General features: G+C 42.2%; 6 protein-coding genes across 19 annotated transcripts; 2 read left to right on the top strand and 4 right to left on the bottom strand.

Annotated features, from left to right (window-relative positions):
• Window positions 1-1,592: 1,592 nt before the first annotated feature.
• On the bottom strand, window positions 1,593-11,177 carry LOC118387665 (transmembrane protein 120B). Of its 2 annotated transcripts, none has more exons than XM_035776260.2 (12): window positions 11,011-11,177; window positions 10,018-10,136; window positions 9,799-9,915; window positions 9,645-9,704; window positions 9,451-9,546; window positions 9,266-9,355; window positions 9,077-9,142; window positions 8,855-8,916; window positions 8,615-8,707; window positions 5,115-5,179; window positions 4,729-4,797; window positions 1,593-4,338 (listed from the first exon to the last, which is right to left on the bottom strand). In XM_035776260.2, the coding sequence occupies exons 1-12, from the start codon at window positions 11,071-11,073 to the stop codon at window positions 4,222-4,224; spliced, it is 1,017 nt and encodes a 338-aa protein (XP_035632153.1). In that variant the 5' UTR covers window positions 11,074-11,177; the 3' UTR covers window positions 1,593-4,221. The 2 variants fall into 2 exon arrangements, with proteins under 2 accessions (XP_035632153.1, XP_035632154.1); XM_035776261.2 differs by having other exon boundaries at window positions 1,593-4,021.
• Window positions 11,178-11,401: 224 nt separating this feature from the next.
• morn3 (MORN repeat containing 3) lies at window positions 11,402-17,672 on the top strand. The gene is made up of 6 exons (XM_035776257.2): window positions 11,402-11,569; window positions 11,962-12,108; window positions 16,106-16,263; window positions 16,408-16,567; window positions 17,159-17,343; window positions 17,483-17,672. The coding sequence occupies exons 2-6, from the start codon at window positions 11,964-11,966 to the stop codon at window positions 17,543-17,545; spliced, it is 711 nt and encodes a 236-aa protein (XP_035632150.1). The 5' UTR covers window positions 11,402-11,569; window positions 11,962-11,963; the 3' UTR covers window positions 17,546-17,672.
• Window position 17,673: 1 nt separating this feature from the next.
• Window positions 17,674-22,074, bottom strand: orai1b (ORAI calcium release-activated calcium modulator 1b). The gene is made up of 2 exons (XM_035776259.2): window positions 20,897-22,074; window positions 17,674-20,669 (listed from the first exon to the last, which is right to left on the bottom strand). Exons 1-2 carry the CDS (start codon window positions 21,008-21,010, stop codon window positions 20,109-20,111), a joined length of 675 nt encoding a protein of 224 aa, XP_035632152.1. The 5' UTR covers window positions 21,011-22,074; the 3' UTR covers window positions 17,674-20,108.
• Window positions 22,075-32,961: 10,887 nt separating this feature from the next.
• LOC118387661 (lysine-specific demethylase 2B-like) lies at window positions 32,962-86,340 on the top strand. Of its 9 annotated transcripts, XM_052525766.1 has the most exons (22): window positions 32,962-33,447; window positions 34,036-34,102; window positions 34,745-34,889; window positions 35,143-35,221; window positions 35,638-35,684; window positions 36,595-36,773; window positions 36,868-36,974; window positions 43,585-43,678; window positions 44,095-44,248; window positions 44,433-44,548; window positions 55,006-55,132; window positions 55,437-55,858; window positions 55,974-56,072; window positions 77,167-77,403; window positions 77,555-77,698; window positions 77,936-78,034; window positions 78,179-78,517; window positions 78,795-79,867; window positions 80,102-80,265; window positions 81,015-81,176; window positions 81,449-81,667; window positions 83,973-86,340. In XM_052525766.1, the coding sequence occupies exons 2-22, from the start codon at window positions 34,070-34,072 to the stop codon at window positions 84,152-84,154; spliced, it is 4,221 nt and encodes a 1,406-aa protein (XP_052381726.1). In that variant the 5' UTR covers window positions 32,962-33,447; window positions 34,036-34,069; the 3' UTR covers window positions 84,155-86,340. The 9 variants fall into 9 exon arrangements, with proteins under 9 accessions (XP_052381726.1, XP_052381730.1, XP_052381731.1 ...); XM_052525770.1 differs by lacking the exon at window positions 34,036-34,102; XM_052525771.1 differs by lacking the exon at window positions 34,036-34,102 and having other exon boundaries at window positions 32,977-33,039.
• A 358-nt stretch (window positions 86,341-86,698) lies between these two features.
• LOC118388109 (E3 ubiquitin-protein ligase RNF34-like) lies at window positions 86,699-117,109 on the bottom strand. 5 transcript variants are annotated; one of them, XM_035776958.2, is made up of 9 exons: window positions 117,002-117,109; window positions 116,761-116,796; window positions 98,111-98,329; window positions 93,587-94,021; window positions 91,692-91,757; window positions 91,295-91,496; window positions 91,046-91,081; window positions 90,803-90,844; window positions 86,699-88,547 (listed from the first exon to the last, which is right to left on the bottom strand). In XM_035776958.2, the coding sequence occupies exons 2-9, from the start codon at window positions 116,767-116,769 to the stop codon at window positions 88,363-88,365; spliced, it is 1,194 nt and encodes a 397-aa protein (XP_035632851.2). In that variant the 5' UTR covers window positions 116,770-116,796; window positions 117,002-117,109; the 3' UTR covers window positions 86,699-88,362. The 5 variants fall into 5 exon arrangements, with proteins under 5 accessions (XP_035632851.2, XP_052381735.1, XP_052381737.1 ...); XM_052525775.1 differs by having other exon boundaries at window positions 116,997-117,101; XM_052525777.1 differs by having other exon boundaries at window positions 93,587-93,967; window positions 116,997-117,101.
• Window positions 117,110-149,912: 32,803 nt separating this feature from the next.
• On the bottom strand, window positions 149,913-212,181 carry lrrc75bb (leucine rich repeat containing 75Bb). The gene is made up of 4 exons (XM_035776247.2): window positions 211,386-212,181; window positions 187,052-187,180; window positions 177,091-177,203; window positions 149,913-151,687 (listed from the first exon to the last, which is right to left on the bottom strand). The coding sequence occupies exons 1-4, from the start codon at window positions 211,677-211,679 to the stop codon at window positions 151,069-151,071; spliced, it is 1,155 nt and encodes a 384-aa protein (XP_035632140.1). The 5' UTR covers window positions 211,680-212,181; the 3' UTR covers window positions 149,913-151,068.
• Between the last annotated feature and the right edge of the window lie 983 nt (window positions 212,182-213,164).

Genomic DNA, 213,164 nt, shown 5'->3' with positions numbered 1-213,164 from the left:
GATGCCATCTATTTTGTGAAGTGCACCAGTCCCTCCTGCAGCAAAGCACCCCCACAACATGATGCTGCCACCCCCGTGCTTCACGGTTGGGATAGTGTTCTTCGGCTTGCAAGCCTCCCCCTTTTTCCTCCAAACATAACGATGGTCATTATGGCCAAACAGTTTTATTTTGTTTCATCAGACCAGAGGATATTTCTGAAAAAAGTACGATCTTTGTCCCCATGTGCAGTTACAAACTGTAGTCTGGCTTTTTTTTATGGCGGTTTAGGAACAATTCGACTTCTACCTTGCTGAGCGGCCTTTCAGGTTATGTCGATATAGGACTCGTTTTACTGTGGATATAGATACTTTTGTACCTGTTTCCTCCAGCATCTTCACAAGGTCCTTGGCTGTTGTTCTGGGATTGATTTGCTCTTTTTGCACCAAAGGATCTCTATGATCTCATCATTGGCTTACATGAACAAGTCAATTCTGCCTGTACATGTTGCGCAGTTCACAGAGCGCCCGTACACACAAATGTCAGTCGGAACCGGTCCAAGAACTGCTCATAGTCCCCTAAATAAGGGACTTAACATTTAAACTTGTCTCACCATCCGTCATTGAGAGGTTGAATGTCATTTTCTTTAGCAATTCAATTTCTAGGAAGAACTTGGATCTACTGATCACTTTATCACCTGGCAAGATTTGTTTCACGAAGTCCTCTATAAATAAATACCAACTCAAGGAATAGTTTGGCCATTACACAGTGGTGGAAGAAGTACCCAGTTGGCACACTTGAGTAAAAGTAAAAAATACCCGAACAGAAAATGACTCAAGTAAAAATGGAAGTCACCCAGTAAAATACTACTTCAGTTAGTCTAAAAGCATTTGTTTTTAAATATATTTACAGTACCAGTCAAAAATGTTTTTTTTTCTATATTTGTACTATTTCAACATTGTAGAACAATAGTGAAGACATCAAAATTATGAAGTAACACATGGAATTATGTAGTAACCAAAAAAAGTGTTAAACAAAATCAAAATACATTTTTGAATCTTCAAAGGTGGCATTCTTGGCATTCTCTCAAGCTTTACCTGGAATGCTTTTCCAACAGTAATGATGGACGATCGTTTCTCATTGCTTATTTGAGCTGTTCTTGCCATAATATGGACTTGGTCTTTTACCAAATAGGGCTATCTTCTGTATACCTCCCCCTACCTTGTCACAACACAAATGATTGGCTCAAACACATTAAGAAGGAAAGAAATTCCAAAAATGTCACACCTGTTAATTGAAATGCATTCCAGGTAACTACCTCAAAGTTGGTTGAGAGAATGCCAAGAGTGTGCAAAGCTGTCAAGGCAAAGGGTGACTAATTTGAAGAATCTCAAATATAAAATATATTTAGATTAATTTTTTTTTTTTTTAATTGGTTACTAAATGATTCCATCTGTTATTTCATAGTTTGTCTTCACTATTATTCTACAATGTAGAAAAGTGTAAAAAGAAAAACCTTAATGAGTAGATGTCCAAACTTTTGACTGGTACTGTAAGTATCAAAAATAAAAGTATTAATCACTTCACATTCCTTGTAATAAATAAGCAAACCAGATAGCATGGTTCTCTTTTTTTATTTAAAAGATAGTGTTGGAGTGTGCCCCTGGCTAAGACAATTTACAAACAAAACATGTGTTCAGTGAGCCCACCAGATCAGAGGCAGTGGGGATGACCAGGGGTATTTTTAAAGAAAAACAAACATTTAACTAGGCAAGTCGGTTAAGAACAAATTCTTATTTACAATGACGGCCTACACTTGATAAGTGTGAATTTGAACATTTCTGTCCTGCTAAGCATTTGAAATGTAACAAGTACTTTGGATGTCTGAGAAAAAGTATGGCGTAACAATTAAATTATTTTCTTTCGGAATGTAGTGGAGTAGAAGTAGTCAAACATAAATGGTAAAGTAGAGATACTCCAAAAAAAAAAAAACTACTTAAGTAGTACTCTAAAGTACTTTACACCACTGCCATTACACATGTTCATGTAAGCGACTTACCCTTTCTGCAGAGGATGATAAGTAGACTGCACCTTTTACATTGCCAGGACAATTTACAACTATTTACTATTGTGGTTGAAAGCTGATAGACATCAGTTCCTTTCAGAGCTGGAGTCTGGACAAATATCTATTGCAGTTTTCTAAAGTTTAATGACAGTGCCCACTAGTGGTGGTTGCTATGAAAAAACACTGACATAGGCAACTGAAAACAATTGTGAAAGCTGATGTATATATATTTCTTTGCTAAGCAAATACATTTGTTACATGACTTATCAATTAATATTTGATAGTTCCAAAACACAGGGCCTTATATCAATGTAAATAAATGCCTCTCCGATAACATCCTGTAATCAGAAACAGAATCAATGAAATCACTCTCTTGTTACAGTGATACGTTTAGGCACAAGGTAGTCTTATGATGGGACAATCCATGACATGAAACCAATACCACAACATATGAGGAAATAGGTGCTGTTGTGTAGTGCATTGCGGCAGTTTTGATGTTACAAACAGAATGTAACATTTTGGACTAATGGTCAGTAACAGGCTTTTGCCGACAAGTATAACAAAAAGAGTGGCTCCCTTCAAGCGTAGAATGGATTTTTCTTCTTTACGGAATCAAGACTAATATCCAAGACCTTAGACTTTCTCAATAACAAAACAATCGATTCCAAATGGAACAAAAATCAAGTAATTGTGACAGGCTACAGGGAGAGAAGGCATTAGAGAGCGCTGTCACTAAGTACCAAGTTGTTCAGATCTAATACTACAGTTCAAAATTAAAGGACACTGAAAAGGGGTACACAAGCTCATGAGATTTTGCCTTAGTTCAGAGTCGATGCGTTACAATACATACGGTATGTCAGCAGAGTTATAGAACTTGATCACGCCAGCACATTTGTACTGAAGACATTATTCCCAATCATTTGCTCAAAAGTACCAGTGCTCATAGCAGCAATTGTTTAAAACAACCAGCACAGCCTGAATTGGACAGGACTCAAATAATCATTCATTGAAAGGGTTATCATTTTGAACTAGATTACAGGAATTATTTCAAAATGGATTTGTCTTAATTCTGAACCCACTGAAGTTAATAATATATGCCATTTAGCAGACGCTTTTATCCAAAGCGACTTACAGTCATGTGTGCATACATTCTACGTATGGGTGGTCCCGGGAATCGAACCCACTACCCTGGCGTTACAAGCGCCATGCTCTACCAACTGAGCTACAGAAGGACCAAGTTAAGACATCAGGAACTCAGTTTAACAAGGTGCATTACAGAAGGGAAAGAAAATCCTTGTATTCTAAAACCTTGACATGTATTAGTATATTAATTATTTAAAATGGTATTATTTAAAAAATAGAACAGCTGTAATTTATAGTTGCCAAATCAACCCAAACAATGGTAGTAAATGGCTGCTGTTAAAGATTGTAAATGTCTATGATCAGTTAACAAGTCCTGGCTGGTACATTGCTAAAATAAAAAGCAGGCTTTAGTTCTTTATATAAGATGTACCCGCAGCAACATGTCAATATCCAGAGAAAAGAAACATGTTTACTTTCAAACAGCACACCGGGAGAATTGTATAGTTCAATGCATCTTTACTGAAGAATATATCAAAATGAGACACTTGTAGTTGCGAACAGTGAAAATTGCTGTGCCATGGATGTATTCAAATATTCCATACCGAAAACAGCTGTGTGAAGTATTGACAGTACATATACTTTGTAGGTAAATCTAACCTCTTCTCATGACCTAATGCTACCCGTCTTTCTTTAGTTGCATATAGTTCAAAGAGTGGATCTCTGTACATGTAGTCCATGCTCTGTCCTAAATACATCCACACCATAATGATTAAGTCTGTCCAATTACTCTAAATCTACAGGATCAAGCCTCAAATGGTCCAGGATCGCAGTGGTTCATCTGCCAGAAGAAGGCCGCTCTGTGTTGTGATTGCATGTGTAGCAAAGACAACGACAAACTATTGGAAACAAAAGCACATTCAGCCAAGGTTATTGGTTAATGTTGCAGCTGTCATCAAGGCTGAGACACATCGTTCTCTTCACTCAGTCTTTTCCTGGCAAAAAAACCCTGCAGTCCATATTCCCATCGATTGTGCGTTTCAAAGTGCCATTTTGTTTCATGGTCACTTGGGAGTCTGAGCTGTAGTCAGACTTGTATTCACTCTTGCTTTTGCACTTTCTCTGGGTTTTCCTGGACTTTATGGCGAACAACTTTCAATGTGGTAAGAAAATTCCCCAGGAATAGGACAAGAAATGTCAGTGCCAACATAAATACCTGAAATACACAAAAAGGCATTAAAGAAATCACATTTATGCTGAAAATCTTTACAAGACTACTGACACTGGAAGTTAAACCTTCCATTGAGGACATCTAGTACAATGACATCACAGGTGTCATTCTTTAAATTATTTTAATTGTAATACACAGTTCCAAAAATGTGGCATGTCAGTAGTGAAGTTACGATATTGGGCTTTTAAAAAGCAAAGTGTCACCTGCTACTTCATGATGACACAAAATGGATGCATTTTGCATCATCATGATGATGTGGCCAGTGACTGAGTAGAGAGTAGTCTTGTAACGAGACAGGGGTGGATGTAGAGGCATGTATTCTATATGAAAACAATGGATTCTACAGAGATTGGATGGTAGTATTTATGTCCTTACCTGCCACTCTTTACAGTCTTTATGTCCTGCCAACCGAAACAGGGTCAAAGCATTGTACAGCTGCCAGAACTGTGAATGGGATTGGAGAGAGAAAAGTTCAGTCTAAGACCTAAAACCTTATTCAAGAACACAGGCAGCTGGCGTGTGTACATGTAAAAGTATAAACAGCTGAAATAAGGAACAAAATGTAAGCTTCGCAATCATGTTGAGCAACACTTATTTTACAAGTGTGACAGATTTTGCAATACCATCTTTTAACTTCTTCAAGTCTCCCCACTCCACTCTCTTCCCCAATAACGCCTCATCCTAGTCTGTGTGAAACAAGCTGGCACACACTCAGACCTCATCCCTGGATAACCATTTTAGTACAGTTGTGTTAGACTTACATGTCCGAAGAAGAGGAATGGCAAGAGGAAGGTGAGCCCTCTCCACATCCATGACTGGAACCCCTCTGCAAAACAGAAACAATTAATAAAATGGTGGAAGATCCAGAACATTGAATAATGCATAACCTTCCCGAAAGACAGTATGTTTACATCCAGTTCAACTGGCTTTGTCAGAAGTACAGGTTAATCATTAGACTAAAACACATGGTAGAGTAAAGTAAGCTATATCAAATACAGCTAAACAAGAGGGACAAAACCTTTATCCTCTTGACCAATACTATGTTCAAAGGGCAGCTGCAAACTGATTGCAAAAATGTTGTCCATTAGCTCCCTCTAGTCAGCAAGATTTCACTAAATATATTTTGCTAGTCTATCATAATTGGAATTTTGGGCAGTAGAAATGTAAACTTTGATTAAAAGAGGATGTGTGTGAACTCATGCAGGGCATTCCGACAACTGGGACATCACTCAAAATGGAAGAGTAGAGACTTGCTCAAGGTTAAAACATCACCTTTGTCCCATTTTTCCAGTCATGGGGTTGCTTGTGGCCCACTTCATTGTAAGAACTATTAAAAAACATGCAAATGCCTTGTACAGGGAATATAGCGGAATACAAACAGTAGTTATTCCCACCGCAAGGCAATCAAACAAGAGAAATGTCGGTATAGGGACAAAGTGGAGTCGCAATTCAACGGCTCAGACACGAGACTTATGTGGCAGGGTCTACAGGCAATCACAGACTACAAAAAGAAAACCAGCCACGTCTTGCTTCCAGACAAACTAAACACCTTCTTTGCCTGCTTTGAGGATAATACTGCGCCACCGATGCAGCCCACTACCAAGGACTACAGGCTCTCCCTCTCCATGGCCGACTGGTAACACTCAATAGGCTGCCGGCCAAGATGGCATCCCTAGCCGCGTCCTCAGAGCACGTGCAGACCAGCTGACTGGTGTGTTTACAAACATATTCAATCTCCCCATCCCAGTCTGCTGTCCACACATGCTTCAAGATGGCCACCATTGTTCCTGTACCAAAGAACACAAAGGAAACAGAACTAAATGACTATCGCCCAGTAGCACTCACATCTGTCATCATGAAGTGCTTTGGGAGACTCACCTCCACCTTAGCTGCCACCCTAGACACACTTCAATTTGCTTACCACCCCCAATAGGCCCACAGATGACGCAATCACCATCACACTGCCCTATCCCATCTGGACAAGAGGAATACCTATGTAAGAATGCTGTTCATTGACTACAGCTCAGCATTCAACACCATAGTACACTCCAAGCTCATCATTAAGCTTGAGGGCCTGGGTCTCAACCCCACCCTGTGCAATTGGGTCCTGGACTTCCTGACGGGCCGCCCCCAGGTGGTGAAGGTAGGAAACACCTCTTCGCTGATCCTCAACACTGGGGCCCCACAAGGGTGCGTGCTCAGCCTCCTCCTGTACTCCCTGTTCACCCATGACTGCGTGGACATGCACGCCTCCAACTCAATCATCAAGTTTGCAGACGACACTACAGTAGTGGGCTTGATTACCAACAATGACGAGACAGGCTAAAGGAAGGAGGTGAGGGCACTGAGTGTGGTATCAGGAAAATAACCTTGCACTCAACGTCAACAAAACAAAGGAGATGATCGTGGACTTCAGGAAACAGCAGAGGTTGCACCCCCCTTTCCACATCGACAGGACAGCAGTGGAGAAGGTGGAAATCTTCAAGTTCCTCGGCGTACACATCAGACAAACAGAAATGATCCGCTCACACAGAGAGTGTGGTGAAAGCGCAACAGCGCCTCTTCAACCTTAGGAGGCTAAAGAAATTTGGCTTAACACCTAAAACTTCGACAGATGCACAATTAAGAGCATCCTGTCGGGCTGTATCACCGCCTGGTACGGCAACTGCACCGCGCACAAACGCAAGGCTCTCCAGAGGGTGGTGCGGTCTGCATAATGCATCACACGGGGGCAAACTACCTGCCCTCCATGCCACCTACAGCACCCGGTGTCATAGGAAGGCCAAAAAGATCAAGGACAACAACCACCCAACCCACTGCATGTTCACCCCGCTACCATCCAGAAGGCGAGGTGCATCAAAGCTGGGACCGAGAGACAGCTTCTTTCAAGGCCATCATACTGTTAAACAACCATCACTAACACAGAGAGGCTGCTACCAACATACAGACATGAAATCATTGGCCACTTCAATAAATGGATCACTAGTCACTTTAATAATGTCTTGCATTACTCTTCTCGTATGTATATGTATTCTATAACATCTTGCCTATGCCCGCTCGGTCATCGCTCATCCATATATTCTTATTACATCCCTTTACTTCTATTTGTGTGTATTAGGTAGTTGTTGTGGAATTGTAAGAGTACTGTTAGATATTACTGCAGTCAGAACTAGAAGCACAAGCATTTCGCTACACTCGCAATAACATCTGCTAACCATGTGTTGGTGACCAATAAAATGTTATTTGATTTACAAGCATGACTGAAATTACTGGCACCCTTGATCAAGATGAGAGAGGAAAAAAAGACTAAAGTAATGATATTGTATGCAAAAATTATATCATTTTATACAACTCAGAGAGAAATATTTTATTTAATAAGTAATAAAAAAACTTCTCAAAAAGATAGGGGTCAGAATAATTGGCACCCGTGTTTTTAATACTCCTGCACCCTCCCTTTGCGAGGATAACGGCACAGAGCCTTTTTCTAAAATGTTTTATGAGATTGGAGACCACATTGGAAGGGATCTTAAGAGACCATTCCTCCATAGAGAATATTTCCAGATTATTGTGATGCATTCGTAAATTCAGGCTGGAGTGCTCTGGGCGTTCGTAAATTCACGCTGGAGTGCTCTGGGCGTTCGTAAATTCACGCTGGAGTGCTCTGGGCGTTCGTAAATTCAGGCTGGAGTGCTCTGGGCGTTCGTAAATTCAGGCTGGAGTGCTCTGGGCGTTCGTAAATTCACGCTGGAGTGCTCCGGGCGTTCGTAAATTCACGCTGGAGTGCTCTGGGCGTTCGTAAATTCACGCTGGAGTGCTCTGGGCGTTCATAAATTCACGCTGGAGTGCTCTGGGCGTTCGTAAATTCACACTGGAGTGCTCTGGGCATTCGTAAATTCAGAGCGTTGTCAGATTGTCCGTTCATAAATCCATAGCGTTTTGCTCTTGAAGCGTTTGAGCGCACACTGGACACTCTGGCCAAGGAATAGGGTTTATTTGAACTGGCGACAGTTTAATGAAGCAACCCCCCACTATATTTTACAGTAGGTATGGATTTTTTTTCTGTATATGCACATGGTGTGCGTGGCCAAAGAGCTTTATTTTCATGTCATCCAACAAATGCAAACACACAATGTTCTATTTTTTTTAGCATACAAGGGTGCCAATAATTTTGGTTGTGACTTAATGGTTCAAAAGCTTTCCCAAGTCATAACCAATAAGCAAGCCTTAGAAACTGTCTTAACTGAAAAGGAACTCCTCTTACCCACTGTGAGGTCCAACTGATTTCTTTCCCCCAAAGCTCGTAACCTGTATAAGCAGCCACTTTGATAGTAATATTGAAGAAACTGCACAAAGCCTAAAAAACACAGGGATGAATTTCAACAAATCAATCAAATACTTTTACAATCAATCATATATGAGTAATGACATGGACTTATATTGTGCGACTTGTTTTCAAAAAACTCAACACATGTGAAGATAAAATGAGAAAGTAGATGCTTACTCTGATAAATGGAGAAGGCAAGGAATTGACTTCTGAACATCTGATACATGGATCCCTCTGGCCTTTGAGAAGAAACAGAGGAACCAATCAAATCAGGCAATCAAGTAACATTTGTCAATCAAACTGCTCGTCAAGCAACCTTTGAGGATAACTGCCAATCGATTTTGACCGACAGCAATTAATGAAAGTGTTCAAAGTTGAAAATAAATAAAAAGGACTTACCAGGTAAGCATTACACCTGATAGGAAGGTAGAGACGTAATGATGGGAGACCCACCACCCTTTTATCCTGAAAGGACACATTGAGTGGAATTAGAATAAAGAAGCAGAACTAGGTCGACATGCTAGTCTATTATTTGAATCTCACGGAGTAAATAAATAATTTGTTCACATAAAAAGTTTAGTAGCTCACCGGGACCCATTGCTCATGAGGATGCTTTCCCTTATGGTCAAAGTGCAATAGTACCAAACCAGCAAGAAGTTGAAGATTTCATCTGTGACACTGAAACAAAACAGACATTTACAACTACCTTGCTTTAACGAAACATTAAAAGATGCTACGAGGAAACATCAAAATGTATAATATAACCAACTCACCGGTAATTGAACAAGAAGAGACAGGTTATGGCAGCAAACATCAAGATTATTGTCATGCAAAGCTTGAACTTCTCATATTCATCTTTGTAGGCAAATCTGCTCGTGCGAAAAGATGCAACAAGGAATCAGATGCAGCAACCAAACAGATGTGACTCAATACAGATATTTTGTTAAAGCTGAAGCAACACACTTACTTAGCCTGGTTGCTGAGGAGTGTGACATTCACATTGCCAAGGACCAAATTTAAGTACAATCTGAAAAGAGACACATACTTTTACACCCTCTAATAACAAAGTGCATCAAATCTGTAACCAACCAAAAAATAATCATGTCCTCAAATACACTGACCCATTCTTCTTTGGCAAATAGGCTTCCATATCAAAGAAGAAATGTTCTTTGTCTTTAATTTGCATTTGGATGTCTTTGATCAGTTCTGTTTCTTTCTCATTGCTTGTTTTTGTACATCTGTAGGAGAACAACACACTAAATGCTCAGGTCCTAATTATGAGGACCTTTGGTACAGGAAAACAAGACTGTAACTGCAAGCACTAATAATAGGCTACTTACTTGCGCAGACTGTGCCGGAGGTCTTTTAGACCCTTCCTCTGTTTACTAATGGCACTGCTGCATGTTGCCTGGAGGTTGGTGAGCTCATCGAGCTTCTGTCTGTACACTTTGTGAGTTTCCTAGAAATAAGAATGGAAAGCAAATGACTGCACATTGCTCACCAGTACTCAAATATGTTGATAACTGTCAGGCAATTATTTTAAACAAGCTGTGATGGATAAGGTCTAGGACAGATCCCCTCTTTTATTCTTGCAGTTTGAGGCTCTCAGTGGCTTACTTTCTTTCTTTCCTCTCTCTATGGTCCCTGATCTAGCAGTATATGACAGGAAGGCAATATTACAATATCATTGAAACCTATCCAGTCGTTTCAAATGGTAGCAATTAAGAAGGAAATAACGTTAAGAGGGGAGGAAGACACGACTACACCCGGAGTTAACTGACATTTTTTTTTTTGCTACTTATCCGCATTGGTTGACTGATTTAACTGCGCCGAAGTGAAAACTTGGTGGATTTCACTTAAACACAACTAACGTTACCTAATGATTGTTATTAATCGGAGTTGGCTAGCTAGCTTGCTTGTTATAAGGACTTTAACAAGCGAACGTTATTATTGCTAGATAATTAACGTTAGCTAACATTCGCCAGTCATTGTTCAAATGTGCGGATATTAAAAACTAGCTGTACCACTTTAAGTAAATCTGACTTGCAGATACCACAGTATACGAAATAGTTATATTGGAAAGTTCCTAAATACAACATATTGTGTACAAAAATACCTGATGTTGTGTACAAAAACACCCTTTATCAAGTTAGTATGCTAGCTAGCTTCTAGCCATGTTGGCTGGGTTAGCTAAACTAGCTAGAAAGCTAGCTGAGCTGACAAAAGTAACGTTAAATCAGTTATCATCCTCCAACATCTCTTTCTGAACTGGCGATAGTCCACGTCATGCCACGCACCTAGCTAGTTATCAAACTGGCTTCACATAGGCCTACCTGTAACTGTTGATATTCTTGGTCAATTTCTCCCCATTCAGTTTGACAGCTTTGCAGTGACATTGTGTCAGTAAGCGGCACTCGCCGACTCCCACTGTACAGAACCTCCAACGGCCAGTACACGATTATTTTCTTATTTCATTTAGAGCGCATGCGTCCGACCGCCTACTACTGAAAAATGTACATTTGTGTCGTCACTTGTTCTAAAGTGCAGAAACAAACTTACTAGATAGGAACCCCTACTACAGTAACATTTTCATAAACAGAACTGTATTTGTATGAATGTTTTTGAATAATGATTTTTGAGGGCAATATAATGAATGACACATTTACAAAAACTGAGAAAGTTTCTCAGCCCGAACGAAATCTAGTATTTGTACATCTATGCAAGTTGGTTGCTATGGGGATAAGACGCTTGGTCATTGTTGCCTCGCTTGTCTTTTACCACCTAGCTAGCTAACCAGCTATGTTGACCTAATGTTAAATTTGACTTCAATTTGAAAATTGAAAAGACAAGTGGATTGAGCTAATAGGAGTCGTTCGCTTGGACACATACGAGGTACAATTTGAGTTAATAAATTATTTTTAGCTGTAAAAGTAATGTATACAAATGTCACATTTGCTAGCTAGCTAGCTAACTTTGTTGGCATAATCTGCGAAATGTTCTTATTTTGTTTAAGTTTTGGTTGTCATTTGATCAGTCATTATAAACAAACAATGTAGCTATAACTAGCTTCAAATGATGAAACTATTTTCAACTACATGTTCCATGAATGGACTGTCAAGTCTTTGCATCCATAGCTGTAGTCTAGTGGTTACCAGATACATTTATTTCTACAGCATCCTCCAAACCAGTTGGTGGTGGGGCTGCAGTTATGCTGTAAATTTATTAAGGATTGTGCCTTTAAGTTAATAAACAATGTTTGAAAATCATGTATGTTCTGCTTACAGCCATGCCTCATCTGAAGAAACCTCGAAAAGTGGAGCCCCTGTCAAAATTATGGGACAGAAAGGCACAAAAGTGTGGACTGCGACACACTGTTTATTCAGTCAATGGAGATGAATACACCGGGGATTGGCTGGACAGCAAGAAGCATGGTACTACTGTAGCATGACATAGATTTTCCACACACCAAGTATTAGGCCTAGGCTTACTGTGTCACCGTTCAGACACATGGGCTGTGATTGGTTCTCTCCAATTTAAAAATAATAATCTTTCAACAGATTCTAAGAACATACAGTACCAGTCAAAGGTTTGGACACATCTACACATTCAAGTGTTTGTCTTAATTTTTTTCTATATTGTAGAATAATAAACTCTTGGCATTTTCTCAACCAGCTTCACCTGAATGCTTTTCCAACAGTCTTGAAGGAGTTCCCACATATGCTGATCACTTGTTGGCTGCTTTTCCTTCACTCTGCGGTCCAACTCATCCCAAACCATCTCAATTTGGTTGTGGTCAGGTGATTGTGGAGGCCAGGTCATCTGATGCAGCACTCCATCACTCTCCTTCTTGGTCAAATAGCCCTAATACAGCTTGGAGGTGTGTTAGGTCATTGTCATGTTGAAAAACAAATGATAGTCCCACTAAGCGCAAACCAGATGGGATGGCATATTGCTGCAGAATTCTGTGGTAGCCATGCTGGTTAAGTGCCATGAATTCTAAATAAATCACAGACAGTGTCACCAGCAAAGCACCCCCCCCCCCACACACCATCTCACCTCCTCCTCCATGCTTCAGGGTGGGAACCACAAGTGGAGATCATCTGTTCACCTACTCTGCGTCTCACAAAGACACAGCGGTTGGAACCAAGAATCTCAAATTTAGACTCCTCAGACCAAAGGACAGATTTCCACTAGTCTAATGTCCATTGCTCGTGTTTCTTGGCCCAAGCAAGTCTCTTCTTATTGGTGTCCTTGGTAGTGGTTTCATTGCAGAAATTCGACCATGAAGGCACGATTCACGCAGTCTCCTCTGAACAGTTGATGTTGTGATGTGTCTGTTACTTGAACTCTGTGAAGCATTTATTCTGGCTGCAATTTCTGAGGCTGGTAACTCCAATGAACTTATCCTCTGCAGCAGAGGTAATTCTGGGTCTTCCTTTCCTGATCTGTAAATGATGGGCAAATGTTTTACTTAGAAGGGACAGAAATAGGAATGGTGGGGGTGTAGCACTGTACATTCAGAATCATATACCTTTTGAGAGAAGCGATGACCTTAATGTATGTCAAATAGAGGCACTATGGGCTCAAGTACATCTGCTTCACCAGGCACCCATATTGGTAGGTTGTGTGTGTATGGGCCTAGCTCTAAGGTGTCCTATCTGGATGACTTATGCACTGGGTTTGACCAGGCCACAGATAGTAACAGATGTATTTATCTTGCGTGATTTTAATATAAATTGGAAGGATCATAATAAGTAAAATATAACTAAATTGATGATATATGCCGAGAACTGTGGTTTGAAACAAATGGTTAATGGATCATCAACTAAGTTGGGTCATCGTTCAGATACATGCATTGATCTGATCTTCTGTAATATACCATTGCAATGCTTAAAAGCCAGATCAATGCTAGTGGGCTGGACAGACCATAATATTGTGGCCATTACCATGAACACCAATGTTCCAAAGAAACCCCAAAGGATTGTGGTCAAGAGACATTTTTTTTTATGTAATCATGAGCTATTTCAAAATGATTTGGCTGCTTTACCCTGGGCGCTGATTTATCTTGAGGATGATTTAAATCACACTACTGAATGCTTTATTGATTTGCTCACTGAGGTAATGGACCATCATGCACCAGTAAGAAAGAGTACAGTTGAGGTTTGTCAATCTGCATGGATTGATGAGGAACTGGGTGCAGCTTTTTCTCAAAGAAATATGGCAAAAGTCTTAGCAGCCAAATCTGAACTAGAAATTGATGAACAGAACATTATAGATGAAAGAACATTATAGAACATTACGTAATTATGCAGTTAAATTAAATCGTAAGAAAAAAACGTTATTTTACAAAAATGCTTTTAGTGGTTGTAAAAAGGTATGGAATACAGTGAAGGGCTTACTTGATACATCTATTTCATCACACCCATCTAGTGTAGAGATTGACGGGAGAACAATAACAAAACCAGCTGATATTGCCAATAATTTAGCAGGTTTTTTTTTTTACAAAGAAAATGTATTTACTGAGCGATAATGTAAACACCCATTCTTCCAAACAAGCTATTGTCCAATGGATTGATGATCATATTATGAGCAAAACAACATGCTCTTTTAGTCTACAAATGGTGTCAGTAGAGGTGTTAAACCTATTGAAGTCATCACCCAATGGTAAATCTACAGGTTATGATCTCATGGACAATTTTTTACTTCGCTATGCTGCTCCCCAGGTAGCAGCTCCACGGAAATACATATTTAATTGGTAACTGGAAAAGGGGACATTTGCAAATGTATGGAAGCATGTTAAACTGTGTTATATCCTGAAAGACAGCAAAAAAAAACAATTACTCCTCCCACTAGTCGACCAATTAGTCTACTCCCTTCACTCAGTAAGATATTGGAGGGTATTGTGAGTCAACAAATATGGGAGTACATGGAAAAGAATGATCTGATTACAGCCAATCAACATGCTTATCGCAAAAACCATTCTACTACCACTGCATTGGTTGACATGACTGACCATTGGCTCAATGCTATGGATAATGGCAGCTTTGTGGAGTACTATTTTTAGATTTTAGTGAAGCATTTGATTTAGTGGATCATTAAATCATTTGGACAAAAGAGAATGTTGGTAAGAGACAGACATTCAGTAAATAATAGGAATAGATTATCCACCATCTATGTGTTATCCAGACAGAAGAGAGAAATAGTCAAAATAACATTTAGATTTAGACCAATAAAGAAATTGAATAATTTAGCTGAGCAAACCAGAAACCTTTCAATATATAAATTCAAACAATACTTTAAAACCATTTAAATATAATACATAGGAAAGTTGTGCTGGACTATGGTGGTTAGAGCGTAGCCTAGTGGTTAGAGCGTTGGACTAGTAACCCGAAGGTTGCGAGTTCAAACCCCTGAGCTGACAAGTTACAAATCTGTCGTTCTGCCCCTGAACAGGCAGTTAACCCACTGTTCCCAGGCCATCATTGAAAATAAGAATATGTTCTTAACTGACTTGCCTGGTTAAATAAATGTAAAAAAATTAAATCTATCTTGTTAGACTGTTAGGGTCTTAATCGGGTCAATATGTTAGTGTATTATGTCTGTTTGTGTGTTATATGTGAAAATGTGATCGTATTATAAATTGTATTTTAATGTTTAAGGACTCTTGGAAGATTAGTCCAAATGAGGACTAAAAGAGATCCTAATCAAATCAAATCAATCATGTGGCAGTCCTCATGAGAGCCAATTTCATCATAGCGCTTGATGGTTTTGGAACTTGAAGAAACTTTCAAAGTTGTTGAAATGTTCCATATTGACTGACCTTTATATTTTAAATGAATGATGGCCTGTCATTTCTCTTTTCTTATTTGAGCTGTTCATGCCATAATATGGACTTGGTATTTTACCAAATAGGGCTATCTTCTAACACCCTACCTTGTCACAACACAACTGATTGGCTCAAACACATTAAGAAGGAAAGAAATTCCAGAAATGAACTTTTAACAAGGCACACCTGTTAATTGAAATGCATTCCAGGTGACTACCTCATGAAGCTGGTTGAGAGAATACCTAGAGTGTGCAAAGCTGTCATCAAGGTAAAGGGTGGCTACTTTGAAGAATCTCAAATATAAAATATTTTGTTTAACGCTTTTTTGCTTACTACATGATTCCATATCTGTTATTTCATAGTTTTGATGTCATCACTATTATTCTATAATGTAGAAAAGAGTAAAAAAATAAAGAAAAACCTTGGATTGAGTAGGTGTGTCCAAAGTTGTCAGGTACTGTAGATAACTTTTTTTTCTTTCCCACTATAACTTAGTATTGGTTATCACTTAATTTTTTATCAACTAGACCTATTTTTCATTTATTTTTAATCTGCAATGAATATGTGGGTGGCTTTTCTCACTGTTCCTTTCATTTTTCTAGGCAAAGGAACTCAAATTTGGAAGAAGGCCGGGGCCATTTATGATGGAGACTGGAAATATGGCAAACGTGATGGATACGGGACCTACAGCAAACTCCTGTCTGTAACCAATGAGTATTCAAGGGAATACTCAGGTGGATGGGAAAATGACAAAAAGCATGTATGTACACAGGACAATGTTTGTTTTGTTAGGCTAAGAATGTAAATAATGTTAACCTAGGCCTATTCTATTTCTTCATTTATTATAAGACACCTGGCCTCAGTGAAACAAGGGCAGGTTTCTATGTCTTCTCATCTACCTTAGGGGTTTGGGACCTACTTCTACAGTGACACTGCCTGCTATGAGGGAGAATGGAGTGAGGATCAGAGGAGTGGCTGGGGCAGGATGTATTATGACAATGGGGACATATATGAGGGAGAATGGCTGAAAAACAAACATCACGGACAGGGCATGCTTCGTCTCGGTAAGGGCACATTATTGTACATTTAAGACTCATGACTGGGGCGGCAGGTAGTCTAGTTGTTAAGAGCGTTGGGCCAGTAACCGAAAGGTTGCCGGATTGAATCTTCGAGCTGACAAGAAATCTGTCGTTCTGCCCCTGAACAAGGCAGTTAAACCACTGTTCCCCGGTAGGCCGTCATTGTAAATAAGAATATGTTCTTACTTGCCTAGTTAAAAAGGTTACATTTGAAAAAAAAAAAACATTTAAAAAAAAGTAATGACTGTTGTCAGGGGTGTGTGGAAGACCAAAAAAAGTTGATTTCCAGAGTGTGCAGTGGATGGGTGAGAAAGATGAAGTAACTGTAGACTGCATTTTATTGCATCTTCATTAGTATACTTTGACAATATGGATGTAATTCAATTAAACACTAAGACATCAATATTGCACACAAGTCTTACTACTGTGCCAACAGTGATTCGGTAATACAATGTTTTTTTTTGTGAAAAAAAGTTGTCATTTGGTTTTAATTAATTCTGTGTGGGTTTGAATGGATTTAGCCGTAGACTATATACACAGTATGTCAGGTTGCGACTTCTCTCATTTGTTTTGAAGCCAATGAAAACAGGTATGAAGGCAACTGGAAGTATGGGAAGAAGAATGGGCATGGAAAGTTCTTTTACCTGGACAAAGGTCAGCTTTATGAGGGCTTCTGGGTGGACGGAGTGGCCAAATGTGGAACAGTCTCTGACTTTGGAAGAGCTGAGGCACCAACACCAACAATATACCCAATTCCTAAGGTACATACGTTGTCTTTTGAAGTGTTTTAAGAGGTTTGTCTTTACCGGGTGTTGCAAGTGTTGAGCCAAGCCACTTTACCTGCTTATGTGAATATCAATTCACTGTATGGTGAGGTCTCCCCCTTTTCTCTATTTTAAGGTACATCTGTTGGATGTGAGATCAGTTTTAATGGAAACACAATCAACATACCACAGTGAATAGGACAAGCCAAAGAAGAACATCAGAACACCCTAAAGTGCTCCATCTCTGCTGATCTCTGGACACCATGCTCACTTACCATGCTGTTAAATGCCATCATGTAACGAATAAAGAGAGCACATCATCATGAGTAAGATTTGAGTAATTTTACTTCTATGAAACGGGACCACTGAACATGATTTGACTTGTAATGAGATCATGGTGCCATCTGGATATCATTCCCCAGTGGCAACTCGAGGTATTACAAACACATTCCTAGAAGCAAAACAAAAAGTAAACAGTTACATTTGCCAAGACCAACCCACTCAGTGTACAAACAAACAAGTCACAAAGGGTGCACTTTGAACAGAAAATGAAAGCAACAGATAACACTTTTACAAAGCCAATTGTGTTTAGAAAGAATATGTGCAGTTAATCTCTGTATTCACTGTTTAAGCAACAGTGAAAATAACTTGACGCTTTTCTAGTCACAAATTCATATTTTTCGACCAAATAATCATGGTGCAAAATGCTATTTCAATACCACAGGTTACAACTATGAACACTTTTTGTAAAGTTTATGCAGCAACATTTGGCCAACCGATTAGACTACAAATAACTTAAGCAGGCTGATTACATTTAATCTCTCAAACATGAATTGAAACCTGAACCTTAGGTTGAATACAAAACTGACAGAAGTAAGACAATGGTCGCGTTTCGCTGGTCAGACGTTGCATGCGTCAACCAATGGTTGCGTGCCACATCATCGACTGCGCCTTCGGACACCAGATTGTTATAACATATGTGGTTAGCTGGTAGTTAAAATACCTATCCAGGCATTGTAAGATCTGGCATGCATCAGCAATGCCTGGGCAGAGGTACGTGCCCGTTCATTGGTGCTCATAGAATACAATGAGGCAAGCCACCGTGTCACAATATCGTAGTTAAAGGGATAGTTTACCCAAATTACAGAATGACATATTGGTTTCCTTACCCTTTAAGCAGTCTATGGACAAGGTATGACAGCAATCCAGTCTTTGGTTTAATTTCCACAAGCTAACGTTTTAGCATTTGAGGCACAAATCCCATTCAAGTCATCTTTTGCACATCATGTTCAAAACTTCTAAGTGACTTTAGAGCTTTACTACCAATTTGAGATACTTTCTTATGATTTGGACACGATGCGTGAAAATTGCTAATATCGCCCCATCAATGTGATTTGTGCCACAAATGCTAAAACGTTAACATGTGGAAACAGTGCCAGGGACACCAAAGCATAGATTGCTTTCATACCTTGTCCTTGGGCTGCTTAGAGGGTAAGGAAAACAGCGTCATTTTGTAATTTGGGTGAACGATCCTTTTAATGAGAAGCCTCTTTAGCCCCCTCCTACCATTACCTGTAAGGTAAAAAAAAAAAAAACTGGCCTAAATGCTCCAAGTGCCAGTGAAAGATGCATTCTCAAACATTTGTATAACTTCAGCCAGTAATTTTGAAAGTGCTGGTCACGAGACAAAAGTGCTACCCGTTTTTTGTGTACGACTTCATCCAATTGTGTGCTATGTCATCCATTTTGTGTAATATGTTACAAATATAGCAATTTGTATGATTTCATAAGATTTAGCAATTTGTGTGGTATGTTACGAATCCAAATGACCCTTTGCTTAGCCCCCGGCCCCCTTGGTTACTGTTGCAACCTTGGACCACGTTTTCCCAGGAAGCCTAATTCCCCCTTCGAACCACTGGCGTAATCCCCTCACAATGACAAACTGTGTTTTTAATACACAATGAAATTAAACACAGACTACCCCGTGCAAGTCAGGGGACTCTTGGGTATGTTGTGGTTGACTGTCATTGCAATTGCTTCATGGGAACCTGGTAAAATGAAGGTTGTAGTGTGGCTAGCCACTGGACGGCTCTGAATGCACTGTCAGCATGCAGCCAAAGTTACTAACCACTTTTGGAGCTAACTAGTGCTCTTAAATCATATCCTGATGTCGACAGCAGATGAGAGTTGTATTCTAGCATGGCTAATTTAGCTTCTTTTTTATATTAAAAAAAAGTTATTAACTGCAATATTGGGTGGTCAATAAGACAGAGCAGCTGAGTTAGCAAACAATGTAACTAAAGTATAATTTTGAATTAGAAAAATAATTTAACAGGCTCTGCATTTCAAGAATCACAGTAGCAAGTACCTGCGCACTTTTCAATTGTAAAGCCATTTAAAACTATTTGTTTTTGGATAGAAATTCTGTTTTTGTAATGGCTTTCATGTGTTTCAAATATGAGCTTATCCGTGGTGTTGGAATTGCTGGCAGGTGCTATCCATTGGAGCGCTGCGATTGGTTAGAGTGCATCTTTAAGACTGTTAACTGGTATAGTTTCACAGTTAAAAGTAACACTGTCTGGAATCATTCTTTTAAAAATCATTTTTAAAAATCTCTAGAAATGTTAACATTTGGAAACGGTGAGTAACATCTCAAATGTTTTGAAATTATGAGCAGATTATGTAGCGTTTTTATAGAAATGTATAACTATTGGCAACAAAGGATTGGCTTGAAATAGACATTATCAACGAGAGGTCAGTCTTTATGGGAAATGGGAGCTGGGGGATTGCAAGTTGGACTCCCCTCTACCGTCCAGCTCATTCTGCAGCCTGGTCAGGTTGGATAACTCCTCCAGCTCCTGGAACTGCCTGTCTGTCTTGTGGCTGACAAGGGAACGGTAGAAATGTACAGCGAAGACTATAAATATCAGGCCAAAAGGCACCATGATGGAGGTGGAGGTGATGGCGGCAGCCACACCTGCAGATATGGTCCCATTGTTGGGGTTGTGGTTCTTAGGCCTAATGGGTAAAAATTTGACCCAGCAGAGGAGCACCACCTCAGCCAGGAAGAGCAGGGTGCCAATGACTGTTGAGAAGGCCCAGGCCAGCTCTATGTGGTGGTGCATTCTCTCATGTGGCGACTCCTTCACCGAGTTGAGGTTGTGAACATTACTGACTGCCTCGATGTTAGGCAGGATGCAGGTACTAACCATCAGGGCAAAGAGGTGAACAGCCACCAACACTGTTGTGCAGGCACTGAAGGCAATGAGGAGACCAGGTGGGTATGGATAGCTTGTGTCCAACTGAACCTCCACCATTGCTACCTGAGGGGGGAAGAACATTGTGGCATAAGCATACAAGACAGGCTGCCTGGAACATGACCTTCCAAAATGAAGCAGAACTCGTTTTTTTTAACTAGGGAGTGCAAGAAATCCATACATGATTAATACATAACGTTTCTGGTATTGAATGATGATGGTCCTCATGCTATGCACATCAAATAATTGCCTCTGCTGCTATGCATCTGACTTTGGGCCAGTTTATTCCTTACCATAGCGAACCCAGACAGTAGAGCAGACGTTCGACTGGAAGCCTTCAGTTTTGCTCGACTCAAGTAAAGCTTCCTCCACGACAGTGCTTGTAATGAATGTTCGTTCAGACTCATTGCACTGCTGAAATTTAATAGACTGAACGGGCTGATTGTTGTTGACTCGTAGCCTATGTGGCTGTTCAACAATTGGCATTAGCTAGCCTAGATAGTAACATCCTCGGTGTCCACGGACATCGATGTAGAAAAATTATCGTTTGAGGTCCATTCTATCGATTCTCGCTAGTATTCCTGTTTACCTTTGTAACGTCCAACTCTTCCGCACCGCCGTTTCGATCGAGCTGGATGGCTGGCTGCACCCCCGGATTACCCACAAACCATTGCGGTAAAGATAAATAAACTTGGAACAAGTCTGCCTATGTAAAATAAGTGAGTTATTGCTATAGTTGATCATACAAACAAGGTAGTTACCGAATTCACCACAAAACTATTTCTAGTTCGTACAATGGTTAGATTACGGTCATTGTTTTTCATGTAGGGTCACTTGTGCAAAATGTCACCAAGCTTACTCTTGACCCCATGATGAATGAAGATTTTGAAGATGATCACCCAGGAGGTGTTTTCTCTGGCGTCTCGAAGGAGTCTTCGTGGTTTAGAGAGAACATGTCAGAACTGGTAGACGCACGTCGACTGACCCGAATGATAAATCGAAAGAAAAGAGTGAAGTCTATCGGTTTTATTGTAATTTGATCAAGACAAACGTTTTTCCCGACTCATGCAACACTTGGGTATATGAGCTATGCACTGAGACAATGGGGCCAAGTGAGCCGACACTTGCAAAACACAGTCAATCCATCAATCTGTGTCCTCCTGAATTTGAGTGCGCAAACACTTTACGGTATCGCATGTTTTCGGATGCGCTCTCATGCATAGATTGAGACGATAGCTACAAATCATTCAAAGCAAACAGTCTGACACGCTTACTCAATCTTCCCCAATAAAAATGATACCAACTCGTATTTGTTTTAAATAGCACGCTTTTTTTCACGTTATTACTTTAACGTCACGGGTAGAGTGAGATTGCAGTAGCCTCCCTGGGGTGCTGTTCCGCCAATGTTACATTGTGAAAGCAACATGTGTTTAGTTATAGGGTGCGTTCGTAAATTCGCTCTGGCTATCTATTCCGATTTTAGAGCACTCGCGACTGGAGTGTGCCAGAGCACAGAATACTGATGAATTTAAGAACGGTCAACACCGGTTTTAGCACAGTTACCAATACTCTAGGAAACATGAAAACAGTCTAACCAGTTCTGCTAGGGGGAGTAAATGGTCAAAGTGAGGTGTTCAATTCAAGGGGCTTTATTGACATGGGAAACATGTTTACATTGCCAAAGCAAGTGAAATTGGTAAACAAAAGAGAAATAAACAATAAAAAGTGAACAGTAAATATTACACTCACACAAGTACCAAAATAATATGTCTATATACAGTGTTGTAATGATTGTGCAAATAGTTAAAGTAAAAATGGAAAATAAATCAACATAAATATGGGTTGTATTTACAATGGTGTTTGTTATTCACTGGTTTCCGTTTAATTGTGGCAACAGGTCACAAATCGTGCTGCTGTGATGGCACACTGTGGTATTTCACCCAATAGCTATGGTAGATAATCAAAATTATATATTTTTTTCTCGAATTCTTTGTGGGTCTGTGTAATCTGAAGGAAATGTGTGTCTCTAATATGGTCATACATTTGGTAGGAGGTTAGGAAGTGCAGCTCAGTTTCAACCTCGTTTTGTTTGCAGTGTGCACATAGCCTGTCTTCTGTTGAGAGCCACGTCTGCCTACGGCAACCTTTCTCAATAGCAAGGCTATGCTCACTGAGTCTGTACATAGCCAAAGCTTTCCTTGATTTTGGGTCAGTCACAGTGGTCATGTATTCTGCCACTGTGTACTCTCTGTTTAGGGCCAAATAGCATTCTAGTTTGCTCTGTTTCTTTGTTAATTCTTTCCAATGTGTCAAGTAATTATCTTTTTGTTTCTGATGATTTGGTTGGGTCTAACTGTGTTTCTGTCCTGGGGCCCTGTGAGGTCTGTTTATGTTTGTGAACAGAGCCCCAGGACCAGCTTGTTTAGGGGACTCTTCTCCAGGTTAATCTCTCTGTAGGGGATGGCTTATTATGGAAGGTTTGGGAATCACTTCCTTTTAGGTGGTTGTAGAATTTAACAGCTATTTTCAGGATTTTGATCATTAGTGGGTATCGGCCTAATTCTTCTCTGCCTGCATTATCTGGTGTTTTACGTTGTACACGGGGAGGATATTTTTGCAGAATTCTGCATGCAGTGTCTGAATTTGGTGTTTGTCCCATTTGGTTGATTTTTGGTTGATGAGTGGACCCAAGACAATGAATGGCAATGGGTTCTATAACTGATTCAAGTATTTTTAGCCAGATGCTAATTGGTATGTCAAATTTTATGTTCCTTTTGATGGCATAGAAGGCCCTTCTCGCCTTGTCTCTAAGATCTTTCACAGCTTTGTGGAAGTTACTTGTGGGGTTGATTGTTTAGGCCGAGGTTGGTATAGTTTTTGGTGTGCTCCTGGGGCAATGGTGTCTAGATTGAATTTCTATTTGTGGTCCTGGCAACTGGATCTTGGAAAACCATTATTTTTGTCTTACTGAGATTTACTGTCAGGGACCAGGTCTGACAGAATCTGTACAGAAGATCTAGGTGCTGCTGTAAGCCCTATTTGGTTGGGGACAGAAGCACCAGATCATCAGCAAACAGCAGACATTTGACTTCAGATTCTTGTAGGGTGAGGCCGGGTGCTGCAGACTGTTCTAGTTATACACTACCGGTCAAAAAAAATTGAACACCTACTCATTCAAGGGTTTTTCTTTATTTTTACTGTTTTCTACATTGTAGAATAATAGTGAAGACATCAAAACTATGAAATAAGTAGTAACCAAAACAGTGTAAAACAAATCTAAATATATTTTAGATTCTTCAAAAAGCCACCCCTTGCCTTGATGAAAGCTTTGCACACTCTTAGCATTATCTCAATCAGCTTCACATGGAATGCTTTTCCAACAGAAATACTTCCCACATATGCAGAGCACTTGTTGGCTGTTTTTCCTTCACTGTGCGGTCCGACTCATACAAACCATCTCAATTTGGTTGAGGTCGGGGGATTGTTGAGGCCAGGTCATCTGATGCAGCACTCTATCACTCTCCTTCTTGGTAAAATAGCCCTTACACAGTCTGGAGGTGTGTTGGGTTATTGGCCTGTTGAAAAACAAATGATAGTCCCACTAAGCCCAAACCAGATGGGATGTTGTATTGCTACAGAATGCTGTGGTAGCCATGCTGGTTAAGGGTGCCTTGAATTCTAAATAAATCACAGACAGTGTCACCAGCAACGCACCCCCACACCATAACACCTCCTACTCCATGCTTTATGGTGGGAAATACACATGCAGATATATCCATTCACCCACACTGCATCTCACAAAGACACGCTATCTTCTGTATATCCCTCTACCTTGTCACAACACAACTGATTGGCTCAAACACATTAAGGAGGAAATAAATTCCACAAGTTAACTTTTAAGAAGGTACACCCGTTAATTGAAATGCATTCCAGGTGACAACATCATGAAGCTGGTTGAGAGAATGCCACGAGTGTACAAAGCTGTCATCAAGGCAAAGGATGGCTATTTGTAGAATCTCAAATATAAAATATATTTTGATTTGCTTAACACTTTTTTTGGTTACTACATGATGCCATATTTGTTATTTCATAGTTTTGATGTCTTCACTATTATTCTACAATCTATAATGTTTTAAAAATAAAGAAAAACGTTGAATGAGTAGGTGTTCTAAACCTTTTGAATGTATATGTTGAAGAGAGTGGTGCTTAAGCTGCAGCCCTGTCTCACCCCACGGCCCTGTGAAAGATATCTGTGTGTTTTTTTTGCCAATTTTAACCTCACACTTGTTGTTTGTGTACATGGATTTCATAATGTCATATGTTTTTCCCCAACACCACTTTCCCCCCATTTGAATAGCAGACCCTCATGCCAAATTGAGTCAAAAGCTTTTTTGAACTCAACAAAGCATGAGAAGAGTTTGCCTTTGTTTTGTTTGTTTGTCAATTAGGGTGTGCAGTGCGAATATGTAGTCTGTTGTACGGTAATTTGGTAAAAATCCAATTTGACATTTGCTCAGTACAGCACTGAGGAAATGTACACGTCTGCTGTTAATGATAATGAAGAAGATTTTCCCAAGGTTGCTGTTGACGCATATCCTACAGAAGTTATTGGTGTCAAATTTGCCTCAACCCCAATACACAAAAGTGATCAGTCCTTGGTTCCAAATATTAGGGAAGATGCCAGAGTTGAGGATGATGTTAAAGAGTTTAAGTATCCAATTGGAATTTGTGGTCTGTATATTTTGTCATTTTATGTAGGACACCATCAACACCACAGGCCTTTTTGGATTGGAAGGTTTGTAATTTGTCCTGTAGTTCATTCAATGTAATTGGAGAATCCAGTGGGTTCTGGTAGTCTTTAATAGCTGATTCTAAGATTTGTAAAGTTTGTATTTTGTTAAAGAACCAAAAAGATTGGAGAAGGGGTTTAGATAACTCTTCGTGTTGTTGTTTGTTTAGTGTGTTCCAATTTTCCCAAAGTAGTTAGAGTCTTCTGCTTTTAAATGCTAGTAAAATTAAATGCTGCCCGCACACACCCGCCCGACTAGCATCACTACTCTGGACGGTTCTGACTTAGAATATGTGGACAACTACAAATACCTAGGTACCTAGGTGTCTGGTTAGACTGTAAACTCTCCTTCCAGACTCACATTAAGCATCTCCAATCCAAAATTAAATATAGAATTGACTTCCTATTTTGCAACAAAGCCTCCTTCACTCATGCTGCCAAACATACCGTCATAAAACTAACTATCCTACTGATCCTTGACTGTGGCGATGTCATTTACAAAATAGCCTCCAACACTCTACTCAGCAAACTGGATGTAGTCTATCACAGTGCCATCCATTTAGTCACCAAAGCCCCATATACTACCCACCACTGCGACCTGTATGCTCTCGTTGGCTGGCCCTCACTACATAGTCGTCGCCAAACCCACTGGCTCCAGGTCATCTATAAGTCTTTGCTAGGTAAAGCCCCGCCTTATCTCAGTTCACTGGTCACCATAGCAACACCCACCCATAGCACGCGCTCCAGCAGGTATATTTCACTGGTCATCCCCAAAGCCAACAGCCCCTTTGGCCGCCTCTCTTTCCAGTTCTCTGCTGCCAATGGTTGGAATGAACTGCAAAAATCACTGAAGCTGGAGACATATCTCCCTCTCTAATTTTAAGCATCAGCTGTCAGAGCAGCTTACCGATCACTGTACCTGTACACAGCCAATCTGTAAATAGCACATCCAACTACCTCATCCCCATATGTTATTTATCTTTTTGCTCTTTTGCACCACAGTATCTCTACGTGCACATCATCATCTGCACATCTATCATTCCAGTGTTAATGCTAAATTGTAATTATTTCACCTCTAGGGCCTATTTATTGCCTTACCTCCCTAATCTTCTACATTTGCACACACTGTACATAGATTATTCTATTGTGTTATTGACTGTACGTTTGTTTGTGTAACTCTGTGTTGTTGTTTTTGTCGCACTGCTTTGCTTTATCTTCGCCAGGTAGCAGTTGTAAATGAGAACTTGTTCTCAACTGGCCTATCTGGTTAAAAAAGGTAAAATAATAATCATTTTTTTAAAGTCTATCGATTCTTCAATTACATTAAGCTAATTTCTTCTTTTTCCGTAGTGTATTTATGTATTGTTTTAGTGATTCACCATAGTGAAGGCGTAGACTCAGGTTTCCTGGGTCTTTATGTTTTTGGCTGGATAGGCTTCTCAATTTCTTTCTTCGGTTTTGGCTTCCTTCATCAAACCATTTGTCATTGTTGTTATTTTTTTAGGTTCTCTGATTGAATATTTTTTGATTTGATAGGGAAGCTCAGAGGTCAAATATACTGTTTAGACTTTCTACTGTTCTCTCATTTGCGTCTGGAAGTAGCTACCAAGCTAGCCAACATTAGCCTGTTAGCTTGGTTGCTTGACTGCCATTGTGAGGTTAGAACGCTCGGATCAACCCTACTCCTCATCTAGAGTGTCCAGTATGCGCTCTGAATGCTCCAAGTGCGAAACACTCTGAATTTACCAAAGGACAATCCGACAATGTTCTGAATTTACGAACACCCTGAGCACACTCTGAGCGTTCTCTGGCACTCCAGATAGAATTTAAGAACACACCCATAGTCATAAGTCATGATAAACACTATACACACACACACACACACACACACACACACACACACACACACACACACACACACACACACACACACACACACACACACACACACACAGCAATTTCTAAGTGTGCTTGATATTTTTCTCTTTGTATGTCATTAAAAAAGTGTAAAATAAATAAATAAAAATGAATAAATAAATAACAACATTTACTTGGTCCCCCACATTCTTCATCATTTGTTTAAGTTGTTATATTACAGTGAACTTTGATGATCCCAATGTAATAAAAAAAACACTTTCAAAATGGCTGGTATAATTTTTTTAAACGTGTGCCACAAGTAGATCATTAATCCAGTGTGATGACCATTGCATACCATACGATGGCCATATTATGCCAGCTTAAAACACGAGGTAAAATAATTGGTTATTCTATATTACAGTGAACTTTGAGGTGTTGACTAGTAGATCATAAGATGTCTATTTTATGCCAGTTTAAATATGTTTTGTGGTGTGTGCTACTAGTAGATAAATAGTCCATTGTCATCAACACTGCAAAGCATAACATGCCCATATTATGCCAGCTCTAAAATGGGGGAAATACTTGTTTTATCCTATTATTGTGACGCCCTGACCTTAGAGAGCCTTTTTATTCTCTATTTGACTTGGGTCAGGGTGTGACTAGGGTGGGCAATCTGTTGTATTTTCTATGATGCCCTGGTATGGTTCCCAATCAGAGGCAGCTGTCTATCATTGTCTCTGATTGGGGATCATACTCAGGCAGCCTTTTTCCCACCTTAGTTTGTGGGATCTTGTTTGTGTGTAGTTGCTTTCTGCACTGCATATAGCTTTACGGTTGTTTTTTTTGGTGTCATTTAATAAAAGTAAGATGTTCGCCTACCACGCTGCACCTTGGTCTCCTCATTCAAACGACAGACGTGACAATTATAGCGTACTTTGAGGTGTTCTAATTAAATGTGTCCACTGTTGCAATTGAACTGGATGATTAAAGATGTTGATTAAACTTAAAACTACTGTCACCGTCTCAGCTCACACTTCCCTTCACCGAATGAAACCAGTTTGATGTTCATGCTTTTATTCAAGATAACGTAAGAGCTTTGTGTGTGCAATAGTTTGAAGTGAAATCTTGATTACATCAAGACCAATTCCAAAATTAAACTTGAATTATAATGTCAAATTATTTAATTATATGTTTCATATTGATGTACACACCACATATCAGTCATGCAACTACATAAAGTGTATATAGTGCATAACACATCCCCAAAGTGCAGTGAGAGTATACGTGCCCGTCCCAAAATAATGTTAACATCAATATAATATATCCCCTATTACAAAGTCACACACCCAGTGCACTTGACTTGGGTAATATAAGATATGCCCAGTTCCAAACCAAACCCTTCTGTTGATAGTCACCTACTCCAGTACCCTCCACTTTCAAGGATAACAGCACAGCCTTTTTATAAAGTGTTTTAGGACATTGGAGAACACATTAAGAGCGATCTTAGACTATTCCTCCATACAGGATCTTTCCAGATTTTTGATATCCATTGTCTGCACTTATGGAATACCCTCTTCAATTCATATCAAATGTTATTGGTCACTTACACACATTTATCAGATGTTACTGCAGGTGTAGCGAAATGCTTGTGTTTCTAGCTGCAACAGTGCAGTAATATCTAATAATTCACATCAATACACAGAAATCTAAAAGTAAAATAATGGAATTAAGAATTATATAAATATTAAGAGGAGCAATGTCGGAGTGGCATTAACTAAAATACAGTGGAATAGAATACAGTATATACATATGAGATGAGTAAAGCAGTATGTAAACATTATTAAAGTGACTAGTGTTCCATTATTTAAGTAACCAGTGATTCCATGTCTATGTATATAGGGCAGCAGCCTCTAAGGTGCAGGGTTGAGTAACCGGGTGGTAGCCGGCTAGTGATGACTATTTAACAGTCTGATGGCCTTGAGATTGCTGTTTCAGTCTCTCTGTCTCAGCTTTGATACACCTGTACTGACCTCGCCTTCACAGCAAATTTGAAAGTGTTTATTTAACACCATGCGTGTTCATTTTAACATTCGTTCAGTGTTTATATAGGTCCACTCAGTGTTAGTATTGAAACACCCTCGAGTGTTAAGATACAACACTTCAGGTGTTGTTCAAATGACCCATCGGTGTGACCCACCCTCAGTATTAAGCAGCACCACCTTTCAGTGTTGAGGATCAACTGGAGAGAATGCATCCGGTAGCTGAATTATCACCAGGAAGTGCTAAATATTAACACTAGGAAATAACAATTTTTTTGTCTGGTTCTCACCCACTCATAACTCAAGCCTGCAAGTTGTAGGTGAGTTAAACAGGAGCAATAAAGGATTTGTTACAAGAGTAGTGACTCTGCTTTGTATCATTTATTTAGGCCACAAAGAGAGGGTGGATCAGAATATAATCAGTGCATCACAGGCACATAAAAAAGAAATCGGTGCATCACAGGCGCATCACAGTGAAGACAATGCAACACAGTGAAAACAGTGCATCACAGGCGCATCACAGTGAAAACAATGCAACACAGTGAAAACAGTGCATCACATGCGCATCACAGTGAAAACAATGCAACACAGTGAAAACAGTACATCACAGGCGCATCACAGTGAAAACAATGCATCACAGTGAAAACAATGCAACACAGTGAAAACAGTGCATCACAGGCGCATCACAGTGAAATCAGTGCATCACAGGCACATCAGAATGAAATCAGTGCATCACAAGCGCATCAGTACATGTACTATATGAGAGTAAGAGTATTTGCAGAGTTGCTATTTAACACAAGGAAGTTCTCCTAAGACTAGGTATGCAATTTTCTTGACAAATTTGCCAATAATCTGACTATTACTCAATCATGTCAAACAAAGGAACATAAATATGCTCATCAGCACTTTGAAGACGAAAGGCTTATACATCAACTTTGACCATTTTGTCATCAACACCATCAAACACAGTGAATGTATGGTAATGTTCACTGAAATTATCAGAATGGAACTTGTCCAGCAATAAGTATACAATATTGTCAACAACAATGATCTTAGTTATTTTTACACAAGACTGGCATTTCATGCTCCATCTTAATGCAAACTAACAGTTCCTCTCTGTACTCCATGCCATCCATCTTAACCCAGCTGGTAAAGTAAATGGCTTTCTGCATAGTGACCTGAACTGACGCTGCAAACTCCTCACCAGCAGTAAAATCACTCAGGGAAAATGCTTTCATCGGTCCATACTCCGTATGTCGCAATGGTGATGTCTCCCAGTGATGACCTATAGGAAATTGGTGTTTTTTGGTAAGGGACTTAGTAATGTTCTTGAAGTTTTTGAGGGTGTTCTAAAGAGTTTGTGCTTTGCCGCAAACCTCATATGTAATAAAGGACTGATTTGTCTTATGCATGCTGGGTGTTTTCATAAAGTGATGTGTGGGTATTAAGTTATGTAGGAACAACTGTTTGAAAAGTGTGTGATGTTCAGTTATCAAATGCTTCAGATACAGTCATGCCCTGGCTATGAAAAAAAATTGATTATTGCAGTAAGATGAGCAGCAAATTCCAGTTCTCATTTTCTGGTGGAAAAACATCCCCCAAAATCAAGGGAACGTTTCTCACAAGACAGTTTGAAAATAATTAAGTGCTATGACTGTTCTCTAGGTTGACTTTAGTTGGATGGTTTTTGCGTTCCAAGTACCCATAGTCAAATGAGTACATTCTAGAGAGAAGTGCACGTTTCTAAAGAAAATTTTCAGAGACGTATTCAAACAACAATTGTAACTCAAACTGAGCCACCCTTACAAGAATGTCATGCATTATGTCCACAGAACAATGACTACAAACATGTAAGTGCTGCAAACGGTTCAGTTTAGAATTTCTTTACACCATTCACAGACGGGAGCTGTGGGTCTGATTGCAACGGATTCAAATGCATTTCAAATTGATATTTACCACACAAAGGTCATCCTCACTGTAAACCGTCTGAGCATTCGACTTTTCTATCAAACAGAACCGGCAAAAGTAATGACCACTGAAGGACTCTGAAACCAAGGACTGCATGCACCCCCAAATTGTCTCCAGTTATTTGGCAGATAGTGCCACAAACTCTATCAGTTGAAAGTAATTTACTTAATTCTCAAATGAGATATCAATGACTGGCTGTTTCTGTGCAACACTTGACAGCAAAGGCACCGTAACCTACATTTATCTAGTTAAGAAGTTTTTTTCCTCAACTCTATCATGCTAGGGGCCTCTCTTGTTTTGTCTATATCAATGTTGTCGATGGTTGTCTGCACAAATGTGTAGAAGTTGACAAGAGCATCGTCATACGTCAGGTTAAAGACAAAGTGGTCTTTCATCAAACGCACACAGACCATTAGTTGCCTGGCAGGGAACAAGCCTCTTGTCCACCATGATGTAGTAGTTGTCAATCTTGCTCTGTCTTCTTCCGACGGCAAGGAGGTATGTCTGTCGACCATGGCTCCCATCAAGATGGTCTACAATGCTGCAACACACAAAGGGTCTTTCTAAGTCACTCTCCACATGTTAAGACAATGAAGAGACAACCCCCAAAAAGAAGCCTACCTGGTTAAATAAAGGTGAAATATATATATATATATATATATATAACCCAGTCTTCCTCCTATGGGTTGTGCCTCCCGACTGGGGTGAAATACTCTTCTTGATGGGTCGAAGTGAGGTCTTCCTTGACACCGTCTTCAATAATATAAATAATATATGCCATTTAGCTGACGCTTTTATCCAAAGCGACTTACAGTCCATGTGTGCATACATTCTACGTATGGGTGGTCCCGGGAATCGAACCCACTACCCCTGGCGTTACAAGCGCCATGCTCTACCAACTGAGCCACAGAAGGACCACCGTCTTCAGCTGATAGGCAAAGGATATCTGAATTGTGTCAGGAACATAGAAGTGTTCCTTAGATGTGGGAAAAGGTGACCAACATGGTCGTCAAATTGTTATTTTTAGACTTGATTCTATGACTGTTTGATGCCCCTTTCATCAGTCCACAGAACATGTGTCAACATATTAAAGCATACACATGCCAAATATGTTTTGTTGATGAAGGTACTGTATCTTTCTAGTTTCATAATGAGGCCAAAAAGCATCAATGTATAGTTTGATTGTTTTGATCCAGTGTTTGTGTCCAGATTGGCTAATGAGAAGCTTACCAACGCATCTCTTTCATTAAATGTTTTAGATTTTTTATTGGACCTTTATTTAACTCGGCAAGTCAGTTAAGAACAAATTCTTATTTACAATGATGGCCTACTCCGGTCAAACCCGGACACTGGGCCAATTGTGCGCCACCCTATGGGACTCCCAATAACGGCCGGATGTGATAAAGCCTGGATGTGGCTGACTAAGATGGCAATCATCTCTCCTGGTTCTGTGGTTTAATGTTTTGGTTGTCTGGTACTCTTCTAATACGTCTTGCCCACCAGGTCTACTAGTCAGGGCATCTCGGACCATCTATTAAGACGAGATAAAAGTGAAACAATTTAGGGTTGTAGGCAGCTGCAGCGGCTGCTGGGGGGTACTTTTGAATATAAGAAATATTGTTTCACCCTTCCCTTCTCCCTACTACTTTGCGTTAAAGTGATACATTTTCACCCCATCCAGTAGGTGGCGGCACACACCACAAACGTCGTTTACGGACCGCCATAATACCATAGAAGATGATTTCTTGTGAAATTTAGCCCCGACTACATCGATTCGTCCAAGGTCAATACTTCTAAACATGTAAATTGTTGAAATCTTACCCTGTACCAATGTTTAACCTCTGTAGTTATGTCCCTTTATTTGTTTGCTCAAATCCATACTTTTTAACAGAATGTTCGTCAAATACAACCTCGGTTTCCTCGTTTCTGTCTCCAAAATGGCATATCAGGAAGAATACGCTAATTCAATCGCAGATTACGTTAAGTAATGTGCATTAAGTCATTTTAGAGCAACAGAAAATTAGTCAACGGTGGGTGGTTATATTTGAATGTTTTGTTAAAAAGTTTGGATTTCAGTAAACAAATAAAGGCAATACAGAGGTCAAACAGGTACAACGATTTTTGAACGAAAATCGTTTACCACTTTAAGAAGAAAATGGAAGAAAAATGAGTTTATATTAGACAAATTAAGGTAGGTTCCTCCCGGTTTCGTTCTGTTTAATTAAGAAACGTTTTGTAGCCGGATCGTTCTAGTGAATATGTCCCTGCTCAGCTCTGTTGCAGTTCATCAGAAACTTCCTTCACCATGTGGGGTTGAGTTTAGTTTGCTAATCTGAAACATATACTGGAGAATGCGCACCAAGCCAATTGCAAATGATTTGAATGGTAGCGGGTGATTATAACGAAGCCATACGTGTCACACGTTGTAGTTACACACTAACAAATTGTTATAATAGATTGTCTAAATAATTCAATGTCTCCGCTGCGGATATCGCGCATGAATGCCATGCCGTTCATGAAATTGCAGATCTGTGACGGACAGTGTGGAATGGTCGCAGAAAGAAATTGTAGTGTTTTTTATAAACGTTCACAACTATTTGGGTTGACATGAATAAGTAGTGTTGGAAATCAGCCACTACGGATGACGTTATCCAACAATGTTTTGATTCAATCGGTGACGTAATCCAGAACACAACAAATATGGTTCCCACTTAGTTTTGTGTCGAAACGTAAAGTGATAATTACTTTCAATGTGATTATTTGTTTTTTTTAAATTAAGGTTTAAACGGATATACTAGGCAAGGGCTCAGATCATGGAAGCGAGTGCAGAATCTGGACGCAAACTGGTGTGTAGCATTACCCTATTATAGCTAGCCATGTTTGACTACTGTGTACGCGTTAGCTGAGCTATCATCAATAGCTAGCTAGCGTTACAGTGATCCTCATTAGTCAGAAGAAGTGCCAAGTTAAAATGTTGACAAAGTTCAACTTTATGTAGTTGCTTACATTTGACTTGTTTGGTAAATTATATAGCTAGGTAGTTGGCTACATTACATTATTCACAAGCCCACTCAGCGCAACGTTGTGGCAAGTGCAGCAGTTCCAACGTTGTTATTGTTTTGCATCTATCTTAGCACGTTATGTCAATGTTGATCCGGGACATGATATCAGCGATTGCTGTTATTAACGAACATTGTCTAATCATCTGTAAAGGTGTTTGCAGCAGAAGGCCCATCTACAACCACACATTCAGAGGTTTAGCCTAGCCATGTGCACGTGCACCACTGTTTTATTGTGAATTATTTCGAGCCTACACAACAATGCACTGACTGGCCTACTCTTTTCTAATTTGAAACGACAGCTCTTATTCCAAGTCATGCATACATGTTCATTATATGCAATTTTTAAAAACACGTTTAGTGAGATGTGATAAATTAATATATTGATATTGATATATACTTTTATAACAGTTATTTTCATTCCTCTAGCGCTCCATCTGCCGGACAATGTATGACGAAAACGAGGACTTCTCTGACGTTGAAGAAATTGCAAATGTCAGGGGTTTCAATTTGGAGGAGAAACTTGTTAGTGACTCATACAACACACATTTCGTTCAGTTGATGGATGGCAAAGGTACACATCTGTTTCATTCATAAAATATTACCACACATTCACAGTCCCCCAAGCAGACTCATAACTGACTGGACATGCACAATTTCTACCCTTTTATGGATTCACACATGATAAGGGAAAAGTTCCTGTCGGTTAATTCATTTTTGTGCAGGATGTCCTCACAAATCCATGACATACACATCACACATTGCTCTACCTGAATATATATGCACAAGTTATGGCCCACTGACTACTTACACTTTCTTCTTCTCAGATTTCACTTATGAGTATGTTCAGAGAGAGGCACTTCAGACCCCTCTTATTTTCAAAGCCAAAGATGGACTGGGAATCAGGTGAGACATGAGTCAAATATGATGACCTGTGACCAATACAATCAATTTGTTTTTACACTACTGCTACTCACTGTTTATTATCTATGCATAGTCACTTTACCCCTATCTACATGTACAAAATAACTTGACTAACCTGGACCTCCGCACATTGACTCTTGCAGTTACTTTTTACTTTAGTTTATTTAGTAAATATTTTCTTAACTCTTTCTTGAACTGCGTTGTTGGTTAAGGGCTTGTCAGTAAGCATTTCACAGTAAGGTCTACACCCGTTGTATTGGTGACAAATACAATTTGATTTGATCATGTTTATCCTATTACATGCTCTTTTTTCTGCCTTGGTTAAATATTGGGCTTTATGGAATGGTTTGACGTTAATATGCTTATCTTGACTATATTCTTTAAAAAAACAAAAACAGAATGCCAGACCCGGAGTTCACCGTCAGTCAGATTAAAGGTTTGGTTGGTAAGTCTATCTGTTTTTTAAATAGCAGGCAAAAAAAGTTGCTAAATGCTTCCTTTCCCTCCATCAATTCTTATCTTAGTCAGCAGTGCTGATGTACTCCACAATACCCTGCATTTCTTGATGAATGAAAAGCATGCTACTGGAAAAGGTGTTATGTCAAAAAAGTATGTGGGTGTTGATATAAACTTCTATAAGCCTGTAATGCAAAAATGAGATGACTCACTGTACCAAGACAATTTCTATACATTTGCATTACAGACAAAATAGATATAGGCCTAGTCATATAGATTCTATATTTTAATCAGACTGACATCAGTTAAATGGCACTTTTTACTTAGGCTAAATTACCACTTATTAGATCTCGGCAGGGTTCTTCAGTGCGACGATTTTACTCGCATAAGTGCTTAAATATTTTTCTGTGCGACCGAGAATTTTAATTAAGGACCACCAGTGCCCAGACAACTGTAGCATTCTAGCTTTACTACCTCAAAGATTTTTAATTGTGCCCCTACATTTCTTTGTAAGCGCCTACATTTTCAACTTAGTGCACACATATTTGGTATTTTATTAGGATCCCCATTAGCTGTTGCAAAAGCAGGAGCTATTCCTCCTGGGGTTCACACAAAACATGAAACATAAATACAGAATGACATAATACAGAACATCATTAGACAAGAACAGCTCAAGGACAGCTACATACATTTGTTTATTTGCCCGGCGTAGGCTAGCCCTGCTCATGTCAGATGATGAAAGTGTTCAGGACAGGGTGTACTTTTTTTATTATGGTACAAAATGTATGTGTGCTGTGGTTCAGCAACTCCACCTGTTGGTAAAGGTTATGAACAAAGCGCATACAAATTGTACAGTTGTACCGAGGTTTACCGTAAGACTGCTGTGTTGGTGTTTGCAGGTAGCCGTCGTGCTGTTGATGTGATGGATGTGAGCACTCAGAAAGGCTCTGAGATGAGCATGGCCCAGTTTGTCCGCTACTATGAGACGCCTGAGGAAGAGAGGGACAAACTCTTCAATGTTATCAGCCTAGAGTTCAGCCACACCAAACTGGAGAACCTCATCAAGAGGCCCACTGTGGTGAGATGACGCTGGCAGTTTTTATTTCATCTGTTCATTATGAACGAGAGCAAATTTGATAGTGAATGCCAGTCAACTGTCAACTCTCTTATAGGTGGATTTAGTGGACTGGGTGGACAACATGTGGCCCCTAAAACTGAAACGAAGACAAACCGAAGCCACTAATGTCATCTCAGAGATGAAGTACCCCAAAGTACAGAAGTAAGTATTTTAGAAATGTCCTTAGTTATTGCATAGTATTTGCCATGCAATGTCAGAAAGTTTCTTTGGATGTTTTAACCTGTTTGCAAAATGTAGTGGATTGTACCTAACAGGAAAATGCTCAAGCACAGGGCAAATTTTATTTTTAAAAGCTGCTTTGCTCGGAGGAAATATTAGCCTACTCCTCCTCCCTTTTCCAAAGTCCCTCTGCCCGCTGCGCACTGCTGTTGTTCACTTCCTCTTATGGCTCTAGATGGTTGCTAGGCAGCGGGGCTCTTTCATGGTGGAGGGCGGTTCTTCACAGGGTGCAGAAGTGACTGGATCCTCCTCAGCCAATCAGTTGCCAGCATTAGGGCATGACCCGCACTCCAGAGCCAATTGTGCCCTCCCTTTCATCCTCATTCTTCCCCTCTCTCACACACTCTATCTTGCTCTCTCTCTTTCACTATAATATTCTCTCTCCTCCCAGTTTCTCACTCTCTCTCTTTACTAAATGGAGCCCTCCGCAGATGGAGAGGCAGGGAAATAAAAGCCAGAAATAAAAGCTATAGCAGTTCTTTCCTGTCCGGTCGGTGAAAAGCGCGCAGGGGGGGGGGGCTGGTCCTGAGCGAACCGGCTCAGAGAGAGAGGAATAGCTATCGGGTACGTCTCTGTCTTTCATTGGGAAAAGCTGCTGGGGTTTAGAGATGTCGGGAGTACTCTACCATGTCATTTGACTTCGATTTATTTACCCCCCTCTTTAATGGAGACGCTTATGGGGTGCTGAGATTGATTGTGAGTGGTGTTTGTAGTGGGATGTTGGGCTCTTAGCCCAGGGTCTGGTCACTCTCTGTCCATAGGGGAAACTGCTGTGCAGCCAATAGGATGGGGATCAATGTGTGTGATTATGTTGTGTCTCACAGGTTCAGCAGATGGGCCCTCAGTTTATGATAATTGCAACAGTCGTGGGTGAAGATAGTTCTATTATAAACATCTGTGAATGTGTAGGAGGTCTATATGTGCTTCTTTGAAAATGATTTGTCTTTGTTTGCAAGTAAGGTATTCATAATATAAAGAGAGTGAATGTGAAGTATGTAAGCCATTCAGTATTATGCGTCTCTACATGTTCTGTTGAGTGTAGGTGATATTTGTGTCTAGTTATACAAAAGGTGGTCTAATCCTGGACACTGATTGTTTAAAACCGCATTCCAACTGGTGTCTATTCAACAAGTTACCACCGGCTAAAGCTATGACGTTGAAATGCATATTTACTCTGATCCATCTCACTGCGCAATTCACTGTCATCAACCCAGCCAGGCAATTTATAAACTTGATCTCCACTATAAAAAGCATCTAGACATTATATCCCATTTTTTTTAGACAAGCAGTTGGTTTTCCACAGCTGAGATTTGTATAAACCTCTGACATTTGCAACATTATTTCAATATTGAAATTCTTTCTCCACCTGTCCCATAGTAATGAATGTGTCGGGACGAGACAGACCACTTTTCTCAGCCAGTTAAATTCATGAATCAGCTGGCATAATTTTTATGGATATATACAAAGAAATGTCAAGAAAACAGGTAATGTCAGAACAGGTAAAACAAAACGAAATGCAGCTTGTTTGAAGTCTTTCCAGCTTCAGTTTGTTGTGATTGTGTTAGCTGTGTTGTTGACTAGCTCCGCTGAACAACAGTGTCCTGACGAGAGAACACATTCTCTATGGCAGGCGAAATCGCGCCCCATTAGCTCATTGTTATGGATGATTCCAAATAAATGTCACTAGAAAACAGCTTAAACAAACGCAAATGCAGCCACTTTGCTGTTATTCTGGCTGCACTGTTTGACGTGACTATAATTTAGCCATAACTGGCTAGCAAGCAAGCAAGGAATAAGAACGTTGCCAGCCAGTATGGTATTGGAACATTTAGAATGAGTGACTGGGTCGCGTCCATAGATAGAGAACAGAAATGACGGATGGGTGACATCTCTTGCAACCGAACCGATAGAATGAATGACCAGTCGGCTTGGCTGGCAACCATAGATTTGTGTCGGGACTATATCTTGTGGAAGGATGAAATAGTATGAATAAATTCATAAAAAATGTTTTTTTTTTATGAAAATATGTCAATCATTATTTGAATATGTTGGTAACCCGTTGTATAAAAATGATAATGCCCACGATGCCAGTGTTTGGAGGATATATTGGCACGGTTTGCCGGCCCTCTACGACACTCGTGGCAATATCTCCTCCAAACACCGGCTTCTTGGGCATTATCACTTAAATGGATGAGGTGTCCTTCTCCCTGAGTATTTATGTGCTTAAACTGGCAGTTTAACCCATCACCTCAGTCAAGGTCATACTCCTGTAAACCATTTCCTCAGGTCTCTCTGTGGGAGGGAGCAGATACACTGCTGTAGGGTGGATGACATGCCTGTATCTTTCTGACTAGCGTCATACAGTAGGAGCCAGCGGAGGCTGGAGAACTATATCTTAGCCCCCGACTTATGTAATAGACCAAATTAAATATGTATGGTTGAAATTAGCCGCGTTGACAGGATGGGAAGTGGTCTGTATTTTATGAGCTCTTGCAACTGACTGGATCAGAGGAGGCAAACAAGCTTGTATTGATCAACTGGTGTTATGGAGGCTCCCTGGTGGACTCGTGCTGCCAAGAGAGGTCATTTGTCCTACAACAGGAACAGGGGTTGTGTCGATCAGTGTTTGGTATAGATTTGGTGTATTGTTTGTTCATCATTCATGATGGATGTCCCATGGCTTGAATAGTGGAACCCTGTGAAAGGCTTTGAATTAGAAATGTCATAACCTTTTTATCAAACACTCAGTGTATGTATGGACCTGTAGCTAGAATTTTTGTTGTTGCCTGATTTACTGTAGGGTATAGATCTGAGAAGCCTGGCGAGTAGAATACCTATGCTGACTTTAAAATGATACCAGGAGAATGGATGCACCATTTTGCAGTAGCCTACATACAAATCAAACCATCTTACAACAATCATGACTGTGGCTTTAACCATAATTTGCATTGTTTTCCCTATATTAATTTAGCAGCTGCGGCCTGCTGCTAGAACGTTTGATTCACTCCGCTGCATAAGAACACTACATACGCCTCTGCAAAATGTGTAGAATTGCAGGAAATGAGCTTAAAACGTTAACATTTTCTCCCCTCCGAAGGCAAAATTTGCAGGAAGTCTCTGCGGCCAAGAGAACAGCATTTAAAAATGTTCCTTCAGAGACTGCGCCATTGGCCACGGCCACAGATTTATAAGTAGATTTCAGTCAAAACTGTAACTCGGCCACTAAGGAACATTGACTGTCTTGGTAAGCAATTCCAGTAGATTTGGCCTTGTGTTTTAGGTTATTGTCTTGCTGGAAGGTGAATTAATCTCCCAGTGTTTGGTGGAATGCAGACTGAACCAGGTCTTCCTTTTGCCTGCATTTAGCTCCATTTCTTTTTTTATCCTGAAAAACTCCCCAGTCCTTAATGATTACAAGCATTACCCATAACATGATGCAGCCACTACTGTGCTTGAAAATATGGAGAGTAGTACTCCATAATGTGTTGTATTGGATCTGTCCCAAACATAAGACTTCATATTCAGGACAAAGCTTTTGCAGTTGTACTTTAGTGCCTTCTTGCAAACAGGATGGATGCTTTGTAATATTTTCATTCTGTACAGGCTTCCTTTTCACTCTGTCAATTAGTTTAGTATTGTGGAGTAACTACAATGTTGATCCATCCTCAGTTTTCTCCTTTCACAGCCATTAAACTCTGTAACTGTTTTAAAGTCACCATTGTCGTCATGGTGAAACCCCTGAGCGGTTTCTTTCCTCTCCGGCAACTGAGTTAGGAAGGACGCTCGTATCTTTGTAGTGACTGGGTGTATTGAGTAGAGGTCGACCGATTATGATTTTTCAAAGCCGATACCGATTATTGGAGGACCCAAAAAAGCCGATACCGATTAATCGTCCGATCAAATTATTATTATTTTTAAACCGTTTTTTAAACATTTATTAATTTGTAATAATGACAATTACAACAATACTGAATGACCACTTTTATTTTAACTTAATATAATACATCAATAAAATGAATTTAGCCTCAAATAAATAATGAAACATGTTCAATTTGGTTTAAATAATGCAAAAACAAAGTGTTGGAGAAGAAAATAAAAGTGCAATATGTGCCATGTAAAAAAGCTAACGTTTAAGTTCCTTGCTCAGAACATGAGAACATATGAAAGCTGGTGGTTTCTTTTAAAATGAGTCTTCAATATTCCCAGGTAAGAGGTTTTATGTTGTAGTTATTATAGGACTATTTCTCTCTATACCATTTATATTTCATATACCTTTGACTATTGGATGTTCTTATAGGCAGTTTAGTATTGCCAGTGTAACAGTATAGCTTCTGTCCCTTTCCTCGCCCCTACCTGGGCTCGAACCAGGAACACATCGACAACAGCCTTGCAGAGCAAGGTGAACAACTACTTCAAGGTCTCAGAGCGAGTTACGTCACTGATTGAAACGCTATTAGCACGCACCCCGCTAACTAGCTAGCCATTTCACATCGGTTACACCAGCTTAATCTCGGGAGTTGATAGGCTTGAAGTCATAAACAGCTCAATGCTTGAAGCACAGGGAAGAGCTGCTGGCAAATGCACAAATGTGCTGTTTGAATGAATGCTTACGAGCCTGCTGCTGCCTACCACTGCTCAGTCAGACTGCTCTATCAAATATCAAATCATAGACTTAATTATAATATAATAACACACAGAAATACAAGCCGTATGTCATTAATATGGTAAAATCTGGAAACTATCATTTTGAAAACAAAACGTTTATTCTTTCAGTGAAATACGGAACCGTTCCGTATTTTATCTAACGGGTGGCATCCATAAGTCTAAATATTCCTGTTACATTGCACAACCTACAATGTTATGTCATAATTCCGTAAAATTCTGGCAAATTAGTTCTCAACGAGCCAGGCGGCCCAAACTGTTGCATATTCCCTGACTCTGCGTGCAATAAACGCAAGAGAAGTGATACAATTTCCCTCGTTTAATATTGGCTGCTAACCTGGATTTCTTTTAACTAAATATGCAGGTTTAAAAAAATATACGTCGTGTGTATTGATTTTAAGAAAGGCGTTGATGTATATGGTTAGGTACATTCGTGCAACGATTGTGCTTTTTTTGCAAATGCGCTGTTATTAAGTCATCCCCCGCTTGGCTAAGTTGATCTTCACACAGTTCGCAACGAGCCAGGCGGCCCAAACTGCTGCATATAGCTTGACTCTGTTGCACGGAACGCAAGAGAAGTGACACAATTTCCCTAGTTAAAATAAATGTATGTTAGCAGGTAATATTAACTAAATAGGCAGGTAAAGGCGTTGATGTTTATGGTAGGTACACATTGGTGCAACGACAGTGTTTCTTTTCACGAATGCACTTGTTAAATAACCATTTGGTGAAGTAGGCTATGATTCAATGATAAATTAACAGGCACCGCATCGATTATATGCAACCCACGACAAGCTAGATAAACTAGTAATATCATCAACCATGTGTAGTTAACTAGTAATTATGTGAAGATTGATTGTTTTTATAAGGTATGTTTAATGCTAGCTAGCACCTTACCTTGGCTCCTTGCGGCACTCGAATAACAGGTAGTCAGCCTGCCACGCAGTCTCCTCGTGGAGTGCAATGTAATCGGTCGTGATCGGTGTCCAAAAATGGCGATTACCGATTGTTATGAAAACTTGTAATCGGACCTAATTAATCGGTCGACCTCTAGTATTGATACACCATCCAAAGTATAATTAATAACTTCATCAGACTCAAAGGGATATTCAACATCTGCTTAAAAAAAAAAAAAAAAAAAAAAACATCTACCAATAGGTGCCCTTCTTTGCGAGGGCCCTTCTCTGGTCTTTGTGGTTGAATCTGTGTTAGAAATGTACTGCTCGACTGAGGGACCTTACAGATAATTGTCCATGCAATTACTTGCTTGCTAAGCAACATATTTACTCTTGAACTTTAGGCTTACCATAACAAAGGAGTTGAATACTTATGGACTCAAGACATTTCATCTTTCTTAATTAATTAGTAAAAACTGCAAATAATATTCCACTTTGACATTATGGGGTATTGTGTGTGTGTGTGTGTGTGTGTGTGTGTGTGTGTGTGTGTGTGTCCACACATTTGTGGTTATTGATTTTTTTGATGCTGGTCGGAATAGAGTATTGGTAGATGTAGAAGATTTCAACCAGGTATTGGGGCTGTTCCAAATTGGTTGAACTGCTTGTTTTGAAGGAATAAATATACATTTTCGGCCAAATAGCTTCCATACTCAAGCTCCATTCCATGTACTGGAATGTTGCAATGCTACACTTTCTGGATAGTTTCTGGGGTAAGAACAGTGAACAAAAGTTTGCTCACTGAGTGCTTCTTTGACAAAGTTGGTGACCATACTACACATGTTTTATTTACCCATTTCTGTTAATGATGTTCATTCAGCTCAGTATCTAACCCACGGTCTGATCCCTCAGGTTCATCATAACTATGCAGATGCAGGGTCTCATCATCCATCCCTTTCATCCCTCCTCTGTAGGTACTGTTTGATGAGCGTGAAGGGCTGCTATACTGACTTCCACATTGATTTCGGGGGCACGTCTGTGTGGTATCACGTTTTCAAGGGAGGGAAGGTAAGTTAATTTATTTGTATTATTATTTGTATTCATTTTTCTTTAACAGTATGTGGATAACAGCAGTGCATCCACCTGAGACTCTGATGTACCCTCCCCCAATGCCGGTACTGTAAATGTATCAGATTTCTGCAGAGGCGCTACAAACGAACCTGCCCCCTGTTTTTCTCAGCGACGGCTGCAGAAATCACAGGACTGTTGCTAGGTAGTCCGTTGAGGGATCTCATTATATAAACGTGCACATTTCAAGCTAGAGGAAGAGAAATGTTGCGGTAGGATAGTCAAATCTAAGAAATGTCCTGGCTTCTCTAGTATAAGATGTAACATTGAGTGCTGTTAACATAGAAATATCACCCTTGTTTTAGATGACTACCAAAGCTACATTCACAACTTTTCATACCCTGTCCTGTCCCCAGGTGTTCTGGCTGGTGCCTCCGACGCCTCATAACCTTGCCCTGTATGAGGACTGGGTTCTGTCAGGCAAGCAGAGTGACATCTTCCTGGGAGACCGTGCAGATGGCTGCCAGAGGGTGGAGCTGAAACAGGGCTACACCTTCTTCATCCCCTCTGGTGAACTGCCTAGCATTTAATTTTGATGTATTCCTATCATATTGACATTAATATTATTGTAGCAAACCATACATTACATGCTCTGCTTTATTCAAGCATGTGTTTGAGGACATGTTTGGGCATGCTATCTGTTTTGAGTGGGTCAGCCGGTTCTCATGATGTTTGGCTGGCTGTCCTGTTTCAGGCTGGATTCATGCAGTCTACACCCCTGAGGACACGCTGGTGTTTGGAGGCAACATTCTGCACAGCTTTAACATTCCCATGCAACTCTCCATCTATGAGATAGAGAATAGGACTAAGGTAGGCTGTCATACAGGTGCCCCACTACTGACGCTTTACTCCACCTATGACCATTAGTTAAACTAAACTGTGTCTCTACAATGAAGATGGATGAGGAAACAGCCTAACCTCATACAAACAAGTCAAGGTCACTTAGTTTGCTGCGTCAATGAGTGTGAGAATGTCAAACCAACCTTGTGATGTCATCAGAGTGCGCAGGTGAACACTGTATGCTGGAAACACTCGGTTTGTTATTTTTGATTCAAACATAACTAATATTCGTTAAATATAAATACCAAACTTGTTTTTGCGTGGATTCCGTGACGTGATTAGCTTTTAACAGCTAGGACCGCTATTTCTTGTCCCAGAATTCTGCTTAGCAGACAGGTTGAAGCCTGCTTGACAGAGCCACTAAGCTGCTTGCCACCAAGCTAACGGATTTAGTCCCAGATGAGTTTTGCAATGGAGCCCTCTTTGTCTGGAGAAATAATTGTAGTGTTCCGGGGCTGTAGGAGCTGTGTCTACTACGCTTTGCTTCAGGACAAACCGGATCACTCAGAGTTCCAATGCGGCGATTGTTTGCTTGCCGGGGATTATAGGCTTGAGGTGGCTTCCTTGATCACGCAGGTTGCCAGCCTACCTAAGAAACTGGTTAAAACACAGAGTGGAATGTTTACCTTTTCTACGCCAGTGGCTGGACGGTGTACGCGCTTGTTGGCTGCATCTCCGCCTTGTCTTTTGTCATTATCCGACTGGCCTGTGTTGCCTGGAGCTCCCCCATCTAATAGCAGAGTCGAAGGGGCACAGCAAGAGGAGCAAGGGAATCATAGATGGTCGCATGTCATGAGCCGTGGAAGGCAAAGACAGCGGCCTCCCGCAAAGCAGTCTACACTCCCAACGATAGGCCCGGAGCAGATACAAACAACGAATAGTTTTGGCGTCCTGGAGCCTGATTTTCCTGCACCTTCGTCACAGGGGGTACCTATGTCTGCGGCCGCAGTGCCTACTCCTACGATTTCGATGTTGACATCGGCAACCTTCCGTCCCTGCTCTGGATCGAACGGGAATTCTCCATATGTCGGAGGCCTGTGCCGGGAGCTTGAGTAAATGACAATACTTAACTGCTACCGAATGTACTACTTCAGGACATGGAAATCGATTCTATCGTAGTTCATGTGGGTTTTAATAACATTATGAAGGGAAACTCTGAACTGTTGAAACTGTATTTTAAAGAGGTCATTGACTCTCTGCTAGACGCTAATTAAATACCCATCATATTTGGCTCTGTGCCCTCTGAATAGTGGCATTGAATGCTTTTGCAGGATTCTTTCTCTTCACAACTGGCTATGTGATTATTGCAGCTCAATTGGTGTAACTTTTTGTTGACAATTTCATAACTTTTTGGAAACAAAACACATTTTATAAGGAGGATGTGATCCACCCAAATAATTTGGGTTCCTGGATCCTTTTACAACATTAAGGCTGCATTGAGACAATGACTTATCAATGACTCAAGCACCACTCAGCTAATCCCTGCCATTGTGATGCTGAGTTGTCATAATTCTTCAGCAAATGTACATTATACCAGGGGAGTTGGTAGACACAATGTAAGTAACCTGATGTTCTGAAAGAACTGCAAAATCTGTATCCCTACAAATAAGCTGGGCTAGACAATCTGGACCATCTCTTTCTAAAATTATCCTCCAAAATTGTTGCAACCCCTACTACTAGCCTATTCAACCTCTCTTTCGTATTGTCTGAGATTCCCAAAGATTGAAAGCTGCCGTGGTCATCCCCCTCTTCAAAGGGGGAGACTCTAGACCCAAACCTATATCCATCCTGCCCTGCCTTTCTAAAATCTTCAAAAGCCAAGTTAATAAACAGATCACCAACCATTTTGAATCCCACCGTACTTTCTCCACTATGCAATCTGGTTTCCGAGCTGGTCATGGGTGCACCTCAGCCACGCTCAAGGTACTAAACGATATCATAACCGCCATCGATAAAAGACAGTACTGTGCAGCTGTCTTCATCGACCTGGCCGAGGCTTTAGACTCTGTCAATCACCGCATTCTTATCGGCAGACTCAACAGCATTGGCTTCTCAAATGACTGCCTCGCCTGGTTCACCAACTACTTCTCAGATAGAGTTCAGTGTGTCAAATCAGAGAGTCTGTTGTCCGAACCTCTGGCAGTCTCTCTATGGGGGTGCCACAGGGTTCAATTCTTGGGACGACTCTTTTCTCTTTATATATCAATGATGTCGCTCTTACTGCTGGTGATTCTCTGACCCACCTCTACGCAGACGACACCATTCTGTATACATCTGGCCCTTCTTTGAACACTGTGCTAACAAACCTCCAAACGAGCTTCAACGCCATACAACACTCCTTCCGTGGCCTCCAACTGCTTTTAAATGCGAGTAAAACTAAGTGCATGCTCTTCAACCGATTGCTGCCTCCGCCCGACTAGCATCACTACTCTGGACGGTTCTGACCCAGAATATGTGGACAACACCTAGGTGTCTGGTTAGACTGTAAACTCTCCTTCCAGACCCACATTAAGCATCTCCAATACAAAATTAAATCTAGTATCAGCATCCTATTTCGCAACAAAGCCTCTTTCACTCATGCTGCCAAACTTGCCCTCAAAAAACGGATCCTACCTTTCCTTGACTTTGGCGATGTCATTTACAAAATAGCCTCCAACACTTTACTAAGCAAACTGGAGCCCCATATACCACCCACCATTGTGACCTGTATGCTCTCGTTGGCTGGCCTTCGCTACATATCCGTCGGCAAACCCACTGGCTCCAGGTGATGTATAAGTCTTAGCTAGGTAAAGCCCCGCCTCAGCTCACTGGTCACCATAGCTACATCCACCCGTAGCACGCGCTCAAGCAAGTATATTTCACTGGTCATCCCCAAAGCCAACACTTACTTTGGCCGCCTTTCCTTCCAGTTTTCTGCTGCCAATGACATGAACAAATTGCAAAAATCTGCAAGAAGCTGGAGACTTCACTAACTTTAAGCGTCAGCTGTCTGAGCAGCTTACCCATCACTGTACCTGTACACAGCCAATCTGTAAATAGCACATTCGACTAACTCATCCCCATATTGTTAATTCCCCTCTTGTTCTTTTGCACCCCAGTATCTTTACTTGCACATCATCATCCGCACATCTATCATTCCCGTATTAATGCTAAATTGTATTTTTTTCCTTCTCGCTTCTAGGGCCTATTTATGGCCTACCTCCTTACTCTTCTACATTTGCACACACTGTACATAGATTTTACTATTTGTCTTTTCTTTTGTGTTATTGTTTATTGTTTGTGTTATTGTTATCCATTGTTTATGTGTAACTCTGTGTTGTTGATTTTGTCGCTTTGCTTTATCTTGGCCAGGTCGCAGTTGTAAATGAGAACTTGTTCTCAACTGGCCTACCTGGTTAAATAAAGGTGAAATAATTCATTCAAAAACAGCGTAATTTTGTCCCTCTAGCTGTCCTGAATGCCTCTGCTGATCCTTCAGCTATTATGTGCAGTAATCATGTGCAGATGTATACTGTTTGCACCGAGGCGGTGTTCCCTAGTAGGAAGTTCACTGTGTGCAGCTCACCCTGCACAAACATAAATAACATGAGCATATCTATTTCTGCTAAGCTTCACCGTAAAGCAATGAAAACAAGTAAGCATCCCAAAAGAAAAGTGCTCAAAATAGCCAACGTTAACATATTTTTCAACCTCTCCCTGTCCGAGTCTGTAATACCAACATGTTTTAAGCAGACCACCATAGTGCCTGTGCCCAAGAACACTAAGGTAACCTACCTAAATGACTACCTGTAGCACTCACGTCTGAAGCCATGAAGGGCTTTGAAAGGCTGGTTATGGCTCACATCAACACCATTATCCCAGAAACCCTAGACCCACTCCAATTTGCATACTGTCTCAACAGATCCACAAATGTTGCAATCTCTTTTGCACTCCACACTGCCCTTTCCCACCTGGACAAAAATAACACCTATGTGAGAATGTTATTCATTGACTACAGCTTAGTGCCCTCAAAGCTCATCAATAAGCTAAGGAACCTGGGAATAAACAGGTCACTCTGCAACTGAATTGTGGACTTCCTGATGGGCTGTTCCCAGGTGGTAAGGGTAGGTAACAACACATTCGCCATGCTGATCCTCAACACGGGCCTGTCGGGTGCGTGCTCAGTCCCCTTATGTACTCCCTGTTCACTCATGACTCCATGGCCAGGCACGACTCCAACACCATCATTAAGTTTGCCAATGACACAGTGGTATGATCAACAACGAGACAGCCTATAGGGAGGAGGTCAGAGACCTGGCCGTGTGGTGCCAGGACAACAACCTCTCCCTCAACGTGATCAAGACAAAGGAGATGATTGTGGACTACAGGAAAAAGAGGACCGAGCACACCCCCATTCTCATCGACAGGGCTGCAGTGAAACAGGTTGAGAGCTTCAAATTCCTTGGTGTCCACATCATTAACCTGTTGCGTGTAGGGGGCAGTATTTTGATGTTTGGATGAAAAACATACCCAAATGAAACTGCCTATTTCTCAGGCCCAGACTCTAGAATATAAATGTCAGATTAGAAAACACTCTAAATTTTCCAAAACTGTCAAAATATTTTCTGTGAGTATAACAGAACATATATTGCAGGCGAAAACCTGAGGAAAACCCAACCCGGAAGTGCTGTTTTTCCTGAAAGCTCTCTGTTCCATTGCCTGCCTTCAATCCATTTAAAGGGATATCAACCAGATTCCTTTTCCTATGGCTTCCACATGTTGCGAACAGTCTTTAGACGACATAGCTTCAGGCTTTTATTTTGAAAAATTAGCGAGAAAGATCACATTGCGTCATTGGATGGCTGGGTGCCAGCAGCGTTTTTTTATGTGCTGCTGGCACAGCTTGGAGCAGACATTTTCTCTCTCCTATTGAAGAAGCTATCGTCCGGTTTAAATATTATCGATTAGGATTGATTATAAAACAACGTTTGACATGTTTCTACAAACTTTACAGATACTATTTGGAATTTTCGTCTGCCCGATCGTGACTGCTCGAGCCTGTGTATTTCTGAACATAACGCGCCAACCAAATGGAGGTATTTTGGATATAAAAATAATCTTTATGGAACAAAAGGAACATTTATTGTTTAACTGGTAGTCTCGTGAGTGCAAACATCCGAAGATCATCAAAGGTAAGCGGTTCATTTTATTGCTTTTCTGACTTTCGTGACCAATCTACTTGGCTGCTAGCTGTTTGTAATGTTTTGTCTGCTGAGAGAGATGTCCTTACATAAACGCTTAGTATGCTTTCGCCAAAAAGCTTTTTTGAAATCTGACATGTATTAACAACAAGCTAAGCTGTGTTTTGCTATATTGCACTTGTGATTTCATGAAAATTAAATATTTTTTGTAATTTAAGTTGAATTTGGCGCTCTGCAATTCAGCGAATGTTGACTAAAATGATCCCGCCAACGGGATGGGTGCATCAAGAAGTTAACTAACTAACATGGTCCAAGCACACCAACACAGTCTTAAAGAGGGCACGACAAAACCTATTCTCCATCGGGAGACTGAAAAGATTTGGCAAAGGTCCTCAGATCCTCAAAAGGTTCTTCAGCTGCACCATCGAGAGCATCCTGGCTGGTTGCATCACTCCTTGGTACGGAGTGATGCAACTGCTCGGCCTCCGACCGCAAGGAACTACAAACGGCCCAGTACATCACTGGGGCTAAGCTTCCTGCAATCCAGGACCTCTATACCAGGTGGTGTCAGAGGAAGGCCCTAAAGATTGTCAGACTCCAGCCACCCAAGTCATAGACTGTTCTCTTTGGTACCGCACAACAAGCTGTACCGGAGCGCCAAGTCTAGGTCCAAAAGGCTTCTTAACAGAAATAATCAACATGTATTGATCACAGCTTAACTAACGCTGCAGAAATGAGCTTGAAAGCAGTATCCAGATCCATCGGATGTAGTGATCACAATATAGTAGCTATATCTAGGAAAATGAAAGTTTCAAAGGCTGGGCCTAATATAGTGTATAAGAGGTCATACAATAAGTTTTTTAGTGATTCATATGTTGTTGATGTGAAGAATATTTGTTGGTCCGTGGTGTTTAATGAGGAGCAAACAAATGCTGCACTTGACACATTTATGAAATGACCTTTTCCACTTACTAATAAGCCTGCACCCATTTAAGAAAATTACTGTTAAATCCCTGTGGAATGATGAGGAATTGAAAAAATGTATGGCTGAGGGATGAGGCAAAAGGAATGGCAAATAAGTCTGGCTGCACAACTGATTGGCAAACGTATTGAAAATTGAGGAATCATGTGACTAACTGAATAATAAAGAAGAAGAAACTACACTATGAAACAAAGATAAATGACAAAGAATGATAGTAAAAGGTCTTGGAGCACCTTAAATTACATTTTGGGAAAAAAGGCAAACTCGGCTCCATCTTTCATTGAATCTGATTGGTCATTAATCACAAAACCGACTGATATTGCCAACTACTTTTAATGATTTTTTTCATTGGCAAGATTAGCAAACATAGGCATGACATGCCAGCAACAAAAGCTGACACTACACATCCAAGTATATCTGACCAAATTATGAAAGGTGAGAATTGTAATTTTGAATTCTGTAAAGTATGTGTGTGGAAGAGGTTAAAAAATGATTGTTGTATATCAACAATGACAAGCCACTGGGTCTGACAATTGGATGGAATATTACTGAGGATAATAGCGGACAATATTGCCACTCCTATTTGCTATATCTTCAATTTAAGCCTACTAGAAAGTGTGTGCCCCCAGGCCTGGAGGTAAGTAAAAGTCATTCCTCTACCTAATAATAGTAAAGCACTCTTTACTGGCTCAAATAGCCAACCAATCAGCCTGTTGCCAACCCGTAGTAAACGTGTGGGAAAAAATTGTGTTCGACCAGATACAATGCTATTTTACAGTAAACAAATTGACAACAGACTTGAAGCACTCTTATAGGGAAGGACGTTCAACAAGCACAGCACTTACACAGCCAGAAGAGGACTGGCCACCCCTCGTAGCCTGGTTCCTTTCTACGTTTCTTTCTAGGTTCTGGCCTTTCTAGGTAGTTTTTCCTAGGGGTTTTAGGCTGGGTTTCTGTACAGCACTTTGTGACATCAGCTGATGTAAGACAGGGCTTTATAAATACATTTGATTGATTGATTACACAAATGACTTATGATTGGCTGACAGTCATTGAGGATAAAAAAGATTGGGGGGGCTGTTTTGTTGAGACTTCAGTGCGGCTTGACATTATCGATCATATTCTTCTGCTGTAAAAACTTATGTGTTATGGCTTGTGTTACACCCACTGCTATATTGTGGATAGAGTTACTTGTCTAACAGAACTCAGAGGGTGTCCTAAATATTTCTAAAACTGAAAGCATTGTATTTGGGACAAATCATTCACTAAACCATTAAATAATTTAGTAAATAATGTGGAAATTGAGCAAGTTGACTAAACTGCTTGGAGTAACTCTGGATGTTAATTGTCATGGTCCAAACATATTGATACGACAGTAGCTAAGATGGGGAGAAGTCTGTCCACAATTAAGCACTGCTCTACCTTCTTAACAGCACTATCAACAAGGCAGTTCCTACAGGCCCTAGTTGTTGCAACTGGGCTGCTGTTCAGTTGTGTGGTCAGGTGCCACAAAAATGAAAATTGCAATTGGTTCTGAATAGGGTAGCACAGTTGGCCCTTGGATGTACACAAGAGAGCTAACATTAATAATATGCAAGTCAATCTTTCCTGGCTCAAAGTGGAGGAGAGATTGACTTCATCACTACATGTATTTATGAGAGGTATTGACATGTTGAATGCACCGAGTTGTCTGTCTGAACTACTGGCACACAACTCGGACACCAATGCCTACCCCACAAGATATGCCACGAGGTCTCTTCACAGTCCCCAAGTCCAGAACAGACTATGGAAGACCCACAGTACTACATAGAGCCATGATGACATGGAACTCTATTCCACATCAAGTAACTCATGCAAGCAGTAAAATTAGATTTAAAAACATAACAATACACCTTATGGAACAGCGGGCACTGTGAAGAGACACAAACACATGCACACACACGATAACATACTCACTATACAAACGTACACATGGATTTTGTATTGTAGATATGTGGTAGCGATGGAGTAGGTGCCTGAGTGCACACAGTGTGTTTGTGAAATCTGTCAATGTATTGTAATGTTTTAAAAATTGTATAACTGCGTAGCTGCTGCCTTGTCAGCAGATAATGGGGATCCATAATTAATAGAAATACAATTAGGCCTTTCCTCAGCCAGACCTCCTTGGTTTTCACAGATCTGATCAGGATAGGTTTAAGTAATATGAAATAAACTGTTGGGAAGCTAGGGATTTGAATGGAACTGTGCAGGAATGTGACACCGTAAGGCACACAAGTGCTGAAAGTGCAGTAATTTCCATTACCGTCCAATTGAGAAGCAGACTGATGCTAATGGTGGTGCCGATGAGGATGAGGGCTTTGCCCCCCTGCTTTTATTTTAAAAAATGCCATCTATATTCATGTGGAAATGGAGTCAGTGACAGGAGTGCATGTTGAATCAGAATACAGCTTTACAAAGGCTGAAAATAATCATGGCGCTTCTTTCATATTATCAGCCAGAGACGGACTTCAAGGAAAGAGGGTCAAGCCTGTAGGCCTATTTGTTTATCTCTTCTTTTCACACAAACTCCCTAGGGCTTCTTATGGTGATCAGATATTGTGTAAGATTGGTTTTGTGTGTATGCGTTTATTTGTACTGTATGACCTACATAGAGGAATTCCTAGACAGATTTCACTCTTCTTTTTCGGATATTCTTTACAATAATATGATCAGAGTAGTTATTGTAATAATATGGATGCTAGTCCTGCAGGCTTTGCGATTTATGTGGATACTTGGCTAAATGTGGCTTTCTTGGAAATGATGGATAGATTGTAGGAAGAGTCAGCTTTGCAGGAAGTACCGTACTATTTTTGTTTCTGCTGGAAAAGAGGCATGAGAGTAACAACGGCGACAGTTTCATATGCTCCCCAGGGCTCGGCACGTTGTGCTCGCTCTATTTTTACACCTCGAGATAGAAATGTAGCTAAAGAAAGGAAAGGATCATCACTTTGACAAGTGTTGATCTGTGTGAAATTGTCTTTGGGAGATAAATATAGCTGTGTTTCTAAGAGGAGAGTGGGAATCAGATCATGCTGCTGTGTCTGAGAGGGCAAGCTCTGCCTGGAGAAGTGAATGAATGGAAGAGCTTGGCCTTCAGAAGAGCCTCTGGTTTGCCAGTGTGTCTTACATTTGTGTCACTTAACTTTAAGGTCCTGAACAGTCATTTTGATAGTACTTTTGTACTTTTTCTCAAATGGCTAACTACTGGGAAGTTTGAAAATACTGGCTGAGTGGGCGGTGAGCTTATATTCAGGAGCGCACCTTGACTGACCCAGTCATTGAAACGCTTATGTCAAAAGCAACTTGGATGCAGTGTCGCAGTAAAATCATCTCAAGCAAATTTGGTAATACACAAAGCAACTCAAACAACGTTGAAATTGCATCAGTTATATCACATTTTTCATACATCTCTAGGTTTGTATGTATCTTGTGATGCGGTTCACAGCAGCACTGACGGATGTGTTGACTTGACAGCTGTGTCTGAGTTTTGGAACCCCCACCCCAATTTGTTCCATGCTGGCTGAAGACTTAATACCAGACACAGATGTAAGGGCAAACATATAAGTATCTTTGCCATAGATGAATAGTACACCTTTTAAAATGACATTTGCTGACACCCTACAGTCATATTTTTGGCACCAGAAGAGTAGCTATATAAACTACGCTCCTCTGCCAACACTCTGATGTTTGTTACAAGACAGTACTTATTTATATTAGGTAAGAGAATATCATGCTGTATTAAAATGAGAGTTAAGGTGATGTCACCTTGTCCCCTTTATAGTGAATCCAAGTGGTTGACATGGGGGAGGGGACCAGTCACTTTATGATCAAACTTTCAATCAATGTACAAGCAAGTCAGTTTTCATACTTGGGTCATCATACTTTGATCTGATTCCTTAAAATATCATCCAATTTCTTGAAAAACATGATTTTTACTGTTCATAACCTTTTAACGTTTGTCTTTTATCCATGTTGTTTTTAAGTTGGATTTATTTTCCTTTTTTTCTTCTTTTTTTTTTTTACAATACTTGACAGTCACAGATCTACTGTCTGGGTATTAACACAGTGAATGCATCACTAGACTCACAGTAAAGATAAGGTATCAACTCTTGTTAATCATAAAAAAAGGGTAGTAGATTAAACATGGTAATGAAACCCCCATTGTCTTTTTTTTTTAAAGCTTTTTGTCCTCTCAGACTGTGAAAGTTTCTCCAAACTCGTTTCAGGTTCATTCCAAGTTCCGCTACCCATTCTACCATGAGATGTGCTGGTATGTCCTGGAGAGGTACGTGCACTGCCTGACCAAGCGCTCCCATCTCACTCCAGAGTTCCGCAGAGAGCCTCTGCTAATCGGTGAGTGAGCCCAGCTAATGCCGCTATTTAACCAATACCCAGAGTGTGTCTATGAATACCGGTTCTATCCTGAGAATTCTTACGGGGAGCCTTGCCTTGCACTCTTGTTGTAATTACCACTCACAAGTGGGTAATGCTTTGGAAAGAGCCAATGATATAACTCGTCTGTTTAATCAGTTAGTTTGCCATCTCACATAAATGATAGCATGATGAAAGTGACTGAAATTATAATCTGACCGGAATGGTTACACATGGAGCACAGCAGATTGGTCCCCTCGTCTTCTCTCATCCATGTCTTCCTCAGACTTGGAAACTAAGCTGAGCACAGAGAGCCCCTCCTCTGACTCCCGGAGTCAGGACATGGACGAGGAGGACTCCTGCGAGACGCAGCAGGGACGGGATGAACAGGGTGACAGGTCAGCATTTGATGATCCCTGCTCTCCTGATAACAGGAAGGGTAAATCCAGCGGCCTTCGACACCTCAAAGCTGCCTTGTCCAATGATTCTGAGGACAGCTGCATCCCCACCTCCACCCAGCCTCCAGAGTTCCCCAAAACCCCCTTTGGCTCGCCAGTCTCAGAGTCTCCGAGTAAATGGACTCATCTGACTGAGTTTGAACTGAAGGGCCTCAAGGCCCTTGTGGAGAAACTGGAAGCCCTCCCTGAAAATAAGAAGGGTGTTCCAGATGGCATCAAGGACCCCCAGGCCCTGCTGGAGGACATGAAGGTATGTGCCTCATCCAGCTTAGTCCTCGTGTATTTTTTTGTCTTGTGTATGTATATATGTGGATGAACCATTACAAAACACAGGAACATACTTTACTCTTCTACCCGTTCCCCAGGTTGTCTTGAAGGAACATGAAGATGATGACCCCAAAATGGCTGCCACTGGAGTACCTGTGGTGTTCTGGCCCAAGAAGTCTGCCAAGGTGAGAATGCATGTATGTTTCCTTAGAATTGTTATTCATTTTTCATCTGATATCCTGCCCATCCTCATTCTCTCTGTCTTGGACCAGTGAAGTAGTGAGCATGTCCTAGGGGAGAGTGGGGTAAGTTGAGCCACCATTGTTTATTGGAAACTATACAGAAAATTAACCATTTGACTAAATATTTAGGAAGAGGTCATCATTTCATGGAGTCTGTGAAGGAAGACATTTCCTGGGGAAAAGTAGTAACAAGTTAGATCCAAAAAAATGATTTTCACCAAGTCAAATTAATTTGTTAGAGGTTTCATGATGCTTCTATCTAAACCAAGGTAGATCATGTTTAATATTGTTCTATACATCAGTTGGGGTCTCTATAAGCGTCAACATGAGGTCCTAAACCTAGCATGAAAGTGCATCCTTTTTTTTGCCTCGGGTGTCGTTGAGCCAATGACAAGTTCTCAGGTGTAATGCAAGACATTATCGCTGGGATATGAGGTAACAGCAAGACCTTGCCTATGTTAAAGTACAAAGTGTTTGTTAGGTGTTAAGTGCTGTTAAAATATACTTACAATTATTAAAAGACAAGAAAGTGATTGTGATTGTATGGAATTGTGTTTGGGAAATAAAGATGGTTTTGAAAAGGTAGTGTCCGATACCGATATCCGATATTTTCCTTGCCTTCAAAAAAACGAAACCGATATTTAACATTTTAGTGGCCTTTTAAGCATTCTAGTAGAGTTAGAGTTAACACACACATTGACCGAGCGGTCTAAGGCACGGCATCTCAGTGCAAGAGGCTTCACTACAGACCCTGGTTCGAATCCAGGATGTATCACATCCGGCCCGTGATTGGTAGTCCCATAGGGTGGCTCACAATTAGCCAAGAGTCGCCCGAGTTTGGCCGGGTTAGGCCGTCATTGTAAATAAGAATTTGTTCTTAACCGACTTACCTAGTTAAATATAGGTTACACATACACTAACTATATATAGCTAGGTGTCATCATCTAAAAGAACCCTAATTTCTAAGACAGTTCTTATTTGATTAATAGTGGTCGGACCCATCTATGTGAAGGTAACCAGAATAAGGATTTGCCACAATAGTGGTCTTTGCAGTTAGCCTTCAAAATGAAAGTATGTCATTAACAGTGATGTAAATGATTACAAATAGTACAGTGCCATACAATAAGGATTTGCCACAATAGTGGACTTTGCGGTTAGCCTTCAAAATAAAAGTCAGGTCGAGCCGCTCTAGCCAGATGACGCTATCTGGCTGCTTATAACGTTAGCTTTGGGCAACAGGGTTAAGTAGCTGGCTAGCTATTTATTTTCATGAACTGAAGTTCAATTTCAATAGGCAAACAAGTGGCAAGGATTCCTAAATCATTGCTAAGAATAATGACAATTACTGCAGTTTCTACTGGTCATTGTTTTCAGGCTGGTTGTATTGGTGCTAGCTAGGTACAAAGCTAAAGCTAGCTACCCCAGAAGTTGCGGTTAAAAAATTATGCTTTATTACCAACGCGGTATTGTAAACACATCATTCGTGGCCGGTGTTTGCTTGTTTGCAGACTTTTTTGTACTGCTTTGACAGTGCTACTGTATCTATTTTGACACACATAGACCCAAATGGCATTCTATAGTATGTATGTATGTATGTATGTGTGTGTGTGTGTGTGCGTGCGTGCGTGCGTGTGTGTGTGTGTGCGTGCGTGCGTGCGGCGTGCGTGCGTGCGTATGTATGTATGTATGTATGTAGTCAAGCTAATAGCAGTGTAGCTATCACTGTGCAACTCCAGTAGGGCAACATCTGAAAGATAGCACACTTTGTAGTGTGTACCGGTGCTCGACCAGTCGCCGAAAGCCAACATCACCCACGACAGAGAACGGTTGATTGTCAAGGGCAATGAATTCCATTATCTTGGCTTTAATTTCGCCTTTGAGTTGTCACGCGGAAATTTTCTTAGTCTTTCAAAAGACTGCTCGACTTGACTGCTAGGTTAGGAATGCTGTGTTGCACGTGTAGCTCAACATTTTACGTGGCGTCATTATGTCATGTACTTGCATAATATAGGTATGCAAGTCAGCTTTGACATCGGGACCGATTATGGCATTTTTATCTAATATCGTTCGATTCCGATATGTTCACCGATATATCGTGCATCCCTAGTAATATTTAATTCAGTACAGACATTTTAAAGTGGCAAATTACCCAGGGTAATTTGTGCCAAGAGACCATTTTTTAGGACAAGCTATGTTTTCAAAACTAATGGTGACATGAATTCTGATTATTTCCAGGGATACACAACATCTGGAAACATATGCAGATATCTTTGTTAGAAAGAATTTTTTCTATATTTAAACTATATTTATTTGACGGAGTGATGCTGAATGTAAAAAATGGCTCAACTTACCCCTCTCCCCTTTTTCTGGTGCTTGTGTGTCACTCTCTCACTTCATTGTCTCCTTCCCTAGAACAGAGGCTTTACTTATTTCCATAATTTTGACTTAGCGGGCTGCAGGGTTGCCTAACGAGGAACACAATGAGATTCTCTATTTGTTGCTCTTTATCTTCATGTCACAGCTGGGTCTCCTCATCAGTGTTTGTTGGATAATTAACACTGTTTTGAAGTGTTCTTGTTTACCAAGCAAGAGCTTTGCGCTAAATGATAAATGGTTCCCTTTCAGCCAGTCACTCGGTATAACATACTATGGGGAGTCAACTATTTTGTATTTTTTAAATTTTAAATTTCACCTTTATTTAACTAGGCTAGTCAGTTAAGAACCAATTCTTATGTACAAACCCGGACGACGCTGGGCCAATTGTGCGCCGCCATATGGGACAATCACGGCCGAATGTGATACAGCATGGATTCGAACCAGGGACTGTAGTGACACCTTTTGCACTGAGATGCAGTGCCTTCGATGTGGCGAAGCGGTCTATCAATCTTGCTCACCTGAAGCAAACTGAAATCACGCCCAACGGGCAAATAGATGGCGCAACCATTTCCATAATTCTTCGCTCTTCAGGTCGCCTGAAGGAAGAACATGTCACACAATTTGAAAACTTTCCAAGCACACGAAGGCTACGAGATTCGCTTCCGAATTAGGTGTCTGTTAGTGGGGAGAGAGTACTCGTCCCCCTAGATGTTGCAAGTTTTGGGCCTGAGGCCTTGGTATGGCTTTTGTGTTTGCTAAAAGCTAACTACTTTCTGCTCTGCTTGTGTAGCCAGTGCTTCCTTGAGTAAGATGGCCAGTGGTGAGAGGAAGTTCAGAAAGGCTGACTAGTTGGGTTTGAACCTCCAACCGTACTGTAGGGCATGTGGTTTCACAATGAAGATGAAAGATGCTCATCCCTGAACAATGATGTGACATCATTTACCTGAACTTTTCTGACTTGCTTTTTTGCTTGTGTGCCATTATTGCTGGCTAGACTACCCTAGACTTTACTTAGATGGCAGACGTGTTCTGATTAGTCTGTCAGTATTTGTTCAGGCTTGTGATTGCATTGCAGATGGAAACTTATAGCGCCCAGTTCAGATGGGTTTATGCAGATAGATCTTCACAGATATACTGTATCAGGAACCATCTGAAGCTCTGTTATATGTAACTAACTCATTTGACAAGGTCAACCTTGTAGTCAGTCCCAAGGTCACGATTTGTAGTTGAACAAGTCATTGCATGTGTAGATTTAATTATTATTTTATTTTTTACTTGAATTGAAAAAAAACGTTACATGCTCTTAGGATGCATGACTTGGACTGTGTGTCTCATAGTATGACGTGATTGCGTGTCCCATAGTATGTTATACAGAGTCACCGACTGAAAGGTAACGTACAGTTCTGATTATAATTACTGTTCCCTGAAAGAGGGAACAAGGTATATAACATGTTTGGCCTCACGCCGTCAGGGGTTTTGGGCTCGCTGAAGAGCGGCACTGAATTGAGAAAATGGATGCAAGCCCCGGTATTATAGCCAGGAAGGCTGTGTGTGATTTCAGCTTGATTCAGGTGAATAGGATCGGTCGTTGACTCTTCATGGTATGTTCCCTCCTTCAGGGAACATTAGTTATATTCATAACTGTACATTATGGATGACCTAGGCATACTGACCAGCTTGACAAAAAGTCTGATGTATCCTTTTGTAGCAGGTCCAAAAATGCGAAATTGTGTCACAGCATCTGTGCCTTTTTGTAAAAATAAATATATTCATGTAGTTCTGTCCTTGAGCTGTTCTGTATTATGTCATGTTTTATGTGAACCCCAGGAAGAGTAGCTGCTGTGTTTGCCACAGCTAATGGGGATCCTAATAAAATACCAAATAACACATTTCCACTGCTGTGTTAAGACAGATTGGGGAAGGAATGCAGCAGAATAGAACATGGTCTGTGTGGAGCTCTTTGATCTTCTCTAACTTCCTGTGTTGCATGTTAAATTCCAAGCTACTGGAAATATAGTAGATGCCATAGCAGAGCCATCAAATCCAGATCCACTGATACAGCGGCAGGGAGGAAAGCAACAGACTAGATGAATCACTCACAGAGCAGTGTGATTGAGACACAATAGCAGAGCTCTGCATTGTGCTAGAATTTTGAGAATAGAAATGTGGTCTACTGGTGCTCCTCACCGTCGGTCCCTTTAAATGCCAGCCGGTGATTCTGTGTGCACCTTTGGTGATTAAACCCCATCTGTCTCTCTATTGGCTGGACTGGTCTGGTCTGGTTTTCCTTTCCAGTGATCCTGCTCATGAATATCCCCCAATTGGTTTTGCGTTCTCTCTCCTGACTGGAAGAAGTGGGGCTCCCTTGCACATATTCAAATACATTATCTGCATATGGTCTTCCAATTGGCTGCACTGTCTTCCTGTACTCCCTCCCAGATCTAGCTTTTCTCTACTCATGAGCTAGCCTGATCTGTGGTGCGGTGCTGTGTGCCTTGCCTTTGCTGGTGATTGTGGAGCAGGAGGGAGGGCCGTGGGGTAGACAGCAGTAGGAGGAGGAGGCTTTAGGCTGGGGCTGCCTTCAGCCATGTCAGTTTGCTGTGAGCTGGTCGGGGTATGAAAACCGGCCATGGCCATGTCGCTGAGCGCTGACGATGAGGATTACGACTCAGAGGCTGAGCAGGTTGGTTAGCGCACTGAACCCAAACCCTCGGGACAAAGAAAAGGAGAGGAATGTGTATGTGTGTGAGGCACGGTGAATTGAGCTGATCATTGGTAGATGTTGTGTGGAACTGGAGCCACCTAAAGAGATGCCGTTTCTCCTTTCTCTTGTTTCTTTTCTCCCCTGTACTTTTCATTGACAGGTTGTGTGCGTGTGTGTACCTGGTAAGTGCAGGAAGAAGGCACTGAGTGTTCAGACAGCAGTGTTAGTCCCCAGGGCAGCTACTGGTTGTTCCAGAACAGGGAAGAAAAATGAGATAAACAACAAGAATGTTGTGTGTGATCAGACAGAAAGATGCAGATTAGAGATGAATATTTAAATGGTTCGTATGGGCTTGTGTAAGCATGTATGAACAGGGAAGAATAAATCAGATGCATTTTAATAGATTTACTGTGCCTGCGATTGTGTATGGTAATGAGAGAAAATGAAGTTCATGTGTATCGTATGAATTGGGATTGGCACAGCCTGCAAATTGTGCATGTAAACAGTGAGGGAGATATTGTGTTTGTGTATAGGCTCTTCAGCCACACAGTCATATCCCTGACTGCATTCCACACCCCCTTCCAATTATACACAGGCTGGGTTGTGATATCATTGGATACAGTTGAATTCTTTTCCATCCTTCCACAGATGAGATGGCGGAAGATCCCCCCCGTTATTGCTGTAGATATTTACACAACCAGTTTGTATGTGGTGTTCCTGTGCAAGTTTGCAGATGTTCAATGTCAGATGAAAACATATCACCATTTCAAGGGTCTGGTTGCAGATGTTTTTACAGTGCTATGAGATATGGATAGATTGATCTGAGATAAATGACAAGAAGTTGTTCAGTCAGTCACTTGTGAATTCCTTGTCCTTTTTGAGTTTTTGTTGTATCAAGAGCAAGTTTCATAAGCTTGTAAATCCAGAAGATTACAATAGAAAGTGTCAGTGCAGTCAATGTTTGGACAGCAGTTGGCAACAAGCCTTTTTTGATCCCCGTTAACATGAATATTCATGAAGTAGCTTAAAATAAATATGGTGACGTGATAACGATTCATCTTTTTCTGACCGTACCCCTGGGCGATGACAGTGCCTCAGGTTCTGAGAGCTCTGCATCTATTATTCCTCGCTCGCTTTTTCCTCTTGAGGTTTTCCAGCAGTATTTGATCTAAGATCCAGACGTCTGTTTGTACTGTACGACTGGGAGTGCGTGGGTATGGCCAATGCACATTGAGTAGGTCCTCCTGTGCTTAGCTGTAGTGCAGTAGATTATTATGCTGTGGCATCTGCTTCTACTCCTCTGCTGAACCTCAGCTTTGCTGAGCTAAGGAATAAGCCTGCTTAGTAACGCTCATCTTCATACCTTACATAATATGCGTCTGTGGTCTGGGAATGCATTACATAGTTTACAGATAACAAACCTGTTGTCAAACTACTAGGCATTAAAGGCTTTGTTGCTGATGAGATGGAGAGGCTACACTTCTGATGTCATTGCATGTCCTTGCAAGGAGATGGCATGCATCCCTATACAATGTCCATTGGAATATGATGAGGAACATCTGTCACTGAAAGCGATCCCAGCTTCCTGTGACCGTGATTATGGTAACTGAGACTCTCTTTCTCTATGTCGAGGGAGATTTAACCCCTTCTGTCACTGCTCTACAGGAATCTCATTGTGCGTTTATCCCTTCAAGGGGTGTTGCATCCAGACATGGTGGGAGACCAAGGTGATTATGGAGACAATGTGGAGGGCTGTCTGGAAAATCTTTTCTCATGAGAGGTCTGTGGTCCTTTGGCCTCCTGGCCCCGAGGTATGATCTGACAGCGATAGAGCTACTCTTTTAAGGCAGGTTAACTTCAAGATCACTAAATGATGTCAGGTAATCGGTTACGTAAGGGAATCTGATGGATGATACATCAGTGTCTTGTTGCTTGTGATGTACACTACATGACCAAAAGTATGTGGACACCTGCTCGTCGAACATCTCATTCCAAAATCTTGAGCATTAATAGGGAGTTGGTCCCACCTATTGCTGCTATAGCAGACTCCACTCTTTTGAGCTCTATACTAGATGTTTGAACATTTATGCAGGGACTTGCTTCCATTCAGCCACAAGCGTTAGTGAGGTCGGGCACTGATGTTGGGCGATTAAACCTGGCTTGCAGTCTGCGTTCTAATTCATCCCAAAGGTGTTCGATGGGGTTGAGTTCAGGGCTCTGTGCAGGCCAGTCAAGTTCTTCCACACCGATCTCAACCTCGCTTTGTGGCCACAAAGTTGGAAGCACGGAATCATCTAAAATGTCATTGTATGTTGTAGAGTTAAGATTTCCCTTCTCTGAAACTAAGGGGTCTAGCCCGAACCGTGAAAAACAGCCCCAGACTATTATTGCTCCTCCACCAAACTTTACAGTTGGAACTGTACATTGGGGCAGGTAGTGTTCTCCTGGCATCGGCCAAACCCAGATGGTGAATCGTGATTCATCACTGCAGAGAAAGTGTTTTTCCACTGCTCCAGACTCCAATGGCGGCGAGCTTTACACCACTCCAGCCAACGCTTGGCATAGCACCTTGTGATCTTAGGCTTGTATGCGACTGCTGGGCCATGGAAACGCATTTCATGAAGCTCCCCTACGAACAGTTCTTGTGCTGATGTTTCTTCCAGAGGCAAGTTTTGCAACCGAGGACAGACCATGTATACGTGCTTCAGCACTCAACAGTCCTGTTCTTTGAGCTTGTGTGACCTACCACTTCGCGGCTGAGATGTTGTTTATCTTAAACATTTCCACCTCACAATAACAGTACTTACAGTTGACCGGGACAGCTATAGCAGGGCTGACAAACTGACTTGTTGGAAAGCTGGGATCGTATGACGGTGCCATGTTGAAAGTCACTGAGCTCTTTAGTCCAATTCTATTGCCAATGTTTGTCTATGGAGATTGCATGTCAGCGTGCTTGATTTTTATACATCTGTCAGCAACGGGTGTGGCTGAAATAGGGGTGTCCACATACTTTTGTGTATATATGGTGTTTGCCAAGGAGGTGACCGGTGACACAGGACAGGTCATGGAGCACTGTACAGTTTTAGCAGTTCCTTGGATCAGTCAGACCCCCAGTCTATAATACTAACAGAGTCCCTCGGATTCCACCACTGATTTAGATTTCCCCCAATATCCAAAATAATCCTCTCTGGCTGTTTCCTGGATCTCTGATCACCCCAGCCTGGACACTCTGCTTAGTGTCCACTTGTTTGAGGATAAGTCTAGAACAAGGCAAGGATCTATCCTCGGACCCTGCTGTTCATTTGTGTTTTCTCTGTGGTAGCTGGGTTTGTTACTGAACCTGATTTCTTTGTGTATGACAGTAAAACATTCTTCTGATGACTATAACATTTGTTGGCACCTTCAATTCTTGCACATTTTCTCGTAAAAAGTATATTTCAACACTGTTTGCTCAGGTAAATTTGCTGAACTGCTAAAGTTGGACCCAATCAGAAGTCCTGTACACACCCCTTGTGATGAAGGCAGCCAATGGCCTGCTTCTATGTAGGATGTAAACACATGCTCAGTGAAAACTGTGATAAAGAGGATCATCTAGCCAACCCCCAAAGACTGAAATAAGATGCATATCTGTTTTTGATTTTTGACCTGAATTCATGTTTCACTTTTTCAGCATCTCCTTTCAGGAAAGCAAACTTCCTTTCATTGAGGCACATGTCCAAGTCATTAGACATCCAGGACTTGTAGTTGGGAAATACTCTTAACAGTTTTTGTGTTTAATGACGGTATACTCACAGAACTGGATGTATGATGTGATGCTGTCTGTCGACTCATGGGGATCCCTGCGCGAATCAAAGAACACCTCCCAGTCTGTGACATCAAAGCTCCTCCCTGCCCCCTTCTGTCTATACCTGAATGGATTTCTCCACAGGTTTTTCGTGTTTCACCTACTGCCTTTATGTCGGATGCGCTGCACACTGCCTTCTATGTGTCATCTCCATTGCCATAACAATGTAGTTGAGCGATGAAACCGGGGACGCACTGTTGCAGACTGGGGAGGTGTGCGGAGAGGGAGAGCGAATTTAAAATCCTCAAGCACAGCCAGGTCAGCCGATGGTGAAAGAGCTGCATTGAAGCATTGAAACAGTCCTGGCAACAGCTTATTGTTAAGTCCAGGCACATAGACCAGAGTAATGGTAACCTGTTCAAAGTCGCGGGGTAGTTAGAATGGCCTGAATGATACAACGAGAATCTCAGTCTCTGATGAACAATTGTTCAATGACATTACACTGCCTGGACAAGCATTTCGCTACACTTGCATTAACATCTGCTAACCATGTGTATGTGCCCAATAAAATGTGGTTTGTATTATCTACAAAGATGCATAGCCCCCCCCGGGCTATTGATTTATGTGTTGTTTTGTCTCAATCTGTTCTAATAACATTGTATCCCATCTATGTTCACATCAATATTGTCCTACGTGAGCCACGTTTCTATAAAGCAGATTTTTAGATATCTTCTCCTCAAGGATTTAACCGCTAACTCATCCAGGTTATGATGTAGTGACTGCACGTTTGACAGGATGATCACCGGGGAGCGGGTGATGGCTTCCCTACCTCCGTAGTCTGTTGCTAATACCACCTCTTGAGCCTCGCTGCTGCTGCTTCTTCTTCTTTACGTTTTGACAAGGCCAGGCTGCTTTTGAGCTTTATCTCGGAAAGGGAGCAGGAACTCACAGGAATAGATGATGATGGTTGATTTATTGATTTACTCACTGACTATAGTGGTTGCTCCACTAAATATTTAGCAATTATGCTGCGGGACTTAGAGGTAATTTGTGGTTTTGTACGGTACGCTGCGTCACCAATTCATTGCTCCAGACCAGCGCAAGGGGGAGTTAGAGCACTGATTATGCTTTTGGGTACTACTGTGTCTCTAACTGATAATGAATGGGCGACCATAAACCTACATAGAAACTGCTAATTGTGCACGACTTCAGTATTACTTACTGAAACTGTTGTTAGTTACACTGAGGTTTTTATTATTTTATTTTGTTAGGATTATTTAGCTCTTACTGTAGTACTGTAGCCCACTCCCGACCGGTCACATTGTACAGTGCCTGAGTGGCGCAATTGTTACCAATGCTGGTTCAATACCCGTGCCGGCCCTGACTGGGAGACCCATGAGATGACTGTAGGTTTTTAGTTTTCTCTCCCTCTAAAAACAGAAATAAATAATTCTGAATAACAAACTGGCTTTATTTACAAATTAGTAACAATGTCTCACCCCATGGCCTTTTTCTCACTCATTTTACATTATTTGAAAACAAAATCATCTCCAAAATATATATTTTTTTAAACAAAGCGATTTATTATTAATTTAGAATTATATAAAAGCCCCATGGATATTCTCAGAGGTACATTATTAACCCTGTTATTAGCAGGACAATATATCATGGCTCCCGAGTGGCACACAATGGTTTTTCCCTTGCAGTTCTCCAGCTTTATCCACTGAAAGCACGCAAGGTTCAAGGCACAAGGGCAGGGGGCATAGGATGGGCCACAGAGTCGCGAACAGAAGACAGACCTAGCCCATGGGGAATGGAGGGGGAGGGAGGGTGGACCGCCACACTGGTAGCACAGAGCAACACTTTAAGGGGCATTGCACTAATAACGGCACTGACTATGGAAACATTTCCGCTGTGCTTAGTGCCAGTCTGCATATTCAAACTAAAACAATGTAACTAATAATGGCATCTTTATGCTTTTGCGAATCAAATTTATGATAAAAAAATACTCTTTCAAAATGCCGATGTTTATTTGGTTATGGATCCATAACGAATTACTATGGGAATAAAGATCACTGAAATATCCTCCAATCCTCTATATGTAATTATTGGCGGAGAGTCTTTCATATTTTTCGATACACTGTAGCCCTACTGTAGTTGTAGCTCTTATTTAAAGAGCATAAAGTTCGAAGCAATAGGATTTGAAACAATAGCCTACAACTATTTTAGCACCATTTAGCGCTGCTCTGAGACAAGCATGGGGACGGAACTGGTCTTGATAAATCAAAGAGATTTTTATTTTCACTGAATCTCCTTTTGAGTATTGGTTAGATTACAATTAGGGTGTATAAATGTTATGCTCTTTAGAATAATCTTTATTTAACTAGGCAAGTCAGTTAAGAACAAATTCTTATTTACAAGGACAGCCTACTCCTTCCTCCCGGTCGGGGAATTGAACCACGGTCTCCTGCGTGCCTGCATGACACTGGGATTCTTTAGCTAAATAGCCCAGTACTGTAGCCTACTCCCGACCGTCATGTTGTACAGCGCCATATTTTCCGTTCCATATTTTCCTTACCATTTCTTTTGGGGGACACACCATAATATTAATCTAATTAATTAAGCAACATTTCTTAACTTCTTGCGACTCCAAATCCGTATCCGGGAGCGTAATCATAGCCTCAAGCTCATTACCATAACGCAACGTTTCCTATTCATGAAAATCTCAAATGAAATGAAATAAATATATTGAAACACAAGCTTAGCCTTTTGTTAACAACACTGTCATCTCAGATTTTCAAAATATGCTTTAACCAAAGCTACACAAGCATTTGTGTAAGAGTATTGATAGCCTAGCATAGCATTAAGCCGAGCATTCAGCAGGCAACATTTTCACAAAAACAAGAAAAGCATTCAAATAAAATCATTTACCTTTGAAGAACTTCGGATGTTTTCAATGACGAGACTCTCAGTTAGATAGCAAATGTTCATTTTTTCCAAAAATATTATTTGTGTAAGAGAAATACAGTGCCTTGCGAAAGTATTCGGCCCCCTTGAACTTTGCGACCTTTTGCCACATTCCAGGCTTCAAACATAAAGATATAAAACTGTATTTCTTTGTGAAGAAATAAAAAACAAAAAGGGGGACACAATCATGAAGTGGAACGACATTTATTGGATATTTCAAACTTTTTTAACAAATCAAAAACGGAAAAATTGGGCGTGCAAAATTATTCAGCCCCCTTAAATTAATACTTTGTAGCGCCACCTTTTGCTGCGATTACAGCTGTCAGTCGCTTGGGGTATGTCTCTATCAGTTTTGCACAATGAGAGACTGAATTTTTTTCCCATTCCTCCTTGCAAAACAGCTCGAGCTCAGTGAGGTTGGATGGAGAGCATTTGTGAACAGCAGTTTTCAGTTCTTTCCACAGATTCTCGATTGGATTCAGGTCTGGACTTTGACTTGGCCATTCTAACACCTGGATATGTTTATTTTTGAACCATTACATTGTAGATTTTGCTTTATGTTTTGGATCATTGTCTTGTTGGAAGACAAATCTCCGTCCCAGTCTCAGGTCTTTGCAGACTCCATCCGGTTTTCTTCCAGAATGGTCCTGTATTTGGCTCCATCCATCTTCCCATCAATTTTAACCATCTTCCCTGTCCCTGCTGAAGAAAAGCAGGCCCAAACCATGATGCTGCCACCACCACAGTGGGGATGGTGTGTTCATGTTTGACAAAAAGTGGGGGCACCTTCTTCCACATGTTTGGTGTGTTCCCAGGTGGCTTGTGGCAAACTTTAAACAACACTTTTTATGGTGAAATGAGCTGTGTTGACTGATTGTTGTTATGGCCAGAGCCAAACATAACATTTTGCATTGTTCAGCTTGTATGAGCTGAAAAAAGTTGGTAGATTTTGGATACTCCTTCCATTTTCATCAGTGCTCCAGCTTGGGAAAGCACTTTAAACTTCTTCCACATGTTTGATGCTCTCTGCGCTTTTAACGGACCTCTCTCCCAGGTGGCTTGTGGATTGTATTTATCAAACATTTTAAACAACACTTTATATGGATAAAAAAGTTTGAAATATCCAATAAATGTCGTTCCACTTAATGATTGTGTCCCACTTGTTGTTGATTCTTCACAAACAAATACAGTTATATATCTTTATGTTTGAAGCCTAAGATGTGGTAAAAGGTCGCAAAGTTCAAGGGGGCCGAATACTTTCGCAAGGCACTGTAGCTCCGTTTTGTTCATCACGTTTGGCTAAGAAAAAAAAACTAAATGCAGTCAACACAACGGCAAACTCTTTTCCAAATTAGCTCCATAATATCGACAGAAACATGAAAACGTTGTTTAGAATCAATCCTCAAGGTGTTTTTCACAATTCTATTCGATGAAAAATCATTCCTGGCAGTCGGTTTCTCATCAAAGGCAAACGGAAAAATACTGTAGCTGGAGGACACCAAATGACCATTAGATGTAGTCTCTTATGGTCAATCTTCCAATGATATATAATAATAATAATAATAATAATAAGGAGTATATATTATTATTATTATTTTTATTGGGTTTTTTCTGTAACATCAGTTCTGTGGCACTCACAGACAATATCTTTGCAGGCCATCAAGTGTTTTCTTTGCTTCTCAAAGATGCCCTTAAATGTAAATGTAGTGAAACTAGTTTTTCATCCAAAAATTAAACGTTTTTCATCCAAAAATTAAAATAGCACCCCCTAGTTATAAAAGGTTCAAATCAGTCCCATATACTATATTGTTAAATAAAAAAAATGTTTTATATTCTCTAGTACAGCCACTATTGAAGGCCATCAAATGCTTCTCAAAGATGCCCTCTGGTGGTGAAACTAGCATTAATGGTACCAGTGGTTGGCACTTAAATAATGTGCCATAGAATTCTGCGGCACCATGCAAGCTGTGCCGCATTACGCTGCAACTTTTAAAGGACGAACCACTGTACATACAACCTCCGGTAGTGATTGTAAAGTTTTTTGCATATCACAGCAATTGAGATTAAGAGGGTCACACATGCCACGTACAATCCACTTTCAAACTTGCGATGCACTTGGACTTAGACAAAACAAAATTCAGCGATATCACTATGAACAAACCAACAATTGATGCAGGTGAGCTCAGGGTCTGGCAGCAGTGCATATGCTACACGTATAGCGTACCTTGCCATACAATCTTCTCTAAAAAACAGCAGGGAGAAATGTTTACACTGTGCTCTGCAATAAGATGATCAGTGTTTGATTTCTAATCCAGTTGAGTTATCAAATGTCAGCAGCTGCCTAATTCCGTTGTGGGCATGCAGCATGTTTGATGCATTGGAATATAGACTATGCTATGGGGAATGATAGTCTCCAGGATTATAGAAAAGGCAATTGTGAAATTGAGTTTCAAATACTTAAATGTTGACAGTGCCAAATTCTTGCCACTTATTATTTTACCAACTATTACTGAGTATGAGTCATGTTTTCCATAATGTACGTTTCATGCGTATACATTTGTCACTATATATCGTGTATATCGTGCCCCTCCCTTCTCACAAATCAGGTTTTTACAACGGTCGTAAATACCTGGTAGAAACTGCCATGTAGTATTGAGGGAGAGAGTCTATGGAGAACAAAGAGCTTCTCTTTAGAAAATCCTAATCCCCAAAATGGGAGAATTAAACGGTATTTATATTTTTGAGAATGTGGGAATGGTCCGTAGACAGTTAAGGGACAGTCATGTCGAGTGTGTTTCATTTGGTGATCTCATGAAGGACACTAAACACACTACAAACTATTTCTCTTAATAATGTGTACATATTCCAGCTGTTAGGTTTACATCTGAAGGTTGTATAAGATGAATAAGTATAAGAATACTTTTGGAAAGATAACAATGTGATTTATTCTTCTAAATAAGAATGAGTTGTTTTATGGTAACTTATGCACAGTCAGTAGCCACGCCCAGGTGGGCACAAATATGACAAGATGGCCCTTTTCTACCCAAGTGTAAAAGCCCCCGTGACGCAATTCACACCAGACCACCAAACCACAGTGTAAGCTAAGGTTGCAAATGGTTGAATTTCCAAGACTAGAAAACATGCAGCTGACGCAACATGTGAAATGGTTAAGAACTACAACTCTATAGGCCCTGGAGGCCATACCGCGTGTAGCGTTGGCTACACGGCTGGAAATGGTTCAACTCTGAGACTATCGATCACTACAGAATAAGAGCAAATCCTAGGTGTAGAATTACTAGTCTGCAGCTGGAAATGAAGTCTAGTACAAGAATACTGACAACCGCCGAAGCATCTATTCTATGCAACGACCATCTGTACGCCTGACGTATCCATTACAACAGACACTATCCAGAGCCGCTGCGAAAGCGACAACTACGAAAGACATTGTGACTTCTAGGGATGTTAATCAGAGACTCTCTGATGAACTGACTCTCCAGCAGTCAGACCGGCGATTCCAACAGAGAAGACAACAACGACATATGAACGTAAATATATACATACAACTTTTCTCGAATGAGCTGCCGTTCATGTGCAAAGGATTAGCATTTCAATTAATATAATTATCAGCTGTATGTAGTGAATCCATTTTGTCTTTCCCGCTCTTTTATCTGTCCCTACCCCTTTCCATCGTCTACCAAGCCATCATGCCTGTTTAGCCCACTTGAGACTTATCAATGCATTGTGTTAGTAAACAATATCAACTGTTTATGTATTTCTGTGATTATTTAGTTAGTAGATAAATAATTAAGCCATTTGTATATTGCTGATTCATCATTTAGGCTAAGGTTCGAGAAGGTAATGAGAACTCAGGTAATAATGCTACATTAATAGAAGACTAATCGATAAGATATGATAATATCTGAATAGTTGATTCGGGAAAGAGAGACTCTATAAAAAACATCCTGTGGTGCCTCAACTTCCTAGTTAATTAAAGTTTACATGATTAGTTTAATCACATAATAATAATTACACAGAAAAATTTGATAATACAACAATCTTCACATTAATGAATAGTCAGACACAACACATTTGAACAAGGAACACAATCAATTTGAGTGTTTCACCATGTATTTCGTATGGACAGAAATTGCAAAGGTGTCTCGGGTAGGCCTGTTACATTGACCGTATTACCGCCACATCAGCATTCACGAGTCATGACCGCAGTCAAATTCCACGTGACCACTTAGTCAAGGTAACTAGGCTTCGCTAAAACTGCTCTCTGATGCCGCTGTTCTTATAAGCCTAGTCGTTGCGCAATCGCATGTGAAAACAGATTTTTGACTGGCCACCATTCAAAAGATAATCCCAGCTTTCTTGTGCTGCTAAATTCTTAAAATTTAGGCTAATAATGTATCTCAATCACTGTTTGCAAAAAAGACCATTCAATGCATGGCTAAGTGTTCAATACATGGCTAAGTGTTCAATACATGGCTAAGTGTTCAATACATGGCTAAGTGTTCAATACATGGCTAAGTGTTCAATACATGGCTAAGTGTTCAATACATGGCTAAGTGTTCAATACATGGCTGAGCGTTCAATGCATGGCTGAGCGTGTAGAGTAGGCCTGGGCTATATCAGATATGTTTCTTCTCTTCCTGCTGGAGGAATAAATGATTTTCCAAAAACAAACTTTTAAGTAGCACTGACCCAACATTGATAAATAGTGAATATGTGCAGTGATATTGCCTATGCTCTCCACTATTCGCTCAATTAAGTTGATCATTTTAATAACTAAAACACCTATTAGTCTTCTTTCTTCCCTGCAATAACCATTTGCTTTCCAAACTGTTTTCCCGCGATTTGTATTTTACATTTTTGAAATATGCCTGGCTTGGCCTCTAGCCTACTTTTTAGACAGTCGCAACACAACAATAATCCTTTCCTTACGACTGTATTATTGACTTATTTATGGACAGGAGTAGGCTAATTCGGCTATTTAATTTTGGCATTTTAATTGTATTTACTTTAGAGAAATCTTAGTTTCCCCTCGCCTTATGAACTTGCCGCCTATGCTTGCATATTAAAAATGGAACCGCGCGGAACCTACATTCGCTATTCGAGTGCAGGCTACAGATTTTTATAATTTTCTGTGGGCCAATATCAATCAAAACATTATTCCACACCTACAGTACCAGTCAAAAGTTGACACAGCTATTCATTCAAGGGTTTTTCTTTATTTTTACTATTTGCTACATTGTAGAATAATAGTGAAGACATCAAAACTATAGCAACCAATTTTTTTTAACAAATCAAAATATATTTTATATTTGAGATTCTTCAAAGTTGCCACAGCTTTGCATGCTCTTGGCATTCCCTCAACCAGCTTCATGAGGTAGTCACCTGGAATGCATTTCAATTAACAGGTGTGCCTGGTTAAAAGTTAATCTGTGGAATTCCTTTCCTCCTTAATGCATTTGAGCCCATCAGTTGTGTTGTTACAAGGTAGAGGTGGTATATACAGAAGATAGCCCTATTTAGTAATGATCAAGTCCATATTATGGCAAAAGCAGCTCAAATAAGCATAGAGAAAACGACAGTCCATCATTACTTTAAGGCATGAAGATCAGTCAATCCGGGAACATTTCAAGAACATTGAAAGTATCTTCAAGTGCAGTCGCAAAAACCATCAAGCACTATGATGAAACTGGTTCTCATGTTGACCGAAACAGGAAAGGAAGAACCAGAGTTAACTCTGATGCAGAGCATAAGTTCATTATAGTTACCAGCCTCAGAAATGGCAGCCCATATGAATGCATTCCAGAGTTAAAGTAACAGAAACATCTCAACATCAACTGTTTAGAGGACACTGCGTGAATCAGGCCTTCATGGTCAAATTTCTGCAAAGAAACCAGTACTACAGGACACCAATAATAAGAAGAGACTTGCCTGGGCCAAGAAACACGAGCAATGAACATTAGACCAATGGAAATCTGTCCTTTGTTCTGACAAGTCCACATTTGTTTTTCAAAATTCCAACCACTGTCTTTGTGAGACGCAGGGTAGGTGAACAGACGATCTCCGCATGTGAGGTTCCCACCGTGAAGCATGGAGGAGTAGGTGTAATGGTGTGGGCATGCTTTTTCTGGTGACGCTGTCAGTGATTTAATTTAGAATTCAAGGCACACTTAACCAGCATGGCTACCACCACATTCTGCAGCCATCCCATCTGGTTTGCTCTTAGTGGGACAATCATTTGTTTTTCAACTTGACAATGACCGCAAACACACCTCCAAACTGTTAAGACTATTTAACCAAGAAGGAGTGTGATGGAGTGCTGCATCAGATGACCTGGCATCCACAATCACCCGACCTCAACCCAATTGAGATAGTTTGGGATGAGTTGGACCGCAGAGTGAAGGAAAAGCAGCCAACAAGTGCTCAGCATATATGGGAACTCCTTCAAGACTGTTGGAAAAGCATTCTAAGTAAATTTGGTTGAGAGAATGCCAAGAGTGTACAAAGCTGTCAAGGCAAAGGGTGGCTACTTTGAAGAATCTCAAATATATAACATCTATTTTGATTTGTTCAACACTTTGGTTACTACATGATTCCATATGTATTTCAAATTTTTATTGTCTTCACTATTCACTATCTTCACTATTATGGGGTGGCAGGGTAGCCTAGTGGTTAGAGCGTTGGACTAGTAACCGAAAGGTTGCAAGTTCAAATCCCCGAGCTGACAAGGTACAAATCTGTCGTTCTGCCCCTGAACAGGCAGTTAACCCACTATTCCTAGGCCGTCATTGAAATTAAGAATTTGTTCTTAACTGACTTGCCTAGTTAAATAAAGGTACAATAAAAATAAAATAAATTCTACAATTTCAAAAAAATAAAAAATAAAGAAAAACCCTTGAATGAAACCCTTGAATGAGTAGGTGTCCAAACTTTTGACTGATACTGTATATTAGTAGGCTATACAGTGCATTCGGAAAGTATTCAGACCCCTTAGGCTATACAGTGCATTCGGAAAGTATTCAGACCCCTTGACTTAAAAAAAAAAAAAAAAATGTGTTACAGCCTTACTCTAAAATGGATTTTAAAAATTTAAAATCCTCATCAATCTACACACAATACCCGATAATGACAAAGGGAATACAGGTTTTTAGAAATGTTTGCACATGATAAATAAACAGAAATACCTATTTAAATAAGTATTCAGACCCTTTGCTATGAAAGTTGAAATTGAGCTCTGGTGCATCCTGTTTCCAATGATTGTCCTTGAGATGTTTCTACAACTTGATTGGAGTTCACCTGTGGTAAATTCAATTGATTTAACATGATTTGGAAAGGGAAACACATGTCTATTCAGGTCCCACAGCTGACAGTGCATGTCAGAGCAAAAACCAAGCCATGAGGTCGAAGGAATTGTCCGTAGAGCTCCGCGACAGGATTGTGCACAGGTCTGAGGAAGGGCACCAAAAACATTCTGCAGCATTGAAGGTCACCAAGAACGTAGTGGCCTCCATCATTTCAAAATGGAGGCGTTTGGAATAACTAAGACTCTTCCTAGAACACTTCCAAGTGTCACGTTTGGAGGAAACCTGGCACCTTCCCTACAGTGAAGCATGGTATTGGCAGCATCATGCTGTGGGGATGTTTTCAGTGGCAGAGACTGGGAGACTAGTCAGGATTGAGGGAAAGATTAATGGAGCAAAGTACAGCGAGATCCTTGATGTAAAGCTGCTCCAGAGCACTCAGGACCTCAGACTGCGTCGAAGGTTCATCATCCAACAGGACAACGACCCTAAGCACACAGCCAAGACAACGCAGGAGTGACTTCTGGACAAGTCTCTGAATTTCCTTGAGTGGCCCAGCCAGAACCCGATCGAACATCTCTGGAGAGACCTGAAAATAGCTGTGCAGTGATGCTACCCATCCAACCTGACAGAGCTTGAGAGGATCTGCAGAGAAGATTGGGAGAAAGTCTGCAAATTCAGGTGTGCCAAGCTTGTACTGTAGCGGCATACCCAAGACGACTTGAGGCGGTAATTGCCGCCAAAGGTGCTTCCATAAGGTACTGAGTAAAGGGTCTGAATACTTGCGTAAATGTGATATTTCATTTTTTTTTAATGTTGAATACATTAGCAAAAAAATGTAAACTATTTTTTGCTTTGGCATTATGGGGTATTGTATGTAACTTGATGAGAAGGAAAAAAACAATTTAATCAATTTTAGAATAAGGCTGTAATGTAACACAATGTGGAAGGAGTCTAATGGTCTATATACTTTCAGAATGCACTGTATATAAAGACCAGATTCAATTTGACAATAGTCTGATGGGTGAAACACATGTATTCTTCTGTGGGTTGCTGTGGAAACAAGTGCCTGTTGGATACTTGCCATTTGAATTCACATTAACATAATTTCCTCTTGTGTACAGCCCTCTTAAAGTGGGTATTGGTCATGCCATAACCATACATCAGTATGTGCCTTTGGTACAGTACAAGTACAGTATGTCCCTGTGATCTATACTATGAGTAAAGGGTGGTTATGATTGCAGCATATTTTTTATGTAGGAACAACCTCCAGTAGTCTGCCTATATAGATGAGATCACAAGTACCCTCAGTAGCTAATATCTCCTGGCCAGGCATAGCCTGTGTGTTCTTGTTTGCGTACAGTACATCTATATAACGTGTGTGTGTGTGTTTATGAGCAGCATGTACAGTATTGTCTCAGTGTTGGCTCAGCCAGTAATAACAGGAGAACATAAACTCAATAATGGAAAGTGCTTCACATCAAAGCAGTCCCCCTCCTCATCTCTCACTGCCTTCAATTGAATTTAAACTTATGCCCTCTCCCTGTTTTATTTAACACTTTGTTAAAAAAATAACAAAATGTCATGTTCTCACTTGAGTGCGGTCGGATGATGGCTTCTTCCCTGGTCCTGTGTTTTCCATAGAAAGTGGAAGTACCTAGTTAGGCCAGACAGCTGTACAACCGGTCATAATAAAGGCTCTGCTGCTTATGACTCGGCACTTAATTGGTCAACCGCTAGCATTGATTAGATGAGTCAATTCACCTGGTTTCCCTAATCAGCTGCTTATTCAGGGGTCAATACTGCAGACACTACAGCCCACCGTAGACCTGATCCATCTGTCTCTGTACCTTTTTAGTGTTGGGCTATAAAGACACCTCTCCCCTCCACTTCTACTTTCAGCAGCAGCGGCCTCCCAACAGACCCAAACCCAAAATGGCGGCCTCGTCTCCTGCGGCGGCGGTCAAGCTGTCGGCCAGCCGGAGCACGTCTGGCGCCAGGAGGAGAAGGACGCGTTGTCGGAAGTGCGAGGCGTGCCTGAGGACAGAGTGTGGAGAATGCCACTTCTGTAAAGACATGAAGAAGTTCGGAGGGCCGGGTCGCATGAAACAGTCCTGCATCATGAGGCAGTGTATAGCGGTAGGTCTCCGACTAATCTTAACTACAGTAAGTCTGTTTGGCTTTTTATTGTGGTATGTTTTAAATGGTCAAACTAAAACTATCCTGCAAGGGACATTATGTGTGTGGACGTTTTAGAGTGAGTTCCTAATATGATGTTTGTGGTCTCCAGCCTGTACTGCCCCACACAGCGGTGTGTCTGGTGTGTGGAGAGGCAGGGAAGGAGGACACAGTGGAGGAAGAGGAGGACAAGTTTAACCGCATGCTCATGGAGTGCTCCATCTGCAATGAGATAGTCCACCCTCTCTGCCTCAAGGTAAACGGCTCAATGCAGTGTGTGGATGCTGTCACTGAGCCTCTCATATCTCTCTGTACGTGATCGATCGACTCAGTGTGAGCACTTACGTTACTGCAGTGTATTTGTTTATGGTTGCCCTTCCTCCTATAGAGGACTCCTATGCTGCAAATGATAAATGATAGCTTTGCTTCTCACTGTCTCACTTTTACTTGTGCTTCCTATCACCCACTCAGTACTTTGTGTTCTTTTGTTCAGGTGAAAGATTCTGGTGGAGTTGTAAATGACGAGTTGCCAAACTGCTGGGAGTGTCCAAAATGCAACCATTCAGGGAAGACAGGGAAAGTAAGCATCTATGTGGGTGTGGAACCGGAATATCTAGCCTCTGTTCAAGACATCAAATGTATCGTAAAAAATACTTTAGAATTAAAAGTGTCCGGAAACAAATAGGCAAAAGATATAAAGTAGTCTTCTCTTGTTTCTCACCTTTTGGCCGTCAAGCAAAAAAGAGGACCAGGGTTCAAGTACGCGTCCAACCTTCCCGGGTCGCTGCTGAAAGACTCGCGATTGAACCGTGACATCAAGGAAGAGCCCGACCCGCCCAGTCTGCCAACATCACCCACTGGGACCACGGCAACCGTGGCCACAGTGAAGAGGAAGGCGGAGCGTGATGACACCCCAAAAACGAAAGCAGAGGAATCTCCTCCTCTGAAGAAACGTTCTCCCATGCTGTCTCTGGGCGGGCTGCCCCGACCCAGGCCTGAGGACAACCCTCTGAGGAAGAAGAGGATGCTGTTCGACATCAAAGATGAGGACGAGCCTCCTGTTGTCAAGAAAAAGGTGATTTATCCAACAGACTGATCAGCCTGATCATGGATAATTACGTTTATAATGAAGTATCTGTACTGAGCATTCCTCTTGATTTGAGTTTATTTAGTCAAGATTCAATTACCAAACCGTAACCCTTGCCATTTGAGAATGGTAAACCCCTTACTTGTGAAACACTACTTGGAGAAAAATGTAGAAGATTATATGTATAAGGCCACTTCAAAGTGTAAAGTGTATTGTAAGAAATGAATGTTAGAGTAACTGATCTGCTGCCTATGTTCCTTTACAGAAGAAGCCCCCAAAACCTGATGACCTTTTGATCCCCAAGCTGTTAAAGACCATCAAGCAAGAGCAAGTAGATGAGGACGACGAACACAAAGACCATGAAGATGAAGAGGAGGACAGATGCCAAGGGGACAGGGTTGTAACTAAAGGGAAAAGAGAAGAGGAGGAAGAGGATGGAGATGAGGAGGAGGAGAAAGATGGTGGTGTAGAGGACAGTAAAGACAGTACAGTAAAGACTATGCTGAGTCCACTGCTACGGACGTCTAGAGCCAGAGACAGTGACCAGTCCTGCTCCAGCTCTCCCCGGGCAGGGCCCAGCAGTGTAGGGTGCGATGCCCCAGAGAAGACACCTGGCCAGCTGAAGGCACGCAAGCGCCGCCGCCTCCCCAACAAAGAGCTGAGCAAGGAGCTGAGCAAAGAGCTCAATCTGGAGATTCAGAAGACCGAGGACTGCCTAGCCAATCAGAATCGCAGACCACTGAAGAGGGAGGACAGCCCAGCCAATAACAGCCGTCGACCCTTGAAAACTGAGGACACCTCGACCAATCCGAACCGCAGACCACCAAAAACAGAGGACTCTCCTGCCAATCATAACCGCAGGCCAATTAAGACTGAGGATGGTCTATCCAATCACAACCGCCGGCCATTGAGGACCGAGGACTGCTTAGTCAATCAGAACCACAGGCCAATGAAGACAGAGCCTGAGAGCGACGGGGAGGAGCCTAAGCCCAAGCGGCCACTCAACAACTGCACCAGTGACCTCGGAGACTGGCTCCACCCCAGAGGGCGGGAATTAAACGGGACGCCCCGCCAGCTCTCGCCTCTGGGGTGGAATCGCAGCCCTCCGATCACACCTATTTTCCCACGCCCTCCTCCCTGCCGCTCACCACCCAAGTGTGTCCAGATGGAGCGTCACGTGATCCGGCCGCCTCCCATCAGCCCTCCGCCAGACAGACTGCCCCTGGAAGACGGACAGACCCACATGATGCACAGGGAGGTGTGGATGGCCGTGTTCGGGCACCTCGCACACAGAGACCTTTGTGTCTGCATGCGCGTCTGCAAAACCTGGAACAGATGGTGAGTTTTCAGATGTGCTGTGGCTATCAGATAGAGCAAGGGGTCTGATGCCAAGTTAAACCAGTCAGTCTTGTGAAATAGTGGGTTGTGCTTCTCATAATGGACCTTGTTCATTGGAACTACAGTACGAACACTAAGCTCTAGCCTAGAGCTCTCACCTCAGTGTAGTCCTTCCACAGCTGTAGCTATGGCGGCTGTGTGATCGTGTGCTGACCTTCGCCCCTGCCTTCCCAGGTGCTGTGATAAGAGGCTGTGGACGCGGATCGATCTGAACCGCTGTAAGTCCATCACTCCCCTCATGCTGAGTGGCATCATCCGCAGACAGCCTGTGGCTCTGGACCTCAGCTGGACCAACATCTCCAAGAAGCAGCTCAGCTGGCTCATCAACAGGCTGCCAGGTAAACACCAGCCAGCAGTGTTGTAACTGAGGCAATGTGCAAATCCCTCTGTGCCTTTATAACAGAATGGTCTGAACTGTAGTGTGTGTGTGTGTGTGTGTGTGTGTGTGTGTGTGTGTGTGTGTGTGTGTGTGTGTGTGTGTGTGTGTGTGTGTGTGTGTGTGTGTGTGTGTGTGTGTGTGTGTGTGTGTGTGTGTGTGTGTGTGTGTGTGTCTCTGTATCTCTGTCCATGGTTCTGGGTACACACTGGAAACCTGCTGTCACCACTACTGTCTATTACAGTGCTTCTCTGTACTGAGGGCATTGACAGGAACATATTTAATGTGACTAGTTGTGATGGGTTTATGTTTGGCAATACTGTGATGCCGTCTTTGTTTCCATGGCTGGGCGAGCTGCTCCGGCATGTCTGACGCTTGTATCCCCAGGGTTTCCTTAAGTGTTTCAGCCCATTTGCTTTGTTTCTTATTAATTTATGCGGCGACTATAATTACATTTGCATAGTGATTTGTTTTTGTTTCCTTGTTTTTGAAGCCTCAGGTTAACGAGCTGTTGGAGACTAATATGATTCCTTAATGGAAAATCACAATTAGTCCCCCCCAACGATTGAAAATAGCAGCAGAGAATGTTACACTAGTTGGAGGGCTTCTTTTTGGGGGGAGGGGGGCATTGTGACAGTGCTAGGGTGTTAGCAAGAGAGAGAGTGATGTCGAGTTTCGACCCCTGTTAACCCCTGACTGTTGTCCCTCCAGGTCTGCGGATGCTGCTGCTCTCAGGCTGCTCCTGGGTGGCTGTGTCTGCCCTCTGCACCGCCAGCTGCCCGCTGCTGAGGACCCTAGATGTCCAGTGGGTAGAGGGGCTCAAAGACGCCCAGATGAGGGACCTACTCTCACCCCCCACAGACAACAGACCAGGTATATTCCCACCATCCTCCAGTGAGTTAGAATGACCGTCTGGTCACGTGGCGGGGAGTTTTGAACAGCATGTCCATGTGTTTTGCGATACAGTCAGGCTGCTGCAGCCCATCCATGTCAGGTCTTGCTGTGCTCTCTGGTGCCCCCATGTGGCTGTCTTTACAGGCCACACAGCTGGAAACACTTGGACCTGATTGTGCTCCGAGTAAGGAAGCTTAAATACAACTTGACACATTCAATCTCTCCGTCTCTTTCTGTCTCTCCTTCTCTAGGTCAGCTGGACAACAGGAGTAAGCTGCGGAATGTGGTGGACCTGCGTCTGGCCGGGCTGGACATCACAGACACCTCCCTGCGCCTCCTCATCCGCTACACGCCCCAACTGACCAGGCTGGACTTGAGCTACTGCAACCACGTCACTGACCAGTCGGTCAACATCCTGACCGCGGCTGGGACCACCACCAGAGACTCGCTCACTGACATCAACCTCTCTGGTAGGAGGATACAAGGCCGTGTTACAATTCCTACTATCACTACGGACAATGACTATGTCCGAATGTCCCTACAGCCTACTGTTTACTGAGAGTATTTACGACTAACAGTAACAGTACTAGTCACTAGTTAGAACATATTGGTTAGAATCCAGACACAGCCATTGACTGTCCGTTGCAACGTTCATTCGTTGCTTCATGGCATAGGTCTTGGCATGTTTCCTATTCATTGGTTCATTGCATAGGTCATGGCATGTTCCCTACTGAGAGGAATGCACCCGAGCCCATGGATGCCAATATGAATATAGGGCTTGGCGATATGGTCTAAAAATCATGTCTTGATTTTTTTTCTAACTTATGGGGCGGGGCGGTTCACGATATATCTTTCTAGAACATTTTCTCACAATAAGACACAGCCATTAACAGACAATACACCTAATTTCAAACAGTCAGGAATGATCTAATGAATTCAGGGCTTGTGAAGTTAAACCTAGGCTAAATAGAAGCCTTCCACAACCGTAAGACCCACTAATAATGTAATTATTTTATTAAAATAGTTGAACCTACTTTTGTGGTGTTGCAGTGTGTTAATGACAAAGCCCTTTTTGTTATTAAATTACCCAGAACCATGTGTAATGCAAATCCACTAATGATGACGAACTTCTTCAGGCGGACATTATAGAAAACGAACACAGGTCTCATAAACAATATCTCAAACACAAGCCCACATGCCAGCGAGGAGCCAGCTAATATTCATATTTCAAGTCTAACCAACTTGGATCTATTTTCTTGCTAAAAAGGCAGAACAGTTGAACTGTTATGAACACACCCTCCTGTCCGTCTCCAGCTGTGTGAACAACATAGCGATTCTGTTGGACCAAACCTCAAATTCAAACCGATTGTTGTCAGAGAGGAAGAAGCTATTTTGTCATGAGTGGCAAGGGGAGGGACTTGGGGTCTGTGCGCGACTAGAAATGTGCACGCAGCACAGAAGGTGCGAAGGACACGAGACCAAAAAAGACAGAACGCTCAAAAACATAGACATTTGGAACACCGCGCTAAAACATACATTCAAATAAATGTTATAGATTGTGCAGCCCTATATAAATAGCTTTAATTGTGCCTATTTGTGATGCTCTATTGGAGCCAATGGGGAGGAGTAAAACTAGGGCTCAGCCCCCCGGAGTAAAGCTCCACTACAAACCATAACTGAACCCCCCCATGTTTCTCCACTCTGAGTAGTGCCCTTAAAGGTTGGATCAATGAGAGATAGACATTCCCATTATGAGACAGTCAGGGGGAACCGTGTGGCAGTCAGACTAATGAGGTCTCTGGCACCACTGATGTCTTATCCACCGTCAGTCACTCACTGACGGAACTGCTTGAAAGCTTGTTAATGGAGCATTTGAAAGCTTGTTTAATGGATCACTTGAAAGCTTGTTTAATGGAGCACTTGAAAGCTTGTTTAATGGAGCACTTGAAAGCTTGTTTAATGGAGCACTTGAAAGCTTGTTTAATGGAGCACTTGAAAGCTTGTTTAATGGAGCACTTGAAAGCTTGTTTAATGGAGCACTTGAAAGCTTGTTTAATGGAGCACTTGAAAGCTTGTTAATGGAGCACTTCAAAGCTTGTTTAATGGAGCGCTTGAAAGCTTGTTAATGGAGCACTTGAAAGCTTGTTAATGGAGCACTTGAAAGCTTGTTAATGGAGCACTTGAAAGCTTGTTAATGGAGCACTTGAAAGCTTGTTAATGGAACACTTGAAAGCTTGTTAATGGAACACTTGAAAGCTTGTTTAATGGAGCGCTTGAAAGCTTGTTAATGGAGCATTTGAAAGCTTGTTTAATGGAGCACTTGAAAGCTTGTTAATGGAGCCGTTGAAAGCTTGTTTAATGGAGCACTTGAAAGCTTGTTTAATGGAGCACTTGAAAGCTTGTTTAATGGAGCACTTGAAAGCTTGTTTAATGGAGCACTTGAAAGCTTGTTAATGGAGCACTTGAAAGCTTGTTAATGGAGCACTTGAAAGCTTGTTAATGGAGCACTTGAAAGCTTGTTTAATGGAGCACTTGAAAGCTTGTTTAATGGAGCGCTTGAAAGCTTGTTTAATGGAGCACTTGAAAGCTTGTTTAATGGAGCGCTTGAAATCCCCATGCACATGACTACGGTGAGATTTTGGTTTGAATCTTATATCCTAGAAAACAAACAAGCGGTAGGTGTATAGGAGGAGCCTATCTGTCTGTATACGCACTGAAGATACTGAATGGTCTCCTATTACATCAACCTATCTTCCTCCTCCCTCCCCTCTGCAGTGTGCAACAGAGTCACGGACCAGTCGCTGGCCTACTTCAAGCGCTGTGGAAGCATCTGTCACATTGACTTGCGCTACTGCAAGCAGGTGACCAAGGAGGGCTGTGAGCGGTTCGTTGCTGAGATGTCAGTGAGTGTACAGTTTGGACTTGTAGAGGAGAAACTACTGCAGAAACTCTGCTAGCGGTTGAGAGAGAGACTGCGCTGTATGCACTCGCTAGTTAGGACACTCTTCAGAATAAGGAACCGTCAAGGGGGGGCGTCATCGCCATGGAGAAAGTGTTGCATTTGACAGAGGACATTTTTACAAGTGACTGTGGCTCTGATACTCATTGAATGCCTCTTGTGCTGCTGAAACAATCATGTTTTCCAAAACAGGATTTTCAACATGTAAAAGACCACCTGGCATTACTGGACATTTGACAAAGCATGTTTTTCCCCCCACCCCCGTTTTGTCTATGCCAAGATATTTAAGTTATTTTTTTATTTCTTGCAAATGAACAGGCAGTGTATGTTCACAATGGTGAAGTTTGACTTCTTTTGTTTAGTATGTGCTGTTGTTGCAGTGCACAGTTTATACATTTACACATCAATATTTTTGTATCAGAAAGTGTTTCATACTTTTATGTGCCGGTTGAATGCACTGATTTACAGTACCATTTTTGATGGACAGTATTCAATCTGTCTCTTGTTTTCTATCCTTTAGACTGTAGATTTATGCCAAGAGCAGTAGCTTGTTTTCTGTACGGCTGTTTTATATGTCATTTATTTAAGTGCTGAGGTTCATTTTTATGCGTGTAATTGTCTGTACAGTACACAGATACGTTCTCCTTTTCATGTTTTACTCAACTTAAATTTTGAAATATCTAGAAAAAAAATCTATTTGTACTGTTTGACAAATAAATATTACTGTCCATTCCAAGGTTTATCAAGTCTGTATGAGTAGGCACCAGTGACTGTTTGCAAGAGGAAGCAACATAAGGCTGATTTAAAGTCTACTACTGCATACCAAGAATCTGTCCGTTTTCATATACCAGGCCGGTGTGACATTATCATGGTCTTGTGTTGTTTTTTCACAAGGGATTCCCACACCTATGGATGCAAGTTTTAAGTAGACACTTGCTTTTGAATAAAACCAATACAGTATATACACTGAGTGTACAAAACATTAGGAACACCCTCAGTTTCAGGCCATTGACTACAAGCTGTCGAAAGCGTTTCACAGGGGTGCTGGCCTATGTTTTCTCTCCAATGCTCCCCACAGTTGTGTGAAGTTGGCTGGATGTTCTTTGGCTGTTGGACCATTCTTGATACACACTGGAAACTGTCGTGTGAAAAACCCAGCGCCGTTGCAGTTCTTGACACTCGAACCGGTGCGCCTGGCACCGACTACCATACCCCAAAGTATAGGTGGCTGGCGGCACTTTAATTGGAGAGGACGGGAATCATAGTAATGGCTGGAACGGAATAAATGGAATGGTATCAAACATGATTCCCATGTGTTTGATACCCATTATATTGACTCCTTTCCAGCCATTATTATGAGCCGTCCTCCCTACCCAAGCCTCCTGTGGTTCAAAGGCACTAAATCTTTTATCTTGCCCATTCACCCTCTGAATGGCACACACACACGTGTCGATTGTTTCAAGGCTTAAAAATCCTTCTTTAACCCGTCTCCTCCCCTTCATCTACACTAATTGAAGTGGATTTAATAAGTGACATCAATAAGGGATCATAGCTTTCACCTGTATTCACCTGGTCAGTCTGTTTTGGAGAAGAGCCAGGAGTTACTAATGTTTTGTACATTCAGTGTATATGATCTACTGGGGTACTGTACGGTCAGTGTCTGACAGGTAACTAACTACTTTATATTATACCTTAATTACACTGGTTGTAAGTAGTGGCTTTTTTGTGTATGCAGGCTATTATTAGACTATATACACTGAGTGTATAAAAAAAGGGTATGTACAGGAAATGACAAAAGTATGACTACTAGGGGCTCCTAATCGATGTTTTGATAAATCTCCTTTTTGTATGTGGACAGGACAGGTCTAACTACCAATCACCGTGTGTTCCCTGTGTGGTTGGGAAATGTATTAGTATATAATTGGTTCAACTGTATATACTGTAAATCTTCCGCTTAGAGAAACTAGTTTGTGACTTTTGAGTTATTAAAAACTCATCCTAAATACCGAGCTCTCTATTTTTGGTCACTTTTTTCCCCCCAGAATCGTCTTAATTTATCGTTTTGTTCATAACCAGTCTGTGCAATATGTAAACAAAACATGTGTGAAATATGTTTAAAATGTCATACATTGGAGTATCTATGAATGTTTTTTAGGTTCTGAAATAAATACCTTAAACATCAAATCTAGAGTAGTATGCCATTCTGTCAACATTGCATTCATTAAACCGGGAATAAACAATTCATTGATGGTAGCCAGTCGGATACAGCAAGAAGTGTGTTAAAAACATTACAGGATCTTTGCTTATTATTTTATGGCATAATCTTGTAATGACCAAAATAAGAAGTTCAAAGATCCAGGATTCCATTGAATGCCCATATAACTCATTATACTTTAATATCATATAGCTGCCTACAAGTGGCATCTTTTTTGAGCAGTAGCAGGATTATAATGAACAAACATGTAAATACAGTGACAGAGTTCGCTACCGTGTGTGATGTATAAATGGATCCCAGCAGGTAAGAACAAGACATTCTCCAAAGGAAAAGGAGAGAACTTTAATTGTGAGCTGTCACATGATCAGTAAGTGCTCTGTTTTTGATTGGCAGAACATCATATTCATCTGATCAAATTAAGTGCATTTACATTCTGAAAAAAATTGCAATTCAACCTCTCAAAAAATATCAATTAATGCTAATAAATTATATAAGACTTCCAAAGCAAATGGAAAAATATATTTATCTATAGATTACATATCAGTAAACAACAATATTAGATATCATATGCAATACATTTTTACAGCAATAAGCTTTTCTGCTATAACGTACCACAGGCATCAGTAGTAGTCATTCAAAAAATCTGAAAGAACAGAAGCTGTATTTTATTAACTGATTCATGTAGAATAGACTTAGGTTATGCTTCCTTTTTATTCTCTTAAAAAAATATGAGAGATATCACAAGACACACCCACAACATGATAAAAGATATGTTTAAGTATAGGCACCGATTACCTACTTCTCGAGTTGAACACGGCCGATGGACAACACAAGTGGACAAAACACCTATGGAAAAATAAATGGCATGATATTGCTTAATTAAATGGCAGAGACACATTGCCAGTCATGCCTGACTTGAATAAAAGCGACACGGAGCACAGGAATATAAAGCACGGGATGATCCAGCCACAGTGGATGGCATGTTACCACAGTAGACAGCGTGCAGTAGACGGGAGCCGTATCCAAGCCAAACAAGATCATCAACATATGGATCATAATGTGATATCACTTGTGACTGACTAAACACATGCAAGAAGAGATGGGTGGAGCAACACTGAACCGAAGCCCCTTACTAACCCACAGCATGTGGCTCAAGTGTTTCCCTACAATCTAACCAAATCACGGAACACATTTGATTCATTTGAGTTTGGGTTGGATGCTGCTCCAATCTACAATGCATGGCCTGAAGTGAGGAGTGGCACTTGGCATAGAAACCGCAATCAGACATCAGTAATGTACTGTAGTTGTGGTGTGAAGTTTGGCACCTAAAACACCCTACGATGTGTGTGTAGAACGAAACAGCACAGAAACATACAGACTGGTTTATAGACAGACAGTCCCTCACTCACACATGGAAGTCTCTTTTTTTTTTTATATTGCACATACTAAAGAACAGTGAAGGAGATACGTACAGTATAGCCTGGTGTGACAGGAGTGTGTAAACCATATCGACTCTAACCCTGGGATATCGTCATCATTTCCACCTTGATCACCTCAGCCACTCACCATAAACGATCACATCCAATTCAAGCATCCATGGGACCAACTCCGCTCCATGGTTATTTATACGTTTTTTTTTTTAAATGCTACAAACTGAAATGAAGCACTGTAAAATAAGATATTGTAGTTATTTTTGGAACGGTTCAGTGTGTGTTACACTAAAGACCTGTAGAAGGTCATTCAGTGCAGCCAGTGGGGTCCAGACCATCACTGGGGGGGAGCGGGACTTGTAGTTCTAGTAATAGAAGTTAGGCTGTGTGAAGCTGTCTGCTCTGCATGTCATTTCAACTGGAGGATGTGCACGTCTGTTGCATCCTTGGAAACGTGCACAGCCCATTCACACTCCCTCACTACAGATTCAGGTTTTCGAGCATGTGCACACTCTGCCGCAGGTTCAATGTCCTCGGCTGAAATGCTCGCCCACGGCAGAGTTAAGACTTGAAGACGTGCACGGCCCGCACCACGTACTGCCTGCAGATGGGGCACTCGCTCATCCTCATCCCACATTTGGTACAGGTGACCATGTGGCCGCACTCTAGCAGCACACAGTCGATCACAGCGTCCATGCAGATGCGACACAGGTGATCATCAGAGGCCAGCTGAGCCTTCATACTATCTGTGGAGAGAAACAAGGTATGAGGAAACAGCATTACCTTACGCAGTACGCAGCCTGAGGATGGCCGTCTTCTCTGGTTCATTCACATACCCTACATCAGTAGCAGTGGAGCCCTCAGAAAACGGGCTCATTGTAATGGCTGGAATGGAATAATTGCAACAGAGTCACGTGGTTTCCATATATTTGATCTGTTTGATACCTGTTCCATTCATTCCATTCCAGCCATTACAATGAGCCCATCCTCCTATAGCTCCTCCCACCAGCCTCCTCTAATCAGTAACTACATGATGTATGTAGTGTGTCAGTTTAAACAGCAGGATTAACTGGTCTCTCTCCAGAACAACACTTAGTGTGTTAAACAGCAGGGTTAACTGGTCTCTCTCTAGAACAACACTTAGTGTGTTAAACAGCAGGGTTAATGGGTCTCTCTCCAGAACAACACTTAGTGTGTTAAACAGCAGGGTTAACTGGTCTCTCTCCAGAACAACACTTAGTGTGTTAAACAGCAGGGTTAACTGGTCTCTCTCCAGAACAACACTTAGTGTGTTAAACAGCAGGGTTAACTGGTCTCTCTCCAGAACAACACTTAGTGTGTTAAACAGCAGGGTTAACTGGTCTCTCTCCAGAACAACACTTAGTGTGTTAAACAGCAGGGTTAACTGGTCTCTCTCCAGAACAACACTTAGTGTGTTAAACAGCAGGGTTAACTGGTCTCTCTCCAGAACAACACTTAGTGTGTTAAACAGCAGGGTTAACTGGTCTCTCTCCAGAACAACACTTAGTGTGTTAAACAGCAGGGTTAACTGGTCTCTCTCCAGAACAACACTTAGTGTGTTAAACAGCAGGGTTAACTGGTCTCTCTCCAGAACAACACTTAGTGTGTTAAACAGCAGGGTTAACTGGTCTCTCTCCAGAACAACACTTAGTGTGTTAAACAGCAGGGTTAACTGGTCTCTCTCCAGAACAACACTTAGTGTGTTAAACAGCAGGGTTAACTGGTCTCTCTCCAGAACAACACTTAGTGTGTTAAACAGCAGGGTTAACTGGTCTCTCTCCAGAACAACACTTAGTGTGTTAAACAGCAGGGTTAACTGGTCTCTCTCCAGAACAACACTTAGTGTGTTAAACAGCAGGGTTAACTGGTCTCTCTCCAGAACAACACTTAGTGTGTTAAACAGCAGGGTTAACTGGTCTCTCTCCAGAACAACACTTAGTGTGTTAAACAGCAGGGTTAACTGGTCTCTCTCCAGAACAACACTTAGTGTGTTAAACAGCAGGGTTAACTGGTCTCTCTCCAGAACAACACTTAGTGTGTTAAACAGCAGGGTTAACTGGTCTCTCTCCAGAACAACACTTAGTGTGTTAAACAGCAGGGTTAACTGGTCTCTCTCCAGAACAACACTTAGTGTGTTAAACAGCAGGGTTAACTGGTCTCTCTCCAGAACAACACTTAGTGTGTTAAACAGCAGGGTTAACTGGTCTCTCTCCAGAACAACACTTAGTGTGTTAAACAGCAGGGTTAACTGGTCTCTCTCCAGAACAACACTTAGTGTGTTAAACAGCAGGGTTAACTGGTCTCTCTCCAGAACAACACTTAGTGTGTTAAACAGCAGGGTTAACTGGTCTCTCTCCAGAACAACACTTAGTGTGTTAAACAGCAGGGTTAACTGGTCTCTCTCCAGAACAACACTTAGTGTGTTAAACAGCAGGGTTAACTGGTCTCTCTCCAGAACAACACTTAGTGTGTTAAACAGCAGGGTTAACTGGTCTCTCTCCAGAACAACACTTAGTGTGTTAAACAGCAGGGTTAACTGGTCTCTCTCCAGAACAACACTTAGTGTGTTAAACAGCAGGGTTAACTGGTCTCTCTCCAGAACAACACTTAGTGTGTTAAACAGCAGGGTATAATGCAACCCTCAAGCCCTTTATATTATTAGGAAGGGTGTCTCAAAGACCTGCACTACAATGAAACCTGATGAAGATGGTGGGATTCAATATGACGGGTCGTAACGAGGTAAGAGTTGTTAGGGACAGCGTTAATGACAGGATGAACGACAGGCCTTCAGTACTAATGAGATGATGGAAATGAGAACAACATGGAACCATGCCGGGAAATATGATCAGGATCCGACGGAAATTAGACTTCAGCATGCAACAATATGGAGAGTTGTATTTTAAGACAGTGCTGAGCACTCTGTGGTTTTGCAGGTGGGATGATGGTGGAGTTAGACATGCTTTACACAATAATGCCTTACCTCCCACTGCACCATTGCATATAGGTGGAGGATACGCCACCACTTAGAATGAAAGCACATACCAAAAGAGCCATTAGTGATTCTAACAGGATACAAGCTCTTACTCCAATTCTTCCACCTCACGTAGTACTGAGAACAACTCCTGCACACAGTCATCTGATCCAGCAGTGAATGAGAAGTCACACTTCCACACAAATATGTGCATGTTATATACAACCCAACGATAGAGTGTTGAATGCTCACCTGCGGTCATGCTGTTGATGTTACTGACATTTTCCACTAAAATAAAATCAAGAAATGCATTTTTAATACTGTGCTGTATCTGGAACTGTAAATAACACCAATAAAAAAACATGTTTTAACTTGGACAGTTTCTATGTGGTTGAAAATAGGGTTTAACTGGAGATGGTCATTATTAACAGGATCACTATGGGTTCTAGCTGAGGTTAAGGTTGGTTGGTAAAGGAGGAAATGATTCAACGTGGTGCTTACTGGACTTCCTGTTCTGCTCGTTCTCCCTGTAGAGCCGATGTACCCGCTCGATCAGCTCCCACTTCTCACAGCAGCCAGAGTAGTTGACAAAGTTACGGGCCAGAATCTCTTTGAGGTGCCGAACAGACAGGCTCTCAATGTCCCCCTCATTATCCAGGTCAGACAAAGAGGCCCGCATCCTCCTCTGCGTCACCGGACTGATCTACCAGAGAGAGAAGAGGAGGCCCTTCAGAAAACATGTGCAAGCCAACAAGTTCAACTACGACTAGGTTTTTGTAGTGAACGCCATGGTCATTGAAGCAATAGCACAGAGTGAATCCTCTCACAAGAGTGGGTCAGTGAGTTCTCTTCAGTTAAACACATGCGGTGGAGACAGAGGCAGAGCTGGCTGTCTCACCTCTATGATAGGTTCCCTGGCAGGTTCCAGGTGCAGGAGGGGGATGGTTGGAGCTTCCCCATGCGGCTGGGGTTTCCACAGAAAACAAAACATAGATCAAAAAGACGGTCAGATTCAGTTTTTGAAATGGTATGAAAGCAGATAAGCAGCTTTGAAATACTTGTTTTTTTTCCCCGACAGGATGCTCCTCACTCTTTCGCCCACAAATCAGAATGTCTATAAAACACCACAGGGTGGGCTCTAATCACGAGACTTCCACTTGCAGTTAATCACATTGATATTTGATGGCTCTCTTAAAATGTCTGATAAGGAAATTCGGTATGGAGGCGTGTCCTCTAAAAGGTTGCCCGTGTTACACTTAATATTCAGCATCATTTGCTTCTTCTAATCTTCAAATCAGTGGTTAACTTTTCCCTTTCTTGAAGGCGATGGCTTTATTAGGAGTTTGCCTGCGACCAGAATCCAATGGTCTTGGCAGGGATGCAGCAAAAACGCAGAGTGAGTCTGGTGAGAATGCGTTTGGCTTGTGGCATATTGCCCTGCATTAACTCAGCCCTTTATGTGCAATGAAGAGAGTAGCCTAGACTCCCCTTGTCTCTGTCTCCACTGGACCATAGCACGTAAAGCAGTTAGCTAATGGTGCAGGCGCCGGGCATTCTGGTGTGACATCACAATGAGGGATGGGTGTGTAGGGGTCGGGGGACGCTGACGTCCCTGGTCGTACATGCACACACACGCGCTCCCTCCGTCACATTCCGCTGGACCAATAAGCCAGCAGGCTCCCAGCATGCACCTGCGTTAATAATGCATCAGCAGTCCTGTTGGTGGCGTGCAAGCCTCCCCAGCCCAGATGTCACGCTCGAACGATCGAACCGCTGTGCAAGCACCGGGCACCAGCGATGCCCATAACCAGCCGAGGGTGTTGCAGTTGGTGCATTCATCTTAAGATAGTTGGTGAGACAACCACACATCACTGTCAGAGTACATCTCTCCTCGATAGCAGCAAAGACAGTGCTAGCGGTATCACGATAGGAGGATGTTGATGTTTGGGATGCCGAAGATGACCACAGGGACAGAGATGTGAGAAGTACTGTTGTCTTTCTCTTTCTCTCTGTCTTCTCAGTTACAGCTGTGCGGTTGAGAGGAATCAGAAGCCAGCCTGTGTGCGACTGAGCGTGACATAACCGACTCAGCTTAACAGGCTGAGGGTTTAAGCCTTGACTGTTGCTGACTGGCTCCAGCTCCCAGGGTGACACTGTAAACGCAGCTGTTTCCAGCAGTCAGTCAAGTGGTCGTCAGCTCACTGCAGTGGCGCTGGGCTTTTCCCTGTGTGAGTGAGGCACCTCATTCATGTCAAACACACACAGCACCAGACTGTATCAAACTGGGTTTTTTTTCTGGCTGCAAAGAACAGGGCCTGACTGCAATACTACACTGCAATTACTAGACTGCTTGGGAGCTTTTTATGCTCCTATATTTAGCCTATATGGTTTTCCCAGGGGGTTACTTTCAGTAGGACTGGGGACAATCATAGCCCTACAAACCAGCACTAGAGATCTAGAACAGATTGCACGTTGCTGATTGTTATGCTTAGCTGTGACTTCACACTGACAAATATGCTTCCCACATCCGTGCCATGTGCTCTTCAAGCTTCACATTAATTAGCTTTGAAACAAGTAGGACAGATGTCAAAAGAGCAGGGAAGGCAGTAACGGAGGGGGGCAGACGTGAGGGAATGGGACCAAGTTTTGTGTGTGTGTGTGTGTGTGTGTATTGGCGTGCGTGTGTGAGTGTGTTGTGTGTGTGGATGTGTTGTGTGTGTGTGTGTGTGCGTCCGCGTGCGTGTGCGACTGTGCATGCGTGTGTGAGTGTGTGTGTGTTGTGTGTCGTCACACCTGGCTCTGAGCGGTCCCTGAGCTGTCACTCCGGCTGAGAGGAGCGTCTCCCTGGGAGGCAGAGAGCACCGACTGCTCCGAGGCGGAGCGTCGTGTGGCTGAGGGGGGCGAGGCGTGGAGGGAGTGGGGGAGGGAGTGCAGGCTGTCTGTGTCCTCCTCCTCCTCCTCCTCTACAGCTCCTTGTGTGGAGGTGTTTTCCCCTGCTTCCAGGTGGCAGAGCACCAGGTCCACCAGGTCCTCCTTCTCCCTGCAGGTGTCTGTGGGGATGTTGCGCAGCAGCAGGTACTGGCGCAGGTCTTTAACGCGCAGCGCCATGAGCTGTGGTCTCTGGAAGGCCGTGCCGCGCAGGAGGTGACAGGTGGTGCAGCAGCGGAGGTTCTCCTGCAGCACCGAGCACAGGGCACAGAAACTCTTCTTACAGTCCGAGCAAATGTGCTGAGAAAGAGAGGGAGAGAGAGAGGGAGTAGAGAGAGGGAGTAGAGAGAGGGAATAGAGAGAGAGGGAGAGAGGGAGTAGAGAGAGGGAGAGAGAGTAGAGAGGGAGAGAGGGAATAGAGAGAGAGAGAGAGAGAGAGAGAGGGAGTAGAGAGAGGGAGAGAGTGAGGGAATAGAGAGGGAGAGAGGGAATAGAGAGAGGGAGAGAGGGAGGGAATAGAGAGAGAGGGAGTGAGGGAATAGAGAGAGAGGGAGTAGAGAGAGGAAGAGTAGGTAGAGAGGGAGTAGAGAGAGGGAGAGAGTGAGTAGAGAGAGGGAGAGAGGGAGTAGAGAGAGAGTGAGTAGAGAGAGGGAGTAGAGTGAGAGGGAGGGAGTAGAGAGAGGGAGTAGATAGAGGGAGAGGGAGTAGAGAGAGGGAGTAGAGAAAGGGAGAGGGAGTAGAGAGAGAGAGGGAGTAGAGCGAGGGAGGGAGTAGGGAGAGGGAGGGGGAGTAGAGAGAGGGAGAGGGAGTAGAGAGAGGGAGTAGAGAGAGAGAGGGAGTAGAGAGAGGGAGGGAGTAGGGAGAGGGAGGGAGTAGGGAGAGGGAGGGAGTAGAGAGAGAGGGAGTAGAGAGAGAGAGGGAGTAGAGAGAGAGAGAGTAGGGAGAGGGAGTAGGGAGAGAGAGGGAGTAGGGAGTAGGGAGAGAGAGGGAGTAGAGAGAGGGAGAGGGAGTAGAGAGAGGGAGTAGAGAGAGGGAGGGTGTAGGGAGAGGGAGGGAGTAGGGAGAGGGAGTAGAGAGAGGGAGTAGAGAGAGGGAGAGGGAGTAGAGAGAGGGAGGGTGTAGGGAGAGGGAGGGAGTAGGGAGAGGGAGGGAGTAGAGAGAGAGGGAGTAGAGAGAGAGAGGGAGTAGGGAGAGGGAGGGAGTAGGGAGAGAGAGAGGGAGTAGGGAGAGAGAGTAGAGAGAGAGATGGAGTAGAGAGGGAGAGGGAGTAGGGAGAGAGATGGAGTAGAGAGAGAGAGGGAGTAGGGAGAGGGAGGGAGTAGGGAGAGAGAGAGGGAGTAGGGAGAGAGAGGGAGGGAGTAGGGAGAGAGAGAGGGAGTAGAGAGAGAGAGGGAGTAGGGAGAGGGAGTAGAGAGAGGGAGTAGAGAGAGAGAGGGAGTAGGGAGAGGGAGAGAGAGAGAGAGGGAGTAGGGAGAGGGAGTAGAGAGAGGGAGTAGAGAGAGGAAGAGTCACCACACACATTTAGAAGACAGGCGATCCCATCAGCCAGTCATGTCCATTCCTCCTGATCAATTAATTACTAGATTTAATTAATTATTTGGCCTCATGGAGTCATTTAGCTTTCCTGTTTTTGGAAATATATTAATTACAGCTAATGAAAGGGATTTGCCAAATTTGCTAAACAACAGCTTTCCTAAACAAGGACTCATTTGTGAAGGTAGTAAATGACCTTTTAATGGTGTCAGACCGAGGCTCTCTATCTTTCCTGCGCCGAGATCTTAGTGCTGCTTTGATACCATCGATCACCACATTCTTTTGGAGATATTGGAAACCCAAATTGGTCTACACAGACAAGTTCTGTCTTATCTGTTTGAAAGATATCTGTTTGTCTCTGTGGATGGTTTGTCCTCTGACAAATCAACTGTAAATGTCGGTGTTCCTCAAGGTTCCGTTTTGGGCCACTATTGTTTTCACTATATATTTTACCTCTTGGTGATGTCATTCGGAAACATAATGTTAACTTTCACTGCTATGCGGATGACACACAGCTGTACATTTCGATGAAACATGGTGAAGCCCCAAAACTGCCCTCGCTGGAAGCCTGTGTTTCAGACATAAGGAAGTGGATGGCTGCTTGTTCTAGGTCCCAAGAAACAAAGAGATCTTCTGTTGAATCTGACAATTAATCTTGATGGTTGTACAGTCGTCTCAAATAAAACTGTGAAGGACCTCGGCATTACTCTGGACCCTGACCTCTCTTTGAACGAACATATCAAGACTGTGTCAAGGACAGCTTTTTTCCATCTACATAACATTGCAAAAATCTGAAACATTCTGTCCAAAAATGGTGCAGAAAAATTCATCCATGCTTCTAGGTTAGACTACTGCAATGCTCTACTTTCCGTCTACCCGGATAAAGCAATAAATAAACTTCAGTTAGTGCTAAACACAGCTACTAGAATCTTGACTAGATCCAAAACATTTGATCATATTACTCCAGTGCTAGCCTCCCTACACTGGCTTCCTGTTAAAGGCAAGGGCTGATTTCAAGGTTTTACTGCTAACCTACAAAGCATTACATGGGCTTGCTCCTACCTATCTTTCCAATTTAGTCCTGCCGCACATACCGACATGTTGGCTACGTTCACAAGACGCAGGCCTCCTAACTGTCCCTAAAATGTCTAAGCAAACAGCTGGAGGCAGGGCTTTCTCCTATAGAGCTCCATTTTTATGGAATGGTCTGCCTACGCATGTGAGAGACGCAGAATCGGTCTCAACCTTTAAATTTTTATTGAAGACTCATCTCTTCAGTAGGTCCTATGATTGAGTGTAGTCTGGCTCAGAAGTGTGAAGGTGAACAGAAAGGCTCTGGAGCAACGAACCGCCCTTGCTGTCTCTGCCTGGCAGGTTCCCCTCTTTCCACTGGGATTCTCTGCCTCTAACCCTGTTACAGTGGCCGAGTAACTGGCCTACTGGTGCTCTTCCATTCTGTCCCTAGGAGGGGTTGCCCCCCTCCGCCACGTCACAACTCGTGCCGTGTGGGCTATACTCAGCTTTGTCTCAGGATGGTAAGTTGGCGGTTGAGATATCCCTCTAGTGGTGTGGGGGCTTTGGCAAAGTGGGTGGGGTTATATCCTGCTTGCTTGGCCCTGTCCGGGGGTATCGTCGGGTGTATTCGGAGGACCTGAGCCCTAGGACCATGCCTCAGGACTTTTTTTTAAACCTTTATTTAACCAGGCAAGTCAGTTAAGAACAAATTCTTATTTTCAATGACGGCCTGGGAACAGTGGGTTAACTGCCTGTTAAGTAAGGACTCCTTGGTGTCCCCAGTACACCTGGCCGTGCTGCTGTTCCAGTTTCAACTGTTCTGCCTGCGGCTATGGAATCCTGACCTGTTCACCGGACATGCTACCTGTCCCAGACCTGCTGTTTTCAACTCTCTAGAGACAGCAGAAGGGGTAGAGATACTCTGAATGATCGGCACAGCCAGAAGAGGACTGGCCACCCCTCATAGCCTGGTTACTCTCTAGGTTTCTTCCTAGGTTCTGGCCGTTGTAGGGAGTTTTTCCTAGCCACCGTGCTTCTACACCTGCATTGCTTGCTGTTTGGGGTTTTAGGCTGGGTTTCAGTACAGCACTTTGAGATATCAGCTGATGTAAGAAGGGCTTTATAAATACATTTGATTTGATTCCCTATGACATCACCACGTTCTAGGACAGAGAAGGACTTTATCTCATTTCTTGGCACATAAAATCTAAATAATACTATATGGCAAATTGCCCAGATATTCCTGACATTCACAAGCTTATCTCGGTTTACTGAGGCAATTCAGATGAATCGACTGACAGACAGCCAGTTTGAATGGAGATTTTTCCATGTCATTGGTGTGTAAATGAGATGCGGACCACTCTGACAGATCTATTCTTCAATCATCAGTGTTAATCCCCCTGAACCTCTGCTTTCATGACACAAATATCAAGCTGAGCCACACACACACACACACACACGTGTGGTTATAATATAACCCGGGACTGAATCTGCCATTGGCATAGCAACAGGTGTGAGCGGGCTGATAGAGCAGTCTGAGCCTGGAAGCTCAGAGAACGCTCCAGGGGCTTCCATCGCTGTCCCAGCATGCCACACTGTCAGACAACGCCTAGAGACACTCTGCCATTTACCTGTCTGCAGTCTAAGCTGGTGCCCTGGTGTGGCCATTATGATTGAGTACTTCATATGGAAGTTAGTTTTATTTGTTTATTTTTAAGGGGCGCATTCTTCCTCCTCCTCCTCCTCTTCTTACACACTGTCCTCATCAGTGTTCTCATCATAAACAACATCATCATCGTCATTGTTTTACACACTAAAAACATCATCCCCCTCACCACTTACCTTGCGCCTGAAGACAGAGAAGGCCAGCCCACAGGCCTTGCAGAGCTGACCTACACTCCCTGCGCTGGTGGGGGGGTAGGTGGAGTACCCGGCGCTGGGGGCAAAGCGGAAGGGCCCCGCCCCGGCCCCGAACCCTGGCTGCTGCCCGCGCACCGTCCCTGTGCCCATCACCTCGTTCAGCAGCCCGCAGCATGATGCCCACATGGACGATGCCCCTGCCTACGACACAAACATTCACAGCATGCACGTCTGTTCTCCAAGTTTGAATGCCTAGTTTAGAGTCCTATTATCCATCCCAGTAGGTTCATAAACAATATGCCTTTGGCAGTACTGAAATCATAGTAGCCTGCAATGCAATCAATACAGTGCCCCAATTTCATTCCTTTTTTACAACTTTTGTTGCAGGTCGCATCACTAAGGGAAAGGATCGCAGACTTCACACTTTATTTGTCATTTGTCCCTGAATCCCACAATGCCTCAGTGTGATCTTCCGCTGCTCAACAACCTTTCTCCTCAATGAACTACATGCCTTTGTGGCTCCTGAGTTCCTCTACAAAAGGCATTGAAATATTGTAATACAGTCTCCGGGATCCTAGTGCATTGAAAATTGTGTAGCAGTGCATGGCGGCAGCCGGCGTATTCAGAACAGAACGTATTCAGAACAGAACGTATTCAGAACAGAACGTATTCAGAACAGAACGTATTCAGAGGCCTGTGAACAGTGGTGCAGCAGAGGCAGATGTTACGGTTTATAGAGCTTCAGAAGAAAGACTTAATAGTCTCTCAGACTGGAACGAACAGGGTGAGACACAAAAAAAGACAGGACGCTGGCTGCAAATACATTATTATGAGAACTCTTTGGGTCTGTTTGAGGTTGAAAATGACTGAGTCAAGCACCAGAGTAGAGGTTGACCGTTTAATCGGAATGGCCGATTTCAAGTTTTCATAACAATCGGAAATCGGTAATTCTGGACTCCGATTTTGCCGATTTCTTTTTTTTTACACCTTTATATAATCTTTGTTTAACAAGGCAAGTCGGTTAAGAACACATTCTTATTTTCAATGACGGCCTAGGAAATGTGGGTTAACTGCCTTGTTCAGGGGCAGAACGACAGATTTTTACCTTGTCAGCTCAGGGATTCAATCTTGCAACTTTACAGTTAACTAGTCCAACGCTCTAACCACCTGCCTCACGAGGACCCCGCCTGTTACGTAAATGCAGTCAGAAGCCAAGGTAAGTTGCTAACTAGCATTTAACATAAACAATCATAATCACTGGTTATAACTACACGTGGTTGATGATATTACAAGTTTATCTAGAGTGTCCTGTGTTGCATATAATCGATGCGGTAATGCATTTGCGAAAAAGGACTGTCGTTGCTCCAACGTGTACCTAACCATAAAAATCAATGCCTTTCTTAAAATCAACACACAGAAGTATATATTTGTAAACCTGCATATTTAGCTAAAAGAAATTCAGGATAGCAGGCAATATTAACCAGGTGAAATTGTGTCACTTCTCTTGCGTTCATTGCACACAGGGTATATGCAACAGTTTGTGCCGCCTGGCTCATTGCGAACTAATTTGACAGAATTTTACGTAACATAACATTGAAGGTTGTGCAATGTAACAGGAATATTTAGACTGATGGATGCCACCCGTTAGATAAAATACAGAACGGTTCTGTATTTCACTGAAAGAATAAATGTCTTGTTTTTGAGATGATAGTTTCCGGATTCGACTATATTAATGACCAAAGGCTCTTATTTAATAATAATATAATATATGCCATTTAGCTGACACTTTTATCCAAAGCGACTTACAGTCATGTGTGCATACATTCTACGTATGGGTGGTCCCGGGAATCGAACCCACTACCCTGGCGTTACAAGCGCCATGCTCTACCAACTGAGCCACAGAAGGACCTCTATTTCTGTGTGTTATGTTATAATTAAGTCTATGATTTGATAGAGCAGTCTGACTGAGTGATGGTAGGCACCAGCAGGCTCATAAGCATTCATTCAAACAGCACTTTCGTGCGTTTTGCCAGCAGCTCTGCTGTTTATGACTTCAAGCCTATCAACTCCCGAGATAAGGCTGGTGTAACGATGTGATGTGAAATGGCTAGCTAGTTAGCAGGTTGTGCACTAATAGCGTTTCAAAAGTCACTAGCTCTGAGACTTGGAGTAGTTGTTCCCCTTGCTCTGCTTGGGTAACGCTGCTTCGATGGTGGCTGTTGTCGTTGTGTTGCTGGTTCGAGCCCAGGTAGGAGCAAGGAGAGGGACGGAAGCTATACTGTTACACTGGCAATACTAAAGTGCCTATAAGATATTCCAATAGTCAAAGGTATATGAAATACAAATGGTATAGAGAGAAATAGTCCTATAATTCCTATAATAACTACAACCTAAAACTTCTTATCTGGGAATATTGAAGACTCATGTTAAAAGGAACCACCAGCTTTCATATGTTCTCATGTTCTGAGCAAGGAACTTAAACGTTAGCTTTCTTACCTGGCACATATTTACTTTCTTCTCCAACACTTTGTTTTTGCATTATTTAAACCAAATTGAACATGTTTCATTATTTATTTGAGGCTAAATTGATTTTATTGATGTATTATATTAAGTTAAAATAAGTGTTCATTCAGTATTGTTGTAATTGTCATCATTACAAACAAAAGAAAAAAAATGCAATCGGCCGATTAATCGGCACCCGTTTTTTTTTGTCCTCCAATAATCGGTATCGGTGTTGAAAAATCATAATCGGTCGACCTCTACACCAGAGCCCAAACAGCCTGTCCTAATGAGCTAGTCCGAAGGGGATTAATCAATACATTTCTGTCCATTATCTAATGAATAACAACATTGCAGCAGGAAGGTGACCACAGCTCTTATAAACAAAAAACACCTGATGAGAGGAAGGTGACCACAGCTCTTATAGACAAAAACACCTGATGAGAGGAAGGTGACCACAGCTCTTATAGACAAAAAACACCTGATGAGAGGAAGGTGACCACAGCTCTTATAGACAAAAAACACCTGATGAGAGGAAGGTGACCACAGCTCTTATAGACAAAAAACACCTGATGAGAGGAAGGTGACCACAGCTCTTATAGACAAAAAACACCTGATGAGAGGAAGGTGACCACAGCTCTTATAGACAAAAAACACCAGATGAGAGGAAGGTGACCACAGCTCTTATAGACAAAAAACACCTGATGAGAGGAAGGTGACCACAGCTCTTATAGACAAAAACACCAGATGAGAGGAAGGTGACCACAGCTCTTATAGACAAAAAACACCAGATGAGAGGAAGGTGACCACAGCTCATAGACAAAAAACACCTGATGAGAGGAAGGTGACCACAGCTCATAGACAAAAACACCTGATGAGAGGAAGGTGACCACAGCTCTTATAGACAAAAAACACCTGATGAGAGGAAGGTGACCACAGCTCTTATAGACAAAAAACACCTGATGAGAGGAAGGTGACCACAGCTCTTATAGACAAAAAACACCTGATGAGAGGAAGGTGACCACAGCTCTTATAGACAAAAACACCTGATGAGAGGAAGGTGACCACAGCTCTTATAGACAAAAACACCTGATGAGAGGAAGGTGACCACAGCTCTTATAGACAAAAAACACCTGATGAGAGGAAGGTGACCACAGCTCTTATAGACAAAAAACACCTGATGAGAGGAAGGTGACCACAGCTCTTATAGACAAAAACACCTGATGAGAGGAAGGTGACCACAGCTCTTATAGACAAAAACACCTGATGAGAGGAAGGTGAAAACATCTTATAGACAAAAAACACCTGATGAGAGGAAGGTGACCACAGCTCTTATAGACAAAAACACCTGATGAGAGGAAGGTGACCACAGCTCATAGACAAAAACACCTGATGAGAGGAATGTGACCACAGCTTATAGACAAAAACACCTGATGAGAGGAAGGTGACCACAGCTCTTATAGACAAAAACACCTGATGAGAGGAAGGTGAGAATAGCTCTTATAGACAAAAAACACCTGATGAGAGGAAGGTGACCACGGAGTTCTTATAGAAGAAAACACCTGATGAGAGGAAGGTGACCACAGCTGTCTTATAGACAAAAAACACCTGATGAGAGGAAGGTGACCTGTGCTCATAGATCTCACCTGATGAGAGGAAGTGCACCACAGCTCTTATAGACAAAAAACTGACCTGATGAGAAAGAGAAGGTGACCACAGCTCTTATAGACAAAAACACCTGATGAGAGGAAGGTGACCACAGCTCTTATAGACAAAAAACACCTGATGAGAGGAAGGTGAACAGCTCTTATAGACAAAAACACCTGATGAGAGGAAGGTGACCACAGTTCATAAAAAAACACCTGATGAGAGGAAGGTGACCACAGCTCTTATTGACAAAAAACACCTGATGAGAGGAAGGTGACCACAGCTCTTATAAACAAAAAACACCTGATGAGAGGAAGGTGACCACAGCTCTTATAGACAAAAAACACCTGATGAGAGGAAGGTGAGTCTCTTATAGTGTAAAAAAACACCTGATGAGAGGAAGGTGACCAAAGAAAAATAGAAAAAACACCTGATGATAGGAATTTGACCACATTCTTATAGTGAAAAAACACCTGATGAGAGGAAGGTGACCACAGCTCTTATAGACAAAAAACACCTGATGAAAGGTGAAGGTGACCCAGCTCTTATAGACAAAAAACACCTGATGAGAGGAAGGTGACTATTCAGCTCTTATAGACAAAAAACACCTGATGACATGAGATTGACCACATGCTCTTATAGACAAAAACACCTGATGAGAGGAAGGTGACCACAGCTCATAGACAAAAAACACCTGATGAGAGGAAGGTGACCACAGCTTATAGACAAAAACACCTGATGAGAGGAAGGTGACCACAGCTCTTATAGACAAAAAACAGTTGATGAGAGGAAGGTGATCCTATACAGCTCTTATAGACAAAAAACACCTGATGAGAGGAAGGTGACCATCAGCTCTTATAGACAAAAAACACCTGATGAGGGAAGGTGACCACAGCTCTCCAAACAAAAAACACCTGATGAGAGGAAGGTGACCACAGCTCTTATAGACAAAAAACACCAGATGAGAGGAAGGTGACCACAGCTCTTATAGACAAAAAACACCTGATGAGAGGAAGGTGAAAACATCTTCTCTACATAAAGACTTCTATGGTTGCTGTGGGAGCAGTGGGGTAATTTCTCAGTTATGACAGCCTTATGACCTGGTAGAGTAGGTGCACTTAGGGATATTAGTGTGGTCAAGGACCATAAGAGGACCATACAGTGCATGTGACATGTTTTCCTGATCAATGTTTTACTGACAGCAAGACTGTCCACTCCAGAGCCTGAGACCCAAGATGGTGTGATCTCAGACGTAGCTCCTTGGAGCATACTGATGAGAGGATGAGGGAGGGGCAGGGAGAGAGAGAGAATATGTCTTCTGTTCCACGGTCTGGGGAATCAAGAGCTGACATGAGCATACAGTATGTGGCTCTGTCGGAGTTCAGAAGAGAAGCCAGTGTATATTTTACGAGCAGGGGTCGCCGCTGTCCACAAATAAAGCTCTGCTCAGCCATGACCTGCCACAATACTCAGGCCTGCCCTGTGCTCTGTGATCTCACCTCAGTTACATAAGTGCATGTCAGATGGCTAGATGGAATATGTGGAACTGACTGCACTGAGAAAGAGAAGGTCTTCTCGGAAATACATTACAGCAATAAGCTTGTTGTGAAACTGAACAGAAAGGACCCCAGCAGCTCACTTTCTAGTTCCAGTTTTCCTGATAACATTTTGCTTTGTTGCCTTCAGAAACTATTCATACACCTTGACTTATTGCAGAATGTGTTGTGTTACAGGCAGAATTCACAATGGGTTCAATAAAACTAAACTTCTCACCCATCTACGCACAATACCCCATATTGACAAAGTGAAAACATGTTTTTAGAAATGTTAGCAAATTTCTTGAAAACGAAATACAGAAATATCTCATTAACATAAGTATTCACACCCCTGAGTGTGTTAGGATCACCTATGACAGCGATTACAGCTGTGAGTCTTTCTGGGTAAGTCCCTAAGTGTAAATAAGAATGTCTTAACTGACTTGCCTAGTTAAATAAAGGTAAATAAAGAAAAAAAGAAAATGCTTTTACACACCTGGATTATACAATATTTGCACATTACTTAAGTGAAAACTTTAACTAGGCCACTCAACATTAAAATGTTGTCTTAGTAAGCAACTCCATTGTATATTTGGCCTTGTGTTTTACGTTATTGTCCTGCTGAAAGGTGAATTAGTCTCCCAGTGTCTGTTGGAAAGAAGACTGAACCAGGTTTTCCTCTAGGATTTTGCCTGTGCTTGTTCTATTCAGTTTCTTTTTATCCCAAAAAAACTCTAGTCCTTGCCAATGACATGATGCAGCCACCACCATGCTTGAAAATATGAAAAGTGGTACTTAGTGTTGTGTTTGATTTGCCCCAAACATAACACTTTTTATTCAGGACATAAAGTTAATTTCTTTGCCACATTATTTGCAGTTGTACTTTAGGGCCTTATTACAAACAGGATGCAGGTTTTGGAATATTTGTATTCTGTACAGGCTTCCTTCTTTTCGCTCTGTCAATTCAGTTAGTATTGTGGAGTAACTACAATGTAGATCCTATACCAGTCATTAAACTCTGTAACAATTTTTTATTATATTTTTTTATTTATTTACTTTTACCCAATTGGTAGTCTTGGCCCATCACTGCCACTCCCGTACAGACTCGGGAGAGGCGAAGGTCGAGAGCCACGAGTCCTCCAAAATACAACCCTGCCAAGCCGCACTGCTTGCTTAACCCAGAATCCAGCCGTACCAATGTGTCAGAGGAAACACCATACAACTGGCCACTAGTGTCAGCTTGCAGGTGCCCAGCCCGCCACAAGGAGTTGCTAGAGCGCGATGGGCCAAACCCTCCCCTAACCCAGATGACGCTGGGCAATTGTGTGCCGCCTCATGGGTCTCCTGGTCACGGCCGGCCTGGGATCAAACCCGGGGCTGTAGTGACGCCTCAAGCACTGTGATGCAGTGCTTGAGACCACTGCGCCACGCTGGAGGCATTACTCTGTAACTGTTTCCTTCCTCTCCGGCAACTAAGTTAGGAAGGACGCCTGTATCTTTGTAGTGACTGGGTGTATTGATACACCATCCAAAGTATAATTAATAACTTCACCATGCTCAAAAAATATTCAATGTCTGTTTTTTTTAGTTTAACAAAAAAATTCCATCTACCAATAGGTGCCCTTCTTTGCGAAGGAGTTAAAAAACATCTCCCTTGTCTTTGTGGTAAAATTTGTGCTTGAAATTCACTGCTGGACTGATATTCACTTTGATAATTTTATGTGTGGGATACAGAAATGAGGTAGTAATAAAAAATCATTCCAAAGACTATTGTGCTCACAGAGTGAGTCCATGCCACTTATGTGATTTGTTAAGCACATTTGTATTGCCATAACAAAGGGGTTGAATACTTAATCACTCAAGACATTTCAGCTTTTAATTTTTAATTCATTTGTTACATAAAAAAAAAACATCGGACAATTCCTTTTATTGTGTGTAGGGGGTATTGTACGAAGGCCAGTAACAAAAACATCATTCCACTTTGACATTGTGTGTAGGGGGTATTGTACGAAGGCCAGTAACAAAAACATCATTCCACTTTGACATTGTGTGTAGGAGGTATTGTACGAAGGTCAGTAACAAAAACATCATTCCACTTTGACATTGTGTGTAGGAGGTATTGTACGAAGGCCAGTAACAAAAACATCACAATTGAATCCATTTTAAATTCAGGCCCCTTGACTTTTTCCACATTTTGTTACGTTACAGCCTTATTTTAAAATGGATATACACACAATACCCCATAATGACAAAGCAAAAACAGGTTTATACATTGTATAAAAAATAAAAACTGAAACATCACATTTACATAAGTATTCGGACCCTTTACTCTGTACTTTGTTGAAGTACCTTTGGCAGCGATTACAACCTCAAGTCTTCTGGAGTATGACACTACAAGCTTGGCACACCTGTATTTGGTGGGTTTCTCCCATTATTCTCTGCAGATCCTCTCAAGCTCTGTGAGGTTGAATGGGGAGTGTCGCTGCACAGCTATTTTCAGATCTCTCCAGAGATGTTTGATTGGGTTCAAGTCCGGGCTCTGGCTGGGCCACTCATGGACATTCAGAGACTTGTCCCGAAGCCACTCCTGGGTTGTCTTGGCTGTGTGCTTAGGGTCGTTGTCCCGTTGCCCCAGTTTGACGTCCTGAGCGCTCTGGAGCAGGTTTTTATCAAGGATCTCTCTGTAAGTTGCTCCGTTCATCTTTCTCTCGATCTTGACTAGTCTCCCAGTCCCTGCCATTGAAAAACACCCCACAGCATGATGCTGTCCCCACCATTCTTCACCGTAGGAATGTGCCAGGTGTCCTCCAGACGTGACGCTTGGCCTTTAGGCCAAAGAGTTCAATCTTGGTTTCATCAGACCAGATAATCTTGTTTCTCATGGTCTGAAAGTCTTTAGATGCCTTTTGGCAAATTCCAAGCAGGCTGTCATGTGCCTTTCACTGATGAATGACTTCCGTCTGGCCAATCTACCATAAAGGCCTGATTGGATTGATGCAGAGATGGTTGTCCTTCTGGAAGGTCCTCCCATCTCCACAAAGGAACTCTGGAGCTTTGTCAGAGTGACCACGGCCCTTCTCCTCCCCGATTAATCAGTTTGGCCGGGTGGCCAGCTCTAGGAAGAGTCTTGGTGGTTCCAAACTTCTTCCATTTATGAATGATGGAGGCCACTGTGTTCTTGGGACCTTCAATAATGCAGAAATCTTTTGGTACCCTTTCCCAGATCTGTGCCTCGACACAATCCTCTCAGAGCTCTACGGACAATTCCTTCACCCACATGGCTTGGTTTTTGCTCTGACATGCACTGTCAACTCTGGGACCTTATATAGACAAGTGGTTGCCTTTCCAAATCATGTCCAATCAATTGAATTTACCACAGGTGGACTCCAATCAAGGCGTAGAAACATCTCAGGGATGATAAATAGAAACAAGATGCACCTGAGCTCAATTTCAACTCATAGCAAAGGGTCTGAATACTTGTGTAAATGAGGTGTTTCTGTTTTTTATTTGTAATACATTTCCCAAAATTTAAAAAAAAACTGTTTTAATCAATTTTAAAATAAGGCTGTAATGTAACAAAATGTGGAAAAAGTCAAGCGGTCCGATTACTTTCCGAATGCCCTGCATGTCAATGCTACAGTATTCACACCCCTCGACTTTAAAATGTAAATGAGCCACCATGACTCAGATGTGCCCCTTCCCTTTGGACAGTCACTCAGTGGGCCATTACTACACCCTTCCTCCTCTTTTCTGCTAGATTTACCAGGATGAGGCACAGCAGTCTGGCCATAAAATAACTCATATCTGGCACAGTGCCAGAGGCAGAGCTTTCCCCTGTCACCTCAATTAGCACCCAGTAAGCTCTGCAGGGAGGGACTGCCAAAGCATACAAGAGATACCTGCAAACAAGAGTTATTTAGGCATTTAGGGCCCTTAACCCCACCTGTCATGTTGACTGTTTTCTACACTGTTAAAATGTCTATCTCATGATGTGCTGAACCTGCTGATGAGCATTGGGATATTAAATGCTTCTGACCTTTGACTTCTGTCACGTTCTGACCTTTATTTCTTTTGTTTTGTATTTATTTAGTATGGTCAGGGCGTGAGTTGGGGTGGGCAGTCTATGTTTGTTTTTCTATGATTTGGGGATTTGTATGTTTCGGCCTAGTATGGTTCTCAATCAGAGGCAGGTGTCATTAGTTGTCTCTGATTGAGAATAATACTTAGGTAGCCTGGGTTGCACTGTTTGTTTGTGGGTGATTGTCTATTTTGATTGCTTGTGTCATCACAGCTCTCATTTAGCTTCACGGTCGTTATTTGTTTAATGTTTTGTATAGTGTGTTTCAGTGTTCAGTGTTTTCTTTAAATTTCATCATGAACACATACCACCCCGCATTTTGGTCCTCCGATCCTTCTCGGCTCTCCTCTTCAGATGAAGAGGAGGACGACCTTGACACTATCATCCTTTTTTGCAGACTATATGACAGTGTAAGACATTCCCTAAAGAACAAAGACCAGACAAGGTTGACAAACTGTGCAAATAATTTACGTTTTCTTCCGAAATGCAAAATCCACCAATTCTTCACATTTATGTTTTTTCACTAGAAATGATTGCTTATGGGTACCTTAATGTGTGTCTAAAATATTACTGTTCTCCTGTTTTTTTATTCATAGATTTTTAGATGCGTATTAAAAAATAACGCTATATATCCATTCTTTCGATGGAATGGAATGTTCGTATCCTATATATTTGACCGTGACATGCCGTTGTCTCACCAAGCTATCTTAAGCCCAACGGACTAACTGTAAGTCAATATGGACAAGCTATCTTAAGCCCAACGGACTAACTGTAAGTCAATATGGACAAGCTATCTTAAGCCCAACGGACTAACTGTAAGTCAATATGGACAAGCTATCTTAAGCCCAACGGACTAACTAAGTCAATATGGATAAGAGCATCTACTAAATTACAAAAATGTCTAATGGAAATGTTTTACCTACAGAACTCATTTTACTGTACTGTTTATACTGCTGTCACAAATGTACAGTTCTTTATTCAAAATGTTTTTGTTTTTACATTTGACTGTGTATAACCTATCAGTACTACTCATTTCTCTGAGAGTGAGGCGGATATTGTTCAGCAAAATAAAATGATTATTTATCTCTGAAATGAAACCATCAAGTGATAGATTTCAAACAAATGCATGTCTGTCATTGAACAACCCCATACCATGAGTAGATAGTGAAAAAACACACCAATCTCTTTCATAAGTTCTTCATACAATAAAAGTGAATATATCAACATTTAATTTTTATTATTATATAGCGTTTTGTAGTGGTGGAAAAAGTACCCAATTTTCATACTTGAGTAAAAGTAAAGAAAATGAGTCAAGTAAAAGTGAAAGTCCACCAGTAAAATATTACTTGAGTTAAGTCTAAAAGTATTTGGTTTTAAATATGCAGTGCCTTGCGAAATTATTCGGCCCCCTTGAACTTTGCGACCTTTTGCCACATTTCAGGCTTCAAACATAAAGATATAAAACTTTATTTTTTTGTGAAGAATCAACAACAAGTGGGACACAATCATGAAGTGGAGCGACATTTATGTTATATTGCAAACTTTTTTAACAAATCAAAAACTGAAAAATTGGGCATGCAAAATTATTCAGCCCCCTTAAATGAATACTTTGTAGCGCCACCTTTTGCTGCGATTACAGCTGTAAGTCGCTTGGGGTATGTCTCTATCAGTTTTGCACATCGAGAGACTGACATTTTTTCCCATTCCTCCTTGGAAAACAGCTCGAGCTCAGTGAGGTTGGATGGAGAGCATTTGTGAACAGCAGTTTTCAGTTCTTTCCACAGATTCTCGATTGGATTCAGGTCTGGACTTTGACTTGGCCATTCTAACACCTGGATATGTTTATTTTTGAACCATTACATTGTAGATTTTGCTTTATGTTTTGGATCATTGTCTTGTTGGAAGACAAATCTCCGTCCCAGTCTCAGGTCTTTTGCAGACTCCATCCGGTTTTCTTCCAGAATGGTCCTGTATTTGGCTCCATCCATCTTCCCATCAATTTTAACCATCTTCCCTGTCCCTGCTGAAGAAAAGCAGGCCCAAACCATGATGCTGCCACCACCATGTTTGACAGTGGGGATGGTGTGTTCAGGGTGTTGCTTTTACGCCAAACATAACGTTTTGCATTGTTGCCAAAAAGTTCAATTTTGGTTTCATCTGACCAGAGCACCTTCTTCCACATGTTTGGTGTGTCTCCCAGGTGGCTTGTGGCAAACTTTAAACGACACTTTTTATGGATATCTTTAAGAAATGGCTTTCTTCTTGCCACTCTTCCATAAAGGCCAGATTTGTGCAATATACGACTGATTGTTGTCCTATGGACAGAGTCTCCCACCTCAGCTGTAGATCTCTGCAGTTCATCCAGAGTGATCATGGGCCTCTTGGCTGCATCTCTGATCAGTCTTCTCCTTGTATGAGCTGAAAGTTTAGAGGGACGGCCAGGTCTTGGTAGATTTGCAGTGGTCTGATACTCCTTCCATTTCAATATTATCGCTTGCACAGTGCTCCTTGGGATGTTTAAAGCTTGGGAAATCTTTTTGTATCCAAACCGGCTTTAAACTTCTTCACAACAGTATCTCGGATCTGCCTGGTGTGTTCCTTGTTCTTCATGATGCTCTCTGCGCTTTTAACGGACCTCTGAGACTATCACAGTGCAGGTGCATTTATACGGAGACTTGATTACACACAGGTGGATTGTATTTATCATCATTAGTCATTTAGGTCAACATTGGATCATTCAGAGATCCTCATTGAACTTCTGGAGAGAGTTTGCTGCACTGAAAGTAAAGGGGCTGAATAATTTTGCACGCCCAATTTTTCAGTTTTTGATTTGTTAAAAAAGTTTGAAATATCCAATAAATGTCGTTCCACTTCATGATTGTGTCCCACTTGTTGTTGATTCTTCACCAAAAAATACAGCTTTATATCTTTATGTTTGAAGCCTGAAATGTGGCAAAAGGTCGCAAAGTTCAATGGGGCCGAACACTTTCGCAAGGCACTGTACGTAAGTATCAAAATTAAATATAATTGCTGAAATATACTTATGTAAATGTAACAGCTTTCTTTAGGTGAAGTAGAGGTGGACCAAAATGCAGCGTGGTGGTTATTCATGTTCTTTCATTTATAAAGAAACTACACATGAGATAACTAACAAAAACAACAAATGTGAGAATACCTAAAACAGTCCCATCTGGTGCAAACACAAAGACAGGAACAATCACCCACAAAACCCAACACAAAACAGGCTACCTAAATATGGTTCCCAATCAGAGACAATGACTAACACCTGCCTCTGATTGAGAACCATATCAGGCCAAACATAGAAATAGACAAACCAGACACACAACATAGAATGCCCACCCAGCTCACATCCTGACCAACACTAAAACAAGGAAAACACATACGAACGATGGTCAGAACGTGACAGTAAAAGTATAAATCATTTTCAAATTCCTTATACATATACAGTACCAGTCAACAGTTTGGACACACCTACTCATTCAATGGGTGTTCTTTATTTTGACTATTTTCTACATTATAGAACAATAATGAAGACAACAAAACTATGAAGTAGCACATATGAAATCATGTAGAAACCAAAAAAGTGTTGAACAAATCAAATATATTTGAGATTCTTCAAAGGTGCCACCCTTTGCCTTGATGACAGCTTTGCACACTCTTGGCATTCTCTCAACCAGCTTCACCTGGAATGCTTTTCCAACAGTCTTGAAGGAGTTCCCACATATGCTGGGCACTTGTTGGCTGCTTTTCCTTCATACTGTGGCCCAACTCATCCCAAACCATCTCAATTGGGTTGAGGTCGGATGATTGTGGAGGCCAGGTAACCCCCATACTCTAATTAAATTCCCACTCTCCCCACTACATATGGCAGAAAGGTAGGCCTCACTTGAAGCCTGATCAGGAGTTAATGTCCTTTTGAGTGACATCGGCAGAAGCGTTGAGCCAGAATGTGGAGACGAAGTGTGGGTTAAGGTTAGAGTTAGGAACAGGGTTACAGATAAGGTTGAGCTGGGAGTTTATATGAAGTTAGGGTTGAGGCTAGGTTTAAGGTTGAGCCGGGAGTTGATATGAAGTTAAGGTTAGGATTGAGGCTAGGCTGAGGGTTGAGCTGCAATGTGGACCTGAAGCTAGGGTTAATGCCTCAACCCTAGACACACTGGCCACCCCTCAGAGTCTGGTTCCTCTCTAGGTTTCTTCCTAGGTTCCTGCCTTTCTATGGAGCTTTTCCTAGCCACCGTGCTTCTACATCTGCATTGCATGCTCTTCGGGGTTTTAGGCTAGGTTTCTGTACAAACATCTGTTGATGTAAAAATGGCTTTATAAATAAATGTGATAGATTGCCATAACTCTAACCTTAATCCAATTAACAATTCATTCATTTGCCCCTCTCCCCACTACATGGCAGAAAGTTAGGCCTCGCTTGAAGCCTGAACTAGAGTTAATGTGCTTTTGCGCGACATTGGCAGAATGGTTGAGGCTAGAAACAAAATTCACGCATGGGATCGTTCAACAGACACTACCGATGAACCCAAGCCTATATCTGACCATGTGAAATTAACTCTTCACATTGAATACTTGGTCCTACAGAGAACAAGGCATTTCTCTCCATAGAAATTACCTACACCCCTCACATAATCATAAAGCTCCGTTAACTGCGATTGAGATCGCCTTATAGGGATGCCCTGTGTTGTGGTTCAGCTTCCTGTGGCAAAAGGAAGTGTCTTAATTAATCCTCAACATGGTCCTTCATTCTCTCCCTGCAGTTACACAAAAACACTGTCTTCCATCCTCTGTAGAACGGTCAATTCTTAACGTAAAGACTTGAAACTCAGGGCATCATTAAAGAGTGTCCCCAGGAGGCTGTACATTTAATCCCATGATTACAGAAAGTGACTTAATAGGGGGTCATATGGGCAGTTTCAAAGGGTTAAAAAGGTTGCATCTTCCCAAATTGTACATATTTGTAACTGGGGGACCTGGCATATGAAAGTCAATCGACCCAAAATAATGTTTCACCACCATTGGACACAATGGTCTTGCAAGTCAGAAACTAAGAGCATTGTTATGAATTCCTGAATGAATTCAGAGGAGGATATTGGTATTTTTTCTTTATTTTTTAAACTTGAAACTGTCTGTCTGTCTGTCTGTCTGTCTGTCTGTCTGTCTGTCTGTCTGTCTGTCTGTCTATTGGCCTGTCTGTGGGAGAGTGGAGGGAGAGATAAGAGGAGGGAGAGGCAGGAAAAGAAGGAGGGAGAGAGAATGAAGGGGGAGGAGAGAGAGAAAAAGTGAGGGAAGGGGAGAGAGAGGGTGAAGGAGGGATGGGGATAGAGAGGAGGGGGATGGAGGGAGGGAAAGGAGGGAGATCAAATGGAGGGGTAAGAGGGAGGGAGAGAGAGAGAAAGAGAATGGGGGAGAGGGTGAAGGAGGGAGAGGAGAGAGAGAGAGGAGGGGGGGAAGAGAGAGTCAACAGAGACAGAGGTTGGAGAGAGGAGGGAGCAAGAGAAGGGGGAGGCAGGGAAAGAAGGAGGGAGAGATAATGAAAGGTGGCAGAGGGAAAGGGAGAAAAAATGGGAGAAGGTGAATGAGGAACGGGAAGAGAGATGGATAGAGAGATGAGAGGAGGTGGACAGAGGGAAAGGAGGGAAAGAGAATGGGGGGAGCGGAGGGAGAGAAGGGAGAGAGAGAGGGAGGGGGAGAGAAAGACAGAGAGGGTGAGAGTGGGAGGAGTTTTAAAGAAGGGGGAGGGAGTGAAAAGAGATTGAGGGGGTGATAAAGAGGAAGTAAATAGTGATAGGCAGACATTAAATAAACGAGAAAAACATTAACCTTGTTACATTCATCTTTTCCCAATGACTACAATGTATTGAGAAAAATATCAACCCTGTGACGCTCATCTTTTCCCATTGACTGCAATGTATTAAGAAAAACATTAGCTAATTTGACATTTTACCTTTTTGCAAAAATGTGCCAGGATAACGTTTTACCTGTATATCTCAGCCCAAATACCCATACGAACCAAGATAATTGGCTATGTCCCAGTAATCTGATAAACCAGGTCAACCCTTGTGACTATTCAGCAAAACTCACATAAACCAGATCTACCATTGTGTAAGAGACACTAAAGACACCTTTTGACATTAAATATTTGTTACGTTATTACACTAATTCAGTTTATGGGTCCATACATGGCCAATTCCCCGATTTAAACATATGTTGACGCTAATGGAAAACCATCTGTAAAATAATCTTGATCAAGTATATCCTTTACCCAACTCAACTTCAATCTACTGAAAAAAGCAATAATATGCTATGATAAAATATATATATTAAATTAGATCACAAATGTGACCACTACGATATGTATATGCCACAAGCATCATGGTTTCAATGTATTGAAAATGAAGGCACATATGTAAACTAGACCCTTTAAACATTAGATACAACAAAAGACAATATTTTAAAAATATTTTAAAAATTAATTAATGTATTTGAAGAGTTTATACAATTTTTCACATGTGTGTTTTTACATCAGCAATTATTGCTTATGGGTCCCTTCATGTGTGTTTAAAATATTACTGTTCTCAGATGTTTTTATTTGTGGTGTGCAAAATGCTATGTATCCTTTGTTTAGCTGGAATGCAATGTTGGTATCCTGTATATTTGACTGTGACAGGTGGTTGTCTCACCTAGCTCTATCTACTATCTACTACTATCTACTACTACTATCTATCTACTATTTATCTACTGTAAATCCCTCTGAATAAGAGCATCTGCTAAATGACTCAAATGTCCAATGTATAGACCTCATACTACTGTATTGAATTATAATTTTCTTTTTAGAAATGTAGTTATTTGTTACATTTGACTGTGTAAAACCTAGTAGTACTACTTCTTCCTCTCAGAGTGAGGCGGATATTTAAAACAAAAACATGATTATTTGTCTCTCTGAAATGAAACCGTCAAGTGATAGATTTTAAGCATACTGATTAGATTGTGAGAAAAAAAACACACCAATGTATTTCAGAATTTCTTTAAAAAATAAAAGCAAATTTTACAGACAAATTTGGAATGAAACTCTCTTAGTTTTTAAGCTGTTGAATACAGACTTCTGGTGCCAAATTCGTCAGGCAAAGGACGGACACCTAGGAGATTTCTGCTTGTGGTCTTGTGACCATTTTGAGAAATCATATGAAACTTCTCTGAATCATACTAGACACCCTAATATATTGCTTATTTGTCGATAAGTACAACTTTAACTTCTCTAAAATCTTTAAAATATTTTTCTCACTATTGTGACTGATGAGATTAAATGGGTTAAAGGCTGTTGGTACATCTAGAAATAAGACCTCATTCTTACGCAGTCAAAAAAAAAAGAAGTGAAGAACAACTGCTTTAAACACTTACTCTTTGGGTGGAAAAGGACAGCTCCTACTAATAAAAAATAGTGATTTGGATCAGGGAATATTTTGTTTGCAGGAAATAAGAACGAAGTGGTGTGTCTGCTCCTGTGATATTAAATACAGTATGACTGCTGTATTTAATAAACGGATACCTTTCTGAGTATGCATCACATTTCATTCCAACAGACCAACGCTCATCCCACAGTTCCAAATCCATGTTGGACTTCAGAACTGTGTCATGGCAGTCAACCTATCCTGAGTGAATTCTCTTGCACACTAAAACAATATGCCCCAATGAGCAACAGACCTGTCTCCAACAAGTCCCCATGACAATTCAATGGAACTCAAGAGAAGTCATGTTGAATAACAGAATGCAGTATCAATTCATGAGTTGTACTGTGTTTCAGCTATCATACTCCATGAAATGAAAAACTCATTTTCAATATAAACCAGATTAGTCAACAAAACATCACAGCGTTCTCTCTGGGACAGATTATGGTTTGTCATGATCAGAAAGAAGACCAGATGACCTTTCGCCTGCACTGATACAACAAGGACAATATGGAATACCTGAAGATATAGATGTTGCACAAACATGCAATAATACACGTGTTTATGATAGGCCTTTGAACAATCATAGCCAGCATTTGTATCGACACTTGTCTAACATCAATGTGTTCCTTCATTGCACATACAAGGAAGATACAGTACGTCTTCACAGCAAAGTATTCACCTCCCTACAACGGGTGGGGATAAACTCCTTATGTTTACTTTGCAAAGCGCCTTGTGATACTATTGCAATTTCAAAGACAACTGCCTGCTGCATAACATAACACTGATATGCTGGATCGGAGCAAAACATTACCATTGGAAATAATTGCTCAATTTAGAACATCTTTACTCCAAATTCTATACTCTGATACTCATTAGTGTTGCAAGAAGCAGGACTTTTAAAAAGGGGGTAGAGGTGGTTAATTAAAACGAGGCAAATAACTTTCCCGCAAGTTGGATACACTCACTGACAAAGTGCAAGGGGGATATTTTTCATAATCATCCATCCTCCACCTCACCATCACCATTGCTATTGTTCTCGCCTGTTGTAGCACTACCGGTCAGTGAGTTGTAGAGATTACTGAGTCCAAAGGCTAACTAAGTACGGGTATTTATCAACAGACCAGAAATCTCACAAATATTTCCTCACTCATTGACTGCAGTATACTGATCTCATTATAGCAGATTAACGCTGGGAAATGGAATAGACATCGCACTGTGGTCCCAGTCTGACACTGGTGCACAGTGGTACAGTCCACTAGTGTCAGACTGAGGGTCAGAAAGCGCTCATGACCATCAACATATAATATCATATATGGATGCCATTATAAATAGAACGCAACATAAATATTTCAAACCTGAGAAAATATTCCAACCGGTAAAAATATGAATGTTACTCACCTTATACATGCATCCGTATAATCAGAGTTTGCAACCCTTTAAAGCAAACGACAAAAACAACACAATTCATGTATTGTCATTTTATAACATTGCATGGGTTTGACTGCATATGAAATTGACATTTTGTTTAAATATTTTGTCGACAACCGTAATTGAAAGTTGTAAAATAGATAGAATGCAAGCCGGTTGTGCAAAAATGTAATAACACAGACACTTTGACATTGCAATAGGCTTACCATACCTTCATTCCAACTCCCGGTTCTGGAATTTGTCGAGTAATATTAGAATGATGACCATTGCAAGGGCACACGGAATCACACCATTACGTCTTCCCTCTCAGAAGCTCTCTGTGTATTTGCAGAATGAGCATAACGCAACGTACAAGTCACCCTGGACCAATCAGCAAATAACCTGAGGTACGGTTATCTTTACCAGCCAATCGCCTTTTCAATTGCCGCATAGTAGGCGTTTTAAACTATCCTTAGACACGCGCACGTCTTGATACGGGCAACCCGCCGTGCACTATCGATATTTAATTTAGATATTGGGAATTTATGAAACGCTGTTTCAGCATTTTTTAAATTAAGATGTTAACTTGATTATGTTGCAACATGTTTAGGGGTGAACATGAAACTAGTGCACAGTGCACAGGTGAGTTATATCCCAGTAGGTTATGATTTAATTTTAGCCGAACACAGAGCCATCGAACACACCTGCGGCTTCATATCTGCGGATCACTTCACTGCACTAGAAGTCTATAACAAATTATAGAGCCTAGTGAATCTCTGAATGGTCATTTGATTCGCCTATGATTATCAGTAATGCATACACAAAACATACTTCTTTGGGAAACAAATACAGTATCTACTATATTTTGCATGATTTTCATCTGATGTCTTGAATAAGTATTATTTCACAAAACACTTAATCAGATCACTTAATCTCTAAAACCAATGTCAAATAAATGTGAGGCTATGCATCTGGCTCTACAAACTTCAAAGTAGGAGGGGAAACAAGCAAGTGTGTGTTTGTGTGTGTGTCAGGGTGATCAGAAATGCAAATGGTCCCTAGGCTTGCAGACGCTGAGAGAGAGAGAGAGAGAGAGAGAGAGAGAGAGAGAGAGAGAGAGAGAGAGAGAGAGAGAGAGAGAGAGAGAGAGAGAGATGCTGCAATGTAGAGATTACAGCACAACAAAACATTAGGCCTACACAAAAGAGAACAAGTAAATAAACAAACCTATGCAGACAGCATTAGCCATACAAAAAATAATCCATGCACAGAAAGGTGCATATGTACACTATAACCCACAACCTGCAAAAATAACATACTTCAGAAGTTGCTTCTTTTAAAAAAAAACTTCTTATGGGTAAACAGTAAGCCTGTCCAAAATAAATTTAGCCTGTTCCAAATATTAGGGACATTTGTACCATAAATTGTCCCTACAACAAAAAGCTATTTATACAGTGCCTTCAGAAAGTATTCATACACTATCTCTTCACGTATTCCACATTTTGTTGTGTTACAGCCTGATTTCAAAATAGATTAAATAGATTTTTTTCCTCTCTCATCCATCTAAACACAATATCCCATGACAAAGTGAAAAGATGTTTTGAGAAATCTTAGCAAATGTATTGAAATGAAATAGATAAATATCTAATTTACAAACACATTCACAGCCCTGAGTCAATACTTTGTAGACACACCTTTGGCAGCGATTACAGCTGTGAATATCTCTGGGTAAGTCTCTAAGAGCTTTCCACACCTGCATGGTGCAACATTTGCCCATTATTCTTTAAAAAAAAAAATATTCAAGCTCTGTCAAATCGGTTGTTGATCATCACTAGACAACCATTTTGAGTCCTTGCCATGGAATTTCAAGTAGATTTAAGTCAAAACTCTAACTAGGCCACTCAGGAACATTCAATGTGGTCTTGGTAAGCAACTCCACTGTATACTTGGCCTTGTGTTAATTTCTTTGCCACATTTTTTGCAGTTTTACATTAGTGCCTTGTTGCAAACAGGATGCATGTCTTGGAATATTTGTATTCTGTACAGGCTTCCTTCTTTTCACTCTGTCAATTACATTAGTATTGTGGAGTAACTACACTGTTGTGAAACTATCCTCAGTGTCTTTAGATATTTACTATGGAATACTGAAGTATAATTACAAGCATTTCATAAGTGTCAAAGGCTTCTATTGACAATAACATGAAGTTGATGCAAAGAGTCAGTATTTGCAGTGTTGACCCTTCTTTTTCAAGACCTCTGCAATCTGCCCTGGCATGCTGTCAATTAACTTCTGGGCCACATCCTGACTGATGGCAGCCCATTCTTGCATAACCAATGCTTGGAGATTGTCAGAATTTGTGGGTTTTTGTTTGTCCACCCGCCTCTTGAGGATTGACCACAAGTTCTCAATGGGATTAAGGTCTGGGGAGTTTCCTGGCGATGGACCCAAAATATCAATGTTTTGTTCCCCAAGCCACGTAGTTATCATTTTTGTCTTATGTTCCTGGATGGTTGGGAGAAGTTGCTCTCAGGGGATGTATTGGTACCATTCTTTATTCATGGCTGTGTTCTTGGGCAAAATTGTGAGCGAGCCCACTCCCTTGGCTGAGAAGCAACCCCACACATGAATGGTCTCAGGATGCTTTACTGTTGGAATGACACAGGACTGATGGTAGTGCTCACCCTGTCTTCTCTGGACAAGCTTTTTTCCAGATGCCCCAAACAATCAGAAAGGGGATTCATCAGAGAAAAGGACTTTACCCCAGTCCTCAGCATTCCTATGGACAGAGTCTCCCACCTCAGCTGTAGATCTCTGCAGTTCATCCAGAGTGATCATGGGCCTCTTGGCTGCATCTCTGATCAGTCTTCTACTTGTATGAGCTGAAAGTTTAGAGGGACGGCCAGGTCTTGGTAGATTTGCAGTGGTCTGATACTCCTTCCATTTCAATATTATCGCTTGCACAGTGCTCCTTGGGATGTTTAAAGCTTGGGAAATCTTTTTGTATCCAAATCCGGCTTTAAACTTCTTCACAACAGTATCTCGGACCTGCCTGGTGTGTTCCTTGTTCTTCATGATGCTCTCTGCGCTTTTAACGGACCTCTGAGACTATCACAATGCAGGTGCATTTATACGGAGACTTGATTACACACAGGTGAATTGTATTTATCATCATTAGTCATTTAGGTCAACATTGGATCATTCAGAGATCCTCACTGAACTTCTGGAGAGAGTTTGCTGCACTGAAAGTAAAGGGGCTGAATAATTTTGCACTCCCAATTTTTCAGTTTTTGATTTGTTAAAAAGGTTTGAAATATTCAATAAATGTCGTTCCACTTCATGATTGTGTCCCACTTGTTGTTGATTATTCACAAAACAATACAGTTTTATATCTTTGTGTTTGAAGCCTGAAATGTGGCAAAAGGTCGCAAAGTTCAAGGGGGCCGAATACTTTCGCAAGGAACTGTATATATACAATATATATATATATATATATATATATATATATATATATATATATATATACAATTACTAGATCTTTAATGTCAGTCGAGCAGTGAATTTCAAAAACAGATTCAACCATAGATATATTATATATATATATATATATATATGTATATATACATATACATATACATATATATCTTCGTCCCCCATGTCCCATTGCTGCAACTCCCATACGGACTCGGGAGAGGCGAAGGTCGAGAGCCATGCGTCCTCTGAAACACGACCCTTCTTGACACACTGCTCGCTTAACCTGGAAGCAAGCCGCACCAATGTGTCGGTGGAAACATCGTACAACTGGCGACTGAAGTCAGCGTGCCTATGCCCGGACCTCCACAAGGAGTTGCTAGAGCGCAATGGAACAAGGACATCTTGGCCGGCAAACCCTCTCCTAACCCAGACAATGCTGGGCCTTGTGCATTAGCTCATTGTGGCCAGAGACCACTGCGCCACTCGGTAGGCCATATATATTTTATTTTCATCCAGTCGGATAAACACTGCAAACAGCCTACCTGACCGCTCAGAGGCGTCCACATGGTCCTAAAGCACACCGTTACTTGGTTTTGAATCACATTCCAATGATAAAACTGGGGGGCACAAAAATGCTATTTCAGAATGTGTGTATGGTATGAGGTGAAGAATAGTATGAGGTGAGCTATAAAACAGTACATTTTTCTCACTGTCCCAGGGCAAAATGTGTCAAATTGCAGGAAATTTACATTAGAAAATCAAAAATTATCCCCAGCATCATGACAAAATGTAATGTAATTAGAAAACTACACATTGTCTCTCGGCCCCGTGGCAAAATGTGTTGAAATGCAGGAAGTTAGCTGTTTTCCTTTAAAAAAAATCTGTTTTCCTAAAAGGGTGTTATCCCTGGATACAACTGAAGAAACAGAGTGATTGGTACATGCCAACTGACCCATATAGGTCAACTGTCCCTATTGTTCTTTGAAGAAAACTCTTTCCCTCCTCACTTAGCCTATTTTGGGGTAATGCAAGATACCCTGTAAGAGCCTTCGTTCCCAAAGTCATGCAGTGTGATAAATGCTAAAATATTTGGACGTGTCAAGTGTATGTAGAGTGAAGACTTCTGTACCAGTTGAGGTTCAAATAGGATCTATCAAATTACATGGCAACAGAAGTACTGAAAAAGACAGAATTGGAAAAAGAAAGTCTTACCCTAACATCATGTCCACATTTTTTATTATTATTATTATTTTTTTAACCTTTATTTAACCAGGCAAGTCAGTTAAGAACAAATTCTTATTTTCAATGACGGCCTAGGAACAGTGGGTTAACTGCCTGCTCAGGGGGCAGAACGACAGATTTGTACCATGTCAGCTCAGGGGTTTGAACTTGCAACCTTCCAGTTACAAGTCCAACCACTAGGCTACCCTGCCGCCCAACCCCAACTCCAACCTTAACGCCTAGCCCTAGCCCTATCCCTAACCCTAACCCTACACAGTGAACGTGAATGCTGGGGAAAGGACCCATGTAAGATATGGCTCACATTACAGTACACTCTAACGACCATACGGTGGCACTGTATGCATGGTAAATGCTGTGAGAATTCCTTTGGTGCTGATAAAGTATACTGAAAACATAGCAGTTTGTTGAGTGTTTGTTGAGTGTAGGTCTCCATGGGGCTGTTTTGGACCAAGACTTTCAAATCTCAGCCAAAGAGCTGACCCGTGGCTATTGTGGCAAATAAATACTCAACTACTCCCCCTCACTGCCTCCCAAGTGGATCACTCTGACCTCCTGAGGGGTCTGTAAAGAGTACAGCAACGCTGTAGTAGGCCAAAACATCGGCTAACAAACACAAATCAAAAGTGAGAGTGGAATTTCTTTGTTCCTGGCCCTCATATATGCCATTTAGCAGACGCTTTTATCCAATGGGTGTGTGCATCCATTCTACGTATGGGTGGTCCCGGGAATCGAACCCACTACCCTGGCGTTACAAGCGCCATGCTCTACCAACTGTGCTACAGAAGGACCACATAAGACCTCATAGAGGTTTACTGTGAGGTGAGAAACAACTCCAACTAGATATAGCTTACCTTAAAGGTGATCTTGTTATTCTGCTGAAGTCTGCACAATGCATCACCGGGGGCAAACTACCTGCCCTCCAGGACACCTACACCACCCTATGTCACAGGAAGGCCATAAAGATCATCAAGGACAACAACCACCCGAGCCACTGCCTGTTCACCCCGTTATCATCCAGAAGGCGAGGTCAGTACAGGTGCATCAAAGCTGGGACCGAGAGACTGAAAAACAGCTTCTATCTCAAGGCCATCAGACTGTTAAACAGCCACCACTAACATTGAGTGGCTGCTGCCAACACACTGACTCAACTCCAGCCACTTTAATAATGGGAATTGATGGGAAATGATGTAAAATATATCACTAGCCACTTTAAACAATGCTACCTAATATAATGTTTACATACCCTACATTATTCATCTCATATGTATATGTATATACTGTACTCTATATCATCTACTGCATCTTTATGTAATACATGTATCACTAGCCACTTTAACTATGCCACTTTATTTACATACTCATCTCATATGTATATACTGCACTCAATACCATCTACTGTATCTTGCCTATGCTGCTCTGTACCATCACTCACTCATATATCTTTATGTACATATTCTTTATCCCCTTACACTTGTGTCTATAAGGTAGTAGTTTTGGAATTGTTAGCTAGATTACTTGTTGGTTATTACTGCATTGTCGGAACTAGAAGCACAAGCATTTCGCTACACTCGCATTAACATCTGCTAACCATGTGTATGTGACAAATCGCATTTGATTTGATTTGATTCGTTTATTATAGTTTTGTGTTTTTACATTTGTTTTCATTTCTATCAGTTTAAAGATTTTTATTTTGATATTCATTTTAGTTTCAGTTTACTACAATAACCTTGCGTGACGCCACTATCTCGCAGAGTTTACTGGAAGCAGAGCACTCTGTTAACAGCAAAGGACACATGGGTTATCGTAAAACAAACTCCAAAGTGTTGACATCCTTTTATTTTTTTCCATTTTTTTTAGGGGGTTGGATCAGCTTTAATATTACAGATAGAGTGCCACTTCCATCAATGTAATTGTCTGCATAATTTACAATTAATATATGTTTGTGAACTTACCATTAAAAAGTACCATAATGATTGACTGTCCATATAGTTATACCATGGTATTTGCACTGCTACTGAGTAAACCTTCAATTGTTCTTCACCATTCCATCCTCTAAAACCTTCATCCCAAATTGAATTGTCGTCCAAGAGACTGGCAGACCACCCCTGTTCACCTGTATTCTAGAGCCTTTGAGACCCATAATTTAAAAAGAGCACACAGTGCCACCCACAGAACAGAAGCGGATTAACTGCCAAAATAATTTCCCACACACTCACCTCCATTGTACTGTATACAGCTAATAAAAAATATACACGCTGTATATAAAAAATATTGCATATTCTAATTTATTTCCACAATTAACTAATAATATGCGTCATAATGTTGGCTGTTTTATTTTATTTTATTTCACCTTTATTTAACCAGGTAGGCTAGTTGAGAACAAGTTCTCATTTACAACTGGCCAAGATAAAGCATAGCAGTGTGAACAGACAACACAGAGTTACACATGGAGTAAACAATAAACAAGTCAATAACACAGTGGGAAAAAAAGAAAGACTCTATATACATTGTGTGCAAAAGGCATGAGGAGGTAGGCGAATAATTACAATTTAGCAGATTAACACTGGAGTGATAAATGATCAGATGGTCATGTGCAGGTAGAGATACTGGCGTGCAAAAGAGCAGAAAAGTAAATAAATAAAAACAGTATGGGGATGAGGTAGGTGAATTGGGTGGGCTATTTACTGATGGACTATGTACAGCTGCAGGTTAGTCTCTCAGATAGCAGATGTTTAAAGTTGGTGAGGGAGATATGAAGGATTGTTACTTTTAACCAGGATTGGCATTACAAAAATTACATTTTTGGCAAACAATTACTGTGGTTCATCATGTATTATCCCTAATATCACTACCCCATTAGAAGAGTTGTGGGATACACACACACACACACACACACGCACGCACGCACGCACGCACGCACGCACGCACACACACACACACACACACACACACACACACACACACACACACACACACTGATGACACACACACACACACACACGTTGTGACCATTTTCCCACACTTTGTGCCACAAGTGCTGCAATAATTTGCCCCCTCTCTGATTGTCCAAGTGTGACCCCCTCCCCATGGCTTACTGCAGCTAGTGTTGCCTGAACTGCCCCTACCAGGGTGGGGCTCACTGGAATCTCCAACAGTTAGGTACAAGGTCGTCACGGTTCTCATTAGCAGCTTTGAAAAATTCAATGTATATTATGCTCACCCGTCCGGGTGCTTTAGCTTTGTTGGACCAAGCCTGCCAGGCAGGCTCAGACTCTTAAAGGTGGCAGTGCTGCTTTATTGGGTCTCTGACCGCATTTATCTTTCTGTCTTGGCTGTGTATAGGCTACTTTCAGTAGGACTATAAAACAGATAAGGATTTCTCCTTAGTGTGTGGGTCGCTCAAGTGGGTGTCTAGGGTACAGGGTTGGGGACTGCTCCATCATGATAAGACAATAAATAAATAAACTATATTTATAATCTATTTTAAAATGTATATCCCATATCAAATCAAATCAAAGTTAATTTGTCACGTGCGCTGAATAGAACATTTTCCGTTTTGACCTTACAGTGAACTGCTTACTTACAGGCTCTAACCAATAGGTGACCTTACAGTGAACTGCTTACTTACAGGCTCTAACCAATAGGTGACCTTACAGTGAACTGCTTACTTACAGGCTCTGAACAATAGGTGACCTTACAGTGAACTGCTTACTTACAGGCTCTGACCAATAGGTGACCTTACAGTGAACTGCTTACTTACAGGCTCTAAACAATAGGTGACCTTACAGTGAACTGCTTACTTACAGGCTCTGACCAATAGGTGACCTTACAGTGAACTGCTTACTTACAGGCTCTGACCAATAGTGCAAAAAAGTTATTAGGTGAACAATAGGTATGTAAAGAAATAAAACAACAGTAAAAAGACAGGCTATATACAGTAGCGAGGCTATAAAAGTAGCGAGGCTTCATACAGATACCGGTTAGTCAGGCTGATTGAGGTCGTATGTACATGTAGATACGGTTAAAGTGACTATGCATATATGATGAACAGAGAGTAGCTGTAGTGTAAAAGAGGGGGGGGGGGGGCAATGCAAATAGTCAGGGTAGCCATTTGATTACCTGTTCAGGAGTCTTATGGCTTGGGGGTAAAAACTGTTGAAAAGCCTTTTTGTCCTAGACTTGGCACTCCGGTACCACTTGCCCTGCGGTAGTAGAGAGAACAGTCTATGACTGGGTAGGCTGGGGTCTTTGACAATTTTTAGGGCCTTCCTCTGACACCGCCTGGTGTAGAGGTCCTGGATGGCAGGCAGTTTAGCCCCAGTGATGTACTGGGCCGTACACACTACCCTCTGTAGTGCCTTGCGGTCAGAGGCCGAGCAATTGCCATATCAGGCAGTGAAATTGAAAGCTCTCTCTCTCTCACAACTCCTAGTTGCAGACAAACATAGGCTCTGGCATTTGCAACCCTTTTTGACTCACTTAACTCCAGACTTTTCCAAACACAAAAACACACACCGCACCTTCCATCACAATACACCCACCCATACCCACATACTGTGCCTTCTATATCCTCTGTTCCCTGTTTTATCCTACATAAATTCGGGCCCCTAAGTATTTTCGTGTTCCAGATGTATTATTTCAATAATTATCCTTTCTTCTGAGGCTGTCTTTTATCTATTTCTAAATATTATGAATAGAAAGTTTAATACTAATTATTTTACAACATTCCCTATCTTGAATGGTGTAGTGTATTATTTGTTTATTTGTTTATCAATTGTTGTATTTGATTGTTTTTATATAAATTATTACAATCCCTACCATGGATAGTATTGGGTGTTCCATTATTCGACTCCTCTATGGGAACTTGTATTTTTTAGAATAGCCATAGAGTATTCTTGGAGTCTCGGAACAGTTGGTTCCCAGCTAGCACAGTGGATCTGGGCCAATTCCGGCTGAGAGTCAGACTCGGCTGATGTTATGTGGCCCTAGTCTGGGCCGCCTTAGGCAGTATTACTTATGGCTACGATGCGGGGATTGAGCTCAGGACGATTTTCTCATTGTTTCTGTGATTTAAAAATACAATTAACATTTAAATAGAATTCTTTAAAAGTCCTGTTTAAGTAGTATTTTAGTATTTTGATACTTTGTGCAAGGCAATTGATAAGCTTTAGAAACATTGTGGCTGGAGCCCCGGTCTAAGACCCTGCACCGCAGTACAAACTGCGTTGCTACAGATGCTAGTTCGATACCCATGCCGGCCGCGACCGGGAGACCCATGAGGTGGTGCACAATTGGAGTTAGGGGAGGGTTTGGCAGGTCGGGATGTCCTTGTCCCATCGTGCTGTAACGACTCCTGTGGTGGGCCAGGCGCATGCATGCTGACATGGTCACCAGGTGTTTCCTCCGACATCATTTTTTGGGGGGTGGATGGGAATCATTTGTGTGCATGAAATGTATAATAGTAATAGTTAAAATGACTAAATTGAGCAATTTTGCATACATTTATTTAAATTTGCATATGGACGCTTCTGGGGGAATTCTGGTAAGATGCTGGCAAAGTTTGGCTGAATTCCGGTAGACGGAAACGGCCAGATGTACTTGGGCCAATTCTGGGCAGTGATTCATTTTGATTCTGGGCCGAGTCCGACACCCGATTCCTGGCCGATTCAATCAGTTCCTGCCCCCGGAAGATGGCCGCTTCAGGGACGATTCCTCATTGCTAGCTGGGTTATCAAGAAAAAGTTTATTGACTACAAGAGCTACACGTTTTCCTTTAATTCTATTCACCTTGAAGAGTGGTTACAGAAATTTGCGCCGTTCTGCAATTTACTTGGGGAACTGATCATTCATTCCTATTTTCATGCAAGAATAGAATAGGATTTTTATCAGGTCTTGGAATTTCAGTCTTTTTCTGGCTTTTGTTTCATGCCCTGTTGGTTTAACATGCTGCTAAACCCCTCGATAAGAGGCTTTCTTCTCCCCCAAAGTAAGTCTGATTGGTTTGAATCAAAAAACACTGGAGCTGTGCAGAGAAACCCTGGTGAACAACCCCATCATCCATCTCTCTTGTTCCTGTCAGAAATGTGAAACTGGGGCCATGGGAAACTGAGATTGAGTAATTAGGTGCAACTAACAAAACACTCTCACATACACAGACATAAACACACATAACTACATACACATGCAGGGACTCACAAGCTGTGTTATTAGGAATACGTTTTTTTTGGAACGGTTTGTCTCTTAGTTTTACTGGTGATGTTTATCTTGTCACAGTGTCATGTGTTTATGAGACTGAATAAACAGCTTGCGTTGCACCAGGGTAAATCAACAGACTTTTCCTGTCTCGTTAATAGTGAACCAGTCCTGCCTCTCTGGATTTCAGGTCAGCGAGGGGTTGCATTGTAGCGATGGTTTCTGACCATCCATATTTTTTTTGTATTTATTTTACTAGGCAAGTCAGTTAAGAACTAATTCTTGTTTACAATGACAGCCTAGGAACGGTGGGTTAACTGCCTTGTTCAGGGGCAAAATGACAAAATGACACCATTACATTGCAACATTAGAGCAAAGATATCACATAAACATAAAAGAGTAATGTGAAACAACACAATGTTTTATTTATACCATCAGACATTAATACATGTGAATACATGTGAATATGTTCATATACCCAAAGACAGTGTGAGGTAAAACAAATAAAAAAATATATATTTTTTTTAAGTATGAAGTGCTTTTCACATTGCGATTACTCCTTGACATGACAAGTTATTTCCCTTTGCTTATCCACAGTCAAAGATGAGTGCAATTGCATTGCATTAAACATATTTTTAGACTGCAGGGCTAGAATACCATGAACTGCTTCCTCCAGTAACTCTTCCTTGACAGGGAGAGTACCCCCGCATTACTATGTTCACTGGTAAATGAGGAAGTATGGGTACAATTAGTGTGAGGTTGACCTGTTAAACCCCGGTGCAAAGCCCTTTCTGTTCACTGACCTCTGGCCCCTAACTGTACACATCCAAGGGATGGAGAATAATACGTCTGTGGGGGCTTGACTGACCATAAACAACAAGTGGTGTGTTGTGTCCTCTCAGAATAATTAGAAAGGACACTTTAAAACGGTCATTGTGCTGAATTATGTGACAAATGAAAACATCTTACGACTGGGCAGAGGTGACCTAAAATAACATTAATGTCATATTGTGTGTTATTTTGTGACGTCATTAAAAAATGTATAAAGGAAATACTGTAACTTGAAAAGTATACACACTATATGTGTGAAGTGTTCATCCGATGCGTTGTGCATGAAATATGAAAAATTATGAAAGTGTTTTTTTTTAAGAGAGGGACATAATTTGAGGAGCCATAAGAGATAATATATAATAGATAAAAGCCTAGCCCCTGAGTGATGTCAGAGAGCATGTCAGCCTGATGGATCCTCCCTTTTTTAATGAACTGTATAAAATGATGGGTTAAGAATTAACATATCAGACCACGTTTAACCTCTCTTGGGCAGGGGGCAGTATTTTGACGTCTGGAAGAAAAGCGTGCCCAAAGTACTCAGCCTGTTACTCAGGCCCAGAAGCTAGGATATGCATATAATATATTTGGATAGAAAACATTCAACAGTTTCTAAAACTGTTAAAATTATGTCTGTGAATATAACAGAACTGATATGGCAGGCGAAACGCCGAGGACAAACCATCCCCCAAAAAGCTAAATTCAGCCTACCTCTATTTTTAATGGCTATCACTTTAATTATAAGGCCAAGTCCTCCCAGATTGCAGTTCATAGGGCTTCCACTAGATGCCAACAGTCTTTAGAGAAAGAGTCTCAGGCTGGTTTTTGGAAAAATGAGCCAGAAATTGTAGTTTTTCTAGGTGGCTCCCTTTTTGACTGTAGTGCTTCCAAGCGCGTGGAAGAGAGTGCATTCTTTGGTATTTTTCTCCGGGAAAGACAATAACGATTCTCCGTCTTAAATTGTATAGTTTATTTGCGTATTAGGGTACCGAAGGTTTGATTATAAACGTAGTTTGACTTGTTTTGTTAGTAACGTTTGGGATTCATTTTGTATGCATTTTGATGGAGGGAAACTGTGTGGATTATTGACTGAAGCGCGCCAGCTAAACTGAGTTTTTATGGATATAACGAAGGACATTATCGAAAAAAAGGACCAATTGTGATGTAGCTGGGACCGTTTGGAGTGCCAACAGAAGAAGATCATAACAGGAAAGGCATTTTTTATGTCGGTATTTCTGACTTTCGTGTCTCACCTGCCTGGTTGAAATATGTTTTCCATGTGTTTGTATGCAGGGCGCTGTCCTCAGATAATCGCATGGTTTGCTTTCCCTGTGAAGCATTTTTGAAATCTGACACAGCGGCTGGACTGAGAAGAAGTTAAGCTTTATTTTGATGTATTACACTTGTGATTTTATGAAAGTTAAATATTTATAATACTGTAGTTTGAATTTCGCGCTCTGCAATTTCACCGGATATTGGCCAGGTGGGAAGCTACCATCCCACCTGACCATAAGGCTACAAATGAAATCAGTTTCATTTATTAATACTCTCCCCAAATGTTCTCAAGGTAGGTTGAATTATGATGATGCAAAGACATTCTTCAAATTATACTGAATGTACAGTACATACCATAGAACCCTGCCTCCTGCCACAATAAGCCCGGAACCCTGCCTCCTGCCACACTATTAGAAGAGAGAAGCAACTAAAGGCAGTTACAAAGAACCTGCAGAACAAGAACAGCCAAGTAGAGGAATTTAGAGTTCTATTGCAGGAAAAAGACCTACACCGAGAGGGCAGGAACCACAGATTGGGAGAGAAGGACAAACTACTACAGGAGAGACAAACTACTACAGGAGAGACAAACTACTATAGGAGAGACAAACTACTACAGGAGAGACAAAAGCAGTTAAAAGAAAGAGACAAACAGGTGGAGGATGTCAACAATGAAAATATTGAACTGGGTTATTCCAAACATTAATACATTCAGCCGACTGTAATTTCCTAAATTCTCAGGTTATTGTAGACACTCCGCAGTCTAAAGTCTTTAACATAGAATTCAGATCTTAGTCCTCCTTTGTTATTTCAGCTCAACAGATATGTGATGTGAAGACTGAGGAAGAGAGACTGAGAAGACAGACCTCGGCCCAGATGACTGGTGAGTGAGATACACAATATTTGATACTTAGCATTAACATTTCACAAGAAACCCAGAATTACCCTTAAGTAGGTCTATGTGCCTTCATGTGTCACTGAGGTAAATTTCCCATTATAAATGGTTGTTATTATATTTTTTTGAACATGGGGAGACACCTCAGATACAGGTTCCATACTCCCAATCAGGAAGAGACAGAGCATGGATTGTCCTCCACTCAGAGAGTTATCAATATTGTCCTGCTTTCTCCTACTGTTTCCAGTCTATAGTGGACTATCCTTCACTTAGTGAGTTATCAATGTTGTCTCAAATTAACATCAATCTTGATTTTCACGATATTCTCCAATAATTGATATTTTACTATGATTGGTAATGTATTTGTAGCTGTTCTGTCCTATGTTTTTTTAATGTGTCTTTGATGTGAGTGTCATGGTGACCATGGGGGAAGGCAGGTCAAAATAATGCCTGGTCCTGTCTACTGTGTCAAGAGAAGGAGGGGAGCGAGGTCTGTAAAGATCTTGATGAGAATCCATAACCAGTGTGTCACGCCTTGGTCATAGTATTTTGTGTTTTCGTTATATATTTGGTCAGGCCAGGGTGTGACATGGGTTTATTTTGTTGTATTTCGTATTGGGGTTTTTGTAGGCATTGGGATTGCGGCTGAGTAGGGGTGTAGCATAGGTTTGGCTGCCTGAGGCGGTTCTCAATCAGAGTCAGGTGATTCTCGTTGTCTCTGATTGGGAATCATATTTAGGTAGCCGGGGTTTCAGTGTGTATTTCGTGGGTGATTGTTCCTGTCTCTGTGTTAGTGTTCACCAGACAGGCTGTATAGGTTTTCACGTTCCGTTTTTGTTGTTTTTGTTTATATACAGTTATTTAATGTATCGTTGTTTTTTCATTAAAGAACATGAGTAACCACCACGCCGCATTTTGGTCCGACTCTCTTTCGACAGAAGAACGCCGTTACACAGTGTAGATTATTGAATGTGTGTTATGATTTGTATGAATAATGACTAGATGATCTATACATTTAATGTAGAACTATAACTAACAGAATTCTACCGTGTCTTTCTATAATGATAAATAATGTTTGTTCATAAGAAAGGAATGTGTGTGTGTGTGTCGAAAGAGAACGAGGAGGAACGTTAACCCATGTTTGAACCGACCCAGCTATAACTCTGGGAGATAGGACAGGGAGAGCCCCTCCAGGGGGGGGATTGAAACTGTCAGCTGAGTGGTAATAAACTGTGGTCGGACTTCGGGAGAAAAAGAGAGAATCCAAAAGTTACTGTGTATGTACAGTATATCACAAAGGTGAGTACACCCCTCACATTTTTGTCAATGTTTGAGTATATCTTTACATGTGACAACACTGAAGAAATTACACTTTGCTACAATGTAAAGTAGTGAGTGTACAGCTTGTATAACAGTGTAAATTTGCTGTCCCCTCAAAATAACTCAACACACAGCCATTAACCTCTTACAGCCATTAACCCCCCTACTTTTTTCAATTTCCACCTACCCAAATCTAATTGCCTGTAGCTTAGGCCCAGAACCAAGGATATGCATATTCTTGGTTTAATTTCAATGTGAATTGAATGTAGGAGAATATAACACAATAGATCTGGTTTAGATAATACAATGAAAAAAACATACATTTCTTCATTTTTATTGTTGTATCATCCTCTTTAAAATGAACAAGACAAAACAAACATTCAGATAGGATGATGGGGACAATTTCAGTGAAAACCATAAGAGGGCAACAGTACTTGTACAAAGTTTCAGAATGATAACTTCCAAAATGAGTGTGCTACATGACATTTATCATGAAGTCACCCAGGTGTCCCACACAAGTAGCCCAAATGTACCCAAGTGGCCAAATTGGTGAAGTTATACATTTTGAATGGAATAACTATATACAAAATACCAAAATGGTTTTCTAACACCCCCCTCTATATACATTTACAAAATAACACTTTCAATATTTGGAAGACCCTCAGTCCTCTACACACTATTGTGCTGCTGATGCGAGGTGCCATAGCAGTCTCTTTCTGCTGTAAAGCAGAGGGTCACCAAGCATGTGGTGCAGGTGATGGGGGACTTCATTTTGCAAAGAACACAGCCACGCCTCCATGCTGTGCCCTTTTGGCCGCGAGGCACATCCATGCTTGCAGAAATAAATTTGGGCAGATGAACACCACTTGTGGCAGGAGCTGGATGAACCAGCTTCAGTGGGGGATGGACACCTTGGCACTGGGGGCTCCCATTCGGAGTCAGTGTCACTGTGAAAGAAAATGTTCAGTTAGAATAGTTTCACATATGAGCCCTGTATCAACAGGTATAATAAACAGATATACAGTAGGGCAAAAAATATTTAGTCAGCCACCAATTGTGCAAGTTCTCCCACTTAAAAAGATGAGAGAGGCCTGTAATTTTCATCATAGGTACTCTTCAACTATGACAGACAAAATGAGAAAAGAAAATCCAGAAAATCACATTGTAGGATGTTTAATGAATTTATTTGCAAATTATGGTGGAAAATAAGTATTTGGTCACCTACAAACAAGCAAGATTTCTGGCTCTCACAGACCTGTAACTTCTTCTTTAAGAAGCTCCTCTGTCCTCCACTCGTTACATGTATTAATGGCACCTGTTTGAACTTGTTATCAGTCTAAAAGACACCTGTCCACAACCTCAAACAGTCACACTCCAAACTCCACTATGGCCAAGAACAAAGAGCTGTCAAAGGACGCCAGAAACAAAATAGTAGACCTGCACCAGGCTGGGAAGACTGAATCTGCAATAGGTAAGCAGCTTGGTTTGAAGAAATCAACTGTGGGAGCAATTATTAGGAAATGGAAGACATACAAGACCACTGATAATCTCCCTCGATCTGGGGCTCCACGCAAGATCTCACCCCGTGGGGTCAAAATGATCACAAGAACGGTGAGCAAAAATCCCAGAACCACACGGGGGGACCTAGTGAATGACCTGCAGAGAGCTGGGACCAAAGTAACAAAGCCTACCATCAGTAACACACTACGCCGCCCTGGGACTCAAATCCTGCAGTGCCAGACGTGTCCCCCAGCTTAAGCCAGTACATATCCAGGCCCGTCTGAAGTTTGCTAGAGAGCATTTGGATGATCCAGAAGAAGATTGGGAGAATGTCATATGGTCAGATGAAACCAAAATATAACTTTTTGGTAAAAACTCAACTCGTCGTGTTTGGAGGACAAAGAATGCTGAGTTGCATCCAAAGAACACCATACCTACTGTGAAGCATGGGGGTGGAAACATCATGCTTTGGGGTTGTTTTTCTGCAAAGGGACCAGGACGACTGATCCGTGTAAAGGAAAGAATGAATGGGGCCATGTATCGTGAGATTTTGAGTTAAAACCTCCTTCCATCAGCAAGGGCATTGAAGATGAAACGTGGCTGGGTCTTTCAGCATGACAATGATCCCAAACACATCGCCCAGGCAACGAAGGAGTGGCTTCGTAAGAAGCATTTCAAGGTCCTGGAGTGGCCTAGCCAGTCTCCAGATCTCGACCCCATAGAAAATCTTTGGAGGGAGTTGGAAGTCCGTGTTGCCCAGCAACAGCCCCAAAACATCACTGCTCTAGAGGAGATCTGCATGGAGGAATGGGTCAAAATACCAGCAACAGTGTGTGAAAACCTTGTGAAGACTTACAGAAAACGTTTGACCTCTGTCATTGTCAACAAAGGGTATATAACAAAGTATTGAGATAAGCTTTTGTTATTGACCAAATACTTATCTTCCACCATAATTTGCAAATAAATTCATAAAAAATCCTACAATGTGATTTTCTGGATTTCTCTTCTTCTCATTTTGTCCGTCATAGTTGAAGTGTACCTATGATGAAAATTACAGGCCCCTCTCATCTTTTTAAGTGGGAGAACTTGCACAATTGGTGGCTGACTAAATACTTTTTTTGCCCCACTGTATATACTGTTTTCTATACTATTCTACTGTATCTTAGTCTATGCCGCTCTGACATTGCTCATCCATATATTTATATATTCTTAATTCCATTCCTTTACTTAGATTTATGTGTATTGTGAATATGTTGCTAAATTGTTAGATGTTACCTGCTAGATATTACTGCACTGTCTGAGCTATAAACGCAATCATTTCGCTAAACCCGCAATAACATCTGCTAAACACGTGTATGTGACCAATAAAATTTGATTAGATTTGAAGAGTGAGGCGGTCTCTCTCTTTACCTGACACGCAAGCACGCACACCTACTAATACTCTAGGACAGCAGTTTGAGTTGACCAGAGGGAGTGATGGAGCCTCAATCTGAACGGAGATGTCCAAATGACTGACAGGTGAGGATGAAAAGAGACATGCAGTAACCTTCTCTGACCAGAAGATGTCTCTGTTACAACACCAGAGGGGCAGAAGGAACCATGAGGCGCATAAGAGTAGCAGTAGTCCATTCAACACCTGATTCCAACACCTGAATCCAACCCCTTTTGATTTGGTAACCAAACAGACAGAGAGAAATACAAGTATTTTGTTGCTTGTTTTACTATATAGAAAGTATATATGTTACTTCAGTCAATATTTTATTAAATCAGTATCAATAAATTCCATGTCACTGGTTATGTTGTACAGTAAGCACACTGTGGATGACTTTTTCTGTCTGAAAAAAATACCTTGATTCTCCCAATAATGCATGAATAATGTTGTAATTTTTCTTTTACAATGTATGGAGGATGTCCCCTTTCAAATGTTATGGTTATTTAGTGGAGCTTTGTGCTTTGAGAGGGCTGTTTTTCCATCAGGAACTGTGGCCCTTAGCAGTCAGGGAGGGAACAGTCAAAGGTTGGCTATGGAAAAGTTAACCCTGTATTGTTTGGCACTACACTACTTTACAACAGTTGGAAATGATATCACACAGGAGGATGATATAGTTAAACACATTTAAGAGCAGAAGTAGGGAACTTTTACAATCCAATAAATCAATAACACACTGTAAACCAATCAAATCAAAGTCACTTATTGTGATCTTTACATCCTTTACATCTCAGCCTCAGAGAGAGACATGGGGGAAGAACAGTCCTAAGAACAGTTCCTCTCAGCCTCAGAGAGAGACATGGGGAAAGAAGAGTCCTATTCCTCTCTGCCTCAGAGAGAGACATGGGGAAAGAACAGTCCTATTCCTCTCAGAGAGAGACATGGGGGAAGAACAGTCCTAAGAACAGTTCCTCTCAGCCTCAGAGAGAGACATGGTGGAAGAACAGTCCTAAGAACAATTCCTCTCAGCCTCAGAGAGAGACATGGGGGAAGAACAGCACTAAGAACAGTTCCTCTCTGCCTCAGAGAGAGACATGGGGAAAGAACAGTCCTATTCCTCTCTGCCTCAGAGAGAGACATGGGGAAAGAACAGTCCTATTCCTCTCAGAGAGGGACATGGGGAAAGAACAGTCCTATTCCTCTCAGCCTCAGAGAGAGACATGGGGAAAGAACAGAACTATCCCTCTCAGCCTCAGAGAGAGACATGGGGACATGGGGAAAGAACAGTCCTATTCCTCTCAGCCTCAGCCTCCTAAGAACAGTTCCTCTCAGCCTCAGAGAGAGACATGGGGAAGAACAGTCCGAAGAACATTTCCTCTCAGCCTCAGAGAGAGACATGGGGAAGAACAGTCCTAAGAACAGTTCCTCTCAGCCTCAGAAAGAGACATGGGGAAGAACAGTCCTAAGAACATTTCCTCTCAGCCTCAGAGAGAGACATGGGGAAGAACAGTCCTAAGAACAGTTCCTCTCAGCCTCAGAGAGAGACATGGGGAAGAACAGTCCTGAGAACAGTTCCTCTCAGCCTCAGAGAGAAACATGGGGAAAGAACAGTCCTATTCCTCTCAGAGAGAGACATGGGGAAGAACTCAGAACAGTTCATCTCAGCCTCAGAGAGAGACATGGGGAAGAACAGAAGAACAGTTCCTCTCAGCCTCAGAGAGAGACAGTCCTATTTCTCTGCCTCAGAGAGAGACATGGGGAAAGTCCTATTCCTCTCAGAGAGAGACATGGGGGAAGAACAGTCCTAAGAACAGTTCCTCTCAGCCTCAGAGAGAGACATGGTGGAAGAACAGTCCTAAGAACAATTCCTCTCAGCCTCAGAGAGAGACATGGGGGAAGAACAGCACTAAGAACAGTTCCTCTCTGCCTCAGAGAGAGACATGGGGAAAGAACAGTCCTATTCCTCTCTGCCTCAGAGAGAGACATGGGGAAAGAACAGTCCTATTCCTCTCAGAGAGGGACATGGGGAAAGAACAGTCCTATTCCTCTCAGCCTCAGAGAGAGACATGGGGAAAGAACAGTCCTATCCCTCTCAGCCTCAGAGAGAGAGACATGGGGAAAGAACAGTCCCATTCCTCTCAGAGAGAGACATGGGGAAAGAACAGTCCTATTCCTCTCAGCCTCAGAGAGAGACATGGGGGAAGAACAGTCCTAAGAACAGTTCCTCTCAGCCTCAGAGAGAGACATGGGGGAAGAACAGTCCTAAGAACATTTCCTCTCAGCCTCAGAGAGAGACATGGGGGAAGAACAGTTCCTCTCAGCCTCAGAGAGAGACATGGGGGAAGAACAGTCCTAAGAACATTTCCTCTCAGCCTCAGAGAGAGACATGGGGGAAGAACAGTCCTAAGAACAGTTCCTCTCAGCCTCAGAGAGAGACATGGGGGAAGAACAGTCCTGAGAACAGTTCCTCTCAGCCTCAGAGAGAGACATGGGGAAAGAACAGTCCTATTCCTCTCAGCCTCAGAGAGAGACATGGGGAAAGAACAGTCCTATTCCTCTCAGCCTCAGAGAGAGACATGGGGAAAGAACAGTCCTATTCCTCTCAGCCTCAGAGAGAGACATGGTGGAAGAACAGTCCTAAGAACAGTTCCTCTCAGCCTCAGAGAGAGACATGGTGGAAGAACAGTCCTAAGAACAGTTCCTCTCAGCCTCAGAGAGAGACATGGGGAAGAACAGCACTAAGAACATCAGCCTCAGGAGACATGGGGGAAGAACAGTCCTAAGAACATTTCCTCTCAGCCTCAGAGAGAGACATGGGGGAAGAACAGTCCTAAGAACAGTTCCTCTCAGCCTCAGAGAGAGACATGGGGGAAGAACAGTCCTGAGAACAGTTCCTCTCAGCCTCAGAGAGAGACATGGGGAAAGAACAGTCCTATTCCTCTCAGCCTCAGAGAGAGACATGGGGAAAGAACAGTCCTATTCCTCTCAGCCTCAGAGAGAGACATGGGGAAGAACAGTCCTAAGAACAGTTCCTCTCAGCCTCAGAGAGAGACATGGGGAAAGAAGAGTCCTATTCCTCTCAGCCTCAGACATGGGGAAAGAGTCCTATTCCTCTCAGAGAGAGACATGGGGGAAGAACAGTCCTAAGAACAGTTCCTCTCAGCCTCAGAGAGAGACATGGTGGAAGAACAGTCCTAAGAACAATTCCTCTCAGCCTCAGAGAGAGACATGGGGAAGAACAGCACTAAGAACAGTTCCTCTCTGCCTCAGAGAGAGACATGGGGAAAGAACAGTCCTATTCCTCTCTTCAGAGAGAGACATAGGGAAAGAACAGTCCAGCCTCTCAGAGAGGGACATGGGGAAAGAACAGTCCTATTCCTCTCAGCCTCAGAGAGAGACATGGGGAAAGAACAGTCCTATCCTCTCAGCCTCAGAGAGAGAGACATGGGGAAAGAACAGTCCCATTCCTCTCAGAGAGAGACATGGGGAAAGAACAGTCCTATTCCCTCAGCCTCAGAGAGAGACATGGGGAAGAACAGTCCTAAGAACAGTTCCTCTCAGCCTCAGAGAGAGACATGGGGAAGAACAGTCCTAAGAACATTTCCTTTCAGCCTCAGAGAGAGACATGGGGAAGAACAGTCCTAAGAACAGTTCCTCAGCCTCAGAAAGAGACATGGGGAAGAACAGCTCTCAGCCTCAGAGAGAGACATGGGGGAAGAACAGTCCTAAGAACATTTCCTCTCAGCCTCAGAGAGAGACATGGGGGAAGAACAGTCCTAAGAACAGTTCCTCTCAGCCTCAGAGAGAAACATGGGGAAAGAACAGTCCTATTCCTCTCAGAGCGAGACATGGGGGAAGAACAGTCCTAAGAACAGTTCCTCTCAGCCTCAGAGAGAGACATGGGGGAAGAACAGTCCTAAGAACATTTCCTCTCAGCCTCAGAGAGAGACATGGGGAAAGAACAGTCCTAAGAACAGTTCCTCTCAGCCTCAGAGAGAGACATGGGGGAAGAACAGTCCTAAGAACATTTCCTCTCAGCCTCAGAGAGAGACATGGGGAAAGAACAGTCATAAGAACAGTTCCTTTCAGCCTCAGAGAGAGACATGGGGGAAGAACAGTCCTAAGAACATTTCCTCTCAGCCTCAGAGAGAGACATGGGGGAAGAACAGTCCTAAGAACAGTTCCTCTCAGCCTCAGAAAGAGACATGGGGAAAGAACAGTCCTATCCCTCTCAGCCTCAGAGAGAGACATGGGGAAAGAACAGTCCCATTCCTCTCAGAGAGAGACATGGGGAAAGAACAGTCCTATTCCTCTCAGCCTCAGAGAGAGACATGGGGAAAGAACAGTCATAAGAACAGTTCCTCTCAGCCTCAGAGAGAGACATGGGGGAAGAACAGTCCTAAGAACATTTCCTTTCAGCCTCAGAGAGAGACATGGGGAAGAACAGTCCTAAGAACAGTTCCTCTCAGCCTCAGAGAGAGACATGGGGGAAGAACAGTCCTAAGAACATTTCCTCTCAGCCTCAGAGAGAGACATGGGGGAAGAACAGTCCTAAGAACAGTTCCTCTCAGCCTCAGAGAGAGACATGGGGGAAGAACAGTCCTGAGAACAGTTCCTCTCAGCCTCAGAGAGAGACATGGGGAAAGAACAGATTCCTCTCAGAGGACATGGGGAAGAACAGTCCTAAGAACAGTTCCTCTCAGCCTCAGAGAGAGACATGGTGGAAGAACAGTCCTAAGAACAGTTCCTCTCAGCCTCAGAGAGAGACATGGTGGAAGAACAGTCCTAAGAACAGTTCCTCTCAGCCCCAGAGAGAGACATGGTGGAAGAACAGTCCTAAGAACAGTTCCTCTCAGCCCCAGAGAGAGAAATGGGGAAAGAACAGTCCTAAGAACAGTTCCTCTCAGCCTCAGAGAGAGACATGGTGGAAGAACAGTCCTATTCCTCTCAGACTCAGAGAGAGACATGGTGGAAGAACAGTCCTAAGAACAGTTCCTCTCAGCCCCAGAGAGAGAAATGGGGAAAGAACAGTCCTAAGAACAGTTCCTCTCAGCCTCAGAGAGAGACATGGGGGAAGAACAGTCCTAAGAACAGTTCCTCTCAGCCCCAGAGAGAGACATGGGGGAAGAACAGTCCTAAGAACAGTTCCTCTCAGCCTCAGAGAGAGACATGGGGGAAGAACAGTCCTAAGAACAGTTCCTCTCAGCCTCAGAGAGAGACATGGGGAAAGAACAGTCCTAAGAACAGTTCTTCTCAGCCTCAGAGAGAGAGACAACAAAGTCAGAGACAGATGTAATTTCCAACGAACTCAAATTGTTTGAAAGTTTTCTAATCAAGGTGGATAGAAATGTTCTTCTTTTCTTAGTGGTCTGTATGGCTCCAAGGAGGTACAAGTGTCAAAGGCACATAAGCAACGATACAGTTGACAGGAGCCTAGTATTTTGTATTGACGCATATATGTTACGCGTAAAGAAATGTAGGCCTATGTGTGCACAGAGTGTCATGGATCGAGAAATGCAATTTATGATATCAAGCTTCTGACCCCATCCTAATTAGAAATATTGTTGTTTAAAATAAACACCAAGCATAGCCTCCCATCCCCTCCCCTCCCCTTAATAAAGGCAGTTTATTTTTGTCCTTCCCAATGTAATTGCGAAATAGCAGTCTCTCAATAAAGGGGTTTGCTCGTGAGACTGCTTTGAAATGAATATGAATGACCATAGCTTATTAAAAGATCAAGTTTGGGAGCAGCAACACAGTGAGCTGACTTCCTCTTTTCATCAGTATTCTAGCCAGCTCCCCTTATTATTTTGGATGTTCGTAAACGCCTCCATAGTCTACCTTAATATTATATGCCCACAGGGAGCAATTATGGTGTTTGACCAGGGGCGCAACTTTCAATGACTGTTTGGAGTGTCTATCTGATGGGATAAAATAAATAATAAAAATAAATAAAATAAATAAATAATAATAATTATGCCCCCCCCCCCACTTCTAAAACCAAACTTGTGCCCCTGTGATTATTCACTCTCCCCATTGGGCACAGACATCAATTCAATTCAACTTCGGCTCAACGTAATTTGATTGAAATTATGTGGAAATAATGTTGACTCAACCAGTGGGTCTTTTTAAGCCTTATCAATAGTACATTTCATCCTGCTTATTGACAACCTTAGGCATGTCCATTGCTTAGACATGGCAGACATAATGCAATTTAAAGTAGGCCTAGCCCTCATAACAGTTGGAATGCTATGTTTAACAAAGAAAATCCATATTGAAGTCATGCAATTAGGTTTCTTATCATTTTGACTGCAGACATGTTCAACATATTTAGCAAAGATGGGATGTGCCTACATACAGTTTGTTATTTTCTTTCTGTAGGTTATTTAACAAACTAGGCTGTAACCGACTAACATTCAAATTGGAGTTGATGACAATGCAATATAAAAGACTGTAAATACACATTTACATTTACATTTAAGTCATTTAGCAGACGCTCTTATCCAGAGCGACTTACAAATTGGTGCATACACCTTATGACAACCAGTGGAACAGCCACTTGCATCTAAATCAAGGGGGGGGTGAGAAGGCACTTACCCTATCCTAGGTATTCCTTGAAGAGGTGGGGTTTCAGGTGTCTCCGGAAGGTGGTGATTGACTCCGCTGTCCTGGCGTCGTGAGGGAGTTTGTTCCACCATTGGGGGGCCAGGGCAGCGAACAGTTTTGACTGGGCTGAGCGGGAACTGTACTTCCTCAGTGGTAGGGAGGCGAGCAGGCCAGAGGTGGATGAACGCAGTGCCCTTGTTTGGGTGTAGGGCCTGATCAGAGCCTGGAGGTACTGAGGTACACAACGTCAAGCAACTACATATTTCGCTTTGAACCCCGTTCTGATTGGCCAGTGAGAGGTCAAGTCTCGCCACAACTACAACTTGTTTATTAATCAGCTAATGTGCCCATAATTCTGGTTGTGAAAATATTTGTAAAAATTCCGACACACACTCACAGTGCTAAGATTTACCGTTGTGTTCAGTTTGTTAAAATAGAGCCCTTAATAAGGGCCTCCCGGGTGGCGCAGTGGTTAAGGGCGCTGTACTGCAGCGCCAGCTGTGCCACCAGAGACTCTGGGTTTGCGCCCAGGCTCTGTCGTAACAGGCCGTGACCGGGAGGTCCGTGAGGCGACGAACAATTGGCATAGTGTCGTCCGGTTTAGGGAGGGCATGGCCGGTACGGATATCCTTGTCTCATCGTGCACCAGCAACTCCTGTGGCGGCCCGGGCGCAGTGCGCTAACCAAGGTTGCCAGGTACACAGTGTTTCCTCCGACATATTGGTGCGGCTGGCTTCCGAGTTGGATGCGCGCTGTGTTAAGAAGCAGTGCGGCTTGGTTGGGTTGTGTATCGGAGGACGCATGACTTTTGACCTTCGTCTCTCCCGAGTCCGTACGGGAGTTGTAGAGATGAGACAAGATAGTAAATGGAGCCCTTAGTGTGTTGTGTCAGTACACCAATGTGGATATGTGTTAAGCTACTGTACTTGCAGCAGAGCTTTTGTCAAAATACCTTGTTGGAATGAGCTCTTTGCCTTGGAGATGCTATTAGAAGGAATGTGGTTTTCTTTACACTAGTCTGCCTGGGTCAATAGTAAGTATTTATGCTGCAATAGTTTATGTGTCCGGGGGCTAGGGTCAGTCTGTTATATCTGGAGTATTTATCCTGTCTTATCCGGTGTCCTGTGTGAATTTAAGTATGCTCTCTCTAATTCTCTCTCTCCTTTTCTTTCTTTCTTTCTTTCTTTCTTTCTTTCTTTCTTTCTTTCTTTCTTTCTTTCTTTCTTTCTTTCTTTCTCTCTCTCGGAGGACCTGAGCCCTAGGACAATGCCTCAGGACTGGCCTGATGACTTCTTGCTGTCCCCAGTCCACCTGGTCGTGCTGCTGCTCCAATTTCAACTGTTCTGCCTGTGGCTATGGAAACCTGACCTGTTCACCGGATGTGCTACCTGTCCCAGACCTGCTGTTTTCAACTCTCTAGAGACAGCAGGAGCGGTAGAGATACTCTGAATGATCGGCTATGGAAAGCCAACTGACATTTTCTCCTGAGGTACTGTGTCACGAATCCCGTTTCCTGAGTCTGTTTTTTGCCTGTGTTCTGTCCTGGAGTGTTTTTTCCGGCGTCCTGGAACGCACCCTGTCTGGTTGCCGGGCAATGTAGCCAGTTGGGAGTTCTGATTACCCGCACCTGTATCCCATCAGCTATCTGCACACCTGGTCCTGATCATCATCTCTCCTCTTCATAAGCCCGGACCTGACATCCACTCCCTGCCGGATCGTTAGCCATGAACAATATGTTGTGCCATAGTATCAGCCTCAAGTTGGATAGAATTTGTTTTTTTTTTTTTTTTTTTAACGTATTGCTTGCCTTAAACTTACCTCCGTTTGTTCTGTCTTCAGTTACTCACCCGGATCATTTACCCCATTCCCACCTGGTCGTCGGAGGATTCCGCTACCCCATTGGATCCACCTATTTACTCCCATCAACTCACCACCGCTGCCCGCTACGCCACCTGGATATATCTACCCATTCACATTCACTTGTAAATAAATACTCACCTTCTTCCTACTCTCCTTGTCCTGGTCTGCTTCTGGGTTCGATTTTGAAAGAACGTGACATACTGACCTGTTGCACCCTCTGTCACACCCTCTACAACCACTGTGATTATTGTTATTTGACCCTGCTGGTCATCTATGAACATTTGAACATCTTGGCCATGTTCTGTTATAATCTCCACCCGGCACAGCCAGAAGAGGACTGGCCACCCCCTCAGAGCCTGCTTCCTCTCTTTCTTCCTAGGTTCTGGCCTTTCTAGGAAGTTTTTCCTAGCCACCATGCTTCTACAGCTGCGTTGCTTGCTGATTGGGGTTTTAGGCTATGGTTTCTGTACAGCACTTTGTGACATCAGTTGATGTAAGAAGGGCTTTATAAATACATTTGACTGATAATGCCTGCGCTCCCGAGTGGCGCAGCAGTCTAAGGCACTGTGTCTCAGTGCAAGAGGTGTCACTACAGTCCCTGGTTTGACTCCAGGCTGAATCACATTAGGCCGTGATTAGGAATTCCGTAGAGCGACGCCCAGTGTCATCTGGGGTAGGCTGTAATTGTAAATAAGAATTTGTTCTTAACTGACTTGCAAATAAGGGTTACATTTTTAAAAATGACATTTTTGTGGGCACTAACTCCGCCATGGTTCATTGGTTAAAGTCTATGGGGAAATGGAGTTGTTGTAGGGTTTTTGCATAAACTCAAAAAATATGGTCTGTGGTTAACACAGGTTTAGGAGATCCTATATGTTTTGTACTATGAGATAATCATCAGCTAAAGTCACTTTTTTGTGAATTTTTTAAAGAATATATGTAATTTAAAAAAGCACAAACCACATAAAGACTTCATAATTCATAAAGGTTATGTTAACTGACTTATATCTCACAGAACAAAACGTATAAGATCTCCTAAACCTGTGTTAACCTCAACTTATTTTCATCGTTTATCCCAAAACCCAGAACCAGGTTTTAGGACAAGCTGGCGAGCTTTGTCAGCTGCAAATTGGCCCAGAGTCTCCTGTTATTTGACACTGAGCTCCGTGAATTTCTACAGGCCAAATAAGAGCAGAAGATGGATGGCCCTGCATACCGGTACTATCCCTATGAAGCGGGAAAGCTGCATACCCAGCAGAGCAGTGAGTCACAGTCAGCACTATAGTGATATTACTCTACCACTGGCAGGTCCATATAGGACTGGGCCTCGCCTCCATCTCGTTGCAATCTGCTCATTCACACAGAACACAAACCGTGGCTGAGAATCCAGCTGATGTATTGGAAAGCCATAGAACTATACAGAGGGATATCCTCTCTCGATGGACAGATAGGGTGACAACATTGTGAGGGAAAGTCCTGCATTTTGGCCTTTTGTCCCACGACCAAACAATTATGTCCCAACATCCCCACATAATCCCCACATTCAAACACCATTAATTTACGAAAAAGGTTGATTAGTCCTGTATTTCAGTCAGACATTCCAACCTGTCTCTTTTGCAGCAGAGAGGAAGAGGTGAAGCGAGAGGTTTCACTCGCCAAAATCTGTCCAAAATAAGCCCAATGCGTTCCCGTGGGCTTATTTTGGAACTAAACTTGTCGCCTGCCTTCCCGCAGGTGACATCCGTGAGCTTCTCGTCATTATATACATATCTCTATTTGCCTTCCCGCAGGTGACATCCGTGAGCTTCTCGTCATTATATAAATATCTCTATTTGCCTTCCCGCAGGTGACATCCGTGAGCTTCTCGTCATTATATACATATCTCTATTTGCCTTCCCGCAGGTGACATCCGTGAGCTTCTCGTCATTATATACATATCTCTATTTGCCTTCCCGCAGGTGACATCCGTGAGCTTCTCGTCATTATATAAATATCTCTATTTGCCTTCCCGCAGGTGACATCCGTGAGCTTCTCGTCATTATATAAATATCTCTATTTGCCTTCCCGCAGGTGACATCCGTGAGCTTCTCGTCATTATATACATATCTCAGGTGACATTTGCCTTGCCTTCCCGCAGGTGACATCCGTGAGCTTCTCGTCATTATATACATATCTCTATTTGCCTTCCCGCAGGTGACATCCGTGAGCTTCTCGTCATTATATACATATCTCTATTTGCCTTCCCGCAGGTGACATCCGTGAGCTTCTCGTCATTATATACATATCTCTATTTGCCTTCCCGCAGGTGACATCCGTGAGCTTCTCGTCATTATATACATATCTCTATTTGCCTTCACGCTCCGCTTTTGACAAGATATACAGTACCAGTCAATAGTTTGGACACACCTACTCATTCAAGTGTTTTTCTTTATTTTGACTATTTTCTACATTGTAGAATAATAGTGAAGACATCACAACTATGAAATAACACATATGAAATCATGTAGTAACCAAAAAAGTGTTAAACAAATCAAAATATATTTTATATTTCAGATTCTTCAAAGTAGCCACCCATTGCCTTGATGACAGCTTTGCACACTCTTGGCATTCTCTCAACTATCTTCATGTGGAATGCTTTTCCAACATTCTTGAAGGAGTTCCCACATTTGCTGAGCACTTGTTGGCTGCTTTTCTTTCACTCTGCAGTCCAACTCATCCCAAACCATCTCAATTGGGTTGTGGTCGAGTGATTGTGGAGACCTGGTCATCTGACGCAGCACTTCCTCACTTTCCTTCTTGGTCAAATAGCCCTTACACAGCCTGGAGGTGTGTTTTGGGTCATTGTCCTGTCGAAAAACAAATGATAGCCCTACTAAGCACAAACCAGAAGGGATGGCATGTTGCTGCAGAATGCTGTGGTAGCCATGCTGGTTAAGTGTGCCTTGAATTTAAAATAAATCACAGACAGTGTCACCAGCAAAACACCCCCACACCATCACACCTCCTCCATGCTTCACGGTGGGAACCACAAAGGCGGAGATCATCTGTTCACCTACTCTGCGTCTCACAAAGACATGGCGTTGGAACCAAAAATCTCTAATTTGGACTCATCAGACCAAAGGACAGATTTCCACTGGTCTAATGTCCATTGCTATTGGTCCAAGCAAGTCCTTTAGTAGTGGTTTCTTTGCACAATGGGACAACTATGCATTGCCTCATGGGTCTCCCGGTCAGCTGTGACACAGCCTGGGATTGAACCCAGGTCTGTAATGACATTTACATTTTAGTCATTTAGCATACACTCTTATCAAGTGCAACTTAAAGTAGCGAGTGTAGTCATTTTATCTCTGGTCCCCCATGGGAATCAAACCCACAACCCTGGCAATGCAGCACCATGTTCTAACAAATGAGCTACACAGGACATCTTGTGATTGTGGTGCCTAAGACTGCTGAAGTCTTAAGGGTCTCTCTTCCAAGCTTAAAAGGATAAACATTTACATGCAACACCATGGGCCAGAAAAGGTTGAATAGTGAATGAGTGAATGAGTTCTTTACATCTTTGTTAATTTACAATAAAACAGTTTTTTATCCGTGAGTGCCGCTGTCAGCTAGAGTACAGGGAATAATCTACACCGGGTAAAACGCAGGACAGAGGAGGTCAGCACTGCGGTGGGGATGATTTGGATCAAATTAATTTGGTAAAAGAGGTGAGTTTGGATTTGACATTGTAGCGAGTTTTCTATAGTGTCAAATTCTCAATAATATAAGCTAAGCTAATGTTGGCGCAAGCGTTTAACGACAATAACAGAGTTATAATGGTTTGTTAGGCTAATATTATTGAATATTGTAAGAGCATTTATCATCTGCTTATATGCCCCCTTTATTTATCCTACAGTTCTGACTTGGTGTACAGGAAAAATACTGTAAGAACGGCCCATGTTCTGAATTCTGCCGCTCGTCATCCCCTTATGCCATAATTTGTACATCTCAATTGTCAGTAGAAACCACATTTGTTTAAGAAAGTCAGCCATATCAGCTATGTTTTTTTAAAAGGCAGTAAATAAGGCTGAATGAACTGTTTCGCTGCCAGACAAGGCTCCGCTGATAGCCAGGTATAGCAGCGGTAAGGATTCAGTCCATGGTACTGAAAAGAAAGCTCTGCTGTTGGGACAGCTTTATATAGGCCCTAACAGTGTGGTACACGTTTTGTGATTGTTACAGTGCAATTAATGTATTGTTTAGCGTTGTGTTGTATAGTGGCTTTGCTGGCATGCATTTAAAAAAAAATGTATGTTGAGTTTGCCACACCAATATTTACATTCTAAAATCGCCACTGCTTGTGAGGCTCTCCATGCTCATTAGTTGCGTCAATATATTTTCTGCTCACTCAATCTGGTTTTCAAAGTCTCCCTTCCTAACTGTTTTGCACTTGCTGAAACCAAACAAAAATGGTACCATGGCCAAGTATTCCCAGATGTTCATATAACAGCCAACATTTGGTCTCTTCTTTCTGTACGACCAAATTTTGCACGAGGCAAAGGATTAGCCTATAGGCCCCTGTCAATTATTTTCAGTGCAGCGGAAAGGGGATTTTTTGCTGCCCCCAAAAATGATGAATGAAAGGTGACACTGTCCCGCAAAATCATCCCTTTGTCCCACATTTGAATATTTTAAATGTGGTCACTCAATACCAGTAACAATTTTAGTATGTAAATCTTGGTGGAGCAAACTCAAGAAGATGCATGCCAGCAAAGCCACTACACAACACAACATTAAACAATACATGAATTGCACTTTAAAGGCCACAAATGGTGCCCACAAACGGTTAGGGCCTAAATAAAGCTGTCCCAACAGCAGAGCTTTCTCTCCAGCACAATACAGTGAATCTTTACCACTGCTACACCTGGCTATCAGTGGAGCCTTGTCTGGCAGCGAAACAATTCATTCAGCCTCGTTTACTGCCTTTAAAAAAAAAACATAGCTGATCTGGCCGACCATATCTCCCTGGCATATAACATCATTTATGCAGCAACATATAAGACATTTTTGGACTCACCTTGTGTGCGGCGGTACTTTGTCAGCAAGTTTAGTCATCAAAAAATGTTTTACAATTGCGAGTTGGATGACCGTTCAAAATGGATTTTTCCAGTCTGGCCTCCCAGTTGCAATGCTTGCGGTGAGCCACTATCACCGATTCCTTCCAAACAACAGTCTGGCCTCCCAGTTGCAATGCTTGCGGTGAGCCACTATCACCGATTCCTTCCAAACAACAGTCTGGCCTCCCAGTTGCAATGCTTGCGGTGAGCCACTATCACCGATTCCTTCCAAACAACAGTCTGGCCTCCCAGTTGCAATGCTTGCGGTGAGCCACTATCACCGATTCCTTCCAAACAACTCATTGTTGAATTTGCGATATCCAACTTGTTGTTGATATGTTTTATCTATAATTTATCTTCATTATTTATCTTCACATGACAAGGATTAAAAAGGATTTGCCAGGAGATTGTCTACTTGGTTTATGATGATGACGGCTTGCTAAGATTTTAAAAGTATAATGTTCAGCCCAATCAAAGCTACTGTCGATGATTTGGAAGTGCCCTTCCAAGAAGGCTCAAAGTCATTGGCCACAAATAAAACGTGATTTTATTTGTGGCCCATGACCTTGAGCCTTCTCGGAAGGGCACTTCTAATGTAACTCTATGGCAGCACCCAAAGGGCTCACATTCTTTATGTCTACTCTTACTAAAGGGGAGGGGGTAATGTAGTGTCCCCATGAGTGACAGAACACTGAGCTAATCACGGTGCAATGCTGAGCCAATCATAGTGCAATGCTCCTATTTTCTGCTGGCCAGCCCCACCACAACAGAAAGCACTGAGCAAGGCTGAAACACCTGCATTTGGAGCTGCCTGTTTGCATGTGGCTTTATTAACTCAATGATCCCCCCAAAAAATGCATTTTTTTGCAAACTGATATGTGACACGTATTAATGCCAAAATAACATGCAAAACAGGCAAGCCCCCCCGATTTAAAAAAAGATGAGGTCGCCACTGCCATATGCACAGAATATGAGTGTTCAACTTCTTGGTCTATGTTCTTGCCTGGTGGGAGATGACCTCAGTTTATACAGTTCAACAACAAACAACAACAATGACCACATGCATGGAACTGTGACATGTATTTATTTTGTTACAGTAAGCAAGGACAGTCATAACATGTATTCTATAATATGTTACTGTAGAGTAGACTGAGGTGGGAAGCAGAGACAAATGCAGTATGTTGGAAGCCATAGTGACTCTAGCGGTTTGGATGAAGATCAATCCATTCTAGTGGACATTCATTTAGAGAGTTGTGACTGGATAGAGCCAGTCTAAACAGGCATTGACTTGTACATGTATTTAAAGTGCGAACGAGTAAACAACCGTTTCTAGAGGACACCAGGTATGTCCAGAGCACTCACAAACACATACATCCACACCCACACAACTGTGCACACAGACAGACATAGACAACCACATGAGTGCACAAACACACTATAAATAATTTATTTAAAACTTTATCTCTGCAGACTATTGTTGAGCTGCAGTAAACAGTCATGTCAGTTAAAAAAAAAAGATAGAAAATAATGCTCAAAATAAACACTGAACAGAACATCTAAAGAGAACAGGTGATGGACACCTGTAACATGCTTCTTCTGATCCTCATATTCACAATTCTGTCCATGTATGTGTACAAACAGCAGTACAGAGGAAAGAAAAAACGAATTCATTCATCATCTCAAAATTTTTGCCTTTCATTTGAACAAGTAGGGCACATCTTATTTATTTATGGTACGATTCATAAATATAATCTTCCATATAACCAACGGTGGACGATGCACTCGAGAGATCATTCCGTTTTGCTTTGAGAAAAATGGTTCATCTCCTCAGCATCTGTCTCTGGTCACCACTAACATGACCTGACAGAGGAGGCAATCAGTTCATCAGCTGCCCAAACCCTCCCAGACAGACAGACTGTGTGTCCTCTCCCCAGCTCCCAGCCCAGGGCAACCCGACCCAGAACTCGCCGGCTGAGGCTCACTCAGAGGTTCACAGCCTCATCGGGGCTGCTCTACTTGGAAAATAAAAACTCTTCTTTAATGAATGGGATTCTGGTGAATTAAAACCATCTGTTCTGAAATCAGCGTTTAGTCAATGTTGTGTGTTGTGCAATAAAACACAGCAGCATATTTATGCAAACAAACCCTCCCACTGTGTGATCCAGTCTGCATGTGCTACATGAAAGTACCTCAAATACATAAGATAAGCCAGAACATTAGAAAGCCAAAACAGTCAGGTGAAATCTAATCTGTCTTGTTCCTGTTGTTTAAGATTCCTTTGCTCATAAATAATGACATTCGGAGGACGACACAGTAACAACGTCACTGCAGTTCCTAGGATAACAATGTCTGTACCAACAAAAGAACTGTACATTTTCCTGAAACTGTCTTTAGCTCTCTGCAATTGGAACATACAAAGAGACAACACAACACAGTGTTTTCTCCTAGTGGGTGTTTTATGAAATTGGTGACCCCAAGCTTCTCCTGTCATGATGACGCATGCTGACACAGGAGGCAGCACTCAGGGCAAGGTGAGGGTACAGTAGGGTACAAAGATTTGTCAATACACAATGCTGGCTCTGACCATTCACCTCTCACAGTAGTGCAGAGCCACATTCGTGGATACAACCTTCCCCCCAAGCGTCTCCCCAACAGCCCACGCCTCCAGCTCCAGCTTATCCTCATCCTCTTCTCCTTCCTCCTCCTCCCTCTTTCCCCCCTCCTCCTCTTCATACAGGCTGTGTTCTTCAATAGAGGTCTCCAGGGTATAACTACTATAGGCCTGCACCTCACTGTACTCATAGATTGTGGGCAGGCTACTCCGGAGGCCGAAGCGTCTGCGCAGGGCCACTAGGAGAGGCTGTGGCACGGTGAAGATGTCCACGTTGTTGCCCAGGTCCACCCAGGCCAGGCTGGGGAACTGCAGGGGGTTCTTCACCATCTCCGTCAGGTCCTTCAGCACGCCCACCGTCAGACGGTTGCCGTTGATGGCCAGGGTGGTGAGTTTGGGCATGGAGCCCAGGTGGGGTAGCAGCAGGCGCAGGCTCTCATCCTGCAGCTCGGTGAAGCTGAGGTCCACGGCCGACACAGAGTCGCAGTTACTTCGGAGGTAGAAGGCCACCCGGTGGATGTCTCGGCCAGACAGAGGGATGCCAGACAGGTTGACCACATCGTTGGTCAGTTTCTTCTTCAGTGTGGTTTTAAGACTGTGAAAGGAAAGACCAGAGACTGTTAGAAACTACACAGAGAATAGAATTGAAAAGCCAATATTTTTTGCAAGTTGTTTTGGTTCTCAGACTCTAGAGCACAGAATAGCCATTTAGTATACATGATAACAAAGCTGAGACCAAGCATCCTATATTGGCCATTAGGTATCCTCTAGCGTGCAAAAACAAATTATCTTAACTTAATGATCCTGTCTTTATCGATGTACAGAGAGCCCTGTTATGGGGGACTATGGATGTTGTTTAACTTGACATGGGATCAGAGGTCCCACTGCTACCAGGCAGTAAAAACAGATTATAAGGGAACTGGGAGAATTGTTTTGAGAAGTGTTTTTGGTGAATGTCATATATTCGTGTGTGTTTCTCTCTCTCTCCCTCCCTTCTTCCTTCAGAACAGCCCAAAAAATGACAAAAATGTCACTTTCCACAGGGCACGGCTGACATTGGCTATACTGTCCCTTTTCAACAGAGCTGTCAGAGGGCAAAGAGGCATCAAACTGGCACTACCGAGAACATGATTTACTCAACTCTATCTCTGCATATAGTAGAAGAGCAATCTGTTTTAAAAGAGGATGGGATCTGTGGTGATGGCAAATTAAGAATATGGCATTTAATGATCATACCAATCTTCAAATGACTGGACTAGTGAAATAAAAAATAAAAGTGTATGGAGAGTTCCAAGTGTATGGAGAGTTCCAAGTGTATGGAGAGTTCCAAGTGTATGGAGAGTTCCAAGTGTATGGAGAGTTACACGTATATGGAGAGTTCCAAGTGTATGGAGAGTTCCAAGTATATGGAGAGTTCCAAGTGTGGTGCTACTGGACCTTTGACACTGTCATGGTGAATAATCACATCCCTCACTAGCTCTGAGACTAGGCAGAATAGAAGCACTAAACAAAAACCTGCTCCCTGCCATAGTCTGATTAAAAATTCATTTGAAAGCTCCGAGGCAGCTGTACCGTGCGGAGGTGGCACTGGAGTGCAGGACTCTAGATGTGCCATGGAAGAATATGTTATGGATTTGGGGAGAGGGTTGAGGTCCTTTCTCTAGCCTCCAGTAGGACATTACAGTAGGAGGAAGTCAGGGGGAGGAAGTCTTTAAAACAATTGACAATGACAATGTGGGAATGGAGAGAGATTTACATACACACACAGCATTTCTGTAGTTCGCTGGGAGGATGTACTAGGTTACACTCCAGACGTGTATACATTAGCCCTTCTCTCTTTTTAGCCAGTCCTGTTTGCCTGGGGGTTTGAACCCCCTCTCCTCTTAGTCACAGTCCTGTTTGCCTGGGGGTTTGAAGCCCCTCTCCTCTTAGTCAGTCCTGTTTGCCTGGGGTTTGAACCCCCTCTCCTCTTAGTCAGTCCTGTTTGCCTGGGGTTTGAACCCCCTCTCCTCTTAGTCAGTCCTGTTTGCCTGGGGTTTGAACCCCATCTCCTCTTAGTCAGTCCTGTTTGCATGGAGTTTGAACCCCCTCTCCTCTTAGTCAGTCCTGCTTGCCTCGGGTTTGAACCCACTCTCCTCTTAGTCAGTCCTGTTTGCCTGGGGTTCTGAACCCCATCTCCTCTTAGTCAGTCCTGTTTGCCTAGGGTTTGAACCCCTCTCCTCTTAGTCAGTCCTGTTTGTCTGGGGTTTGAACCCCATCTCCTCTTAGTCAGTCCTGTTTGCCTGGGGTTTGAACCCCCTCTCCTCTTAGTCACAGTCCTGTTTGCCTGGGGTTTGAACCCCATCTCCTCTTAGTCAGTCCTGTTTGCATGGGGTTTGAACCCCCTCTCCTCTTAGTCAGTCCTGTTTGCCTGGGGTTTGAACCCACTCTCCTCTTAGTCAGTCCTGTTTGCCTGGGGTCTGAACCCCATCTCCTCTTAGTCAGTCCTGTTTGCCTGGGGTTTGAACCCCCTCTCCTCTTAGTCAGTCCTGTTTGCCTGGGGTTTGAACCCCCGCTCCTCTTAGTCAGTCCTGCTTGCCTGGGATTTGAACCTCCTCTCCTCTCCCCTCCTGCTCCTAGGTTGTGTGGGAGCAGGAGCTTCATAAATGGGCTGCCTGTGGTCCTCACATCTTTCAGCCTCTCAGCTCTGGAGCAGCCAGGGAAAGGCCTGCAGCAGCTAACTGGAGCTCAGATTTGTGAAGTTATTGATTCCTCGAGTGGGCTATAATTCAACTCCCTCTCTCTACTTCCTACTCTCGCTTTCCCTCCTTCCCTCGATCACCATCCATCCCGCTCTCCCTTCCTCTGCAATCCCAGTCTGGGCTGTGTCAGGTCTTTTGCTCTGTATGTTGTAAGATCTATTTTTATCTTGCTACCCTTTTCTCTCTAACAACCCCTAAGGATTAGAATGGCAAGCTGATTTCCCCACAGAAATATAAGGTGTACTCTGCACCACCTCTATATGGTAATTAACGTCATTGGCATTGACTGGTTGCTCCTTCACTCTCCCCTCTAAATGCCAGGGAGCCCCATCTGTCTCTCCCTAGCTCTCCTCAGCAGAGTGGCTCTGGGGCTTTTGCTTTGTGCAAGATCTGCAAGATGTAGGCTACACTTTCTGAGCCAACAGAGCCATGCATCAACTTTCGTTTTGTGATGTTCTGTATTTTGGCAGCTTGAGGGCTCAGAGGATGTGGGTATTTCCCAGTTCCTGCTGGAGCAGCCTGCTTTCTCTCATTGTGTGGGCGGAAAGAGATAGGAAAGAGAGAAGGGGGAGTAGAGCGAAGGGGGGATAGGAAGAGAGAAATAGAGAGTACAGAGAAAGAGCGAGAGAGGGAAAGAGTGAGAGAGAGAGATAAATAAAGAAGGAAAGAAAGAGCCTGTTCCAGTTCGACTGCGACGGGGCGTGTGGGTGTTAGGGCAATATTCTCTGTACTATTGTTTTAATGAGGCTGAGAAGCAGAGACGGTCTCAGACCGCCATCCAAATCCACTGCCTCCTAGCAAGGTGGGCAGAATGCCACCCACAGGCCTAGGGCTCCGCTTGGTTCAGACTTATGGGCACAACCAACCTTTCTCACTGCCCGTTACCATGAAAAGATCAAATAACTACAAATGTCTTCAAATGAGCGAGGGATATCCATCTAACCACTCCAGCAAGAGGGATTTGATTATGCAGCACAGGAACCTAAATGAGAATGGAGTCCCCTTCGTAAAGATATTAGCTGGTTAAGTCCCTTATTTAGGGGACTTTGAGCAGTTCTGAACCGGTTCCGGACAACATTTTTGTGTACAGAGCTCTCTGTGAACGGCGCAACATCAATTGCTGTGAACAACGTGAAAGCTCTGGTTGCCCCTCATCTCATGCCGCTCTCCGCTTTCAGCTGAGATGCAGTATGTGAAATCTGACACCTCATTTACATAGGGAGCGACATGTCACATTTTCTAGCATAGCCAGACAAATGATCGATTTCCTCTGGCTGTGAACCTTGCAGTTTCGCTTGCAATACTGCATATGAAAAGGAGCCTAGCGATTACAGATAAAGTGGTCTCATCTCGCTGTAATGTTCTCAGATGGATTTAGAGCTCACAACATTAAGAACTACCAAATAATTTCGTCAAATTGAAACAAGACCACTTTCTCTTGGTCACAGAGGGATGAAATCCCTTTGTGCATAAAGCTAAAATTATATCGAATCATCAACCATTTGAATGGCGAGAGATGGTGAGATGTTAGCATGTCTTGGGGGTATGATCTTTGACCCTCTTCTCACTCATCCTTATTCACGATTCATTGAGGATTATCCATAATCATGGTAGCATTCACATTAATGTAGCAGCGTTTAGAAACATATTATATTCTTATTTACAATAAAAGTGACTACAAAATTACACAATACATTATTTACGATTAATTTCTATTGGGCACAACATAATCTGAAACACAACCAACATTTCTGCAGTTCGCTGGGAGGATGTACTACAGTGGTTTGTCCTTTAAAAGTTGCATCGTACTGCAGCGCAGCTTGCATGGTGCCGCAGAATTCTATGGAACATTATTTAAGTGCCAACTACTGGTAACATTAATGCTAGTTAGTGCTAGTTTCACCACCAGAGGGCATCTTTGAGAAACATTTGATAGCCTTCAAATCAAATCAAATCCAATTTATTTGTCACATACACATGGTTAGCAGATGCTAATGCGAGTGTAGCGATATCAGAGGAATGATGTAGGGTATGCAAACATTATATTATATTATATTAAAGTGGCTAGTGATATATTTTACATCAATTTCCATCAATTCCCATTATTAAAGTGGCTGGAGTTGAGTCAGTGTGCTGGCAGCAGCCACTTCAATAGTGGCTGTACTAGAGAATTTAAAACCTTTTTTGTAAGAACATAGTATATGGGACTGATTTAAAGAAGTTTTGCTTCATTAATTTGCTTCAAATTATGGTGTTTCTAACCCTCTGGGTTTCCATTAGGATAGATCAGAAAATATGGCGCTGTATAACATGACAGTCGGGAGTAGGCTACAGTACTTGGCTATTTAGCTAAAGAGTCTCCGTGTTGTGCGGGCATGTGGGAGGCCGGGGTTCAATTCCGTGACGCGGAGGAAGGACTAGGCTGTCCTTGTAAATAAGAATTTGTTCTTAACTGACGTGCCTAGTTAAGTAAAGGTTGCACTAAGAGCATAACATTTATACACCCTAATTTTATAATTGTAGTATAACCAATATTCAAACAGAGATTCAGTGAAAATAAAAATCTCATTGATTTATCAAGACCAGCAGCGCAAAACAGTGCTAAAATAGTTGAAGGCACGGTTATCTGTAGCAACACATTTTGCATTGCGATGTGGTGACAGGGGCTCCACTCCGGAGCATAAAAGTATCAAAATACAGAGAGGTGCTGGTAAAGGTATATTGTCCTGCTAATAGCCCATAATATTTTGAAAGAGTATTTTTATCATTATTTCATTAACAAAAGCATAAAGATGCCATTATTAGTTACATTGTTTTAGTTTGAATGTGCAGACTGGGACTAAGCACAGCCGGAATGTTTCCCTAGTCAGTGCCATTATTAGTGCAATGCCCCATAAAGTGCTGCTCTGTACTACCAGTGTGGCGGGGTGGGGGTCCACCCTCCCTCCCCCTCCATTCCCCATGGGCTAGGTCTGTCTTCTGTGTGCAGCTCTGTGGCCCATCCTGTGCCCCCTGCCCTTGTGCCTTGAACCTCGCGTGCTTTCAGTGGATACAGCTGGAGAACTGCAAGGCAAAACCATTGTGCGCCACTCGGGAGCCATGATATATTGTCCTGCTAATAACAGGTGTCACGTTCTGACCTTTTCCTTTGTTTTGTCTTAATTTAGCATGGTCAGGGCGTGTGCTGGGGTGGGCAGTCTATGTTAGTTTTTCTATATTTCTATTTCTGTGTTTTGCCTGATATGGTTCTCAATCAGAGGCAGCTGTCTATCGTTGTCCCTGATTGAGAACCATATTTAGGTAGCCTGTTTTCCTTTGTGGTTTGTGGGTGGTTATTTTCAGTCTTTGTGTGTCTGCACCAGATAGAACTGTTTCGGTTGTCACTTTGTTGTTTTGTTTTTGAAGTGTTCAGTTTCATTAAAAGAAAGATGAACACTTACCACGCTGCGCTTTGGTCCAATCCTTCTTTCACCTCTGAATGCAGTTACAACAGGGTTAATCATAAATCTGTGAAAATATCCAATGGGCTTTTATATAATTCTAAATGAATAATAATAATAATCGCTTTGTTTAAAAAATAACATTATTTCGGAGATGATTTTGTTTTCAAATCATGGAAAATGAGTGAGAAAAAGGCCATGCGGTGAGACATTGTTACTAGTTTGTAAATAAAGCCAGTTTGTTATCTAGAAGTATTTATGCTAACATCTCACCATTACCAATAACAGAGACGACATTCATGTAATCATTGCGTGCTAGGAATATGGGACCAAATACTAACATTTTGTTTCAATAATTTGAAACCCCACCTTGTTTTTATTACTTCTGAAACAAATGTCTTTCTCTGAGCAATTAGTATAAACAAATATAACTAGAAAGCACTTCAATAATTTCAAGCCCTATTCCCCCGCTTTTGCTGAATAGGAAAAGAAAAAATCATACGATTTTGACATTTTCATATTTGTACTGTGTTCTTGAGCTTCTGTCCTCAAAAGTGACTACACCTCAGCAATTCAATCTTTCTGGCAGTATAAGCATTACTTGGTATTGTTTACGGCCCTCTCATGATAAAACAAATGATTGGTTATGTCTATTTATGTGGAAATCTACATTTTGATATTACATTTAACAGGTTAACATTTAACAGCTGCTCTGGCTGATTGCCTTTCATAGCTGTTCTTTCCTATAGGAAATAATCCTCTTTTTAATATGGATGTCTATGGGCACTCATTCTCATTATATGACAATCTATGTTATCTATTGAGGAATAGGGCTGTAGAGTCTACGGTAAAATATCCTCAAACACTGGTGTATAAAGCTGAGACGGTAGGCCAGAACTAAAGACAGATCTTTATCAGCTTCAAAAGCTCTGAACAAACAATCCATTCAGTGAAATAGGGCGAGGCCATCACCTGTGATTTAGTGTCAGTTTAAACAGCTCTGGGTTGAGATTATACAGGCTAAGTTATGGCAACATCCATTTCAAGACCTGCCGCCACAAATCCAGAGATTTACAGAGCGGGCCGCGACAGCACAGATAGCATGACGTCAACTCATGTCTCAGCCAGAGGAGCTCTCTTCATGCAACCCCTATTCCCTATTTCAGCGCACATCAGCATTCCTGTAAATTTGTATTCAGGATGTTGGTTAGCATGTGTATTTGTGTACTGTGTAAGTGTTGCTTTTACACTCTGGTAGTTGAGTTCATTCTGGTCACTTAAAACTCTTCCTGGCTGTGGTGATAGCAACTCCAGTAAAGACCTTAGCGGACTCATTGATTTATTTCTTTACCTTCACCCTTTCTCATCCTCTCCTTTAATCTCTACCACACTACTACTGTCTGTCAGGGTCATTTTAGACCCATTGAGGCTAACGGCTATGTTCAGTGTAGCTGCTCTCCTGGTGGACAGAAGGTAAGTAGTCATAAGCGTTGGCCTTCTTTGTCCCTCCCAATTATTTCTCCCTGGGAAAACCCTGGCACGACTTAACTCTCTCAAGGTACTATCTTGAAATGGGAAAGTGGGGGATGAACATTTCTGTCACTACTAAAAACTTGATTTGGAATGAAATGTGGTGAACTTTTACCAGACACTTTTCGCACAACACCTAAAGCGTCTGGGGGTGGGTGGTGAGTGATACATGCAAATGTCGAGGGAATCTTGAAATCTGTCCAACCACATAGAATACACATTTGTACGAAATTACATGTTCAAAACTTAATCTAACCCCATAAATCAGCATAGAGAGCCTTGGAGTAAAGTTATAGTGTTTCAGTGGATATAGACTAATTCCTACTGACCAGTTTTTGTGCACTTCAATATCTACTCTAAATGGTGGGATGACTCAGTCTCATATGGTAAATGTACGGAGTTGCTGTGATGGATGTTGACCTACAGAAACTCACACTTAGTCATTTACCAGACACTCTTATCCAGAGCGACTTACAGGAAAAATGTGGGTTAAGTGCCTTGCTCAAGGGCACAGACAGATTTCTCACCTAGTCGGCTCAGGGATTCAAACCTGTGACCTTTTGGTTACTGGCCCAACACTCTTAACTGTTAGGCTACCTGCCAGCGTAGCAGGTCACTCCAGCAATATGCTCGAAAAGGTGCTCAGGCATAAATAATATGCACTATGTGAGTCTCTCAGGGAACTGCGTCTAACTAGGTAATACTAATTAGAATCCTCCAGGCGGTTACACTTCAGCTGAGCAATGCAAAGACACACGTGACTCATGTCAGCCGAATTAAATAAAGGCACTTGAGAAATATCGGATGTGGATGCTATCCCAGAGGCCCGGTGGATCCAGCTGGATCAATGTCTGCTTCATCAACACTTTGGTCCTAAGTTGTTTATTCAGGATATGGGTATCTGTATTATACATGGGTATTATTTATTTAACTAGGTAAGTCAGTTAAGAACAAATTCTTATTTTCAATGATGGCCTTGGAACAGTGGGTTAACTGCCCATTCAGGGGCAGAACGACAGATTTGTACCTTGTCAGCTTTGAACTTGCAACCTTCCAGTTACTAGTCTAACGCTCTAACCACTAGGCTACCCTGCCGCCCCATTATACATGATGGATGGTCTGGGTATCTGTATTATACATGGTGGATGGTCTGGGTATCTGTATTAAACATGATGGATGGTCTGGGTATCTGTATTATACATGATGGATGGTCTGGGTATCTGTATTAAACATGATGGATGGTCTGGGTATCTGTATTAAACATGATGGATGGTCTGGGTATCTGTATTAAACATGATGGATGGTCTGGGTATCTGTATTAAACATGATGAATGGTCTGGGTATCTGTATTATACATGATGGATTGTCTGGGTATCTGTATTATACATGATGGATGGTCTGGGTATCTGTATTATACATGATGGATGGTCTGGGTATCTGTATTAAACATGATGAATGGTCTGGGTATCTGTATTAAACATGATGAATGGTATCTGTATTAAACATGATGGATTGTCTGGGTATCTGTATTAAACATGATGGATGGTCTGGGTATCTGTATTAAACATGATGAATGGTCTGGGTATCTGTATTATACATGATGGATTGTCTGGGTATCTGTATTAAACATGATGGATGGTCTGGGTATCTGTATTAAACATGATGAATGGTCTGGGTATCTGTATTATACATGATGGATGGTCTGGGTATCTGTATTAAACATGATGAATGGTCTGGGTATCTGTATTATACATGATGGATTGTCTGGGTATCTGTATTAAACATGATGGATGGTCTGGGTATCTGTATTAAACATGATGAATGGTCTGGGTATCTGTATTATACATGATGGATTGTCTGGGTATCTGTATTAAACATGATGGATGGTCTGGGTATCTGTATTAAACATGATGAATGGTCTGGGTATCTGTATTAAACATGATGGATGGTCTGGGTATCTGTATTAAACATGATGAATGGTCTGGGTATCTGTATTATACATGATGGATTGTCTGGGTATCTGTATTAAACATGATGGATGGTCTGGGTATCTGTATTATACATGATGGATGGTCTGGGTATCTGTATTAAACATGATGGATGGTCTGGGTATCTGTATTAAACATGATGGATGGTCTGGGTATCTGTATTATACATGATGGATTGTCTGGGTATCTGTATTATACATGATGGATGGTCTGGGTATCTGTATTATACATGATGGATGGTCTGGGTATCTGTATTATACATGATGGATTGTCTGGGTATCTGTATTATACATGATGGATTGTCTGGGTATCTGTATTATACATGATGGATGGTCTGGGTATCTGTATTAAACATGATGGATTGTCTGGGTATCTGTATTAAACATGATGGATGGTCTAGGTTGGCTGAGCCTTGTGAGAACCAGGGCTTTCTGCTAACTAATCTATTCTTTCAACACCAAACCAGGTATGAAATTCTCTCGTTGTTCTGTATGTTGTTCTTTCTTTCAGTCTGTGTCATGTCTATTGGCGAGATAGGGCACAGATTCCCAGTCCTGGGTGGTTTTAAAAGGAGACACCACAGAGAAGCTTTTCAGAGTGAAAATATTTGACAACATTTTAGTACTGCAGCTGTGCCCGTTGCACAAATGGATGTGCATGCAGTGATTTAGAACTTCGCCACAGGGCCTTGGAAGCTAACATTCAGCAACGTGTTTGGTTTGAGCCAAGCTATCATTCCGATTGGGCACGCATATGAACATACACACACAGGCTTTCACCCCTAAACCCACCGCTAAGTAAGTCTCTTCCAACAGCCTCTGAAGGAGTCCTATCCTCCCACCAACCCTTCATGATCCAGCTCTATGAGACCCCCCAGGCTTCTCCACAGGTGTATGCCAGGGTGCTTTAATTAGCCCAGAGAAGGGCACTGAGGTTTCAGAGGGAGGGGAGGAGCAGACTGTATCAGTGCCAACCAACGCCTCCTTCCCTCCACTAATACGCCAATCAGCCACTTCTCATGGGCCCTCCTGACACCAGCACGCCACCGGGTTCCCCTAACACAGGCTGGAGTGGCAGCTCAGCTCAGTGTGCAACGACACGCATCACAATACAACAACGTGAGGGATCAGAACACAACATGAAGGAACACACGTACAATAACACAATTCAAGGTAAAGCAAAGTCATGAACTATAAACCGTAATAACCTTTCTCCCACACTCACTGTTTCCCTTGCTCTCCTGCCTAATAGGATCTACTGTATCTGTACTAAGTTCACAAAGGTTGTTTTTTTCATTGAATGTATAAAGTGAATCATTAATAAAGTGAATAATTGACAGTTGCTTACTCAGTATCTGGAGCTACAAAACCCTGGATCATTGTTATTCTAACTTCCGCGACACATATAAGGCCCTCCCCCGCCCTCCTTTCGGAAAAGCTGACCACGACTCCATTTTGTTGCTTCCAGCTTACAGACAGAAACTAAAACAAGAAGCTCCCACGCTCAGGTCTGTTCAACGCTGGTCCGACCAATCTGATTCCACGCTTCAAGACTGCTTCGATCACGTGGATTGGGATATGTTCCGCATTGCGTCCAACAACAACATTGACGAATACGCTGATTCGGTGAGCGAGTTCATTAGAAAGTGCATCGGCGATGCTACACCCACAGCAACGTTTAAAACATTCCCAAACCAGAAACTGTGGATTGATGGCAGCATTCGCGTGAAACTGAAAGCGCAAACCACTGCTTTTAACCAGGGCAAGGTGACCGGAAACATGACCGAATACAAACAGTGTAGCTATTCCCTCCGCAATGCAATCAAACAAGCTAAGTGTCAGTATAGAGACAAAGTAGAGTCACAATTCAATGGCTCAGACACAAGAGGTATGTGGCAGCGTCTACAGTCAATCACGGATTACAAAAAGAAAACCAGCCCCGTCTCGGATCAGGATGTCTCGCTCCCAGACAGACTAAATAACTTTTTTGCTCGCTTTGAGGACAATACAGTGCCACTGACACGGTCCGCTACCAAAACCTGCGGGCTCTCCTTCACTGCAGCCGACGTGAGTAAAACATTTAAACGTGTTAACCCTCGCAAGGCTGCAGGCCCAGACGCCAAACCCAGCCGTGTCCTCAGAGCATGTGCAGACCAGCTTGCTGGTGTGTTTACGGACATATTCAATCAATCCTTATCCCAGTCTGCTGTTCCTACATGCTTCAAGAGGGCCACCATTGTTCCTGTTCCCAAGAAAGCTAAGGTAACTGAGCTCAGCATTTAATACCATAGTACCCTCCAACTCAATCATCAAGTTTGCGTACGACACTACAGTGGTAGGCTTGACTACCAACAACGACGAGACGGCCTACATGGAGGAGGTGAGGGCCCTCGAAGTGTGGTGTCAGGAAAATAACCTCACACTCAACGTCAACAAAACAAAGGAGATGATTGTGGACTTCAGGAAACAGCAGAGGGAGCACCCCCCTATCCACATCAACGGGACAGTAGTGGAGAGGGTAGTAAGTGAAGTTCCTCGGCATACACGGACAAACTGAATTGGTCCACCCACACAGACAGCGTTGTGAAGAACGGCGCAGCAGCACCTCAAGAAATTCGGCTTGTCACCAAAAGCACTCACAAACTTCTACAGATGCACAATCGAGAGCATCCTGCCGGGCTGTATCACTGCCTGGTACGGCAACAACCACAACCGTAAGGCTTTCCAGAGGGTAGTGAGATCTGCACAACGCATCACCGGGGGCAAACTACCTGCCCTCCAGGACACCTACACCAACCGATGTCACAGGAAGGCCATAAAGATCATCAAGGACAACAACCACCCAAGCCACTGCCCCGCTATCATCCAGAAGGTGAGGTCAGTACAGGTGCATCAAAGCAGGGACCGAGAGACTGAAAAACACATCAGACTGTTAAACAGCCACCACTAACATTGAGTGGATGCTGCCAACATACTCACTCAACTCCAGCCACTTTAATAATAGAAATTGATGGAAATTGATGTAAAAATGTATCACTAGCCACTTTAAACAATGCCACTTAATATAATGTTTACATACCCTACATTACTCATCTCATATGTATATACTGTACTCTATATCATCTACTGCATCTTGCCATATTTATGTAATACATGTATCACTAGCCACTTTAAACTATGCCACTTTATGTTTATATACCCTACATTACTCATCTCATATGTATATACTGTACTCTATACCATCTACTGCATCTTGCCTATGCCGTTCTGTACCATCACTCATTCATATATCTTTATGTACATATTCTTTATCCCTTTACACTTGTGTGTATAAGGTAGTAGTTGTGGAATTGTTAGGTGAGATTACTCGTTGGTTATTACTGCATTGTCAGAACTAGAAGCAAAAGCATTTCGCTACACTCACATTAACATCTGCTAACCATGTGTATGTGACAAATAACATTTGATTTGATTTGATTTACAGGTGTTAAGACATATTTCTGTGCGCATGTATTCTACACTCTTAGAAAAATATTGTGCTATCTATACAAGTTAAAAGGGTTGTTTGGCTGTCCTCATCGGAGAACCCTTTGAAGAACCATTTTCTGGTTCCAGGTAGAACCCATTTGGGTTCCATGTAGAACCCTTTCCACAGAGTGTTCTACATGGAACCCAAGAGTTCAACCTGGAACCAAAAAGAGTTATCCTATGGGGACAGCCAAAGAGCCCCTTTGGAACCCTTTTTTTCTAAAACAAAAACTATTCCAGAAGTGTATTATTTGCCATGTTTTCAGTTTCCATGGAAAAGAGTTTGCGTTACATAACTGTAACTGGACACCAGGAAAAGTAGCTGCTGCTTTATCCTGATAAAATACTGAATACTAAATCATGGAAGACTGCGCCCCTGTCTGCAATGTCAAGGCCCGGTTATGAAACCAACATTAAAGTGCAGTGTTGCAAAGGGACACGGTGGTGCTTGATGGCAGTTGGGAGGCAATGGGGATTTGCTCTGTGTAAACGTCAGACCAGGCAGCAACAAAAACACTCTTTGATTCATTCTTCAGGTTTTCTCTCCCTCCATATTTTCCTGTAATCCCCAATGTTTTTTTCTATGCAAGGCCCAAATCAAAAGCTCTAATATCAGATCAATATGTTTTCACAGATATAATCAATGGATCACAACCACAGAGAATGTGGATATCCTCATTTAGAATTTGGCTAACAGAGAAGAAATGCTGTAGGTAATCAAGGTCATTCTTGCAGGTACATGTGGTGTGGGAGAGCCCTACCACTCAGAGGGGAGTATGTGGTGTAGATGACTCCCACACTATCTCCAGAGGTAGTGTGGGCGACATCTCTTCAAGAGCAATTTTGAATCTAGATCCGTCTCTTTAGACTACACAAGTATCTCTCCTGGACTTAGTTTGTGTCGTCAAAGAAGTGTAGTGTAAAGAGGCCCTACGATGCTGGGCTCATTGGGAAATGTGCCATTCATTATGGATAAGGACCATGGATGACTCCTTAAGTTTCTCTACAAGGTGGAGGCTAGACATTTTTTTAACTATTATTTTACCAGGTAAGTTGACCGAGAAAACATTCTCATTTACAGTAATCACCTGGGGAATAGTTACAGGGGAAACTACAAACTGGGGATGATTAGGTGACCATGATGGTATGAAGGCCAGATTGGGAATTCAGCCAGGACACCAGGGTTAACACCCCTACTCTTACGACAAGTGCCATGGGCTTTTTAGTGACCATAGAGAGTCAGAACACCTGTTTAACGTCCCATCCAAAAGACAGCAACCTACACAGGGCAATGGGATATTTTTTTTAGACCAGAGGAAAGAGTGCTTCCTACTGGCCCTCCAACACCACATCAGAAGCAAGCCAGCAGTGGGATGCAGGGCGGTATGTTGCTGGCAAAGAACAATGAGAGATTGATTGGATTACTTAGTGTATACAAGAAACTAGACCGACTACTTAATCTATGAGAGGAGGAGACTTTTATACCCAATCAAATGGGTAGGGGAGGGACAACATGAGGCAATGTTCACAGATAAGGTACTTACAATGACATACCACTCTGTTACCTGCTACGACATTTCCCTTTTTCATCCTCTATTTCATTCTAAGTAAGCATTTCACTCGACTCTAAAAGGAAGTCTATATTTAGATGTATATTTTCCTCCCACATGTTGTTTACTCATTTCACCTCCTTTTCTCACCTTGAGCATGTCTCTCAGGTTATTAACGGGTCAGGAGGGATGAGTCAGAGTTGTTATGACCTTTTTGTAGAGAGACCTCAGGGGATGCCTGCCGAGACTCCCTGGAAATAGGTTAAATACATTGAAACAGCCGACACTGGGGAAACAGGCAGATGAGTGATGTAAATAAATAAATGAAGTAGAAGTGCTTCAGGATCATGAACAACTTTGTCCTAGACTCACAAGTCTACTGGAGTCACTGAACAATGGTAGCGACACAACAGGTAGTGGTAGCAATAGAATGACAGAACGCTGTTGTGCTCCTGAGCAGGGTAGCTAATTAACCTGAACTGCAACTTGCAACGTCAACTTGTATACAGCTGAACAAGCAAGCCAATGAAAAGCATACTACAATGTCCTTGTGAGTGTATGAGTGAATTCAAGGGACAAAAATAGGCAAGAAAGACCGATGAAGTTACATTGCATGGGATGTGCAAAAGTAACCTTGGCAGTATCTTTTTCTTCGTACTGTATCAAGTCGTTTCACACCTTTGGATCAGTGTGAAATTGACAGTCAATCAAACGGGGCTTGACACGTGCTGAGTTGACTGAAATCCTACCTACTCCACCTGCCTTGGATAAACCTGTTACCTCATGTCACAGCCAGAGTGTATGTGGAAGTGTCTAGATGTGTGGGTGTGTGGGTGCAAAGGTTTGTGTGTGCAAAGGTAAGAGTGCCAGCAGTGTGCTAGGGATAGCAGTGAGGAACAGGCTGTCAAATGGTTGGTACTATATGTAGCCGTGTCGTCTGATTCTGTAGCCTGTGTCTGGGTCAGATATCAGAGCCCCTGGTGGACAGCCTCACGTGTAGCAGACAGATGGAGTCAGAGTGGATATATTCACCCACATGCACAGCTGATAAGACCTGTGCGAGGTCAGTACAGGTGCATTCAAGCTGGGACCGAGAGACTGAAAAACAGTTTCTCAAGGCCATCAGACTGCTAAACAGCAATCACTAACTCAGAGAGGCTGCTGCCTAGATAGAGACTCAAATCACTGGCCACTTTAATAAATATATCACTAGTCACTTTAAACAGTGCCACTTTAATAATGTTAACATATCTAACATTACTCATCGCATATGTATATATTGTACCTTATACCATCTATTGCACTTACTCTATGCCGCTAGGCCATCGGTCATCCATATATTTATACAGTTGAAGTCGGGAGTTTACATAACCCTTAGCCAAATACATTTAAAGTTTTCAGTTTTTCACAAATCCTGACATTTAATCCTAGTACAAATTCCCTGTTTTAGGATCACCACTTTATTTTAAATGTCAAAATAATAGTAGAGAGAATTATGTATTTTAGCTTTTATTTCTTTCATCACATTCCCAGTGGGTCAGAAGTTTACATACACTCAATTAGTATTTGGTAGCATTGCCTTTAAATTGTTTAACTTCTTTGGGGTACCCCCCCTTCTTCTCAATTTCCGCCTAAAGACTTTCCCTAATCTAACTGCCTGTATGTAGCTCAGGCCCAGAAGCAAGGATATGCATATTCTTGGTATCATTTGAAAGGAAACACTCTGAATTTTGTAGAAATGTGAATTGAATGTAGGAGAATATAACACAATAGATCTTGTTGAAGAAAATACAAGGAAATAAACATACATTTTCTGTTTTTTATTGTTGCTGCATCCTCTTTCAAAGGAACAAGAACATCCAAACATACAGATAGGATGCTGGGGATGATTTGAATGAAGAACATAAGATGGCAACATTAGTTGAGCAAAACTTTAGACAGGTAACTTCAAAAATGAGCGAGCTACATGACATTGAGCATGAAGTCACCCAAGTGGCCAAATTGGTACAGTGATACATTTGGAAGGAAAGAACTATATAAAAATACATAAATGCTATTCTAACACACCCCCCCAAAATATATATTAAAAATATTAAAAATAAATAAATAAAAATAATAATAATTAAACATAAACAAATATCAAGGGTAACTATTTACACATTTTCTATTTACAATATTGTCAAGACTCTCAGTCCTCAACACAATATTGTGCTGCTGGTGCCATGGCCCATAGCAGTCTCTTTCTGCTGTAAAGCAGAGGCTTACTGAACATGTGGTGCAGGTGATGGGACATTTCCTGTGACAAAGGGCACAACAACGTCTCCCTACAGTGCCCTTTTTGCCCTGAGGCACATTCATGCCTGCAGAGATGAATCTGGACAGGTGAACTCCACTGGTTGGAGCAGAAGGGACAGAGGTAGAGGGGACAGAAGGTGCTACAGTGGACTTGCTGTAGCTAGCAAGCTCCTGGATGAGCAGCTCCCTGAAGGCTAGCTGTGAGATGGGGGGCTGTCCACAGCTCTTGGCCATTTCCTTCTGGAGGATGAAGGCATTCACCACAGCAATGTCAATGAAATTATAGAAAAATGTCTTGTACCATTTCATGGTCTTGTGGACTTCAGTGCATCTGACAGGTCCACACCTCCCATGCCCTTGTTGTAGTCCTTCACAGCAGCTGGAATGGCGGAATTTTTTGTGGTCCATGCCCCGCTACCGTCCTTCACACGCCTGACGACGTGATCGCCACTGAAGGACTTGTGGATAGTTGTGTACATGACCACCTCTCTGGTATCCATCCACTTCACAAAGAGCAGGCCATTTTCACGTATCCATCGCATGGTACCCCGCTCAGCCCGCTTAGGCACGTCGTTCACCTTTGTTTTTGGAAAGCCTGTTGGTCCGAATGGTGCCACAAGCCCACACATCGCGCTTCCTCTGCTCTGTAAACAGGGTAGGGCTTATGTAGAAGTTGTCCACAAACAGTTTGTAGCCTTTCCCCAGCAGTTGAAAATCCAATAACTCCATAATGGAATCAGAACTCAGTTCATTACCGGTAGCAAAACTGAAAGATTAATCTTCCTGAAGCAACTCGGTCTCGCTTTCTCTATAAATGTACTCTATAATTTGGGTTAAATCTGTATACCTAGACTTTGTTTTAGCTTTTCCTGATTTATTCGCCATAATTTAAACTTGCTGAAAATGCTATTGACTATGTACTGCTATGCGTAACACTCGTGGCTCCGTCAAGTAGGATTTGCAATGGCGAATGAACTTATTTTACGCCAGAGTTTACAACAAAGGCTGGTCTTCGAACGTATAACCATTACATATTGCCGTTTACCCCAGCTCATTGGCTATCTTCCAAGCTAGATTTCAAGATGATCAGTGGTCATTGGGCCAAAATACAGTCAATCAACGATAGACCGGTCCTACCATTGGTGCGCAATGAGGTCATTGATTGGTGTCTTCAAATCGGTTTGTTTTGGTCAATACATCCCGGTGAAAGAACCATCAAGTGTGGATGTGTTAATAACAACCAAAGGATTGCAATGAAACCAACCATGACGGGATAAACGTTTGTTTAGTGTGTGTAATTACCACGAACGCTTCGTCCAAAGTTGAATGAGACTGAAATCACGACGCAAGCGGTTTACAAATGTTTCGTGTTAGGCTATAAAAATGGATGTTATCAAACAAAATGAACATTCACTGTGTAGTTAGGACACTTGGCATTGCCACCAGAGGAAGATCTTCAAAGGTAAGCGATTAATTTTATTGTTATTTCTGACGCTATTGACGCTAATGCTTGGACAAGCATTTCGCTACACTCGCATTAACATCTGCTAACCATGTGTATGTGACAAATACAAATTTGATTTGATTTGCTTGGTTGGAAAATGCTAGTAATACTTGTGTGCGCGGGCGCTGTCCTTAGAAAATCGCATGGTTTGCTTTCGCAGTAAAGCCTTTTTGAAATCTGACACAGCGGCTGGAATAATAAGACGTGCATCTTTTAAATGATGTAAGATACATGTATTTACAAGAATGTTTAATATAACGAATGGTGTATTTAGAATGTTAGCGCTCTGCAGTTTAACCGGATGTTGGCCTGGTGGGACGTTAGCGTCTCACCTACCCTAGAGAGGTTAACTTCGGTCAAACGTTTCAAGTAGCCTTCCACAAGCTTCCCACAATAAGTTGGGTGAATTGTGGCCCATTCCTCCTGACAGAGCTGGTGTAACTGAGTCAGGTTGGTTGACATCCTTGCTCGCACACGCCTTTTCAGTTGTGCCCACAAATTTTCTATGGGATTGAGGTCAGGGTTTTGTGATGACCACTCCAATACCTTGACTTTGTTGTCCTTAAGTCATCTTTGGAGGTACATCCACAGGTACACCTCCAATTGACTCAAATTATGTCAATTAGCCTATCAGAAGCTTCTAAAGCTATGACATAATTTTCTGGAATTTTCCATGCTGTTTAAAGGCACAGTCAACTTAGTGTATGTAAACTTCTGACCCACTGGAATTGTGACACAGTGAATTATAAGCGAAATGATCTGTCCGTAAACAATTGTTGGAAAAATTACTTGTGTCATGCACACAGTAGAAGTCCTAACCGACTTGCCAAAAATATAGTTTGTTAACAAGAAATTTGTGGAGTGGGTCAAAAACGAGTTGTAATGACTCCAACCGAAGTGTATGTAAACTTCCGACTTTAACTGTATGTACATATTCTTATTCCATCCCTTTAGATTTGTGTGTATTAGGTAGTTGTTGGGGAACTGTTTGATTACTTGTTAGACCTTACTGCACTGTCAGAACGAGAAGCACGAGCATTTCGCTACACTCACATTAACATTTGCTAACCATCTGTATGTGACCAATACAATTTGATTTGATTTGCTAACAGCACGACAGCCATAAAAGCACTCAACGTCAGTATCTTACTCTTTTAACCATTCACCTAAAGCTAATACTGCTTTCTATTGATCTGCTTGGATAACCATTGGCCCATGCAGCTGATAATGCTTCTGAATGATGAGTTTCGTACGAGTGTAGTACCATATAAAGTGATACAAAAGAAGTATCAATTGGGTTAGAAGTAGAAGTAGTATTTATTTACTGAGCATGCACACACAGCATAGAGCATTTAACTCATATCCACTGACTTCCTTTGTAACTCCAAACCCTCATCAGCTAGTACTGAGCAATGCATTTATTACTACAATTTAGTATCTACTAAATTGGCTGCAGGCAGGGCTTCTTCCTATTTTCACTGAGCTAGATTCATCATTGGATGCTGTTATTAAGACCTCAGATGACGGCGTCAGTGATTGCCTGGAAGTAAAGATAAGTAATGAAATAACATCTGCTATATGAGCGAATTCTCCTCCGATTGTGCTGGAAGAGCAATTTCAGGGTATTAAAGAATATGGAGTTGATTAATTTGAAATCCAATGCAGATGTAGAAAAGATTATAAACATGTTCAGGGGGACTCAGTCATTTATTATAAGGAGGACACTATAACATGCTATTGCGGACACTAATCAAATAGACGTTCAACTCTCCTGGGACATGATTCCAAACATTAAAGGACAAAACATCTCTGCACCTTACACAGTGTTCTAGGACTGAGCTGACTGAAGTAATACATTTTATGCATGAGCTCTGAAACGAATACAATGGATTCTATTCCTTCTCTTCTGTGAAAATAATGACATTGTCTGTGGCTGGAAAGCATGCTCCTGCACATGTAATAAGTATTTTCTTTCCTATACATGAGAGAACAGATCTATAGCTGTAACCTATTTACTGTAAGACGAGGTGGGAGGAATGAAAGAAACACAGGGGTTCTAATGGGTAACCTTGTAGTGCCACCCCTTTCCCACCCACCCACCCTCTCTCTTTCTTTCTCTTCCTCTCTCTTCGCTCTCTCCCTCCCTCATCTCTCTTCTCCTCTCTCTATGACAGAAGGTTTTCCCTAGAGCCCCAGCTCAGACCGCATACTTGCTCTGTTCTCTCTGTGAGGCAACTGTTGAACAAAATGGACTCTTAAAAGAAAGAAAAAATAGAACAAAATCGATGTGAGAAAAAGGATTTTAAAATAGGACCAACCTGAGAGGGAGCGAGAGAGAGGGAGCGTGAGAGAAACAGAGAGAGAGAGAGAGAGCGTGAGAGAGAGAGAGTGAGCAAGAGAGAGTGAGAGATAAAGAGGATAACAGAGGAAGGATTACTCAAAATCATAAAGACATCAATTGAGGAAAAGCATCACTTTAAGTAAAGTATACCCATTATCAAACATCGTTAAATACCAATTATCATTGAAACAGTGAAACCATTATGAATTCTAAATGCTACTAGTATATTCACAGCACAAACTCTTTCAAAGTCTTCTGAGATGTTTCATTAAGCCTGGAAATGTACTTGAATAGAAATGGGTTGACGGCAGGGTTTCCGTTAGAAAAATGTGGCGCCGGATATTTGCCCAGCAGCATTTTCATTTACCGCAAACTTGAAAAATCTACCAGACCCATATGCATTTGGTGCGTAACCTGATTAGGGCGTTCATCCAGGGTGCTCAGAATAACAAAAATCACATTTTGATTATGGTAATTCATATGAACAGGACATACAAGTCGAGGATGCAACGATGTGCGATACTTCTAACTGAATTCTGATGTACACTTTGAAGATGTTAGAATTCCTTTCCACAATTCCTTTTCCCCAGCCAAGAAGATGAGTAATGAACAGCAAAATCACTAGCCTATGTCAATCTACTATCCCCCATAGAACAAAATCGACCTATTCTATTGGTCAGTTTGTCGAGAAAGAAATAGCCTATTCCAAACAGACTCAGTTGTGGGACGATAGTGCCCAAATTCATACAACCAGTAGTCAGTCCTAGGTTAAATATCAAATATTAAAAAGCAACAAATCTGATGCAACAGATCAGAACGTTTAGCTTAAAATGTTGCTAAACTATACTTTCTTCACATTATAGCTAAGCACAGCGATGTTTGTTCCATAATGCAATTAGCGGGAAAACACAGTGCATGTGAGTGGTTTCATGTGACAGAGATATCATTTAGAAAGAGGGGAGATCTAATATGCAACAACTAGCATCTTGTTGCTAATAGTATTCTGCCTTTGGCTACAAGACAATGAAAGAAAAGTTGATATTAAATCATTGTCCACGGATATGGTATGACTTTGGCTAGGTTACTTGAAAGCAAGGTAAGACATGCCTCATAATAAACTCAGCAAAAAAAGAAATGTCCTCTCACTGTCAACTGCATTTATTTTCAGGAAACTTCACGTGTAAATATTTGTATGAACATAACAAGATTCAACAACTGAGGCATAAACTGAACAAGTTCCACAGACATGTGACTAACAGAAATTCAATAATGTGTCACTGAACAAAGGGGGGGGGTCAAAATCAAAAGTAACAGTCAGAATCTGGTGTGGCCACCAGCTGCATTAAGTACTCCTCCTCATGGACTGCACCAGATTTGCCAGTTCTTGCTGTGAGATGTTACCCCACTCTTCCACCAAGGCACCTGCAAGTTCCCGTACATTTCTGGAGGGAATGGCCCTAGCCCTCACCCTCCGATCCAACAGGTCCCAGACGTACTTAATGGGATTGAGATCCGTCGCCCATAGGCGACGTTGTTGCCGGTGATGTCTGAGGACCTTCCTTACAACAGGCCTACAAGCCCTCAGTCCAGCCTCTCTCAGCCTATTGCGGACAGTCTGGGCACTGATGGAGGGATTGTGCGTTCCTGGTGTAACTCGGGCAGTTGTTGTTGCCATCCTGTACCTGTCCTGCAGGTGTTGTTACACGTGGTCTTCCACTGCGAGGACGATCGGCTGTCTGTCCTGTCTCCCTGTAGTGCTGTCTTATGTGTCTCACAGTACAGACATTGCAATTTATTGCCCTGGCCACATCTGCAGTCCTTATGCCTCCTTGCAGCATGCCTAAGGCACGTTCACACAGATGAGCAGGGACCCTGTGCATCTTTCTTTTGGTGTTTTTCAGAGTCAGTAGAAATGCCTCTTTTAGTGTCCTAAGTTTTCATAACTGTGACCTTAATTGCCTACCGTCTGTAAGCTCTTAGTGTCTAACGACTGTTCCACAGGTGCATGTTCATTAATTGTTTATGGTTCATTGAACAAGCATGGGAAAAAGTGTTCAAACCCTTTACAATGAAGATCTGTGAAGTTATTTGTATTTTCAAAGAATTGTCTTTGAAAGACAGGGTCCTGACAATGGGACATTTCTTTTTTTGCTGAGATTATGTATGTACGATAAGGTTTCAAACGATTCAGTATATTCAGTATATGTTTTCAAAATGCATACTGCCTCCAGTTCATTGCAAAGTGGTGTGTGAAGCGCTGATGAAGCATGCCTTCTGTTGCCATTTCTGATTTTCCATTGCCTATGCATATGATAAATAAGATTAGATACTTTTTCTTCTTCTCCCAGACAATAAGCATGACCAGTCAAATGTATTTAAAGCACAATTTTATTTATGAATGCTAAAAAGCTTTTCTATTTTTTTTTTTTATCGGTCAAAATTGGCTTTTCTATTTTTTTATCGGTCAAAATGCGGCTACTACCAGCTAACGGAACCCTGGTTGACGGGTTCCATCGCAGTATGGCTGAGGCTGCCTGGCTGGGTAGTTAGTTAGGGTTGAAGAAGTGAGGAGAGAGGCTGTCTGGCTGGGTAGTTAGTTAGGGTTGAAGAAGTGAGGAGAGAGGCTGTCTGGCTGGGTAGTTAGTTAGGGTTGAAGAAGTGAGGAGAGAGGCTGTCTGGCTGGGTAGTTAGTTAGGGTTGAAGAAGTGAGGAGAGAGGCTGTCTGGCTGGGTAGTTAGTTAGGGTTGAAGAAGTGAGGAGAGAGGCTGTCTGGCTGGGTAGTTAGTTAGGGTTGAAGAAGTGAGGAGAGAGGCTGTCTGGCTGGGTAGTTAGTTAGGGTTGAGGCAGTGAGGAGAGAGGCTGTCTGGCTGGGTAGTTAGTAAGGGTTGAGGCAGTGAGGAGAGAGGCTGTCTGGCTGGGTAGTTAGTTAGGGTTGAAGAAGTGAGGAGAGAGGCTGTCTGGCTGGGTAGTTAGTTAGGGTTGAAGAAGTGAGGAGAGAGGCTGTCTGGCTGGGTAGTTAGTTAGGGTTGAGGCAGTAGGGAGAGAAGCTGCCTGGCTGGGGAGTTAGTTAGGGTTGAGGCAGTGAGGAGAGAGGCTGCCTGGCTGGATAGTTAGTTAGGGTTGAGGCAGTGAGGAGAGAGGCTGCCTGGCTGGATAGTTAGTTAGGGTTGACGCAGTACGGAGAGAGGCTGCCTGGCTGGATAGTTAGTTAGGGTTGAGGCAGTACGGAGAGAGGCTGCCTGGCTGGATAGTTAGTTAGGGTTGAGGCAGTACGGAGAGAGGCTGCCTGGCTGGATAGTTAGTTAGTTAGGGTTGAGGCAGTGAGGAGAGAGGCTGCCTGGCTGGATAGTTAGTTAGGGTTGAGGTAGTGAGGAGAGAGGCTGCCTGGCAGGATAGTTAGTTAGGGTTGAGGCAGTACGGAGGGAGGCTGCCTGGCTGAATAGTTAGTTAGGGTTGAGGCAGTGAGGAGAGAGGCTGCCTGGCTGAATAGTTAGTTAGGGTTGAGTCAGTGAGGAGAGAGGCTGCCTGGCTGGATAGTTAGTTAGGGTTGAGGCAGTGAGGAGAGAGGCTGCCTGGCTGGGTAGTTAGTTAGGGTTGAGGCAGTGAGGAGAGAGGCTGCCTGGCTGGATAGTTAGTTAGGGTTGAGGCAGTGAGGAGAGAGGCTGCCTGGCTGGATAGTTAGTTAGGGTTGAGGCAGTAGGAGAGAGGCTGCCTGGCTGGATAGTTAGCTAGGGTTGAGGCAGTGAGGAGAGAGGCTGCCTGGCTGGATAGTTAGTTAGGGTTGAGGCAGTGAGGAGAGAGGCTGCCTGGCTGGATAGTTAGTTAGGGTTGAGGCAGTGAGAAGAGAGGCTGTCTGGTAAGAGGGTTGAGGCAATGAGGAGAGAGGCTGCCTGGCTGGATAGTTAGTTAGGGTTGAGGCAATGAGGAGAGAGGCTGCCTGGCTGGATAGTTAGTTAGGGTTGAGGCAGTGAGGAGAGAGGCTGCCTGGCTGGATAGTTAGTTAGGGTTGAGGCAGTGAGAAGAGAGGCTGTCTTGTCTGGTAAGAGGGTTGAAGCAATGAGAAGAAGAACGGTTTACAGCAAGGAGCCTGCTGCCAGAGCAGAGTCTGCTAATGAACACAGTGGGAGAGCCAGCCTCGTTATTGTTGACACATCTTTTGAAACGTTGCAACAAGGAGACGGGCTAGGAGGTTCGACTGGGGCTGTCAAACATCTCACAAACTAGTTTAATTGCTCAGGGAGATAGAAACACATGAAGATCATTAGATTGTTTCCTTCCTTCTTCCCCTCAAATGCACCTGCTTGGCAATTAGAGCTGGAGAGCATTTGCAGTTCTGTCTATTCTTTACACAGCGTTTCTCGAGCTGAATCTGTCTGATGTTTTATTTCATTAAAACCTTTCTGTTATTCATTATGAGTGATTTGTTCATTTATTTCTGGGTGAGATAAGTCTACAGCACCATGGCAGTTGTCAAGCTGTGCAGTGAGGCGACAGTACACTCCCCAAGAAACTGAAACTGACCAAGTGAACATGATATCCTGCCCCCCAAAATAGGCTACTACACAGGTCTATATTACAGGACCCCAATACAATAACTTATTAGACTTTGTGGCAGCTAGTGCTGCTGTATAATTATCTAACACGAGGCTCTCCAAACGTGTTCCTGGAGAGCAACCATCCTCCAGGTTTTCACTCCCAACCCTAGGGCACTTGCTTCTACAAATTAGCTGGTTGATAAGCTGAGTCAGGTTCATTACAAGTGGGGTTGGAATGAAAACGTACAGAAGGGTAGCTCTCCAGGGACAGGGTTGGAGAGCCCTGATCTAGCACATTAAATCCTAGCAGGTATTGTACAGTAAAGCGCCTTAGCCCAATGTCAGGAGTGACTTATCTCTGACACACACTGAACACGAAACTGTCTTGTTTTAGAGATGCTAGTGAGTTTTGAAGGTTCTAGGGCATACGCACCGTATCACTGCTCTGATGTCAGTTTGCTGTTAGCTGTTTATTTGTTTGTGTTGGTGTTATGGCAGTAGCTGTCCCGGTGTGATGATGTGCAAGCGGGCAGACGGACGGACTCACCAGGCCTGCGACTTCCTCCTGGGCACGCTCTGTCTCATCCACTTGGAGTGAGGGGTCAGGTGGAATATCAGCTGTCTGCAGATCTTGTCGGACGACTTCAGGGTGTCCTTCTCCTGTAATACACACATATACAAAAACCCACAAACCCACACACTTTAATCTCTTCTGCTGGCGGCTACAGCTGAAAAAAGGCCTCAAATGGTTTCAAAGGGCTTAAAAAGTGTCTGGCATTCAAATAGAGGAATAATCAAATGATTGCTCTATTTGACTTTCTGAAGTGAATTAATGTAACGAAAACATGCTTATATTCCTTTCCGACATCATGAACAATTGAATTTGACCCCTTTGTTGAGAATTGGTTGAATATCCCAGGTGATGTACATTGTATAGGTAAAAGTACATAACTTTACTAAATCATATCCAATCGAATGACCATATTATACAACATATTATACAGTGCTGAATATCTTGCAAGAGATTGAAAACTCTTAGGAATGTGTTTACAACAAATGCACCTGTTGTTCTGATTTCAAGGTAGTCTTAACCACATTTAGCACAACAGGTAAACTTGTGACTCCATATAATTAATTTATACATTTAGAAGCCAAAGGCAGAACACCTTGGATACACATATTTCAATGGACCATTGTATCACTTACGGCCTTGTAACCCCTATTATGACACATTGAGCTGTGGAGAGGAGGCTGTTTACTTTGTTCCTAGAATGTTGGTTTAAAAGGTAGTTATTTATAATTGTCTGATCCCCTTCACTTATCACTCTACAAACAATCCAACCTTTTGACTGCTTTCACCAAATGATCTCAAGGCTCTTCTCATTTGTCCATCCAACATGGTTGCCTCGAGCATTTTATACATAAAAATATGCTTTAGCATCTCTGTCAGTCTCCCTCTCTTCTCCTCCTTGGTCTCGCTCCAGCTCTTTTTCCCTTGCTTTTTCTCCCTCTCCCCCCCCCTCTCTCTCTCTCTCTCTCTCTCTCTCTCTCTCCCTTCCTCTGTCAAAGACTTTAAACGGATTGGGCTGAGCAGAGCAGGGTAAATCTAATTAATGGTACAACACAACAACAAGAAAGAGGCAATGCAGCAAAAGAGAAAAAAGACAGGGGCAATTTACTTCAGGCGATTAACCATTCCCACTCCTCCCACTCTGTGTGGCACAAAACATGCCTCATACACTTCAAACCTTCCAGCGTTTCGTTTCAGGCAATGAAACGACAGTGAGGACACCATTACAGTATTTGTTATGTTAAATCTTGGTGGGAAAGGGGTTAACTGAATGGAAGTAGTCGTAGACAAGCTATTGACTCTAATCTGGACATAACATGTTCTTCTCTTTGATGTGAATTCGGGCATTGTCAACATGGCATCTGTTTAACATTGTTCAAAACATGTTTTTCACTCAAATTTAAACACGATACTGAATATTCATAGACTTAGACGACAACAAGGCTCTTGAGTTAGATATAGAGTTCTATATACAGTTCTATATACAGTTCTATAGCTGAATGCACAATAATAGTAATGAAGCAGTCAAAGGTGTTGATGAGTTGTTGTTTGCATTTGATTGTCAATCCCTTGAAGCATAGAGGTGAAGGAGGAAGAACCGTGACTGGACCTGCAGCTGAGGCCCTGAGGCACAGCAGACCAACTCACTAAATCCCTGTCACATTTCACCACCCCCTAGGCATACCACGTCATTTCAAGATTATGTCATTTTTTTGGTTGAGACGTTCATCAATGAGACTACAACATATATACTCCCACTCAAAAAGACAGCCAAAAGTTTGTTGAATTTCCAGTGTGTTGTCACTATGCAGTCAACCATCTAAAAGCACAACAAAATTCCAATGGATAAACAATGTCAGATTTCTGGTTTAGTGGTCACCCACATATCTATCACTGCACTTTCAACCATTTAAAAGCACAGAAAAGTTCAAATCAGATATTTGTTTATTTATACAACAGCTTAATGTGTTATCACTGTGCTTCTAATAGCAGAACCAAATTACCTGGATTGCAGTTGAGATTACATGTGATCAATGCCGTTCAAAATTCTGTGCAGATTATTACAGCAATTGTGAAGATCTCCACTGACCTACGATGACCTATGCATGCTGTCCTGAACATGCACGCCTTAGATGATTACATAAGAAGAAATGTATAGTAATCTCAAAATGTGACCATGGATGTGTTACTTATTTTAAGGTTGAATGTTACATTAGTTTGTAGTTTGTCTTAACTTTAGGCCATTTACTGTATTTGCAAAAGTAATATTGAATTGTGTTTGGTTGACAACGCAACATTTCAACATCATGTCTCCATCTCAACCAAAAATACAAGTTAAAGAATTGGAATAAATCTAACGAAATCAAACTTTAAATGCACTTTAAATCAAGTTGGATTTGAATTACTCCTATTATTTAACTTAGATATTTGGTTGAGATGGAGACATGAATCCAACGTATCAATTATTAATTTGTAGACAAACTGGAATTAAAGCTATACTTAAGTCAGTGGAACAGATGGAACAATCCAAGCAGAAGATACATCTCCTTCAAATGTTGATATTTGGTTGCGTTGACAACCAAACACAATTCAATATCACTGAAAATCATAACATTTGAAATCAGGGGTTTAAACCCTAGGTTTATTGTATTGTTTTTTTGTTGTTGAATTCTGGGTTGAATTGAAACAATAGCTGTTGATGACTTTGCAAATGCTATATAGGCCTAAATTGTCAGGGTTTACCAGAATTGGACCCAGAAGCAGACCAGGACAGGGTGAGTATAAAGATGGTGAGTATTTATTAATCAATGAGAACATGGAGGTAGATAGTTCCGGGTGGAGGAGCGGGCAGCGGAGGTGGGTTGATGGGAGTGGATAGGCAGGGATGGGGTATGGGTTCCGGGTGAATGGCTGTAGACAAAACAAACGGCGGTAAGTTAAAGGCAAGCAAGACGTACAAAACAATAAAACAAAACAAACTCTATAAACTGGAGGCTGGTTCGTGGGCACAACATACTGTTCATGGCTAACGATCTGGCAGGGAATGGATGTCAAGTCAGAGCTTTTGAAGGGGAGAGGTGATGATCAGGACAGGTGTGCAGATTACTGATGGGATACAGGTGCGGGTGAACATCGATCTCCCAACAAGCTAATTAGCCCGGCAACCAGACAGGGTGCGTTCCAGGACACCGGAAACACACTCCAGGACAGAAACACAGGCAAACACAGACTCAGGAAGCGGGATTCGTGACAGTATCCCCCCTCTGACGAACGCCACCGGGCGGACTACCTGGAGCGCCAGGGTGAAGGCGGTAGAAGTCACGAAGCAGGTCGTCATCAAGGATCTGACGCCGAGGAATTCAACTCCTCTCCTCTGGACCATATCCTTCCCAATCCACGAGATATTGGAAACCTCGACCCCGCCGTCTGGAATCCATTATGCGGCGCACCGTGTAGGCAGGACCATCTCCGATCATCCGAGGAGGAGGGGGCAACAGAGGACTGAGGAGAACCGGCTTGAGGCAGGAGACATGAAAGGTGGGGTGTACTCGAAGCGTTGCCGGCAATTTGAGTCGGACCACAACAGGGTTAATGATTCTCTCCACCACAAACGGACCAATGAACTTTGGTGACAGTTTCCTCGACTCAGTCCGTAGAGGAAGATCCCGTGTAGCCAACCAAACTTTATCTCCGATGGTATAAGCGGGAGCAGGAATACGGCGACGATTCGCCTGGATCTGATACCGGTCAGAAACTCTAAGGAGGACCTTCCTGGCCCGATGCCAGGTCCGGTGGCAACGACGAATGTGGGCCTGGACAGAAGGAACCGAAAGATCCCTCTCCTGAGAAGGAAACAAGGGAGGTTGGTATCCGTACAGGCATTGGAAGGGGGACATCCCAGTGGCAGATGAAGGAAGGGTATTATGGGCATACTCGACCCAGGGTAATTGAGATGACCAAGAGGTGGGATCAGAGGAGACAAGACAACGCAGCGTGGACTCCATCTTCTGGTTGGCTCTCTCCGCCTGACCATTAGATTGTGGGTGAAATTCAGAAGTGAGACTGACTGTAGCTCCAATTGCTTAACAGAATGATCTCCAGACAGCAGAGGTAAACTGAGGACCACGGTCAGAAACAATGTCACTGGGCAATCCGTGGACCCTGAAAACCTCCCTAACCAGGATCTCGGACGTCTCCGTGGCAGATGGAAGCTTGGAGAGAGGGACAAAATGAGCAAACTTACTGAATCTGTCCAAAATGGTCAGAATGACCGTGTTCCCAACAGAAGGGGGCAATCCTGTGACAAAATCCAGGGCCAGATGCGACCAAGGTCGCCGAGGAATAGGTAGGGGGTGAAGAAGCCCAGAACTGGGCCGATTGGTACTTTTGTTCTGAGCACAAACAGGACATGCGGCAACAAACCTCCGGTATCTTCTCCCATGGCAGGCCACCAAAATCGTCTGCGCAGTAGCGCCATAGTCCGAGCTACGCCAGGGTGACAAGCTATCTTGCTGGCGTGGGACCACTGAAGAACAGCAGAACGGACCGACTCAGGCACGAACAACCGACCGGGTGGACCGTTACCGGGGCCGGGCTGCGTCCGAAGGGCCGCCATCACATCCTCCTTAATCCTCCATGTAACGGCTCCCACGACATGGTTCTGGGGAAGAATCGTCTCAGTCTCGGCCCCACTCTCATCCGTCTTGGAGAACATCCGGTATAAGGCATCCGCTTTGCCGTTCTTCGACTCAGGTCGGAACGTCAGGGAAAAATTGAAGCGTCCAAAAAACAAAGCCCACCTGGCCTGACGGGAGTTGAGACGTTTAGCCGATTGCACGTAAGCCAGATTCTTGTGGTCAGTCCAGACCACAAACGGTTGCTCCGCTCCCTCCAACCAGTGACGCCACTCCTCCAAGGCAAGCTTCACAGCGAGAAGCTCCCGGTTACCCACATCGTAGTTTCTCTCAGGTGGTGAAAGACGACAAGAGTAGAAGGCGCAGGGATGGAGTTTACCGTCAGTGGAGCTACGCTGGGACAGGATGGCGCCCACCCCCACATCAGACGCGTCCACCTCAACAACAAACTGACGGGAAGTGTCAGGTTGAGAGAGAATCGGCGCGTTGGTGAATCGGCTCTTCAAGTTCAGAAATGCTCGGTCTGCCTCAGGAGTCCAACAGAAAATTCTGGTGCAAGACGTCAGAGCAGTTAAAGGGGCGGCCACCCGGCTGTAATCACGGATAAACCTCCGATAGAAGTTCGCAAATCCCAGGAATCTCTGGAGCTGCAATCTCGTACCGGGCCGGGCCCAATCCCGAACCGCCCGAACCTTCTCTTGGTCCATCTTGATCTCACCCCTGGAGATGATGTACCCGAGGAAGGATTTAGTGTGGGCGTGAAAATCACACTTCTCTGCCTTCACAAACAGACGGTTCTCCAATAACCGCTGCAGGACCTGCTTAACATGCTGGATGTGGCTGGAAAGCTCCTTGAAGAAAATCAGGATGTCATCCAGGTAAACGAACACAAACAGACCGATCATATCCCTCAGCACGTCATTCACCAAACTTTGGAACACTGCTGGAGCGTTGGAAAGTCCAAACGGCATCACCTGGTACTCGAAATGTCCCATACGTGTATTGAATCCAGTCAGCCACTCGTCCCCCTCTTTGATCCGAACCAGATGATACGCATTGCCTAGATCAAGCTTCGTAAACACAGTAGAACCCTGTAAAGAATCGAAAGCGGAGCTCATCAAGGGCAAGGGGTACTTGTTCTTGACCGTAATATCATTCAACCCCCGATAATCAATACACGGTCGAAGAGAGCCATCCTTCTTACTCACAAAAAAAATCCAGCTCCCAGGGGTGATGACGAGGGACGAATGAGACCTGCAGCAAGAGACTCCTTTATGTAGGTCTCCAGGGCTTCCCGCTCAGGTCGAGAAATACTGTATAACCGTCCCTTGGGAAAGGCAGCTCCAGGGAACAGCTTAATTGTACAATCATAAGGTCGGTGGGGAGGAAGTGACTGAGCTTTCTGCTTACTGAACACCTCACCCAACTCGTGATATGTTTCAGGAACCAGGGACAAATCAGGAGGAGCAGACTCACTGACCCGACTGGGGACAGCATGAGAACAGGCAGTTAGGCAGTTAGCATGGCACTCAATGCTCCAACTAGTTACCTTTTAAAAAAAACATATTTACCTTTATTTAACCAGGCAAGTCAGTTAAGAACACATTCTTATTTTCAATGACGGCCTGGGAACAGTGGGTTAACTGCCTGTTCAGGGGCAGAACGACAGATTTGTACCTTGTCAGCTCGGGGGTTTGAACTCGCAACCTTCCGGTTACTAGTCCAACGCTCTAGCCACTAGGCTACGCTGCCGCACCTTACCAGTCACCCAATCGAATGAAGGATTATGTTCTCTTAGCCAGGGGTATCCAAGAACCAGAGGAACATGGGGGGAAGGCAAAATGAAAAAAGAAATAACCTCTGAATGATTCCCCGACAACAACATCTTAACCGGTTCAGTCCTCATAGTGATCCGTGCCAGACTACTGTCGTTCAGAGTGGTTGCTTCAATGGCTTCCGGTAATTGCTCCTTGGAAAGCCCCAGCTGTTCCACTAAGTCGGCATCAATGAAGCTGTCATCGGCACCTGAATCAATGAAAGCGTTAATCTCTAAACTCTGATTCTTATTTATGAGGGTAGCAGGAAAACGAGGTCTGACAGGGCTCTTGAGAGGTTGAAACTGGCTCGCTAACAAACCTCCCAAACTTAACGAGCCGAGCAGTTTAACGGGCGCTGAGGACAAACGGAGATGTAATGTCCCGAGCTACCACAGTAGAGGCAGCTGTTGGTCTCACGTCTACGTTGGCGCTCGTCCTTAGTTAACCCGTGCCGCCCCACTTGCATAGGTTCAGGATCTGGCGCCAGGACTCCTCCACTAATCCCGTGTGAGGGAAAATGATCAACCCGTTCTGGTCCACTTCCTGACCCGAATGGTAACTGAGTCTCAGATTGATAAGATGGACCCCACTGCTTCTCCCTCCTTCTCTCTCGGACTCTATTATCTACCCGAATAGCTAAGGTGACCAAACTATCTAGGTCACTAGGCTCTGGATAGGAGATCAGCTCGTCCTTGAGTTGCTCCGACAACCCCTGGTAAAAAAACGCTTGTCGTGATTCCTTATTCCAACCACTCTCCACAGCCAATGTCCTGAATTCTATCACAAAGTCTGACACACTGCGAGCTCCTTGGCGAAGAGAGAACAAACGTTTAGCTGCGTCCTTACCTCGGACTGGATGGTCAAAAAGCTTTCTCATCTCTGCCGTGAAACCATGGTATGACGTCATGCATGTGTCCCGTCGTTCCCAAACAGCTGAAGCCCATTCCAGAGCTCTACCACGCAGCAGCTCAATAACAAAAGCTATCCTAGCCTTATCTGTGGCGTAAGAGTAGGGCTGCAGATCAAAAACTAACCCACACTGTAAAAGAAATGAACGGCATCCTCCCAGATCTCCCTCGTACTTCTCCGGTGTCGGAACCTTGGGCTCACGGAAGGAACCCGCTCCCGAATCGGCAGGTGATATGGGTGAAACAGGTGGTGGATGATCCGCCGGCAACCTGAGCTGATCCTGGATACTCGTTAATCTATTCGATAAGTTCCGGATTGAACCCGCTATCTCGTGTAGCGCCGTGTTGTGTTGTCCCAACATCTTCTCCTGCCGGGTAATTGTATGGCAAACGGAGTCCAGGTCCGCTGGGTTCATCACTGGCCGGATCGTTCTGTCTGGGTTTACCAGAATTGGACCCAGAAGCAGACCAGGACAAGGTGAGTATAAAGATGGTGAGTATTTATTAATCAATGAGAGCGTGGAGGTAGATAGTTCCGGGTGGAGGAGCGGGCAGCGGAGGTGGGTTGATGGGAGTGGATAGGCTGATCCAATGGATAACAACACACTGGCGACGAGCAGACAGGGATGGGATATGGGTGCGGGTGATCGGGACAGGTGTGTAGATTACTGATGGGATACGGGTGCGGGTGAACATCGATCTCCCAACAAGCTAATTCGCCCGGCAACCAGACAGGGTGCGTTCCAGGACACCGGAAACACACTCCAGGACAGAAACACAGGCAAACACAGACTCAGGAAGCGGGATTCGTGACATAAATAGCATCATTGATGTTATATGAGTGATAAAGGGCGCTTTCACACATCCCCTTATGATCCGTTTCCTGGACCGTTTGGTACCCTGATCCACGCTATAGAGCATGTGTGAAACGCAAATGAATCCTGGACCTGCGTGAGCAGTAGGTCCAAGATCAAGGACAAAAGTACCAGGTATTGTGACATTCCCACTCCTCCCACTCTGTGTGGCACAAAACATGCCTCATACACTTCAAACCTTCCAGCGTTTCGCTTCAGGCAATGAAACGACAGTGAGGACACCATTACAGTATTTGTTATTATGTTAAATCTTGGTGGGAAAGGGGTTAACTGAATGGAAGTAGTCGTAGACAAGCTATTGACTCTAATCTGGACATAACATGTTCTTCTCTTTGATGTGAAAAGTATACTGTAGAATTCTCACAAACCAAACCAAACCAGGGTATCAAATGTCATATGTGAAAACGCAGTATGATCACATTTCATTTGACCTGGGTAAAACCCTGGATGGGAGGCCAAAGGGTAGCTGTAGATAGATCAATTCTCCAGCACGAGGTGCTGCTGAGCTTATTCTTTTTTCCTTCTGATTGTGGATTTAATGTTGAACATCTCACGTTGTTTTAAAGGTACAAATGTAACATATTTTATTTGTCTATGTTAAAATTTGGTTACCCCGATGACACATAGATTCCATGTCATTATACGTTGACAAATTACGTTGCATCAACGTTGATTCAACCAATTTGTTCCCAGTAGGAAGCCAGGCGGTCACAGCGGATAACACCCCTGCCAACCCCTCATGACCCACTCACCCCTCCCCAAAAAACTAAAATCCAATACACACCACCCTAGGTATGCTGCGCTTATTGAAAGATCTGATTTCAAAGTAGCCTTTTTTCAAAAGTATTTTTCATAAACTGTTTAAAGAGAAGAAGTGCTTAAAAGTTCAACTTTTCTATCTACTGTATTTCACAATGTGTTGCTAGATCTCTCTGGGCACCAGTTTAAACAAGATGAGCCTGTTAGCTGGGCACAGCTGTCTGTCTTTGTTATTATTGGAAAGTGTGCCCCTTCCCTGCATATTCCCATAGGAAGCCATTTATTGGGAAAAGAGCTTATCAAAAGATGCCTGGTACATCTTTAAAGCAAGGGAAAGGTCAACCACATCAATCTGTGAGATTCAAGCTCCCAGTAAATTCATTTAGTCTAGAAGATGATGAAAACAAAGTCTTTTAGGAAGGAGCAAACACTTTTGGCCGAAAACTCTATATGAGCTACTGTCTGCTTAATTTTTTCTTGGCAGTAAATTCATTATTTTAGATCAATTGTACACTATTACCTATTGTCATGCAAGTGAATACTGAAGAAAAAGTAAGCAACAGAAGATACTGTGTTGTAAGTTGTGTACGTTGTTGAAATGACACCACACTGTGACTGACCTACTTCTGGCCATTAGTTATAAATAGGTGCCGATGTCTCGGGCACCCCAAGAGTGAACACGTGCACACACACAGGCATCGTTTAGAGACTAATCATAACGACTGTATGGATACTGGCATCAGTTGGAAGGCTAGAACCAAACCAAGTAGCCTAGCAGTCACATTTAAAAAAGACTGACCGTCATGTACATGCTCTTGAATTGACCCTTGCAGCTGTGGATTCCTAAACGTTCTATTGTCTGTGCCTGATCTCATTTGATGTTCCCTGACAACAGCACGGCTGAGGAGGTCGAGATCAACAGCCAGACGGTACGATGGGCTTACCCTCTTTGGGCACTGCATGTCTTTGGCCAGGCTGAGCAGGAGCTCATGGGAGATTGGATCCACCAGGTTGAGAAAGGCTGCATTCTTATAGAGGATATCATTAAGGGATGTTCCCTGGAGTCCCAAGTCCTGTGGGAACACAGAGAAGGAGAGAAGAATCAATCATCTGTGTTTTCTTTCAATCATTCCAAAGTCCAACAGAGCGTGAATTTCAATATTTTTTAAAGTGAAAGTCATGAATCGTTAGGCATTAAACTGACATGACGTGGACTGCTTAATGGTAACAGAATGTATTTACATAATAATTTCATCATCCACTTGCCTCATGATGTTCACTTTTCAAGCTGAGAGGATTTTACAGTAAGAGTGTCACATGGGACAAGGCACAGGGAGGGCTGGGATGTGGCATGAGGGGTATGTGGGGTTAAAGCAGGACAATTTCTCCCAAAATAACATTCCAACAGATACATAACAACTAAAGTGATGTGCTGTACCGTCATTCACCCCTAAAGCCCTGGGTCTTTACACATACAACACTGAACACACTCCAGTTATCTAAGAACAACCTCTAAAAAACCTCTAAAAACACCATGCAGGCACTTAGAGAGAAATTGTTCAAGTCTACAGACCTCCAGTTCGTCACCGTCTTCTCTGGAATTCAAATGGCAGGCGGGTGTGATGTGCAGGCTGGTTTAATAAAAATTAGGAATGAGAAAACATCCCCAGAGGTTGTTCTTACTAGTATAATCTGCAGGGTGGCTGCTATTTGCAGTGACAGTGTAAATATATTGAGGCAAAGGAATCTGCAACTTCCGGTAATGCTCTGAGGGCTGCTGCTGGTGAGGGATGTCATCTCGGAGCCCGAGTTTGAGATGTAACGCTTTGAGACACATCAAAGGGTCTTCGACGTAGCCCTCACCCACCTGCCTTACCCGAGGAGGATGACATCAACCAAACAGACACAGCAAGTCCTGAAACAAATGAGCTGAAACCGCAGGCAATATGTGAAGGAGAGGCTCAAAAACAAAACCCCACCACAATGAAAGGTTAAGGACTGCAATAGCATCGAATAGCCCCCGTGATATGCAACTGTTCAGGGAAGTCAGGAACCAATACACGCAGTCAGTCAGGAAAGCTAAGGCCAGCTTCTTCAGGCAGAAGTTTGCATCCTGTAGCTCCAACTCCAAAAAGTTCTGGGACACTGTGAAGTCCATGGAGAACAAGAGCACCTCCTCCCAGCTGCCCACTGCACTGAGGCTAGGAAACACGGTCTCCACCGATAAATCCATGATTATCGAAAACTTCAATAAGCACTTCTCAACGGCTGGCCATGCCTTCCGCCTGGCTACTCCAACCTCGGCCAACAGCTCCGCCCCGTAGTTCCTCACCCAAGCCTCTCCAGGTTCTCCTTTACCCAAATCCAGATAGCAGATGTTCTGAAAGAGCTGCAAAACCTTGACCCGTACAAATCAGCTGGGCTTGACAATCTGGACCCGCTATTTCTGAAACTATCTGCCGCCATTGTCGCAACCCCTATTACCAGCCTGTTCAACCTCTCTTTCATATCGTCTGAGATCCCCAAGGATTGAAAGCTGCCGCAGTCATCCCCCTCTTCAAAGGGGGAGACACCCTGGACCCAAACTGCTATAGACCTATATCCATCCTGCCCTGCCTATCTAAGGTCTTCGAAAGCCAAGTCAACAAACAGGTCACTGACCATCTCGAATCCCACCGTACCTTCTCCGCTGTGCAATCTGGTTTCCGAGCCGGTCACGGGTGCACCTCAGCCACACTCAAGGTACTAAATGATATCATAACCGCCATCGATAAAAGACAGTACTGTGCAGCCGTCTTCATCGACCTCGCCAAGGCTTTCGACTCTGTCAATCACCAAATTCTTATCGGCAGACTCAACAGCCTCGGTTTTCGGATGACTGCCTTGCCTGGTTCACCAATTACTTTGCAGACAGAGTTCAGTGTGTCAAATCGGAGGGCATGCTGTCCGGTCCTCTGGCAGTCTCTATGGGGGTGCCACAGGGTTCAATTCTCGGGCCGACTCTTTTCTCTGTATATATCAATGATGTTGCTCTTGCTGCGGGCGATTCCCTGATCCACCTCTACGCAGACGACACCATTCTATATACTTTCGGCCCGTCATTGGACACTGTGCTATCCAACCTCCAAACGAGCTTCAATGCCATACAGCACTCCTTCCGTGGCCTCCAACTGCTCTTAAACGCGAGTAAAACCAAATGCATGCTTTTCAACCGATCGCTGCCTGCACCCGCATGCCCGACTAGCATCACCACCCTGGATGGTTCCAACCTTGAATATGTGGACATCTATAAGTACCTAGGTGTCTGGCTAGACTGCAAACTCTCCTTCCAGACTCACATCAAACATCTCCAATCAAAAATCAAATCCAGAGTCGGCTTTCTATTCCGCAACAAAGCCTCCTTCACCCACGCTGCCAAGCTTACCCTAGTAAAACTGACTATCCTACCGATCCTCGACTTCGGCGATGTCATCTACAAAATGGCTTCCAACACTCTACTCAGCAAACTGGATGCAGTCTATCACAGTGCCATCCGTTTTGTCACTAAAGCACCTTATACCACCCACCACTGCGACTTGTATGCTCTAGTCGGCTGGCCCTCACTACATATTCGTCGCCAGACCCACTGGCTCCAGGTCATCTACAAGTCCATGCTAGGTAAAGCTCCGCCTTATCTCAGTTCACTGGTCACGATGGCAACACCCATCCGTAGCACGCGCTCCAGCAGGTGTATCTCACTGATCATCCCTAAAGCCAACACCTCATTTGGCCGCCTTTCGTTCCAGTACTCTGCTGCCTGTGACTGGAACGAATTGTAAAAATCGCTGAAGTTGGAGACTTTTATCTCCCTCACCAACTTCAAACATCAGCTATCCGAGCAGCTAACCGATCGCTGCAGCTGTACATAGTCTATTGGTAAATAGCTCACCCTTTTTCACCTACCTCATTCCCATACTGTTTTTATACTGTTTTTATTTATTTACTTTTCTGCTCTTTTGCACACCAATATCTCTACCTGTACATGCCCATCTGATCATTTATCACTCCAGTGTTAATCTGCAAAATTGTATTATTCGCCTACCTCCTCATGCCTTTTGCACACATTGTATATAGACTGCCCATTTTTTTTTTCTACTGTGTTATTGACTTGCTAATTGTTTACTCCATGTGTAACTCTGTGTTGTCTGTTCACACTGCTATGCTTTATCTTGGCCAGGTCGCAGTTGCAAATGAGAACTTGTTCTCAACTAGCCTACCTGGTTAAATAAAGGTGAAATAAAAAAAAAATAAATAAATAAGGCGGAGTAGAGCAGAGGACAAAAATGAAATTTGGAAAATATTTCTCCTCCTCTTGCTTATAACTTGGTTTGCTAATGTGTTCAGCGTCAAATATGGGGGCTATATAATATCAAGAAAAAGTATACTAAATATTATTTTCTCCTCTTCTGTTCTACAGTACGTGCAAAGCTGCTGTAAATCTGTTTACTTGCTGGACATGCAACGTGAAGATAGTATCAGGCGAGGGCTTAGTGCTATACATGTAAGCTGCTGTAAAGAGGCTGTATAGGAGGAGGCTGGGGACTCTATGCTATGTTAAGCAGAACCTACAGTCTGACAGGCCAAACACTGAAGGCTACAGTGAAAGCTCTGAGGCAAATTCCCACCAGCACTTTCTCCTCCTCCTCCAGCTTTCTGGCTGATTTATTACACTTGAGCTCTGGGATTCCCTGACTCCGGGCCATTCTCCAGTGCTCCCTTTATGACAGGGAAACATACCCCAAGAAAATACAGTAAACAAGTCCCAAACAACAACAGCATAGAGATAGGCCTATATAGTAGATCATTTTCAAATTAGTATGTTGAAAATGTGTTCAATCATCAAGTAGGTCAACTATGACCAATTTTGTGTAATATTGGAAGAAACCCAGCAGTCATCAGCCTTGAAGAAAATGCTATGGTTCTAAATCTATTATGGTAGGTATGTTTTTTTCTCTGGGTGCACAGTAAACAACATTGTGTGATGTCTGCATGGGTTAATCTGACAGAATAACTGACATGCCACTGCGTCTCTCATGTTCCACCATCTCTGTGTGAAGGGTGTTTCATTTTGTCACTGACAGTGTGTCTGCGTCGCCGTCTCTGCATGAAAGTTGTCTTCAGATCACTCCACAAAGCCTGTTCCGTAGGCTGCCTGCATATCTAATATGATTGCTGTCTTTTCAACCAAGAATTGAGTGCTGAGAGTTTGGAATTTGAGAACACCCATCCCACATTCACAGCTCATTAGGAACCTATTAAAACGTATTGCATAGAGCCCCACAACCAGTCCCGGAGTCTGTTGCCTGCTTTGAGTTTTCTTTGACAATTTGACAAGTGGGATTATTAGACATAATAATCCTCTAAAATTGCTCACATCTAACACTTGCCTTTCAAAAACTATGAATAAAAGGGAATAAAAACATAAAACACTGTGACACTTTCTGTGTTCTGAAAGAGTACATTTTCATACACCCAAGTCTTTAATTGTGGATGAATGGCAGAAGGCTACCAAATCATTAGAGCAAGGAATTTAATGTAACTGATTGTGGTGCAACATAGAAGAGGGCAAGAGGCGTAATCTCCACACCAGTCCAATTTGGCCTCTATATGAGAGATGTATAATATAGACGTTTAATATCCAGTGCATTCGGAAAGAAGTCAGAAGCCTTGACTTTTTCCACATTTTGTTACTTACAGCCTTATTTTTAAATGTTTTCAATTATATTTTCTACCTTATCAATCTACACACAATACCCCATAATGACAAAGCTAAAACAGGTTTTTAGAAATGTTATCAAAATAATAATAAAAACAACAACTGAAATATCTCATTTGTGACTCATTTCAGGAAACTAGGCACGTCACGACTTGTCACGCCCTGACCTTAGTTATCTTTGTTTTCTTTATTATTTTGGTTAGGTCAGGGTGTGACGAGGGTGGTATGCGTGTTTTTCCTTGTCTAGGGTTTTTGTAATTCTATTGGGTTTTGGTATGTCTAGGTATTTGTAGGTCTATGGTGGCCTGAATTTGTTCCCAATCAGAGACAGCTGTTTATCGTTGTCTCTTATTGGGGATCCTATTTAGGTTGCCATATGCCATTTTGGTTTTGTGGGTTATTGTCTATGTGTAGTTATTGCCTATGTGTAGCATGTCAGCACTTGGTTTATCATAGAGTTTTGTTGTTGTTTTGTTAGTTTGTTTAAGTGTTCTTTGTTAATTAAAGAAGAATGTATTCTTATCACACTGTGCCTTGGTCTCATCGTTACGACGAACGTGACATGACTTCACAGAAGCACCATTTCAACGTAAACTTTTTTTAAAAATGTAAAATTAGTTTTTTGGCAGAAATGCCTTCTGGAACATATGAACTATCATGTTCCTTAATAACAAACTTGTATGCCATCTGTAAATACGAAAAAAAAAGGTTAAATGAAGAACCTAGATGGGTTAGCCACAGAAAAACGAGCCTAGATGGATTAGCTACAGAAAAAGACAGCAGCCTTCCCGTTAGCCATGATTGGCTGAGATAATGAGTGGGCTGGACATGCGAGAGATGAGTTTGGATTGGTCTGCCATGTAGCACGCTCCTCTCTACAACACAGCTGGCCAGTATGTGTAAGTGATCCTTTTTAACGCTGCTTTTTTGAACAATTTCACGTAGTACAACTGCATAAGTGTTGCTCTTCACTTTCTGGAGGACTGAGTTTTGAAAGAGTATGATAGCTATGAAAATGATGGCGTTGTCTGCATATTTGCAATCAAGAGTCGAAAAGAGAACACACCGAAGGCTGTTGTATAAAACACCTGTCTCCAGATTACATCTTCAAACTAAGGGCTACCATGACATCCGTGACAGAGTGAGAAGTGTCCATTCATGCATACGGGTAAGATAGTGTAGCTAGCTACATTTTCAGATATTACACATTTCTAATTTCGTCAGAAAGTTGTTTTAATTTCAAGTTAAAGTGTACTGTTAGCTACCTAGCTAATGTTAGCTGGCTGGCTAGCTATCTAATGTTACGTGTAAGATCTGTGTAGTAATAGTAGTTGTATCTCAGAGCCACTTGCATTGTTAGTTATAGCCTAATGTTAGCTAGCTAACATTGAACCCGGTTGGTTAGCTACCTGCAGATTCATGCAGGGTAGTAACATTATGAGTTGGGATTATGGTTCACTGTTTAGCTAGCTAGCTACATGTCTAAACAAAAGACTCCGCTATGCTAGTAACTATTTCAATAGAATGTTTATGATGTCACTGCGACAACTGTCGATTGCTGTAGCTGGTCAATTCTTGCTATCTACTCCGATTTCAGAGCACTCTCATCTGATTGTGCCAGAGCACAGAATAACTGACACATTTACGAACGCTCAACACCCGTTGAATATGGCCGGTGTCAGTAAACGTTGGAAAAAAGCGTAATGAAATTGTTGCCAGCAGCACAGTTGCAATCACCAACACTCTGAATAACATAAAAATAGCCAAAGCAGCTCTGCTAGTGCGAGTAAAATGGTGAGCTGTTTTCTCATTTGTGTCTGGAAATAGGTAGCAAACTAGCCAACGTTAGCTTGACTGCTGTTAGATCAGAATGCTCGGATCAACCTTACTCCTAGGCCAGAGTGTCCAGTGTGCGCTCTGAACGCTCTGAGAGAAAAACACACTGAATTTAGGAACAGACAATCTGACATCGCTCTGAGTTTACGAATGGCCAGAGCACACTCTGGCACTCCAGGTCAAATTTACAAACGGTGTGTATATACGTGGCATAAACCAGCCTTTAGTCTTGAAATCTTTGGTTGTTTAGTACATAGCCTCACATGTGAATCCTTAAAGAGATGGGTGGGGCTAAAGCTTAAGAGGGTGTGTACAATGCTGAATGGGTGTAGACAAAGAAGAGCTCTCCAGTAGGTACCAAAAGACCCATGTTCTTAAAAGAGAGGTTACAAATGTGTCAACTTTCAAAGCAGAATTACTTTCCCATTGTTCCTCAACTGTAGTGTATGATATACAGTATGTAAATAAGCTATTTCTGTATTTTTATTTGTAATAAATGTGCAAACTTAAAAAAAAATAAAAAAAATGTTTCACTTTGTCACTATGGGGTATTGTGTGTAGATTGATGATGAGAAAACGTAATTCATAAAATGTTAGAATACGGCTGTAAGATAACAAAATGTGGAAAAAGTCAAGGCGTCTGAATAATTTCCGAATGAACTGTACATATGTATAATACATTATTGGTAGGTAGCCTATTCCTTAACATCGAACTATCAGAAGTGGCACCTCACATTACGTTTCAAACAATGGTGACTCACTAATCCTCTCAAACACAACTGAGGTAGTAAATTGACTATTAAGTCTCATTCCAATGGTCATTTTACCTGGCCTTTTATAACCTCAGGGGCACTTTAGTATTTGCTTCGTGCATCACTAAACATGTTCTGTGTTAATGCTTTTAATCTTAATGCCTGCTTGCTGATTCCTTGTTTACTGATGAACATAGAGAAAAGTCCAAAGTAATTAACAATAATAGCCCAGAAGAAAGATTGGAGATGGAGATAAGAGTCCGGTCTCATTGAGTCCTCTGTGCATCTCCTCTGTGTAATGACTTCCTGTGTGCAGTGCTGTGCTCTGAAGGAGACATCAAGCATGCTCCAATATCATCCACCATCTCAAGTAGATTAAAACCTTATTAGACCCAGGCAATCCCGAAGTGAAAAACCTGAAATTCATTACTTTCATTTATCTGCTTGCTCTGCCCTCATAGCAGCCTCACATTGAAGTGTTTTACCATTTTATTTTCTAGACAACCAGGGCTAAAAGTAGAACACAAACCAATTTGACATAAACAGTTGCATTCATGAGTTTTATTAACAAATGTAAATCTAAAAATAAGGTCTGCCAAGCAAAAACCTGATAGAAAATAAATGTATAAGAATGCTGTAAGTACAGAAATTGTTGGATAAGTTGGATATTTATTTCCAACTACTCAGTGACAACTGTGTGGAGTTTGTGATAGCAACTATGTGAACGTATTACAGTATTGTTACAGTGGGACTACATGTGTGTTTGATTACTCACCTTCCGGGTGTGATGTTGGCCCCTCTATCTGGTTGATGAAACAATAATGGTGTGTGCTCGCATTAGCTCTGATCACGGTGTATCTGTGATAACACGTGATACTAGTGCAAGACGTTCTGTTCCAACGCATCTGTCAGTAAACCAACATTATTCGAGAACCTTATATCTGTTGTTGTGTCACTCTACACCTCCTGTCCTATTTCTCACTACCTTCTCTAACAGGACACCACTAGCCGCCTAGCTAGCTTGCTATGGCTAGGCTAGCATTCCATAGGAGCAGTATAGAGAGATAAATAACATCTACAGTGCCCCTAAAAAATATATATATATAACTAGTCCAACGCTCTAACCACAAGCCTCACATTGCACTCCACGAGGAGCCCGCCTGTTACGTGAATGCAGTAAGAAGCCAAGGTAAGTTGCTAGCTAGCATTAAACGTATCTTATAAAAAACAATCAATCAATCATAATCACTAGTTAACTACACATAGTTGATGATATTACTAGTTTATCTAGGTCACAGGGGTGTCAAAGTCAAATGGACGGAGGGCCAAATAAAAAATTTAGCTACAAGCCGAGGGCCGGACTGTTCGAATGTTAATTGAAATTTTTTTAAATGACGCATATAGTCTAGTGAACCTAATTGAACCTACTGAAAACCTAACAAATATATTCCAATATGATCAGATAAATAAAGCAATATTTTCTTATGGCTCTGTCAGTAATCTTTAATTTTCAACAGACACAAAAGACAAATTTCCTTTATATAAAAATCCCCATAACATGAACATTAAATGAAAGAAACCGGTATTCAAGGCACCATCAGTAGCCTATATTTTCTATTTTAGCAAAAGTGGGCTAAATTTACTTCAAAGAAAAAAACAATAATAGCAATTTTCTATCATCCACTCAACTGAAATATTTTTAAAATATAATTGGATTGAAATACAATAAAATAAAGTGCAAAAATCTATTAATCAAAAACAACATTTTGTTTAAGGAGAAGTAACATGCAGTGAAAACAAATATTAAACTTTAACTTTTAAACTTGAACTGAGTAAAAACTCTAAATATGTGATTGCACAGTAATGTTCGCTTGTTTGAGGTTGAGGGTGATACTTGGTGGTGTCCCATCTTTTCCACAAGTTCATCAATGTTCGGGGTAAGGCTCTGAGCTGAGGAAATCCTCAGAATTGAGTGGAGGTGTTCAGCAGTAAGTCGACTTCTGTGTGATGTTTTGTTCAAGTTCATCAAAGAAAACAGTTGTTCACACAGGTATGTGCTGCCAAACATAGACAACGTTTGAGCAGCCTGGATGCGCAGCTGGGGCATTGTGTCGGGAGGAAACGGGCGAACTCCGCAGCACCCACTGCCGCATATTTTGCCCTCAGTGCATCATTGCATTGGAGGTCAATCAACTCCATTTGGAGGTTTGGTGGTGAGCTTTCCACGTCAACAGCAAATGGGTTACCGAGCAGTTCCAACCTGCTTTTTTGTGCTTCAAAGTCAGCAAATCGGCGTCGAAAGTCAGCGGCAAGCATACCTATTTTATCAGCCAACTGTGCGCTCGGGAACGCACTGGTAGAGAGCTTCTCTTTCATGGTCTGGCAGCTGGGAAAGTGGCTCAAATTTTCTTTCCGCATCTGCGTCTCCCACAGAGTCAGTTTGGTTTTAAATGCCTTCACTGTACTGTACATATCAGAGATGACACAATCCCGACCCTGCAGCTGCAAGTTCATTGCATTCAGATGACTCGTAATGTCACACAGAAAAGCCATTTCACACAGAAACATTTCGTCTCGGAGTTGTGTTGTGTCTTTCCCTTTGCTGTCCAAGAACAGACAAATCTCCTCACGAAGCTCGAAACATCTTTGAAGCACCTTTCCCTGGCTTAGCCATCGCACCTCTGTGTGATAAGGCAAATCACCATGCTCCGTTTCTAACTCCGTCAGAAATGCCTTGAACTGGCGGTGATTCAAACCTTTGGCTCTGATAAAGTTAACTGTGCGCGTGATGATGCTCATTACATGCTCCATTTTCAAGGCTTTACCGCACAACGCTTCCTGGTGTATGATACAATGATAAGCTGTCAGCTCACCTGTCGCGTTTTCCTTGCATCTTTTCCCGTATCTTCGCCACCAGTCCGCTCCTGTGTCCACACATCGCAGGTGCTCCGTCGGTTGTCAAACCCACAAATTTTTCCCAAGGCAGCTCCATCTCATTTACACATCTTGACACCTCTTCATACAAATCATGCCCCGTAGTTGTGCCATGCATAGGACGTAAAGCCAAAAACTCCTCTGTCACGCTTAGGCTGGAGTCCACTCCGCGGATGAAAATTGACAACTGGGCAATGTCAGAAATGTCGGTGCTCTCATCCACAGCCAAGGAATATGCAATGAAATCTTTTCCCTTTTTCACAAGCTGCTCTTTTAGATTGATGGACAACTGGTCTACTCTCTCGGCAATGGTGTTTCTGCTCAGACTCACATTTAAAAAGAGTTGCCTTTTTTCTGGGCAAACTTCGTCACAAACTTTAATCATGCAGTTTTTGATGAAATCCCCCTCCGTAAATGGCCGGGCTGATTTAGCGATCTCTTCTGCCAAAATAAAACTGGCCTTGACAGCAGCCTGGCCTTGTGATTTGGCTTTTTGAACAGAGCCTGTCGAGATTTGAGGCCTCGTTTTAATTCCTCTGCCTTTTGTAGCCTTTGTTCCATGTCCATATTCTTGTTTTTGTCCGCGTGTTTCGTTTCATAATGTCGTCTCAGATTATACTCTTTCAGTACCGCCACACTTTCTCCACACAGAAGACACACAGGTTTTCCAGCTACCTCCGTGAACAAATACTCCGACTCCCACCTTGTTTGAAACCCCGGTTCTCAGTGTCCACCTTCCGTTTTGCCATTTTTGATGGGTATCTGAAAGTTAATTTTACTGTGATGCTGACAACTGCTGTGCCAATAAATATTGAAATGAAGCAGCCTACTGCTCGGTGCGTCACCGTTGCATTGTGGGAAATGTAGTATTGGTGCGTGTAAAAGATCTGCGGGCTGCCGGCTTGCTGCGGTCTGCGGGCCGGTTCTAATAATAAATCAAGATCATCCCAGGGGCCGTAAAAAACCTTCTCGCGGGCCGGATGTGGCCCGCGGGCCTTGACTCTGACATATGTGATCTAGGATGTCCTGCATTGCATATAATCGATGCAGTGCGCATTCGCGGAAAAAGGACTGTAGTTGCTCCAACGTGTACCTAACCATAAACATCAATGCTTTTCTTAAAATCAATACACAAGTATATATTTTTAAACCTGCATATTGAGTTAATATTGCCTGCCAACATACATTTCTTTTAACTAGGTAAATTGTGTCACTTCCCTTGAAATAGAGTCAGGGTATATGCAGCAGTTTGGGCCGCCTGGCTCGTTGCGAACTGTGTGAAGACTATTTCTTCCTAACAAAGACAGCCAACTTCGCCAAACAGGGGATGATAAGTAGTTAACAAAAGCGCATATGCGAAAAAAGCCCAATCGTTGAACGACTGTACCTAACCATAAAATCAATACACAGAAGTATATATTTCTAAACCTGCATATTTAGCTAAAAGACATCCAGGTTAGCAGGCAATATTAACCAGGTGAAATTGCGTCACTTCTCTTGCGTTCATTGCACGCAGAGACAGGGTATATGCAACAGTTTGGGCCGCCTGGCTCGTTGCAAACTAATTTGCCAGAATTTTAAATAATTATGACATAACATTGGTTGTACAATGTAACAGCAATATTTAGACTTAGGGATGCCACCCGTTAGATAAAATACGTAACAGTTCCGTATTTCACTGAAAGAATAAACGTTTTGTTTTCAAAATTATAGTTTCTGGATTTGACCATATTAATGACCTAAGGCCTAATTTCTGTGTGTTATTATGTTATAATTAAGTCTATGATTTGATATTTGATAGAGCAGTCTGACTGAGCGATGGTAGGCAGCAGCAGGCTCGTAAGCATTCATTCAAACAGCACTTTCATGTGTTTCACTGTGCTTCAAGCACTAAGCTGTTTGTGACTTCAAGCCTATCAACTCCCGAGATTAGGCTGGTGTAACCGATGTGAAATGGCAAGCTAGTTAGCGGGGTGTGCGCTAATAGCGTTTCAAACATCCCTCGCTCTGAGACTTGGAGTAGTTGTTCCCCTTCCACAGATTTTGGGTAATGATGCTTCGAGGGTGGCTGTTGTCGATGTGTTCCTGGTTCGAGCCCAGGTAGGGGCAAGGATAGGGAAGGAAGCTATACTGTTACACTGGCAATACTAAAGTGCCTATAAGGTATTCCAATAGTCAAAGGTATATGAAATACAAATGGTATAGAGAGAAATAGTCCTATGAGTACTATATTAACTACAACCTAAAACCTCTTACCTTGGAATATTGAAGACTCATGTTAAAAGGAACCAGCAGCTTTCATATGTTCTCATGTTCTGAGCAAGAAACTGAAACGTTAGCTTTCTTACATGGCACATATTGCACTCTTACTTTCTTCTCCAAAACTTTGTTTTTGCATTATTTAAACCAAATTGAACATGTTTCATTATTTATTTGAGGCTAAATGGATTTTTATTGATGTATTATATTAAGTTAAAATAAGTGTGCTCATTCAGTATTGTTGTAATTGTCATTATTACAAATAAATACAAATCGGCCGATTAATCGGTATCGGCCTTTTTTGGTCCTCCAATAATCGGTATCGGCATTGAAAAATCATAATCGGTCGACCTCTACTCTGAACAGTTGATGTTGAGATGTGTCTATTACTTGAACTCTGTGAAGCATTTATTTGGGCTGCAATCTGAGGCGCAGGTAACTCTAATGAACTTATCTCCTGCAGCAGAGGTAACTCTGGGTCTTCCTTTCCTGTGGCGGTCCTCATGAGGGCCAGTTTCATCATTGCGCTTGATGGTTTTTGCAACTGCACTTGAAGAAACTTGCAAAGTTATTGACATTTTCCACATTGACTGACTGACCTTCATGTCTTAAAGTATTGAGGGACTGTCATTTCTCTTTGCTTATTTGAGCGGTTCTTGCCATTATGTGGTCTTTTACCAAATACGACTATCTTCTGTATACCACCCCTACCTTGTCACAACACAACTGATTGGCTCAAACACATTAAAAAGGAAAGAAATTCCATAAATTAACTTTTAACAAGGCACACCTGTTAAAACTTCTTACGGATCAAATTCCGTTAACGGGATCGATTTGACAACAGCCAGTGAAATTGCGAGGGCGCCAAATTCAAACAGAAATCTCATAATTAAAATTCCTCAAACGTACAAGTATTATACACCATTTTAAAGAAACTTCTTGTTAATCCAACCAGTGTCCGATTTCAAAAAGGCTTTACAGCGAAAGCATACCATGCGATTGATTACGTTAGGTCAGCGCCTAGTCACAAAAAAAACATACAGCGATTTTCCAGCCAAAGAAAGGAGTCACAAAAAGCAGAAACAGAAATAAAATGAATCATTAACCTTTGATGATCTTCATCAGATGGCACTCATAGGACTTCATGTTACACAATACATGTGTGTTTTGTTCGATAAAGTTCATATTTATATCCAAAAATCTCAGTTTACATTGGCGCGTTATGTTCAGTAATGTTTTGCCTCCAAAACATTCGGTGAATTTGCAGAGAGCCACATAAATTTACAGAAATACTAATCATAAACTTTGATGAAAGATACAAGTGTTATACATAGGATTAAAGATAAACTTTTCCTTAATGCAATCGCTGTGTCAGATTTCAAAAAAGCTTTACGGCGAAAGCACATCATGCGATAATCTGAGTACAGTGCTCAGCCACCAAAACAAGCCATACAGATACCCGCCAAGTTATGGAGTCAACAAAAGTAAGAAATAGCTTTATAAATGATGATCTTCATCGGAATGCACTCCCAGGAAGCCCAGTTCCGCAATAAATGTTTGTTTTGTTCGATAAAGTCAGTCTTTATGCCCAAATACCTCCTTTTTGTTTGCGTGTTTAGTTCACTAATCCAAATGCACAAAGTCCAGATGAAAAGTTTTAAAAAGTTCCATTAAAGTTCGTAGAAACATGTCAAACGATGTATTTAATCAATCTTTAGGATGTTTTTATCATAAATCTTCAATAATATTCCAACCGGACAATTCCTTTGTCAATAGAAAGGAAAGAGAATGACCGTCGCGCTCACGGCCACGCGCGAGACACAACTAATGGCTTTCAGGCTGAGCACTTGTTGAAACAGCTCTTATTCGCTCCCCTTTCACAATAGAAGCCTGATACAACTTTCTAAATACTGTTGCCATCTACTGGAAGCCTTAAGAAGTGCAATCTGATACCATTTACACTGGATATTGGATAGGCAATCACTTGAAAAACTACAAACCTCAGATTTCCCACCTCCTGGTTGGATTTTTCTCAGGTTTTCGCATGCCATATGAGTTATGTTACACTCACAGACATCATTCAATCAGTTTTAGAAAATTCAGAGTGTAATATGCATATCCTAGCTTCTGGGCCTGAGTAGCAGGCAGTTTACTCTGGGCAACCTTTTCATCCGGATGTGAAAATACTCCCCCTATCCCAAAGAAGTTGGGAGTTAATCAAAGTTTATTCAAGGTGACTACCTCATGAAGCTGGTTGAGAGAATGCCAAGAGTTTGCAAAGCTATCATCAAGGCAAAGGCTTGCTACTTCGAGGAACATCAAATATAAAATATATTTTGATTTCTTTAACTCTTTTTTTGGTTACTACATGATTCCATATCTGTTATTTTATAGTTTTCTACAATGTAGAAAATAATACAAATAAATAAAACACCTTGAATGAGTAGGTGTCAACTTTTCACTGGTACTGTACATAAAGCATGACGGTATGATAGACACTATGTCATGGGATGTTCAATGATCTTCTATGTAAAAGAATCCTTACCTTCTAACGACCATTGTGCGGCTTGTGAGCGTCATAGAGCAAGACAGATGTGCGTGTTTTGTGAGAATTTCAGCTTTAGATTTTCACAAAACACGCACATCTGTCTTGCTCTATGACGCTCACAAGCCGCACAATGGTCGTTAGAAGGTAAGGATTATTTTACATAGAAGATCATTGAACATCCTCCCTTGTCTCACAAATAACGCCCCTGTTATTAATCGCACACGCAAATGGTTGGTATCCGCGGAAGCAAAAGAAATAGACAAATCCAATGCAAAAAAGCAGCAGTTTATAGCTCAAACATTTAATGTTTAAAAGGAGTTTGAATCACTAAAACACGCAGGCATGGGACTCAAAGCGTTAACTCCAAATCCAGCCTTCCCTAAAAGAAAAATCAGCTTTTCCACTCATTGAGGAAAAACAGCAGAGCTACAAGAACTACTGTGTTGTTAAAGTGGATCAGTGTGAGTTGATATAGGTTTCATTCCCACCTGACTGGACCAGTGTTTTTATCTAGTGGGCGGTTTTCTTATCAAGTTGCATTGATGTGTTCATTAAAATGATCTATCATCGGATCAAAGGTGTAATGGGTCGACACAGCAAGTGGGAAGAGACTAACTGTCTATCTATGTTGTACAGAATAGATATAGAGATGTCAAACGTTCAGCCTGCTGCACAATCACTTTGGAAGCTATAGTCTAGAGTGCCCTGTTAAATTGTGGTTAGGAGCATTTTTAAACTCTCTCCATGTTAAAGTAGTAAGAAATAGATGTAAAACTGTGAGTGTGATTAATCTTAAATCTAAATATTGAATTATTTTGACATACGTTAAAACAATGTATTAGGTTAAATTCCCCATGGTAGACAGTACGTCTTAGTACAATCACCACACAAAAATGACAGGAAAAACACATTATTTTTTACCTCAGATTGGTGGTGTTAGTATACAAGTTTCTAATCATCACAATCTTACAAAAACAAATCAATTTATTTGGTTTAGTACCAGTGTTTCTGTCTGTAGTGGGACTTTAAGGCCATAGTGGCAAGAAAAAAGTATGTATAAATATCTCTGGCCTCACATGAATTTGCAGATTTGAGGGTTAAGCTATCATTCAAATGAAAGCCAACCCCTGTCGCTATTTAGAAACCAATGTGAGGTGTTGATTCCCTTGAAATTGTTCAGTCAAAAAGTGAGTGTTTTGATACTTTATTTGTATTGGCTGTCTGCCGTAAACATTTTTCTCACAGAGATATGAGTTAATAAATGGCTGCAACAGGCTCTCATTTATCTGCTGGTATACTGTGTGTAGTATACCCAATTCCATTGAGTTTTCCCTGTTAGAAGAGCGCAAGCAGTACATATCTACGCAGTTTTTGTTTTACCAGTTGCATTGATTTCAATACAAATATTGATGTTTGTGATTAATATGCACACGTTATTGATTACAGTAGAACAAGCTAATCAATTCCAGTCTAGAGTGGCCCCCTGGTAAAAAAATTGGTGGTGAAAGCAGTTTACAAGGTACTAATTTACAAGTGTGATAATTGTAAGGGTAATTGTGTAGGGTAATTTTCCTTGTCTTCAACACATCACAGTTTATTTCAACATATTGATTTTGAATTTGGACATCTAAAACCGGTGTTTTGACACTGGGCTATACATGTAATATTCATGAAAACAGGAAGCAGCCACAGTATCAAGTTAAACTTATGTTTTAGAAATATAAAATATTATTTTAAGATAATAACTACTTAATTAGGTATAAACTACTGAATGAGCCAAAAAAAGCGTGCTATAATGTATTGATTTTCCTGATATACAGTGTACCGTATGTGAAATCGTGATATGTTTGCCCTGCCTAATAGATACATAGTATTCTTCAGATAGGGACATATATTGTCTCCTCTGTGGTATGTTAATGATGGGAGGGAGTCTTCTCAACAGGAGTTGTCTTGATCTATGAACTTTAAGAGGCTTTCCTGTAAGATCAATATAAGTGGCTACCCAAGCGCAATAAAACCCACAGCAAGGCCCAGATTCATTAATTACAGACACTGATTTTAAATACCCACTGTTAGTTGTGTGACGAATCTGTGAAAAGTAAGGACTTGACAAGAGAAGGTGGAGCTGAGCATGTTTTAATTAATGTAACTTCAGTGCTACAGGGAAGCAGATCAGTGCAAGTGTAGCACATGTGGATGTGTGAAACTCAGCCTGAAGTGTCTCGCTGACTGGTAAGATGCTTTAGGAGGGCGGTCTCGTGTGCTAGCAAGGCAGAGGTCCACGGTTTGAGCCTCAGCGTGAGCTGAATCAGGAGGATGTGGTACTGGCTAAGCCAGAAGTGTGACGTCCTTTACAGTGGTGCCGTGATCCGGATTTACAGTTACACTCAGCTCAACGCTGGGGTCACTGTTGAGTAAGTTTGAGGGGTGAATGTAGCGCAGGGGGTGTGTGTAAATGATTCATCCTGAAGTGTCAGTGTGACGTCATTTAGACAAGGTTATGCTTTTTGCTGGTGCTAAGGTTTGATGTGTGGCACGTGGCTCAGATATAGTTCATTAATTTGTGCAATAGACATGACCCATTCTGCATGGCAACACAATCAGGGGTTGGAACCAAAACTTTCCAATCGTAGCGTTCTGAACAGAACCACAATTTTTCCGTTCCGTTCCACTGTTCCGACCAGCAAAATAAAGTTCTGAACTGGTTTGAACCCCAAAAAAGGACTGGTTTATATTGTTCCTTTCTGTTCCTTTTAAACCTGTGAAATCTACAGCTTTTTACATTTAGCTCATTAAATTACTTCACCAATCAGTGTGGATAGAGCAGTTTGCCATGGAACATGCATGCTAGTTGTTTACATACGTGATGGTCAGACAAGTGTAGGCGCGAGATGCTACTTAAACTTTGCGGGTTAGGAGAGAGCGAGGGGCAGGTAGCCTACACATGCACACACACTGGCAAAGATTATTGTGTGACCAACCTGGTCTCAGAGCATTTTGTATTATTCTGTACGTAAATATGCCCACTCCATTTAGTATATGTTACGTTTCGTATGGTATGTATGAATTTGAGGATATTCATCACCCATTTCGTATGATATCTCACAAATTACAATTCGTATTACAGTATATGTTACGAATTTACAAAATGTACAATATATTACGAATTTGCAAATGTATATTATGTTACAAATTTGCATAATGTATAGCTAGCTCGCTAACATTAGCTAGGCTAGGGGTTAGGGTTAAGTTTAGGAGTTAGGTTAAATGGTAAAGGTTAGGGAAGGATTTAAGGTTGGGCGGTATACACATTTTCATATCGTCCTTCTCTCACCCAGGGATATATGGTATTACCGGTTTAATACACAAGGGGGCGCCAGGAAACCCAATAAAAAAGCTAATTTGGCATCTATTACCAGAATGCTAACAAAATTTACACAAGTAATAGCACATTTACATGGAGGCTGCTAGCTAAATATGCTAACAAGCCCAAACAAAAATAAATGAATTGCAAAGTCAGGCAATCAAGCTCATAAAGTTTTCATATATAGGTAGGAGCTACTACCGAATGTCATTTTTTGTGATTTTGGACATTTCCAAGCAAATGTGATCGAGAGACATTGTTCAAACAAACAACATTTTGACGCATGCAGTACTGGCTCTCCAGCAGCATGTCTACACGCTGTGTCTGTGTGGAGTCTGAGTCACAGGCCTGCTCTGCTTGGAAAAGAGGGGGGAGGAGCAGACGGGCCGAGAACAAAGAGGAGAAAAAATGCATGAAAATCAAGATATAAGTGGCAGCTGGTCAAATAACTCATCCAAAGGGCTTTGCCTTCTCAAGCACGGCAGAAAGCTAACAAAATATGATGCTCCGTCACCTTATTGATTCAGCCAATTACTTAGATAGCAAGTTAAACTCGGGGTCGTGTTAACACATAATTCTGCGTTTTCCACAGGATTTTTTTTTTTTTATGTATAGAAAATAGCTTGCTGCATTTTGTAAACACAGATCTAAAAGGCTTCTTATTGTAATTTCTGCTCAGCATCAGACTAATGTTGTGCTTCCCTTGCACTTCTAAACTCGGATGAGAATTCATGACTGAGAATTCTATCAGCAGACAGCGCTCTGACTGATGTGTAGCTACTTGCCTCCAATACGTTTCTCGTGTAGCCAGCCTATATTTCTCTGGTAAAATGCAAGATGAACCTTTTCACATGTACCAACAAATGGGTGTGATCATTCTACAGTGGTCCCTGCAGCGTACCCTCAAACCGGTGTGATTAGAAAGCTTATATAGAACGTCCAGTTTCGATTGATGCAACCGTCAGCGTTTGAGCTGGCCACACTGTTTTTCCAAAGAAACATTCTTCACAAACACAGTACTTACAAAGTTATGTTACGTGACACCCAGAACGCATTGTAAAATGTCAACAAAAATGGTGCCACACATAGCTGGTAAATAGCTTAGTATTAGCTCATCATAATCAATACAACCTTCAAAAAAGGCGGAAACTGTGTTTGAAAATAACATTTGTTAGAAAGTCATTTGAAATTTACAAACTGAGAGATAGCTTATTGATAATTATCAGGCAGCGCGTGTTAACTTTCCTGTTGCGCAACAATTCCATTTTGGAACAGTGAGTGCATTCTGACATCTCCTGCATAAAACAACTCATGCTGCCGTGACCACTAAGAGATATTTGGAACCCACATGTGAAAAGGTTAACTTTAAGCAAAACATTCACTGTCTTCTTGGTAAGCAACTCCAGTGTAGATTTGGCTTTGGCTTTGTGTTTTAGGTTATTGTGAATTCATTTCAGAGCGTCTGGTGGAAAGCAGATTGAATGTCACGTCTACTCCTGCTCCTCCCCACGGGCGTTCGACGTCGTTGGTTTACTAACCACCGGTCCTGGCAACCCTTCATTACGCATACCTGCGCCTCATCAGGCACACCTGGACTTTATCACTTCCGTGATTACTCCCCTTATATATATATATATCACTCCGTTGTTATTTCCCATCAGGCGTTATTGCTTATGTTTCCTTGTCAGATGTCTCTTGTTTTGTATCGTTCTATGTTCGTTCATATTAAACTCACTAACTGCACCTGCTTCTTGACTCCCTGCATCGACGTTACAGAATAATGCCTCACCACATGGAAGTAGTAGTTGATCAAGGCATCTTCCAGATGGTCAACGAACAGGGAGACGTACTTCGCCAACACCATGACCAGCTGGCTCAAATGGGGGCAGGTATGGATGAGATCCTCCGTGTTCTTCAATGTCTCGACGTTGCCAAAAGGGTGTCACCTCCCTCAGGCGGAGGATTCTTTCTTATGTGTCGACCCAGCATCCCAGCCCATCCAGCAGTCCGTCCAGGTCAGCGAGGTCAGTTTGTCCCTCCCGGACAAATACGATAGGACTCCATCAAAATGCCGTCGCTTCCTAATCCAGTGCTCCCTCGATTTCCGCTCTTCAGATGGCAGCCCCCACCACCGAGAGGTCCAAAGTTGCCATGGTTATTTCCCTGCTGATTGGACGTGAGTTGGAGTGGGCTACGGCCATCTGGGAGAAAGGAGAGGAGGAGCTGGATTCGTATGAAGGGTTCATGGCTCTGTTCAGAAGGGTCTTTGACCATCCACCAGAGGGCAGAGATGGAGGTGAGCACTTACTTCACCTATGGCAGGAAGACCAGACCGTTGCGGAGTACGCCCTCATCTTCAGGACAGTGGCAGCATCCAGCGGATGGAATGAGCCAGCGCTCTGCACCCTATTCCAAAGAGGATTGCACGAGGAGATCCAGATGGAGTTGGCGTGCCAAGATGATGGCACACTCTCTTGGATGGACTTATCGTGATGGCCATCCGTCTGGATAACCTTCTGCGGGAGAGTCGGAAACCACCATCACCGCTCTGCCTCCTTCGTTGACCAATCTGAGTCAGAGCCTGAACCCATGGAAGTAGGGGCCACGTGCCTCCCCACGGCTGAGCGACACTGCCAGAGACAGCTGGGGCTGTCCCTATTGCGGACAAGAGGGGCCACAGCTTCAGCCATGTCCGATATGTCTCAACCCGGGGTTCACAAGAGCAGAGGGACAGTCCCGTGATCATCCCTCTCCTGGGTTTGGCGTGAATATTCCACCATCCTCACTTTCCGCCAAACCCTTTCTAGTGTCAATATCACTAGCTGGCTGTCCCTCATATATTCTATCTACTGCTCTAATGGACTCCAGTGCCGCAGGGAATTTCATTGACCAGGCCCTTGCCTCCTCACTTAACATCACCTCACACCCGCTCTTCTCTCCATTTCCGGTTCAAGCGTTGGATGGTCGAGCACTGGGATCTGGAAATGTCACACCTGGTGGTGTGAGTGGGTGTGTCCTGGAGGACAGCACCACTCACCCTCACTGTGGCACCATGAAAGCCTACCCTTTATCATCACTGCACCTACGCACAAAGGCATCCTCATTCCTCTAGTCTCCCTACCGCTCTCCAGGTAGCAGGCGGATTTCCACCGCAGTGAGGCGCCCGTGTTCCATCCTGGTGAATGTGTCCGGCTCTCCACCAGGAACTTCCCACTTCGCCTTGCCTGCAAGAAGCTGAGACCCTGGTTTGGGGGGCAGTTCAAGGTCCTCCAGAGGGTCAATGAGGTGACATACAGATTACAGCTCACCACTGAGTATGGGATCTCACCTTCCTTTCATGTTTCTCTCCTCAGGCCGATGGTTCCTGGACATCGAGGGAGATCCCGCCTATGCCGTCAGATCCCTCATAGACTCCAGACGTTGTGTGGGACGGCTCCAGTACCTGGTGGACTGGGATGGGTACGGTCCAGAGGAGCGGTGTTGGGTCCCGGTGGACAACATTATAGATCCCAACATTATCCGAGATCATCCGGCCCGCTCCTCGCCCTCAGGGCCGTCCTCCTGGAGATGTGCGTCTGTTTACAAACCACCGGTCCTTGCAACCCTTCATTACGCACACCTGCGCCTCATCAGGCACACCTTGACTTTATCACTTCCCTGATTACTCCCCCTATATAATAGCACTCCGTCTTATTTCCCATCAGGCGTTATTGGTTGTGTTTCCTTGTCAGATGTCTCTTGTTTTGTATCGTTCTATGTTCGTTCAAATTAAACTCTCTAACTACACCTGCTTCCTGACTCCCTGAGTCAACATTACACTGAACCAGGTTTTCCTCAAGGATTTTGCCTGTGCTTAGCTCCATTACATTTCTTTTTTTGTCCTGAAAAACTGGCCAGTCCTTAACGATTACAAGAATACAGATAACATGGTGCAGCCACCACTATGCTGAGTGGTACTCAGTAATGTGTTGCATTGGATTTGCCTCAAACATAACACTTTGTATTCAGGACAAAAAGTGAATTGCTTTGCCACATTTTTTGCAGTATTAGTTTAGCGCCTTGTTCCAAACAGGATGCATGTTTTGGAACATTTGTATTCTGTGCAAGCATCCTTCTTTTCACTCTGTCAATTAGGTTAGTAACTACAATGTTCTTGCTCCATCCTCAGTTTTCTCCTATCACACCCATTCAATTATGTAACGTTTTTAAAGTCACCATTGGCCTCATGGTGAAATCGCTGAGTAGTTTCCTTCCACTAAGACAAATGAGTTAGGAAGGACGCCTATATCTTTGTAGTGACTGGGTGTATTAATACACCATCCAAAGTGTAACTAATAACTGCACCATGCTCAAAGGGATATTCAATGTCTGCTTTTTTATACCCATCTACCAATAGGTGCCCTTCTTTGCGACCTCCCTGGTGTTTGTGGTTGAATTTGTGTTTGAAATTCACTGCTCAAGTGAGGGACCTTCAAGATGTGTATGCGTGGGGTACAGAGATGACGTAGTCATTCAGAAATCATGTTAAACACTATTGCACACAAATCAAATATTATTGGTCACATACACATATTTATCAGATGTTACTGTGGGTGTAGCGAAATGCTTGTGTTCCTAGCTCTAACAGTGCAGTAATATCTAACAATTCACAACAATACACACAAATCTAAAAGTGAAATAATGGAATTAAGAAATATAGAAAAAATATATATTTGAGTGGCATTGACTAAAATACAGTAGAATAGAATACAGTATATTCATATGAAATTAGTAAATCAGTATGTAAACATTATTAAAGTGACTAGTGATTCCATGTCTATGTACAGTGCCTTGCGAAAGTATTCGGCCCCCTTGAACTTTGCGACCTTTTGCCACATTTCAGGCTTCAAACATAAAGATATAAAACTGTATTTTTTTGTGAAGAATCAACAACAAGTGGGACACAATCATGAAGTGGAACGACATTTATTGGATATTTCAAACTTTTTTAACAAATCAAAAACGGAGGGCAGCAGCCTCTAAGGTGCAGGGTTGAGTAACAGGGTGGTAGCTGGCTAGTAATGGCTATTTAACTGTCTGATGGCCTTTCAGTGAGTTCATGCAATTTATGTGACTTGTTCAGCTAATCTTTACTCCTGAATTGATTTAGGCTTGCCATAAAAAAGGGGTGGAAAACTCATTGACTCAAGACATTTCAGCTTTTCATTTTTAATTAGTAAAAATTACAAAACACATTATTCCACTTTGACATTATGGGGTATTGTGTTTAGGCCAGTGACCAAAATCCATTTTAAATTCAGGCTGTAACACAATAACATGTGGAAAAAGTAAACGGGTGTGAATGAGAGCATCTGCTAAATAACAAAAATGTTCAAATTGATACTTTCTGAAGGCACTGTACCTGAGCCTGAGGCAAGCAATCTGACAAAGCAGTTACACCTTTGCTCTGAGATTATATAAGGGCCAAGCCACTGAATAATTGGAGCAGAGTAAACTATAAAGCTAAAACACTTAATAAAGGTTGACAATGAAATTAACCAAAATATTTAAAGACATACAGTAAATAATTTTCAACGGGAAACCCCAAAATAAGAAGGAAACCCAGCCTAACGTAAAAACAAACCTACAGTATAATAATCTAATACTAATAATAGATGCAGCATTTTTACCAGTACATTTGTAATAATTTATCAGGCACTGACTTGAGTGACAACCTGTGGATACTGCTGAACAAGCAGCATCATATTCTGCAGGTGCAGCAGGTGACTTACAGAGAGCACGTCTTATGAAGTTGAGAAGTTAATATTCAGTGTTAAACATTCTCTCTTACCTTTCTTAGCAATTTGAGCACTTCGACTGCTTGTTCTTGTTTCTCTTCTCGGATAAGCTTCTGTATTTCCCGGATCCATGCCAACCGTCTCACGTAGGGGCTGTGGTTGGTCTTTCGTAGCATCCCTGGAAGCTTGTCGGACTTGACCATCAGGGATGTAAACAAGAACTCCCCGCCACCCTTGCCCCCACTCCTCTCGGTTTCTCTGGAGCTGTCATGCCGCTGGCGTCTCCTCTTGGAAAATGTGGTTTCTATTTGGTCCAGACTACTCTGCCTGGTCAACTTAGAACCCATTACTTCACAGAATAATGTTTCACTTGAACAACGGCTCCTTGACACTATGTATCATTAACGTTTGGCTGAATGTAGCCATAGCAGTTGCACAGTAGCCTAAACTTGGAAATTGAGTAACGCACGCATGTACTTTTATCTTTACAGTATGAAAACAAAGGGAGAAGATATGAGCAGAGGTTGATAAATGACTACATTCTCTATTATATTAAATATAGAGCATCACACCGTCAGTATTGCATAGCTTTCTATTCGTAATTCGTCTTCAAATAGTTTCCATCGTCTTCCAGTAATAACCACGCACTGCCACAGCAGAGCTCGTGCAGTAATACAATATCACACGGAGCTCGTGGTCTTTGCGTCCAATCAGAACCCGCGCTGCCTAGATCAGGGTCGCGCGATTACTCTCTCTTCATACAGGTCCAAGGCTAATTTTGTTGTTTAGCTCACGACGAACTAACTCGATTTGAGAGATCGATGCTTTTACATTTTGTACACACAAAAATCCGTGGTTGTTTGATTGACCCAACTGCTGGGTTGCAGGCTATGGGTCACTTAGTTGGGCTGTTTTCTTTAAAGACCGCTAGGTTATTGATGCTGGATTATTGAGTAGTGACGTGTCGGTCATGAACGATTTCTTCGTTTTGAACGACTCGTTTTAGTGACAAGAGGTTTGATTCGGTTTTCCGAGGGACTCGTTCAGTCCTTTGTTTGACCTACTTGGCTGTAATGAATTCTACAGCAGGATTAATTGGCAGGTTGTTTAGCAACAAAAACCATGCGTGCGTAACTATGGGTACGAAACAGACATAGTTGGCTTAGATTGTTGACAATATGTTTACTATACTTCGTCGTCAGTGTTTATTGAAAACATAAATTAATTTGCACAATGAGAACTTGTCTCAAATACATCCTTACAGTTGTTGGTTAGCTCGCTTGCGAATTTTTGCCATATTATCACATACAAAACACCTCAAAATAAGACATGGTATCAAGACGAGATAAAAACTTGCTGAAACGAGCCTCCTACGATTCCCTGTATGGCAGTTTCTTGGCATTGTTGCTACAGTAGCTATCTGGCCATCCAGAATCACAACAACACCCATTGCAGCACACTCATCATTTTCGTGATGTTGTCAGGTAACTTGTCCATGTCATGTCTATACTTGCTCCTCTGTGGAGACGTGCTCTGACGGTCAACTGTCTTGTCAGACATATCCTTCAGAAAGTATTCATACCCCTTGACTTATTCCACATTCTGTTGTGTTACAGCCTGAATTAAAAATGTATTCAATCTTTTTTCTCACCCATCTACACACAATACCCTATAATGACAAAGTGAAAACATGTTTTTAGACATTTTTGCAAATGTATTGAAAATGAAATACAGAAATATCTAATTTGCATAGGTATGCACACCCCTGAGTCAATCAAGCAACAATGGTATAAGGCCAGTATACCACGGCTAATGCCTGTTCTTATGCACGA

The sequence above is a fragment of the Oncorhynchus keta genome, chromosome 9 (assembly GCF_023373465.1).
Source record: "Oncorhynchus keta strain PuntledgeMale-10-30-2019 chromosome 9, Oket_V2, whole genome shotgun sequence".
NCBI lineage: Eukaryota > Metazoa > Chordata > Actinopteri > Salmoniformes > Salmonidae > Oncorhynchus > Oncorhynchus keta.
This window is presented reverse-complemented; position numbering and strand designations above follow the sequence as displayed.

Excerpts from the sequence above, each read along its gene's own strand:
- LOC118387665 (XM_035776260.2), bottom strand. The coding sequence starts at position 11,073 with ATGTCACTGCAAAGCTGTCAAACTGAATGGGGAGAAATTGACCAAGAA. Across the intron at positions 9,705-9,798 it reads TATTTGCCAAAGAAGAATGG|ATTGTACTTAAATTTGGTCC; the intron begins GTCAGTGTATTT and ends GTCTCTTTTCAG. Across the intron at positions 9,547-9,644 it reads CTCCTCAGCAACCAGGCTAA|ATTTGCCTACAAAGATGAAT; the intron begins GTAAGTGTGTTG and ends TCGCACGAGCAG.
- morn3 (XM_035776257.2), top strand. The coding sequence starts at position 11,964 with ATGCCTCATCTGAAGAAACCTCGAAAAGTGGAGCCCCTGTCAAAATTA. Across the intron at positions 16,264-16,407 it reads GGGAAAATGACAAAAAGCAT|GGGTTTGGGACCTACTTCTA; the intron begins GTATGTACACAG and ends CATCTACCTTAG. Across the intron at positions 17,344-17,482 it reads CAATATACCCAATTCCTAAG|GTACATCTGTTGGATGTGAG; the intron begins GTACATACGTTG and ends CTCTATTTTAAG.
- orai1b (XM_035776259.2), bottom strand. The coding sequence starts at position 21,010 with ATGAGTCTGAACGAACATTCATTACAAGCACTGTCGTGGAGGAAGCTT. Across the intron at positions 20,670-20,896 it reads TACTGTCTGGGTTCGCTATG|GTAGCAATGGTGGAGGTTCA; the intron begins GTAAGGAATAAA and ends TTCCCCCCTCAG.
- LOC118387661 (XM_052525766.1), top strand. The coding sequence starts at position 34,070 with ATGGAAGCGAGTGCAGAATCTGGACGCAAACTG. Across the intron at positions 35,685-36,594 it reads TCAGATTAAAGGTTTGGTTG|GTAGCCGTCGTGCTGTTGAT; the intron begins GTAAGTCTATCT and ends TGGTGTTTGCAG. Across the intron at positions 44,249-44,432 it reads CACCTTCTTCATCCCCTCTG|GCTGGATTCATGCAGTCTAC; the intron begins GTGAACTGCCTA and ends GTCCTGTTTCAG.
- LOC118388109 (XM_035776958.2), bottom strand. Across the intron at positions 94,022-98,110 it reads TCTCTGTCTTCAGGCGCAAG|CACATTTGCTCGGACTGTAA; the intron begins GTAAGTGGTGAG and ends TCTCTTTCTCAG. Across the intron at positions 91,497-91,691 it reads CCAGGGAACCTATCATAGAG|ATCAGTCCGGTGACGCAGAG; the intron begins GTGAGACAGCCA and ends TCTCTCTGGTAG.
- lrrc75bb (XM_035776247.2), bottom strand. The coding sequence starts at position 211,679 with ATGGGTTCTAAGTTGACCAGGCAGAGTAGTCTGGACCAAATAGAAACC. Across the intron at positions 177,204-187,051 it reads ACATGCAGTGCCCAAAGAGG|GAGAAGGACACCCTGAAGTC; the intron begins GTAAGCCCATCG and ends TGTGTATTACAG. Across the intron at positions 151,688-177,090 it reads AGGAGGAAGTCGCAGGCCTG|TCTTAAAACCACACTGAAGA; the intron begins GTGAGTCCGTCC and ends TTCCTTTCACAG.